The 283,159-nt window shown below is 38.6% G+C and overlaps 4 protein-coding genes across 8 annotated transcripts; 1 reads left to right on the top strand and 3 right to left on the bottom strand.

Moving 5' to 3' along the window:
- Nucleotides 1-30,802: 30,802 nt before the first annotated feature.
- On the bottom strand, nucleotides 30,803-82,693 carry rad18 (RAD18 E3 ubiquitin protein ligase). 4 transcript variants are annotated; one of them, XM_060867969.1, is made up of 14 exons: nucleotides 82,549-82,693; nucleotides 80,906-80,984; nucleotides 80,622-80,683; nucleotides 80,346-80,416; nucleotides 71,163-71,500; nucleotides 68,474-68,573; nucleotides 68,021-68,065; nucleotides 66,609-66,790; nucleotides 64,644-64,714; nucleotides 64,472-64,532; nucleotides 58,279-58,401; nucleotides 57,742-57,889; nucleotides 42,958-43,004; nucleotides 30,803-31,021 (listed from the first exon to the last, which is right to left on the bottom strand). In XM_060867969.1, exons 1-13 carry the CDS (start codon nucleotides 82,597-82,599, stop codon nucleotides 42,980-42,982), a joined length of 1,356 nt encoding a protein of 451 aa, XP_060723952.1. In that variant the 5' UTR covers nucleotides 82,600-82,693; the 3' UTR covers nucleotides 30,803-31,021; nucleotides 42,958-42,979. The 4 variants fall into 4 exon arrangements, with proteins under 4 accessions (XP_060723952.1, XP_060723954.1, XP_060723951.1 ...); XM_060867971.1 differs by lacking the exon at nucleotides 42,958-43,004 and having other exon boundaries at nucleotides 30,805-31,021; XM_060867968.1 differs by lacking the exons at nucleotides 30,803-31,021; nucleotides 42,958-43,004 and adding an exon at nucleotides 50,012-52,243.
- Nucleotides 82,694-123,514: 40,821 nt separating this feature from the next.
- On the bottom strand, nucleotides 123,515-232,595 carry srgap3 (SLIT-ROBO Rho GTPase activating protein 3). 2 transcript variants are annotated; one of them, XM_060867967.1, is made up of 22 exons: nucleotides 231,709-232,595; nucleotides 194,268-194,463; nucleotides 177,089-177,251; nucleotides 169,203-169,265; nucleotides 159,359-159,544; nucleotides 158,280-158,408; nucleotides 155,217-155,438; nucleotides 154,262-154,363; nucleotides 152,401-152,598; nucleotides 149,974-150,058; nucleotides 147,569-147,596; nucleotides 145,176-145,206; nucleotides 141,092-141,152; nucleotides 139,945-140,022; nucleotides 137,675-137,809; nucleotides 137,372-137,477; nucleotides 135,412-135,639; nucleotides 132,430-132,503; nucleotides 129,326-129,506; nucleotides 127,404-127,553; nucleotides 126,849-127,164; nucleotides 123,515-124,652 (listed from the first exon to the last, which is right to left on the bottom strand). In XM_060867967.1, exons 1-22 carry the CDS (start codon nucleotides 231,773-231,775, stop codon nucleotides 124,212-124,214), a joined length of 3,240 nt encoding a protein of 1,079 aa, XP_060723950.1. In that variant the 5' UTR covers nucleotides 231,776-232,595; the 3' UTR covers nucleotides 123,515-124,211. The 2 variants fall into 2 exon arrangements, with proteins under 2 accessions (XP_060723950.1, XP_060723949.1); XM_060867966.1 differs by lacking the exon at nucleotides 145,176-145,206 and adding an exon at nucleotides 145,629-145,731 and having other exon boundaries at nucleotides 123,516-124,652.
- Nucleotides 232,596-239,881: 7,286 nt separating this feature from the next.
- Nucleotides 239,882-255,726, top strand: hemk1 (HemK methyltransferase family member 1). Its single transcript, XM_060867963.1, has 11 exons — nucleotides 239,882-240,077; nucleotides 242,128-242,310; nucleotides 245,243-245,334; nucleotides 247,850-247,943; nucleotides 248,158-248,280; nucleotides 249,984-250,048; nucleotides 251,000-251,049; nucleotides 252,647-252,752; nucleotides 252,894-252,989; nucleotides 253,750-253,860; nucleotides 255,313-255,726. Exons 1-11 carry the CDS (start codon nucleotides 239,988-239,990, stop codon nucleotides 255,344-255,346), a joined length of 1,044 nt encoding a protein of 347 aa, XP_060723946.1. The 5' UTR covers nucleotides 239,882-239,987; the 3' UTR covers nucleotides 255,347-255,726.
- Nucleotides 255,727-258,006: 2,280 nt separating this feature from the next.
- Nucleotides 258,007-261,883, bottom strand: cish (cytokine inducible SH2-containing protein). The gene is made up of 3 exons (XM_060867965.1): nucleotides 261,345-261,883; nucleotides 260,702-260,865; nucleotides 258,007-260,166 (listed from the first exon to the last, which is right to left on the bottom strand). The coding sequence occupies exons 1-3, from the start codon at nucleotides 261,362-261,364 to the stop codon at nucleotides 259,676-259,678; spliced, it is 675 nt and encodes a 224-aa protein (XP_060723948.1). The 5' UTR covers nucleotides 261,365-261,883; the 3' UTR covers nucleotides 258,007-259,675.
- Between the last annotated feature and the right edge of the window lie 21,276 nt (nucleotides 261,884-283,159).

Raw genomic sequence — 283,159 nt, 5'->3', positions numbered from 1 at the left:
GTAATGTTAATTGTTTAACTATGTCATGCAGTACATCTGTCTGAAAGCATCAGCACTCGTTCTACTTCTGCATTCATTTATTCTGAATCTTTTCTCCAATTTGCCTCTACTGTCAGTGTCGCTTAGGAAAAAATCCCTACTGCACCAAGCTGGACACAAATTTATAATGTTGTTAGCATTGGTTAACATATGAGTGTTGCAAAATCAATTAGAATATGGAGTGAGTTGAGGTTTTATATTTTATGCAATGTTCACAAGGTCAGAGATTTCCCATGAATTGAACATGCATTAACTAAGGTTCAATATTAGTAGATTATTCTGTTCAATCTGTTCAAGTTTAAATCAGTGTAGTATGTTTCTCTTTGTTCATTTTGGAGGAAATTTAATTTCAGCTCCCCCCCAAAAAATAAGGACAGTCTAAGATCCATGCAAATGAACAAATAATTTAATTTTATAATTTTATGCAGCTGTTAAAGATAGGTCCACTGTATGGCCCTCCAAATTACAACATAAGGTAAATTTTCGATCAAAATATGGCTTTTTGTTTAAATAAAAAAATCAACATAATATAACAATTTCATTGTAAGCAGCACTTGTAGCCTAGATTTTAAATTAGCAGAAATATATTGAGCATTCAGTGTAGTTATTGTTCTTTAATCGATCAAATCAATCCCATGATCCAATTTTCAATTAATACTGAACTATAGGCTACCTTATTATAACATCTCAACAAAGTGTGTCATTTGTAAAATGTGTTTAATTTATAAACCTGTTCATCTTATATAAACTTGTTCTCAAAAGCAAAATTCATTAGTAAGTGATGTAAACAAAGTTTTTGGAAAGTTGGTCACTGCAAATTCTGCAAATAAATAAATAAATAAATAAATAAATAAATAAATAAATTATTGCAAACCAAAATAAATCCAAACTAAATGCCTGTCAAAACACTTCACAACACTATAAACACTGTTGTGTAACTGACTGCAGATAAGCCATTGGATACTGAAAACATAAAAAAGAACTCAGGTCCACATTGTGCTTTTGGAGCTTGTTCAAACAGTTGGCTGTCCTGTGAATCATAATCAGGGACCATGCTGAGGGAAATACCACTGTTCTATAACAGCTGGGTTTAAAGTCAACCCACTGATCCCTAGCAACTAGAATGATAATTAAGAAAAGGTGTCCTTTCATTAGCTATTGATGTTCTGTATCTAGTTGAATATGCACTAGCAATTTGTAAGGTTATATGTGTAATTATGTAGCTTCAACAGTAATCAATAGACAGTACATATGTGTGAACTGACAGTTCCAGTGCTGTTGCTGTCTACATGGAAGTTTGCATGTAGTTTCCAAGCATCAGCATCTCTGGTTTTAAAAAAAAATTGTATTTCTATGTAAAAAAGTATGTATCATGAATTATGAAACTCCACTTTGTGCCATGACTGATACTGCTATGTTTTGTGACATGCTAGATTTTTAAGAAATATTAAAATAAATAATGTTTGTGTAATGGAACTATGGGTTATATTAGTGTAGAAACTATGATAAGGACCTTCACTTGTAATCATTTGTTTGAATTCTCTCTTTATTTAGACCAGAATAACAGCCAAATCCATAAAGTCAGATCAGATTTTTTAGGTGAATTTAGGTAAGCGTACAGTATGTTACTCATAAACTGTTGCAAAATATTATGAAATAATATTACAAAAAATTGTACTGAGAAATATTAACAAGCTTAAAAACTTGAATATACCCTTGCATTCAGTTATTCACTCATTTCCTGCTATCTGCAGGGGCACTTACCTCATTGTTGCAGTGGCAAGTAAGGTATCACTAGAACAACCTTTGTGCTTGATTTTATTTCTGAATTGTAGATCTTTTCTTTTGTGTAAATAGTCATTTTTGTAAACATTCACACCCATTGTAATAATGTGCTTTGAGAGGCTTGTCATGAGGCACATCAAGACCCAGCTACCACCTTCACTGGACCCCATGCAGGTCGCGAATCGTCCAATCCGCTTGTGCCATTGCCACAACCCTTCATATGGCCATCACCCAACAGGACAACAAAGATACATACGTACGAATGCTGTTCATAGACTTCAGTTCAGCATTCAACACAATCATCCCTCAGCACCTGACTGAGAAGCTGAGCCTGCTGGGCCTGAACACCTCCATCTGCAACTGGATCCTGGACTTCCTGATTTTGAGACCTGTCAGTTGGATCAGGAACAGCATCTCCAGCACCACTACATTGAGCACTGGAGCCCCTCAGGGCTGTGTGCTCAGGCCACTGCTGTTTACATCATCAAGTTCGCCAATGACACACCCGCGGTGAGTCTCATCAGCAAGAATGACAAGTCAGCATACAGAGATGAGGTGCAACAGCTAACTGCCTGGTGTAGAGCCAACAACCTGTATCTGAATGTTAATGAAAGTAAACTGATGGATGCTGACTGCAGGAGAGCACAGAGCGACCACTCTCCACTGAACATCGACGGATCCTCTGTAAAGATCATCAAAAGCAGCAAATTCCTTGGTGTTATTCTGGTGAAGAACTTCACCCAGTTACTCAACACCAGCTCCATCACCAAAAAAGCCCAGCAGCGTCTCTACTTCCTACAAAGGCTAAGGAAAGCCCATCTCCCTCCCCGCATCCTGACAATGTTTTACAGAGGGACCACTGAGGGCATCCTGTGCATCTGCATCAATGTCTGTTGGGAATTGCACCATCTCGGTTCGCAAGACCCTGCAGTGGATAGTGAAGACAGCTGAGAGGATCATTGGAGTCACTCATCCCTCTATCACGGAAATCTACACCACACGCTGCATCCGCAAAGCCAACAACATTGTGAATGACCCCAAACACCCCTCACACACACTTTTCTCCCTCCTGCTGTTTGTAAAAAGGTACCAAAGAATTTGGGCACACACACACGGGCGCGCGTGCACACGCACACACAGAAACACACACAGACAGACACTCAACTGTGTGGTCTTCACTGATCTGCACCAAATACACACTCATCATACAAGTGCGTCTATTAAAATGTTCGCATGCTCTTTTTACGCTTTGCACATCCTGTCTTGCACATTCAGTCAATTGTTGTTTTGCACAACTCATATAACTCTTAAAAATAAAGATTAAAATAAAAGCTTTTTGACTTGATTTAGTCCAGGTATTTTGTATTTTGTCCATGGGCAGCCAGGTGACCCTGTACATATCCATTTTTGCAGTATATCTCATAAATGGGGAATTCTTGCTAGTATCCTTTATTCATTCCATATTCTATCACCACAGCTTTCCTGCTATCATCCCAATAACACTGGGGTGTAAAAACATTTATAGCTGAGGTGCTGAGCTCATATACTATATCACCAATAGTAAGTAGACCCCTGGCTATTACACCAATATGTAGGCCTTCATTATCTGTTGCCACAAAGTTCAAACACAAAACCCTGACCTCAACCCCATTTAACAGGTTTGGGATGAACTGGAATGCTGACTGCACCCAGGCTTCCTCACACAATATCAGCGTCTGACTTCACTAATACTGTTGTAGCTTTCAGAGCATAAATACCCACAGCCATGCTCTAAAATTTATAGAAATGTCTTCCCCAAAAAAGTGGTGGATGTTATAGCAGCAAAAGAGATGCTCAGATATGGAATATCGGTGTGATGGTCTGGTGTCTACATGCTTTTGGCCGTATAGTATATGTGCATATAAATCACATACATGTAATATTTTAGCCAGGCTTTGGAACCTCAACACAGTACTGAAACAGCACTGATTACATTATTAAATGGCTTCGGATCAAAGTTATGTCTCCTTGCTTATCTTACCTGATATCAGTGTAGCCTTTGATATCACAGAACAAACTATTCTTCTAAACAAACAAAAAAACTAGGATGAAGCGAAGAGCTAATTTTTGGTTCAGGTCCTATCTTAGTCAGTGTTTTCAAAGCTCTGTTCTAGGCCGATTGCTTTGATCCTATGTAGCACTGGGAACCATTTTCAACATTGTATTTGCATGCACTGCTATGTGAATGACTCATTTTTTATAGACACCATTTTTAAAAATTGCAGACTTTAGACACTGAATGCTGTGTAACTTCCTCATACTTAATCCTGACAAGATAGAAGTATTACTATTAGGGCCACAGGCAGCTGAAAGTAGGCTTTCTGGTTGGGTAATACCTATTAATGGCCTTTCAGCTGCAAAGGTCTTGGTGTGTGATTATTGACTCCAATCTCTTGTTTAAAGCTTCAGTAGATAACATCACTAGAACTGTTGTTTATCATCTTAGAAACTGAAAAAATATTCGAATATCATTACATGGTGCAGAAAAAAAAAGTTTTTTATATCTAGTTTAGACTATTGTAATGCCTTGCAGTCTAGATGATTGTAGTGTATAATCAAGCTCCATAATAAAGTATAAATAAATGCAGAAGCCAGAGTCCTTATTAGAACCAGAAAGTACTGAATAATCCTCAAGGCTAATGGAACAGCATTTGTTCAAAATCCTGATCTACCCATGAACTGGATTAGGTGGATAATTTCACCTGGGTACTTTAAACTTCTTATTTTAAAGATCATAAAAATCAGAAGTAGAACAATTTCATTTGCCATGTACATTTATTTACATGTATTATGATTTTTTTGTTAGGGAGCAGAATTGCTTTTATTATGGTGGAATAAGTAATTAGTAGAATGGGAGGTGACATTGATGATTTTTCCTGCTTGGCTCCTTCTCCTGATGATATACAGGTCGGTGATTTTCTCGACGGACTTGATTGTGTATTTCAACCTCTGCTTTTCTCTGGAGTAGGCTACAACAAACCAGATGATAGTAGACGTAACGATTACACCAGAATAGCCTGGAGTTGATGAAACTCTGACAACTGTGGCAAGAAATTCATCTTTAGCTGAATTTTCTTATTGATAATTCATGCATACAGTACATCTCCCATTTGAAACCACCTGTGATCAAAGTGTCCAGAAATTTGTGACAATGCTCACTAATGAATTTTTAAGGATGAGTGAGGCATCAGAACATGCATGTTTCCTGAAATCTGTGCGCATCTGTGTGGTTGTAAGCACACTGAGTTCAAGGTTTGTGGCCGAGACTAGATGATGGTGCAACTGTGAAGTTGATAAAAGTTGATAAATTACTGTGATTGGTCTCATCACAAACAGTGAGTAGACAAACAGTAATGCCCTCACCCCAAGACTCACAATATTCACAATACAGTACTCTATGCTCATGAATCTTTCCTTGATATTATCACCTCTAGCTTTCTAATTATAGATTTTTAGCATTTCTTAAAGCTGAATGTGGCCATATCCAATACCTGATACCTGGATTAAACTGTATTTAAAATGAATATGTTACTTACAGAAAAGTTTCACGTTTCTTGTGAATATGTTCACACGATTGTTCAAGGAATAACAAAATATTGTAATATTTACTGTGAATCTTGTATTCCAATCACAGTAATTGATCATATTTAGAGCAGAGTTACTTCTGATTGGTTATTGTCCTGGGCTCAGATGTATGGCCTTTCAGACAGACTTTCTGGTGTGATTTCAACTTTTACGAGAAGATTATTAAGTCCATTGCAACCGTCTGATAACACTGTCCTCAGTGAATTCATTTTTGCATGCACACCATTTATTTAAAATAAAATAGACTACAAGTGTATAAAACTGCAATGTTGTAAGAAAAGTAACTTACTTTCTTATTTAGCAATCCTTGTTTAAAGGTTTGTTTATTTAATTTGGATTTTTCATTTAAATTTTGAGATAAACCCTGTTATTTTTTAAATAATTTAGCAAAACCTTTTTTAAATTTTTTTACAAAAAAGAGAAAATCAAAGGTCAGCAAATACGCTGTTCAATCACGTTTTGATGGATGGGGCACAGAAATTATGGCAGTGTGTGTGACCTTTTGCCTCATACCAGTAAGATAGAACAGCAAATTCCAGTCTACAAGGTCTCATTTGCTGGAAACAAATACAACCCCCAATCTAATGAAATATTGACTTATTTCTTCTTATTTCTTATAACCTGGTGGGAGTTTTTCTTCATGAGCAGCTCATATCACTCTTTATCAAATGATAACAGAACAGGATGTAATGCAACAAGGCTGTCTAAGCAGATATATATATATATATATAAATTACATAAATGATGCTGCTGCAAATACAGAGCATCTGGAAAAATGTGGCTAAATAGATGAATTGCAATTAAGCTAGCCAGCAAACATATGGATAGGTATTCTTATGTACCGCAAAATAAAACCAAAAAAAAATACTGCCCTGCACTGGTTATTATTGGCTTAGCAGTATGTTGTGGTTCTCCTCTAGCCTCGATGACCTCCTCATGCTGTTGGACTCTTGTGGGTAGTTGGGTTTGTGATGAAGGACTATCGTGCGCTAACTAAGCACCAGGTATCAATTCCAGGTGTAGACAATTCAGTGACGTGACTAATGCATGGGAAAGCAGGTCACTTATTTAAACCAAAGTATTGCTTTTTGCACACAATCAGCAGAAGCTATGGAGGTGTCTTTTTTTCATCCCTAAAGAAGAGAAAGTGTTATATTCATGTTTAATACACCGTGATTGTACATGGCTGGATCCAACTTCATTCATTTGATCCTGTTGCGACTTTACTGAATGGCCTTTACTGGGTGTGTGGACACGTGTGCTTTGTGTCATAGTTTAATTAAGATCTTATACTGTGTGTCTTATCTGGTTTGAATTGTGCATAATGGCGTTGGGGTCTTTCTGTTTTGCTCTTGAATTTCACAGGACCCCTAATAAGTTATCACATGGTGGCAGATCCAGACTTTTTCATGAATTTTTCATGTACTTTAGCCAATTAAAGCTACTATTTGAGAACTGGTTGGGAGATATTTATTTACACTAGCTTGTTATTTAATGCTTTGTCTACAAGTTATGTAAAAAGAATATCAAACTGCCAAACACAAAAATTCATAAAGATTTTTAATGATATAAAATAACTGCTCCCCATGCACTTCACATATAATCCAATAGGTTCTCAATAGGATATTCAGTCCCGAGGCACTGAATGAAATTGGACAGTTAGAGTCTCATGGTAAATCAATATTAGCATCACCATTCAGCCTATCGTCCACTTTGGTTACAATAAAAAAGTTAAATAGAAATCTAACAATTTTGGCTGTGATGCAACCACAGATCATTAACCTCTACCTTGCTATGCTAAAAAGTATCAGAGTATCATACAGGCTCTCTCAGATTCTTCATATGGAATAATCTATTACATCTATTGAAACAATAGATGCTTTCTTGCTTTCTTTCTTGAGCTGTAACTAAACATTCCAACTTCTCTCAATGTTCTTTGTGTGAGAGATGATGGTGAAATCTACAGTACATACTCAAGTCTCGTCTCTGTGGAACAGTTTGAAATCTGTGAGACTTTCTTCTTCTCAACAAAATGCAGTCCATAGTGTTTTTTCTTCTCTCCCATCAATTGTTTTGTCCTTCACTGACCCCCAATGTCTTTGTTCAGGATTCCACTCACATTCTTCTGACTGCAACTGACTCTAACAGCAATGTCCCACTATAAATATCCTTCCTCTTCTAACACAACAATATTCCTACAATTTACAAGGCTTATTGTTGGCTTTTTACTCATTTTGTCACTTCTTCTTCACAAATAAGTGGTAACACTACTTGTTTAACAATGTTGTTTATTAAAACCACTATACTTATTAATTGATTTGATATGGAGTTATCAACTTTATCCAATACATAAAGTGTTTTCACTGTCATTGTTTTCACCTTTTAAGTGAAATAATGGGAAAGATCCCTTCAAAAACATTATAAACAGTTGCTAAATGTCAGAGCATCATAAATATGTGCCTGAGCAAATCCATTTTGACTGCAGGTGTATAAAGAGACGGTACACTACAGGTTGTAATTTCTCAGATAAAAATATTGTAATCCATAGTTGAAGAGTTTTTAGAGTGGAGCAAATGCATTACAATGCATTCAAGGAACATAAATATACTTTATGAGTACTGTATCATTTTATATACAAATTATATCCAGCCATTCATCCGTCCATATTCTGTACTGTTTATCTTATATTGCTTCGCAGGGAACCTGGAGTCTATCCTAGGGGAGTCAGGGCTCAAGGCAGGGATAAATAGGACAGATTGCCACCCTATCAAAGCAGTGGTGACTTTAGTGGTTAATTAGAATATTGGTGTTCAAGCCCCAGCATGGCCAAGCCCTTATGTCTGGACCTTCAATGCTCCAGAGGTGTTGTATCATGGCTGACTCTGTGCTCCTATGTTGGGATATGTGAGGAAAGAATTTCACTGTGCTATAATGTATATGCAACAAAATAAAGACTTCCATTCTGTTCTATCTCAGGGCAAAATCTAAAACAAACTCATATACACAATTATACAATCAAGCCAATCTGCACTTCTTTGTACGTCTTTGGATTGTACAGTGCATCCAGAAAATATTCACAGCGCTTCACTTTTTCCACATTTTGTTATATTACAGCCTTATTCCAGAATGGATTAAAGTCATTATTTCCTCAAAATTCTACAAACAATACCCATAATTACAACGTGAAAGAAGTTTGTTTAAAATCTTTGCAAATTTGTTAAAAGTAAAATGAAAAAATCACATGTACATAAGTATTCACAGCCTTTGGTCAATACTGTGTTGAAGCACATTTGGTAGCAATTACAGCCTCAAGTCTTTTTGAGTATGATGCTATAAGCTTGGCACATCTATTTCCGTTTCTCCCATTCTTCTCAATGGGGCAGTTTCTCCCATTCTTATTTGCAGGTCATCTCCATCGGGTTGGATGGGGAGCGTCGGTGCACAGCCATTTTAAGATCTCTCCAGAGATGTTCAATCGGGTTCAAGTCTGGGCTCTGCCTGGGCCACTCAAGGACATTCACATAGTTGTTCCGTAACCACTCCTTTGTCATCTTGGCTGTGTGCTTAGGGTCATTGTACTGATGGAAAATGAACCTTCACCCCAGTTTGAGGTCCAGAGCGCTCTGGGGCAGGTTTTTATCTGCATTCATTTTTCCTTCAATCCTGACTAGTGTCCCAGTTCCTGCCGCTAAAGAACATCCCCACAGCATGATGCTTCCAACACCATGCTTCACTGTAGGGATGGTATTGGCCAGGTGATGAGAGATGACTGGTGTTTTGCAATGATATCAAACAAACTTCTTTCATGTTGTCATAATGGGGTATTGTTTTTAGAATTTTGAGGAAAATATTGAATTTAATCTGTTCTGGAATAAGGCTGTAACATAACAAAATGTGGAAAAAGTGAAGCACTGTGAATACTTTCCAGATGCACTGTAGGAGGCAACCGGAGTACCTGGTGGAAACCCACAAAATACAGTGAGAACATCCAAACTGTGTGCATACAGGGTGGAACTGGAAACTGAATGAAACGTATAGAGTTATATATACTTAGTCATAACACACTAAGTCATGGAGTGAACTGAATAATTGAGTCTATACATATTATGAAATCATATCAGGGAGATTAAAACTCCTTCACTTTCTCTAAATGGTTCTTTACTGAAGATATTGCATGTGAAATCTCAACCAAATAAGGAATTTTTTTCAAAGAGCTGCCCATGTGTTCATTGTCACTGTATATAATTCTCTAAAGCAGTTATACAGTTATTTCTACCATATTTAGTCATTGCTTCAGTAAAATATTCTACGGAGAATCTATGCATAACTAATCAGATATAAATTGATTTCCTACAAATGAAATCTGTTCCAAATGATGTTTATTTGTAATATTTGTGATATTTAATGACTTTAGAAAATTGGAGAGAAGAAACATTTTTCAGTACCTGAGTGTAAACAAATCATTTTTTGAATTCACTGGGAATGCCTGATGCTATCAGCTCTTGCAAACATTCTCTGGTTGCGTGAGTAGCAACATTTTGTAGGTGGCCAGTCAGGAGTTGGAAGCTCTTGCGTGTGTGTGTGTGTGTGTGTGTGTGTGTGTCTGTGTGTGTGTCTGTGTCTGTATCACAAATGACTGAATGAAACCATATTTAGGCAACTCTGTGTGATGGGTTTGTGGCATCATGTCTAGGAAGCAGGAGCCTCTTCTCAATCCTCTTCACATTAGATGCATGCTCAATACCATGTGTCAGCTCCATGCCTCTGCATATCTAAAGTCAGCTTCTAAAGATGTGTTTACACCATGTTTACCATGCTTTTGTTTACCATTGTAGAGCACAAAAAGAGAGAACATATCGCTGCAGAATGTGTGACAAAATGCAGAAACAATCTCTGCTTTCTAAATGATATATAGTATGTATATGGATAACAATCAGAAATAAATCTCATAGGAATGGTCAGGGAAGCCTGCTGAGCACAGTGCTGTCTATATATTTGGACAATAACTCGTGTTTTCTTAGTAATTCAGTGCATTGTAATTGAAATGTAATGAGTAAACACAAATACACACACACACAAATAAAGTTACTAGATTGTAAAGAGTATAAAATCTCTCCTCACTAAAAGTCATTCACCTGATTTATGTTCCAGTACAGTATGTGATGCGACAGGCGAAAAAAGAATGAAAAGTAGAACTTGAATCTTATGCATACATCCTCTGTCTGAGATCATAGCCATCACCTTTAAATCACTAGTGGTCCAACTTTAAGCCTTTTAAAGATGATGAATGGAGGAGGATAAGAGTTGCCTGCCTTAATCATGGCAGAATAGTGCAAAGGGGGAAAGATATACAGTTTACTAGCAAAACCCAAAAGAAAGAAAGAAAAAGCTTTTGCTAGTTTTATATTATGCTATAATGAAGAGAGGCTCTAAAGCTATTTAACAAAATGAATAATGTATAACGAAAAATATATTCGTATATGAGCATACTAAAGAAGTGCAATAGGATAACATTAAGAAACATTATAGCAACTAGGCCATTTTACAGTATTATTTAAAGTATTATTATTTATCAAAACACTCAGCACAATGAGGGGAACTGTGTCACGTGTATTCTGCTGGTGTTGAATGATGTCACATACAGCCTGCCACAAAATAAGCAGAATCAAAATATTTTCACAACATTGACATGTGACATATCAAAACACTCAGGCTAATGAGGGGAATTGCATCACAGGCATTTGGATGATGTCACATGCTCATATCCACTTGCCTCCAAAAGCATTGGCACCCTATCCTCCAAAAGTATCACAGACCCTTATGTCCACTCACCTCCAAAAAGCACTGGCTTTTGCGAAAATTTGCTTTATCAAGCCAACATCAAAGTTTGAAAGGACAAACTACAAATGTAGTTTATCTAGAAAACAGTGCTATTGTGCTTTCTTGAACCTTTTAGAAACATGAAACATCAGTCACCTTTAGTCTTTATTTAGAAAGATAAGTTAATATTACAGAGCTATGTTTCAGCAGATGAGTAAAAAGGATAAAAACTCCAGATGTGTTTGTGTCTAAGATGAAAAGAGAGTGAAAATGAGTGACACACTGGTTTTGTATATTGGTCACATGACTTTGGAACTTTGGGCCTTCAGTGTTACATAACATAAGTGTACTCATAGATTTATAAGATAATAGATTAATAGACTGATTCGCTGGCAATGGATTCAGAAGATACTTAGTTCGTCTAGGGAGGTGGGGTAAATACTGATTAATGACAAGAGAGTGCATGTAAAGTAAGTAAGTTGTTTATAAACTTTTTTCCACCCCTTGTTTAGTATGGGTCTTTTCTTTAAAAGAAAATTACAAAAAACAACATTAAACATTAAACAAAACAACAAATCACCTGATGTAAGTGTAGACAATATGTTTAAGATCAGTGACCTCTAATCACTACCTTTAACAACAACATTCAACAAAACAGAGACAAATAGACAATTAGACTCGATTTCTAACTTTGATATCAGATATTTTTTTCAGTGTAATTCAGTGTTAGAACAGCAACAGTATATCGTCCAGTTAAACACAGTATCAACTAGGGCAGTTCTCAATACTGATCAGTTCTCAGTTCCAGAGGTATTTACTGTTGTCCACTAAGTTGTAGAACAGTTGAAAGTTTAAAGTGCTTTTAACTTTGAGTGAGCAATAAACAAACACAAGGTACTCCCTTTGAATGGATTAGATGAATTTCCTCTTCTTTCCTTCTAGAATTCGACTGGGTTGACTCGCCATCAATGATACCCTTAATTCCACTAAAAAACCTGACCTGTTCAAAAGGCCAGAAATCCATGACAGCATTTAGTAAACGGTCATATTTGTCACGTTACCACAATCCAGTAGATAATATACTGTAAATATAAGCATATATACAATCAAGCCCGAAATTATTCATACCCCTGGCAAATTCTGACTTAAATTTACTTTTATTCAACCAGCAAGTTTTTTCTTGATTAGAAATGACACAGGCGTCTCCCAGAAGATAATAAGATGATGTATAAGACGCATCATTGTGGAAAAAATTATTACTCATCTTTAATTATATTTGAACAAAAAGTGGCATGTCCAAAATTATTCATACCCCTTCTCAATAGTCAATAGAAAAGCCTTTATTGGCTATTACAGCAATCAAACACTTTCTATAATTGCTGACCAGCTTTTTGCATGTCTTCAGTGGTATTTTTGCCCATTCATCTTTAGCGATGAACTAAAACTCTTTCAGGTAGGAGGGTCTCCTTGCCATCACCCTGATCTTTACAGATTCCTGACCTCCACAGATTCCCAATCAGATTTAAGTCAGGACTCTGTCTGGACCACTGAAAAACGTTAATGTTTTTGTCTGCTAACCATCTCTTCACCACTTTTGCTGTGTGCTTTGGGTCGTTGTCGTGTTGAAATGTCCACTGGTGCCCAAGGCCAAGTTTCTCTGCAGACTGCCTGATGTTGTTCTTGAGAATTTTGATGTATTGCTCCTTTTTCATGGTGACCATTTATTGTGATTACAGTAGGTTCCCTGGTCCACCAGCTGAAAAACACCCCTTAAAACATTAGTTTTCCACCACCATGTTTTGACAGTGGGGATGGTGTTATTAGGGTTGAAGGCTTCTCCTTTTTATGCCAAATGAAAGCTACATCATTGTGGCCAAACAATTCAATTTTTGTTTCATCTGACCATAAGACAAAAGACCAGAAGTCTTCTTCTTTGTCCAGATGAGCATTTGCAAAGGCCAAACGGGCATTTGTGTGCCTTATCTGGAGAAGTGGTGTCCTCCTTGGTCTGCGTCCGTTGAACCCAGCGGTGTGCAGTGTCCGTTGGACTGTCTGCCTTGAGATGTTGCCACCAGCAGAACCCAGATCCATCAGGATGGCCTTAGTGGTGATCTTTGGATTCTTTTTTACCTCTCTCACTATCCTCATGGCCAGCACAGGTGTCACTTTTGGCTTCCGACCACATGCTCTGAGATTTTTCACAGTGCAGAACGTCTTGAATTTTTTTAATAATACTTTGCACTGTAGCCACCGCAGGTCCTAAGTGAGCTGGTAGCAGGTCAAAACCGCAGGTCCTAAGTGAGCTCCTTTGTCTTAGCCATGACTGTACCACAAATCAACAGCAAAGAGCTTCTGATTTTCACCTGTTAAGTTAATTAAAACAGCTGTTCCCAGTGAATCAGGGTCATTAGGATGCTTTAGAACAGCTTGGACTGTTTGGAATGGTATAGACTTTTGGATTTTCCCATAGATTGTGACAGTTTGCAAAGGGTATGAATAATTTTGGACATGCCACTTTTTGTTCGAATGTAAATAAAAGATGAGTAATATTTTTTTCCACAATGATGCCTCTTGTACATCGTCTTATTATCTTCTGGGAAACTCATGTGTCATTTCTAATCAAGAAAAAACTTGCTGGTTGAATAAAAGTAACTTTAAGTCCAAATTTGCCAGGGGTATAATTTCGGGCTTGACTGTATGTTCAACAATAAAGTATTGTTTACATACATTCACTTTTCAGGCATATTATATCAACAAATTTGACCAACATATACTTTTGGTAAGTATTATTTTACAGTCTAGTAAGTAAATAGAAAATAATCGTTCCAGCATTAACAATATTGCATTTTACTTTTGTAGACACGTGCGTTACAGCTACACGTGTGTGAGCTAGACCACTGCACGTGCGTTACAGCTACACGTGTGTGAGCTAGACCACTGCACGTGCGTTACAGCTACACGTGTGTGAGCTAGACCACTGCAGGTGCGTTACAGCTACATGTGTGTGAGCTAGACCACTGCAGGTGCGTTACAGCTACATGTGTGTGAGCTAGACCACTGCAGGTGCGTTACAGCTACATGTGTGTGAGCTAGACCACTGCAGGTGCGTTACAGCTACACGTGTGTGAGCTAGACCACTGCAGGTGCGTTACAGCTACATGTGTGTGAGCTAGACCACTGCAGGTGCGTTACAGCTACACGTGTGTGAGCTAGACCACTGCAGGTGCGTTACAGCTACACGTGTGTGAGCTAGACCACTGCAGGTGCGTTACAGCTACATGTGTGTGAGCTAGACCACTGCAGGTGCGTTACAGCTACACGCGTGTGAGCTAGACCACTGCACGTGCGTTACAGCTACACGTGTGTGAGCTAGACCACTGCAGGTGCGTTACAGCTACATGTGTGTGAGCTAGACCACTGCACGTGCGTTACAGCTACATGTGTGTGAGCTAGACCACTGCACGTGCGTTACAGCTACATGTGTGTGAGCTAGACCACTGCACGTGCGTTACAGCTACACGTGTGTGAGCTAGAGTCTAGCTGCTAGACCACTGCAAGTGCGTTACAGCTACACATGTGTGAGCTAGACCACTGCATGTGCAAACAGCTTAACATCGATTAATATCCCTCAAAGATATCAAATACAACATTTGTAAAACCAAAATAATATAATAAACATCTTGCTTTTACAACAGCTGATGTTGTTTCATCATTTAACATTTATATTTAAATTAAATGAACTCATCGAAACAAAATAAAAGCAGAATCCACTCAATCTCTTTTTGTTATGTTTAACTTGAATTTAAGATTATTTTTTTACTTATTTTACTGAATTACATCCTCTACTATTTTAGTTTCCCTCCGGTCTTCTCTGCTCTCTGCTTTGCGCAATCTGACCCCAACAGCGTGTGAAGCAGGTGGGCGGAACCTATTACCCATGTTCTGATTGGTCAGAGCAACCACTCATCATTTTTATAAGATACAAATTTTCAACAGTTTATGAACTTTACTAATTACTAGTTTTAAGGTATTTACATTATAATTTAAACTCCAAAGCATTTATATAAATATATACATCGTTAAATTTCTGCATGTAAGACCCTTGTGTAGTCTGGGTTACACTTGTGTTGGAAGGCCATAGAATTCCATAGAACAATATTTCAGAACTCTTGGTTTATCAGAATGCAGAATGCTGTCAGTTGCCATGCCGACCGTAAACATTAAACAGCAATAAAACACAGAGAAAGATCGCAGCAAAGACACAGAGGAAAAATGATGAAAAATATATTGCAGTAAAGACACAGACGTGGATCACAGCATTTCTGCTGGAGAAATATTTTTGACCAAAAGAGAGAGACACAATAAAGCTCATGGATATCTTTGTGGATGCCACTGAGATGCTGGCCAGTCAGATTCTGAGTGAGTGAATGTACAAAAAAAACACAGAACAACTTGAGAAAGACAAAAATGTGGTAACTGTTGATATTTATTCATGTTAAAACAGAAGTTAAAGAAGCTCATCAATAACTTCAGTGTTGAATAAAACACTAAAGCTCTTCATAGTGCTCCATATATATTACACATTTACTGCTTTTTAACATGTTAAGGTTGAAATAGACATATTAAATAGAGTTATATTAAATTTCATATTTCAAATTTGAAGTTAAAATATTATATCACAATATATCAAATCTTTTTTCATATCAAATTTTATATTTAAAGTTGACGTATACACCCGATGTGGAAAGAGTCAAGAGAAGTCCCAGGTCTACAAAGCAGGTATGAATATTATTGTCATGCCAAGAAGGAAATCTTCTGATATTAAATTAATTAAAATTTAATTGAAACACTTTATCTATCTCAGTGAATACAATCCAGACCTCATGTGACATTTATGTGAATTATGTGACTCTTTTCAGAGGTATTCGAGGCCATTGCTGAAGTTGAGGAAGAAGCTGAGGCGTACATTGGGGCTATAGCTGAAGTCAAAGCAGAAGCAGAGGCAGAAGTTAATTCAGAAGCTGAAGCAGAGGTTGAGGCAGAAGCTGAGGCTGAAGTTGAGGCTGTAACCAAAATGGAAACAGAAAAAGAGGCTGAAGTTAAGGCAGAATCTGAGTCTGAGGCAGAATTTGAGGCAGCAGCTGAGGTGAAATTTGAGGTGGAAGCCGAGGGAGAAATTCAGAATGAAGCTGTAACTGAAGCAGAAGCTGAAGTTAAAGCCAATGCTTACAAGGAAGTTGAAGCAGAAGCTGAACCTGAGGCTGAAGATCAACCTGAAGAATGTAAGGCAAAGAAAAAGACCAGGAGAGGAAACCGAGGTCAAAAGAGAAAAAAAAGTACCAGGTCCACAAAGCAGGTATGAATAGTATTGAAATGCCATGAGTTCAGTAATGTAGCTGGAAATCTGCTGTTAAAAAAATCATAGTTAATATCCTTTATGTTATTCCATCAAAGTATCCCACACATTCAACTAATCAATCTCAGGGTCTAACTGGTTTGTGTTGAATTCTGGGAAACAAGCTTGCATAGTGATTTCTCTCATTCTGTCCCACAGCCTTAGAGGGAGCAGAGAGAGGAGAGTGCTGAGAAGATCAGCTCAAGCAACAGCAGCACATGATTCATCAGCACAAACACACACACACACAAAGCTAATACACACAAACAGACATACAAAATAAAATCATTAAACTGTACTTTTTTCTTGCTTTACATGATGCAGTGATTATTTCTGCACTCGTCTAACAGGAAAGTAGCCAGTTTTTTGAGTTGGTCAATACATATAACATTTTAAAACTGCCACAAGGTTTGACTAACACTCCTGTGTAAGATATAGAAGTGGTGTGGAAAAGTAGTGAGAAAGTAGCATGAGTTCCTCAAATTTATCATGAGGAAAAGCTTCTCTCTGGATCTGTACACTCTTAACCCAGAATTAGTTGACTTTACTAGAAAATTGAGTAGAAACAAGTTACACTAATCAAGTTTAGCTTTGACATGGGGTGAAACTAAACGTTTAGTTGTATTAACGTAGAACCTTTAGTAAGGTGTATATGTATACACATACAGATATGTTGTTAAATATATATCAGAATTAGAATCTGATTCAACAATATTTACTGTGCACATATACTTTGTCATTCCATTGCTCTGCTTGCTCTACTTAACTACTCGTTAGATTTTAAACTACATTTCCTTGTACATGTGCTCGACTGCAATGACATTAAACTTGGCTATTCTATTCTATTCTAATTTAATCTAATCTAAGGTAAATTTGTTCTTCAGCCTGTCAAAAACATTTGGCAGCACCTGAATAGTGAGCAATAAACAAATAAACAAATGTATATAAGAATACACAATCACTAAGCACATTCTTCATGGCATGGATTCTACAAGATGTTGGAAACATCTTGGATTCTGTTCCATGTTTAGATGATTGCAACACACAATTTCTTCAGATTTTTTTAGGTGCTCTTTCTTGCTGTGTATTTCCCGTTCTACTACATCCCAAATGTTGACTGAGAAGGTCACTGACGAACACGGAATTCATTGTCATATTCACAAAGCCAGTTTAAGATGCTTTTGCTCTGTGACATGGTGCATTATCATGCTGGATTATCATGGACCATTAGAAGATGGGAAAATTGCAACCATGAATAGAGGCACATGTTCAGCAAAAATATTCAAGGCAACCTAAAATCTATGGATTCATATTAGAACTATTAAATTAAATTAAATTCTGGCCCTACATGTGTGCTTAAGCAAAATTTGAGATTTATCGTATTAGGCCATTTTTTCCAGTCTTCATCTGTCCATCTTTTTTGTCTGTGCCCACTGTTGCCTTAGCTTTCTGTTCTTTGTTGACAGAAGTGGAACTAAATGCTTATGCAGTTGTAGCCCATCTGCCTCAAGTCTTTACGTGTGGTGTAGTCTGGGATTAATTCTTTGCATACCACAATTGCACAGAATTGTTTTCAGGATCTGTAGCCTTTTTCTCAGCTTGATCCAGTCTATGCATTCTCCTTTGACCTCTCTTTTCTGTCCACAGAACTGTTGCTTATTGGATATTTTTTCTTTATTGCATTTATTGTGAGTAAACTCTTGAGACTTCCATGGAGATCAGCAGTTACAGAAATACTCAAACCAGCCCATCTGGCACCAACATGATTATTCCTATTCTGATGGTTGATGTGAATATTACCTGAAGCTGCTGGCCCATATCTGCACTGCTGCCACATAATTGGCAGATTAAATAACTATATGAATGAGTAGGTATACATGTGTTCCTAATAAAGTGCTCAGTTAAGCATATACACAAGGGCAAGCAGATGCCTTGGATGACTCGGTTTTGGCCTATTTAAAAGTGAAATAAAACAGGTAGAACCTGATGCCAATGGTGTTAATGGAGATGCCTCTACCACCAACAGTGTCAGACCTTTGAGCTTGATGTGACTTAGACTCTGTTTGAGCCCAATTCCAAATTTAAATTTTGAAATTTTGGAGGGATTTAAATACTGACATAAATCAAAAACAAAACTGAAAACAGGTGAGCTTAATCATGACACAGTGGGGAACAGGCAATGACAAGACCGGTGTGAAGACGGGGCATGAGTCAAAACAAAAGCATATGGCTACATAAACAAATAAAGAACAAAGACAAACAAAAGAGTAAGTGGTATAGCATGGTGTAGCATTGGCTGTTTAGCGTGCTGTGCTACACGGCTCATAGCACCAGGGAGAGATTTGTGACAGAATCACACAAGACTAGCCACCCTTAATGACTTCTCTAGCTGAAAATCTTCCCAAATGACTAAAGAAACGATTTCCACAATGATAAAGCAGTTCAACAACAACAAAACATGCAGCTCCAAACTATCACTGCTTTTTATGAAATCTGAAGTATGGGTTCAGTATATTTCTGTTACCTGCCAGCAGTCAGTCGACCCAATCATGTAAATAATCATTAGTACTCCAACAATACTGACTGTGAGCTGCTGTGATAAGTGAATTTCTCCACTGTGGTATCAATAAAGTTTATCTGATCTTATCTTAATTAGTATCATTTTATCTATTAGTTTTGTATTGTTCAATCTAATAGAGTACTGTTGTGATTAATAAAACATTAAACAAGGAAACAGTATGAGAAGAACAATGAAGAATAAAATCAGCATTGCAGGAGATCAACATAACATAACAAGTAAAGCTTTGTCACTAGGCCCTCTGTGCTCTTCTAAACTATAGCAAGGCCAGGATATGAATGCAAATGATGCTTGTAAATGTGTTGTAAATGTCAAACTGATGATTATATCTCAGCAATGCATTCAAAGAGCATCATCTCAAAGCTGAAGAATGTTGGTTGCATCACACTGTGGTTATGTCTCATATGAACTCCACACACTAGTCACATTTGTTTGGTTTGAAACATTAGGCAAAATCAACCGAAAACCTGTGTTCTTCAGGCAATGTCCTATTTAAATAGTTATACTAATACGAATAGCTACAAGATATCTAAGAGATTGGAGAACAGTTCTCTGTTTCCTGGAATCCACTGGAATCCCCACCAACAAACATGACGACTGTAGACTACAAACCGCAGCACCTCAGTCCAGCTGTATACTCATCCTTACCTGAGTACTAATCATGCACATACTGTAAACATAACATGTTTCCAATCTCCCTCACATCCTTTCTAAACTGACTTTAAACACAGCCTAATAGTGAAGTAACACTCAGTGTACAGGGACCAGATTATACCAAGCCATTTGATTGTTTGACTGATATCCTGGTTTTTGATCTTGTCTTTGCTTTCTTGGATTCTACCATTGTATTGGTGCTTGCTGATTTTTGGGGTTTTGCCTGTTCTTGTTTATGATTTTGCTTGTATTTTGATTTTTTTTTTTCGCTTTGGTCTTTTTTGCTTTGGACATTTTGGATTTGTTTTACAGTTTTATCATAAATTCAAAATTTCATTTGCATCCATCTCTGATGCATGATAGATTATTTCACCATCCCTGTGGCTGCTGTAGGAAAATCTAAATGGAGCAATGCTTATGAAAAGCCAGTAGGAGACAGATTATTAAAAATCTGGATGATTCTGGATCTAGAATCTGGTTAGTATCTAAAGGAGGTCATGTATAGAAGAAAGGCAAAAAAAAAAAAAAAAATTCCAGATGAACGAGATAGGATGGGAAAAGTGGTGGGGGTGGAGAGGAGAGGTGAATGGAAAAGGGGAGTGAGAAGAAAGGATGGGAACATTGACTTGCTGACAGGAAATGAAAAGTAAACCGGTGCCAGGCTGAGGGGGTTGATGGGGTAGGATTTCTTCCAAACAGTGATTTTAAAGTACAGTCTATCTTATAACGGCTTTACTGAAATCAAAATGCTGCCTGTGTATTGCACTGGCTGGAGCCCTCAGTACCTTCAATTGCCTGACTGGAATTAATGAGTCAATGCATTTCTTGAAACAAATAATTGCACTGTGAAACTAATCAGTATTATGATTTTATTATAATTTTGTGTGGAGTTTTAATACAGGATTGTCATTTTCACCACCCTGACTGCACAGTAAGCTTTAGCTCGGGAAAGGGTGTGTGTAGTTAGTGTGTGTATGTGTGTTTCTTTCTAATTCTATTGAACAACGTTTCATGTATATGAATAACGTTATATAATTTCTGTAATGAAATAGTTTCAAAAAACATGGATGACATGCAGCCGATTTTACAAATGTGTTGCAGCCAAACTGCAGTTATTCTACATGTAGTTTTAAAAAAGCATATTTTAAAATAGGATAAATATCAATCTGTTATCAATCCTGGACACAAAACCCAGAGTAGCGCTTTTGAGAATGTCTAAATCGCAATTAAATGATGGAGGTATAAAGAATACACTAGGTATTATTAGATAGATAAATGACCTGTCTTCGGTATTGGGTATTTCCTTTAGGAAAGGATCAGATCTCTTTATTTCTGGTGTCATGACATAGTATTGTGGAAACTGGTAGGTCAAAAACAGACTGATAGGCTGCATAGAAATATCCTAATTACTTCTGTCCTACTGCTCAGCAAGTGCTCATCACATATCTGCAACAGCAGGAGTTCTCTAACCTAAATTTCATATTAAAACCAAAGAGGGAGATCAAAGTGGAAAGCCCCAAAGATATGATCTAAGCACAGCAACAGGAAGGAGAACAACAACAGCATCATCAGATGGAATACTGCAAGCAAATGACTTGCTCAGTGCACTGCACTCAGACAGAATAAGGGAAGGGGAAAGGTTACAGTATATGGTTTCATTATTCTTTCTTGTTGCTTTTCTCAAAACATTTATATATTTCTGGAAAGCAAAGCTCTGACCAATCAGTTTGAATTAAACTAGAGCTCTTTACAGTAGTCATTAGTAGTGTACTGTATATTACTATATTATTATATATCACTTTACTAGGAAATCAAATCAGATAATCATGTCTCAGCAGAACAATGCATTAAATCCTACAGAAAGCTTCACAGCTAATATCAGATTGGGGTAAATGTGTGATCTCTCTCTGTGACTTTATCCATGGCATGGATGATGGTACCAGAAGGGCTGGTGTGAGTATTTTATTTTTAAGTATGGTGACCTATACTCAGAATTCGTTCTCTGCATTTAACCCATCCAAAGTGCACACACACACAGCAGTGAACACACACATCGTGAACACACACCCGGGGCTGTGGGCAGCCATTTATGCTGCGGCGCCCAGGGAGCAGTTGGGGGGTTCGGTGCCTTGCTCATGGGCACCTCAGTCGTGGTATTGCCGGCCCAAGACTCGAACCCACAACCTTAGGGTTAGGAGTCAAACTCTCTAACCATTAGGTCACGACTTCCCAGTCGAGTATTTCTTAATCTGCTGATCGCACACAAACCATGATGTGTACATGCTACAAGAGCAGAAAATTCGGTTCATTACCTTACTTGTGTAAATCCAGTTGGAAAACAGTTATGATTATGCTTTTCTAATATGTTTCACAGAGTTTTATTATGATTCATGCTTTTATGAGTGTACTAGCTAAACAAGCTAAACCGTTTTTGCTCCTATTGTCATTATCAGCCGCTTATCATTTTTGTCAACACGAAGCAGGCTTTCAACCACAGACGTTAAAGTAAATAAGCAAAAGAAAGTCAGTGTTATCAATGCTGTGTTTACTGTCCTGCGCATAATTGTCCTCAGTATAGGCAATATAAATCTCTGTTTGCATTTTACAGAAGTATGATTGTTGACAGCTACAGAAAGCATTGAGAAACCCAGGATATTACAGTTATGCTAAAACTCTAAAAACAAACAAGTTACAGATATGCTAAATGCAGTATATACAGGAAAAAATGAAAATATATAATATAAAAAATAACATTTATTTTTGATCTTTACTCAAGGACACCTGGATGAAACTGCATGCTGAGGAAACAAATCTAGCAGAGTCAGAGCAATTTTGCATTATTTGTCCTCATTCGTCGTAGACACTCTGGCAACCCAAGTCATTTTTATCTATTCTATCTATAACACACAATTTGTGTGGACATCCTAAAAAAGACATTTTCCTGGCACCTGTACATGGATTCCGGTTCACTGGGCAAAAGTCCAGTACAGTATATAAATTACAATTTATTGATGTTCCAAGGTTTAGTAGATGTGTTCACACATGCAAGTTAGAACACAGCGCTGTTTTCTGCAATTCAAGGCAGTGGTTTACTGCCATGTACAATTATCCCCCAAATTGTCCTCAACAACAATCAAATAATTTAGATAAAATTCACAAAGGTTCAGTGAGCATTAGTGAGCTTAATTTTTTTATCAGATAATTGATGTTTTATTATATCCATCTATGAGTCACAGTTAATTAGAGCAAAAGGTGTGCATTTGATAGATGAAGTTTGCAAACCTCTGTTCCCACACAAAATCCTATTTTTGAGTGCAAAATCGTTTGCTTCTATCCAGAACCTATTTCTGCCAGCCTAAACCTTTTAAAAACCTGCATCCACGTTTTACTCCTGCCAAGCTGAGGCCTATAAGCTCCTGTTCCCATCCTGAGGACTAAAAGACTATTATGTCGAATATGTCTCCTTTGCCTACTGTGAGTCAATCTAGTATATCTGAATCAGCACTGGCTTTTAACATGGGCTAATAAGGCTAAGCTCTCCATCTCAAAAAATATACAGAATGCTATGAAGGAGCAGGGCTAATTTCTTTCTAGTCCAGACTGTAGCTTCATACATCCTTCATCAGTCATGTGAAGTGATTATATAGAGTGAATCCATCTGTGTGCATTTATTTTATTTAAGCCTGCTTCGCTGACACACTCATACTGTAACACGTTATTCGGCAGTTATTCAGAAGGTGCATGGGTAAAATAAACATGGACAGTATGAATTATTTTCTTAATCAGAGGTTTTTTAAAATGCCCCTGGATCACAACTAGAGGTTCACAGATCCACAAATGTCAAAACACAGTATAGACTATGATTATTATTTATACGATTAGAGAATCCAAAATTCTGTCGCACTCCTATCTTTCAATGTGTGTATGTATAGCATGTTACTTATGATACAGTATGTAGACTTTTTAGCTCTCAATTAAATTAAATATTACAACCAGCCATTACTGATTAATAGATTTATTGTGTATCGTAAATGAGTATTCCAAATACACTGAGATAAAAATAAATTATAATCCAGTTCCAGATAAATGAGAATCGGCTCCACCTGCATAGAAGGTTTCTTCCGTTTTACTTCCATCTTAGGGAGCTTTTTTCCTTGCTGCTGTTATCTTTGGCTTGCTCACTCAGGGCTAGGATATAAATATAAGCAACGGATTACAGACTCTGGCATCTAAGCAGCTCATGGTAAAATTAAGTAACCCTCCAGAAAGTGTTAGCTTGGAAACATGTCTGAATCCTGAGATCCTGATTAATCAGGTGGCCTTTATTGAGTACACATGGGCGATCAATACAGCATCATAGTCTATCATCAGTCTATCTGTTGTTTACACACTAGAGCAGAGACTTTATAGGGACACTGTGTCTTGAGAAAGAATGACCTTGTAATTATTTTTGAACAAAGAATACACACACTATATATAACACAATAATAATAATAATAATAATAATAATAATAATAATAATAATAATAATAATAAGGGTTTTTTTTTTGCCATTTTTGGCTGCTCTTAATTGTGTGTGTGTGTGTGTGTGTGTGTGTGTACCATCCAAGGTTTTTTCCTGCCCCATGCTCAGTCCAACCTCCAAGCTCTGTGACAAAAAGACACACAGAAGTCAGCCCCCTCTGATAGCTGACCTTTTCCAGAGCAGACATAAGAACCGATACAGCAGAATCAGCCTGCACTGAAGATACACATTACTATTAGCAACAACAAGGCATCCACTATAATTATCAATATCTTTAATGAATGACCTTCGGGATGCAGTTATTAATTCCTAAACGAAGCAGCAGGGAGAATGAGACATAGTGAAAGTAGCTAGGCCACAAGGGGCTTAGCATCCAGCAATTTTACTAGGAGTAATTTCAACATGAAATCCAACACTCTGAACTGTAATGTCATGGGGCATGTGCAGTATCCAACTGAGGGACTGTTGTGTGTTTAAAGCTGGAAACACACACACAAACACACACACACACATGCGCGCACGCACGCACGCAAACACACACACACAAACACACACGCACACACACACACACATGCAAGCACACACGCACAAATGCACGCACACACACACACAAACACACACACACAAACACACACCAGGGATTCAAAGAATTATGATCATTTATTGAGGTTAAGCGTGGTTCATTTTATTTTTTAATTTATTTAAATTAAATTAGACATCTACTTATTTAATAACTAGGTGACAATCAAGAAGCCACTTCAGCTGTGACATAATATGACAATACATATTCCTAGTGACTGTTCCTGACTTTTAAAAGCGAGCAAAGCTAAGTACAAAGCTAATGTGAACTGGGAGCTTAGGCAAACTGTCAGCTTTAGCATAGCAGCTGAATGTTAATATCTAGCATAGATAGTTAGTTTCAAATAACACTCATGAACTAGGACTCTTAATTGCTCATTCAGGATTCGGAGATGCATTCACTAATGAGAGTGACTGAAACTGATGTAATATGCTAGTTCTAGTGGAACTGTTAAACAATAAGTATGATTTATTTTGTTTAATCATTGTTCATGCACTCACAAGGAATTGCACACGGGACATTTATACTCACATGCATCACCAAAGTGCATACTTGGAGGATGACAAACTGTGACAAACTGTTTAAGGCACCATTTGGATCAGGGCCCGAGTCAGCACTCATTTCCTGCTAGCCCTTATCACCCTTAGTAACCATAGTGACAATCACAGAGAAATACTAAAATATGCTTATTTGCTGTCTGTAATCTACTAAAAATAGAACAAACACTTCATAGCCTTCGGGATTCCTCATGGACAAGTTACCTGCAATTGCAATTTGATCTCAATGGGAGAAAGCTGGTTGGCAAATGCACATGCAGCATTATATAATTTTTTTTTTAGTATTTTATTACAAAACACATGAACAAGTTAAAATAAAATAGCAGTAGAATATACTGTATGTATCATTAATCCAATAATGATTAATAAACATAAATTATTACTTTCATATTACTTTCTAATAATTATCTAAGCTAAAAAAGCAACATGTTTTCATTCTAGTTATCTTGTTTTTCAAACAGTAAAATACACACGTTTTCAAGAGAAGTAATTAATTAAATACTTTCAAGAACAGGTTTAAATTACAGTAACAACTATAGAAATTACAATATATTTATCAGAAATCTATAATCTACACATTTTCCACTTTCTACAGTACACTATACTGTACACTACACAACAGTACAATTCAATACAGTATACTATACTACATTACAGTACACCACACTTCAGTACACAATACTACAAGGCACAACAGTACAATTTATTTTAGTACAGCACACTAAACTACATTACACTATACTACAGTACACTACAGCACACTAAGCTACATTACACCATACTACAGCACACTATAAAGTACACTAAAATACATTACACTATACTACAGTACACTATACTGTACACTAAACTACATTACACTATACTACAGTACACTATACAGCACATTAAGCTCCATTACACCATACTACAGCACATTATAAAGTACACTAAGCTACATAACACTATACTACAGTACACTATACAGTACACTAAACTACATTACACTATACAGTACACTAAACTACATTACACTATACTACAGTACACTATACTGTACACTAAACTACATTACACTATACTACAGTACACTATACAGTACATTAAGCTACATTACACTATACTACAGTACACTATATAGTACACTAAACTACAGTACACTATACAGTACACTAAACTACTTAACCCTAGACTAATTATTCCAAGACTTTTTAAGCAGGCACTGGGAAGAGGCTTGGAGATTTGGGCCTTGTTTTAAAAGCACATGGGATGTAATGCTGCCTTGTTTGGTTGTGTCTGAATTTGCCCCAGATGAGATGCAGATGAATTAAGTAATGCTGACTGTGTATGTTGACAGCTGCTGGTATAGATGTGAATAAATGCTCAAACATTGACTGATGGTTATATCCGCTATCTGTTAAAGAAGATTTAAGTCAATTGCTGTTTCTCCTGTGTTGTTTTTGTTTGGTTCCCTGGCTGGCCGGTCTCAGAGGTGTGTGCTGCATGGTGGCAGCACTTGTACTTTGTGGATTGTTTGTGTACGAGTCCCTGTTGGCTGGGGTTTTGTTTTTGTATTTCTTTTTTTTATAACACCTTCCCAGCCTTATGTCGCCAGCTTGATTTTTAGTGCTTGCTTTCTGTATGTGTGCAGGCCTTTCTGTGTATGGGATCTATGTTTGCCATGTTTTCTTGATGTGGTTATGAGTGAGGGTTTATGTTTTGAGTTGTGTTAGTTTTATTTGAATTGTGGTGATTTTTTGCTTTCCAGTGTGAATTATCAGGGAGATGTCTCCTTACGCTTTAAGGGCCTGCCACATGCTAGGAAACTAGCTAATATAGTTAGAGTGTGAGTTGGCTGTTAACATCTTGGAGAGCTGGGACCACTTTTTGATGCGTTATTTACATAAATCATTTTATGTCTGTGCTTTGTGTATATCCTTTGATGTCCTATTTTTGTAATAAATCTTTGTACCTTGAGTGACTTGAAGTGTTTCTCTTTCAACTAATTTTGAAGGAGAGGCCCAGTGGTACACAATACAACACTACACTATATGGCACAAGATCCTTTTTTTTTTTTCAATACGCTCATATGAAAGCCAAAAGAATACACAAACATTTACACAGCACATTTACACTAAGACAAGTTAGACCAGGTTTTAAATTGTCTGGAGTCTTTTTAGCAAACTATTCCACTGTCCCTCAGTGACAATAAACTACCGTGGACATCTAAGAGATCAGGCATGCCTTCAGAAGGAGTGGACAGTATTTTTCTCTGAGCATATTATGCTGCCCTACTGCAATTTAGTTGTTTGGGTTCATGTGTCTCAGAGCAATGATTCATGTAACAGGGCAGAAATGACTGGAAAGATATAATATACAAACATTAACGTAACAGAAACGTTATAAATAAATAAATGCAGTAAATGCAAAACACAACATGGTATGTTTTGTCTTTTTCTTTTCCGTTTTATCATACATGAAATTAAAACCTTGCACATCATTTTTTGGTGCATCCTGCAGGATCCTACTCTCAATGCCAACCAGATGCTCTGGGATGTTTAGAGGTGAGCTTTCATATTAAATTGCGAAAAGGGCACAAACATTACTGTTCCTATTCGATTTTATATTATACAATCTAAATAATATATATGGTTACATTCCTACTATATAGAGTAGCTATTATGCCATTTTTCAATGTAATTTTAGAATACATCAATGTCACAGTGGACAGGATTGCTACCTCACAGCTCCAGGGTGTCTGCTTCAATCCTGAGCTCATGGCTTTCCACTAAGCTAAACTGTCCCTAACTGTCCAGGAATGTGTATGAATGGCATCCAAATCTTTAGTCAGCTGGTTGAGTACAAGGTGATAATATACTGCATGTAACAAGTAATTAGACGTGTAGGAAGCGTATAACCCGAATAATATAAACAGGCAAATTGAAAGTATCAGCAGTTTTCTTTGTTATATTAATTATTTCCCCCCTTTTTTACCCAGTAATGTGTGAAAATATTCTCCAAATAAATGCTAACTTCATTACGGTTCAATTTCTACCAATTAAAATACATATAATTGACTTTCAGGAATTCAAGCAAATCCATAATCCATCCCATGCCACTATACAGTGAAATGTGTGTTTGTGTAAGCTCTGTCTCAGTGCTGAGCGACAGCCCTGCTCTGACTGTGTGAAAGAGATAGAGACAAACGTACTGCACAAATAAAGGATGAGACTGAGGTATGTTGTGTTCCTATAAGCTAAATGTGTGTATGCATGCAACCAAATTACTTCTGTTTCTAACCTAATCTCCTGTCTAAGTAGCTGCCAAACCCTGAGCTCAGCTGTGCCATGTGCGTACCTGCTGTGAATGATAAGTACAGGATACTTCTTACTACTAGACAAAAAGGTGAGCAAAACAGATTCAATCTAGGTGTGGAATAAAAAAGGTTAAATGCTGACAGTAGTAAAGAAGGAGAAAAAAGTGGCTATGATGAAAGAAGAGTAAGACAGTAAAAGGAAAATTAGGAAAGGAAATGGAGAGGATGTGAAAGTGATGGGACTTAAAGTCGAGCCATCCACATTTCCAAATTGAACAAGCATCCAAACTGCTTTCCACCTTCTAAACTCAAGCTTGGCTGTTTTATACCATATATGCTCAGATCAACTTACAGATAACTTCAGCAGCTTTCTGCCTCTCCAAGCTGCACATTTGTCCTGTATCATAGTGTAGATCAGGGATAGTGAAGTGCAAAATCTCTGAATAATTCTCTAGAACAAGGTCTGAAAATAAGTAGTATTGACAAATGTGACTGACTAGAGACAGCTTTTAATGGGTAACCAATAAAAATAATTAGCTCCTGCCTGTAATTAAAGCAATTTGTTGTGTTGTGTTTCATGATTTGTTTCACTTTACCATTTTTTATTAGTACCACAGACTCTGAACAAATGAGAAATGCTGTCATAGCTGGTCTTTCCGGAGTCACTGTTGAGAAAACGTACATTGTCTTTAGCCATCACATGATTACAAGCATACATAGTATATCCGTCTCTCCCGACACATGCCACTCCTGAGCTCCCAGTGTTCTGACGTCCTAGTTTGAGCCTCTTCTTCCAGACCTACTTCATCAGTCATGACACCCTACTCCTGGTTGGAGTCTCGTCGCCTGCTGGTGCACTCTGCTGGCAATAGATCTGCATCGTTGTGTGTTACAGTGGTCCTTTTCTATTGTCGGGTGGTGTAGAGGATACCAAATATGCTTCAGTCAGTAAATTATTACCTATAAAGTGACCCAGTTTTATATGGATTTTAATTAACCACCAACTCAAGAGCTTGAAAACATTTGCAGCCAAAAGAAAGTTACCAAAAATGTTAATGTTCTTCTAAAGTTCTTTAAATGGTAGAAGTTAAAGTAAGTAGCTAACTAGCTTTCTCTTGCTTGTTTCCATTTATATTTCAAGGGCAGACATATGGCTTTAATAAGACGTCAAAATTAGAGGCTCAGGTCAAGAAGTACCTCAGGGCCTACTGTACAGTGAACACTGTACCATGATCCCAAAGCAAACATGTCAAGTTCTACCTTAAACCCTGTATCCTTGCTCATTGTTTTTAGATGTTTACCTAAATGCATGCACCAAGCCATGGATTGCCTTTAACCTTTTGCAGATGTGAAATACAAGCAAAAATGCTATTCTCTTACACACAGGCTTATTACTGTAGAACAGATAGCAAAAGAAACCAAAAACATTCACAATGAATCCTCATAGCTATCTTTTTATCAAACTTTTGTATCTTTAGTTAGCTCATGACAACTTCTTTTTGTTCTTTACAAAGAAATATGCAGTTAATCTGGTTTATCCTGGAGGGTTGATAGAAGTACTGTTAATTCTTTTTGCACATAAATGTAAAGTGGGAACATAAGTGAGCCAAGTGGGAATAGACAATGGTCTTATAATTAAGCAAACAGTAAGAAGAGGCCCAGGGAAAGATATAATTGGATATATGCCAAACAGTACAAGCATCCAGTCTGGGTGAATTATGCCTCTATCAGATGTTTAAACTTAGTGTTGTAGTGTGTAAAGGCTGAATTCAGTAAGCTGGCTATGATGTACAAATTATTTATCTAAATGGATTGGTGCATTTAGGAAAGCTAATATGATCATGATCAATAATAATTGATCATTTAAATAAACAATACATTAGCATCAACAGCCATAATAAGTAAGCCATCATAAGTAATTATTTAATAATCATGAGTACTAATTCACTGGGACAGAGCAGACATTTAAAAAAAAAATAATAAATAGATTTTATTGTTCAAAATCTATGCATAATTCCCCTCAAAGAAAACAGACAATTGTGTGTAAAGGTATAAAAGAACTATACAATGTTATTTTTAAATTAAGTCCAGGTGTCACGCTGGGTCTGTCGCAATAAAGGAGTCATCTCTCAGGAGCCTGCGGCACTTCTTCGACCACTCTATGGAACTCTGTGGAAAGAAAATCAGAGTGTTGACCTGTCTGGCCCAGCAGTAATACCCAGCTCTACTGAGCAGGAGGAGACATAATCAAAGAGAAATGAGTGTTAAAAAAAAGAAAGAAACTTTAAGACTTGAAAAGCCAGAAGTAAACTGCATATTGAAATAAGTTAGTGGTTCCCATGAGTCCTTTCATTACACTGCTATGATCAATCTGGATGGTTTTCTCAGTGAAAGCCCATCAATCAGCTCTACACAGTGCAAGTGACAGTACTAGACCAGAGGACCAGATTTTACTTTATCTCTATTTAAAGTCGATTCAAAAGCAGCACAATGGGGCAGATGGTACTGTTGCTGCCTCACAGCTCCAAGGCCCCCGTTCCGTCCTGACCTCAGTTAACTGTCTGTGAATAATCTTCCCCATGTTTCCTCAGACCTGACTATAAAGGGTCCCAATGGGTATGAATGTGTGGGCAAGGTGTCATGTGAAGGGCCGGTGCATCTCTAAACTCTAGGGTGTGTTTCTGGGATGAGAACTGACATTGTTCTCATCCCAGAACATTGACCCTATGCTAGAGAGGTCCATCAAAAAAATTAATTAACTTTATATGCATAAATGTACTGTAGTTACATCTCCTCAGTACAGAAGCCCTAAGAGGACATGCAGTAATATATTTTTTCTTCCTTTGTTTTCTCACGATCATGACTTAATTTCCTTGTGATCTCAACATGACAAAAAAATTTAGATCTTTCTTATGATGTAATTGTATCGTGAGAAAATCTCACGTATTCTGAATGTTTTTGGTGATGGTGTATGCGCTCTCTCTCGCTCTCTCTCTCTATATATAAGACTGATTAAACAAGATTACACAACTCTCTAGTAATTAAAGAACAAAAAAAAAGCAAGCAAAAGCTGCATCAGTACAGACGATAATGCACTGAACCATACAAGATATTCAAGTTTGATTTCAGCATAATAAGAGGATTACTGTGTGTGTTAAGTAATGTGTTCTGACATGGTATTATATACAGGGTCTTACATTCCTCTAGCAGTTCATCTGCAGTCTGTTCATCGTTTTTCACCCTTCAGCTTTTTCTCGGCTCAAAAGCTTCTCCGAGTGCTCGCTGAAACACTGAGCCAAATCACACGGCGGTCTTAAGAAAACTTTTCGAAATTAATTAACACTACGACTAAGCAGCTTCAAGGTCAATAATTCACCTTCATCATTTCCTGCAATCATTTCAAGCAAGACAAGTCTAAGAGGTGTGATTAGAAAGGAAGTGGGATTGGAAGCGAGCAGGAGGCAGTGAAGTGAAGAAAACCTGCAAGAAGGTAATTTCAGGAGAGTTCAGTACACAGAAGCTGTAGGAGAGCGCAGACTGTGAGGAGCTACACTGCACCCATGTATGATTTGAAGCAGAATTAACCACTGCGATCCAACATCAGCTTTACTAATGGATTCTGGGGAGTCTAGCAATGCATGCAACTCCACTTGATAACTCTTTGCTTTAGATGAGATGGAAGGACTTGCCAGGGCTGCCACAGCCTCAGCACTCAAGTGTTTGAAGTGAGGCTCCTGTCTCTAATAATCTGGGTGGATCAAGGCCAGCTGTGAGTTATGTCTACTTCTGGTCCTTTTTCTGAGGTTTGATTGTGTCTGGCATATGTTAAAGCCTAATTTCCTCACCTTATGCATTTCAGCTCAGATGTTTAACACACTGTGTAACCTTGAGCAATGACTTTCCTTCACGTCTGTTTTTAAAATACACTTCACATTCAATCAGCAGACAGAGAGACACACAAGGACAAAAAACTCTAGAGATTCACCTTCAAATGCACTCAACAACAATCGTTGGAGTACGGAGCGTCTGTGATAAATAATAAATAAATAAAAATGTTTTCAGTATCAATTTTCATGGTTGTCTGTGAGAACTCATTTGGAAGATGTTTTATCATCCACAGTGCTTGCTCGTATTTGGATGTGATATATACTGTATATATATATATATCGTCACTGTCGGGCGGAAACCTCGTATGTCCAAATTTTGTCAATTTCATATTTTTTCACATATCGATGCTATTGGTCAGTCCCCACGTGGGTCTGTTATTTTTACAAGTTATTAACCAATCTAAAGTCTTGAAAATAGTTTGAGCGCAAATCTCATAACTCCTTTGGACACTTCAACTGTCCACCTCTTCCTCACTCCGCAGGAGAGCTTCGCGCCATATTTCTCCTCAAGAAGAGTCGCAACGAATCAACACGTCTTCTGAGGTAAATGTCTTCAAAACACTGGGCTCAAAGAAAAAAAAATCTTGACCCCCGCTAGTTCTGTTGCTCGTCTGAGGACAGGAATTTAGCGCAAGACAATCCACTGCAACGCGGACTAAACCCTGTGCACTGCAGATAAGGTACGGCTTTTTTTAATTTCCTGAAAAATAACGGTTTTGGAGATACGAGGATTCCGCATGACAGCGACGATATATAATAAAAAAAAAATAAATAAAAAAAAACTATTGACACTGCCACCAATATTACCATGCTGGAGTAACTGATTACAGGTGAAGGAGATGAACTATGTAACATTTACTGTAACTTCTATAATGCTTAGAATTCTTTAAACTTTTGCTTTACGTAGCAAATCAATAGCTGTATTTTCCCATGCATTAAAAAGGAAAACAAGAAAGCAAAACAATCCTTTTTTCTCACAAATTAGTGGGAACCCAAGTTTCCTGAATTTAGCTCTAACTTGTCATTTAAGCAGCTGAACAGATATTTTACAGTATGACGGTAAAATTTTTGACAGTAAAACACCAAATCTTAGATGCTCAAAATCTGATTATAAAGCAAACAAATAAAACCGTGAATGCACTTGCGACCATTCACAGAAATGACTGGGAATAATCTGCATAAAAGCAGTTCAGCACGTCTGACTGACAAACATCATACAGTATATAGTTACACAACAACTACATAAGAATCTTATTTTCTTATCTAAAAAACTTTTCTGTATCTTTCAAATGACATTGGCTTACACCACTGAAAAAACAGGTCAAGAAATGATGCATGTTAGCCAACGTTGGCTCACTTTACAACTAAAAAGATGCCTCAGACACAGCCGAGCTCAGTACACTCATTCTCTATCAACTGTTTATTCAAATTTATACAATTTTTTGTTTATGGTTGATATCATGAACCTGTTGAAGATTTGGTTTCGAATATTAAAAAGTGAATTTATTTAATTTTATACAGACAAAAACATCGTCTCTGTGTTTTGCGTTCCAAAGGAATCAAACTGTCTGTACAATCGTTATTCAATCAAATTTTGTTCATGTTTTCTTAGCAGCAAACAATCACAATCATCATCTTTAATCAAATATTTATATACAATGTATTAATATAATCTAATGAAAGAGAGAGAGAAGTGTAGTTCCAGGAGGAGATATATTTTAAAGAACATTTATTTTAGAACAAGATTACACCAAGCATTTAAAAATGTATGTAATGAAACCATCAATTTTATATATATATTTTTAAATAAATGTGTCTGTTAAAACATGAATGAGTAACCTGGGATGCTCTGGGGAAGAGTTTAAAAAATTATAGGGAGAATATAATATAAAACCTGACATTTTTAGATCCTACCACCAAGATTCTGAACTGCCGAGCACAAACAAATGAAGCAGCAGAACACTGCTGTAATAAAAAAAACACATGGAAAAGGGGATGCTGGTCATATAGAAAGACAGCAGCGATCGTCTTGCTAGCTGCACATGGACAACAAGCTGCATGGTAAAGGTCACTAAAACCCACAGTGTGAAGGTGACATCTCTGTACGACACACTCAGACTTATTACAGCAGCTTTACAGCAGGAAAGCGAAAGGGCCTCACGCATGGTTTCATCACTCTAGGAATGGCTGAAGCTTCTCTCAAAGCTGCTCCTCAGGGGGAAGCATGCAGCCCGACTATTGATCAAAGTCACCAAGCAGGACATGGAGGACAACGTGACCGTTTGGAATATCATAATAATACTTCACCCTGTCTGGAGAATTATCTGTGAAGAATTTTTAACAAATTAGCCAAGTCAAATATTTTTCCAATCCGTTCATAACTAGTGGAACTAATCAATTTGGGACATCTGAAATGAGGCGTCTGTGGGCAGTGAGAGATGGCGTGCCAAGGACTTTTCTCCATGGCTGTGCTGGAAGAATTAAGGAGACTGAAAATCTAGAGACAAGCAGAAATGGAGCAAGTCCTTGGATTGTGTATTCCAGGCCATTTATCAGATAGAAACAAACAGAATGGAGCATACTGAATTCTTGTAAACCACCACAATGAAAGAAGAGTCTAATGAGAAATGTGTATTTAGAAAATGAAACAAAATTATTGTTTGCATTCTGTTACCAGTGAAGGCTTTTAAAAGGACACACTAAATATATAATTTAAGGAGAAAATTTGCAGTGATTAATTAATATGCTAGTTCAATAACAGCAGCTAGCTAACGTTAGCTTCAGTTTAACACGTGCTGGTTTATGTGATTGCCAGCTTCCTTCATATCCACCTTGTGTGTAATGTGGTATCTATCTATAGCAGCGATGGATCAGTGCCAGCTGAGAGAGTTTGGACATCGGGATCAGATTGGAAAAAGAAGATCTTCAGCTTAACGATGCCCAATACTGATGTGATCTGTTGTTACCAAAAAACTTTGGCAGGCTGAGTGGAGAAAAGGGAGACGACAACAATCACTAGTGTATGTTGATGGAAATGAAGGCTAATAATTATTGTTTATTATTATTTATATTAATATATTATGTATTATTACTATTATTACTATCATTATAATTATTATGATGTTACGAAAACACTGCTTGGCATAAGCCATGCTTAATACTTTCTAGCAGCTTCTCTCTTTTTTGTTGTTCACCAAAGGAAACACAGTCATGCATTCATGGGTTTTTTTGGCACACAAGACAGAGAGCTTCTTCTGCCATGTGAATTTTAATCAGTACTGGGTTTTAGCGGTGTCCCTTATCAACACAGCAAGGGGTCAAACACTGTAAACTTTACAGCTGAACCCTGAATGTTTCCACAACTTTCACATCAATTTCCAAACCAAATAGGTAGGTCCATGGATTTTACAAACACACACAAAGTACGGCCATAATGAAATCTGAATTTCTGCTTGTGGAAAATAATTAGGAGTTAATGTGATTGTGATTATGGCTGAGGTCAAATACAAGAATGATGAAGCTCCACACACACACACACACGTTTTCATCCTCCATCACCTTTCCCAGCTCTTACCAGACTGACAGCGCTTCAATTAACAGCTGTGTCAGAGGGTTTATGACACAAGCTGAAAGTTGCAGATAAGGTTTCTCAGTGAAGAAAAACTCACACAGGTGAAATCTTACCCAGAATGTGGCACTAGGCATTCGCGTCATACTCCCAGAGCGAAAGGAAAACAAATAATATAGCAGGGGTTCAGTGACAGCAATGGTTAAATTACCCTTTAGACTAATCTGAGATGGAGCAGGGAACGATTCACAAACACAACGGTGAAGTCACTGTGAAGACAAATCCATTATCAAAACACAACACAATGCTAAAACCATTTTAATTCTGTCAATAATGTCAATAAATCTAGCGTTTAACACAAATCTATAACTGAACTCCTGAGATCTTTAGACACGTCTTTCTTCTCGCACTCCCAACTACACATCATGAATGAGCTCAAGCTCTAGTTTCTGTTTTTAAATTATGAATCTTCCTCTCATCACTCATCACTCTATTATAAGCAAAGGGACCATTTGTGCTCCTATAGTTTGACCCGAGGTCACATGATGACACATTCTAGAGAAAACTGAGTCAATCATGCAGTAACGAATCAAAACGAACATTAATTAACAATGTCATTTGTGGTCAGGCTGAAGAATAAAATATATATAAATAATGGGCATGTATAACAGTGATGACTAAAACCACCAGTTAATGTTTAGAGGTCCTAAATGTTAATAGCTTTAACCTCCTTTTCTTTTGAATAATTTACTAGGGCCAAATTCAGAGTACAGATTGACATTTTAGAAATGACATGGAGCAACTCAGAACTTTTAGGCTGCAAGATTTTATTTGACTATAGGCCACTTGCTATAAATCACGAAGGCTGATAAAGCATATAGGATTTACTAAGTATAATATGCTGTATATCAAAACGCAATACAGAACAAAAAAGGTGAACAAACTAAGGACAGATACAAGTTATGCAATATGCTAAATATATAGTAAATGTAGCAGAGATAGTGAACAACTGTTTATACTTGACTAAGGGCAATAGTGGCTCAGCAGGTAGAGCTCTGGGTTCAAGCCACAGCACCACCAAGCTGCCACTATTGTACCTCTCTCTGCTCCAGGGGTTGGGTATCAGAGCACACCCTGTGCTCTAACGCTAACTGGGATATATATAATAAGAAGAATTTCACTGCCCTGTAATGTATATGTGACAAAAAGAGCAAGACTGCAAGAAGTTTAACTGAATATGCTGGTGATTATATTGTCATTATAAACTGTCCACTTAACACAGGTTTTATGAATATTTTAGAATTTCACATTTTGGAGCTTAGAGTTGTGCTTTGTTTGCAGTGTCTTGTTTAAACTCCTACCAGTGGAGACACATGTAATTTACTTTCTGTCGCACAACGTGTCTTAGCACAAATCTGTGGAAACTCTGATGTATCTCCAAAAAAAAAATAACAGAAATTGCTTAATTTTGCGTTAATCTTAAAAATTGTAAAACACTGGAGAGACTGATTAACTATTACATATTAATACATTTAGGTGAAAACGATCATTTGTTCATGTACTAGTTTTCTAAGTAAACAAGCTAGCTAACATGAGAGCAAGCTGAACGATGCCTGATAGTCATTATCACGAGTGTAATATTTCATGAAATTGTATCTCCGATCTTCACTGTTTCACTTGGCGTCACAATTGGAAATTCATCAGCAGCCTTTAGCATATTTATTAAAAAAAATACAAACAACGGTTATTATTCTTTTTGCTTTCTTTCATATAATTTCCGCCAAAAACCACTCCTGCATGTTAAAATTCTTACGAATTTCATGGCAGATTGGCCGGATAAGTCTTACAACATTACCAGTAATACTAAATAAATGATGGACACATGAGCTAGATCTGCTGCAAAGTCCAAAAAGAACTGAGATGCTGCTCAAGATTTAGATTTGAGGTCCCTCTTTGCTCTAGTTGTAACAGTCTTAAAAACCGCTTGCCTAATTTAATAACTTTAGAGAAGGCAAATTTAATAAGCTAAACGAACTGTGATTGATATGTAGAGGGGAGCAGGATTTCCACCAGAACAGGACATTACCAGGAAGAACAGTACTTGTGAAGGGCAGAATAGAGTAGAATAGAGTAGGATCTCTTAAGAGGACTATTACAACCTGCTTGTAAATAAGTGATAAAGTTAGAATTTGACCTGTTGTGTATATTTTGATAGATGAGCTCTTAAGATTCAAGGAAATCTGAGGCAGAGCAAAGAAAATGAATGAAATGTTTGTATCCTTTAAAACTGAACACCTGCAATCACTCCAAGTGCATTATTATTAGGTCTTCTGTCTATCGTAGCTTCTTCATCTGTAAACTAAAGGCTCAAAGATTTTCATCCTTACTCACATTCTAGACCATTCTTAATAATTTTCCTGCCTGCTGTAGTCTGTTCCTCTTTATCTCTCCCTAAAATCGAGCTACTCATGCTGATTGTGTATCTAGGCTATATATAAAATGATAGAGATCTCATCATTCTGTATTGTCTTTGAATCTCTATGAAGAAAACGTCCCCAACATCCTACCCGTTATATCAAGGAGTCCTTGACCTCGGCTCATGAAACCATTTTAACAAACTATTGTTGCTTTATTTTTTGAATACACTGTAGCACTGTACTGTGAATTTACAGGTCATTTCTAAGAGCTTTTTAAAGGTGAAGAGGGAGAAGAAATGCATTGAAATATGATCGTGAGTTAATAAGATGCTACAGATTAGATTGTGTAGGGATCGTTTTGCTGACCAATCATATTTGTATGGTGGCCGAGGAGTGCAAAACAAATTAACAAATCCGAAAACTCTAACAAATCAGACAACCCGGAAACGGTAGGTATCGTTTTTGAATGGAAACTTACCGATCATTGGACAAGACACCTGTCACTCAAGATATACAGGTATGGAATCTTATTTGTAATGTGTTCTCCGTTTAAATATAAGAAAATAACAGAATTAATCCACAGTAATCCATTCCATCCATCCATTCCAACTTTTCCCTGCGGCAGACTGTTGAACTTCATGTATACCTTGAGTGACAGGTGTCTTGTCCAATCACAAACTATACCAACCTCTTCCGGGTTGTCTGAATTGTCGTTGTGTTTTCGGATTTGTTAATGTGTTTCGTGCACCGATTCAGACACCCCGGAAGCGGTAGGTATAGTTTGTGAATGGAAACTTACCGATCATTGGACAAGACACCGGTCATTCAAGATATACAGGTGAATGAAAGGTGTCTCGTCCGATGATCAGTAAGTTTCCATTCACAAACTATAACAACCTCTTCCGGGTTGTCTGACTTGTCATTGTGTTTTCGGATTTGTTAATTTGTTTTCTGATTTGTTAATGTGTTTTCGCATTTGTTCATTTATTTTTGGATTTGTTAATGTGTTCTCGGATTTGTTCATTTGTTTTCAGATTTGTTCATTTGTTTTGCACTTCTCGGCCACCGTATATTTGAGATAACATCTATGACACAGTGCAGAAATGATAAATAATATATTTATCATTCTCTATATTTTGCTGCTATGGCATTTATAGATACGCTAACATATCCGACACAGAGCTGAAATGCCATAGGGGCTGAAATGATATTGAAATTTGGTGCTATGACATTTCTGCGCTGTGTCTGAGATGTTTACATTTACATTACATTTGTAACATACAGATGTTAGTGCATCTCTAATATACAGTGGGGAGAACAAGTGTTTGATACACTGCCGATTTTGCAGGTTTGCCCACTTAAAAAGCATGTAGAAGTCTGTAATTTATATCATAGGTACTCTTCAACTGTGAGTGACGAAATCTAAAACAAAAATGCAGAAAATCACATTGTATGATTTTTAAATAATTAATTTGCATTTTATTGCATGACATAAGTATTTGATCACCTACCAACCAGTAAGAATTCCGGCTCTTACAGACCATCTTTAAGAAGCCCTCCTGTTTCCACTCATTACCTGTATTAACTGCACCTCTTGAACTCATTACCTGTATAAAAGACACCTGTCCACACAGTCAATCAAACCATCAAAGCCATGAATGTAATCCCTACAGAATATAGTCTCAAATCTCTTAACATAGAGTTGAAGTGAAGGTTTATAATAGAAGAGTTTTAAAATGATTTATTTTTTTTAACTGGACAACCAATTACAGTCTGCAAAAGAATGTGCCATACCTCGTAACGGGTTTAGCCCTGCCTCCTCTCTAATATAAAAGTTGTTGTATTTTCCTTACTCAGAGTTGCTCTGAGATCAGTCCTGTATCACTCTTAAGCTAAGATTCCTAGTTAGCTAAATTAGGAGCTCTCAGAGAATTTTTTAATGGCCATTTCAAGTTGTAGACGTTTCTAGGTCTTGCAAATTCATGTGAGCTTCTCTCGCTGACCTAGAACGCAGATTAACTTTCACAAATGAGCTATTCTTATTCTGTGAAAAGGTCACTGATATCACAATGAGTCAGCTTGTCACTAGCAAAAAATTCAAATTTAAATTCAACTTATTTGTATAGCACTTTTAACAATTCCCATTGTCTCAAAGCAGCTTTACAGAAGTATGTTAACAGAAGAAATAAAAAAAGAAATAAATATATATTAACAATAAGAAGAGAAAATAAGGATAAAAATAAATAAATGAATATATACAATTAAAGTTTAAAATAAACTGTTAGCGCATTTGATAATGTACCTTAAGTATACTAATGTTTAATATACTTTTACTTTACCGTGATATGACCAATTATCAGCACACATGATAGTAGGTAGCTACATGCTAAGGCTACCTTTTTTCTGTGTTAATGATAAAATAACGTTATGTACTTTCTCGATTACGACCTCCATTTATACAAATTACATGGAGCTGCACGGACATGTTGGATTCGCCGCGTGTGGATGCCAATGTAGGTTCACAAAGCCATGAGCATTAACAGTAAAGCAACATCCGCCATTGCTGACGTTGTGTTTGTGTTTGCCGCTGCTGCACTAACGTTGCTGGGAAACGTGACACGTATACAGTGACATCAGACTCGGCTCTGTGACGGCTCTCTAGCTGGTGGAAAGGCAAAACGGTTCTTAGAAGGTTCGCCAGTGGAGCCAACTTTGAACCAGCACCAGCACTAGCTCTGAACCAGCACCCAGTTCTTTTCGGTGGAAAAGGGGTATAATGGGTAGAAGCTTTCACAGAATTCACCCATGTTTTCTGCACTTTTATAGCTACAAAACCTGCAGGGACATAATTCAAAGATTTGATTTTCCACTTCTAAAGCAAACGCAGCGAAATCCAGCCTAAAGCATCATATAACTCTTCTGCTATCAGACATGCAGTTACACTAAGTCCCAGACAGGAAAGTCAGACACGAATAGTATATTAAACATTCACACATGGACAAAACTGCTGATACCTTTCCATTAAAGAAAGAAAAACCCACAATAGTCTATGCACACCATGACACCAAACAGCACAGTGAATACTTATTACCCTTTAAATAGGAAGACTGACTGTTTACAAGTTTAAAGACACCTGTGATGCTAATTACAGGACACACTTTCTAGGCGTACCATCATTTTTGTCCAGTCCAGTTTCATTTTTTTTATTGCTTCTGTAGAATCACAATTCAAAAGCAATGTCTGATTTTCATTAGTCAATTTTTTTATTTATTATTACTCTTGTCAGTTTCAAGTTATTTCAGTAACCGTTGTGACCATTTTTCTTTAATGGAAGGGTACCAACAATTTAGTCCATGTGTGCATGATGTGAGATCATTATAGCTAAAAAAAAAAAAGCATTCAAAGAAAAGTTGTTAGTTGTTAAAGAAGAATTACTACAGCTACACAAAATCTTATACGCAATTGTTTCCTTTAGACTTTATTAAAGCTAATAATTATTTATCACTAATTATTTAATTGAAATCATGTGAGTTATGACTTGTTGAGACTCTGCATGAGTCAGTAGTTTAAAGTTACTGTTTTTGAGTTTATTGTCGAGTGCTTTTAGTACTTTGTACACTTCACCCAGACTCATTAATAACATTATAAGTAGCTTTGTTTTTGTATGTGGTCCAAAAAGTAGCTAAAGTAAGCAAGTGAATTAATAGTAAATTGTATACATTGTGTTTAGTCATAAAGTGAAACAATGGAAGATATTACACATTCTGTATTCCACATTATTAACGAATTCTAGTAAAATAAATGAATAATAATGTTTAAACACTGTAACGCACTGTAACACAGTCCAAAGGTATTATAGTGGAAAGTCTTGCACACACAGTACAAGGACAGTGAGAGTCTGAGATCAGTACCAGAGGTGGGAGTAAGTCACATGTGCAAGTCACAAGTAAGTCTCAGGTCATGAATGTCAAGTCAAAGTCAAGTCGAGTCTTTTTAAATATTTGTCAAGCAAGTCTCAAGTCTCAAATTTGCGACTTAAGTCTGACTCGAGTCAAGTCATATGACTCGAGTCCCCCATCTCTGATCAGTACCATGCATCTGTCAGAATCCATTTAAAAAGTTTCAGCATTAACTTGCTTGGATTTGTGCATAATTAGTTTATCATAATTTATCCCACTGTTTATTTTTAACAAGTGATAAATAAAATAAAAGTAGATTAGAAGAATAACTTACAGAGGTAGCTTCCTTATGGTCTTCAATTGAAAACATCACATATGGAACTACAAGACAAAACCAGAGAAATGTTTACTTGGCATTAATACAAAGTGGCGATTAAACAGTGAGACAGGGCATTGTGGCATAGCAGAACATCCGAGCAGCGATCACCAGCCCTGTTCCTTGAAATACACCCAGAAAACAGTTTCAAACTCTAATCCAGCTAAGCTGATCCAACTAATCAGGACCAGGGCTGAGGATCATTGCTACTGCTCGAGAAGGTACAAAAGGACAAGACCTCCATCACAGGCTTAAGCAGACCTCAAGTGACAACATGTAAGAGAGTAAATACATGTCAAATTGGTTTGGAATGAAGCTGCGTGCTTATTAAAATGTCTCAAGCGTTTGCTGGTTCTTCAAATTCTAAAGTATAGTAACAAAGAGAAGGCAGGAAGAGCCATTATTTGAGACGGAGGAAGATTAAAGAGCTGCCACAGCAGACAAAATTAGTCAATGATCGACTGCAGATGTGACCGTTTTCCTTTAGCACTTTCATCCATCACTGTTCAAGTGCTCAAGAGAAGCGTCTGTTTTCCACATTTAACTCACACGTAACACCTTAAAAAAAATAAAAAAAATTAAGATGAGGAAAAATATACGCAGCTGTGTTGAGGTACTTACAAGTAATACAACACTTGCAATGCAAAGGTTGCATAAACACAAGATCTCAACAATATAACAACTTTCGAATGTGGCACGCAGGGAATGAGAAGGGCTTGCCTAAAATCCAGGTCTCCATGTGCGATGATGACAATATTGTGTTGTGCACTAATGAAAAGCATACAAATAGAACAAAACCACTTTCCGGCCAGAACAAAGGGAGGAAATTGCAAAGCTGGAGGTGGAGTGTGAGTGGAGAGGCAATGCTGCTGGTGTAATGAAGAGACACCGCAAACAAAATTGAGGCAGGTGAAGGAAAATCGAAAGTCTTTGGCTTCCTATAAAGTTTAAAAGCTTGTACGTAATTTCATGCAGTCACTCCAAATGTAGAACTTGCTTCTCGGTCTATAGTTACTTCATCCTCAGTAATGTACAGTAAAATATTTTTATTAGTCACATTCTACTGCATTCTTAGTCTTTCTTTGGCCACATTTTCTCATCTTCCTAATCTCCTTAAGAAGGAATAAAAATCCCATACACAGTGTGTTAGAATTTTTTCCCCCAATGATTCTTTACTTCCATCAAAAATGAAACCTGTCACTTTGCTTAGTTGACTATAAAACTATTTTTTAAAGAGAGCAAGTGCAAGGTGAACTGCTGGCGATGATAGGAAGGCATCAGAACACACACTGCATCACAGTTTACACAGCACGTACAATAAGAACCTGAGCATCACAACTGCACCATGGAACAATAGAAGAGGGTTCACTCATCATAAATCATGATTTCTTTTGCACATTATGTGGAACTTATCTGGGGAGAAGATGGCACCAAGATGCACTAAGGCAAGCCAGTAGAAGCAGTGTTCCAGAATAGAATAGAAGAAGCCTGATTGTGCCACATTTACACAAATCACACAAAAGCACAGTGAAGGACTTTCTTCACATATCCCAAATTTGTAAGCTGGGGTCAGAGCACAGGGTCAACCATGATGCAGCGCCCCTGGATCAGAGAGCGTTAAAGGCCTTGCTCAAGGGCCCAACAGCGACAGCTTGGCAGTGCTGGATCTTGAACACTCGATCAACAATCCAGAGCCTTAACCACTTGAGCCACCAATTCTGTTCTGCTGGAAAACCTGTGGTGGCTACCTTGACCTGTACCACTTACCTAAACATTGTTGCAGACCATGTTCACCGCTTCACGGCAGCAGAATTTCCTAAAGGGCGCTGCCACACTTTCATGCTTTCCAAATCATTTCTTAACAATTTCAGCTAAGAGTTTAAGTTGTTGACTTGGCCTCTAAATTCCCCAGATCTCAATCTAATCAAGCAACTGTGGGATATGCTAGACAAAATAGTTCAATCCTTGAAGTCTCCAACTTAAGGGACTGCTGCTAATGTAGCACAACAGAGAGGTCTTCAGAGGCCTTGTGGTGTCCATGTCTTACAGGATTAGAGCTGTTTTGGTTCACAAGGATGACGTACACAATATTAGGCAGGTAGTATTAATAATATATACAAGTGAAAATATATATGAATGACTGCCTCACCAAGTCATAGTGGATAAAATGACTGTAACAGATCAGATAAATCGGTGACAAACTGCATCTATGATCAATTTACTTTTAGCAGTTTCACTCTTCATACACACCCACATTTAGGAAACATTTCACAACTCACTAGATTTATGTGTAATACTTTTTAAAAAGGAGCACAACACCAGCATGGGGAATTATCAAAAGAAAGTTGAGCTAAAATGGACCAAAGTTTTAAAAAATGTAATTAACTGTACACATATGTGTCATGACCTGAGCACCGCAATCATATCACATTTAAGTTGTCATCAGCATAACAATAAAAACTCTGTGCATGACAGCAAATTACATGACAAAAAGGTTACACATGAAGGAGAAACCCAAGAATAGATCCTGGGGAAATGCATTTGCTGATGAATACCTTGGAATTGTTTGTCTGTCTGTCAGATAAACACCAACATTTGCTTGTCTGAGAGAAGAAACTGAATCAAGAATAGGGCAGGTCTAGGGGTGCAAGTCTGCAAGGTCAACGTTGTCAAAACAGGACTCCATTTATAATACTCAGCTAGTTTCAGCACACAGATTACACAGCTCTAAGCAATTCACTCCTGCAATTACCTTCTCATGTTAGACGGACAGAGTGAAGAACCTACGATCAAATCAAGACATCCACAGTGCAGGTCTGGACCATGTGATTTCTGTGTGTGCACGGGGTGTGTGTGTGTGTGTGTGTGTGTGTACAATGTGTAGTGAAAGAGGAAAAATGAAATAAGTTTCACCCATCAACTAAAATAGTTGTACTTTACTTATAAAGACAACAAAGTAGTTTAAAACTATTAAAATGCAGCAATTATGTTAAACGCTGCTGTTTTTCATCTTCCTACAATGAGATGACTGTGTGATTCATTCTGAATGGCATAGAGAATTGCTCTGTCCATGGAATGCCCATGGGCTTTAGTCATGCCGCTTCCAACCGTACCAAAGATCACTCTCAAACATAATTCACTACAACTCACAGCTCTCATAGCTTATTGCACATTTTAAGGAAATCAGGATCCAGATAAACTTCCACCATCTTCTAATACACAGTTAAACCCGATGCCAAATGTCTTTCCATGTTCCAATGTATTCTCACTACATAGGGTTTGCATGATACTTTCATAAGCCTTCATCAAACTTGCTCTGCAGTGAGTACGTGTCTTACTGATCACATTCTACCATCCATAATGTTAATGAAGCTGACCTGGTTCTCATGTTTAACTATGCTAATTTCTTTAAAGTTTTGTTCTAAAATCAAAGCACAATAAAAAAAACAACAACGTACAAACGTTTCATTATTCAGAAGACAACGGTATAAAAAAGCAAACTGAATTATGCATGAGGAGATGAAGAGCTTTTTACTTTTAATTTAGCAAAGGCCAGAAAGTGACGTTCCACTGGAAGTAGCAACATCTGGAGGAGTTAAGAGAAACTTGAGTATCTGAATTCTCAAAGTTGCAGCACTGTTCAATAAGGATTGTTTAAGAAAGGACCCTGTTGGGATCAGTTCCAAAATGTAATATGCTGGGTAAAAGAATACATCCATATACATCTAAAAAAAAAACATTCAGTAAATCATTCCAGAGACATGGTGCTAATGGATGGATGGACAATCTGAAAATATCAAAAAAAAAATAAAATATATATATATATATATATATATATATATATATATATATATAAAAAACACGAATATGGGCAGTTTGAGAGGGTTTAAGATGGAGTCCAATGATGCCAATGCAAAGATCAGAATGAACACTAACAAGACATAATTTATATCTGTTATTGAAAAATGAAAAGAACTTCTGCTTTGTCAGTATTGAGTGTAAGCAAACTGGAACTCATCTAGATCATAATACTGAGGATAAAGTAAAGTAAGGGAGAGTTAGAACAGATCCAAACATCATCAGCATAATGTTGGTGAATTACGTAACCGAGGAGCAGCTAAATGTAAATGATGAAGACATCCACAGGGAGAAAACATCCCCAGTGACCCGAATGATCTGAACAGTTGGAGATTTGCTGTCAAAGAGAAATAAAGTGTTGTCTGTAAGATACATTTGTACATTTACTGTATTTTGGCAGATGCAACTTTTCCAGAGGGAATTACATTTATCTAATTCACACTGGAGGGCTGCATTGGGATTGGGCTCCCAATTGGGCTCCCAAAATTTTCACAAGCTCTCAAGAAAAAATCTGCGGGAGTGGGCGGGAGTGGACACAAACATTGCGGGTGCGGGCGGGAGTGGAACACGCAGCTTGCAGGCGTGGGCGGTCCTGGTCAGAAATTGAGCGGGGAGCGGGTTTATAAAAACAGTCCCGCTCAGGGCTCTAATTCACACATTGGATAAGATCCTTTCTCAGGGCCCAGCAGTGTACGATTCAAACTCACAACCTTCTGATCAGTAGTCCTACGTCTTAAGCACTGAGCTACAGTGTGGTACCGGTAATGGCATAAGCTGAAGGAAAATGATCAAATGTAGGGTTAAGATCAAAGAGAAGAAAAGCCTGAGCATCAGATGCCTCAAGGAGGAATGTGTTAATGACTCATTAATAAATGGAGTTAGATCGGTCTCTGTGCCGAGGAGGGGATGAAACCCATACTAGAAATGTTGGGTTTACAAAAAAGATTATTTTTTTGCATGCACGTGGGAGGCATTGCACTCTTTCCAACAGTTTAGCGAAAACAGGTGGTTTTGAGATAAGCGACAGTTCTTCAGATCAGAGGGATCTAAATCAGATTTCTTAAGAATCGGTGTGTGACTGCAGCCATTTTCAAATGTAGTGATGCATTGACATTAGACGAGCATTCTTTAAACAGAACAAAGGATTAGAGGCAGGGTCAAACCTTAAAGCAGCTTTAAGTCTTCATGGGATGAATTCCACAAGATGTTCTGGTCCACATTGACATGCTCGCATCACACAATTCCTGCAGATTTTTCAGGTGCACTTTCATGCTGTGAATCTCCTGTTCTACCACATCCCAAAAGGTGTTCTACTGGTCTCAGGTCTGGTGACTGGGAAGGTGACCTGAAGTACACAGTAATCAGGTTGCTGACACAAGGCAGGTTGGGGCCATATTATATTTATATTTAGGTTCATCAGACCAGGCTACAAGTTTTAGTGAGCCTGAGCCCACATTTGTCTTATATGAGTTACTGTAGCATTTTCTATGAGCATGAACAATTATCTGATGATCTCTCATCAATAAGGTATTTCTAACAGCAGACCAACTGCTCATGGGAGTTTTTTTTCCTTTATTGCACCATGCAACTCTAGTGACTGTTGTGCCTGAAAATCCCTGGAGATCAGTAGTTCTAGAAATACTCAAAGCAGCCCATCTGGCACCAACAATCATAGAGATCACATTTTTTCACCTCATTCTAATGGTTGCTGGCATTATTACCTGTATCTGCATGAGTGTATTCACTGCAGTGCTACCACACGATTGGCTGATTAGATAATTGCATGAAATAGTAGGTGTACTCAGTCCACAGTGAATAGAAATAATCGTTGCTTTTTAATTTGTCTGACAATTCCTGCAACAAATTTGGTTAATTTGTCTTGTGAAACTGGGAGACTAGTCAGGATGCAGCAATGTGTGGTTCAACACAGTATTAAGCAAAGACTGTGAATACTTATGTACGTGTCATTTTTTTTTTTTTTTTACTTTTAATACATTTTCAAAGATTTCAATCAAACTTCTGTCTTTGAGGGGTGATGTTTGTAGAATCCATTTTGGAATAAGGCTGTAACATAACAAAATGTGAAAAAAAGTGAAGCTCTGTGAATATATTCCGACAAAAGCAGGAACTCCACCTAGATATCAGATAAAGCTGTGAGCAGATGCAGGTGTAAATAGTCATCATTAGTTTACCATGTTTCTATAAGGAGCAGCATATCCATTAAATTGTGGGAGATTATGTCAATGTGGCCTTTTCAATTATGGATAATTCAGCAGAGTGACACAGACACTGTGCAAGATCTTCTCACAGTTGGATGAGCTCCCAGCTCATCTACAGTTGTTCTATGGAGCTCAAATTAAAAACGTCCCAATTATTCGAGCAGACAGAAGGGACTGCAGTGTGTCCCTTCTCTTTTCCAATTCCAATCTCCTTACAAGAACCTGAAATTGGAGTCATGAATGGAGGGACTGAGGGTTCAAACTGCAAATTTGCAACAAGGTACACTTGAACATCATGGCATGAACTTTGCACACGCATTTTAACACAGGTCAAATGTTTATCTAAAGGCAGAGGAGTGCCCAAAGACTTGAGTTGCAAGACACCTCACCTTTAATACTGCTATAACACAGTGCGCCATCGCACCTGTAATTTCTAGCCAGTGCTACACCAGACGCACACATAAAAGAAAACTGACGGGAGAAAGACAAAACACTGTCAAACTTAGCTTCAAAGAGTAGACGCTCAACCATCATCCATGCTAAAAGGATGTGCTTCACGTCAGGGAGCAGCCTGGCAGTAACTTGTGAAGTGGCCTCAGAAAATAATGACAGTCAGAAGAACACAATATATACAGGTTAAAGTGTATCACGAGTCTCTCAGTTAAATGTAGGTCAGACACAGACAGGAAAGATTTGTGCTTAAGTACAATGGATGGAAAGTGACAGTAGTGTCTTATTAGGCTTCCGGATAATGGGATCGTGCTCCTCTCAATGAGCAATCCAAGTTCAACAGAATCCACAATGGGATTTCTTGGGAATACTGAATAAGTGCAGAAAGAGACTCAAACTTCCGATGCTTCCCGAAACAAAAAAAGGTAACTAATAAGATCTTCATAAACAAATTCATTCAAATTAGCATTATGATACAGTCACTGTTTCATTTCATTTTATTACTTTTATTGCTTCTTCAACATCTGAAAAAACATATAAAACCTTACAGCCCTTAAGATAGACAAATTGGTGCAAAGCAAAGGATAAACTAGACCTCATGTTGATTATTAATTAATAGACAGTGCATTCATCGACGGTGGCCGTGCGAACCGTGATGGTATACAATCATACGTCACAAAAATGGAAGCATAATTTCAACACGTATGCTCACTGCCGCTACAACAAATACAAAGCAGCATAATCTGAGCAAATATGAATTAATTATGTCCTACAACTTAAACTAGACTAAACACTATATTTAAAGTATCCTGTATAAGTGGAAAAACTGTACACTTAAGCATTAATAAAAAGTTAAGCCGGTTATAAAAAAAGAAGAATACTTTTCAGCAAATCACTGTAATTGGACAAATCCAGCAGCATTAATCCTGCTTAAATCCAAAGTGATTAATTTCAGTGGCTAACAAGTGTGATTAAGTGCAGGGTACAGATAAATAGATAAACATCATGCTTATTGTACCTCCAAAGCTTGTTTTGTGGTCATAAACAAATCATAGGATGTAAATCATTTAAATGCAATTAGACCACAAAAACACAGCATTAAATAAACCCTCAGTTGGTTTGGTATTATTTTGTGAATGCACTTTAACATGATTAAAGTACCTAGTTAGATGGTGTAGGAAGGACTTTTGTAACAAAATAAAGACTGTGGGAGTTGAGATGCCAGTAATGTTCTGATGGAAAGGTGGATAGGTGCAACGTTGGGGAATGAGAATAAAATGCAGAGCAGGAAAACTGTCAAATCCAGAACTGACCAATGCCTTATGAATGTGTGGGTATGTCTGCTAAAGGTTTCAATTCTAACACATGACATTAAAAAAAAAAAAGAAGTGCTAAAACAGACTCGTATAGAAACATATTATTAAAAGAATACCGTATTTTCCGGACTATAAGGCGCACCTAAGAGCCTTAAATTTTCTCAAAAATCGGCCGTGCGCCTAATAATCCGGTGCGCCTTATGTGTGCACTGAGTTCCAAAAATCTGTAAAAATGTTGTGCGACTTTGGTTTCCCGCTGACCATTTCCCGCTGACACAGGGACGTAATACATACACTACGTACGCTGGCAGCGATAAACCAATCAGAGAACATTACGTAATACGTACAGTATGTACGCTTACCTCCGCCACGCCTCCGGTAGGTATACTACCGGTATGTTGCAAAACAACATTTGTTTCTTCCTAACCATTATGCGCACCACACTCCAGTCCAGTAGGTGGCGGTAAATGCACCTTAAGTTGGTTTGCCATCCACCAATAAAAACCAGAAGAAGAAAAATAAGACAACATTTGTTTGACTAAGGAACCCCGAAATGGCACCAGTGGCACCAGTGACGAGAGATGCTTACGAGGCACAATTCAAACTACAGGCTATCAGTTACACGGTTGTAAATGGGAATAGAGCAGCTGCAAAAGATTTCAACATCAACGAATCTATGGTTCGGAAGTGGAGGAAGTAAGAGAATGAACCGTGCCAAATTAAGAAGACACAGTAGATGAGGACTTTGATGGATTTGTGGGAGAAGATTAATTAAAAATAATGTGTGTGTATTGTTATATAGTAGAATAAAGTTGAACTAAACTCACTGTTTTTCTTCTGTTACCTTTTTTGTAGACCGTATGTTTTAGCATGAGCCTTATAATACGTGCGCCTTATGTATGGGTTAAGTACAGAAATAGACCCCGTAATTGAGACTGCGCCTTATAATTCGGTGCGCTTTATAGTGCGGAAATACGGTACATAAGCGTCAGTGAGCTCACGTCTAAAGAAGATGCTAATGGTGGCAATGGGCAACAACTCTATGCTATGACTATTACTATTCACAGTAGGAACATAAGTGTATGTGTGTATAGATATATAGAGTGTGTGTGTGTGTGTATGGACGGATAGATGGATGGGGGGAGGGGGGACTGGAATATATACCTTTTCATTCGATTGTTACTGAATAAACTACAGCATAATCTCCTGCCTCAGGCTCCAAGCAACAGTCTTTGAAAGCACAGATTTCCCAAGACTTTGCTCCTCATATTGCACTTCTGGTGACATACAGCATGTTTTCAATTCATCCACAGCCCTGGCAAAAACACTTCAGATCAGCACCAAGATGAAGAGATCATATTTTCTTTTTTTTCGGTAGCATTCTCACTGGCTCTGTGCGTTCTGTAAAAAAAAAAAAAGAAAAAAAAAAGAAATGCCTTTAAAAAACATTTTCAGTAATATTAAAAGAAAGGTGCCAAGTGTGTGGCACACAAAAGGTTTTTTATTCATTCTACGTTTTATCATTCTACTTCTGGCAAACAGTGCAGCAGTAAAACTACACAAATCCAAAACCCAAATTAAGTATCCAAACATCTCACAGAACTCAAATGTGAATGGTGTTGAATAATGCCAAACTGATCAGAACTACAATTCCACTTATCTACTGAAATGAAAATCCAACCTTAACTAGATTCTTTAGATGTGCAGCTGAAACACACATTTAATTGGAGATATTGGGGAACTTAAAGATGAGCATGAAGCCTGCTTTTAATGTGATTAGTGGGGGAAAAAACAACTAATAAATACTGGATATTTGCAAAGAGCAGAATTAAACATTATGACATTATTCTAGCTGGCATGAGGGCGAAGGTTACGCAAGCTCTACTCAATGTCTCGAGGTAGACAAAGCAATTTAGTAATTACCTGACTACTGATTACTTGGACCCTGCAGACCCAACTAACTGTGTGGTGGCCTTCATAAACCCTTTACCATCACAACTAGATTTAATTCTGAACACTTCCCTTAAGTTATCTTTCTCTTCTGCATATTTTAGAGAGAATCAGAGCTGAGAGTAATTATCACAACAGTGTAAATTAAGAAAACTGCAGATTCTATTTTAATTCCACTGAAACATGCCCGGTCCACCTCTACATTTATCATTACAGACCCCTCTCACCCCGGCCACAACCTGTTTGCACTTCTCCCTTCACTCTCATCTCTGCTGACTAGAACATCTAAACTGCCCCCCCCCCATATTTGGCTTAAACAGCGAATACAGTGATTATTACGTGTGTTCTGTAATTCATTCTCCATCTATAATTACTGCATCTTCTCAAGTACTATGTAAATCCTTACTATTTAAAGGTTTACTGTTTTTATGCCAGATATGTACAGTATGTAGGTATATATACTGTATATGTGTGTGTGTGTGTGTGTGTGTGTTCTGACAGTTACAACCTGTTCTCCTGGAAAAACAAGAGTACTACCTGGGATACACCAACACCTCAGGAATACTTATGAACAACGCAATTGATCAATATTTTCTGTGTACTTCCACGGAACATCATTCCAGAGACTAATTATAAGGCAGTGGTGGCCTGGTCTACCTCTACATGTACTACCTACTCTCATGGAAAAACAACAGTACTGCCTACCCTGATAGAACGATGGCAAATGAGCCCTCGCTTTGATTTTCAGCATCATTCTCTGTCTCAGAGAGTCACCCGTGTCATTTACACACAAGTCTCATCTTTCTCTTCAAATAACTAATATCTAGCTCACACACATCTAGCTGACTAGATTTCTTTTAATGAAAGGTTTTATTCTGTCACGTGTAGCCGGTATCAGGTTACAAACTTAATGAACTAATTAACTTTACCTTGTATCATTATAACAGGTAAATCCAGAGTCAGAAAAGTACACTTGGCTGGCAAGGTTACAGATAGCTTTAGATAGAGAGGCTCAGATAAACTGGCTCCTTATCAGACTGCTGATAACAAGGTCATCAGTTGAAATTCCAGCACTGTCACTGTGGCTCCTTGAGCAAGGCCCTTAACACTCAGTTGTTCAGCTGTTTAAAACGGATACAATGCAAACTGCTCTGGCTAAGAGCATCCGCAGAAATGCTGTATGTAAATGTATTTAGACTTGGTCAAATATATTTTGTCCCTGCATATTATTGTCAAAACTTTTTTTTTCTTTGGTGAAAAAAATGCATGAAGGTTACACATCATCCTAAAACAGGGACAATCCATCTCAGCTTCACATCTTTGATTGATTATGTAAAAAATTCCCCAAAGCAAATATGCAGATAAACAGATCAATAATTTCCACAGCAAGAGGAACTGCGCCTCAGGTTTACTTTCATCAACAGTGCTGAAGGACACACATCCCTGCCTGTGCTGAGTACAGCATCGGAAGCAACCGTTACAGCAATCAACTATTCATCATAACAATGTCAGTGCTGCCATATGACCTACAAATATAGCACAATCTGTAATATCACCTATATGTCAAGGACTCTAATAAACTAAAAGTAAAAACGGGAATCCCTGGGAAGAGGAGTCACATATTGAGAATTAATATCAGCTGGGAGATAATTGAGACATTTACAAAAAAATGGTATGAGCAATGAAACCGGGACTATTATAAGCCATTTACTTTGTCAGTTAAGAAAAATGAAAGGGCAAACGTGCTAATCCATTTAATACAAGGTATTTAACAGCACTATCAACATAGCTTATTAGACACTCTCTAATAGAATATAATGTCTAGTTTGTGTGGCCATTTGGTAAGCATTACTGAACATTTAAAGCTTTCCATAAAACAAATGACTTGATTATTTTGGGATACCCCAACACCTAAGGAACACTGGACTTAGCAAATGATTACTATTTTCTGTGTACTTAAAGCCAGCCAAGAGACTAATTATAGGGCAATGGTGGCTCAGGAAATTAAGGCTCTGGGTTTTTGATCAGGAGACTGGGGTTCAAGCCCCAGCACTGCAAAGCTGCCAAAGTTGGGCTCTTGAATAAGGCGCTTAACGCTCTCTGCCCCAGGGGTACAGTATCATGGCTGACTTTGTGCTGACCGTGCTGTGATTTTATATATATATAAAGACTCCTGTTCTATTCTATTTACCTATTATGGTATGGCTGTAGTTTTATAAACACTGGAGTCCAGCAGTCTGTAATCATTATTGAAAAAAAGTATTTAATGCAATTTGTTTTATTATATTATCAGCAATTACAGAAGTGAAAAACAGACTCTCAAAAATCTTAACAGGAATCTCTTAATATCTTCATATTAGTCACATCCACCTTTGCATTAATGACAGCATGCACATGAGCAGACATGTACTCCACAAGCTTGTGTAGATCCTGATAATCCGTGTCAGATCAAATCAGTCAGTGTGTCGCTTGAACACATGTTTTAATAGAGGGGAAAGGCCTTGGGCTCGCAGGGTGGCACAACATTACACATTCGTACACATTCGCTGTATCGTCTGAGGAGTGCAGATTAAAACCCAACGATGCCACAAATCCTGATACCGATATGTTGATTTCAGGACACGGCAGACGTTTTCAATGAGAAATGAATTGTTACTCAGCAGGCTGTACGCTAGTCTAAAAGAGTGTGTGAGAAAGTGACTTACAGTTGAGGAAACATGTGACACACCTCTCTCCGCCGGCTTGAGATTAGAAATAAATAAATAAAATAAATCTTATCAGCAAGACAACTGACAGAGCACAGAATTCTAGGGAACATAATTAATCAGATTGCTCTCATACCTGAACGAGTTCTCCACCATGCAACTCAAAAGCTGTTAAAATTCACTGCAGGCAGAAAAAACAGGAGCTAAAGCACTGCAGGCTTTAAAAAAAAAAAAGACCAGAAAACTGAAAAAGACCATGCCATGAATACGGAGTACACAGCACAATAGCAGCTCAGTCTACATTTTGCAAAAATGTTTCTAAACTGTTACATTATCTCTGACTGAGACAACTTGTCAATTAGCTGAGGAAGCTTGTAGATACTTGTACCTGTCGTGAAAGTGCATACCAACAGTGGTGATCCAATCAGTTATATGCAAGCTACAGATTACACACACACACTCCTGATTAAAAGGCATTAAGGGATATTTTAAGACTTCTGTGCAGCTCTGCATACTGATTCTTAAAAGAAATGATAGCTTATAAAAATGGGGTACTGACTATGTTCCTTAATCATGATGTTATAAAGGGACACAGGGTCATGATACATGCCAACAAATTTTGCCTCCAACCTGACTCTTTGGTTAAATAAATAAATCCAACAATAAACACACACAGGCAAAATAAATAAATAGCCCAAAGTCCTATGGTCAGATTTACAGTCAGAAGAAACTAGTGACTGAACCTCTGTTAAATATCCTGTAAATATACAGACAGAAGCTGGTCCTTGTCAGCTTGAATTCCAGTACCAGCAACTTATGCCAACTTAAACCCCAGCGATTTAGCCAGGTCATCTCCGGATGTGTCTCACACCACATCACTCCAAATAACCGTAATCAAGCCTCTGTATTCTGTGCTGCTTTATTCCCTGTTCAGACAAAATCTTACAACCTCCTTCAGACTGTGGCGTGCTAGTCAGGTGGTATGGGATCCATAGGACTACAGAGGCAGCCAAAAATCTAAATTACATGGAAGGCTCATAGCAGCTTAACCAAACACTGAATCACTAAGTGTAAATACATATATACCAGTGCAGGAAAAAAAAAACCTTCCACCATCCTAAACCATGTAGGGAAATGTCTTCTGGTCTGATGAGAGGGTTTGGCCATAAATCCTGAATTCTAACACATGTTTGGAATAAAAACACCACAAATCATCCAAAGCACAGCATACCTACTGTGAATCATGGTGGTGGCAACAAACACTGGGGCAATGCTTCTCTTCAGATGTAGTAGGTGCTTTAGTCAAGAGAGAAGGGATGATGACTTGCTTCAAGTCTCCCATCAGAAAGCTGATGAGGAATATCATCCAATATAATCACTCAAAGCACACCTATACAGTAGGTGAGATTTTCCCAGATCCTAATCTAACTTAGAACTAAAATGACCTATAGAGATGCTATTAAAAAACCCCAGAAGAGAGCTATGCCCATGAGATATTCTGGCAAAGAGCATCAACCTTCTGCAAGGAAAAGAAGGAGAAAGTGTTCAATGTGCCCACGATAGTGTTCACATCACAATACACCATGATTATCATATGTTCATTTCAAATACTGATAGGTAAGTATTTCATGGTGGATTTTTCCTTTAAGGGCTTCAGAATAGAAAACAGAGGCAGATGTACAAAAACAAACCATCAATCATCTGGACCTGGGTTTAAACAACGCAGATATTGCTCCTGGCTGAAGACCAAGACGACAAAAGCAAACAAAATTAAATTAAATAAATAAGCAAAGGACACAAAGCAGTCTCTGTTAAAGGCTTGGATAGAGATTACCTGTGTGCTGATCAGCCCCATGAGCTCCTGCTATAAGGAACAATTATATGAATTAAAGATGTAAAGATGCTTTAAGCCTAAATAATAAATTACATAAGTCAGATCGTCTTGATTTAATTTTCAAAACTAATAAATGGTTCCTCCAACTTTATAGCCCGTAGTCTAGATTTCTCTAGGGAGCAAATACAGTCTCATTTTATTTAAATCAAATACTTTATATATCCGCTGCACCTCAGAGACAGAGACAAATGTGGCAAAGAACCAAATCATTTTTTAAATGAATTTTAAAAGAGGAATTCAGCATTTAGCACATTTTCTTGCAGTATTGTGGAACATAAATCTCGCTGTACGACTGCACTTTAGTGTGCCGGGCTACACTCTGTGCCATAAAGACGGAAATGTGAAATTACCTGCTGACAGACACTTCACTCAGAGTGGGGCTCTGTGACCTTGACCCAACGTCTATAACAGGAGTCGTCTCATTGCTGGTAATTGCTGGTAAATCCAGTGTTGAAGAAACTGGGGACAGGGGTGTGTTTTGGACTACTGTGTCATCAGCTGGAATACCAAGGTCAAGCAGTTAAAATATAGAATAATAATAATAATAATAATAGTTTTTGACTGGAACTTCTTAACTACAGAATAAAAACAGATTTTTTTTTAGAACTACTCTGTTTCTGAAGCAGACATGTTCTCTAGATTTGGTTAACTTCACATACATACATGCGTGTGTACGTTTTATAGTAAAAACAATTTCATAAAGAATCGAAAGCCAATTCCCTCTAACCATTTAAACAAGTTTATTTGACAAGGAACAACCTAGTAGGCCAATGGAACAGAATGGTATTAGCCATAATCCACTTTTACTTCTTATGCACTCCTTCACTACAGTTCACTTGTTTTGGAGATAGAAGGCTTGTCTTTGACAGAACAAATGCAGTCCTTACCACTGCAACACGATGCCTCCACTGATTTTTCTTCTTCCTGCTTCATTTTTGTTCTCCTGGAATTTTCCAAACGACCTCTGACCTGAGCAATCAATCGGGAAAACTCCCCGTTGTGCTGTTTCCCTGAGAAAGACAGTGATAGAGATTAGCGAGGTAAATATGGTTGTCTGTTTGATAAATATCAACAGGAATAAAGAATGAAGAGGTTTTACATAATGTCAGAACAGAACTACTGGATACTGCTCTAAAGGTTCTAAACATAAGTTAACAATAATCGAGCACATAAAAAAACGCACAAATCAGTGGGAAAATAAAGTCCATGTGTGTTATGGTCCAAAGATCATACAGATAAAGCAACTTGATGAGTTGAAGGTTGAAAATGGGAACAGATCTTGACTGGCAATCACGATGAAAGTGATCTTGTACGTGTGAGTGTCATGTGACAGAGTAATACTCTGCATATGGAATTACTGGCAAAGTGTTAGAAAAAGCAAAAGTTAAAACTGATACCAGAGTAAAATGATCTAAACTATGATGATATTCACAAGAACTGAAGCTAAGTTCGATTACTTAAAAAGTATCCATGTATGTCCGGACAATTAGTCGAAAATGCCTTCCATGGAATATGGCTGTAAAAGTTATCAAAATGAAAATGCAAATAAAATCAAAAATGAAATTCCGAGGCTCATTTACATTTTCAGATGTGGCGCAATTCTTGCAATACTGTACATGACATAATACAGGTTACACTAGAAAGCAGTACCTCTGATCTGATTGGTTAAATAAGGCAACAAATGTCAGAAGAAGAATGAAATGCACCACTGCAGTGTTTTTCTCCACATCGGTTGTCCTTAAACAATAATTAAAATATTATTATATTGTTATCACAAGTTTCCCATATTGTCTTCGGTTATTCTCGGTGTTACTGCTTATCAGTGCTCCAGCTTCACCACACACACTCTGAAGCATCTCTCCTTAAAAATACCCTTGAATCCCCAAATGTTCCAGCTGAGGAAACCTTGCAATTACAGATCATCTCAGCTTCTGTCTTTCTCCTCATCAAGCCAAAATGGGGAAATGCCATGAAAGGAGCTGTCATACACAGAAGGATCTTCTGCCTGGCTGAAGCTGGAAAGTTTTTAGAATTGTGCACAAATGTCACATTGCCTACACTGAGGAAAGGCCACATCTCAGCACCTGATGTACATGGCGTCCCACTTTTCCTGTGCAAAGCTTAGGCATTGCCTTATTACAAGTTTTTATTAATCATACAGGAATTGTTAGACTGTAATATACTGAGATTGTTTGCTTTTAATATTGAAAAAGCTGAGATGTTGAATTCTTGAATCTGACTGGTCAGGAGGTGTGCGTTCATTTTCTCTAACAGCATGGATAACAGCTGTAGCTGAAATGAACTGTTCACACCATAGATATTATGTGCTGGTTTATAAAATGTCATCACATTTTTAGTAACAACTCACTCAAAGGCACGTGTATAGAGCACACATGAAAAAAAAAACTTTGTCTTGTTAATTAAAACAATGTTGTAAAACGTCACAGAAGTCACGTCAGGCGGTTTGTACATTTTCCACCACAGGAGAGTTTTAAAGCTAAAAGAGTTTGTGTTAGTCTTTTTCCTAGACATTCCATACGATTAACAGTAAGTGGTTAAAAAGCAAAGACTTACATTTATTAATAAGTTAGAAATTGCACTTGTGAGCAAATTGCAGTGGTGTAAAAGCAATAAAACCTTTAGGATGTGTTGTTCCAGGAAAACTATCCAGTTTGGAGATTCTTGCACGTCAACTCACACCACATTATAGTGCTTTCTTTCCTATAACTACGTGTGTGCTTGTGTTTTGTTCCTTACTTTGAATATATCAGAGCCATATTATGGTGCAGAGGATCTCTGTTCTATTCCTGGAGCTGAAAGAATGCTAACATTTGCAGGGCTTGGGATTTCCAGGTCTGCTATTAATAAAGGAACATTGCCTCTCGTCTCAGCTCTCATTTCAATCATGATCCACTCTTCTAGTAGCTGATAGAGATTAATTACAATGCTTAACCAATTCAACATATGACCTATAAGCTTAAGCATGTGGGAAACAGTGATGTCAACACAAACCCGTTTTTATAAGCAGCGTATTTAAGTGTGAAAATCCTCACAGCATCTTCCTACGTGATTCTCTACGATTCTCTGGAAACTCCACGTCAGCTCAAAATCTATTGGAAATGACTCAGTTTTCTGCAGTTTCTCTTTGCGTGTGTGACCTTCAGTTCAGCACATCTGCTCATTATGGCTGACGCCACTGATTCCAGTCTATTCTAAGACCCCAGATGCCACACGCACTTTAGGGTAATCTAAAGCAGAATGCAAATATTTGTATATACATTTGTTTTAATATGACACTGTCGACAGAGATGCGAATAAACACGTTAATAACGTAATAAATGAAGAATCTTAGTGGATTCTTCAATAAATCAATGAAAGAATGAAAACACTCCCAAAACACAAAAGGTTTAAGGATCACCTATAGTGCAGTGTTTTGAACATATTTACGGAAACTGGTGAATAATAAAAAAGAAAAACCCTTACACATGACCTGCACTCTTATGTGGGATGGGTTGCACTTTTAATACTGGAGTGTTTTTTTGGGTGTGGGGGTGGGAGGGGGGGTCTCAGCCACAGCCACAGTTAGTGGTTTTTATGGAATCACAATAATGTACAAACAAAAACAAGTATGAATTTAGGCATGTGTGTACACAAACCTTTAACCAGCAGTGAACATTCCCTGCTGACAGCTGCCGAGTTTAATCTCCTGAGTAATGAGCACAGACAGCACTTGTTACACAAGACACACATGCGAGAAAACCAAAGGGGGTTCAAGTTTTTGCCGACTTCTTCCATCTGTAGGCATGTCAAAAGGTTCAGCGGCTCTGATGCTGGGTCAGAGAAAGTATGCTTTAGTAAAAACCCAACGTGCATTTCAGACAAAGAATTTACTGGTGATTAAGGCCATATCCAGCCTAAGGCCAAATACTGAACACTGGGCGTTCAATCAGCACAAAACTAAAGCATTATACCTGCTCATGACCCATGAATACCTATTCACCCAAACACTTTAATGAACATGTTGTTCAGATTTCCATCTACACCACAAAGCAAACAGACAGATAAAATGCATAACAGAAATGTTTCGATAGAAACCCTTCCTTTTGACCAACAAAATGAACTATGACTCACCAAAAGCTTTAGCAATGTCAGTGTTTGTGTTCACTCTCTTTTTATTCACTCTCAAACTCATGCTCCCATTCGTCTTCTCTTTCACCAGGCCACTGAGTGACTCATCATGCCTTTCACTGATTATTCAAGAAGTTATCTTGGCAGGTCTGCTATTTATAGAGACCCCCTGATGCTATGCATCAATATTTCAACATCCGTCCTAACGTATTACTCTTCCTGCAAGCGCTATTACATACGGCAAATACCAACCGGCTTCGACTTTACTGCAATAAATAAAGAAATAATTACACAAATCACCCATTAAAATGAGTGCGGAAGTGATTTCAGTTCATTTATTTACTTCATTAGGGCAAGGAGAGTAGCCTTTAGCCTAAAAACACAAGCTGTGCTTTATATTTACTGCACTGTGAAGGGTGGAGTTTGATATGAAGCTCATTTCAAGGTTCTGTACACACCCACACGGTATATAGTACAACGAGAAGGCCTGGGATTAATTCAGCCAGCCACACACATACTGTAGGCATTTAAAAGACGTATAGGATATTATTTATTACTGCACTCTGTTGAAACTCTTGAGCGTGATGCGTGTGCAATATATGACATACTAATATTGCATCCATTAGGAATGTGCAAGCCGTTCATCATCGGAAAACACTGCATTAGGAGAATTTTTCAAGGTGGTGAGCAAGATAGCAGCAAAAAAAAAAATAAAAATCTCATACATTTCTTGCATAAGGTTCAGAGTGGAAATCTGTCCTGATGATAAATAACTAAACAGCATAATAGAAAACACTTCCAAGGGCACTTACACATATGTAGTGTTTAGACTGTTTGAAATGGACCCTGGACCATCGTGCTCAGCTGTGGGAAAACCAGACGTGGGGCAAAAAAAAGAATCTCGAAACATCCCAACTACAGGAACATGGTGTGTATTTGGGTCACAAAAGACTGATCTGATGTGAGATGATAAATTGATTGTGACAACAGAGATGCAGAAGTTCTGTGTTCTGGAAAAGAAAATAAATTGTGGATTTGCCTCTAAACGTTTGTAAGATTATTTAGTCATTTACGGAACCTTAGCTCCGTGTTCTCTTTGTCTAGGTGGTATTTAGGGCCCACTTTGAAAGCAGATAACTGTTATGATGCCATATTTGATCAAAGATTAACAATTGAGGGTTAAGGGCCTTGCTCAGGGGCCCAGCAGTGGCGGTTTAGTGGACTTGGGATTCAAACTAACAACATTCAGATCATTCATTCATTCATCTTCTACCTCGGGTCACGGGGAGCCTGTGCCTACCTCAGGCGTCATCAGGCATCAAGGCAGGATACACCCTGGATGGAGTGCCAACCCATCGCAGGGCACACACACACACACACACACATTCACTCACACAATCACACACTACGGACAATTTTCCAGAGATGCCAATCAACCTACCATGCATGTCTTAGGACCGGGGGAGGAAACCGGAGTACCCAGAGGAAACCCCCGAGGCACGGGGAGAACATGCAAACTCCACACACACAAGGCAGAGGCGGGAATCGAACCCCCAACCCTGGAGGTGTGAGGCGAACGTGCTAAGCCACCATTCCCCCACACTCAGATAAGCAATTCAATATTCAAATTTATTTCTATAGTGCTTTTAACCATTGACATTGTCTCTAAGCAGCTTTACAGAACATAAACATAAAACAAAAAGTTTAATATAAAGAATATAAAAATTCAAGATTAATATTAGATATATTTAAATGTGTTTGTATGAGTAAGTCTGAGGTGACTGTGGCAAGGAAAAACTCCCTTGAATGGTAAAGGAATTTTTTTCAAGAGGAACCAGACTCAAAGGGGAACCTTATCCTCATATCCTCATGACACTGGAGGGTGTGATTATAAAAATACGCTAATTCCATAAACAGTCCGACAAATGTATTGATGAGGAGGTTGATGTCCATAAAAACCACATGTAGTTGGCATCTCCTCTTATTATGTCCGAATACTTCTTGAAGCACAGTCCAACTGGAGCTGGTAAATCTCTAGATGTCTCTATGAATATGACTATTAGTTAACAGTGATCCCATAGTCACGTCCCCACTCCTGTTTAATTTGCTCAGAATCCATCAGAGAAGAATAAAATACATTGCCACGTAGTGCTGATGTACTGTAACTTAAGAGCTAACGTAATACAATCGAAAGTTCAAACGTTTCTGCTCTGAGCTGTGATGTGTTTTCTTCAAATCGCACAGCAGAGTTATAATTCGACTCTGTTTATTGTTTTATTTCTCAGTATGCTGATGACTGTGTGCTGCAGTGTCAGCCAGTGTGTATCATTGCCTTGCTCTGTGGCTTCGTTTGCTGGTTTTCATCAGTGCTTCCACATACCTGCGTGTTCCTGATTCTGAAACGTCACCAGTCCACGCTAATTAATCCACCTTGTAAAAAGTCTAACTGACAGGCAGACTGCGCTGCTGATGTGTGTAATGCAGCAGGTAAAACAAACTAATGAATAGCCAGGGACAAAATATAACAAAAGTGCAGAGGTAGAAGGGAATACAATCTGTTGCTTTATGCTCACTATAAGTAAGGAACTTAAGTGAATAAGTCTATTGCTGAAAACGTATCACTAACTTTTCCCAGCTCTAGAACTATAAAAGGAGATAAAAACAAGGCCAACGCATCTGTATAAGAATCCTATTCCTATTACACCTTTATATCAAAGACTTTAGAAAAAGCTTCATCCAAGAGTCCGTGCATGTTTAAGTTAGGAATATGTCAGATGTGATTTCTGGAAAGATTCACAATACGCAATTAAAGCTTACTGCTTGCCTCGTATTGTGGAGCTTTTTTGACTATTAATGATAATTTAACAGCCAGGTCTGAAAGAAAGCTTGACTAGATGTTTCAAGGTTTATCTGATAAGGAAGGGAGGTGTTGGTAAGGGTACGGTGACTTACGGTAGTCAGAGTGCAACTGTTCGATTTCATCAGCTGTGTGTTTTTTAGTGATGATTATGGCCTACAACGGGGGGAAATGTAAGCATTAGCTTGTGTAGAACACAGGAATAATAAAAGATTGGCACACACTGACACACTTTATTTGTGAGAAGAAGCAAGACAATAAACATACAGGTTTACTTTTACTCTCCAGGAGATTCCTCATCTTCTCATTGTTTTCAACCTCTCTAGCAATGTCCTCACCTGTCGGAAAGAAAAGGAATATCACATGAAGATGACGACTGATGCTGACATGTTACTGAGCACAGTGAGATTACGGTCATGTGAAAGTATTTGGCGTCGCCTGAGTAGAAAAGACTGCAGATGTACTGATAGGCAGGTAAAGTTACTAAAATACTAAAACTCTGTGACAGGTTTCACAGATATGCTCAGCAAAGATATCCAACAAAAAAAGGGAAACCTCTCAGGAAGTTTGGCTAGGCAGCATGACAAAGTTTTACTATTGTGATAAATCACACAACACTTTCCACAGATTGTGTCTGCCGTATGACCTTTAAGTAAACATTTATTTCTTTATTTTTTACAAATTATGGAAGCAGATTTAATACAATTATCTTCTGCAATCTGAATCGTTAAATTGTAAAAAGTTAAAAAGAAATTCTTTTCAAAAATGTAACTTGTAAAAAAAAAAATTACTTCTTGATATTTACTCACACTAAACAAACGCATCAGGTTTGCTTTTAAATGCAACACTGCTGTTTTGCTGCTAGTTGGTTCGGAAACCTATAGAAATGTGTGGAAAATCAATACTTGTGATATTTCTGTCGTATCACCCACCATTACAGGACATGAGTATATGTACCATTAAATGGAATTAAATAACCGGATTTTATGGATGGATTTTAAACCATTTTATATCCGTCTTCACAAAAAAAAAAAAAAATGCAATGAAGATAGTCTGTTTCTTCAAGCCCAAAATTAACATCCCAAAATGCCCAAGAAACTTAACCAAAACCTTGCATTTCATTACCTTGAGGATTTTTGGCTTAGTCAGAGAAATCAGTTTTTCACCTACAGCACAATCCGCAGCCTGACCCAGAGCTCACGATACTGAATGCACACAACAACACTTCAAATCTCCCAGATGCTGATCATTTGTTTGCTATGGTAGAGATGTTTGCACTACACGATGAAGTGTACACGCACTAGACGATTTTTCACCTGGAGAGATCCCTGTTGAAACACACCTGGTCACTTTCATTATATTCTTTACTGATACTTTACCATAAAAAAATAAATAAATAAAAAAACACCTTACACTATTAGAGCCACGCTGTTTGATAGCAAGCACAGAAAAAAAGACGAGTGAAATTGTGTAGTGTTCAATAGACATAACAGAAGAGCTATAACGTCTTTAAGCGTCCTTGAGCTTGGGAAAGGCGCTATATAAATTAAACATATTATTAGTATTATTATTATTATGTCTTCATCAAAATGTATCCTCATAAATGTATTTTATTATTATTTAGGATAAATATATCATTTATCCTAAATAAATATATGAATAGTTCAGGGTCCAAGAATACTACAAAGCTATAAGAAATCAAATTTAATCCACCTAACCCTTGACCCTTAATCATTCTGTCAGCTTCTAGCACAATCAACCAGAGTAAAAAAACATCTATTCCACATAAAGAGAGATGTAAAATCACATAAAGTCCAAACATATTTGGCACAAGGGCACAACACAGCTGACTGTTTTTACTAGATTCACTGCAATCCACAAAGTGACTAACTGCACAACTCTTAAGATTTTAACACAACCCGTGTACAAGCAAAAACACAATGCTTGTGTACAAGCCTTTTCTGACAGCATGCTCACTCAAGTACACAAATTTAAATCAGTGCAAAGAACTGCTTGTAAACTTCCTGAGGAACCTGAAGAGATCTGAATATGTGAAAATAGCCAAACTTGAATAAATACAGAAAAAATAATTAAAAAGAAAATTATTTTGGCAAATAAAGGGACAAAAAAAACAACGCAGGTGGTCACATTTTTTTGGCAAAGTATTTTTACTCTCATTTACTAGGCTTATAAAAGTGAAGCGGTGTCTCTGATAGAATGCCAAAGACGTACTTGATCTGGGGTTGAGTGCATCACACTGTGCGTTGTAGATATGTATGAACTCCTGGTGCCGTCGGATGAGCTGCTCTCTGGAGCCTTGCGTGGACAGATGGCACTCTCTCAGCCTTCTCTTTAACTCCACCATTGTCATTAGAGCGTACACCAGCTTGGCCATCGGCCTGCGCTTCTGAGAACTGACAACGTACATAAAGTTCCAAAAGATTGTCAATTTCAAAAGACAGCAAGTGCAGGGACAAATTTTAACAAAACTCTTAAGAATAACGATACAATAACAGTTTCTACATGTTAACATAACATTTCACATCACACTAAACCAACATGGAAGGCTAAAGTGAGCTTTCTGAATAAGACTCGACTTGACTGTAAACGCCTTTAAATCACTCATCAAATGGCAGAAGGCCCAAAAAACACCAGACATTAACATTGAAAAACCATGCATCATGTTTCCATTCATCTGCTATCAATCTCTCGAGCTGTGTGCATGTAGAGTGGTGGGATGCGCTTAAGGCCATCAGAATGCTGAAGCACAACCACATTCATCAGTACTTCCATAAAATTCTGCCACAAAGCCCATCAGGCCAACCTCAGCTGCCAGGGTGGAAGATCATTGGGCTGCATAGAAACACGTTAACATAAACAGAATCTTGGAGTCGTAACAGTCATCTTTTATGATTCGGAGGGCAAAATTTCTGTGTAAGGCAAAGAAATAAATAAACGTTTTTAAGTTGGAAATTAGCCACAATGCTGATGGTAGAAGAAATTCAGGGAAAATATAAAGATGTGCCATCTAAAAACGTTGCCGTGTTCACTGAAGACAGAAGCACATTTAGTTAAAAAATAGATTTGATTCATAAATCAATCCGTTTTCATCATCAACGGTCTTGAACAAAAAGACGACGCTCTAGAAATTTTCCTTCCTTTTTATAATCACCCTCTTTATGATCTGAGCACGGTTGCATGACATCTCTCTCATCAAGGCAGAGTTACAAACACCGTCACACGAGAACGCTAGTGTTGAGTCTCCATGAAGAAGAGGTCCACTGTTTATGTTGTTCATTACAGCACTGAATAATCAGTGGATGGCAAAGCAGCTGTGTGCTTATCACATCTTCAGACATACAAATGAGCAGCAGTACTTTTTTACATCACCTGGCCAGATGTTAGAGAGACTGTGGAAAAAGCACCTTCTAATTCAGGGCAGTCTGATCTTATCTGCAAAGGGCCAGTGTACGTGCAGGTTTGCATCCTAATCAAGCAGGAGCCACACAAATGTTGGCTTTCAGTAGACTGGGATGGATCTTCTGCTTGGTTGGAATGAAACCTGACACACACTGGGCCTTTGAAGATAAGCCTGGACAACCCTTTTCTGACTGTGTTACTTCAAGACAACTGTGGACACTCACTTGGGCTCTACACATGCAGAACAGGATATGCCTAGCTGGTCAGACCTGAGGGGAAGATAATAATATATTTTGTAAGTCACAAGTAAACTAGTCTTACACAACACTACAAAAAAGCATTACGGAGGCCTATTTTAGGATGCTGCCACTGGACAGTTTGCGTCTTCTGCTACGAGCGTATTTATATATAGATTTTACAAACCAGGAATGAAATACGGCTCCTGTATTTTACAAATCTGCTTCACGGGTGAGGCAGAAAGGAACTGACACATAAATCCATCAACACAGGAACTCTGCACTTTTACAGACCACTCTGACTTCCACCGTACAGGAAGACTAAAAGGCACCAAACTCCTTTAGTGCAATAAAGTAAGTAAATGTTACTGTTGCTACAGCAGTTACGTGCAGATTTCTATACGTTCAGTTTACAGTAACAAAATAACTTCATTTCCAAACCTTCTGAGGCTATCCTTCTTCTCCCCTCTGGTCAGACATGTATCCAGATGTTTATTAATGTGCTGCTGAGACACTTCCACGCTGCACACCGGACATTCCACTGTAACACAAAATCAAAGCAGGAACACAGTTTTGGTAACATATTTGTATCACAACAGCTTACAACTTGTGCGAGTCTGTGTTTTGGTAGCAACCAGAAATAATTAGAAAATGGAATAGAAGACTCAGTAATCTGTACTACCAAAACTCAAAGACCAACTCATGAGCATAAACGTTTAACAGCTGAGCGGACGCAAAGATGCAGGACAAATGATGAGAGGAGTGGAAAATGAGAATTAATGAAGCGAAATGAGTCAGCGTGCACAATTCACACACAAGGAACAGGTGGAACATATACCTCAGAAAGCAGACACCAGATAGAGTGTAAAATTTGTGCCTGGGCCCAATAAGCTGCTTAATGACCTGTGTTTTAGTTTAATATTTGTCGATTCTGATTTCCATCATTTTGTTGAGGTACATGTGGGTTGTTAAATTTACATACAATTGTCTGAAGATGATGGGGTCTACCCAGAGCAATCATTTCATTTCAATAAAAGACTCTGAGCGGCTGTAATGGAGGTGAAGTGGCCGCTGCTCGCTTGGCATCCTCTGGCTATGAAAAGCACCTTCCAGAATGTAAATGAAGAAGTAAACTTCTTTCAAAAGGTGGCATCAGGTAAAGACATCATTCAAATTCAAAACTCAGCACTATGCTAGCATTTAAGGCCATGGAGAAATGTTCTCTTTGAAGAACTTAGCATCGCAGCACAGGGTAATTAGATGGAGAAGCGTACATTTGCATAATGAGCTGCTAGAGCTGCATGAAAAAACAAAAAGAAAGTGATTGCAGAGGTTTCTGAAGGACAACAACAGTATAGATTCTTTCATAAAAGATACACAAAACACCTAGCAATATTTCAGGGTTGTGCCTAAACCTTTAAAAGAGTGCTAAGCAGTTTAGAAATCACAGAAGGGTTTGAAGTATAAATAAATTTGAAGTATAAATAAACTAGTATATTTTCAACAGTCTGTGCCACATTATTTACGTCGTCTCTGCAAAGGAGACGTGTTACTCAATTACAGATTTGTAGCAACGTATGGTGCTGACAATACTACAAAAAAAGAAATCAAATGCATAGAAACATCTATAGACAAGTCAACAATGTGGCAGCAGATGTGGTGTTCTGAAATCATTAAGGAGACGTTTCTCTTAGCAGAGCAGTCTGTGTGGCTCAGCTCCATCATTCTATTTGCTTATCAAATGAGTACACACATGCTCTGTCCTGTCAGCTTGTGTCAGAAAATGAGACCCAACCTACATCAGCAAATGGAAACGTGGTAGCTTAGTGTTTAAGGTGTTAGACTACTGATCAGAAGGTCTCAGGTCCACCAACTGCCACTGCTGAGTCCCTGAGCAAAGCCTTAACCCTCAATTGTTCAGTTGTATAAAATGAGATTAAAGGTGGGGTCTCCCTTGTTTGAGAAATGCTTCAGAAAACTGCGTTGGGCCGCAAACAAAACAAAAACAAAACTAACGTGTAGCCAATGAGCAGTAGGGGGCGGGTCTTGTCAATATGCGGCGGAGAGAGAGTGTTCAGTGTGCATGTGTGACATTAGCAGAAAGCAGTTTTAACATTGACATGGCAGATAAAAACAAAGTAAGAAAACGAAGAAAGGCTTACGATAAGGCAAGAAGTAGGACCCATGTTAATATAGGATCAGCTTTCCGGCGTCTTCCGCGTGAAACATATTTGTATTACCATAGTATTACTCATCGAGTTAATTTATTCATAAAAATATCCCCTCGGTCAGCTGCCCCAACAGGTTCAGCCATAATACTTCTCTGGGTTATACTTGGGTTATACTTGTCTGGTGTAGGTGTGGGCGGGGCTATCAAAACAGGGTGGGACCCATTTGGGTTAGGGGCGTGTTTGTTGTTTGAAAGCCAATGTTGACATTTGAAATCACCAAAAACACCTCCACCTTTAAATGCAAGCTGCTCAGGATAAGGACGTCTGCCAAATGCTGGAAATGTAAATGTACTCTTCTGTATGATACAGAAATAACAGGGATTTTGATGCCACACTGACGAGGACTTGCTTTGGTTACACTAATGGTGGCAGCTCCAGATGAAGCACCAAGCCGGCTGTGTAGTCACTGCGCATGCACATGATAACTGCTTGGTGAAAGATGCCAAGGCCTGGAAATATGTTGGCTATTCTGAACTAGCATAAGGAACTGTCTCTTATATCTGAGAGTGGAATAGAATCTGTCAGCTTAGTATATACACTACATGACCAAAGTGTGTGTGGGAATTACATCCTCAACTGAGGACGATGACAAGTCCAACCGCTAAATGTAAAACGCACTGGCACTAAAACAATACAAATGATTAAAACGATACAGTGAAAGAGAATATTGCAGTTACATTTCTCATGAAATTCTCTTTGTAATATATCACATTAAACACATGTTGTTGAAGTGCTGGTGTTCTCACAGCGTCAACCAGACCATATTTTAAAAGTGGCTTAGTATCATTTTCCTCATCACACTGCATTTCATTCTAGTTTCATTCTGACGCTAAGAAACACTACGTTTTATTTAAGTGGAATAGGTCGTGCAAACCATTATGCGTGTTCACGTGCATTACCTTTGGGCACAGGTTTAATATCCTGCGATGTGGAGGCGAAAGTGAGCACACTCCACTTCTTTTCTTTCACTGCTGTTGTCACGGTCACTGCACTCTTTGGCAGGAAAGCTTCCTGCACACACACCTCCATGGGCTCTGTTTTCACTGGGAGCAAACACTTCGAGCCTGACTGTGTTCCTGTGGAAGAGCTGACTGGGGCTCGTTTCTGGAAAAAGTGAGTGAGAGTAGCGCCCTCTTTCTTTAGGGCTTTCTGCCTAGCTGCTTTTCCACCGACGGCCATCGTGGGGGACTTGGGGGAGATCGGCGGTGATTCGAAATTTGTCTGACACAGCTGTTGCCTGGAAACACAACAGAGAGGTACACAGCATGTTAGTGATTCGGGGAAAATCAAACACAATCACGACGACACCTCACGTGGAGAAAACAATGAAAGGAAACCCTGCACACAAAGTACCTCTATGTATTTATAAACTTGCTGTGTTGTAGAGTGGGTATATGATTGTAAAGAACTGACACTAATGAGAGCACAAAAGCACTAAGCGACGGTACTCTTTACATGCAGAAAGCAAAAGCAAACTATTTGTAAAATCATTTTAGTCACTGACTGGTGCAGAGGTCTGCTTTCCCCGAATCACAGCACTTTTATAATCACTCATAGAACGATATGCACTGACGTTATTTTGTCCATATCCATAGTTTATTATATAGACACAAAAGCCCCATTCTGACGGCCTCCTGTCACTTTACATCACTAAGATGTAAAATGTGTGATTGAGCAAAGATCCTGACACCACCATATTAGGATATGAGACTTTTTTTTGTCTTTTTTTTCCAGCTTCACCAGACTGCGGAAAGGATAAAAACCAAAAGCAATCATAAGAATTTGAGATTTTGCTCCATCTGCGCAGCACGGATTATAACTGACACATGATGACTGTCGTTAAAATGAACATTATAACAGTGTGGCTCACCACCAGAAGCCGTGTGAGCAGCTTCCCACCAGAATATTCACCACCAGCTTCATTCACTGAGCAAATGTTGCGTAGTTACTTAGTTGCATATTATTTTCCTTTTACAAACTAGCTCAGCTTTAGAAAACCATGACCTTGACTTTTACCTTCTCATGCATAGAAGCTTAAAAAAATGTAAATAAATAAATATTTAGTCATCTCTGTCCTTAATTAGTGAACAAAAGGGCCTAGAATTAAAGCCTGACAATCTTATGTTATGCAGGAACAATAATAACGAATAAAAAAGGTGAGAACTAATACTAATATCACAGGTTGTATTGTGTGTCTAATAAATCTCTTAATACTGACATGCGCACACGCATACATTTGATTCTACTGTTTCCAAACATTCCCAGTGTCATTTCTTGATGTCCTAGGTTACATGTATAAAGTGTACTTTAGTTTGGTGACACATCATCAGCAGTGTTTGTCGTGCTTGCATGCATAATTTACTTTGGCTGCTCAGTAATTAATATGTAAGGGTTTTTTTTAAAGAAATAAACCATATTACAATCCAATTTTAATTAAAGCTTTACAATTTTTAATCCCAGGCATGTTTTTTTTTTTGACTCCATAACATAATTAATATGAACAGATTTATCCAGTAGGTTCAGAATTGATCCTATTCTAGAGCTTCTGGGGGAAAAATAAATAAAAATTAGCAATAGTCTCTGGAGTATAGAAACCTTTAGCTAGCATGGGAAACTTAAGTTCTACAATGAACTGCTGATGCAGCTCTAACCTTCTGCCTCTTTTATACGCTGCGGATGCAAATAATAACCTTAGTACAATGCTAATATTCGTTTAATTATTAGCATCAAATATTCAAGCAAAAACGACACTATACTCTAGAGATTTATCTATCTTGTTTCTGCCAAGATAGGCATAAATCATGAAGAATTGTAATGCCAGGCAAGCCACATGCTTTAAAACAACAGAGCAGAAAGAGTTAGTGAACACGTGTGGGATTGACTACTGGACATCTTTAAATGCATGTTTTAGCAAAGTTCGAAGGCACGAATGCCGTGGAAGGGTTTAGACTGGCTAAGCGAGACCTTGCACCTTATATCAAAAGACATTAACGCAATGGAGTTTTTTTCCCCTCCTCAAAACAATCAACTGAAACAGAACAAGCCTAGACAAGCATGACAAAAGAAGAAACCAACTTTTTGGCGACGTCGATGAGTCTCTGATTTGTGGCAGTTACTGTAAGAAATATCTGTGTACTGTGTACTATTTAACAACATCTAGATGTAAATAACAAAGCTGAATACTAAACGTTTGCCTCATATTCATCTTAAACCTAAATGTCTTTGGTCAACAGCACAGATAAATGAATTGGTCTTGCTGTTCCACTGGTTTCTGAGGGACTAGTCACAGTGAGTACATGTTAACTCTACAGGTTACCTGCAAACAATCAGGAAACATTTGTCATTAATAAACTAACTAAACCGTTAAGCCAAAAACAGAGCTTTTCACTTTGTTCACACTGCTGTGTGGGAGCTCATTGATCAGCCACAAGCTGTGGGAGAAAGAGGAGAGAGCAGACGGGTCAAGAGCAGTGGCACATCAGAGAAAAAGTCAATACTTAGGCCAGTCACCTAATTGCAGCTCCTGTGTCCCTTCGGGCCTGATTCAGCTCACTAATGGGCAGAAATGTAAATAGGCAACACCTACAGGCATGAATGAATGTGCATCCACTGCATGACTGGGTACTATTTGGATTTGGGTTTTTTTTTTAAGTATATTTAATAAAAGACTACATCTTATTTGTTTATATATTAAAATAAATGCAATAACCGGCAGCTTTGCCAACAAATGGACTTGCACCTAACATTTCTTCCCCTAGGGCCACAATGAGAATAAATAATGCAAAGATCTCTAAACTTCCTATGAACCTCTGGAGAATCAGTGCAGAATAACAACAAGATAAACAATGAACAGAAACTGCACTCCATAAGCAACCCACTCTGTCCCACCAACATCAACAACAACAATGATGCCTGTATACAATTACATTTTACTTATATATATATATATATATATATATATATATATATATATAGAGAGAGAGAGAGAGAGAGAGAGAGAGAAATATATTAATTTTATATTTCTTACATAAAAAATATAAAATATAGATATATTTTAAATTGTGTGAAAAGCTGGAAAAGTTCTGGATGAGTCTATATGTGAAAGTAAAGAAAGATAAAACCTTATCCTAAGTGTCAAGCTCTGTGAACCAAGTGAATATAAATCTGACTGTATTTCTCAATCCAGCCTGAGCCACTTGACATTATCAGAGGAATTTGGGGAAATATTTTTTAAAAATCCTAAGAGGAATGTCAGTCTGTCAGTTTGAAATGTTAACCTGGCCACAAAGTAGGTTCGGGTGATATTTATTTTCCATTCTGCTTGCAATTTACGCCTTTACGAAAAGAAATCCAGATTTACATTTGAATCGTCCTGAAGCTAATAAAACTTAAGGACACAAAAATGACCTAATCGTGTTTTTTTGTTGTTGTTTTTTTACACTGATGAGAGCGCCATAGGTTTAAGAAAGGGAAAAAAAAAAAGAATTTTTTCACAACGTCAGTTCACTTAAAAAATAAATGAGTAAAAAGAAAATACTGAATCTACTCCACCTTAATCAGACTTATTAAATCCAGTTGATACATACCTTACTAAGCTAAACATATAATATAATAAGCTCTAAAGCAAATAAAAATAAGTGGGCGCTATTTAACAATATTTTATTGTCCAAAGCAATCTGTATGAGATTATGACTGTAGCTTTTGACAAGGTGCTAGACGTCGAGGACTGCAAGGCGCCGAGGACTGCAAGGCGCCGAGGACTGCAAGGCGCCGAGGACTGCAAGGCGCCGAGGACTGCAAGGCGCCGAGGACTGCAAGGCGCCGAGGACTGCAAGGCGCAGAGGACTGCAAGGCGCCGAGGACTGCAAGGCGCCGAGGACTGCAAGGCGCCGAGGACTGCAAGGCGCCGAGGACTGCAAGGCGCAGAGGACTGCAAGGCGCCGAGGACTGCAAGGCGCCGAGGACTGCAAGGCGCCGAGGACTGCCTTTTCACAGATTTACTAGTGACTGCTTATGCTTATGCTTTTGCCATAAGCAATAACATTATTTGGCGCTTCTCCTCAATCGATAATGTTGTCAATGGCTGCCTGAATACTTTAACTTTAGCAAGCTAATAATAAAGGCAAAACTGATGACAAAAGAAAAAGAGAAAATGTGCATGTGTAGTAATGTAATATAATACAGTTCTTATCATATACTGCTCTTTTAAATAACATTTTGGTAGACACTCTTATCCAGAGCAACTTACATTTTATCTCCTTTTTTTTTTTTTAAACAACTTAGCAATTGCTCAGGGGCCCAGTAGTGGTAGCTTGGTGGACCTGGGATTTAAGCTCCAACACCTTGAACACTAGGCTACCATATCCCTTGTACACTCAACAAGTAATCTAAAACTAAAAAAATAAAAGTTTAGAAAGAACAGCTTGAAAGTTGTTGAGGCGAAAAAGCCCTTAGAGCTGAATCCTAATGCTGTGCCAGGAGCTGAGGAGACCTGATCATGCAAGAGAGCCTTTAAGACTCATAGAGCTGGTAGAGATTTTGTAAAGAAAAAGCTGTTCAAGAAAGTGGTTAGACTGATAACTAGTTATAATGAGCATCTGTGCCAATTTATTACAGTTACTGCTAAAACCATAAGCTGAATGACTGAAAAGGATTATCTTATTTACCTTGGCTAAATAACATTTGGTAAATAATTGTTTAAAAGATCACCAAATAATCGCCTGTTAAACTGAAATGTGTCATGATGGCACAGATTAAGTATGACAAAAGATGATAATTCCGTGTAATCCACACCAAGCTGGCGTGAGATAGCTGTAATCATTTCCACTTGTAAAGTGGCTGATAGCGCTATAGCTCCGGGTTGCAACAACCAACACGTGTTATAGATTATACAGCAGCATTACCATTTTGTACTGCTTAAATAGATCTCATAGAAACTTTCAAACAACAGTAACTTATACCTGTGAGAGCTACAGTGAGAAGTAGAAGAAGGCTGTGGAAATCGACCGTTTTATCCGACTTCGGAATTATTGAATCCTTCTGCGCCTATTTAATAACGAAGTTTGGATTATGATGTTTGATTCAAAATCATCAACATAAACACTTAATATTCTCATGTCACGACAGAGTAATATATTGTACGATTGTCTACAACGTTGCGGTTGTTTGCTTCTTATTGAATTTGATTTCGATTTATTTCTACTAGAGCACCATTTGATAACGATAGGGTAATAAAGTCCGTCAAAGCTGGCTGGCATAAAATGAACAAAACACTTTGAGGAGTGTTCCAGTGAGCAGCAGTTCTGCAGGATGGAAACACCTTGTTGATTAGTGACATCAGAGGAGAATGATCAGACAGGCTGGAAAAGACAGGAAGCCTACTTCAAATAACCGCTTTTTGCAAGCGTGGTGAGCAGAAAAACATCGCATCAACATGCTAAACTGGAATATTAGACTATTGCGGACACAGGCTGTCTAAAATATCCCGGGAAATTCATTCTGCTGTCCGAAACATTAATTGAAGTTCTCGACCTGATTCTGTTCACTGCGGTGCTGCAATATGACTGGCTGACTAGAAAACTTTGTGAAAGCACAGGTGAATAGAGACGCCATATAAAGTGGTTGGTAAGTGAATATACAAGTTCAACCTTCATAACATTCCACAGTATCAGCTAAATCAAGTCTCTGAATACACACACACCTACACACACGCGCACACAGATCAAAAGAGGATTATACATATTGCTTGTAAGGGATTATAAATATTGCTTGATGAACTTTGCCTTTCTCTTCAAAAGGCGACAACAGGAAATTAAGCAACTGAGAGCAACACCGATATCTAAGGTACTTCTCTCCCCAGCCTGATGGCCATCTCTTATACCGGCATGCAGTAAATTATCCCTTCACACACCAGATAGCATTGGGAAGACTTATGTTTGCTAGTGTTCCAGACTCGAAGCACAATGTTTGCAGAAGTCAGTGTTTCATTAGAAACTTGATTTATATGAAGAACAGATATTGATTCCTCATCAGTCACTGTTGCCTCATGTTCTCCATCACCTCAACAGATTTCTCTACATCAGTGTAACAGAGGTGATGTCTGAGATCAACATATTTTTGCAGGTCTTGAAAAATAAGGTGTGTAAAGTGATACAAAAACACGTTTGTTTGTAGCACTCATGACACTTGTTTCTGATGGAAGCTTTGGCCCTGATCCGATCAGAAGTGGCCAGGCGAAGCGGATGACTTTGTGTCTCTAGACTGTATCTCCACTGATTCCCAGCATTCCCAGCAGACAGGAGGTTTAAATGCAAATTATATGCATGGAGATGTATCCAGTGGCCGGGGTATCCAGACCCCTGTACATTATTTTAAAGCCTAACATCAAGACTTTCATTACATAACTTGTTATAATATCCTAATATGCAATAGCCTACAGTATTTTGTAATAAAATAGTGTTTTAAAAGTATAACACAAATAGACTATAGTATAAACCTCCTGGTGCTGTGAGCTCCAGAGCTATATTCAATTCAATTTAAATGTATTTGGATGGCGCTTTTTACAATTGACATCGTCTCAAAGCAGCTTTACAGAACATAAACATAGAACAAAAGGTTATTATAAAGAATAATATAAAGATTAATATAATACAAAAATTCAAGATTAATATTAGATATATTTAAATGTGTTATTTATCAGCAATGAGCAAGTCTGAGGTGACTGAGGCGACTGTGGCGAGGAAAAACTCCCTTAGATGGTAAAGGAAGAAACCTTGAGAGGAACCTCATCCTCATACGGGTGACTGGAGGGTGTGATTATAAATACACAGTCTGACAAATGTTTTATCGTTGAGGTTATTGTTGTCCTCTATATGTTAAATTTCTTTTTTAACTTGTCTGTATTTAAGGTTTTTTCTTAGTTTTATATATTTGTGTGAGTGTGTGTGTATAAATGGTTAAACATTTTATTTATTGTGTGCACGTGTTGTATCTTGTTACTGACTAAGCTGTTGTAACAAGAATTTGGCATAGCATGTCTGTCTGTCGGTCGGTCTGTCCGTGTCTGTTCATTCGTAAAGCACATACTTATGGCTTCGGTGTACATGCTTAAATACCATATATAGATTCGAGATATATAAAATACACAAGGCACCTAAGCAACAATTGGCTAGTTATGCATCAATGGCTTCCACAGGCAGGATGTGCATGTAGTGATAGACCACATTTCAAAGAATCCCCAAAACTCCACACTCAGACATATTCATATTAACTCATCCACATCTCTAAACTACAGCCCCCTGCTCTGGGCTTACGTACACGGTTTGCTCTAAAGACGACCCAACCACAGCCTGAGAACATTCTGTTCATGTCTAAAGTGAGCCACACGCCCTAGTATTAAATCTGACATAATGCCTGGACCTGACCACAAGCTCACAGACCAGTACAAAAAAAAAAGCTTGTGCTGGATTCAGAGATTCTGCATAGATTTACCTGGAAAAGAAAGTTAAATCCATTATGCTTCACATAAAAATAATAAAAGAAAGCTTAAGTTAGAAAACTGGGGTGAGGACACCCATGTGGATACGAGGTGAATGCACACTGACAGCAACCAAAGCTCAGGATCAAACTGTGGATCATGGAGCCATGGGGCAGCAATGCACCCACACCACCAAAAATGGTTTTATTGCTCTAGATGACGTGAAACACCAGACTCACGAGCCAAATCAGGCCCTCAAACTTGTTTTTAAAAAGGCTGGCTTCACCGCAGACTGACACTCGAGTTAAAATCAGTGGCTGTGTGATGCAAGTCACACTCGTGTCTAAAAGCTATTCAGAAGCATGTTGTGTGTGTGTGCAATGCTATAATATGGTCATATTGTACCATTAAACAGTTTTACAAATAAATAGCATGTAATAAGGGGAAATGACACTGTTATAACTCCTACTCTGCTTTTCTTTTGCACTAAACTCTAGCAGGCTTTCACCTCTATCTGTCTGTGCTTCCACTCACACACGTAACTACTCAAACTTTTCATCCGTTCAGATTCCTCTACAAAATGAACACAGTGGATGTTTATCAGGAAGCATGTGTTTGAATAAAGATTAAAAGAGTTGACTGAAGCTTAGCAGAAGTGAGCTTCAAGTCATGAGACTGTGGAGAATTTCATTTATAGCTCAATATTCGATTTTTACTTCTGGCCTTTGAATTTAGGCTTCAAAAAATTGTGAAGAAGATGAACCAAACTTTTATTGGTCACAGAGCGTTTTTGCTTAAAAGCCAAAAGCCAGATTGGAAAAAAAAAAGCCCACTTGTATTTTGTCGAGTGAAGTAGAAGATGCTCATTTCTGGTATATCCTATAAAAAAGGTCATCCGTGCAGCACTCATTTCTAATCTCAACTCCTTCAGATAATAGTGAGATTAGACATACTGTATAAGCATTTGACAAGCCTCTAATCCCTCTCTCTGTGTCGATCAGTAACAGTCAATGGGAAAAGGATTTCAGGCTTGTGTTATCATGTGGGTCTGTAAACAGACGACACTTTGAGACACGTGAAATGGATTCATTATAAAAAAAAAGAACCTCACCTACATTTACCTAAGAAAAAGATATAAGCGTAATTAATTGCCAAATAACTATGTCTGATACAAGCACACAAATTCCTTTTTTTTAAACATTTCCCAATAACCACTGCCAAATCTCTCTCTCTTTAATTCTGTACTCCAGATATAACGCCAAGTTAAAAAAAGCAAACAAGTCTTTTGAAATAATGAAGTTAAACATGTAGCTTTATTGCGACTAAAACTGTCTACTCTGTAATCATGTAGATCTCTAGAAAGACATGGAGCCTTTAGTATCATTGATTTTTAGTGGTGGTTTTAATGGAGATCACCGGTGAGTAATCTCCAGATAAGCATGTTCAACATGGAGAACACATTTTTGCTGATACCAATAGATACTGAAATCATGACCCTTACAAGAACCAGGTTTGTCTTCTCTGTGGCTGAATGGCAGCTTGTAAACTGTAACGAGAAGGAATAGATCTGTCTTTCCTACACATCACATCAAAGCATAAATGTTACCTCGCAACTTGGAAGCTCTGAACAAGGTCATCCAGCAGTCTGTTGTTCCTCAGCTCTTGTTCTGTCAGTGGCTGAAATATAAAGTTGACATCCAGTTAATAATATTGTGACAATCGTGTCGAAATATTGTAAATAGTCAGGGTACGGATTTGGCTCCAGCAATCTAGAGAAACAGATAAAAGACTTATATCCAAATAATATGAAACAGAACAATAGAATAACCTATAAAATGATTCACAGCCATGGTATGAGTGCTTAGAGATGTGTAATACCCACCGTGTTGCAAACAGGACACAGCAGCTTGTAGGAAAGAAATTTCCGTATACACAAGGAGCAAACTGTAAGAAAAACAAACAATAAAGTCAAAAAAGAATCTATTTTATACCTTCGTCACATCAACATTTTGACATGTTTCAGTCATTAACTACATTAATTAATTCATAATTTTTCTTCCACTCCATGTTATTTGTTTAATGATCAGAAAATGAATGAAAGATAAAACCCAAAAACAGCATACATACACATCGCCTATGTGACCAACAGCTGAGGTACATACTTACAGTTATGAGAACACTGCGTCATCATGGATATATTCAAGTAGTCAAAGCAAATAGGGCATCGCAGCAAAGTGTCAATATCCTGTTGCAAAAAAAAAGAAAGATAAATCAAGCGATGTCAAGTAGTAAACAACAATGACTATCTATTCTGAAAGGTTTCTGAAAGGTAAAGAACAAATAAAAGCAATAACAGACGGCGCAGTATGGTGTAGACCATGTTCAGTATCCCATACATACAATCTTTTCAACTTACACAGAAAAACAATAAATCACACTTCTACATTAGCGTTAATGTGATTTATTTAAGTTTTTCGTAACAGACTGTGATTTTCAGATCGACATACATTCTCTAGATGACATTAAATCATAGGTGTGGAAGAATCAGAAGTGGTTATCAAACTGGGCACGTTTGATGTTTTCCAAATCAGAGTGTGATTGTTTAACTTTTAAAACAAACATGGATTCTGCTTTTCTTTCTTTTTTTTTTTACTTCAGTTGCTAGTAATCAGCTACTCTGCCCATGATTCACAAAACGTATCCTGTCTTTTCGAGAACAAGAATAGTGAGATTAGACATATAAGCATTTGACAAGCCTCTAATCCCTCTCTCTGTGTCGATCAGTAACAGTCAATGGGAAAAGGATTTCAGGCTTGTGTTATCATGTGGGTCTGTAAACAGACGACACTTTTCGACATGTGAAATGGATTCATTCTAGAAACAAAACAAACCAAAAAAACCCTCACCTACATAGAGCTAAGAAAAAGATACGGGCCTTAACTAAAGACAATTAAACATGTCTGATAAAAGCACAAATTAATTCTTTTTATATTACATTAATAAACATTTTCCAAAAACCTCAGCCAAATCTCTATAATCATGACTCACTTGATTCTTTCAAACCCTGGTGCATTTGGGTTCATCCTACATCATCAAAAACACATTATTTTGATGCCATCTGTGGTCTTGTGAGTTTTGTGTAACTGCTTCTGTATTTTTTCTTCTCCTCATCTGTGAATAAGTCATCTCATCCCATCCCATCCCATATCATCCCATCTCATCTCATTTCCATCTCCATCTCATCCCATCCCATCTCATCCCATCTCATCTCGGCTCATCCCATCCCATCCCATCCTCACAACGTTCCCCTGGTACTCACTGTACACGTCTGTAATGTGGAAACAGTAATACCTGGTTTATTTATTGGCACCAAACACACCACAGGAGTATTATAGTCCATATCAAAGTATTTTAGTCACGAAGCCCTGTCCTATGTACTACAGACTGTTCAAACATAGGCCTTTTAAACACAATCGTATATATTTAAATGCATATAGGTTGTTAGGTGGAGTTTTATAAAACTGCACTTATCACTAGTGCTCATGCTAAACAGGGCACCTGATGTGCACAGAATCTTATTGTCCTCCGTTACACACTTACTGTTCAGCTGTTCTCTTTAACAGACGTGAACATAACCGCATGGCAGTGTTCATAACAACAAGGGACACAGAGGTGTTGTTGATTTGAGCTGTTATTTACATTACATTAGACGCTAACACTGACCTCACACAGCAGCTAGCAGCTTAGCTTTCCTAGCTACCTTAAAGACTGAAGGGTTCAGCGAGAGAAATATCACGCTTTAAACTTACTTTCAGGCATGACAAGTTCGGTGGTAAATCCGCTTCGACTGAATGAGACATTTTACCCCAACAACAGGCTAACTGAGTTTACTAAAATACCCGCTAAGCTCAGCTAGCTGTTGCTGTTAGAGTAAAGAAAATTCCGCGCGCACTTTTCCACGTCATAGACTGACGTAATTTCCGCTAACTGATCCTAAGTTATTCATAACGTTTAGCGGGTTTGTGGATGTGTTGATGAGTTTAAATCACTTCTCCCATCCAGTAATCTTATTTTTAAACGTAGGTCAATAAAAACGACAAATACAATAGACTGTTGTGTCTTAGAGGAGACTATTGAAACAAAGAGAGCTTTGTATCCTGTCCTTTTAGAGTTATAAACACTAACAACAGCATTCAATTCAATTCACGTTTATTTGTATAGAGCTTTTTTTACAATTGACATTGTCTCAAAGCAGCTTTACAGAACATAAACACAGAACAAAAGGTTAATATAAAGATTAATAGAATACAAAATTCAAGATTAATATTAGATATATTTAAATGTGTTTGTATTTATCCTCAATGAGCAAGTCTGAGGTGACTGTGGGGAGGAAAAACTCCCTTGACTGTAAAGGATGAAGCCTTGAAAGGAACCAGACTCAAAGGGGAACCTCATCCTCATATGGGGGACAGTGGGGGGTGTGATTATAAATATACAGTCTGACAAATGTTGTATTGATGCAAAAGATCACATGGAGTTCACATCTCCTCTATAGTATCACAGAGTCTAACTGGAGCTGGTAGATCTCTAGATGCCTCAGGATTCTCAGGGTCGGCCCCCCGTCTCAGTGGAGGTCCAAAATCTTAATCGCGCGGAAGACAATCTGAGCTGGTACAATTTCTGGATGCCTCGGGACGGGTAGAAAAAGAGAAGCAGTGGAGAGGGATTAATGTAGCTGTTGTTCATAATATTTGCAAGTCTGATGTAATAGTGCACAATATTATGGGATGTATTATGTGTACGCCTGACTAAAGAGATGAGTTTTTAATCTACATTTAAACTGGAAAAAAGTGTGTCTGAGCCCCGAACACTATCAGGAAGACTATTCCAGTCAGTATGTGCAGAGAAAAAATAGATTTGGAGGAAATTTGAGTTTTTCACCTTTAAAGAAACATTTACAGCATTTAGCAGACACCTTTACCCAGAGTGATTTACATATTTATTTTATACACCTGAGGGTTAAGGGCGTTGTTCAGGGGCCCAGCAGTGGCAGCAGACCTGGGATTTGAACTCACAACCTTCCGACCAGTCCAACACCTTAACCACTAGTCTACTACTGTACGTCCCATTTGATGACACATCTTGTGCTTATCTTTTGTTCATACACTTAGAACACTTACACTCATACACTCCTAGACTATGTGTCCCACCCCCAGAGACATGTCATGTACAGTAGTTCGTTCATAGCAAGTAAATCTGGTTCCTGTGTGTGTTTGGCCATGTCTTCTAGCACATTTCTTATTCCAACCATACATGTTCACTATTCCAACCATCTCTTATTTGAGGAAAAATGGTTGGAATTTGTTCATTTTGAAGAGGGTAGAATTTTTTTCAAATTTCTTTCTTTTGTGAAAGGTTTCATGAATCAAAGCATGTTTACCAACCTAAGACCGCTCCGAAATGTCTCGATACAGCAGACTGTTCAGACCACGTTTTCATTTATATCTATCAGAAAGGCTAAGTAATATTGCGTTATTTGCTATTCAGATGCATCCTCATGTGGATCTCAGCTCAAACATGTACAGCATATCTTGAGGAACTCATCATCTCAGAGTGCATGAAGGTCACAGTGATCATTTGTGCACAGTAAAGAAACGTCCCCTACTCTGTGTGTTAGTTGGTTAAGGAAGTGTCAATTTTGTTTAGATTTAGCAGAAATGTGGCATATGTTAAATGCAGTTTGCTGTGAAGTTAATCAGCCAAGCACTTCAACACAACAGCACTCTGTAATTACTTAAAAATGACTGGTAAAAAAACAGACATGCATTACAGAGAGTAAACTGCACAAGAAGTCTCACATTCAAGTACACAGCAAAACTGACATGTTTTTATTAAAAAAATTTTATTCACTCTTCTTTCTCTTAACTCTTCCTCTCGTCCTGTCTCATATGCAGGAAGAATGGAGAAACACAGTGTCTTTTTACATTCTGTCCTGAACTCTAGTCTGTTGTTTGAATAAATCAATTAGATATGTTTTTACCATAATAAATCGATTAGATACGTTTTTATTATTTAGTACACAGTAACTATGGCTGCCCATGTGGTAATTGGACACAGGTAATGGGATCAAGATGGTCTAATACTGTAACATAACCTTGGTTTTGCCATGATTACTATAATTACTATTACATGATTACTGTTACTATTGCCATGGTTGCTCTGTTGTTTTTTTTTGGCAGAAACAAACCATGGTTATACCATAGAGATCATGGTAAAAGTGGTGCCTGAAAGATATTTTGTATATGACATTTAAGGTAACCACTAAATGACAAGCTAATGCTGAAAGAAAGAAAGAAAGAAAGAAAGAAAGAAAGAAAGAAAGAAAGAAACCTTTTCACCAGCTCTGTCTATGCTACCCGGCATTTAAAGGAAGAAAGGATGTATCTCAGTCATCTGAACAACATTTCGAAAAGCATTTCTGTAGACATTGTACTGTATATGTTTGTGCATGTGACAAATAAAATTCAAACACACATATACACACACATACATACATGCATACATGCATACATACATACATGCATACATACATACATGCATACATACATACATACAGTACATACATACAGTACATGCATGCATGCATACATACATACATACATCTACATTAGGGCACTGAAAGGAAATCTACAGGAAATTGAAAATATATATTAATATAAAAAATAGAAAAATATATTAAAGTGAAAAACAATATAAATTTTAGAGACACAAATGAAAAAAAAAGTACAATAACCTGCTTGCATAAGTTTGCACCCCCAAAACTAATACTTACTTGGAACACCTTCAGATTTTTCACATTTAATCTTTGTCAGTCAGTTATACTGTATATGGCATATCTTGACTTGTGTAATGGGGCACAGTGGCTTAGTGGTTAGCACCTTCGCCTCACACCTTCAATGTTGGGGGTTCGATTCCCCCCTCCGCCTTGTGTGTGTGGAGTTTGCATGTTCTCCCCGTGCCTCGGGGGTTTCCTCCGGGTACTCCGGTTTCCTCCCCCGGTCCAAAGACATGCATGGTAGGTTGATTGGCATCTCTGGAAAATTGTCCGTAGTGTGTGAGTGCTTGAGTGAATGAGAGTGTGTGTGTGCCCTGTGATGGGTTGGCACTCCGTCCAGGGTGTATCCTGCCTTGATGCCCGATGACGCCTGAGATAGGCACAGGCTCCCCGTGACCCGAGGTACAGTAGGTCGGATAAGCGGTAGAAAATGAATGAATGAATGAATGAATGAATGACTTGTGCAATGAGTCTGCTGTCTTGCCCTGTTTTTAATTGTTTGCTCCGCCCACTCATTTGTTAACATGGACACTCATTGAACTCATTCATTCCCTCTCGTTTGTTGTCATAGTTACTAATTGTCTCTGCTTTGTCATTGGTTCCTGTCTGATATATATTCTCTGTTTGTTCACTTCCCTGTTGCTAGTCGCGGTATGTGTTTCTGTTTCCTGTTAGCCGGTGTTCTGCCTAGTCTTGCCTGCCTGTCTGTTTTCCTGTTTCTTGTTTTGATTATTAAATGTTTGACTGCATTTGGATCCTCACTCGCCTTTGCCTCATCGAGACAACTTGACTTCCTTGCAAAAGCAACGTAAAATATCTTTCAAGTCAAATTGGCTGGGAATATTCTGTGCACAGCCCTCTACATGTCACCTAACTGGTTTTTTTTTGTTGTTTTTTTCCTGATTCAGATCTGGACTCTGGCTGGGAGATTCCAAAACCTTGATCTTGTTTTGGCGAAGCTTGTTGATTTGGAGGTGTGCTTTGGGTTGTTGTCATGCTGAAAGGTGACATACCTCTTCATCTAAGGTGTTTTAGCAGAGGCCTTAAGGTTTTGTGGCAAAATTGACTGGCAATTGTAGATATCCGTTATTCCCTCGACCCTGATTAAAGCCCCAGTTCCAGCTGAAGAAAAGGAGCCCCAAAGCATGACTGCCTCCTCCATGCTTCATTGGGATGGTATTCTTTGGGCAATGTGCAATTTTTGGGCAATCTTTTGGTTTCATCAGACCATAACACATTATTGTAAATGGTTTTGGGAGATTTATTTCTTTTATTTTTTTTAGCTTTAGCCAGGCTTGGATGTTTTTTGGTTAAAAAAAGGTTTCTGTCTCGCCTCCCTTCCCTGTAGCCCAGACATATGAAAAATGTAGGAGATTGCAGTACTTGCCAGAAATGACTGCAATTCATTTGAAAGTTGCTGTAGGCCCCTTAGCAGTCTCCCTGACCAGTTTTCACCTGTTCTTTTCATCAATTTTGAGGGGGATGTTTTGTTCTTAGTAATGTCAGTGTTGTGCCATATTTTCTCCACTTGTTAATAATTGACTTTACAGTGTTCCATGATATAATTCAGTGTCTTGGAAATTTTTTTGTGCAGTGTCTTTTTGTAATCCTCTTCTAATGGATATTTTTCAATGATATCCCATACCTGCTTTTTAAGCTCTTTGCAGCCCATGGCTTTCATATAGGAATAGCTATAGGTTATTTTGGGGTTAATCGGTCACTTTAACTGATGACAGGTAGATACTAATTAGTAACTTTGAATGTGATTGGTTGATTCTGAACACTCCCCATTAAACAGGGTGTGCACACCCTGTTATCGTGCATTTTTATTTTTTTTCCTAAAATACTACTTATTGATTTTTATTTTTAATATATAGGTTGCAATTTCACAATAAATGTGGGAAAAGTTGACACCATTCACCCCTTGTTCATCATAGGACACTACTGAGACACATTCACGTATTCCTTCCTTCTAGTCAGGCCGCTATACATACATACATACATACATACATGCATACATACACAAAAATAAAAGGTAAAGATTAAAAAAGGTGACAAGACCCAGTATCGCTTGCTTTGTTTTACTCTTTATCTGGGCAGGCCAAAATAATAAACAAAACTCAATCTAACTGTACAAAATACAACCCAACCAACCTATCGCAAAAGAAAAGAAAGAAAAATACACATCATTTTGTCACATCCTAACCAAAAACAGGAGAAAACAGAATAAACATAAATGTCACAGACTTCCTGCTAACCACAGAACAGGGTGCTATTTACAAAAGTGTTTGTTAGTGTGTAATAACAAACAAACAAGGCCTTCAACAAGCAGAGGGTCATAGAAAGAAGAAAACCACACACAAGTCACAGTTCACAATAGATCAAACACAGAAAAGGCAGCGTCTCTGGGACAGTAGACTGATAAGGTTTAAATACGCCAGAAAGACCCAACCAGCCAAAAGCACAGGGGAAAAGTGGAGCATGGATTAATACAGTGATCGAAAAATACTGGCTGTGCGCGGGAGTGTGCCGTAGTAGAAGGTGGGCATGGGGAAAAAGGAAACAGACACAAAAGACCTTCATCCCATCACTGACAGACATAAAACAACCGGGCGTAACACACAAGTATGTAACAATAGCAACTTCACCTACATGCATGTTTTTGGACAGTGAAAAATCAGGAAATCAACACAAACCAGAACATGTGAAACTCCACACAGCTACATCACTTTGCCACCCTAATGATATTATATAGTTTTATGTTAAGTTCAATTAAGGTTCAAGTTAAATTAATAAAAACAGATCACATTTTGCCATTAAAAGGACCCAGGCTGTACTGTAAAGGGTAAAAAATGAAAGAAACTGTATATTGGTTTTGTAATTACTGAGTATTCATTTCATTTCTGATGTTATATTCTGATAGGTATATCTCAAAGATTGGGCAAAAGCAACATCAGCTAAATGATTGACACAGATTGTATATGAAATGGTGATTGTTGAGACAAAAGTGACTGAAAACCTTTTAAAAATAAATAAACTAAACACAAATAACAAAGTAATTTTAACTTTCCAACCTCTACTTAGCATATATAGTGTCTGTAACATAAATATATAAGTTACAAGGTGAACCTAAATGTATGCATAAATATAATGAAAAAACATAAGTCACGTCAATTAGTATTAAAATTGCATCAAAACTAAGTAATTATAACATAATATTTTAAGTTTGACTGTGAGCCACGTGATATGCAAATATGGAAAAAAAACTGGAGCCATTTTGTGACGCACATGTGAAGACGTTGGAAAGAGGTAAGCTTAACTTTCTATAAACTAAGCAAAATATTCGATTTTGAGGTTTTGACATTAATAAACACTTGTTTGTAGTGTTAGATGAAGATATTTTCTGAAACGCAAAGAGACGAAGACGCTGAAAAGAGGTAAGATTTGTCGTTTTAACGTACATTCGTTTATTTGTGTTAATGCGTTTGTGGTCAAGAAAGAAACTTTTTTAAATTGAATTTCTGAATTGCTACGAATTTAGCTTCAACAATTAGAAACGTGTTACTTGAATACTTATGAAAGTCCAGTTTGTACAAGTAAGTTATTGTATGAAAGGAGTGAATGTTCTAGTGGTTAATTTGTTTATTTCAGAGGTATATGACCATGCAGCGAGTTGGCACATTTGCATTAAGATAAGGGCGAATTCGGACGAATCTGTTCCCGCCCTGCTCCGTGTAACGCTTTGCAGTTCTTTGTTCAATTCCCACCATCAAAATGAACCAAATGAAAAGTTGGCTTGAAACTTAATTTTTTTCATTTTTTAGAATAATTCACAAACAGATAATTGCCAATCAGGTTAATTTTCGATTCTGCAAGTTTGGTTTGTTGCGTCTGAATCTTGATTTTTGAACAAAATGAAATTAAAAATGACGACATTCTGAATTTCCATTTATATAATTAGCGCTCACGGGTGGATCATACCACCAGTACTATTTTCTCATAATAACGAAAAGGTTTCTCGTAATAATGACTGTTTCTCGTAACATATTTTCTTATAATAATGAGAAACTTCTACGCATGCGTAAATGCGGAGCAGAAGGGCGTGACACGCTAGCGACATCCGCTGGTCTCAGCATAGCACATTATGCAAAAACGTAATCTATTAATATCTTTAAATAACAGTATTGATAAATTACCAGTATATGAGTATTTTGCCAAAAGAAGGTGATAGTCATTTTAGGTCATTTTAGTATATACAATCTTTTACTGAAAAGGTCTATGCTAGTAAGACGCTGCAATGTCTTGCCTATTCATACTAAATATAAAACAGTTTTTTTCTGCTTCTAGCTCAGAGCAAGAAAGTGTTGCAAAGGGGGCAGCATCAAGGAAGTGTCCTGTTTCGAAAAATAAAGTAAAATGCTTTATTTTGTGTGATTTGCATGTGTAATTTATTTTAGTGAAGTGACATGGTGACCCATACTAGGAATTTGTGCTCTGCGTTTAACCCATTCAAGCAGCAGTGCAGTATGCAGACCAATAGCTGATGATGTAAAATAAGTTAAAATTTTACATTGGTTCAACTCAATTAATTATCTTTTTTTTTTTTTTTTTAACATAAATGAGCTTAAATTTTAAGTTAACCTAACTTGCAATTACTTAGCAGATTCTACCATGTTACATATTTTTAAGTAAACAATGTTGAGTGTACCCAAAAATTTAAGTACATATAACAACAGTTTTCTTGTTAATTTTAAGTAATTTTTTTCCAAGTTGGGTTTACTTAAAAAGTGTGATGCAAAAATGGTGCATACATATTTTAAGTAAATCCAACACATCATTTTTTAGAGTGTGATAAGCAGTCGTGTTCCTAGAGTAGAGTGCAGTTTGCCAAACTTCAAATTAAAACAATAATACGCTTCTGTTGCTTCAGCCAGAGAGACACAAGGACAGCTTGTACATCTTAAATGGAGCAAGAAATATTTTTGCCAACAGCAGAAAGGAGCAACTGTAAACAAAAAATGCCCGTTATTGATCATAGAGGATGAATTATCAATAAAAACAACACTATCAGTGATCATCTCCTGACTACTCTGCTATTTTTATTTCTATTTGCTCATAATATTAAATGTGTTACAAATATAGGTGAAAATAATGTATATCCACTTTAGCAATGTATTTGCCACCTCTAGCTATGCATTACAGTTGAGAATGGCATAATACTTACTACTTTACATTTTGTGGATCTCATATCATGAATACTGAAATATTTGAGGTATGAAAACAACTTTAGACAAATTTTCATTGATAAACAAAGGCAACAAAAATTTAAGTCTTTGAATGTTTCTGAAATGTTTCGGTTTGCTATTGTTCTCAATGTGTGCTAATCATGTTGTGGTTCTATAGCTAATTTGTATACATCATCATATTAGCTAACTCACACAATGCAGAGCCAAGGCACAGTATAGCAGACAGTATAAAACCTTCTCTCAACCTGGCAGTGGGACAACTGGTGCATGATGATCCCACACAGTGAAGATTCTACTTGTTCAGTGGGTAAAGACGTAAATTGTTTCTGCGGATTGTTGGTTAGGGGAGATGAGGACATGCTGCTCTGCCATTGGGCAGATTTTTTCTGGTTGGTGTAACAGTCTGCCTCCTGATCCAGCCAGACAACATCATCGCCCTTTAAGCAGTCCAGTGGTGTGCTCCACAACTGAATGAGCACGAGAATGTGCATCAGTGTAGCATCTTTCATGTGCAATATGTGGGTTAGAAGATAAAAATGAAAATTACTTGTACATTTATAGAATGAAATTGCCTTTGATTGACAGAATCAGCATTGTATTCGTACTAGATGTCCGTATAGCAACATGTGTGCAGTCAGTAGCTCTGATTGTGTTTGGGATTGATGTTGGCCTGTTCAACTTACTACTGTCTAATTAATAATAGCAAACAATATAGCTCGCATAATGGTGCTTAAGGATGACTCTGGATGGATATCCCCAACCTACCAAGACATGTAAATGCACAGGTACTGTTTTTGTGGTATACAGTGGTATAATTCATCACATGGTTATAGCTAAATGGTTACTGTTTTAATTGGGGAGTTGATCACACAAATTGTAGGCTGCAAATAGTTATGTGGCACAATAAATACAGTATCAGTACACAGAAACTGGCTAATAGACCAGCCTACCCAGAAAAACAGCTCATGAAAAATATTGTTTAGGCTTCTTCGCATGATCATGTAGGCTGTATGCAGTTATCATGGAGCTACATGATATGAGTATCATTTGTAGTGAGTTGCACAGAACTGAAATTCCTGCAAACACTTATTCCTGCTGTCTCTAATCTGTGATATATTGCGTCAAAGACATACTATATATACTCCCAATTTCCTATTAAATATTTCTTTAGAAATCCCACTTTCTGCATGGGAGGTTGGAAAGTGCACATTCCAGACCCATTATTGAGTGTATAGACAGTTTATAAATGTGTGCCCTAGAGATAATAGGGTTATACAGAGTCTACCAATGAAAGACCGGGGCTACCAGTGGGATGCTTTGAAGCAGAAAACTTTGCTCATTAGGAAGTCACTACATGAAAGCAGCGGATCCTAATGACACTGTCACAGTGGTACAAACATCAATTCTGCCATGGAACACTGGAGGCATTAGGATACTGCTGTCCCTGGATGACAGGCTTATGTGTGACCCCACCAAGGGGAAGACCATCCAGAACATACTGACCCTCCTCACTCACATTACAGCACTTGGCCTCACTGTGATCTTAAAAAAAAAATAAAAATACACACACACCATGATTTTGTGGTTCTTACAATCCTTTGGCTAAGAATGCTAGCCACCCCATCACCCCAATGTGTTGCAGATATTATAGTGCAATCAAAATCTGGCAGGTCACGATTTGTGGTACCAGCTCCTGTTAAGGATGCTAGACTTAATTGTAACCGCAGTTTCAACAGTAAGCCCTCTGGGCCTTGTGGGATTGAGGAAATTTCAGAAGTCGGTTATTACTGCCAAATTTCAATAAATTTCCACATAGCGTTTTGGGTCTGCCTAGGCTTTTTATGCTGTATTCTCACATCAGCTGCCCAGATTCTTACAAAAAAGTGTTCTATCTAGTGCCCTTTGGGGTTCTAAGGTTTGCCCTAATCGTGGAGACTTAGATTTGCAATTGAAAACCCTTTAAGCCCTACAACAGTGAATTGTCCTTACAGAAAATGCTTTCAATCAAAATAGCTTGAAACCATAAAGCTAAGGAATCATTAACTCCATCTATATTCCCCCTCCCTCCCAAACATACACACATGCACAAACCAGCCAAGTAAGGCAATGTTTTCTAGCAGATTGTTTGCCAGGTTTTATAACAAGAATGGAGTCGATCATATATCATTTGGTGTGTGCGTATAAGTTATTGAATAGAATGTCATTTGTTCATTTCTACATCTCTGAATAAAGCACGATGCATTTTAATATTCACAAGGCAACATCCAATATCCTTCGGCCTTATTCAATAAGAGTGTACTCCATCTCTGCCTTAGAACATCAATGCTTTGTGGCTCTATCTCCTTCATGCAGCTTACCCCAGGATGCACAAGCATAAATAACTGCCTGTAATGCTGACAAAAATGTAATCAAGTTGGTGTTGTGTACTTAATACACATTCATACACCTAGAGCTGCATTGTTATTTCTGTTTGATTCTAAAAAATTTGTTTTCTGTTTTCTTCTCTATCGGGTCACAAAAACATCAAAAATGTCAAAACTTTTAATCTATCTTTAAGTCAACATTTGTGGAACTGGGAAATGGGAATATGATGCTTGTGGGACACTGAAATGCTTTCTGCATGCAGGGTTACCTGGTCTCACAACAACACATACAACTAACATAAACTAAGAAAACTAACTTTGATTCTTATAATGCATGTCTACAAACCATTTTATAAAAAACAAATATTTAAAAAAAATATCTGCACAATACCCACAACCTTGTTCCAATATTTGCCCAATTTGGAGTTATTAAACACACCACTGGCAACCCTGTCTTCGTGTAACTATACACATCTATACTTAGCATATAATATATGACATAATATTTTTATATTTATATAACAGATAAAAAACAAGCTATGTAGTGTTGTCAATCAGAAAGTCATCTGTCCTGAGTAGATCTATAAATGTGGAGCCTTTTGCTCTCTTAACAGCTGTTCCTTTTATGTGTAGTGGTGGTCTACTTGGGTTCTCCCAAAGTCAGCAATCATCTCTTTGGTCTCATCAACTTTGAGGGATTATTGTCTCTGCATTATTTTGCAAGATGTTTTATCTCCACTCTGTATGCTGGATCATTATTGGGGGCCACAACTGTTGAATCAGTAGCAAATTTGATGCAATTACTACTGTATTCTGCAGTCTTGAGTCAGCAGGGTAACCAGCAGTGGACTGAGCCTGATATATTGAGGTCTCCCAGAAAAAAGTCTGGAAGTTTTTTGTTTCTGGTAGTCATCCAGGCAGGCCACAAATAACTATGAAGTACATGGATATTGATGATGATGATGATGATGATGATGATGGTGATGATAATGATGGCTGCCTTGAAGCACACAGGGCCTACACTTAGGCTCAGGGAAATGTTAAAAATGTCTGAAAGGACAGACGAATAACTGTAAATATTAAACCAGTCATCTTTCTAAAGCAGTCTGCATTATTTGGCCTCACTACATAAGAAAGCCAGTAAGTCTGGAATGATACCTTGTTGAAGTCCAACAGAAGGTCACACCATCTCCTAATATTGTGATACAAGATTTCAGGTGATCCTGATACTCCATGGGGCTAAATGTTAGGACAGTCTGACAATCTGTTAGTCCAATCTGCTAAAACTGAGGGATGAAGTTGTTACACAGAGAAGCACTTTTATTCCTGACAGTCTGGCAATCCTGGTATATAATTTGTCTGCATGCAGCATGCCACAGCCTTCTTTTTTAATTCTACCATTTGAAATTGTAAGGAATACACAGGAAACTGAGAGTGGCTTATTTTCAGTGACATCAGCATTGAACGATGGTGAACTAATTAGGCTTTATGATGTGGACCTGAACGTTCTGTTATGCCAGTCATAGGCCTTAATACAAATTGACAGCTTTCTACAAAAACAGCTGTCTAGCTCCAGAAAGTGTTTTTTTAACATTGGTACAGTATACGTTTACAGACAGGATTTAAATTAAAAGCAAAAAAGTCACCTTTTCTAAAGTAATATTACTGATCAGCTGTAATTAACAAGCTAAAAGAACATCCAAATATGCAAACACATTGCTGAATAAACAGTGGAAAATATTACAGGTTTCTCTTGGCTTTGGTTGTGTTTGTAAAACATGATTCCTGGTGGTTTCACAGGTAACAAATGACAAATCCTTTATATTTGTGATTTTGCTGTCCAAATGTCTGGTGAGCTCTGATGGGGAATTTCTAGTGATAGGATGTAATTTAAGTGTCATTCTTAGTGAAAATCTGTAATATTCACATTGGAAATGTGGAAGATTTCTGTTAGGAAACAGGAGAGTATTTTAAAAACATTCATGGTTATCCAGAGAGAACTAGGATTTATTCACTGGGTTACTTCCATGTTTTTCAAGCTACCTTTGTACATCAAATCTTTCGTGCATGTGATAAGCACAAACATAGACTTCTCTGTATTTAATTACACAGTTGAAATATCAGTTTAATTACACAGTTGAAGTAAAGTGACAATCACAAAATTAATTCCATAATTTGAAGAATTAACTGCACGGCATGTGCAGGCTATGATAAATAAATCGCTTTACATTCTGCATTGTCGGACATTTATAAATAATCACACTCGAATGAGTAAAATTCTGAAAACGCTGCTTATTTAATTTACACTAGTTTACATCTTAGCTGAACTAAAGAAAGTAATAATAAGAACTATGTGAACTATATAAAATATGTATAGTAATTATTTCTTTTTGTAAAAACTCCTTAAAAGCAATAGCTGTTCAGACTGATTAAACAATTCCTAAGATCAAATTTATTTTAATTTGTTCAGTTTTTTTTTTAATTCACTGATGTTTAATTACCAAAATAAATTGAATTCATTCATTTATCTGTATTATCTGCTTTATCCTAATTAGGCCTGTTTCACATGCACACACACTTTAATCAAAGCATTTTAAAATAAAACAGTTCATAAAATTATGAAACAGTTAGCAATAACACACACATTGACCAATCCAACAGATATTAGGAATATCTGTTGGATAAAAAGCAGGATCAAAATAGGCCCTGGTCAATCAGGGCGCTAACTGGTACCAAACAGGCAAAACAGGGTGAAGTGAAAACACACTTAGTCCAAAACTAGGAAACAAGAGCAGAAAGGAAGGTGAACGCCAAGGACACAAGAAGACTGAACATATAATAAACTGAAACAAAAGTGCCTTCAGACACTGATAACAAAACATACTAATTAAACACAGGTGAATACAATCAAAAGGATGGTGATTGGGAACAAGGGAGTGCAGGTGGTTGCTGGGCCTGTAAGTCCAAAGCGGCCATGTTTGTTGGTGAAACAGGAGATGAGCAAGTATGTGACACTCTCTCACTCACTCATTTTCTACCGCTTATCCGAACTACCTCGGGTCACGGGGAGCCTGTGCCTATCTCAGGCGTCATCGGGCATCAGGGCAGGATACACACTGGACGGAGTACCAACCCATCGCAGGGCACACACACACTCTCATTCACTCACGCAATCACACACTACGGACAATTTTCCAGAGATGCCAATCAACCTACCATGCCGGGGGAGGAAACCGGAGTACCCGGAGGAAACCCCTGAGGCACGGGGAAAACATACAAACTCCACACACACAAGGCGGAGGCGGGAATCAAACGTGGCGAACGTGCTAACCACTAAGCCACCGTGCCCCCCAGTATGTGACAAATTGCAGTAAATTTATTTAAAAATCTACATTTAAAAAAAAAGAGCAAGAATGACTAAGAGCATATCTTAACTGCTAATGTATAAAATTGGCTTGGAGGAATGTGCATACAAATTAGCTATGTTTCTAAAAAATCTTATGATACTAAATGTTTTTGCTTTGAGATTTAAAATGTTCAAATCATTTAAATTCCAATCACAATCCAGAACGAAACAGTTCTAATCCAAAACAAATGTCACATTACCTGAACTAAAATTGGTACTGTTTAATGTGTATTTATGAGTGTTTCAGAAACTGCTGATCTCCTCTGGATTTTCGTGCTTAACAGTCTCATATATAATAGTTTACTCAGACTAGTGCAAAAACAAAACACCTCCAGTGAACATCATTCCAATAACAGAAATGCCTTGTTGAGAGAGTTTAGACTAGTTCAAGTTCACAGGAAGTGCATGGAGACTGAAATAATCCATATTTACAATGCTGATGAGCAGAAAAACGCAGCTCAGCTTGTACAACAATCAAATCCTCGGGATTGGGCAAAAGAAGCTTCTAGATTGTATGCTGTCGACTACATATTACAGGGTAACTCTACAAATACACTAGGTAGTAGCCTACAACATAAGTCACATGTGATAGCCTTTCTACTTACTTTAGTTTAAGGCTATTTAGTTATTAATATCATCCTGCTTCACCAAAATCGGTGGTCATTAGTTGCTACTGCACATTAGCACTTAGCTAGATTATTAGTCAACTATCACTACTGGCAACACTAAAACTGCAGTGTTTCAAGAAAGTATTCTTTTGTGGTTCAGTAAAAAGGCTTTTTATTGCTGTTTAAATTAGGTTGTATATCTGAATGTAATGGTTTATTCAGCATATTGAACATAGGTGATTCCTCAACTGTGTCTGATTCGGCAATCAGCTTTGGCAATAAAGGTTTGTTGCATATTTTGTCTGCTTTAATAGTCAAGAATTCTACAGTTCACACTTAAAGTTGGAAGGAGAAAAGAATTGTAAATGGAGGATCAGTACAGGCCTTGCCAGCTTGTGTTACAGCCTAAGAGAGCTTTGGTCCCAGAAGCAGAACATACAGGACACAAATGCTGAAGATAACATGGGTTTATTTGAAGGATAAGTGAATGTAGAGATGTATGAGGAGGAAGTATGGCTTGGAGCATCTGTCAAGGTGAGAATTCCCCCTCGAGTGTGAGTCAGGTGCTCTGTCTGTGAGCTAAAGGGAAGGTGAAGAAGTGCTGGAGAAGTGTGTAGAAGAGTACAGGCAGGCAGACAGACAGAAAGACAGACAGACAGGCAGGGTGAGATTAAAAAGTAAAACTGCATGGAACTGCTGCATTCTTTACTGTGGGATGTGGTAGCCTAGTGGTTAAGGTGTTGGGCTACCAATCGGAAGGTTGGGAGTTCGATTCCTACGTCGACCAAGCTGCCACTGCTGGGCCCCTGAGCAAGGCCCTTAACCCTCAATTGCTCAGTTGTATAAAAAATGAGATAAAAATGTAAGTCGCTCTGGATAAGGGCGTCTGCTAAATGCCGTAAATGTAAATGAGATAAGAACCTGGGGCACAGGAGAAACAGGATTAGACTGAGAACAAGACACAAGAGAGCAAAGGCAGAGCATTAAACTCAAAGATGGCATTAGTGTTGTTACTGCACTGACATACAGAAAGATCTGGCATTGAGTGACTGAGTAACCAGGGTAGAGGTATGTGGAGCGCCACACCCAGGGACACACATAAACACACAAGCAGGAAGTGAAAAGACAAACACAGAAGGAGGAGAAAGTGGGTAAATTGCAAAACACCAGGGAACAGGAAACCCACAGGAGCCTAGGCTCAGACCATGACAGTTTGTGTATTCCTGCGACTGGACAGCCAATGTTATAGCATTTGATATAGCATGCAAACATCAGTGGTGGTGTACATTTGCTCTTTTTTGAAGTAAGGGGAGTTGGACTGGTATGTTAATGAGGCAACAATCAATCTAGGAGCCATTTAGCACTCTTTCTCTCCATAAGAGATGAATCAATGTGCTTGCTTCATTAAAACTAGAGGTGACTAAAAGCAAACAAAGACATTTAATCATGTCCTTGGCCATCAGCCTGTCTATAAATCTGTTATGTTACAGCCAATTTTGTCAAGATGTACTTTATGAGGTGTTAAAGTAATGACACACCCTTATGTGGGCTTCTTAAAAAGACATGAAAAAGAGCTATTTATTTGCCTATTTATTTTCACCTTTTAATTCTCTATATTTATTTATTATCTCCTTTTATTTGTTTGGGATGTGTTAACTTAGTCGTTATGGTGTTGGACCACTGATTGGAAGGTCATGAGTTTAACTCCTAGGTCCACCAAGCTTCCACAGTAAGGCTCTTAACCTTCAGTTGTATAAAATGTAAGTAGCTCTGGAAAAGATCTGAATAATTGAAATATTAAATATATTTGAAATTTATTTCCTTTTTTGTCCTTCTGATAATGATTGGGCTCTCAATCAAATATGTCATGATAATTATTAGACTTCATAGATCAACTGCCTTAACTTATTACTTTTGGTGTTTTACAGTACTCTTAATGACACCTCCTCTATCTCAGATCTGACAGACTTTGAACCACTATCATTAAACACCATCATTAAAATATATGAGTGGCTCTGGATGCCTTGTAGACTCTGTGGTTTTTGTCTTTTTAGTACATTGAATAATGTAAGCTTGCAGTTTGATCATCACAGGCATGTTGTTTGAAGACAAATATATGTTCTTACAGTAAATAGTGGGGAGATGTGTGCTGGTACAGTATCATGCGCTAATGAATCTATGGTTCTGGGTATAGTAGGTAGACATGTTTGTGTGGCAAAATCCACTGGGTGTTTATGTTATGCAAATATAGCTAAATGGTGTTAGGATAATGTGAGGAATCCATATGGAATCATTTTCAATGAGCATGCAGTAATGGTGCCAGTTTGATTGCTACAACCTTAGTCACTGGAAATGCTGATAAGACTCATGCACCCCAGGTTACATCACTGAGATTTGTCCAAGCACATCATGAGATTTTGTATTCTGAGTTGTTCCCAGCCTACCTCCAGCTTCGTCAATCCTTACCCATACCCAGGAAGTGTTATAGGTACAAATAGAAACCCTTAAAAATGTGCTTGACTTTCCCTAGTGCGATTGAAAATAAAGTAAAATCTTAGAACATCAACATTGCATTTAACATTAAAATTAAAATTGACATTGCATTTAGAAAGGACATCAAATACGGCAAAAATATTTGTCACTGATTTCTTTGCATCTCTTCCTCACATACTCAGAAGGAGAAAAGCAAATGAAAAGAAATTAATGCTAATGAGTGCAATAGAAAGAAATGACACGAGGATGCAAACATTAGATCTCACTGGAAAAAATATGCGACCAGACAACCTTGAGCAAGAAGGTTATATTTTCTATTTAGTTTGAAATTGAAATTTGGGAATATTTTTTTCCTCCTGTAGATGAAAGCAGGTGGTCAGATATCAAGCTCAACTGACAAGGAACATGGAACTGATATGATCACATGTGGCTTGTTGCTCGCTTGGTCCGAGGTGATGTGTTTATTGTTCATTCGATCTTCTTCAGTACCTGCTTTCTTCTGGTTATGGCACACTCTAAAAAAATAATAATAATAATTTTATGGAAAATATCACAGATGTTGTCACTTGTATGGAATTATGGCAGTGTTGGCAAATTAATGCTGCTATGGACAGAGGCATAACCTTAAACTAACAGGATGTGTAACATTGCAACAAAATAAAGGGTAGAATGGCACTGTCATGTGTGCAAAGTTAGCATTTTGGCATAAATGTGATTCTAAAGGAAAGTTCAAAGATTTGTTAAAATGCAAGAGGTTCATCCTATGGGCCACATGAATGTCACTGTAATTTCACCATGATGTCAGCCATTAGCTTTTCATAGGCCTACATTGATGTGTTTTGTAGTAGTGGCTGAAGGAGCTGTTTTGTTGATTGTTCCATCTCCATTACTGTCAGTACTCATTTTGGGTCTTGTCCAGGGAATGGCACTTGAAACATTTTTATATTTGGGCACTTAGTAATATTTAAAGGCCTACTTCTAAATACTGGGCTTACACTGCGAATGGTGTGTGAGATGGAGTTGTAAACAGACTGAGAGACAGATGGACTGATTGTTAAACCTATATACTGTAGGAATGGAATAACCAACTGTTGTCCCTCTCAGTAGTCCTTAAAAACTTAAGTGTGGAAAATATGTGTATTTACTGTAATATTATCTACTATTTATTATTTATTATTAATATTTTAAGCAAACACTGTGGTGAAAACACCATTTGAACAATAAATTAAACATAACAGTCCACAAATAAAACTAATCACACATTTATTTTCTTTATTTTTAAAACAGTTATGTTTTTCTGTAACTGTTGTGGTTAACCCACTGAAACGATTCCTATAGGCTGTCATCCAGGAAACTGGCCAATAACAATAATCTGCTTAGTCCACCGGTAATGTGTCAGTTAATATTTTATTTTTAATTGTGGGATGTTAACAGAGAACAAAAAACTGGAATATGAAAATAGAGGAAGGGGCTCTGTTCTGTCACCTAAGTAAAGTTAGCGATATTAGATAACGTTTCCCCTGTTATTAACTTAACTCAACATTATGTTTTGTGTTCATGTCCTTAATTTATCTAGCAAAGACTACACATATTTTATGTTAGACAAATAAATATGTAAACAAATAAAGATGAGTAAGTGCTTAAAGTATGATTTTGTCGCTAGAAGTCGCTAATCTCTGTACTATGAAGTTTGCTAATAGGCATCCAGCTACTAGCTGCCTAGTAACATGGTTGGCGAAACTAGCATTTCACTTTTGACATCTCAGTTTTCTTGCTGCTAAAACTTTGTGGAAGGAAACCAATTGTATATAAAATTCACTAGTGTATATCTGCATCATATCATATCATACCAAGTAGTTTAGCTTAGCTTAGCTTAGCTTATGGCCTTAGCCTTAGCAAAATAATATTAACCAAGAAAAACACTCACTTTATATTGCGATTGAGCAAACAGTAAAAAAAAAAGTGAATGTTATGATGATGATGATGATGATTATAATAATAGTCCATCACTAGTTAGTATCAACTTTAGTATATAAGGCATGATATTGGTCTATTTTAGCCACTTTGAAAACCCTACTTTTTAAAACATTTTAGGGAATATTAGTTTTATTTATTTATTTATTTATTTATTTATTTATTTATTTATTCTTTTACACACACACACACACACACACACACACACACACACACACACACACACCGATCCAGCAGATTACTGTTAATTTGGAGGAGGACTGTACTTTGTTTAAAAAATGTCATATTAGTAAAGTAGAGTGTGCAATAAAAAGAATGCCAAGATATTGTATATATGTGCAGTGAGAATAAAATGTACAAATCCAATGATACATACATACAGTGAAAATATGTGTATTGGGGAAAATATTTTATATATATGGCAGTGATGGGTGAAATGGTTAAGGCTCTGGGTTGTTGATCAAGATTACAGTTCACTGGTGTGCCCATGAGCAAGGTCTTATGTCTCTGCACCAGGGACATTGTATCAGGACTGCAGTATATGCTGTATATGTGACAAATAAGTAAATACTTCTTATATATAGTACTTTTAGCACATACGTATGCAAAGGGCTTAGTTAGGAACACTAAGTAATACTGGGTAGGGCATTCTTTGCTTTTTGTAGAAAAATTATTTGAATGCACGCAAAGAGATAAAACTAGAAATACCTTTTTTTGTTGTTTTAATGTGAAGTGTCTGTAACAGTCTGTAACAGTTTGTGGGTGATGAATGTGCTGTGTATGAGTGTGCTGTTGATGAGTCATGTCATTACATAATAAACCACTGTATTTGGACCTTGGCAGTTGAAAGGTAATGGAACCAAAAAGCTTTCTGATGGCTTTTCTGTAATTAACTGGCAGAGTATAGCAAAGATGAATGAAACAAACACAACTGGAGAATAGTTCATTACCAAGGCAATTCTGCCAGACCAGTGCGCAGTTTGTAGGATGAATACTCAATACAATTAGGAAGAGCAAAGGCTGTGGGATGTGGTAGCTCAGTGGGTAAGGTGTTGGTCTACTGATTAGAAGGTCATGAGTTTGAATCCCAGGCCCACCAAGGTGCCACTGCTGGGACCCTGGCCAAGGCCCTTAACCCTCAATTGTTCTCTTGTATAAATTGAAATAAAAATGTAAGTCACACTGAATAAGGGTGTCTGCTAAAAGGCAGAAAAGATTATGCAAAGGAGTGTTCTCAATGAGGAGTGTAGGATAAAGGGATAATTTGTCTCCAATGTCCAGCTATCATTTCACAGTAGAATTCAGCAAAGAAATCTTTATCCTGTTAACCTTCATGTACTCTTGACTTCGTGAGAAAAATCTGACAAAACTGCGTTCTTTTAATAAATCACTCAGTGGTTAATTACAAACATGAAAGGAATATTCATTATCACCTTCAGCAACTGTTATCTTGGTGAGGGTCATGATGGATCCAGAGTATTTTCTAGATACACTTGGCATTAGACAGGAATGTACCCTGGCTGGGATGCCAGTCCATAGCAGAGCACCATGAACACACTTATTCTCACACTCAATCATGCCCAGCGAGAAAAATAAAAGCAAATCCAAAGGAAGCCCATGCACAGGGAAGCCATGTCAACCTCTTCAGAGTAATCAGAGGTCAGAATTAAACCAGCGACCCTAGATATGTGAGGTAGTAGGCAACACTTCCTGCCAAGCCACTGTCCCACCATTAAAGGGACTACTAGGTTCATATTACTGGGTTCATATTACTTATCCCTTCTCTCTATGAGTGGTGGTATGAGTTCATTGCCTTTCTCCTGCCAGACTTAATGGGAAGATTAAGGTACTCCTCCTTTAAGCCAGACTCCAAGGCCAAGGATGAGAGAATCATGAACGTACTACTGCTCACCAAGACTGCCTGACCACTATGAATATGTTGTCATGCTATTTAGTCTGTTAACTGTCATAAATGTGTCGGTTTGCTCCAAACATAGTGGCAATGAATACATTTGTGCTGCTGTACCTTATTTTATTTATTTCTTGCACATTTCAGTAAAACATCAAGGTTATTATCTAATACATTATTTATATGGAAAACCTTTAGTTTAAACTTTTAGTTTTTGATTGTCAACACCACATTCTCTTCCAATGTAGAAACAGCTAAAGTCACGGATACAAAGCTGTGGACTTTATCACCTGATTTCCTATAATTGGTCGTGTGGACAAGTAGCTCAATTTTTTTTTTGCCCCCTCCGAATTGGATAATTAAAGGACACAGAACTTTCTTCAATTGCGTGAATGAATGAGAGTGTGTGTGCCCTGCGATGGGTTGGCACTCCATCCAGGGTGTATCCTGCCTTGATGCCCGATGACGCCTGATATACAGTAGGCACAGGCTCCCCGTGACCCGAGGTACTGTAGTTCGGATAAGCGGTAGAAAATGAGTGAGTGAGTGAGAACTTTTTTCAGCAGATTGACATTTCCCATCTCATCACAATGAAAGTTTTACTATTTCATTATTATTTAAATACTACTGCTGCTACTACTACTACTACTACTACTACTAATAATAATAATAATAATAATATAATAATAATAATAATAATAATAATATAATAATAATAATAATCTTTATTCAGAATTTTCCAGCATGAATCAGGACAGTAAAGAAAGAATTGCCTTGCACTGTATTTCCACAGAACACCCAAGGACACAGAAATTTGGATATCACACAATCAACTATGACCAGGATGTCCCTCTTTGAAGATTCGTCAAGGTTCCTACACTGTTTCTTTCTTTGTATTATTAGTAACCTCAGGTCCATCAGTGGAGGCCAGTCTCAGTTTAAATCTATTTTAATGATGGATTGAGAATTCTATTTATTTTGAGTATTTTGCATTGCAATACATAAATGATAAATAGTAAACAGTAATACTGTATCTGTGAAAGATACTGACATGACAACTCACAGAAGCAGATGCAAATGGAGGTGAGTGATCTTTAACAAAAGAAAGGCAAACCATCCAAGATATTACACACAATTATGGTAAAAAAAACAAACAAACAGGCAATCAATAAACAGCACAACACAGGTAAAATTGGACGAAACCTATGGTCAAAAAATGAACTGTAGGTAATTTAATCAGTATACAATATAAGGACAAATGTTTTAGTGAAGGAAAGATTAAGTTTTCACCAAATTCAGAAATAGTGCAGGCAACATAACACAAATTAAGTAGAAGCTCACTGCCATAAGGAGGATCTGCTGTTCTCCAGTAATTAGTAATCCAACTAATTACTGTATTTATATAAATAAATTATATTTGTGTTCATTTTCTCCAGCGTTCATCCAAAATATCTTTTAAGGCTGACTTTCCTGTGAGGATATGTAACATGACAGCAGGTTGTAAATCCATGTGCAGATGATTTAATAAAAAAAAGAAATTGCAAACATTCTAAAAAAAAAAAAGTCTTACATCAGAACATGACAGATAAATCCAGAAAATATAATGATTTGACTTGGATCTACAGAGATATGCCCAAGAGTCCTTAAATAGAGCTGATAGGATGAAGATAAGGAATACTACTTTCAGGACAACGGTGTACACACATCCAGAAAGGATTTCTCCAAATCCATCTTGGAAGAGAGAAAAAGGTGTGGAACATCACCAGTTATCTACCTACAATGTCATAATGATTTTTAAAAAGATTATTCTTTAATTTTCTAATTCAAATGAAACAATTCTAGACATTTAGATATGGGTTATAATCATAAATAGGCAGAACAACCCAGAAATAGAGGTAGAAATAACCTTTGTTTGGATCATATTGAACCAATTTGTGGTAGTTAAAGAATTCAGCACATTGGGTTCTTCACGTCACAGCATGTGTTTAAATTATCCCAGTGTGATTTCATTTATAGCAATCGCTTGGAGAAGTAACTTAAATTGGGTGGCATTTAGCCCAGAATTTTTACACTGATCTATTGACCACTAATCAGTCAATAATTTTTTTTTTTTGGTATGTCTTTTCCACAGAGATTTGTGAGATATGTGTGATGGAGAAAAGGGTGAGACAAGCTGTTAGACCTCCCACTGGTTTCCTTCCTCTCATGCAAACTGCCACTAGGTGAAAAACAGTAGACATAGTGTTTGATGAGTTATGGTTTTTGGCTGATTTGACACAATAAATGCTTTAAGGGTTGATGAGAATTTGTAGTAATTGTTTTTCTCCCTCAAGCCAGTGTCTGTATTTCTCCAGTGCAGCTTTAATAGCTTCTAAGAATGTTTGGCTTCTCAGTGTAATAGTAAGAGTTCAGCTTTTTCAAATGGAACACACGAGGTAAAAGTTGGCCTAAGCTACATGATATTGAGACAGGATTGCTCCAGTCCTGTAACAAAAGCATCCACCAATGCTACAAATGATGAGTTTTTGTTTATCATGGAGCACTGATGAACTTCTCATTGAGTGCTAGAAATCCATTTTCCACTCCCTCTGTTCCACTTCTGGCAAGAAAGGTTCGGCATTTTGTCATAGTTTTGACCTTTTCCTGCATGTAAGCAAGGATGATTTGCTCTGAGGTAACCACTCAATGCACACTACAAGCAATGACCTTTATTTTGTCCTCTTTGTTACTCTGTCACCAGTGAAGGTTTAATGCACCCGACCTCCATGGCTCTCTCCTCTTCTTTTTGGGTGACTGCCTATTATGTCTTATATTGGGAAGGTCTAGTTTTTTGGGGAGTTTTTGCTTTAAGGAGATAATCATTGTCAGTCTTAGTGACCAGTTGAATACTGTATATTGGGAAAGGGTGAGTTGGCTTCACTTTCATAGCAATTTTGCTTGAATAAAGAAATAACACTATTTTGAGCTTCAAATCACAGTTTTCTGTGGATTTGTGGACCTTGGCGTAGTGGGAGTTTTTCTGTGATATACTGAATGTGTTATCAAACGAGTTCACATTTAAATGTATTATAAAAAATGTTACATTTATTTTTGTAGTATTCACATTAGTATTCATTGAATAGTGTTTGATTTTCAAGTCGTACTTTACATAAAATAGGTGTTTAATTTAGCACATTTATTGGATTACGTATCCTAATTATTTGAAACACATGCGTGATGACGTCATCGCGCGCGCCACTAGGTGACGCCCCCCGATGCGCTTCATTCTAAATTAATACACCGTCACGGAAGCCATCACTGCAGCGTTCTCTGTCATTATTTAATTAATCCTTTCGGTACTTCTACACAGGTACAGTAGTTGCAAATTAAGACACTTATTTAAAAACAAACACTATTTAATGCCATACTATCGAGTTAAGTGTGTTAAAAAGTGTTTCAAAACTTGTTTGTATTACACTTTTGATAATGTGTCATGAGCTAGCAGGCCTGAGCACGTGTAGTATGGGCACCTCGTGGTCAACGTGAGAGACGCTATCAGTTACGAATATTTAAAATATTAATGTTAGTGAAAGTATAATTATATTGTTATATTGTTCCAGATGATTTGATTCTTTTATCTCAGTTTAAGAGGAAGTATTAACATTGTGCATACTTGATGATTATATGTATGTTTCAGAGTATTCCATTCTTGCAAAGAGCATGTGGAGCTAAGGAAGTGTTAAGTCAGTTCTGTTTGTATTTCTGGTTACTACAGTGAAGAAGCAGCGATACACACATGTATTGATATTGTCAGATAATGAGTTTTTTTTATGTATACATTCATGTTGATTCAAAATTAATACACTGTCACGGAAGCCATCACTGCAGCGTTCGTTCTCTGTCATTATTTAATTAATCCTTTCGGTACTTCTACACAGGTACTACATTTCCACGTGTCTTGATGTGGCTTTGACATTACTTTGTGATTTTAAATGCAATCTGGAGGATTGCCTGAGGAATGCATAATGCATTTCATGAATCTCTGAAAGAGCTATTAAACTTTTCTGGTAGGGCGACTCAAGTGCAGGGTAGAGAAAGCTGAACGAAACCTCCTTCTGGCGTGTAAAAAGAGCAAGCCAGTATTCACTCATCAGTCAGCTACAGTATAGACCAGCAATGTACAGCAACATCCAGCTGTTTGTACAGCTCTGTAGCATTTTTGTGGGATTAACATACTGCTAGCTCGTACATTTCAAACCTAAACAGCGTGCCGATTCATCTCACAGCAGGGTGCAGTATAGCTTTATAGGCTGTTTATATAATATTATTTACCTCCAAATCTTAATGTGACAGTGTGCTTTTCACCAGGAGCAGGTTCTAATTGTAGTTTTATAAATACTTTGTGTGTTAAAAATGATTCTGGCTCCCTTAAACATATGCACTAAAAAGTATTTCTGAAACATTAACAGTGAGTAATATTTACAGAATCATGGGCTTTATGGCAGGAAGAACATATGACAAGATGACACAAACATGTGTCTATGAGTAATTTTATATTTCTAAAAATATTGTGATGTCTGTTTTTACGAATGGACATGAACACCGTTCTTTTCTCTCTTCTTCTGTGAGGAAACTCGTAAATGTCACCGCCAATCACTCCTGTTGTGTATCACCTTGTTAGGCAGACTGATTAAATAGCTGTAACCTAGGAACATATATCATCAGCACTTACTTTTTCTTTTACCGGTGCAATAACTGCAAGACCCTGTGAAATAGTCAACAGCACAAAGCGTATGTTACGGTCTCATTTGTTCTGACTTAATTTTGTAGTGAGGGTCTATTCGTTTACCTGACAGAAGACCACTGCGTGTAAGGATTATGGGGACAATTCACTGCCAGTTCACCAGAGGGGGTGCAGGCAGGGGATTGTTACTCCTTGTTTAATGTCATGTAATTGTGTTTACCTGTTTGTAATTATCCTATAATGTGTCCTTGTATTTATATCTGCCCTTTTTGAGTCTGTCTTTGTCTGTCATTGTCTGCTGTTGTGTTCGGTCTGCCAGGTTGTGCTTTGGATTTGATTATGTGTTTATTTCTGTTATTAAACAAGGACCTGGTTTTATTCCTGCGCATGGGTCTAAGTCAGCGGTGTGCAATAATATTGAAATAGATGGGTTATGCTTACAAAAGAGTGTAGCTGGCTTTGAGCGATTTATTTCAGCATCAAAGGGTGACCTTGTTGGCAATAGTTAGAGAACCCCTGTCTTTAGAAAGTAAAACATAGTTTTAATACGACTCAGGCTGCTTTTTTTCATACTTTCACAAACAAAGCATTCCCTCGCTTGAATTCACAATTATAAAGCACATTATAAAATAGTCAGGATAGAAACAAGATTTACTTTTTTTTTTAATTAACTTACCAGATTTTACAATGCTGCTTACAACTAAAGGCATCCAGTATGACTCTCTATTGATAACTTATTGTGTGACATGTTGTAATAAAGAGACAGTCACTATAATGTTCTCCCTGTGCATCTGCAGACTTTCTTGCCACATTTCTGTTCAAATCACTGCCACACAGCTCCTTCTCAGTTGCATCAGCCCACATCTCTGAGCACACATGAACTGTCACCTAACCTAAAAAAAAAAAAAAAATGGAGATAAAACGCCAGACAATGAAACTGTCACGTCTGAGAGATGAAGCCTGGAGATAGCAAAACTGATTGATTGTATACTGTAACTGTGCGTGTGAGTGTGTTCACATGTACTTTATTTGTGACAAAAATACTTAATATTTCACATTGACCTTTCCTGTTGCAGTATGTTTTTGGTGCTTAATAATAATAATAATAATAATAATAATAAAATATGAGTGTGACATAACTTTTTGATTTGCTTAATGTTTCTCAGTTCAGATCATTGTCTATGGTTTGCAAAATATCTTAATTAATTGTTATCTGTAGTGTTAATATTCATTATAACTTTGTTCTTTTTACAGAGCTTTCAAACTGACCAGCATCCCTGCTTTACACACACACACACCACACACACACACCCCCCCCACACACACACACAGATAGATAGATGGAAAGGTTCAAAAAGTCATGAGTTTGAATCCCGGGCCCAAGTGTGCACTGCTGGGCTCTTAACCGTCAATTGTTCAGCTGTATAAAAATAAGATAAAATGTAAGTTGCTCTGGTTAAAATGCTGTAAATGAGTGTTGAATAGTCCAGATGTTGCAAATTTCCTTTTTTTTTTGCTTTAGAATGTTAAAAATGTAAATGTTTCTCTTTGTTTTCAATTTTAAATCAAATGTATAAAAACTCCCAGATTTTCAGGGTGGTCTCAGACTTTTGGATCCCACTGTATATGAACAACACACAGAGGCCTTCACACTCCTGATTGTTCGTATTAGCAGACTTTATGTGCAAAAGCCGCCTTACACAATGCTGAATATATTTTTGTCAGTACATTCAAGTTTTCCCCCTAACTTTCCATTAATTCACTGCAAAGCTGATACTGAGATTTTTTTACTGAGACCCTTTTCTCATTTACTTAATAATAGAATCATTCATTAAGTTGTGATGAACAGGGTCATTATTTGAAATGGGATAATAAATGCTTTCACTGCATTTGGAACTAACTCTGATGAATGCTATCACTCAGTTTATTATCCTTTTCGGTCTAACAGGACCAGCTGCCTTGTAAAGACCTCATCAGTAATACATGGACTTCTGTCTAAAAGCAATACTAAACTCAGCAGGTAGCAGAACTTTTTAAGAGCAGGTAAAAGCAGCAAAGGCAATCTGGAACAAAGGAAGCATGGGAAGGAGTGATTTTCTGTATAGCTTTCAAAAGCTCTAGTTTGAGACTAAGTACACGAGACTAAGTGTGCTTGTAATTCTAAATTCATGTAGATTACATTCTTGGAGAAATGATTTACTTACATTACAGGCTTATTACATCATACAGGTCTGAGCATGAAATCAGTGCAAAGAGTATTTCTATGCATGAAAGATTGTGTGAACAGTTTTTACTGCCCTAAATATGTCATAGAGAAAGGAAAAACCTAACAGCCCTGTGGTATTCAAGCCGCATTGGAACTACTTCTAAATTTTCCTTTACATGTGTCAAATCTAAAAGTGATTAGCAGTGCTGTGATGAAAGCTAGCGCTCCCCGTCACCTAGTGTGCATGCATGAGACACCACGAATGGATGAGTGACACCTCCTGACTGTTTGTAGAATTAAATAGATGACCTTTGTGAGTCATCCAATTATCTGCTACTTTGAATACTAACTGGGTGCAACTGTCTTAACCAGCTATTTATTTAAATCATTAGCCCGCAATCCTTTATGATGCCTTTCATTTAATCTGAATAAGCTCTGGGCATATGATCAAACTCCTGATGATGATAGCGTACTCATGGCCAAGAGGATGTCATTGAAATGAGTCACCATGCAATCTTGTGAATGACTTGTGCATCTCAAGTCAGGAGTGTTTACTCTCTGTGTTCTAACACTGTGTGGAAGGAAGTTATGTTCACATCTGTAGACACTGCTTTGGCCAACAACTGGCCCAGCATTTCCACAGACTCACAAGAGAGCACAGATGGTCCAGTGTTTACCTCCCCATGTGATCTGCTAATTGCCAGACTGCAATCACTAACATATCATAAAACGTCTGATCCTTCAACCTTTATAATTCAATATCAAATTACATTCTAATATTAATATCTGTCATTTATTGTTTCTTAACTTATTTTATCAGCCATCTTTGCTGTCTGCTATAACCCAAAAGACTGCTAGACATTACCTTTTCTGTTTTTTTACTTTCTTGTGCCTGTTGTTTACTGCTGTGTGTGGTCTTGGAGCACGTCCCATTCCCTGATGCCTTCCGTGATGGCAGAGATAGCCACCGTGCTGCCTTTTGAGCCACAGAGTTGCATGCAATCACCTGGCCCTCCTTCCAAGAGCGAATTTACAGACAAAAACACGTTCCTCATGTTCAAACCTCACTTATAACCACAGACCATGGTCCTTTCACAAGTAAACAAGCTCAACCACTGTTCTATGCTGTGTGATTTCCAAGAGCAATTTATACAGAGCCAAAACGCTTGGATTGATATATTATCATGGCCATAAGGATTATGTCTGTATAAACTAATTGGATGAGGTATTTAAATAATACATCGTGCTGGTTCATCAAAAGCAGATGAAATAAGACTGCAGAGCATGGTGGAGAAAACTGGCAGATATCTATCAATTTGTACATTCCTTACACAGCGGCAAGAGCTTACGTGCTCATATTCAAAGAAAGAATATCAATCCGCACCACTTTCCTTCCTTCTCAACACCTTTATGTTAATTTCTCTGCAAACATAAATATTTCTCCCCACAGTTTTGTTAATTCATACACCTTTTCCTGGCGTCGCAGCATGAGTGTATTCTTCCCTTTCACTTTGTGCTATAATTAGCCACCTGTATTGATCTGTTGAATGCATCCTGAATTCAGGGCAGCAAGTCATCTGCAGAACACCTCTAATTCAGACCAATTAGAGCGGCATCAGCAACCTCAAAACATCAGCTCTGCAAGGAAAAGGTATAGTTGCCATAGCAGCATGATCACGACATCATAATCTCAAAATGAGCGCAGCATGTATCAAGTATAGCGATATGCACAATATCGTTTTGTTTTTAACTTAATTTGGATTTTTAGCATTTGACCAGACTCTGTGTCAATACACAGTGTCAATTCAGTAGACCTACCTTGGGCTACAAGTCATCTGGGATCTGTTTCTATCAGCTTTGCACATCTGTATTCTGATTTCTTTGGCAGTTATCTTTGGCAAAATTGCTTAAGCTAAAGTTGATTTAATGATGTCCTTTGGTAAATTGAATTTTTCAAACCTTGCCACTGATTCTCAGTTGGATTGAGGTCTGAGCTTAGACTAAGCCATTCTATTTATTCCATTCAGGTTCTGGGTTTTGAACCACTCTAATCTAGCACTGTTGTCCTGTCTGAAGGTTAATCACCGCCTCAGTCTGAAGGCTCCATCTTGCCTATAACCCTGACCGGTTACCTATTACTGCTGATGGAAAAAAAAAATACATGGCAACTTTATTCAATCAAATGGCTTTATTGTCACTACACCATAACCACAAGTGTACATTCAACAATAAATCTTGGGTGCGTTCTCTGCAGCTGTTCAGTACAAAGTTCAAGTATATAGATCACTTTAAACACAATAACATCTGTAAAGGATGTGAAGTATTCACATAAATCAGTACACACAGTATAGACTATAACCTAGAAACTTTTTTGTTAAGCTGAAACAAGGAACTTGATAAACTGAGGCTAAATTTTAACATGAACTTTTTTTTTATTCTGCGGTGGTATACACACACCCACACACACACATGGCTTACTTATCACATATATTTAACATGTAGATGATAACACCAGTTGTATTTAACTATGTGATTGCAAAAAAAAAATTCTAAAATTCCAGGACAGTAATAATAATTACCAAAAAAAAAAATCAACATGTCAATTACACTCACTCATATTGTATGTGCATCTATTGAATGCATCTTGGAAAGTATCTTCTGGAATGTTTAATCCATCCTGTGCAGTCTTCAGGAGAAATGTCCTGAAGACAACACACATTTATGGCATCCAGTAAAGAAATCTGGCCATGTGGATTGAGGTCAGGAGAGAGGGAGCAAAAAGATGAGTCAGAGCAAAAAGATTGGTGGAATGCCACATATAACAATGAGGGTACGTCTCGTCTCGTTGAGTCGCGTCTCGTCTCCTCTCCTCTCCTCAATGAGTCTCTCTGTATTGTAGGGGCCAGTGAAAGTTTTGTGAAACATCGGACCATTACTGGACAGTGCTGCACACATTGTGATGTTTGCACCTCACATTTCTTCACCTGTGCCATACCTTTGCCATTTTAAATCCAGCTTCATCCAAAAAGATGAGGATTCGCCCTGCTATATAAATGTATTAGACACACACACATTAAGCAGTCAGTAAATTTTGAATGATTTCTCTGTGTTCCTCAGCAGGTGACAGAACCATGCTGTCAGCTATACGGTCTGTACAGAAGCATCTTCACTTTAAAAGGCATCTTAATAGAATGTTCACTATAGTCCTTTGTCAGCAGCACACAGTGTATTAAACACTTTCTCCTAACAGTTTGAGTCACACGAGGATTTTACAAAAGAAATTCCCATTTACAGACTGAACAAGGCACCACAACTGAGTGTGAGTGTGCGTGTGCGTCTGTGTGTGCGTGTGTTTGTGTGTGTGTGGTTAGGAGGGTGTTAAAAACAGCATGATTCCCATGATTCTTCCCACTTGAAAGATTCTTCATAGGTTCTTCATCTTTGTTGAGACTTTATACTTTTTATAGATGTGCACTAGGCTATTAATGATCTCAAACATTATCTTATAGATATTCTTCCTCAGAGCTCCATTAAAATATCATTCATTCTGAAATAGATTTCATTTAAAAGCTAGATATTTGGTTACTGCTATAGATCTTTCTCCACTGAGTCTAGTTCTGACTTTAACCAGCGTACACAAAGCCCCCTTCACCAATACAAACAAATCATATTCTAATGCAACCTGTGTGCAAATCCACTCTGCTGCTTGGCAAGGAACAAGTGTGAATATTTAAATAAAGGTGAATGTATCTAATATTCATATCTCTAGTCATATTTGTAGTAAGATATTTCATTGTCTTATTCCATCGATATAATCGATAATAATCCCTCTTCAGACATAAACTATTGTAATTATACTGAATTAAAAAAAAGTGCACATTTAACACCAATTTGTTTATTGCTGTTGAGGAGCTTCTAGCGTCTAACTTTCTCCAGTACCTGTTTAGTCCATTCTTTGTTAATGCTCTCAGGATGGACGAGGTACAAGTGCTGATTGTTGCTCTTTTGCAGGGTGACAATTTGGCTCCCAAAAAATCTAATCAGTCTAATTTAATTTCTAATCCTTCTAGGTGAAGGTTTACGGCAGACTCATTATGCAGCCACATGTTGGCCAATTTATATTCGATCGCCTACTTTTTCTCTCGGGATTCATCCTCTTTAACAGTCTGCATGCAAAGGGATTGAAAAAAAATAAAACAGCTTGCCATCCATGTAATCATTTGTTTTTGAATGCTGTTAATATGATAATATATAATATAATATAACATAATATAATAATAATAATATAATATCAGTGAGATGAACAATTTATTCATAAAACCTGTTCTTGACATGGCAGTTAACGTGTAACGCATGAGCACTTGATAAATTCCCAGCACAGTGTTACAGAATCTCTGCAAGCAACTCACACTGCCACAGGTTGGGGTAAAGACCCATATGTTATTCTTGAGTATTTCTCTTCTTCTGTCTCAAGTGCTATCCTTTTTATTTCCTTTTTAAATTCTGTGCTGTCTTTGGTCTTTGTTCTTTTTGTCCCTCACTGCTGTTATATGCTACACTGCGCCAAGAGCTGAGAAGTCATTGGCTTAAAAGAGAATCTTCTCTATGCACTTCAGTCTAGGAGATTTTCATTTGACCAGTTGCAATTCAGAGAAAATCTTGGTGCACTATTTAGCCAGGGGTTTGCTTGCTTTCTCCCCTAAATGACTACAAATTGATTTGATTGGTGTTTACACAAGAAGCTGCATACATATGTGACTCTCCCACAGTATGTAGCCCAACATTTTAATGCCACTAACCATTAAATCATACCTTTTCAGTTTGACATAATACCATTGCTTTTAAAACAAAACTCTGACCTGCTGTCATACATCCACTTCTAATGTCATGTCTTTAAACCTTTCAATAATTCATAACTCAAACTCAAAAGGTCTATGACTTAGATCTGTCTAAAAGGTAGGATTTGTGCACAGATTTTCTCTATAGCATAACTACAAATAGGTAACTATGACTTTTATACAGAAACTATATTCCAAAATTTAAACACAGATTCCTTTAATGAGACGTCTTCTTTCATTTGGAGAGATTGAAGAAACAGAAGGTTAATTTTGTTCTCTTCCCACTTACAGGAAGCTGTCTAAATGTTAGTAATTCTTAGCTATTTCCATCTTCATATCTATTCATCTTCATTTCATATTCACCAGAATTCCAAAGCCAATTTAGACTAGCTACCACAGGTAATCCTTATGTGTTGGTGGATATGTGGTATATATCTTTTTCCCTATCTCTTTCATCTGTCTACTGAGATCTTACTCATTTTCACAGGCATCAGCCTTCAGTCACAGTCCTGCAGGAGCCCTGATCGTCTCTAGACTTCAAAAGTAGATCCTGCATTTTTTGATGTTTGTCATTGGAGTTGCCCTAGTGTTTAAGCACTGGACAGCAGTCCTCATTGCATGAGCTTCCCTTCCCACATCTTACAGTACCCCAGAGCCCCAGAGCTAAACATTGCAACATGCAAATCCCATTTATTCCTCTATACTGTATGTGCCTCAGACTTAATAATGATATAAAATAATAATATAATTAAATATAATAAGTTAGTAATAATAATAGTAGTAGTAGTAGTAATAGTAATAATAATAATAATAATAATAATAATAATAATAATAATCATCATCGTATAGTTTATAAAACTGTGGCTCACATCAGGACGTCTATCCTACTGATAATTCATGAAGACATTGCAATGACTAGAAATTCGCGATGATCTCAGTTCACCTGTGATCTTTGAATTGGAAAATGAAACCAACAAAAAGATCGATAGTAAAATAAATTGTTTTCAGCAAAAATTGGGACTCTCAGAAGGACAGAGCAATATTTTCCCCTTTAATTTTTTTTTTGTTATTATTATTAAAACGTCCCTTGTGTGTGAGGAATGAGATTTTGTTTCCCTGTGCTCAGTGGACAGCTGTATCAGGATCAATCAGGACACATGAATAAAATATTAGAGTGTATCTTATCTTAGGGGTGAGAGACAGTCAAAAGGCTTTTTCTAAAGCTCCAGCCTTCCAGAAAATGTAATGAAAGTAGCAAATTTATACTGACTGCAAAAGTTCACATCAGAACAATGAATCAGAAAACCCTTGTCTACTGCATTACGCATCTCTATTGAATCTATCTAACACACTACTGCCACCATGTGCAGCACTTCTGCAGTATCTCATTCTGATAAATAACCCCAGTGACTGGATATAAGGGTAAAAGTTTTTAATGGGGTGTTCAAAGTAAAGCAAACGAAGTAAAGTTACAAAGGGACAATTTGTAACCCCGCCCATTCCCATGTTCTCAGCTCTATGCTAGGAAAGTTCATCACATACATTGACAAGCCCTAGATTTATCACCAGCTCTTTAAATCTATGTCAAGAAAGTCCTGAATTAAAATCATGAAAGCAGAAACCTGAGATGTGAGTATGGTCCTATGGTGACTTGTCATCAATATTTGGGAAGGAAATATTTGATTTTTGCAGGAAGGGTAGCCGATTGCTGGAAGACAAACGGGAGTCTGGAGCTTGAATGACTGCAGAGAATAAGTTCATACAGTACATACGAGACCAGACAATGAGTGAGTGACTGAGAGTGGCTTACAGTATATAGTGTGTGTTGATTGGAGAATGAGGAACAGGTGGTGCTGAATAGTACTCAGGTGAATGTGAATGTTGGTGAGTGAGGGAAGGACCTGGTGACTCCGTGACAATATTCATGGATTATGGTACAAATAAATGCTGATACTGAATGGTTAATTCTTAAAAACCATCAATGACCATCAGATATTCCTGATTTATTCATGGATTTAACTCAGTCACCCTGCAGAAAGGGGGTATACACAATCTCACCTGGAATTCACAAACTTCAATTCATAAATTTGATGACTTAACTGGACATAATTGATGTAGAATTTATGTAATTGGCCAAATATGAATTTAAAGCGATGTCGCTGTATCTTCAGAAGTAATTCCACGTCTGTTTATGGTGTTGCCGATAACATGAGAACATCCAAGAAAAGTGGGTGGAGTTTATTTGGAGGTGAGGATGAGGATTCCCTGTTGTTGAAAGTGCATTGCTCCCATCTTTGTTGCAGGAGTATAATGTGTAGTGTAGATTTGGGAGTTTTAAGGGAGCACATCATGCATATAACATGACTGCAATTTAGAGCATCTAAAAACATGACGCTAAAAAAAAAGTTGACACTAGACATCAGGGAAGCTAGATGTTTTTTCTCTTTGTTTTAGTTCATGATTAACTAGATTCCTAGAGTATTGTGCTGATACACCCAAGTGTATTTCCCCTGCATCTCCCAGGAAGAGCTCAGAAACTATACTAAATCATACTTGCTTAGACACGGGATTTTGTCAGGCCATGACCTGGGATATAAATTGGATGATGGTTGTGTGCTAGTCTCTTTTCTCAAACTGACATGCCGCCATATTTCTGAGACAAACTAATCACTTGGGCACTTTCCTCCTCTGAAACAGGACACAGATGGATATACAACACCTACTAGAGTCTCAGACATATTCAAATGTTCATTTAGTCCTGCTCAATGTGACCAAGCCAACATCCACAGATCGGTGCTGGCCGATCAGCCTCTTCCCTTGTTTCTTCACCATCAATGTTTTCTCATCAGTCCAACCCCATGTAAGAAGATTACTACAGTCTTAGTCATAAACAATTGAATTGTCATCAGATATTTTAGTACATATCAAATTGTTTATGTAAAGCATGAGTGTCCAATCTTAGCCAGAGAAAGCCAGTGTCTGGTGCAGGTTTTCCAACCAAGCAGAAGCCACACCTGAGTCTACTGAAATTCAAGATCAACTGATCAGTCAGGTGGAATCAGGTGTGGCTCCTGCTCAATTGGTATGAAAATCTGCACCCACACCGGCCCTTTGAAGATAAATTTGGATACCGTTAGTGTGACAGTTAGTGCTCACAGTGAGTTTAATGAAGGTTATACAGCAGTCAAATTGTATTAGACTTCCTAAGGATCTTCTGTGCCAATAACTATAAGAGAATTGGTTCTGTTTCCTGTCCTGGTTTAAAAAAAACCCAAATTTCCTCCATCACTCTGCTACGCATGTTAACTTATCTTCACCCTCTATCAAATCTTAAAGGTCAGCTAGCTCATCTGACAGGCTGACAGGTGAAGGATTTGACCATATGACTTTTTCCACATCTCTGAAGCCCATCCAGTGCCTGTACTTTTCCGTACTATAATATCTTTCTCCATGTGGCTGTCTTGCTGACAGTCTGGTCACGTCCTACATTCTGTTTTTCCTTATATGTTGCACTAATTCACAAACATCATAGCTATAAATGTAAGTGCAGTCTCTCTTACTGTTAAAACTCAGGAAGTTATAATATTAACTGTATAATAATATAACAATATAATAATGAACCTTCTTTCAGTGTAAATACTTGATTCTATCATGCACATCTGTATGGAAACATCAGTATGGTTTTCCATTCCAGATTATTTTTTTAATCAGTCACCTGTCAGTGATCTTATAGAGCAACCCTTTAGACTTCTTAAGACTTATATAATAGTATTGTATATAAACTGCTGCTTCTGCCGCAAAATGAACATAATCATCTATAGGCTTCTTCCATCAGTTTAATTATTAGTACACAATAATCACAACAGGAAAATGCTAAAGGATCAAAACATAAAATGTCAAAAAATGTCATCTGTTTTTATTTTGGATTTGAGAATTCATCACATCCAAACAGTGGCATGGTGTACAGTTAACCTACATCATAGGGAGGAATCAACCATCCAAACACTCATGAACAAACAGCATCATTAGACAAAAGGGTTAATAGGAGGGGCGAAAAACAGTATGTCAATATTCACAACCCACTAGTACAGACAGACGCACGTTTGGTTTAATGAACGCTGTGTCTATAGAAAGGAGGAATTCTGTTACCTTTAGCATACATACAATCAAGCATACATATAATACACACCCATTAGAGCATACGTTCTCAAACCGACAGAAAAAATCTTCCAGAATTTATGGTCCATGTACAGTCCGTAACGGACAGGAGGACACCAAGTGCCTCAATAAACGTGCAAGTACCATAGAAGATTTGACTAGGCCTTAAATACTGCGATGCATTAGCTAAAACGATAGGTAGAAGGATTATACAAGGGGCAGAAGGTCAAAGCTTTTGTGCAGCACAGTCTCAGGTCATACAGAGAGGAGACACAAATGATAAGAATTACTTGACACACATAAGAAACAGATGGTAATGATTAAAACCTCAGGATGGTGTGATATGGACTGCAGCCTTCATACATCTGCTATTAATCTCTAGTAACAAGTTGAACAGCTCCTACTCATGAGCACTTTCCTCAGGAGAATCCAGTGCAGGCCAACAAGCCGTTTACTGCTGGATGAGGATTAGAGCAGATGTCCCTGATGGTTCAAATTATAATATGATAAACTCCAAGAAAAAAACTTGATCAAAATTAAGGTATTTGATCAAAGTCAACAACAATTGATGGGCACCAAAATTATTAATGGTTAAAATTAAAAAGCAAGTTAGTCACATAACATACACTGTAGATCATACAGTCATTTACTGTACATTGTGACAATTTGGAAATGTGCTCTTTGTGCTCATATTAGACACTGGAGTTGTAGTTAATGGGCAGTGAATCAGATAAGATCAAGAACAACCAAATTAGCATTAATGATTTAAGATCACTACTAACATCATGTCAGGGGGAGGCAGTGTGTCTATATACATCGTGGATGTCTTCACTGGAGATGGGACATTGTGCGATTCACTGTAATGATTCACTGTAATGACTCACTGTAATGACTCACTGTTCAGTGCTAATTTCAATGTAACATTTTATTCTACACAGACAAATTGCATTATTATAAGTGACAGCTCTCTGATTAAACACAATAATCCAGCATTTTCCAGAAGAGGAAGATGAAGAGCACAAGAGGAAACTCTTTCTGGCCTCCAGGAGGCAGTGCAGGACCTGCTGTAGGACTGAAGATATAGTATCCCGGCTTTCCAAGCAGAGACGCCAGAGTCTTCACTCATCACTACATCCGACATGAAGTCTTAAATAAAGATACTAAATTATATCCTTCCTCACTGAAGTTGGACCCTCAATACTGCACCATTTATACCATTATTATTATTATTATTATTATTATTATCCAGAGGAGCAGTGGTTGTGGATGGGATGCCAATCCTTCACACCTAGAGGCAATTAATCTAGCCAGTCATCCTACATGCATGATTTTAGGAGGTAGAGGAAAACCAGAGAATCCAGAGGAAATCCTTTGTGGACACAGGGCTAACATGCAAAACTCCACACAGACAGTAACTGGCACTTATGGACAAAGAACTCTGGTGTAGTAAGACGGCAACAATACTCCCTGCACCACCACACCTCCCTTTCATTTATACATTTATGCTTAAAACTATTTAAGATACATATTTGAAGCTAATTGAGGCTTAAAGACAAATTATATTTTTGTGTATATTTAAGAATTCATCTTTGAACGTACACTACATTCAAAGGTACACCTTCCCAGGTATTAAGGACAAAGTATAAAAGATACTCATTTGAAGGTACCATCCAAGTGTCAAGGAAAGACACAGTTTAGATCAGTTTACATAGGGGATGAATGTTTCTTATCCTCTGTCTGTGGTGCTTTCTTACCGGGGCAGGCCTTAATGCACTAAACCTTAAAACAGTCTCACTGCAATTGGCAAAGTTATATGAGAATGCCTTTCGCATGTTCTCTAGCTTGACATCATATTTTCTATGTCTAAATCAGTGTGTCACAGTAATGCGATGATAGTAAGTACTAATGAACAACAGTCCATGTACAGTATGTCTTTAAAGGACTGTGTAATAGATCTGAGGAAGGCACAACTGCATCGTCATGCACATGTCACCAGATTATGAGCCACGAAAGACAATGCGGAAGGTGAGGCTGAGCTAGCTGAGCAGTAATTAACGACCGTCCGCTAATTATCGGTTGCTAACACGACCGGGTATAAAACGCTGACAGTAAGATAAGGACCGTGTCATTGTAATGCAACATAAAAAGAATGTCACATTGATCAGGGCTAAGACTCAGACACAGATGCCTGTGCGTGTTTGAACCAAAAGCCTTCCTAACTAACGAGACAGATAAAGATGTCTGTGCTGTTGATACGTTAAGACAAGGGCTCCACTCGCTGAACATCATCACATCGCAAACCAAGCAAAGTGTGCAGTAACAGTACTTTTTTCCCAGCAGAATTTTTCTTGCAACTATACAAGCATTTACAATTAGAGCAGAACAGGCAAGAGCCGGCAAATTAGAGGGCAAAAAAAATGTGGCCATGTTTGATTATCTGCAGTGAGGATGAGATTAGAGACTGACTGAAGCGGATAATTGGTTCAGTCGGGCAATCATCGTGCCTGAGTAAGAACTCCTCCTCCAAATGCAGTGAGCAGGAGGAGGGTGAGAACTGGAAACCAGCTAAAAAATGAACTGGAATTGATGTGACAGAATGGGGGCAAGTGAGATGTTCCCTGCAGGATCTGCTGTGCATTGGTGGGAATTATCAAGGTGGGATTAACATGACTCTACATATCTCTACAGTATATAACCATGTTGGTTAGAAATAGTGTACTCAAGCCCTTTAACATCTCGGGAAAACAACGACTCACGTTAATAACGATATAACTAAGAACGCATTAACGTTATTGAGGATTAATTGTTCATGTATGTGTATAGTATGTGTACAGTTGTACAATATGTGTGTCAAGAAGTGTTTTGTAGGTTTGAGCTTAATATGATATCGACTAGATGCTTTTCAATTGTTTAGGTTTTTTTTTTCTAGATATATTTCAATAAGCTACAGCATCCTCTCCTACAAACAGTAAGAAAATATGGTTACACGTTGTCCTTGCAAGGTATAGCTATATTTATCTATTATCTAAAAGGATTAAAAAAAACACAGATTATGAGATCTTCAGCATGTCCCTTGTCCTGCTATGTAACAACAGAGAGTTTACTGATCAGACGAGTTTACTTGTAGAACCCTTTTAAGAAGCTAAGCACCTTTAAATATACTGCTGAGGACCAATTTTCTAAGTGCACCCAAAAAACCCGAAGGCTCCTTATGAAAAGCTGGAATTGTTTCAGTAGGAATAATCGTCTTGGTCCGGTTCTGTGTGCTGAATATTTATGAGTTTCAGAAATGCTTTTTTGATGAAGACATGTTTAAGTGGAATATATTTAGAAACAACGGCTCAGACAGTGAACAAAAGTACTCGTATTTATGAATGCAGTCTTTGTTTGCTGTTGTGACTGGATGTTGTGAAATGCCATCTATTCTTGCCTGTTCTGTCCCCAAATATACATGTTTGACATTTAAAAAAGAACATCCTACTTAAAAACTATATACAAAGTAAACTATATCTTTACCACAGGTTTCTTACAATTAGTTGGTGATGGATATTGGTTTCAGTTTCTGCATCTCATATATGTTTACAACTTGGCTAAGTTGTTACTTTACTGAACATCCCTTATACTACAAAATAAAAGGCATTAACAATTCAAGTACATTATATCTCTATTTACAACAACCCATGTGGGCAGACTTGGGAGTCACAGAATGCTTTGAGTGACAGTCAGGTTCTAGGGGGAGGGGCTACATGGGACCTCCTTTTCTGATAGAGAGACAGAGAAAGAGAGAGAGAGAGAGAGAGAGAGAGAGATAGATATAGAGAGAGAGATATATATAGAGCGAGCGAGAGCTCTACCTTCTCAATAACAACACCTCTGGCCGAGCAGTGCAGACAGAACAAACATCAATTTTGTTTAGTATTGCTCTACTGTGTGTAACTGGCCTAAGAGGGTGAAATATCATTAACATTACTGATTAAGATGTTGATATATATATATATATATATATATATATATATATATATATATATATATATAAATATATGTGTATATTTAAATACACATATATAGATAGTCATATATGTGTGTATGTGTGTATTCAAACAGACACACATCTACTGTATACTAATTTATACCGTAGGGTCCAAAACTTACTCCACTCTCCAAAAAAAAATCCACTTAATATGTATTATTTAACAATTTGGAGGTTCGTCATACAAATCTGAAATATTCAGTGTGCATGTCATTTGTTTCATTTTTTTAGGCATTGTGATGCCGTATTTTTCAATTAAAAGTTAACACATACAATTAACACAATATTTTTTTATCCAGCTGAACTTCATAATGGTCCTGTTGGAGAAATATAAGCAGGCAAATGTTAAAAAAATATTCACTTATGCTCGAACTAACACAAATAAAAATCAGTGTTTAGCAGTGGATTCTTTTAGACCCTACTGTATGTGGTACACAGCTGCTATTACTTTCCAATATATTTTTACACATCTAAGTGCTAGAAAAGTAAACTTTGTGACTTCATATGCCTTGTTGCCTTAGTAACCACAGCTCACTTCTGTAGTATTCTGAGGCTCATTCTGGAAATAAAAAAAAAACGAAAATAAAAAAACAACGTGAAACATTTCCCCTTCAATTTGGTCTTCATAAGGCTGGCTGAATTACACATCAGAGAGCCAACCCTGACCCTGACTATTGGTGGAGCTACATGCTGCCACCGTGTTTGTCGGCTGTGTTAGAGGAGGGGCTGCTGGGAAAGCTCTTGTCAGTGGGGGTGATGGCAGGGCTGCCCACTCCGGATGAGCCTGAGCTGCTGGAGCGCTGCTGCTGAGAGGGAACGGGGCGTGTGGGCCTTATAGCCGGAGGTCGCAGCTGGGCACCTGGCAGCCTGGCACACAGCGCTGGCTTGAACGTGCTCATCATCATGGTCTCAGCAGCACTAGAGGAGGAGCTGCTACCGCGTCTCAGAGCCGCCTCGGGGTCACGGATGGCGATGGTGTGCGAGGGGCTGGCTGGCTCTGAGCTTATAGGGTTTTTCAGTGGCTCCAATGTGTCCAGCACCACATCCGGGGCCTGTTTGGCTGTGTTCTGGCGTTCCAGCTCACGCAGCTCATGCAGAGCCGTGCTCATCGTCTTTTCTATGTCCTGCATAACACATAAAAAAGACATTAGTTCTCATAAAAACAGCATGTGCTATCCATGTGTATGTGTAGATCCATCAACTTATTTGTATGATTAACTTTTTGCTGCTATGTATAGCGTCTGTGGTGAAGTTGCTCTCTCATTCTACTGCGACATGAGCAGGACTATATTTAGAAGAGATGACATCAGATCCACCAACATACCAATCAGAATAAGCCATCTGCTATATCGCCTATTAACCCAACCACAGAAATTGAATGGACTTCTACCTGCTGTGTGCAGAGTTTTGGTCCTGAGTGTGAGCAAAACTGTATCTAGTTAGAATTTTTTTTCAAGTTCTTGTATATACTTTAGTAATATAGTTTAAACGTGAAATACACTATATGGCCAAATGTTTGGTGGACACTTCCATTCCACTGGGAAGAGTTTCCACTAGTTTTTGGTGTGTAGCTGTGTGGTTTTGTGTTCATTCAGCCAAAGGAGCAATAGTGAGTACTGATGTTGGGTGAGGAGGTTTGGGGTACAGTCAGTGTTTCAGTTCATCCAAAGGTGTTCAGTGGGGTTGAGGTCAGGACTTCCACTCGTATTGCACTTCGGACCTAGTATTGCGCGCAGGGGATTTGTGAAGGGAAACTATAAACTGTAATGCTACAGTATACAAAAACAGTCTAAACAATTACGCCCATTCAGATTTGTATCATCATCAGCTGTGACAGTTAGGTATCCATATTTTTGGCCAAATTGTGTACATGCGTCTTAGTAAAGTAGTTGTACTATAATTAAAATCATACCTCTTGTCAAAAAAGGCATGCTGTTTTTTAATCTAATTTCCATACTCGTACCATATTCAAGACTTGGTAGTGTTTTCTTCCCCTATAATAAAGTAAGCAGAAGTTATCGCCAAGCTTCACTGGATGACGCTAAACAGTTAAGAAGGTGCTAACTGCCCTGTGATACTTTTAGGCAATTAAACAGGGGGACAAGTAACCCTAGTTTTTCAATACTAAACTTCCTATAATTCTATACGTATATCACAATTGTTACCATTGCTGACGTTATCAATAAAGATGCATCATTTTGTAAAGGCAGAAAAAAGATTATTACTCCTTTTACTCATAATTAAAGTGTAGTTAGGAATTTATATTAGTGGAATATATAATTGTTAAATGTTAGTTTTGCTTATGGACAGTTTAGTATCCCATGGATTATTTAAACATTTCAGACAGGGTTATCAGTGGCTTTAAGCTTCTTTCTAGCAAGACGTTCATCACTTTCTGGAATACGGTCTGTAGTTGCAGAACAGATTTATAGCAGGGGTTTGAGCTTTGGCTTGGCTGAGTGCTAGGCTTAGCCATAATTTTATCTCAGGGTTCCATATGTCACTGCTGTACTTTATCTATGACATGTATACAGCACCTCAGCTTGGCCTCATATGCTATAAAACTCACTGCTCAGCTTCGCTCGTTCAAACCAATGAGCCTGGCTTATGACTTCACAAGCTGTATGAATGCTGGAATGATAAGAGGTGTTAAACCACACAAGTGCATGGTCACAGTCAAGATAACTGAGATAAGGCATACACAGGCACTCACTCAGACACTGACAAGGCAAACATTAAGGTATTTATAAACTATTAAAGGCAACTATTAAAGGAACATAACCCTTACTGGTAGAATTCCTTCATAATTATGGACAGAACTGATCATCTTTTAACTCATCTGACTATCAGAATTATCAGTAATCTAAGCATCGCTGAAAAAAATTAACTACACAAAAATGGCATCGCGTTTGGATTTAAAATAACACTTTTTTTTCTCATAAACTCTGCCCTTGTGTAGCCCATTTGTTTCACATTAGCTAAAGTGCAAACACTCACTGAGTTACTGAAAGATCATTAGCTGTGTCCTGCGCCTCGGTGCTCAGTATTAAACTGATGCTGAACCAGTGAGTCCGTAGCAGACTATTTCTGGTCACATGTGCATGTACAGAGGCCTCATAGACGCTCTTATGATAAATTATGCATACAGTACATAAGCTAAATAAAGGCCAAAGCAAAGCGCTTTAATCAACAGCGGGCCAAACAGGCATGACCTAGCATTTACCAACAGGTTAAATATTTTATAGGAATAATCTGTCTGCTTTTTCACATTTAAGCCTTTAGCTGTGGAAAATATATCAAAATCTCTGAAAGTTTCTGACCTCAGCTAAGGCCTCAGCCTCCAGGCTCTTATGGTCTCCCAAGCTGCTGTGGCGTGTGCCAGTGCTCGGTCTCAGTGGATGGCCCTCTCCATACACCTTTCTCTCAGGGTAGTTTATAGTGCCAGCACTGCCGAACGTGCCCAGGCGTCTCTTATCAGGACTTTCCACACGGTTCCTGCTGCTCAGCATGGCTTTGTGAGGGCTGCTGGGACATGCGGCTGCACGAGGCGGTGTGTCAGAACCACGTGGGGGACTGTGGCTCTCGGTAGCACTGCGGCGCCGTGGGATAGCCGCACCATCCGAACGCAAACGTACCCTTAAATCAACAACAACACATGCACAGTTAATTACACCCTGACAAATTTGTCATCCATCAGCATGTAAACAACAGCTTCATATTAACTGCAGCAACGGTTATATAACACACTACATGTTTGTATTTCTGTAAAATAATAATATAATCTACTATAATAATATCCCTTTTCACTATCAACAGTGTCAGCAATATGAGCAAACAGCAGGAAGTCAGCAAGTCTGTGTGCTATTGTGTCTCACCTGCCCATCACTGCACTGAAGTTATACTCCGGTGCTGTCTCACACGGTGAATGGAGGTCATTTTTGGATGAGGACTTGTCATCTAGTAGAGGCCCGCTGCTTGCCTCACTGTCTGCCTTCTGGCTTAGATTATCAGAAAAGGCGTCGTCCCTGAGACAGAAGGGCACAGGCAGAGCACGAGGTTTAGGATGACTCAGAGCACATACTGAGAGGAAGTCTGTTCAGAGTTTTGTTGTGATTCAATGAAACCACATCCTTTTTTTTACATATCCATTGTAAATGCGAACAAGTTCAGAAATTCATGCTCTTTCTATGTTCATTGCCTTCTGTGGGGAAAAAGTGCCTATGAAGAAAGGCTCTGTCTGGACTGACACCGTACAAGAACATCAAAAACACCTCAATTTTTTTTATTACTTTACCAAATCATCAGCACTTTATATTAGCATTTCAGTGCTAAAATGAATTCATTCTACTGTCTCTCAACCAAAAGCTTCCATCTATTTAGGGCCTATTATTTTTTTTTCTTTATCTGGTTTAAAATTCAGGCTTGATTGGTTCCATTCAACCATACAAAGCAAGTAACAAGACCATGAGAATGCAGTGATCGGCACACATCGGGGTTTCACATGGCTGGCCTTCAACTGCTGCTCAGTAACAGCGGAAATGGAAAAGGTTGCGAAAATTTTATTCGAGCAATTGCCGACATTACTGGCTGCCCTTCTGAGACAGAGAACTTTTAACCCACAGTACAAAAGGCAGTTGATTAGACACACGCTTTTCTATTAGTGCTGCAAAAAAATGATGTAATTATGACATGAATTTCTGACCAGTTCTGTAATGTATTTATCATCTTATATCTAATATATAAGTGTTTATTTAAAAAAGGGCAAAACTGTCTATTCAACTTGAATGACTTCTTATTTACATTCAATTCAATTCACTTTTAATTGTGAAGCAACTTTATAGAAACCTGGATGCAGCTCTAACAGATCTGCCAACCTTACTAACAAGAAAATCCTGGCAGGCAGAGAGCAATCCGAGCCTTTTAACACCAAAAGCCCTAGAGGGAAACTGGGACAGCTAAATGCAATACATGGGTGAAATAATCAGCAGTTCCTCCATATTTCCTACTAAACAGACCACATGTTTCCTACTGGCTCACAAGGCTTGTGAATTCAGACAATTGTTCATTTAAATGATGCTGGTGCAAAGAGAAAGTAAGCACCAGAAGCCAATGGGACATCTTTCATGTCCCACATCCTGTCCATTTCAGTGAGCGGCCTTTTCTACTGGGTGAATTTCTACTGAAGTGCTTTAACTGAAGAAAAAAGTATGTTTTTTTTCTATGGCTGTAGCAAGGGGTTAAAACATTTCCAAATAAACCGTTCATCGTGGCATCTCTACTTATTGATACCTAATGAGCAAACGAGAGTTGCAACGCTACATTGGGACGAAAGCTTATGAGGAACCAGATGCAAAATTTCCTAATTTCCTGATGTTTAAGGTCACTCATATATTTCAGCCTTGCTCATTAGGCCATGGATTCAGGGATTAGGGGTTATTTTGCACGCGTCTCACTCCACACACCGTCTTCGCCTTTTCGAAATAATATTGTTTATTAAAAAATTTTACATTTTTGTTTTAAAAATGTTCAAAACATAATAAACCATTTTAAGCAAATCATAACATAAACACACAATTTATTATTACAAATAAATGGTACAACACCATAAGAAGTCCAGATTTATGAAAGTTTTCCTGAAAATCACTTGATGAATTAAGCTTAAAATGCAGTTTTTAGTTTTATCTCCATGCTTCACAATGTCTCTTCAGCACTATTCTAAACTCTATAAATCTGTCCTGAGTGCTTTGGCTTTATGTACAGAGATTATTGAGGTGGTTTGTGATGTGTGTGTACTCACAGGTCCTGTACTACGATGTACTGATGAGGGATGAGACCGTCCACACCGTTATGTCTGCCTTCCCACCAGTCCTCTGACGCTCTGTGGTAGAGCAGCAGTGATGCGCCCTTCTTAAAGGAGAGCTCTCGAGGTGTGCGTCCTACGTAGTCGAATTTAGCGATTGCTTCTATCTGCTCTACCTCTGGAAAAGGGGGTATTATAACACACACACAATCTCAGAAAGATCCCAATGAAAGATTACAATGGAAAAAAAACCCTTATATATGAAGTCCATCCACCTGGGGATGCAATTTCATTTCCTGCTTAAAATAACCCTCAGATCTTTCAATCTCAGTTGCTCAAAATGCAAAGTGGAGAACAGGCTTCATCCAAACCCTAGCAAATTGCCTCCTCGCTCTGTCTGCATGTCATTATTCTAAATAGACAGCAGGCTGCCCTTCTATACCTCTTCAGCTCTGTGTCTCTGTCAGACATGGATGGAGAGCTGGGTCAGGTGCGGTTAAATACATGCACAAAATAAATAGTTTCCCAATGGGGAATATCCCCTTCAACCAGCAAAGCCAATCAGTTTCATTAAGGACTTCAGTCAGGGGTGAAATTACCTACAGACAGAGCATGGAGGGATAGAAATGTGGTGATCTCTGCTGCTTTATGCCCTGTGCATTTGAGCAAAAGGTAACACTCTGACAGTAATCTCTGTCTGTCAAGTGTGCTGGAAATCTGGGCTGTGATGTGATGTGTGGACCACAGCAGAGTGGCATGGTTTAAAATTCATATTATACATTATACTGCAGACTGAGTTCAAGGTCTCTCTAGTCACACACACATATACCACATACAGAGAGAGAGAGAGAGAGAGAGAGAGAGAGAGAGAGAATATCCCTGCTGGCAAGCTAAAGCCACTGCATGAACTGTATGAGATGTGAATTAGGAGGCTGGGCTGTGGAGAGAGCTTTTCTCCCTGTGCTGACTCTGCTCTGAGGTAGTGGATTAAATCAACAAAGAGATACACGTTCAAAATTGTACCATGAGCTGTTTAGGTCATGCACCACACTCATGTGTTTTAAACAAATGAACAGACTAAAAGGGAATACAGATCAAAGCGGTAGACTAGGGATACATCCATACTGATACTGGTGTCTGATACACTTTTCATTTATACTATACCAGGTGATATTACATGGATACAAACAGGGCCGGCCCTGGCCAATTTGCTGCCCTAGGCAAGATTTCACCTGGTGCCCCTGGAATCACAGACAATTGTGTTCCGATCATTTTGTTCATAAACTTACACAGAAACAAACTGCACAGCTTTGTCCTGTTTTTCTTTATTTTGAAAATATTTTGGAAACACACACAAACTATATAAAAAAAAAACTATATTACGGAGACCTTGCTTTCCTTGCCTTTCTTACAGCAATAAAATATATATAATAAATATATAATTAAAATACTTCTCAGGTAATAAAATATATATACTTATATATTAATAAAAAAAAAAATATATATATATATATATACATATACATATATATATATATATATATATACATATACATATATATATATTAATAAAAATAATAATTTGGGCGCACGGGAGCCCCTAGTGGTGGGCGGCGCCCTTAGCATTTGCCTATTCTGCCTATGCGCAGGGCCGGCCCTGGATACAAACCAAACAAACACACACAAAGATAAATGTCACTGCTTGATTGACACTACTGTAAGTAGTGACATCACTGCTTGACTGACACTAAGTAGTGACATCACTGCTTGATTGACACTAAGTAGTGACATCACTGCTTGATTGACACTAAGTAGTGACATCACTGCTTGATTGACACTAGGTAGTGACATCACTGCTTGATTAATACTAATTATCACTGAGGATAATTTAATAATCAGTCATTTTTGATTCTAAGACTGATTGAGAAATCATCCAATTCTGTATTATTATTGGTATCAATGAGCACTAAAAACAATACACTCATGCTCATGATATGCCTGAAAAATTGCAATTCATGAAGCGCTACCAGGAACTGTTTTCTAACCAGAGAGAGAGAGAGAGAGAGAGAGAGAGAGAGAGAGAGAGAGAGAGAGAGAGAGAGAGAGAGAGAGAGAGAGAGAGAGACACAGAGAGAGAGAGAGAGAGAGAGAGAGAGAGAGAGAGAGAGAGGGAACAGGAGCAGAGAGATAATAAGCAGAGCAATAAGAAGCAGATTAGGAGAGGGGAAAGAGAACCTGCAGTGAAAAAAGGCTGGATAAGGAATGTCCTTCTCTCCTCACTGTTCAGTGATTAAAATGCTGGAAAAAGCATTGCGCAAGAATCTTGCCAACAGATTAGCATTTGTGAAGAAGGAGTGTGTGAAGCAGACACAGAGATAGAGGGAGGTTAAGAGCATGAGAGAGATCAAGCCTGGTTCATCTAAGGCTCTTTCCAAAACAGCCATCAAGAGCAATTTAAGGTCTGGCTTGATATCATCTCACTTCCTGCCAGCCAATGAGACGTCTCGCTCGCTCTCTGCTGATGGAAGGGCGATCTTAACGGCTCACAGGCGAGTCAGTCAAAGCAGCACAGGCACAATAACAGCAACACAAAAACAATAGCAAAACAAAAGATAGACTGCATCCACAGTATACACCCATTTCATGCATAAATGATCTATATGCATATCCAGATTCTTCTGTTTTTCTTTTGACTTCCATGATGTGTGAATTTTGATTCTGACCAAGTTATATTCAAAAGCCCATGAGTATAATATAATATTAATACAATTCAAATCTTTTTTTTTAAATGTTCATATAATACATAATGCTAGTAAAGCCTGAGAACAACAAATAGTCTAGAGTCCAACTAAAGCTTTAATTATTTTATTTTACAGTAATGTTCTCAAGTGATCTGGATCCTAAGTGAAAAGGATATGGAGGTGTAGGTGTGAGACAGTGTTGTGTGGCATTGATGTTTTTTGAGCTTGTGTGTGTTAAAATAATTGTACACGTTCACAGTACAAGCCAAATGAATACTCAGGACAGGTTTTAGCTATCCGACCAGATGGAAAGATGAACAAACAAATGGAAGCTAAATAAATAATAAGTGTCTGGTGTACCGTCTTCACTGGTGTGTGGCTCGGTTCCGTTGTCCGTCTCATCAATGGTGCCTGGTTCACTGTGCGGGCTATCGCTACACACACACACACACACACACACACACACACACACACACACACACAGCTGTCAATATAAAGAAATTTGCACTATTAAATTATAGTTGATTTCTATTTTCAAAATATTTTCAACACTGACAGGCAAAAATCTGTATATCTTTAGGTTACACTTTCAGTAGTGCAAAATATTAAACAATATTTCAAACATTCCTGCACCACTACTATGAAAAGCAATGCAAATACACAAAAAAATTCTAAAAAATTCTGTAAATCTCCCAACATGCACCGCAGACTCCACATCAAAAAAAAAACGTACTTCCACGTGTTCCCAATCACACATCCTCACTCACTGACCCTTTATCTCTTTATGTCACATTCAGTCACTAGCTGGACGTGAAGTATTCAGGTGAAGCCTTTGATATCTGAGTTTGTTTGCCCAGCTTTTTGCCTTGTGATTCCTGTGTTTTGCCTTATCCTCTGAATACTGCTTTTGACCTTTAATATTACCTCACATTTTAGATCAGTTTGTCTTTCCCTCATTAAAACTGCTCCATCTGTATCCTCTCAGACTTGCATCACCTGACACCTACAGACTTCAGACAAATCAGATTTGGTTACTTGTCATTTGCAATGCAGACGTCAGTCTGAAGATCAGATTTATGAAATGAATTCAATTTGCCTTGCTGTCTGACGTACAGCACTGCTCACTGAGCACTTGCTCACTGGCACTATAAAAAGAGCTTGAGTTTCACCTTCACTACCATTAGGGTTTCATGTGTATTTTCCTAACACAAGCTAATAAATTCACCATTTCATTTGGAACATAAAATTCAGTAATGTACTACTGTAGGGTGTGTACCAGCAGCAGTAAAACCCAGATAGTATTGTTGAAAAAAACTGCTGAATTTGCTTTACTGGGCATGTGTGATTCCTGTTCCTCACATATCCCAACATTGGAGGTTGGTGTCAGAGCACAGAGTCAGACAAGATACAGCACCCATGGAGCAGTGAGGTTCAAGGGCCTTGCTCAATGGCAACTTGGTAGTGCTGGGACTTGAACCCCAATCCTCCAGTCAACAACCCGGATCCAAGCCACCGCTGCCCTCATGGTCAGCATAATGTTGTAAAGCGTGTTAAAGATCAACCTCATACTTGTGTACTGTATGTGGACTAATCTGTGGCACACAAAAACTGTTGAATACATTTTCTGTTTACATGACAGTTTTTAAGCCTTACATTTGTAAAATTCTCCAGTTACCTGTCACTTATTAGTCTAGATAGCTTGTTAAATGTGTTAATACACATTAAGTGGTATGCACAAATAAATGCACAAATATAGATTCACTGAATGAATCCATATAGTCTTCTAACAATAATTCTGATGTACTGTACATGTATTATCATTCTCAGTGGTACAAGGCAGGGACACCCATCTCACCCATCTTGGGGTACAAGGCAGGGACACCCATCTTGTGGCACCAGACAGGGACACCCATCTCACCCATCTTGTGGCACAAGGCAGGGACTCCCATCTCACCCATCTTGTGGCACAAGGCAGGGACACCCATCTCACCCATCTTGGGGTACAAGGCAGGGACACCCATCTCACCCATCTTGGGGTACAAAGCATGGACACCCATCTCACCCATCTTGGGGTACAAGGCAGGGACACTTGTCTCACCCATCTTGGGGTACAAGGCAGGGACACCCATCTCACCAATCTTGTGGCACAAGGCAGGAACACCTATCTCACCCATCTTGGGGTACAAGGCAGGAACACCCATCTCACCCATCTTGGGGCACAAGGCAGGGACAGCCATCTCACCCATCTTGGGGTACAAGGCAGGGACCCCCATCTCACCCATCTTGTGGCACAAGGCAGGGACACCCATCTCACCCATCTTGGGGTACAAAGCATGGACACCCATCTCACCCATCTTGGGGTACAAGGCAGGGACACTTGTCTCACCCATCTTGGGGTACAAGGCAGGGACACCCATCTCACCAATCTTGTGGCACAAGGCAGGAACACCCATCTCACCCATCTTGGGGTACAAGGCAGGGACACCCATCTCACCCATCTTGGGGCACAAGGCAGGGACAGCCATCTCACCCATCTTGGGGTACAAGGCAGGGACACCCATCTCACCCATCTTGTGGCACAAGGCAGGGACACCCATCTCACCCATCTTGGGGTACAAGGCAGGGACACCCATCTCACCCATCTTGGGGTACAAAGCATGGACACCCATCTCACCCATCTTGTGGCACAAGGCAGGGACACTTGTCTCACCCATCTTGGGGTACAAGGCAGGGACATCCATCTTGGGGTACAAAGCATGGAAACCCATCTCACCCATCTTGTGGCACAAGGCAGGGACACTTGTCTCACCCATCTTGGGGTACAAGGCAGGGACACCCATCTCACCCATCTTGTGGCACAAGGCAGGGACTCCCATCTCACCCATCTTGGGGTACAAGGCAGGGAAACCCATCTCACCCATCTTGGGGTACAAAGCATGGACAGGCCAATCCATCTTAGGGAACAACTGCACACTCACACACTACAGACAAGTTTAGAGATGCCAATCAGCCTACAATGAATGTCTATGGACTGGGGGAGGAAACTAGAGTGTCCAGAGGAAACCTTTAAAACACACGGAGAGCATGCAAACTACACACACACACACACACACTCACACACACTCACACACACTCACACACACAAAAGGACTCAAATGCCCATTCCGAGAGGTGCAAAGCTAACTAAGCATCCATGCCCTGGCAAATTAAAACTTTTAACAACAAATATAACCTAATATAAACTAGTATGAAACATAATCTGGTTGTCCAGCATTTATCATTACACATTAAACTTAGACATCCTCAGCAACCATGCTAAATCACTTATAGTCCAGTTCTTACCAGTACTCCTCTCCTCCAGTCATGCACTTCTCATATACAGGGCCCTCAAGTTCCCTGTGGCTTGGGAAGATGACCTCACTGTGCATGATGATGGTCTTGATGACTTCGTTTACGTGGGCCTGACAGGCCACAGGGTCCTGGCCGTCCGGGATGGGCATCAGAGTGGGTCCGAAGCAGATGGCCAAGTTGTAGGGATCCATCATATTCTCATCACTGTACTGCGACAGACTGGTGGTGGGGTGAGAGAACAGATACACGCAGATAAATAAGTCTATAAATAGGTTTCCGATCATACAGGGGATCTGGAAAGCTCTAGTAGTAACAAGGTATAACCTTGGAATAAGGTTTGAAGCGTCAGCTAAACTGAATGTTGGGAAATTTTACTGGCAGGTAATGCATGGGAAATGATGACTAAAAATTGTATCATCTTATCTATAATTGTGTGTATTTATTTAAGTATATTTGAGTCTATTGAAAAGTGACACTTGAGCTATCTTGGCATAATTCAACTAGAATCTTTTTATTTAAAGGAATGCAAAGAAATGAAGGGAAGGTATTTAAAGGGATATGCCTACGTTTTATAATAACAAATCTCTATCTACTGCACCTGCATATGTCCAACTTCCATAGAGAAAAATGTCAACCTGCTTTTTTAAAGGCTGGTTGTCAATAAGTGTTTATAATAAAACAATTGTTTGTACAAAAGCTTCCCTGAAATCATTGGTGAAAGTAAACTATCAAGATAATTCTACCGTGTTCGGATGCCGCCCTGGTTTCTCCGCTTCGGCTGTGCTTTTTACTTTCAGTCTCTCCTTTTACACACACGACATCAACACTGATCAACTACTACTTCTTATGTCTTAATGTTTCTATTCATCTTATTTGTAACTTCTAAAATTTAGTCTATTTACATGCGCGTTCAAAGGAGGCGTGACCGAGTTTTTATTTAAATTTTATGGTGTGTTACTGTGTCCGTGGCAAGCTGGAGCTCTAGATAAGAAGTGACTAGTGTTTCAAGTGGAAGATTTCCTAAACAACGCTGCTCAAAGTAAACATGGATTTGTTTCAGTTTCTGTCACATAGACACCGCGACACTAGAGATTTCATAAGTACCTACAAAAGAAAACTGTCTATCTGGATGCTTGTGAACTGAACCATTTATCCTTTTGACCTGCACAGATGTTTATGATTTACAAAGCTGTCCTCCTAACATCGTCTGTCATGTTCTTATTACGTCGGCTGTGCTAGTACATTTCCTGTGACGGACAAGCTAATAGCACACACTTAGCCTCAATATCCAGGTGATAATTTTGACTGGATTTATTGCACCACTCTGAAGAAATTGCAAGCTCACTCACTCTGCAGGTACGAAAAACGTATCGACGTATCGTTCCATTTTCTGCCATTCGAGGTGTCTACCACCAATTGGATTCATTTAACTCAATTCCACAGTGACATTATTCTGCATCCAGACACCTTTGAAACTAAACACTATTAAAAATGTTGAGCTGAAAATGCTGCGGGCTCAGACACAGTGAAAAAAGAACAGAAATGAAGAAGCTGTCCAGATAAAACTTCAGGATGCGAAACTGAATTTTCCGTTCTGCAGGGGAAAGGGTGCAGCAGAAGCATTAATAATAGTATAATAAAACAAGACAGCTGTAGTACAGCAGAGAGCAATGGCTTTTCGCTGGCATAAATAAATTCTAAAGTACTGTAGACAGTCAGACGCAGCAATGAATAGGACATAAACAGTAGATGCTGTTCAATAACTCATAAGAATATAATGAATGCCTGTGTGTCTGACTGCAGTTATTCATACACCTGCTGACTGACTATGCAGCCCAGTCGTGGAAATACACCACAACCACAGAGACGTGTGGAACTCATCACAGGCTCACTGTCCTACTGAAATGATACAGTACAGTCATTTCCAAAAAAGTGAAACCCGCAGACTTACTGATTGAGGAACGCAAACAGGTATCTCATGACGATGATAATGGTGCGTGGAAGAGTGACTATGAGCTGCTGAAGGTGATGGACTCTTTCAGCAGATGACTCGAGCTCTGCAACAAACACACAGGTTAATCTTTTCCAGACATCACATCTGCCTTACTGGATCACTTCATCGACTGCTGCCTGGTTACTCTAAGCCATAAGGATTTGTTGGCGCAGTCCATTCCTTTTCATCCTACAGGTAAATTAGCAATAATTTGAACACTGCACGAAGGCGAGCAGATGTGCGGCACACAGGAGAACTCACTAATGGTGGAGATGAAGTCCAGGAAGCGTTCCTTCGGGAAGAGTGGGTTCTCCAATCCTCTGAAGTACAACTTCAGAACCCCTGCCACTGAGTTTATATCATGATCATTCTGATCATCAATAAGTGGGTCTTCACCTAAAAGAGGAAAACACTCATACAGTAATTCATGGTGCTATACAGGGGCGGTTCTAGGATTTCATCTTTAGGGGGTTTTAGCCCTCAGTGAGAATATAAAACAAGAAGAGTTTTATATTATATATTATATGTATAACATAGAAAACCAACATAGCATAACATATAACATAAACTATAACATAGTATAACATATGTATGACTACATAGTAAGACAAAAGTTATGGTATTATTTAAAATGGCAAAAGTGGACCCCAAAATTTTATGCATGATGTAATGATTCCAGTCTTGAATCAAATCAGTTTATGTATGTGTGCATTCTCTACGAACAGTGTGTCCAATGAATGCAGTCATTAATAAAAAATATATTCACAAGACAAAGACCAAATCAATAAATGTTATTTTTATTTAGTATTGAATGGATTGTTTGCATTAATATTTTGTTTGTGCTACAACTCTGCTAATAAGAATAGTGACATTTCACTGCTTTTGATTGCCGTCTTTGCGGCTTTCCGCCCATTAACGTTATAGATAAATGCCTCCAACTCTGACTACGCGTGCACGCTGCGTGTGCCTGTGCTTCTCCGTTCTAATAAAGCAGACAGCTGATGACGCACTTTTGAAAGACTACAACGCACGCGCGTAAAAGTAAAGTAAAAAAATTCACTCTTGGATGAAACTGATAAATAATTTTCTTTCCCATCGACGACACGTCCTGCATTTTGACGTAATTTTATTTTTTTATTTTTGAAAGAAAAAATTATACTTATAGTTTTAGGGTGGCTGAGATCACAGACAGGGGGCTTGAGCCACCCTAAAAAAGGTCTAGAACCGCCCCTGATGCTATACTAATATAGAATTTCCTGTTGTTTACCCATTTATGTTGCCATAATACAACGATCAGCCAAATTATTAAAACCACCTTGTGTCAGTCCCCCTTGTGTTGCCAAGACAGCTCTTATCTGTAAAGACCTGGAGTTCACAAGCCCTCTGAAGGTGTGCTGTGCTGTTATAAGCAAGACGTTAGCTGCAGATCCTTTAAGTCCTTTAGGTTGCAACATGGTGCCTCAATGGATTACACTTATTTTGTTCAGCACCTCCAACAGATGTTTGATCAGATTGAGAATTGGGGAATTTGTGGGCCACATCAACACCTTAAGCTCTTCACCATGTTCCTGTGGTAGGGCACTTTATCCTGCTGAAAGAGATCACTTGTTCTACAACAGTCTTTAAGTAAGCGGTATATGTCAAAGTAACATCTACATGAATGCCAGGAGCCAAAGATTCCCAGGAGAACATTTGCCACAGGATCGCGCTGCCTTCGCCATCTTCCCTTCTTTGCGAAGTGCATCCTGGTGTCAATACTTCCCCAGATAAGCGCCATACATGTTTTTTCTCGCTTCCAACACTTCAGTTTCTGGATGTGACTGCTCACTGCTGCCTAATATCTCCCAACCCTCGACAATGTTATTCTCTTCATCTGTCAGTAGTTTTAATGTTATGGCTGATCAGAATGTAACCATAAATGCTATGGGTTTAAAATAATGTATGTGGTTTAGGAGAAAAACAGAGCCATGATTGAAAATCTATTTAGTTAGATAATAACAGGAATTTTTAAAGAAAACTAGGAGGATTTAGAAATGTCTCGGTTGGAGAGGTGTTATGATAAAGACAATACATTTTCAATGCAAAAGTTTTTCTTACACAGGTTATAGATTTGTCCCAATTACAGCATTAACACATTTCTCTTAAGCCACTCAGAAGCTACTGTGTGCAATTTTGCCATACTGTAAGATTTTGCTTGACAATTCACTGGCTGTCATAAATGACCAATAAGTGCTATTTACACCAGATCCTGATGTTTAATGATTATTTTTTTAAGACTCTCCTAATTTGTGATAAAGAGACTACAATTTTTAGAGTGTCTGTGTGCTTTGTTTAAGCTTTATTATACTTAATTTTATGACAAACACCTTACTTGATTATGAAAGTATTCATTTGGTTAACTATCCGTGAGCCTTTTACCAAACAATACAATACAGCATATTGATACACTCGACATCTTCCATAAGAAAACATAATCTGTTCTGACGTCAACTAGTGAATTAAAGAGAGAAAAACAATTCTCGCACACCCACCTCTCTCAAATGAATTTTTAATATCGTTGACTTCCACCTGAGATCCAGGAACTCGAAATATGCCTTGCTGCTGCAGACCTGAAATAGAACGCGAAAGATATGACACCAGAAAGACTCACTGCATGCCACTTTCCATCGGAAACTGCATAACACAAAGCAGGGAAATGCAATATGGATGTAAAGTGTCTGTCTGCTCCATGAAGCAGATTCTCTCTTGTTTTTGAGGGACATGTGGTTTCTCTCTTGTTTTTGAGGGACATGTGGTTTCTATGATCGATTTAATGAGATTTCATTAGATATGGAATGCCACTATCCCAGTGTAGACATGTTTCAGGTAGATCAACAGCACAGCGAGGACGAACGATGTAATCTGATAAAGGAAATGAAACGATGATGATTATCTGACTCATAAGCCTACGTCACATGAAAGAGGAGTTTGGAATGAAACAGGGGGACTGTGGTGTTCTGCAAATGTTGCTATGTGTCCTGAAAAGAGAAAGCAGTGCAGACATACAGATACTGTATAGAGCTGAGTTGAGGTTGCAGCTGGGAGTTCGGAGACACGCGATAAATCCGACAACTGCCCAGCTTTACTGCTGCCCAGTGCTCAGCCTATAATATGGTATCTAATTTACTTAACACTGCCTGACTTTTTATTTTTATTACCAAAGAACATCGATTAATAACAAATAAAAATTCAGCTTTAGCAATGAATCTTGGAGGCACTACTGAACATTTCAAACCCTTTCTAAGAAATCTTATACTTCAGAAAGAAAATCAATAACTACACAAGACCAAAAACATGCCTTCCTGTATCTTTATCAATCAATATCACTGAATCTACTTTCAATGCAGATAGCAATACAGGAAAATTCATATTCCACTGTCTTTACCTCACCTGCTCTCCAACACATGGCACACTGGGAGAAAAATCGTCCTACAAAGCTCTCAACAAACACAAAACTTATGAGCGTTCAAATCAGCATCTGCGCAAAATCCGTATATCCTCCACCCTGTCGTTCAGTGTGCATAACCTTCTGCATGAATGATAAGAAGGAGTTGTGTTTGTAATAATAAATCGGCCCTCACTTACAGCCATTAAGAGCTTCTAAGCTGTGCAAAACAAACCCAAATCCAGACTGCTTACCATAGAGATTGATGTATCGAATGCAGCTTTCCACTACAAGAGGAATGGGCTGACCTGAATCCTGAGAACAGAGAGAAAACAAAACAAAACAAAAAAAAAAAACAAGACACACATTATTACATTACAATATAAACAGCGTTTAATGGTGATTTTACAAGAGTTTTCACTAATAGAAAAAAGGTAGTTGCTTTATAGTTATAGAACAGAAATACAGTGAAAACTCGCGTGAAAACTGTTGATTCTTGTGATGTAATAATGAAGCTAAGAAAAATCATGTCAGGTCAAACTATATCTATATTTAATGTGATAACCAACAAAATGTATGTGTTTAAAAGAAACAACATTTCTTTTAAACAAAAAGAATTTGGATACTTTCTTTCTTGGATTCTTGATTCTTCTTTGAAACAATACTACAGCTCTCCAGCCGTCTACAAGACTTGTGCAAGAAATTATTTTCCTCATCCTCAGCTGTCTAACAGAGGACTGTAGCTCTTGTGCTAAAAATAAATTGGCCCATGTGGGATGTGGTGCTGTGGATGAAGAGCTGTTTGTGTTTGTGCCAAATATATATATATATATATTAGAATTATGCCCAAAACATTCTTTTTTGCTCTCATCAGGCCATAACAAATCGTGCCACATGGTTAGAACTCACTATTGTTTGTTTGGGCAAAATTTAGGTGGGCTTGTTGATGGCCTTCATGGTTTTTCACGGTACATCTATTGTTTTGAAAATTCTTTTGTTCGCTTCTTCTGAAATAAATTCCTACAGAATCAGCTGATCTTTATTTGAGGTGAATAGAATCATGTTTGTGCTGACAGGTGGATCATAATTACTTTTGAACATGAATTTGAATGACACTGGTCTATTCTGAGCACAGTCCAATGTTCCTTTTTTTTAATGCTTCTATTGGACTTTCACGTGAAGCTTGTTGGACATGATATCACATTTAAGATGGAAAAAGATCTGACACAATTTGCCTTGGTTTTATTTATTACACCACAAAAATCTGTCATTGTAACAGGGGTCTCTATACTGTTTCTATCCATTGTATATATCCATTGCATGTGTATATACAGTATGTATGAATGTATGTATGTATGTATGTATGTATGTATACAGTGTGTGCATGTATACAGTATGTATGTATGTATGTATGTATGTATGTATGTATGTATGTATGTATGTATGTATGTATGTATACAGTGTGTGCATGTATACAGTATGTATGTATGTATGTATGTATGTATGTATGTATGTATAAAGTGTGTGTATGTATACAGTATGTATGTATGTATGTATGTATGTATGTATGTATGTATGTATAAAGTGTGTGCATGTATACAGTATGTATGTATGTATGTATGTATGTATGTATGTATGTATGTATGTACATGTATGTATGTATAAAGTGTGTGTATGTATAGAGTATGTATGTATGTATGTATGTATGTATGTATGTATGTATGTACATGTATGTATGTATAAAGTGTGTGTATGTATACAGTATGTATGTACAGTGGTGTGAAAAAGTGTTTTCTCCTTCCTGATTTTTTTTTTTTTTTTGCATGTTTGTCACACTATAATTTTTCCTCAAGCAAATTTAAATATTAGTCAAAGATAACACAAGTAAACACAAAATGAAGGTTTTTATTATTAAGGGAAAACAAAATCTAAACCTACATGGCCCTGTGTGAAAAAGTGCTTGCCCCCTAAACCTAATAACTGGTTGAGCCACCCTTAGCAGCAAGAACTGCAATCAAGCGTTTGCGATAACTTGCAATGAGTCTTGCTGGTGTGTTTTAGATAATTATCCTGCTGCAGAACCCAAGTTTGCGTCAGCGTGAGGTCACGAAAAGATGGCCGCACATTGTCCTTTAGAATTTTTGATAGACAGCAGAATTCAAGGTTCCATTTATCACAGCAAGTCTTCCAGGTCCTGAATCAGCAAAACCGCTCCAGACCATCACACTACCACCACCATATTTTACAGTTGGTATGATGTTCTTTTTCTGAAATGCAGTGTTACTGCATGTAATGGGACACACACCTTCCAAAAAGTTCAACTTTTGTCTCGTTAGTCCACAGAGTATTTTCCCAAAAGCGTTGGGGATCATCAAGAGGTTTTCTGTCAAATCTGAGATGAGCGTTTATGTTCTTTTTGCTCAGCAGCGGTTTTCGTCTTGGAACTCTGCCATGCAGGCCATTGTTGCCCAGTCTCTTTATTATGGTGGAGTCATGAACACTGACCTTAACTGAGGCAAGTAAGGCCTGCAGTTCTTTGGATGTTGTTGTGGGGTCTTTTGTGACATCTTGGATGAGTCGTCTCTGCGCAATTGGGGTAATTTTGGCCGGTCGGCCACTCCTTGGAAGGTTCACCACTGTTCCATGTTTTCACCATTTGTGGATAATGGCTCTCACTGTGATTCGGAGTCCCAAAGCTTTAGAAATGGCTTTATAACCTTTTCTTTTTTACTTTCTTTCTCATTTGTTCCTGAATTTCTTTGGATCTCAGCATGATGTGTAACTTTTGAGGATCTTTTGGTTTACTTCACTTTGTCAGTCAGGTCTTATTTAAGTGATTTCTTGATTGCAAACAGGTGTAGCAGTAATAAGGCCTGGGTGTGGCCAGAGAAATTGAACTCAGGTGTAATAAACCACAGTTAAATTATGTTTTAACAGTTGGTCGAATGTCTGAATGATCTGATACATTAAAGTGTGACAAACGTGCATTAAAAAAAAAAATCAGGAAGGGTGCCAACACTTTTTCACACAACTGTATGTATGTATGTATGCATGTATGTATGTATGTATGTATGTATGTATGTATGTATGTTGAAAGATGCTTTGTGTTCTGTTCGTTTGTAGGCATTTTATTTAAATCTGTTTGAATATGATAGTACAGAATATGAAGCAATAATATGACTGAAGTTAAATTTGGGGGTTTAAAGCATGCAGAGTAATTATAGAAAAGAACAGCACATTAGGCACATCTGTTCTCTATGATTCTTTCCAATTCACTTTCTGTTCATTCTACTTTTATGTCCGTAACAAAAATGTCAAAAAAAAAACATGAATTGTTTTTTGATTATTCTTGAAATGAAACCATAACTAAAAGAGAAAAGGGTTCGATTTTCTGAAAACTAGGGCTGACACTGATAGCTGTGGGTATGCCTTTGTAACTGTATTGTAACTGAAATGATTATAGAGAACAATATCAGAGATTATGCCACATGATTGTGACGAATGAAAAGACTTTTCATCAGGAACTATTAGGAGATTCTCTCCTGAATATCATTTAGGTTTTGCTGAATGTGAAGTTTGGCTTTTTTGACACATATTTGAAATTAGAGGTGGAATGAAAGCTAAAAGTAACCCTCTTAGTAATAAATGTACTAAGGTACATAATGTAATTAACTCTTATGGATTTGTGAAGAGACTAAACATCCTCATGATTGTTGTGGGAAAGATTCTTGTGTAAAAAAGGAATCCCTTGTGCCATTCTCAGCAAGCATTTGTTGTTTGATGCTAATTAGGAATCCTAATGTGGATGTTTGGTGTCTTCCCACCACCAGTACAGAGGTAGCAGGGTCTGAGAGTGCGTCCTAATGCATGCTTTCTTTAGTATATTTACAGCATATGGCAGACACCCTTATCCTGAGTGGTAAGGGCCTTGCTAAGGGGCCCAGCGATGGCAGCATGGTGCACTTGGGATTCGAACTCACAACCTTCCGATTGGTAGTCCAACACCTTAAACACTAAGCTACCACATCCCCCCATTTATAGTTTAAGAGACTTTTATTTCCATATTGGAAACATAGTCACTGGCCAAGAGTCGCAGGCATATTGATTTACAGCCTTATAGACGACAGCGACACGACTCGCTTTTGCTGGATTTTGAAACAATAATCAAATAACTATTCATGATTCGTTTTTACGTTTCTGTTGCTGACACAAAATAGAATGAACAAGAAGTACACAGACCACTGAACTCACTTCTGATTAGACGAGTGAGATTCACCAGTAACATAAGAAACCAAAAATGACACTTTTGTTGTTTTTTTTTGCTCTGCGCTAATGTACCTGGTGGCGAATACGGGTATTCCTTCTTCCCCTAGGACAGAAAGCAGTGGCGAGAGGAGCAGAGGGGTGAGAAAAGCAAGACAATCACAGATTAGGAAGGAACGACAGGATCGCCATGGAGACGACACTGTCGTCCTGAGTCTCAGAGCGGTTGCTGGAACGCTCAGGATGCAGCACGGGGTGGCACAAATATCATATAAACACAGCTAATTCTGTTTTTATGTTAAAAAAACAAACAAAAAAAAAAAAAGCGGGTCATTTCTGTGTATCTATTGGTTTTCGTGTGTGTTCCGCCACCCTTACAATCTGCATCAGGAGAAGAAGGAGGCGTGAGTTACAGGAAGGCACAGAGGGAGGGAGCTAGCGAGCGCTAAGAAACAGAGGATAAACAGCCTGCGTGCCACAGTCAGCCCTCCATTCCAGCAGAGAGAGCTGTCTAGAACAACATGGTACCTTAATGAAGGTCTCCATATTTCCGTTAAACAGCTTATGATTATAGACGGAGCGTGGCCGAGGTTTCCGTAGTTTCTGTGGTTTCGGGGGTAGGGTAGGGGGTCTGGGAAAAATGAATACGGCAAAGAGAAACAAAAAAATGCACACACATACACACACAACACCAAAAGTAATGAGGTTACAACCGTGCAGTGCATAAAGTGTAAACCTCAAATCTTTTAATAGCGGACATGTTTAAATTAATAGCAGCTTCACGAAAAATAATCATGATCTTATTAATGACCCCTAATTAGCTTCATATCGTGGCATTTACAGCAGCCTCCTTCAGAAACACACACTGTGATATGAAGACTTAATTGCTTTCTCGTGTTGTGACAGCACACACAACCTGATGGAATATCACACTGAGCTGCACTAAGCACTAATCACCAGAAAAAACTACACATGCCGGTGTTTCCGTTTACTTTTGGAGCAAAAAATAGTTTTTTTATTCTTCAGTTTTTTTAAGAGTTTTTTTTATCCTTCAACGTTGGCCATCGTCTGTCATTCCTTCTACTTTTTTCACACTGAGGAAAACTTATATTAACGACACCACTTATTGGTCATAAATAACCTAATAACACATTGTTAATGACTAATATCAAATACTTAACTTTATTACTTATGCTTTGTTGAATTAATCTTATGTTAGAGAATTTCCCCACAGGCATCTCAGATTTCTTATTGTAGTTAATAAGCCCGAAAAAAACAAAAAAAAAACAGCTTGTCATCACAAAGAAACTGCACAGTGCTACTAAATCGTCTCTCCTGAAGAACTTCATGTACTGACAAAATCAAAAGTTCCAGCTTCACTTCTGACTTGTGACTAACATCTCCTAACTAAATTTCACCTTATTATGGATTACACACATTTTAGTTTGTATTAAGTTGTATTAATTTGCACGCTGTCACTGCCATTCATCCCCATTTAAAAGATTTCTAGCTGTAAACATTCAAACAGAAGTTCATATAAACATAAGACATTCCTTAATGTAAACTTCTCACAAATGGTTAATGGGCCAAAGTCGATCAGTAAACGTGTGGTGCCGGAGCTGTGGTATGTGCCATAGCACTTTACTCAGCAGTTGGAGCAGGTTTTCATGAGCAGTTGCACAGATGGTGGTTGACATCTGCTTTGCCAGCGGACTGGTACGGCTTTTCTAACCCTACTCACAGAGAGAGTACTTAACCTGCCAATGACAGCTTGGGGACAAGTCCTCTTCGACCGCTGTGCATTAATTCATTAAGGGTTTATTGCAAGGAAAAAAACATTTTCCTTTCTTTCTATTTATTTCATTCTCACTGACTTGTTCAGGATTGTTTATTCAGCTGAATAATGATGCAAATTCACTAAGAATTATTTTAGAAACATGCAAAATTTTCCCGAACTGTGCATTTTGAAGCCTGTGCACAAAAAACAGGAAGTGGATATTTTTTCCCTAGCAAATTGAAATATACAATGAGAACAAGATACTTTTAAATATACCATACTCTCATTATATCTCCCATTATATCTTAAGAATACTTAAAATACCAATCATATTTATAATTGTCAAAATATGAATTGATGGAGACTCTAGATGGAGACTCTAGCGTCTGATAAAAATATCTGATATAGTTTAATGATCTGTTATTATCTAGCAGTGAATAATGCACTGTGATTAGTTTGGGCATTTAACAGCTGTGTTGTCATTATTTCACAGCTCAGTACAAGCTACACACCACAAGTAGCTCAAATGTGAATTCAACCAGGAGGAGAGTATCAGCAAAATTGCAGTAATCATTTAAGTACGTACTTCTTGATTATTTAGTGTTTAACCCTTTCAGTTCTGCACAATCACATGAAGCATCAATTCAATCAGGACAAATGATCGAAAAGATTATTTCTCGAAAAGTTTTACCTTGTCGTTCCACACTCAGCCCTTTCTCCTGCAAAAGAGAGAAAGAAAAAAGAGATAAAAGCTCTTATAAGATCTGGTGCTGTGAGCTGTAGAGTTTTGATGGATTGGGTGTGGGGCTTTAGTGAAAGTGAGCCAGTCTATTGAGAGAAGGATGAATGGATGAACCCTGATATTCAGACAAAGGAGTGCTGTGGTCGCTGTAGAAACCTTGTGGGGATCCCTGTGGGGTGCTAGACGGCTCGGCGGGGTGAGAAACGGGAACGTCTGCGCGTGTGTATATGAATGTGGTCAACAATGCGGTTTGTGCGTGTGACAGCTCATTAAATGATTTGTGTGAAACATGATAGAAAGAAACACGTGAAAGACTTTGGGGAACCTGATAGACAGACATGTAGCGCGTCTAGCACATACGCTCCCAGCTGCTATCACAGGACAATATTTATGTAAATGGGGTAAAGAGGGTGTTTCCTCTAACTGAATAGTGGTACACAAAGGACTAGCTATAAATGAATCAATGTTTTGAGCAATCACTTCAAATAAATATCATCTATTTAGTTTAGTGAATCACCATCATAGCCTTGTATAAATTCAACTGAAATGGATCAAAAAGGTATCATTGTCTCTTTTATTTTCTGCCAAATATAGAAAAAAGAAGCCGAGCTTTTGTCCTCGGAGTACTTAAACACACTCGTGTGAAGACAGAGAACATTTCCTGTCAGTTATTTTCCAAAGAAATAGTTTGGCTGTAGCACCACAATAACACTCCCTTTATAAATCGCCACTTAATGTTCTCTTTCTGTAATTCCATATCAATGAAAGCTCCAAATGAAATACCGAGATCATTTTACTCCAAATAACTTGACGTCTGAGAATCTGCATATATGTCGTGAATGTCACTGAAGGGCTTTGATCGGAGAAATCGTTTTTTTTTTTGAGCAGCCAGCTAAGATGGAAAAAAAATGATTCAGCAGTTGCTTGAGAAGGAGTCCAATTCAAAACATCAATGCTTTTTTCAGATCACTGAAGCATGTCCAAATTAGCTTTTAGAAGGTTGGCCACGTCTGTAGACATGGTGGTGACACCAGCTGGTGAGTATCTCATCAACCGTGAGGACATCACTACAGCTGAGCACACTTAGTAAGCCAGATCATCTAATGCACCTAGGATCAATTAGGTGAATAATTAAAAACAGGGGTTGTACCTGCAGCCACCATATGTCTCTCTCTCTCACACACACACATGCACGCGCACACACACACACACACACACACAGGTTTAGCTTGTGGCCATAACAGGACCCAGACGTCTAGCCCTCCCTGTCTGGTGTGATTTGGTGTAATTGAGTGCCGGGGCTGCTGGGTAGGAGGGGGGCATAGTTGTCTGTGAACATCCATACGCATAGCAGGTCTCAGCTGGGTTCTCGCACACCGTGCCGCCATTAGATTAAGACACAGCACACCAGCAGCTGCCCAAACGCTCATGCTGATTGATTGGGTGCAAACTGGCCATAATAGAGCTGCCAAAATATCAGGATGAGGCTTTCCCTCTACAGAGAATAAAAAAGAGCACCTACTTTATTATGCTACGGTGGCCTGCAAGTGCAAAATACATGAACAAACCAGAATGTGAATAAAAACTTTAAAAGCAAATTAGAAAATTATAAACAGAGTGTTCAGAGACCTGGACAGCTGGAGGATGTTACAGTAGGAGGTAAAGGGCTTTTAATACAATGTTATTTTTAAAATATGCTGTCACAGCATTCATTGGAATACAAATTTGGGGCAAATTCTTGAAGGCATTTCTATAATACACAATATATATTACCAAATATCTAGTGTTGCATTTAAAAAGAAAGAAAGATATGATTTATGTTTTATATAAAATAGTCTATAACCCAGGCATTAATGGAATAATTCAGAAGAAAGTATTACTCCTCACTATAATAACATGAGTAACATTGCAGTAAATCCTTTGGCATGTCCAGCTCAATAAGGACCTTTCCTTAGTGGTTTGAGTTCATGCTGATATGTTTCTGATATTGCTGTTATGTTTTAGCTCTCTATTTTTTGGGTTGTTGACGTGATTCACACTTACACCGTATTACTCACCATATTAAGCCTTTCCTCAATGCCTCAATAATACAGCAAGCAAATTAGAATTTCGAACCTGGAGAAATGCCACATTACCATCTGCTTTTAATCACCTGTATCTACAACAAACTCCTTTTAATGACCAGACGTTAAAGGAAGTCATTAAACGACACTCTTCATTAAAACTCTCATAAGGCTCTCACTGAACACCGTGGCCTTAATTTGACGTTATCCTGCAGCGACCAAAGTCACAATGAGAGACCTTCACACAAGGTCTGACACTTGGCATTTAGCGCTGGTTATGCAAGCACTCACCTTCCCCCAGCGTCTGCTTCAGGAGGTCATGCTTGGCCTGCAGTTTAATGATGAGGTTGCTTCCGTTCAGGTACTCTTTAAATTTCTGCACACACAGAGATGAAGATGTTAGGGAGCCGGTGATACTAACACAAGCTGACAGTGACACAAAAGGATAGAACTGCTCGCTACGACAGAGGATCAAACGTTGTTGTGTTCTGTTTTGCACGGCAATAATTCGATCTGTTTTCTAAGAGGTTTAATTTCCGCTTTTGTTGCTAAGTCGCAGAGACTCGTCCTGGGAGTTTTATGATTTCATTTCCGATATGAGAACGCTGGGCTGTAGACTTTCATTATCTGTGTATGGGTTCAGTGTTCTGTGATTAGATTGCAAAAGTGATATCTTACATAGTAAATGAAAAAAGACTTAAAAGTTATACTATATACTTGTGGTCCGAAGCCTTGCTGGGGAGTCCATGATTTATTTATTAGCCAGTTTTGGAACAATAATCTCAGAGTACTGAGTTTTTATCATTTAGGATCGTATTCTAGTTTGCTGTAGTACAGTATTGTGTAGTTTACTTCATACAGTTGGACTGGTCGTTTGAATTGAATGAGTTTAATCCAAACCTCACTAACTCAAACATAAATCGGAAACATTTTAATTAATGAAAAGCATTTATGTTCAGTGCTAAAAGCTTTATGGTTAAGCCATGGAACATTTCATTCCAGATTATGTACCACAAAATAAATAGCTAAAGTACATAGAAATAATTAACAGAATATTTCCATCTATTCTCACTTATCCTGCTGGGTCATGAGAAACCTGGAGCCTATACTATTCCAGGAGACCTGGGGCACAAGGCAGGGTACAGCCTGGACAGTATGCCAGTTTATCACAGGGCATCTCACACACTCACACACCCAATCACACACTACATACAATGTAGAGATGCCAATCAGCCTACAACACATGTCTTTAGACTTGGGGAAAAAAACCCTGAGGCACACGGAGAACATGCAAACTCCATGTGAAAAACATTTGAATTTGGTTTATAAAATAAATCTATATGAAAGCATCTAATGAAAGAAATTAATGTTTAAACAAATAATGTTTGCTGAAAAATGTTTATGAACTCTGCTATATACTAAGCTCCATCTGCAAAATATTAGTCACAAAAATAAATTAGATTAATGTCTCTAATATCTGATGCCAGGCTCTGAGATTGCCTTTGTCCAACACTGTCCAACACTGTCCAACACTGTCCAGCACTGTCCAGCACTGTCCACTGTCCAGCACTGTCCAGCACTGTCCAACACTGTCCAGCACTGTCCAACACTGTCCAGCACTGTCCAGCACTGTCCAACACTGTCCACTGTCCAGCACTGTCCAACACTGTCCAGCACTGTCCAACACTGTACCTCCCCAACACTGTTTAAATGTTTGTGCTGAAAGATCAGAGGCATGAGGAAGTCCTTCAGAATGACAGTATAAAAATAAAATACGGCAGGGACTAACTCAATTACGGACAGAATTACACTTACAAATAATTTTGTTGGTCTGGTAAGTCTAACACATTGAACATTTTAAATGAATTTATTATTGTTAGTCGTTTATTGCACGGTTGCTGTGAAAACTGAAAAATTCTTATAAAATATCAGTAAGGCTTCATGTCAAAGATCTCTTAAATAACATTATGTAGCACAGATAAACTGTGTACAACGTTCAACATGAATACACTACGAAATGATTCACCAAATGATAAACACTTGTATTAACACTTTTTCAGAGCTTCATGATGGAAGAATTTTCCAGGTGCTTTTCAAACAGACATCACTTCCAAACACCAACATACCCAATAGTAAACTCTACCCTAACAATGACTGACAGGATTCCGTGATTGGGAATTCATATTTGGCTCCATACGTGATGCAGAGGAAGTGAAATAGCGAACGGGGTGATTTCTATAGCTATTTCAGAATGACAGGGTCGTAACTCATCAGACATGGGAAATGCACTTGAGCTTGCAGTTCAGTTCGATTTATGACACAATGTGCTATTTGCATTTCCCATTTGAATTATGACACAATTTATGCATCCACATACAGAAGAGACAACTGCAAATACAATTTTGAGAATTGTCTAGAAAATACTTCTGTACATCAATAAGTAAAACATAACAACCAGCATGAACCAACATGTTGTAATTTACTTGTTTCAATTAACTGTCATTTAATTGCTATTGTGTATGTAGTCGATTTAGTGATGGATTGAATAAACATTTTTTCAATGCAAGTGATTTCATTAACATTTAAACAAATACTTAGTTTTAATATTCTTTACAATTAAGAATGCTGAGGTTGTCTGTTATTAATGTCACATTATTACTAGTAATTAAACCTATACTCTTAACGCAAACCTAGAGGTAGATCAGCTGTCTGACTCACTGTGAAGTAGAAGAGCTCGGTCTCCTGCTGGTTGGAGCGCCGCTTGGCGATGTTCAGCTTGCTCATGTAGCCTTCAGATGCCACTGATTTAACAGACTCTGTGGATCTGCTGTGCTGGAAGGCATCAGACACGTCAAAGTCCTCCACGGTCAGCATGTCCTGAAGTGTCTGCATTGTCGCATCCAGGGTCTTGCGCACCTGACCATCAACAACAAGTTCAAGTTTCTATCAGTGAACAGTAGATAACTTCAATAGAATAGACTTGATGTTATAACAAGAAAGAACGTCCTGGTTGCGCAATTGCACAGATGAAAGGTCTCAACGTTTCATCCTCATATCATCTCTCAGGTAGTTTTTCCCATGACCATAAGCCAAGCTCTCGATGACTCCTGAAACAACCCTGGGCTGAAATATCACTCATGTGAATGACTGAAAATGAGTGCTGTCTGACTACAACACAGATGATATGTATAACTGCCCCAGGACTCTATTGTGAAGCTCTGAGATTAATGTAGCATATTCCCTTCCTGACACAAATCGTCCATTATGGCCTGGTTATGAGACATACAGCGATAAGGGCTGGATGGAGCCATCAATATGAGCAGGTTGGGCTATTATGGGGTCGATTAGAATCTGCGTACGCTTAGTAGGAAATCATGACACGTAGGCTTCTTCTACACTGCCGCAAAGAAGCACCTTCATGAATTCCACTCTTACACTCCGGAAAGAAAAAAAAAAAACATTATTAGCAGGAAGGAAAAGCTAAAAATACCACCACGTTCCCACATATAACAAAGTGAATCTTGGAAATTACATCAGTGTGGCTGTCAATGTGATGCATCTTCTTGAGTGCTTCAGAAACAACAGAGCCTGTGAAACATTTCTGAGCAAATCCACAGGGTTTTTAAGGAGCTGACTTGGTCAAAGTTACCATCTGGCAATGCTATAGTGAAGAACAAGTGTGCAACTTAATTGAAAGTCTCAGCTTGAATATTCCTGCCATCATCCTGTCAGGATCTAGCTTGAACTTTTTGCTGGTGCCATGTGTTTTTTTTTTGTTTACGTTTATTTCACGTGTCTGCCCCACCCTTGTGTAATTCCTTCCTGTCTCAATTGTCTCCCTTTTTATTCCGGCCGTGTTGCCTTGGGCAGTGAGGAATCCTCATCTTTGTGTTGTCTTCGTGTGATCTGTTTCGCTTTTCTTTTTCCCAGTGTTTGCTGTTTTATTTTGTGTGTTTTTATGAATGAAATCATCTGAATTTTATCCGTATAGACACCCCTGTTCTCTGACATCCTGAGGTTCTTCATAATACTGTGAGGAGTCTGAAATCTTTTAAGATAAGTTAGATAAGTTAACATAGAAAATGATTAAGCTGACTTTGTTAACTTATTCATATAACACAAACAGATGGGACTTAAAATAGACGGATGCTATCAAGACACTTCTAAGTTTAAGTGTTATAAACGTCCTAAAAGTGCCTCAGTTTGCTTTTCCAATTTATTTATCCTTGATTTCCAAGCGACCTGGCTTCATACTAATTCATTTCCTTCAAGACGGAGATTGAGGTGGCAATTATTTAATAGGTCTATCCTGTGCATCCATCCTGGTGCTGATTCAGATGGTCAGCTGATGTCTGGCTCAATTTACCTGAGTCATGTTTTCTCTAATGGAACTGATCCATACTGTGTATGACACCAGTTAGACTACAGATAATAACTGTTCAAATCAAAATCTCTAGGTAATTAATAAATACTGAAGAGGAGCCCGAATGTGGGCTTTAGCTGTACATGGTGCAGTCTAATGTCATGGCGTAAAGTGTATAGATTATGTCTAAATATTTGATTCAGAGATGGGGCTCACCTCCTCGTTCTCGATCTTGAGTGTCGCCAGTCGAGACTGCAGCTGATGGTAGCGCATCAGGAGCTCTGTCTGGACTGGCTGCTGAGCGCTCACCTGGCATACCTGACACACACACACACACACACACACACACACACACACACACACACACACACACACACGGTCATAAAATGGTGGCCTTCTGACATTCAGCTTTAGGTTTTACTACTGCATGCACAGTGAACTCTCACTAGTTGGTGCTGGAGTGGCAGGTTCATAGATACACCTTTTATACCTTGTAATATCTATGATTTTCATGTACTCTTTAATTTAAGCTGAGCAATTAAGAGTTAAGGGCCTTGCTCAGGGGCCCAGCAGTAGCAGCATTGTGAGCCTGGGATTTGAACTCACGACCTTCTGATCAGTAGTCCAACACCTTAAACACTAGGCTACCACATTCTTAATCTGATTAAATAATGTTAAATAAGGCTTTGCTAGGCTTTGTACTGTACGAGCTGTATTAACAGATTCAGATCAATTGTTGTGCTGTTGTTTGTTGCTTGCTGTCACTGAAATTGAAGCGGCTTTGTCTCTTGCTGGTGTAAACTTGGGTAGGAAAACCTAAACTTAAATTTTCCGTCAAAACTTGTTATCAATATATTTGTAAAGTAGGATTTCTACAATGACCAAATTGACTTTAGAAGCCAGTTTGAAAAGCATGGCTGCATAATTGGGTGCATTCTATAAATAATAGATGTTTCTGGAAGTTTATAGTACATGCATGTATATAGAAGATTCATGGTCACGTTTGTTAGTAATGTCCATAGAATTGTCATTTTTAAATACGCTTTCTGCCTTTTCACTTTTTGAGACATGTTGTACCAAATTTTAGGTCTCAGATCTACACACAGTCAGAATATGAAGGGTTTCATGAAGCCTTCAGGTTAGATGCTGCGGTTATGTCGAACTTTCTCACCTCATCTCCCATGTGAGGCAGATACTCAAAGCGCATGGGAGGACAGAACACCTGGTTGTACATGTCCATGATCTTGTGCTTGTCACTGCGAGAGTCCAGGTTGTCTACGGCGCTCTCGATCAGGTCCAGACCTTCATGGCGTGAAGTCTCCAGGTTGTACTCGGCAGAGAGATAGGTCCTAAACATGCGTGCCAGGCTAGCATGATATCCGAGGTCACAGCACTGGAAAACAAAGGAGGATGTTTTAAAAAGATCTATCAAAGCATTAGAGTGTACACCAGCTCGTTTCTGTTTGCTATGTCAACAAGCTACAAATATGTCCATTTCAGTTCGGTTCATTAGTGGAATCATCATCAATTCTGCGCTACAGTTGATTTTTTTATTTATTTATTTATTTACTCTTAAGTACAGACACTTAACTCTGAATAACAGTAGAGTCTACAGACAAGAATTGGCTTGAAGACCAAAACGAGGCCTTTAACACACATTTAGAAGTACAAGCACAGTGGGATAGCCAGTTTAATTAGTTTCAGTCTTAAAAAATAGCATAAACTAACCTAATTTAGAAGAAGGTTTGAAATATGCTGCAGGGAAACAAACATGTCTGTGAATTATTACATGAGTGTTTAATGAAGAGGAAACAGCTAGCTCTCCTGAGCCATAAATCCATCCATTAGACTCAATTAGGTGTTTGACTAAACTGGCACATGGGCTCATTTGAATAACCTGATTAAGACACTTTAGAGCTTTAGTTGTGTTTATGTGTTTAAACCAGAATACAGTGCATCTATCAGTGTCACTGAGGATCAGGAATGAATGTGACCTCATATTTTGGACTGGTATTGGATCAATAATGACACATTGCCCAATCTGATCCACTAATGTGAAGACTTTTACATTTTTATGCTACACAACTATACATGACCGCAGACACGGGTTATTTCAGAGCACTGTCTAGCTGATATATAGTCCAGCACTTTAACCACTGAGTTACCACTTCCCACTAGTTATGTGCATTCATTCATTATTGATAATCAGCTGATAAATCTGAGAATCAGATAATCATTAGCATCAAATTACATACTGAAAATAATAAATAGTGGCATTAATATTTACAACAGAACTGTCATGAATGTAAATAAAGTAAACTGACGTCAGGGTCATGTTAAACATATGTAACTGTATCTCAACAAAATGTATCTCCATGCTATGATATACCTCTACCTTTCTTTCCTTCCTTCCTTCCTTCCTTTCCTTCCTTCCTTCCTTCCTTCCTTCCTTCCTTCCTTTCTTTCTTTCTTTCTTTCCTTCTCTTCCTTCCTTCCTTCCCTCCCTTTCTTTCTTTCTTTCTTTCTTTCTTTCTTTCTTTCTTTCTTTCTTTCTTTCTTTCTTTCTTTCTTTCCCTACAGCTCAGTGGCAAAAAGGAGCCACATTTGCTCCTCTTCTCATTGCCTGCTGTTAGATTATGTATGATGGACAGACATGCCACCAATGTTGTATGTCCATTATGATGGCGTAAAGACAACAGACGCAGAAACCAATCACAGTTCTCCACAATAATGGCTAACGTTGTTTCTGTCATATTTAACATAGTGTTTAAAAGAACAGGATGAACAAAGTACCACACGAGCCGTATGCCCCAATACACCCAGCCGGGGCAATCATGAAACTGTCTCAATTCCCCGATTTGCCTTGACAGACCCAGTAAACAGCTGTGCACATGTCTGTGCGTGCGTGCGCGCATGTGTGTGTGTGTGAACTGCCTTACTCTTTGTTTATACACGATAGAGTGACTCTATTATAAAGACTGCTGTGATTGAAGGCAGGGGCGGCCGAGTAGCAGTCATGAAATAACTTCCACTATGAGCTGTGCACAGAGTGCAACATTAAAACCCTGCCACATTCTTCACACAAGCTTTAAGGACACCATTGCTAGTTTGGTAGTAAGGTTGTGATGACTTTACATGGTCTAAAAACCAATGACATGGCATAAGAACCGCACAAGTTTCTGTAGGCGATTCTGATTACTCACAAAATCTATATCTTTGGGCTTTTTATAAAAAGAAAACCTAAAAAAAAAATCTGTAAATGTGCCACGGAAATTGTTCCTTTTAAACATTTAATGTTAAAATATTAATGCAAACAAAATCCTTATTTCTTTCCTGTTATGCATTAATGAGGAGAGATGAAAAAGTGTACATATTAATAATCCTCTGTAAAATAAATAGCCCTTAGGCAGCGCAGTGTTGCACTAAGAAGCGTTTCTCTACTGTCTCACAGCTCCAGGGTCTCTGGTCTAATCCAAAGCCCTGATTACTGCATGTGTGGGATTTCTCTGTAGGTTTGTCATGGGTTTCTTACTGGGTGCCCTGCTTGTCCCAGCTCACAAAACCCTGCTGTTAGATAGAAGGTTTAACTGTCAGTAACTAGAAATTGTTATGTACATACTGTAGGTGTTTGTGTGTGTGTGTGTGTATGTGTGTGTGAGAGCTACTGGTGGTTGCATCCTATACCAGGTGTATTTCTGTCTCACACCTAGTATTCAGGATCCACCACCACTCATGAACAGAAGAATGACTTATAAACTCTCTCACACACACACACACACACACACACACACACACACACACACAAGCACACACAAGCACATTCAGCAAGTGGTCAGTAATGCAAACACAAACCCCTATTTAATTCTGACCGGATAGCATTACTGAGTATAACTAACTCGTGTGGGCAGATTATAAGCCTAAAAATCAACTCAACTGCTTTTAAGTTAAGTAAACATCTGCTAAGTAAGAATAAATAATACTGGAATTCTAACATGATGCAGCAGCAGTGGGTGCCAGAATTACAACACCAGAAAGGGGATAATTATGCAAAGCAGAGAAAATAATGTCTGTAAGAAACATTCGGAGGAAATAACACAGAACGGCTTTAGCGAGACCCGGTACCCACAATGCAACGGGAAACAGATGGAGTCCCCTGCAGTGTTAACTGTGTCAAACAAACACTTACACATCCAAGCCAGCGTACACAAACACATGTCTTATGTGCCATACTCACATCAATCATGTCGGAGACGTCGTGAATGTAGTATTTTGCCACTACGGCGTTGGTGGCTGCCAAATTCAATAAATAGTCGTTGCGAGCTTTTGTGCATTTCAGCTTGTTTTCTGAATACTTGGCTTGTCTCTGAAGAAGGAAGAAGAAGACAGAGGAGAAAAATGTGTTACTTTAAGGAAAGTACTATGCAAGTATATGAGTTATATTATACATTTTATATATATATATATATATATATATATATATATATATATATATATATATATATATATATATATATATATATATATGAAAGATATATATATATATATATATATATATATATATATATATATATATGAAAGATATATATATATATATATATGAAAGATATATATATATATATATATATATATATGAAAGATATATATGTATATATATATACATATATTATATCTTTCATATATATATATATATATATATATATATATATATATATATATATATATATATATATATTATATCTTTCATTCTTTCTTTCTTTCTTTTTTCTTTCTTTCCTTCCTTCCTTCTGCAATCTGCATGATGAGTCAGAATTTTGCTCTGCATCACTGTGCAATGTTCCCATTTCTGTTCAATTGAGGCTTAGATATTAGGGGCATTAAAAAGCAAACATAAAATACAACCTAACAAAAAAAACTGGATTTTAGCAGAATCAGAAACTGAGCACTCAGAATCCTAGTGATTGTACAAGAATTAGCTCTCTGAGCTGCTGTGGTGAACGATTAGACCACTGAGCTGATGTGCTGCATGTTAGCATGCGTGAGATTCCACACGTCCTACAGTATCTAAACTAGCTTCTCTACATCTTATTCACCTTTTATCAAGTCAGTGCTTTCAGGAGTCTGATGGATTCCCAGCAGTAAACAGTAAACAGTGTGGTGGATGACGAGCAGCTCCTTCATTAGCTTTTGTTAAATAGCTCCTTTGATATGTCACCTACTTAAGCAGCCATGAAGGCTGAACAGACCCATCTTATCTCAAGCCAATTAGACTGTCTTGAGGAGACACTGATGGTGGCTCAAATGCCCTGTTCTCACCTTCTCCTTCATCTTCTCAATCTTCCTGACAGAGCTGCGGCGCTGGGCGCGATCCTCGTGCCGCAGGAGATTGACGTTCAGGTCGCCGGATTTGCTGTACTGTTTCTCTTCCTGCTTTTCGGCGTCCTTTAGCTTGCTCTCAGCACTGATGCTCTCCGTGTGGTACATGTGGTATGTCTTCATCACCTACAGGGGGCAGTAAGGATGCAGCAGGGAAACAAAAAAGTCAGCTACGGTCCAACTTGAACCTCATATGACAATGGATGTGTGGAAAACAGTAAAACATTTATACCCTAAGACTGGGATGACAACCAAAAATGTCCCAATATTCTTAGTCTCAGAATCACGTGTGAGTGAAGAGAAGAGTTTGGTGTCACAGATACAGCTGTTACCTCCAGGACAAAGAAAGCAATTCTGAATGTGGATGATACTGAATAAAGCAAGGAAGCAAACACCCACTCTCTCTGTACACATCCAATAGCTAGAATTTGGGTTTCCCAGCTGTAATAATAATGCAAGACTTGTTTGTAATTATATCACTGCTGTTCTGTTGTACAGTTTAACCAGAGATTCTTACTGTGGTCTCAATGGCTGAAAATCACTCAGCCCCTTGTCTGTAGCTCTAGAGTTAGATGTTGCCTTGAAATAAAGTATAACTTCTGAGCAACTTCATCAAGCAAAGTGAAGTACTGCTCCTTTATTGTACTTATCACAGTGTCAGACTAACATTAATAATGTTCTTCTAGATTACAGTTGGACAAACACCAGCTAATGTCCAGCTCAGTAAGAATTTAGCGTTAGCACGAGTGGATGAATGATAATTCAATCAGGACCACTTTGTCAAATGAGAATTTATTAGATGATATGCATACAGTTAGTGTTGGTCGGTATGGTTCTGTTCTGGGCAAAAAAATCCATGCGCCCGTCCATGTGCATGCATGGACAGAGTGAGGAGAGCAACAACTAGAAAATAGAATAGATCCCCCCCCCATATCTAGTATTAGATATGCTCGCTTACGCGTTTTTGGAAAAATAATAAATAAATAAATAGATAAATAAATAATTAAAGAGAAATGGAGAGAGAGAGAAAAATATGTGGGGATTTATAACGTAAACTGGTACAAGGAACAACGGGTGGAGTCGGGGTTGGAGGTTGGAGGAGAGAGTTTAAATCGCGTCACAGCGATGCGCTAGAAAGTGGCTCAATGTGTAAGGACTCTGCCCGGACTCTGGCCACGTGCGCTTGTTTACGTTTCTCGTCACGTTTCTGCCCCGCCTTCGTCTGCTCCTCCCTGTCATCACACCTGATCCCTATTGTGTCATTGTCCTTTTTTGTATTTAACTGTGCCGCGTTGCCTCGTGTAGCGCGGCATCTACTGTGGTCTTAGTCCTGTTTAGTCCCGTCTCGAGTCTGTGTTCCTGTTTTGTGTTTTGTCATTAAACCCCTTTTATTTATGCTATCCTGCGTTTGGGTCCGCTCTGTTCCGTGTTCATGACACAATGAATGGGAATTTAAATGGTCAGGTAATATGGATGTCGTAACCGGATTGGTGCGTCGTGGACAGCTGATTAACAGCTGATGCACGCTTGACAATGTGGCCTGCCAGAACTAACGCGATGCTTGATTTCTACGAGTAAGCTCACTAAACAAGTGAAATCTCCAAGGTGCTGCCCAGTCCCTCGACTGTACTTCCAATACCATTATTAACTAGGCTCTAAATGGTAGCTAGAATAATGTAATAAAATTTATCATGCCAGTTATTGACATTAATTTATTAAGTGCAGTCATTATACTTTTCTACAAAGGTAGAAACATCCTGTTTACATCCTTGACTAAGGAATCAATTATAGATTGATACATTTGATTTTGCTCAGTTTTGTCAGTGTGTCCTGCATATTTATAAAAAACATCCGAATAGTAAATGTGTAGTACGTCTGGTTGGTCTGGTTCACAATAGTGAACTAGTGATAGTGAACAGTGTCTTAGTGATTAGTTTGTGTCAAGTCAAGAAGCTTTTACTGTTATTTTAGCGATATATAGCTGACACAGTACATAGTGAAATAAATCAAAGTTTCTCCAGGACCATGGTGCTACATAAAACAACACAGAGCTAAGGACGTAGTAAGTAAGTTAGTCCTAGCGATATAAAGTATATTGTGTGTACCCTAGTGAAAACAGTGTGAGACAAAAGACAGTGCAAACAGACAATACAAAACACTAAAAAAAAAAAAAACAATATAGTGCTGACCAATGTGCATTATTTATATTACACAGTACAATGTGCAGAAATATAGGATAGTGAACAAAGAGGGTTCTTGTAAACATACTGTACAGTATATACACTTGTGTAATAGCAGCAGTTGGTATTGAAGAGTGAGTGTGAAAGATAGTATGTGCAAAGACAGAAAAACAGTGAGCAACAGCATGGAAATGTAAACATAATGTTTAATATGCGTGGTGCTGTAGATGTGGGTGTATACTGAATGAGTGTTCGAGTGTGTGTGTGGAGAGTATATGCTCCTCCTGTGCTTCGGGGGTTTCCTCCAGGTACTCCACCTTCCTCCCCAGTCCAAACATGTGCTTTGGAGGCTAAATGGAATCTCTAAAACTCTTTCTTAAAAGAGCAGAATGACTGCAGCTAATGAATGCACATAACTAGTGGGAAGTGGTTACTCAGTGGTTAAAGTGCAGGACTACTGATCAGAAGGTTTGTGAGTTCAAACGTCAGGGCCACCAAGCTACCGCTCCTGGGCCCCTAAACAAAGCCCTTAACCCTCAATTGCTCAGCTGTATAAATGAGTTATATGTAACTGGATAAGGGCATCTGCCAAATGCTGTAAATAATTATGGTGTGTTAGTTACCATTTTGAACTTACTTAATTAGGTTTCTGGACATACAATCATTGGCCTGCACATGAACAAGTGTGTCTGTGTGTGAGATGTGTGATTGTGCCCTGTAATGGGTTGGCACACTGTCCAGGGTGTACCTTGCCTTGTGAGTCCCTGGGATATACCCCAGTATAGGATAAGCAGTGCAGAGGATAAATAAATAGATGTATGTATGGATGGATGGTTGAATGGATGGATGGATGGATCTATGGAACTGATCTGTGGTGCACCACCTTGGTGCAATTTTGTTTTCACTCACGCACTCATTTTCTACCGCTTATCCGAACTACCTCCGGCCACAGGAAGCCTGTGCCCATCTCAGGCGTCATCGGGCATCAAGGCAGGATACACCCTGGACGGAGTGCCAACCCATCGCAGGGCACACACACACACTCTCATTCACTCACGTAATCACACACTATGGACAATTTTCCAGAGATGCCAATCAACCTACCATGCATGTCTTTGGACCAGGGGAGGAAACCGGAGTACCCGGAGGAAACCCCCGAGGCACGGGGAGAACATGCAAACTCCACACACACAAGGCGGAGGAGGGAATCGAACCCCCAACCCTGGAGGTGTGAGGCGTACATGCTAACCACTAAGCCACCGTGCCCCGCATTTTGTTTTCATTAAAATATAATTTTCTATTTTTATTTAAAAGTCAACACAGTGTGGAGTTTTGTTCCTTATTTGGCACAATAATAAAAAAGAATGGACACATCATCATCATGGCTCGGTCACCCTGTCTAATGAATAGTTCTTGCTTAAAAATTATATTTACTCTATGAGTCCATGGACAAATCTTAGTCCAAGCAGAAAACTGTGTATCTATATCTATGAATAACTGAAGGAATCCATCATTAATCATTAATTATGTAGAATTCTGTCATGTTATAGGCAACACAGCTTGATGTAAGTCTAGAATATTTGAGCATGTTCATACTCTGCACTTCTATTGTGTCTGGGCAACTATTTTTATGTTTATTACCGAAGTGAGGTGAAGGCTTGTTAGTGTTGAAATAAAAATATTGTGCGGTGCAGAGTTGCAACACCTCCTGACACTGATACTAAGAACTAAATGAATTACCACCTACGAGACTTTGGTCTGAACAAACAGAAACTACTAAAGAAATTTTGTTTTGTTGCCAAACATTAAAGTCCCAGCCGACAAAAACTAATATCACATACTAACACTAATGCAGCTGTGTGTGTGTGCGTGTGTGTGTGTGTGTGTGTTTGTGTGTGTGTGTGCATGTGTGTTTTAAAGAAGCCTGCCAAATCACAGTCATTAAGCGAGTCCACTGCAGCTGGCCACCAACTTCTGCTGGAAAAAGCTGTTTCCTGCAGCTCATTAGGAAGAGGATGAGCAGAGATGTAGCCTCTGGACAACATGCACCACAGTCAAGTAAAACCAGACAACGTGAGCAGTGTGTTAAAGTGCATGTGAACATCCTTCATAAGACCTTTCTCATTAGGGAAAAATGAGAAAGCAAGAAAATCTATTTTTAATGTGGCATTCCTAATTAAAACTTATGGATGATCCTTGCAAGAGCTTTCAGCATCCAAATGTAGATCTGGTGCATCTATATTGCTCCTTATCCTGTGATTTAATGGTTGGTACTGCACAGTTTTATGAATGCCAGCACCTGGCTCTTTTATGATGCACAGCTTCCTGGAACATACATCTGCTGTCCTCTGCAAAAATGACTTTTACGGCGCTAACAAAACCTAAACACTCTTCATTTCATTCATCAGCAGGAAGTCCAAAATCATAAATAAACCTAACAAAAAGAAAAAAAATACGACTGTGCCCCCTAGTTGGAAGGATTAACAGATATCTTATATATATATTGTATATATATAGTACTAAAGCATGGAAGAGTGTGAAAAATAGGCCAATTCACAACAGCCAAGGATGTTGACTTGTTACGCTACCAAGTGTGTTTATGAGCTACCTGGATCTAAAGGTCTGTCGGTCCCAAGCAGCAGAATCTCATTTTCTGGCATGCTGAGGTGCTTCTGTATGAACACACATTTGAGCTGTTTGACTTTTACAACAAACAGACAACCAACGTCAACAGTAAAATGTGGCATGACAACAGGATCAAAGCTGCTAAAATATTTCATATTTAATGCTAGATGTTATATTGGTTGGTTTGATGATAGAATTGAATTTGTTTGCTTATGAATACAATGGTATGAGACACTGGGCAGATCTATAAAGAACGTTTGAATATAATTTCGTATTAGTGGTGGCAAGAACTATTGTGTAGTTTCATGTGTTTACCTTTTGACCTCACAAGTTTCCTCTGAGTTCTCTTGTTTCCTCCCACCTCCCTTAAACATGCCAGTAAAGCTAGCCCTGAATTTCTATAGATTTGAACATGTGTGTGTCTTCGCTCATACTCAGCGTACCTATCCACACTACTGACAATGTTGTACTGGGTGCCAATAAATAGTCCAAATTATTACCAGAAGTTTTCTTAGGGGGAATATTTTGTTAGACAAAAGCTTGTTTCTTCTATTCTTGGAGTAGGAAATTTGAGTTTGTGTTTGAAATAATGCTTATTTTATACAAAAATGTTCACACATTCTCTTTTAGGGTGCCAATATTTCTGAAGTTGATGTGTTGCTATGTATATGTATATGTAGGTGTGCATAAAGTAAATGCTAGATATTTTACACAATAAGATTTGACATAGAAACTATTTGCATGAAATGTGTTTTCATTGTTTCATTCATTCATTCATTCATTCTCAAAAACCACGTTATCCTGCTCTATGTGGCAATGGATCTGGAGCCTGTGCCCCGACTGGGATGCCAATACATCACAGAATAGGCACCACACATAACTGTGCACACCTAAAGGCAATTTAGCATTGTCAATCCAACTTCTGTCATTTTTTTTCAAGGGGTAGTTCTGAGGTGGGGGAATCAGAGAACCTGAAGAAACCCCAATTAGAACTCATGCAGAAACTTTATCCAGAATGTAACCTGAGCTCAGTTTGGTACCGAGGACCCTGGATGTCTTCATTTGTAGTACATGCTGTATCCTGGACAGGGTTGAAGCCTGTTCCATAAACACTGGATGGTCATCAGGAACCAGCATGGATTGAATACCAGTCCACTGCTGGACATTAACAGCACCAGCCCCTTAGAATGGATCTTTTAAGCATGTTGCCTTAGGTGATAAAAAAAATCGGACCGTTTCTGTTACCTTTTACAGTTCCAATCACTGGTGACTGAGTCTACCACAGCCCAAAGCTTTAACGTTCCAGAAACGTCTTTCAGAAACGTCTCAAGGGATGTGACACTGACTTGGCAACATCATTAGCACAGAAATGCTAATACTTCTAACTCTTAATTAGCCATTCTGTAATTTCAGGGTTAACATTTGGGAAATCTGCAAAAGGCTGTTAAAGATAAATGTACAAAACAGAACCGGAGAAGCAAATGAACTAACCAGCTCAAGGTGCTGCATGCATTGCTGCACATGAAGAAGCTTTGTTTTTTCTTGTAAGAGGAGATACTGTACTGTCTCTTTTGCAGGAACAGATTCAGGGTCTCTCTGCACTTCAGGACTTGTTACTTAATCTCTCCACATAATTCCATCATTCCAGCAAAGGCGTCGGGTCAGTAAATTAGTCTGTATGTGAAGGTGATATATTTTAATAAACATTCAATTATGAGAATTCTTCCATTTTGTTGGTTTTAATTATAGAGCCATGAACCAAAATATGCAAAAGGAAATGGCCTAACAGATATATTTACATTTACAGTATTGGGCAGATGCCCTTATACAGTATATTAGTTCACAGCAAGGATGTGTCTAGTTTCTAGTTTAAATACCTACATACCCTAAAACAGGAATATATGTTCACTCTGATTTAAGAAAGAAAATATTATGTATGGGGGCACGGTGGCTTAGTGGTTAGCACGTTCGCCTCACACCTCAAGGGTTGGGGGTTCGATTCCCGCCTCCGCCTTGTGTGTGTGGAGTTTGCATGTTCTCCCCGTGCCTCGGGGGTTTCCTCCGGGTACTCCGGTTTCCTCTCCCGGTCCAAAGACATGCATGGTAGGTTGATTGGCATCTCTGGAAAATTGTCCGTAGTGTGTGATTGCGTGAGTGAATGAGAGTGTGTGTGTGCCCTGCGATGGGTTGGCACTCCGTCCAGGGTGTATCCTGCCTTGATGCCCAATGACGCCTGAGATAGGCACAGGCTGCCCGTGACCCAAGGTAGTTCGGATAAGCGGTAGAAAATGAATGAATGAATATTATGTATAGTTTACATACAAATATTAAATTTCACTTCTTACAGTAAACCTATTTTAAACAAATTTCTACTGACTAGATTGAATGGTGTAGAGGAAATGTGATGAGTTCACACAGTAAACCAATTACAATGCGAAATCACACCAGAATTTTGATGTTAAATCCAATATTAAATTTATCCAATGTAGATCCGCATGGTAGAAGAGTACAGAGGGTAAAGTGTTTGTTGCAAAACACCAGCATTGTGGGTTTGATTCAGTTGCATGACAACTCAATTCAATCACAGGGAATGATGTATGCATTTGAATTAAGTCAATACAATGTTTTTGTCTAACTGCAGGTTAATCTAAAGCTGGAGATCACAACTTCACCATCCTGAAGGAAAGCCTAGGATTAAAATCTCCTGTATCTTGGGTACCACTTGAGGTAAACTCACTGTTATTTAATTTTGGTTACAAACTCTACTGTATCTTGTTCCACACATCCTCCCAGGCTATGACCTTATAAAACACACCAAGAATCAAGCTCTAGACCTGTGTGTTTGTGTGTGTGTGTGTTTCATGATGAACAGCAATTGTTGAATTCAGAATGTATGTAAGATGTTAAACTTGATTACAAATTTAATGCCTTCTGTGTTCTGTCTAAATTCAGCAGATTAATGTGTGGGTTTTCATCTGATTCTTTGGTTTCATCCTTCGTCATAAAAACATTGCTGTAGCCTGATTGGCTCTTCACAATTTGTGTGTTTGTGTGTGTGTGTGTGTGGTAGCACGGGCAAGAAACAAACTTTTTTTCAGAAAGTGTATACATTTCCAATAGATAAATCACTTGGCTTGCTGCACTGAATACAGGCAGCTGGATAAACAAATAACTCCAGCATCTGGAGCACATATTTTATATGAAATTATATGATACACTACATGACCAGATGTGTATACTGTAGACACCTGACAATTACATCCATCTGTGCATTTTGGACATCCGGTTCCATCCTGTTCCTCTTTGCTGGTATAATAACCTCCACTCTTCTGAGAAGACTTTCCACTAGATTTTGGAGTGTAGTGGGGATTTGTGTTCATTCAGCTACAAGAGCATTAATGAGCTCAGGTGTTGAGGTCTGAGGTGCAGTCAATGCTCCGGTTCATCCCAATGGTTTTCTTTTGGGGTTGAGGTCAGGTCACTCTAACTTTGCAATCTATGTCTTTATGGACCTTGCTTTGTGCACAGCAGCATTGTCATGCTGGAGCATGTTTTTTTTTACTTCCCAAGATGGTCAATTGTAGACCTACAACATACAATAACATTCTATACAATTGTGTGCTTCCAAATTTTGAGGTACTCACACATGGTTGTCATGATCAACAACCATCAAGAAATATGGTATAAAAATATTTCCCAATGTTTCACTAAGAGATTAACTGTAAATATCCAAGCCATTATACGCTTTCACTGTCCCTTGGGTGCAAACACTCACCTCAATAAAAAGCTTTGTTGGGGAAAATGACATTTGCTCATGTGTTCACTCATTAAATTTGGTACATATCTAGTTTGTTTACCTTTTGTCTATAAGAGAACTAATAAGATTTGGTAGACACTAAATATGCTGCAAACATTTACAAGCTGTTTTTCACCAGGCAATATAAAAAAAAAACACCTGGTTAAAGTTTTCAAGTTTCCAGTCAGGCAGCTGCTCGGGGAATTGGGGAAAGTGGACAGAGATTATTGTCTGATACAGAATCGCTGGTGAGTAATCTAACCAATGAAGTGAAAAGAAAAGCTGAGATAGCAAGGAACTCATCCAGGTAGAGATAAGGAGAAAAACAGAGAGAGAGTGAGAGAGAGATAGAGAAAGACAGAGAGAGAGAGTTTATTTCATGGTGACTGAAGGGGGAAGTTGTGTGATAAGGTAGGGATGGAAGCATTAAAGCTACGCTCATGCATGCAGTGATTTTATCAGTGCAAGTCATCAGTCATTGTACTATGAAGTCGCCAGTAATCATTCCTACTCCCGGTTGCCATAGTAACAATGTTTATTAGCGGGTGGAGCAACCAGCAGTCCACCCGACAATAAATCAGTTTTCTTGTTGATAAAATATAACATTCTGGATGGAGATTTGGTGTTTGTGTAGAAGATACTGCAGTGTACATAAGCATCATATCATAAGAGGTGAAGGAGAATGCTCTTTGTCACGGCTCACGTGCTCTCTACTGTCTTCACTCTCATTGGTAGTCGCTCCGTATTTCCATAACCTTATACTGTTCTCAAATTTGTCACGTTACTGGACAGGCCTGGACACTTCTAGTCATATAGTTGCTCGTGTCACTTTATGGTTGTGAGTCGATGTGTGTGTGAATGTGACCTAAGAGTGAAACTACGGAGGGACGACACTAATGTAAGAGAATTACAAAAGCCCACATCATGATATTTTCTCAGCAAATATTACCGCATTACCATCAAATATACAGATATCATCATCTTTATGCCACTGACTGCCATGATTGTTTCAGGCCGGTCAGTCGAAAGCAAGCTCTCCTTCTTCACAGAACACTGGACAAGAATACAAACAGACAGACAGCAAAGCAAAAGGCCATGTTGCCATGGCGAAGAATGTGCTATGTGTGAGCTCTATTGGAAAGAAAAGTGCAGGATAGAGGTGTGGGAGAGACCGATTACTCACCGTGTAGAGCTCATTTGTCACTTTCACCAACTCCTCATGCATCTGAATGCCAATTTCTTTGCTCTGGAAACAAAAAATAATAAATCAGGCCAAGAAATGTTACATATATATATGTACATATATATATATGATACTGATCCATTATCCACTAGTCTGCTGTATGTTCTGGACAAGAGCTTAACGGTAAAAGTTCAAGATCAATAATGTGTATACATACATACACATACATTTCCACTGAATCTCTTCAGGATCAAAAAAGCATCTATCTATCCATCTATCTATCAGTCTGTCTGTCTGTCTATCTATCTATCTATCTAGTAATCTGTCTATTTAGCTGGCTGTTTGTATGTCTATCTATCTATCTATCTATCTATCTATCTATCTATCTATCTATCTATCTATCTATCTATCCATCTGCTTTTCTGTCTGTCCATCTGTCTGCCTGTCCATCCATCCATCCACCTATCTAACCACCCATCCACCTATCTATCTATCTATCTATCTATCTATCTATCTATCTATCTATCTATCTATCTATCTATCTATCTATCTATCTATCTATCTATCTATCTGCCTTTCTGTCTGTCGTCTGTCTGACTGTCTGTCCATCCATCCATCCATCTCACCTACCTAACCACCCATCCACCTATCTATCTATCTATCTATCTATCTATCTATCTATCTATTTATCTATCTATCTATCTATCTATCTATCTATCTATCTATCTATCTATCTATCTATCTAAATGCACTGTCTTGTTATCCAGTAGCAAACATGCCCAATTTCTTTCCATTCATTCATTTACTTTTCATTATTTACTTATAAATTTATTTGATTGTATGTTTCACACCAGTCCTGTATAATTAAATCTCTGTTCATTATTCTTGTTATCATTAGTGTCATTATTAAGAGTAAGACATGGGTGTATACATGACAGGACATGATTTACACATATGCTAACAGCATGTCCCAAAAGCTGGAGCACGTCTAGTTCCATCATTCAGTTGTTTCTTTTCCTGTAATCATCCTTATGTTTAGCAGGAGAACAAATCAGGTCCTTTAATTAATCTCTGCCAAAGACTCACTCATACATCATGAGTCACCCAAACATGTCAGAGCACGGGAGGTGGGAGTAAACTTCTCAAGGAAGCCATTAAAACAAAGGACCTGATATTCCATCATTCTCTTTTTAATAATGTTGCTCTGTCACGTCCGGTTCGTGTCTAATTAGTTTCGACTCTATCAAAGGACCACAAATGCAGGAGCGTAGGATATTTATTGAATTTAGCCGACGTCCAGATGTTTGCGCCTAAGAAAATCATCTTGTGGTTGATTGGGTGAAAGTGACATGTGCAGGCCAGGCTTGTAAAAATCTGAATTCAGTGTAATTGCATAATTATTTAAATATTGAATTTCCTAACGCAAAATATTACATATGCAAATGTTTTATAAAACTTGTTCAACTCATCCACCATAGTAACCCTGAGCAGGAAGCATCCAAGGAAAACAACAGCAACAACAACAACAGCAACAACGACAACATTTACTCTATTGTTTAATATCAGCTAATCAGCTAATCACATAGCTTTCCGTCCAAATGCTTCTGAATTACAATGCATATAGAAGTGTCAGTAAATTCAACAATATTTCATAAAAAATTCAATAGTATTTTAAGAAAATTTACTTTTATTCCTTTGTGCCTCACTTCGCTTCAAGCATAACTTACATTCTGAGGTTTACATATCTTTTAATAAAAGGTAGTGTGTTTGTTATTAAATCTAGCTTGACTAAAGAAAACATCTTCATAGAGTCAAACGGGGCTCAGGACACTTGCTGTGTCACTATATCAAGCTTCATAATCTGTGCAGTCATCCTGTTCTGCCACTGATCTATACTCGTATATCATATATGATCTTTTTCTGTCATTTCTAGACATTTTACAAATCTCTCCTAGTTCTGCATCCATCATATATCCTCAAACCTCCATGTGTAATAAATCTGTAAGTAGCTTCAGCCCTCGGTCCCAGGATCTCTTCTTACAGTCTGTTCCATTGGTGTGCACTGAACTGGGAAAAAGGGTGTTTAAATTTGCTGCCCTCGCTGCCTGGAATAACATGGAGCTGAAACTTTAGGAGCTGATGTCACTGAATACTTTTAAAGTGATTTGAAATGACAGACATTTAGCATCTAGCTGAAGATGCTGTGGCTGATTCAGTTTTGTACCTAAATTGATAACCGTTTCTCATTCTACATTTTATTATGTTGTAATTTACTTTAACTTAAACGATGCATGTGTGTGTGTGTGTGTGTGTGTGTGTGTATGGCTGCTATCTATTAAACTCTCTATTAAACTATGAACTGTGCTGCTGTCAATTTCGACCAGAACACTAAAGGATAAAGTTTAAATGAAATATTTTTCCTTTTCCTGCCTGTACAGTGAATTCTGTTAATTCTGTAACTCTAATCTGATTCTTTTTTTTATGACACAGACAGCTGAAAAACACATTTCCCTGTATGCTGTACAGTGTATGGTTGTGTCCATGACAAATACAACGAGAATTTTTATTATTTGTCCTCTGTGAAGAATTTCACCATGTACCTTTAAGCTATTTTTTTTGCTTTGCCTTGAGATCCCTTAGTATTCGTTTTCTTAGCATGAACTCCACTGATTTATTTCTGCTTCATGTTGATAAATCACAGCGAGTTCTATTAATCCCCAACAATCAATAGTGCTGCTGTATCAGTGCAGCAAACAACAGAATATGAACACAACATATTACACCCAGTTTGTGTAACACAATAACACAACTGTCTGCAAAATGTCTTACTATATATACTGACCCGTATACAAGTGACCTCTAGATGTGACCAGGACTAGTAACAGATGGGATGTATTAGTTTCACCACAGCGTGCTTTGTAATTTAATGAAACAGCCACAAAAACACAACTGTGTGTCGAGTGTTAAAAAGTGGTCAGGATGCACAATATAACATGATTAGGTGCTTTTGAGCTGAGTCTACTGCAGCCTTCAATATATTGTACAACCTTTAGGAATCAATACTCACACACGCACACACACACACACACACACACACACACACACACACACACACACACACACACACACACAAGCAGCATGAGTTATGTGTTATGGGCAGAACTTAATACCCTGACACATATATCACATCCTGTCAGAACACACACACACAAACACACACACACACACATTCCAACACTTCATACCAACAATAAGCCTCATTTATCAAACAAAAAAATGCACTCAAGATACGTGGTGTTGAAAGTTTGGGGGAAAAAAATATCCTACGACAACTCATAGGTCTGTGTGAATTTTATGATAGAATAAGATTTATTGTGTACAGTTAATTAGCCTGTTTATTTCAGTTGCATGCAGATAAACGTGAGGATAAATGATGAAAATAAATGAAGATAAATATCTGGCTGTTCAATTAAGACAAAAGAAATGCTAGCGTATAAGTGGAGGGAGAGTAAATAACACCTATTTTATCTCTGGAAGTCATCAGTCTCTGTACTATGAAGTCCCCATTAGGTGTTTATGCTACTGGTTGCCATAGTAATAACATTTTTAGTGAGTTGCTCAACTAGCATTGTACTTAACAACAAATCAGTTTTCTCGCTAAAATGAAACATTCTGGAGGGAGATGTTGGTGTTTGTATAGAAAATTCAGCAATGTATAACTGCAAAGTGTCCTATTTCATATATCATATTTGCATACAGTTCAACTCGTGTTGCTAGTATCCAACGGATGTTGTTATCATGTCGCCGGAAGTCGCTAGCTCTCACTGAACATGAGCGATCTGGGTCACTTTGTCACTGCGTGTCGCTTTATGTGTGAATGTACAGTAGCATTAGTCTGTTCCTCTGGTAACTGACACACTGCATTGGCTGAGCTGTATTACTGGAAAATGGAATTACTGGATTTTAATTTAATTAATTTAATTAATGGTATTACTGGAAAACACTCTTCTTTTAGTGCAGTGCTCTTTCAGTTTAGTCATCGTTTTCACATTTTTACCTTCAGATCTTTACCTTTTATGGAGTTTTGTGGGAGAAATAATAATCCCCTGTTTGACCTTGAGCTTTTGCATTGAAGTTATACAAGTATGAAGAACATTGTCTGACTGACAAATTCATTTAGACTGACCAATATGGGCAGGGTTTCTAGTGTACAGTGTCTATCTACACTATATTGGCAAAAGTTTTGGGACGACTGCCTTTACATGCACGTGAAATTTAAAGAATTCTTACTCTGTAGGGTTTTATCTGGAGTTCGCCCACCCTTTGTATCTATCACAGCCTCAACTCTTCTGGGAAGGATTTCCACAAGGTTATGAGTGTGTTTATTAGACTTTTTTGACCATTCCTCTAGAGACACATTTGTGAGGTCAGGTACTGATGTTGGAAGAGAAAGCCTGGCTCGCAGTCTCCGCTCTAATTCATCCCAAAGGTGTTCTATAACTTTGTTATAATAACACTAACAGTTGAACGTGGAATAGTTACAGTAGTAGTGAGGAAATTTCATAAATGGATGTATTGCATAGGTGGCAACCTACCACGCTTGAATTCATTGAGCTTCTGTTTGTGGAAGCAGTCTGCATGGCTTAGTGATTGATTTTATACACATTTAACCATGGAAGTGATTGGAACACCTGAATTCAATGATTTGGAAGGGTGTCCCAAAACCTTTGGCAATATAATCAATGTAGTACTACATTTTTGTCTTCTAATCTCATGTACAGTTGTATCCAGATGCCAGAAACCTAAAACTGAATTTTATCCTTTTCCACACTGCTGTGTGTTTTGATATATTATTCTGGCTGCTTTGTCAAACACAGAACAGTCAGTCGCAGTTGTTCTGATGCAACCCAGTGAAAGAGAGTGAGTCCAGTCACTCTCCATCAGAGAAAACCCTGCTCTGACTACCAAGTGACTGCCCGTGCTCGCTGACCTCATTCTTCTCGCAAATGCTGCTAACCATCTGTTTGCATCTTAAACCCTAAGTGCCAATGAATACCTAATTATTATGCAAAACAATTATTATTATTACTGGTGCATCATTCCCCTGATTTTATAATATTGGCACACAGTGTTTTTTCATGCTAAAGGTCTGATAAGTTTATGGAGTGCTAATCGTCAAAAGAGATGAGTAGTTACACTTGAAATACTCGACATGGTGCAATTCTACAGAGATCAGTGTTTAGCCCCAAGCGAGCAGGACATCCAGCTGAGACGCCGGTATGAGTTCTCAGCATGGGGGTGTATTCCACCTAAAAAAAAAGGATACCAAAAATATTCCTTCAACACACACCACAAATCACACACAACAGTAGCGACAGTAAACCCGTGCCAGGGAACGATCGCAGGTTTCTTATAATCAAAAAAATCCTAGGGCTAAAAGACATTATCATGGATTAATTAGCATGGTTTTAATCCACATAAATCTCCAACAGCTCTAAGCATCCACTAAAGCAACACTAAAGCTAAAACCGTGTAGAGGAAATGCTTATTACAGCAGGCTCACACTGAGTTGCACCGGTTTAATGCTTTCATTCATATTTTAAGTCTGTTTAAGGTCAGACATCTGACCCACACAACCTACCACTAATCCCTTGGGTTCTTTCGTGGCTTGTCATTGGCTTATTCATGTTCTTTCACTTCCGGTCTAGCGCATGAATGTTAACTAAGACGGAGTGCACACACCTAGAGGAAGCCCAGCCAGGTGTAAACACGCTGCTGCTGTTTGCTTTAGACCTCAGGAATCTGGGCTATGTGCTGACGCCGTTTCACATATAGAACCCTGAGGTGTCGAGTACACACCACGTGGAACTGTGCTTCATCATTCACGCGTGAAAAAATTGTTCAGACGTGACTTCTTATGCCTCGTTATATGTCCAAACCCTAGGGCTTCATTTAAAGTAACTGCAGTAAGAACAATGGGAAATGCTGAACTAATATTATGATAGGAAAAGGAAGGAATTCTCCATAGTACTGAGCTGTGCAACATGGTACAGTGTTAACACACGCCTGTTAATGAAACAAAGATTTCAATTGCCTGCGGTAAAGACTCTCCTGTTCTAACACAGTCTGAAAAGCTGAATCAAGCAAATACACCATTTTTTTTACTGCAATTTTTTTTTTGTCTGGCTGCCAAAACTCCTCTCATCATTTAAAGTTAATTATTTTGACTTTTCAAACATCATTAAAAAGTACATTCTTTTTGAACGGCCCATTCTTTATCATGTAATAACCCTTTTAAATAAATTACTACCTATATTAGGATTGTTTTATTAGCCAAATTATTATTAGGACTTCATATGAACCAACATTACACCACAGTGCATTGTGGGATTGTTCTGCCTTAGTGCTTATATAATAATTTTTCATTAGAATTGAGAAACGCATATTTATCACTCGCTATCTTTTTTTTGTCTAATTGCTTGTTATTTTCAAGCAACTGTGACTTTTTTAATCTTACAATCGCAAAATTTCTCATATTGTCTAAAAAAAATCCTGCAATGGCAGTAAACATTACAATATCATGACGTTTTATATTCCAATTAATTGATAATGTGAAACAACTGAGACAAACTGTTTCTGTTTCCAATATTCACACCACCACAAAACAGCTATATGCAGAAGTGGGCTGTGGGCAGAGGTGTGAGTGCCTCCAGGGATAAGGCTCTGGGATACTGTTCAGTAGATCAGGAGTTCAAGCCCCAGCACCCATAAAGCTACCACTGTTGGGTGCTTGAGCAAGGCTCTTAACCCTCTCTGCTCCAGGAGTCCTGTATCCTGTCTAATCCTGTGCTCTGACAAGCTGGAATATGCAAAGAAAAGTATTTCACTGTGCTGTAATGTCTATATGTCAAATAAAGACATAACTTACTGTATATTACCTAACAGTTTGTAAAGAAGTAATACAACCTAACTGAAGTATTCTTCTCAGCTGGAACTGGCTAGATACAAAACCACAACTGTGACATATTAACCCAGGCAGGAAGAACCTGTGTTGTATTTCCTCATATGTGCCAAAAAAACATAAAAAAAAAATGTTTCCATAATATTTACTTAAACTTACTTAAACTAAAACAGTTTTTTTCCATACAAATAAAGTAAATGGTGATATCAAACCCAAAGACATCTCATACTGAAAGACAACAGTGTCCTGACTCTAGATCAGACGGATAGACAGACAGACAGTCAGTCAGACAGACAGACAGACAGATAGCTAGATACTTTATTGATCCTGGAATAAATGGCTGCAAAAACACTTCTTCGTCATACTTCTACTGTTATCATAATGTAGCTTTGAGTTTTGTTTGTACATTTTTTTTTAAAAATGTCACTTGAAGCTTATTTATAAATGTTATTTATAAATGTCCATAAACAGAGCTTACAGATTTAATTACACACCATCAGACTGTGACAGTACAGTCACTGCAATGTAGGAAGGCTAGGCATGTTCCATATCGGTAAGATTTCAGCTTCCTTAGACCCTCATTCAATCCCTATGTTTACAGAACGATGCGTATTCCCACAGCGAGCAGCAGAGCTGATATTATTATAGAAAGTAATAAAGTTTTGGAGCTATTTATCCAGATTCCTACCCCCATATACTTCACATTACATATACTGTAAGAAAACTGTAGAGAAATCTCCTTTTTTTTGTCTGTTTTTACCGAAAGACTAGATTGTCATTAGCATGTAACTCTTTACTTGGATAGCAAGCTGTTTTGCGTGAATGTCTCCTAAGCTTTTTCAATATGACGAATATTCCACAGGCACGACAGCATGACGTGACATTTCCAAGATTACTGTAAACAGGAGACGGAGCGAACACAGACCTTTTTAAAGAGGCGAATGACGTCCTCGCTGATCTGAGCCAGGCGGACGATGACGTTGTTCGTGTAGATGTCGTTGAGAGTGGCGTGGTCACGGCTTTCTCTCCGAGTCTGATTCAAAACCAGGTACCAGCAGTTCACTGAAGACAGGAGGTGCTGGTCTTTCCTGCACATGAGAAACAAAGACAGAAGCAGGGGAAGTTTATATGGATGTGCTCCGACAGCTAGGTCTATTATTCAGACTGTTTGAAGTATTGATCTTTAAACAGTTATATTAGAGAAACAATAACGATTTACCCTCAACTCCTTTTATTGACTTTAATAAGCTCCACATCTAGTTCACTGTGGGTATTTTTATATAAACACTGTTTATGTACAACATAATGGCAAAAAAATAAATTGAAACTGTGACTAAATACACAATGGGAATATTAACGGGACATTCTGTGATTTGCTACTTGATTGTAGTTTTATGTTTTTACTGTGTGAAAAGAATCAGTCACATCTTTATGTGATTATCTTGGCTAATTAAAGTCTAAACCTGACAAAACAACCTCGAACTTACTAAGCAATACACACACTCTCTCTGTGCAGCTCAGGAATCTGTTTATTGTCTGGATCTGTCAGAGAACAGAAAACGCAGTCGCTTTTAATTAACATTGTTTGGAAAAATCACGGTTTCAATGCCTAGTCCCATTTTCTTTAAAAGGGCTATTACAGGCTGCCATTCTTCCCTTACAGCATAAATAAAGACTAAAAGGGACGTTTCTCAGCATCCTTGAATACTGACGCTACACAACACACCTGAACACATGCATTTAAATGCAAACATGATGTATGGTAGCTCATCGATTACTTAATACCTTAACACTGACAATCATAATGACCCTGAACCAGAGGAAGAGTGAAAGCATCCTGAAATGATCCTAATCTTCTTTCATGGCCTTAAGCTTTCACTAACCACTAGTACCACCAGCACCACTTCCCCCTTCCCTGTCCTCCATCTCAGCCCTATCTCCTTTCCCAATCAATCAACAAGCCTGAGGATGAAGAAAGAAACGCTCGGACGAGAGGAGAATCATGAAAAGGACAGAGACAGCTGGGTGAGATTTCAGATAAGGGGAGCAGTAGAAGCAATTACTTTGGGGAATAAGACGAAGGAGAAATCTGTAGCATCACCCCTTTTGGAAAGTAGCAGATGCTAAGCATCATGCCTTTAATCTCTTACACTTGGGCTACACCACAAGATTTAGACAATATTATCACAAATGTTGAAAACATCAGAGACCCAGATATTGTGACCGATTTTAAAGATTTCCTGTCCTTTAGTCAACAAAGCGCCATATTAATGTAACATGAGGTTAAATGATGCAAGATTCAATTGTAAAAAAAAGTCCACAGTTGGGGTCAAAATACAACCAGACTGCATAAAATGAGGTTAATCTATAATCAAAACACGAAAACAGATTCACAAAGAACAAAGATCACTGGAACTAGAAGCGAGGCTCAGAACTTAACAAGATAAATAAGATGAAAAGACTCAACACAAAGGAACAGACACAACCGCAAAGAATAAAACAAATAAATCGGACACAGAACAGGTGAACACAGAGTCAACGTAAGATAAACAAAAACAAAAAACTTCACATAAGAGTTGCTCTTTGTAATGGTGAGAAATGTACCAACAACTGAGAGGGCAGATTCCTGACAACTAAAACATTATTCTCAAACAACACACATTTTCAACTTAAGGTCAGGACTAAAATAAATGTGATGGACAACAGTTCAGTTCAGTTTTCACGTGTCTTGATGCACAGAGATAAATGTTCCATCCGTCCCTCCAGTCACTACACTGCTTATCTTAACGAGTTGTGGGAAACCAAGAGTCTATTCTAGGAGACTCGGGGCACAAGGCAGGATGCCGTTCAATCACCCAGCTCAGCTGCACACAGTCAATCAAACACTACAGACAATTTAGATTTATGCCAATCAGCCTACAGTGCATGTCTTTGGACTGGGAAAACCAGAGGAATCCTGGGACAAACAACATGGGGAGAACATGCAATCTCCACATTTACACACACAGGAATCAAACCCACAACCCTGGAGATGTGCTGCAAATGTGCTAAGCCAGCGTGCCCCCTGTCATAAATACTCTCACTCACTCATTTTCTACCACTTATCCGAACTACCTCGGGTCACGGGGAGCCTGTGCCTCAGGCGTCATATCTCAGGCGTCATCGGGCATCAAGGCAGGATACACCCTGGACGGAGTGCCAACCCATCGCAGGGCACACACACACACTCATTCACTCACACAATCACACACTACGGACAATTTTCCAGAGATGCCAATCAACCTACCATGCATGTCTTTGGACCAGGGGAGGAAACCGGAGTACCCGGAGGAAACCCGGGGAGAACATGCAAACTCCACACACACAAGGCGGAGGCGGGAATCGAATGTCATAAATACTAATTATGTTAAATATTAAGCGAGTCTTTATATCATCGTGTCCAAGACTTGACTGTAAGCAGACTTCAGGGATTAATACAGGATTTCACACAACAATGGATATCCTGGGAAGATAATCAATTTTGACCAAGCTTTGAGTAAATGTTTATTTTTAAAGGAAACAGAGCTTCCTTGGCAATCACGGTATGATAACTTAAAACGGTGGGTGAGGTGAAAATGCTGGTGTGTTTGCTATTTTGGTTGAGGGCAAATTTTTCTTTACTGCATGTATTCAACATTGTCTTGATTGACACGAAAACCCTGAATTTCACCCTGACACACTGTGGTTTCATTTAACCATCTGAAAGTGGCACTGGAATTAATATTAAATGCACATTAGAATCTTGAAAGTCACAATCGCACAAAACTTACAGCAATTGTTAGTTACGTCTGATGTCTATATATCTGTGTGCAATAGCTGTATTAAATCCTCATCTCTGAATACGAGCCTTTGCACATGACTACACACAAACGCTTGTTAACAATGTGACACTGTCTGTATTCCTCATTGATTTTTCCTCTTCAATGCCTTTCGATATCACTATTAGCCTGACGACTGTATACTTAACCCCTTCTGTGTTCAGGATAAAAATGATCTGTGACACAACCACTAAAGTTAAAAGGAACATAAAAATCAATTTTGGTCACGTAGCAAGGTTTGAAACACGGAGACTTGGTCGCAAACAATCAAAAATACAAGACAGTAAACAGACAGATGTCAAAAACTTCAAATAAGCTATAGCTCTGGCTTAATGAGGATAACAAATGGGAAACAAGAAACAAGGCTCTGTATGGTGCAATCGCGAGGATACGTCACTGATGCGCAAAATCCGGAACACAAGCATTTAAACACCTTAACAAATCAAAGGACCAAACAAAACACGTGAGAACACGCAAGATACAAAATCAGGGAACAACAACAACTAAACAGGGGCGGAGTCAGGACTTGAATCAAAACAAAGCTATGTGTTTTACCAAGCAAACAAAAGAAGTGCGAGGCAGAGAATCGTTTTTAAAAATTACCAAAAATATACAACGCTGTATTGTTGTGCTATGTATTTGAACCCATGATGTAGTTTGTTTTGTTACAACTTACATCTGGAATGAGGAGGACGTGGTGTGACTAGAGCCTCTGTTTGCACATTTTACACTGAGGCCAAGTGAATTGCTTTGTATCTCACATAATATTCACGCTACGTGAAGACAGGTAAAAAAAGAAAATCCTGTGCAGAAGATCGTGGGACTGAGAGAGTTTTCTCAGAGAGAAAAAAAAACAGGTAATAAGAAGAGATTTTCTCAACTTGGAAAAGGAATTGTTGTCAGATGGCAGTTAATCAAACTGTTGGTTGTTCCACATGACCAGATGTCGAGTTTTATAGTCCAGTATTCCAAACCCATAACAGACTCCAAAACAAGCAGGACATGACAGGAAGCTTCTTGCACTGCACCACGCTCCCTCAGATCCACCAGCAGTGCTCAACAGCTCCCAACATCTCTCAGGGTACAAGGCAAGGATGCTTCAAGATTGTTCTATGTCCTCAAACTCAGGAAGTGAAAATAAACTGCCGTGGTTATCTGAATAGCTGAATCACTAACTGTCTACGCATGAAGACTAATAATTATATCCTGATGTGCGGTTTGTCTTCGTGCACTAACTCCTCTCTAAACGGTTTTAGCTTGATGTCATTAAATCTTAGTCACTGACATTTCAACCAACCATAAGGATGTTTCTTCGGGACACTACAATGCTCTTCTGTAAAATGGACAAATAAAAATTGAAACACAAATACACCTGGGTTGACGATGTTATTAAATGTAAACTTCATTTAATTAAAATTTTGAATTGTTTATAAAATATACAGGTTTCAAAACTACTAAAATATCTGTAAAAATGTAATATATCAAGCTGATTATATGCAGAACTATAACACTGAATGTAGACTGTAAAGTCAAAGGTATGTGGACACCTGAGCAAAACCAATTCCAAAACCATGGGTCATCTTTTTAATGCTATAACAGTCTCTGCTCTTCTGTCCACCGAATTTTGGAGTGTGGCTGTGGTGATTTGTGCTCATTAACCCACGCGAGCATTAGAGAGACCAGGCTGAGAAGTCCTGATGCAGAAGAACTGAATGAGATTGAGAAGAATTCAGGTTCTTCAACACCAACCTTGGAACACTGTGTCTTTATAGACTGTGCTTTGTACACAGAGGCATTGTCATTGTGGAAGAGATTTTGTCAGGAACGACCGAATAGGACCTGAATGCAGAACACTGACTAGAGATGGAATTAAGCATCTTTATTAAATCAAATTAAATTAAAGAGGTAGAGACAGAAAACATGGTAAGGGAACAGTTCAATAACTAAAATCCCAGGCAACAGCACAATATGGGGGAAGGCATAAGTCACAAAACGTCCAATAATCCAAGCACAGGCAGGAACAGAAACATGGAGCAGGCAGAAAGAACAACAGGAGAACAGGCAGGGTCAAACCAGGCAGACAAGTATAGTGTACAAGCGTAGCACAGGCAGAATCAGCAACGGAAGAAGATGCGGTGCCAAACCAGGCAGAAAGGAGCAAAGTGAATGAGGGATGACTTAACAGGAGCACAAGGCAGGCTGAAGAGGTCATTTGGTGAATACAAAGAACTTGTGGCGTGCTTATATAGCGATGCGACGTACAAAATTTCGGCTGCCTGGAAGTGCTTCTCCAAGATGGCTGCTGGAAGTCACAACGCAAAACCAGAAGTAAAGGTTGGAACGTGGGGATGCACTTATTTCCAGGGATTTCAGGACAGCGTAACAGATATTGCGTCATCGGGTAGGCGTGGCCTATTTGATAATATACCCTAACCATAACCGTAGTTTTTGGTTGTTTATTTGTTTTCGAAAACAGCTTAACTGTAAGATAATAAAGCATAATAGATATAAAATATAAAATCTACCTGTATGACTGTTTTGTCCTTCATTATCCATCGTAGGTATGCTCTTTTTTTTGAAAGAAGGCGTTTTCCAAGACCTCCAGAAACCACGGCCACTTTACGTCGTGGTAACGAAACCCCTGAAATTTAGTGAATGCCGTGGAACCTGCTGACAGATTTGGGTCTCTAACCTGTTCCTTACCTATTTTCCGTAAAAAGAAATCTTAAATTTACATTATACAAAGACATTCTAGACATTTGTGTGTCTCTAAGATCCATTAAGGAATGTTAGGGTCAGGTGTTCACATACTTTTGACCATATAAACAGTACTATATTCTAAGCTGTACATAAACACGGAAGAAGTGTTTCTGTACACTGCAATGATAAAAATGCATCTGAACAAAACAGATATAAACATTTAGGTTACAAAGCGATGCTATAATTGTACAATCCATGATATTAGGCAAGCATACTGTTGAGAAAATTGTGTTTCAGCCATCACATCCACCGCAGTCACGATGTCACAGCCAAACACCAAAACTTCACGGCTTAAGCACCAGAGATTTGTTTCAGAAGTTATAACCAAGAAGGGATTATTTTCTTCACTGTGTACATATAGTTCAGTTCAGAACTAGGTCACTCTCAGTTCTGAGCCTCAGGCTACAACTCGACAACTCAACTGAGCAACCGGGTCTTCTGATGTGCGGTGACATTATGTCTCACTTTCTGCTTCTCACGTTAACTCCTTCCAAGTCTTAAGAACATGATATTCCAGTTGAGAGAAAAATAGTAGAAATAGCATCTTAAACAGATTACAGTTGGATGTAGAATATGTTCCTTACAGTAAACTCTACTTGTAAGAATCAAAGCAGAAAAAACAATTGGTGAATCCCAGTATATTCTACACACTTTTGAATTATTTGGCCGCATATGTGTTTCTTCCCAAAACTGGTGCCACAAATTTTAGAGCACACAACTGTATAGGATAACCTTCATTGGGTTCAATTTCCTTTACTGGACCTTATAGGAGCAAGCGATCTCCTCAAACATGCTGCTGTTGGTGTCAAAGAACCTAAATGCCCTTAACAGAGCTTTCAACAGTGGGGCATGTGGTAGCCTAGTGGTAAAAGTGTTGGGCTACCAATCGAAAGGTTGTAAATTCGATCCCAGGTCCACCAAGCTGCCACTGTTGGGCCCCTGAGCAAGGCCCCTAACCCTCAATTGCTCAGCTGTATAAGCTGTACGTTTGACGATATAGTGTACATAATATGTGCTGTAGACTGAGTATAATTATGTTGTGTAGTGTTCATTAAATGTTAGATTTGCTGTTTAATTTTGTATGTCAGTGTATTTAGTGTATCATATTCCCAATGATAATAAGTTGTTGCTCATTTCCCAAACACCCTCAAGCACAATCAGATACCGTACATTTAGATTAGAAAAAAGTCACATAAATTACCTGAACAAAAAAAATGGCACAGCAAACTGTATCTCTGACCACACATACCTTCTGCATGTACTTCCGTTCAAAACCCATGAAAAGCCTTTCATTCAAAAATATGTGGAAACTCAAAGGCAACTGATCAACATTTATTTAAATGTTTAAAATCGTCATGAATCAGCTTAAGAGATGTGAAAAAACAGTTGGAAAAGTGAATAGTATGTGACTAAGACCATAATGTGCCGCTGAACAGTGAATGCTTCTTACGAGCTGCTAATGTAGAGCAATGGCCTCACTGCCTCCCAGCACATACCACTGAAGCTCTAGAAGAGCAAATGCCCTTATCTCATTTATACAGCTGAAAAATTGAGGGTTTTGCTCAGGGGCCCAACAGGGCTAGCTTGATGGCCTTGGGATTCAAACTCACAACCTTTTGATCATTAGTCCAACACCTTAACCAATGAGCTACTACTTCCCCCTGAATAGACACTTGTAAATGGTAAGGTACTAACCACTGCATACACAAGACCTGGTGTTTTGGAGATGCTCTGACCCAGTCGTCTAGATATCAAAATTTTGCCCGTGTCAGAATCTCTCAGATCCCCACACCTGCCCAAACCACATAGACTGACTGGGAAGATGCAAGAGTAATGCTTGTTATTTAGGATACTGAGTACTTAATAAAGGAGCTTTAAAGAGATAGCTTTGATTCGTCTATGTATCAATCACTTTTTACATCCCTCTCACTGGGGTCTGGAAATTCAGCTGAATAGGACAACAAAACGTCCTAGTTCCAGTTCCCTGAACTTCTTTCACTGAACTCATTTATACAAGATCTAATTTTATTAAGAGAAACAAAGGACTGCAATTATCTGTTTTTAGCCCAGGTCTGTCCTGGTTTAGATAGTTATTGAGGGCAACAGGTTAGCTATTAAACTCTGAGCTCTGATGCAGCTGCTTATTTTAACATGTCAGGTGATTTTACTAACTTGGTGATGTCACACATACAAATGCACAGATGTTAGACAGATGTTCTTTTACACATATGAGCACACGTGCATCTACACACACACACAGAGAGGCCAGCAGCATTCGATCACCAAAGCACCTCACTGCTTCCATTACAGAGGCAGACCAACAGCCTGTGGGAATATGATGACCACCAGAGCACATGATTTAACAGCCTTCTTGTGTGTGTCTTTGTGTGTGTGCAAGTATGTGTGTATGTGTGTGCATGCATGAGTGTGTCTGTATGTGTGTGTCTTTGTGTGTGTGTCTTTGTGTGTGTGCAAGTATGTGTGCATTTGTGTGAGTGTGTGTGTGGTGTGTGCTGTGTGTGTGTTTGGTGTGTGTGTGGTGTGTGAGTGTGTGTGTGTGTGGTGTGGGTGTGTGTGTGTGTGTGTGTGTGAGTGTGTGTGAGTGTGTGTGAGTGTGTGTAATCTGAGTCAGGTGTATTTAGTGAAGAGCTGAAAGCAGGCATATGAAGCTGCTTAGAGAAATACCTTACTGCTGAAACTCCGGTCTGTCTGCACACACACACACACACACACACACACACACACACACACACTCATACACAGAGCACTTCTTAAAAGTGAGAAGTATGAAATAACTCACAATGGGGAGAGCTGTGTAGGAAAATGATCAGTGGTGTGATGCAGCCTCTTACCATCTCAATGTTCATTATTTTTTATTCATTCATTCATTCATTTTCTACCGCTTATCCGAACTACCTCGGGTCACGGGGAGCCTGTGCCTATCTCAGGCGTCATCGGGCATCAAGGCAGGATACACCCTGGACGGAGTGCCAACCCATCGCAGGGCACACACACACACACTCATTCACTCACGCAATCACGCACTAGGGACAATTTTCCAGACATGCCAATCAACCTACCATGCATGTCTTTGTACCGGGGGAGGAAACCGGAGTACCCGGAGGAAACCCCCAAGGCACGGGGAGAACATGCAAACTCCACACACACAAGGTGGAGGCGGGAATCGAACCCCGACCCTGTAGGTGTGAGGCGAACGTGCTAACCACTAAGCCACCGTGCCTCCCCATTATTTTTTAATCCTTATTTATTTATTTATGATGAATAAATAAATAATCATGACATATCATCATTACATCATGACATACGTTTTATCCATTTATCGTCACATTTATTGCTGTGCTATAACAAAAAAAAAAACAAGTAAGTTCCTGCTATTACTGATTGTCATTACAACTATAATGTGTCCTTCCCACAAGAGTCTCTCCTTCTTCTCTCTGAAACCACAAATCCCTCCATCCTGAAGAAGATGGAAAATATAAAGTTATAGCTTTATCACTGAATGTTACAAAGCCCTGATATTGGAAGTTCTTTCCAAAAATCTCCTCACAGAAACCTGCACCTCAAGAATAACACACTTTTTTTTTTCATCTGTCACACAAGTTACTGTAGAAACAATAACATATTAAACAAGCGCCCTGATACAAGCCACAATTCCGGTGAGAGCTGTGCAGGAAATTGTCATTCAGATTCAAGAATTCGACAGTGATTTATTATTTTTTTGTTAATCATCATTTAAATGGTTAAAAAATAAACCAGTGTGTTACAGTACGTGTTACTGTGAGCACAAGTGTTATAAAAGTGCAGCTGATTCCTTTGATAAAGCCAAAATCCTATGGTTAATTATTTCTATACAGATTATCTCATCATGTCATATCCTCCAACTGAGCAGTAATTTGGTGCCTTCGTTTAAAACAAATAGAAGACATGTTCATGTGAACATTATTATGCAAAAGCACATCCGTCTCAGAGGAGACGTGAGCAGATGTACAGACGTCTAATCCGATTCTACATGGATGCTTGACGACAAGCTTTTTATTCTTCTGACTCCATTCAGATGCACCAGCAGTCAGACTGCACTCAAATCAAAACCTCTTTCCTTAAAGCACACTAAATGACAATCCCATCATATAATCATGTCCTTTCCCAACAATTCGGTGGGCTTAACGGTGGTTTAGCATAAGGCAGCTAATCCAGTCTCATGTAGCTTGCTCGAGTTTATCCTCTTAAAGTGAAGAGAAACAAAGGGTGAATCAGTCACAGGGCACATGCACTGTGATGTTACTGCAAGTCCAGCCATTTAACAGAGCCTAAAATGCTCTGCCTGTTATTTGGTTATGTTACATAGGTTCCCTTTCTCCACACACACACGCACACACACAGAAATTGAGGCCAAAAATGTATGATTGCACTCAGCTGTAGACACAGAGTCTAGTCCAGACAAGTTTAAAGAGGAGAGGATGGAGTGGAGGATGGACACTGACCAAATAGCATTATTTTCTGTCTTTTGCTCGCAGCACAATCAGTCTACTGCAGAAAACACTACATCTCTCTCTCTCTCTCTCTCTCTCTCTCTCTCTCTCTCACACACACACACACACACGCAATTCTGGCATACACTCTCTAGGCCTGCCAGTTTGTGAAGGTTGGAGACCAGACGTATTTAACCAGTGGAGAGACAAAAGAAGAGGATTCTAGTGGTGTGCTATAGCTCAAACAATGTTGCGGTGGTTAGGTTCATTCTGCAGATTAAACACTGGTGTAGGAATTTCCATTCAGACTGCAGATTAAACACTAGTGTAGGGATTAACATTCAGACTGCAGATTAAACACTGGTGTAGGAATTTCCATTCAGGCTGCAGATTAAACAATAGTGTAGGGATTTACATTCAGACTGCAGATTAAACACTGCTGCAGGGATTAACATCCAGACTGCAGATTAAACACTGCTGCAGGGATTAACATTCAGACTGCAGATTAAACACTGCTGCAGGGATTAACATCCAGACTGCAGATTAAACACTGCTGCAGGGATTAACATTCAGACTGCAGATTAAACACTGCTGCTGGGATTTATCTCCAGACTGCAGGTTAAACACTGCTGCTGCTGTAGTGGTGTACTGTCAGATTCCAGATTATATTATGGAGGGGTTGTATTTAATACTTTGTGTTTTATGCTGGCTTTAAGATGTGGGGTTATTGTGTTATGTAATATGTTAAAATAAGCAGGGATAGATAGATAGATAGATAGATAGATAGATAGATAGATAGATAGATAGATAGATAGATAGATAGATAGATAGATAGATAGATAGATAGATAGATAGATAGATAGATAGATAGATAGATAGATAGATAGATAGATAGAATTTTTGTAACACTAACAGAAGACATGAAAAACAGCACTGCTGTACTGCAGGAAGCTCATAAACTCTACTGTGTGCAGGAGTACAGTGGAGCTGAGAGCTTTATTGTCATTCTGGCGGTTTACGTCTATACAATAGGATGAAATAACATTCTCTACAGCCGTGGTGCAGTATATTATAATGAACTGACAACAGCACGCACAAGATAAACCCCAGACAATATGGAGTGCAAATTAGGAAAATGTACACTGCAAACAGACAACAAGATGCAATTCAACACTATAATAGGATATTTTCTATATTTTTAAGCCAGTACTGCAAAGCTTGTGTTGCTTGCATTAACACGACTGTTTTAAAGTCGGTGTTTAGAGTGTTGTTAATTAGATGATGAGTTGATAAATGTGTGAGAGTCCTACAATGTGCAGTGTAAATAATCCAGGTGAAGAATAGTGAGAATCCAGATTACTGAAGCACAGCATTAGGACTGTCCTTCACAATGTACGTGTTTTAATTTACATGATGGATTTCTTGTGATATACAGTACACACTTCCACAGACAGAGGAAACATTAGCAGTGCCTGTGCTTTAGTGCTGCATAAAGCACAGAGGGTGAAAACTGAAAACCTCTCTCTCTCTGTCACCTTCTTTAATCCAGTCTTTAATCTCATCATGATAAATATCCTGAGATGATCATTATGGTTTGTTTTGTAATATGTATAAAATATTAAGCAGCCTGATCATCCCTTCACTGATGAGCTACATAAAACACTGTTTTTTGTGTGTGTGCGTGTGTGTGTTTGCGTGTGTGTGTGTGTTTGTGTTTGCGTGTGTGTGTGTTTGTGTGTGTATTCTACTTTCACCCCACTCCATTCCCAGTCACTCTGTGTGTGTGTGTTCTACTTTCACCTCACTCCAATTCCAGTCACTCTGTGTGTGTGTGTGTGTGTGTGTGTGTGTGTGTGGCAACAACTGATATAATTTTTTCGGCTTTAGAGACTGATAAACTGATATTTTCCAAGTTTAACTGCCAGAGTCTTCTACTCCCGCCTGCTATTTTTGTGTTTTCAGTATATGACAGAAGGAAAATGTTAACGGGAATTAAGGCTATGAGAACATTTATGTTATTGATGTGCAAAACAGTTTGAATGATTGCGAGCTTTAAAGTTTTAGATATTTGTCAGTAATATATTATGGAGTCAGTGTTTTAGAATAAACTCATTTCTTTAACCTGTATATTTGTTTAAAAAAATGTAACTATTAATAATGAACTAATAATAACTAATTAGTAAATAACTAATAAGTTTTGTACTTGCATCTTTTGCCATATAGCTGGTAGATTAGTTAGTGGAAATGTTCTAAAGCATTATTTCTCAAAGAAAAAAACTTTTCAACCCTATATTTCTAGTAGCACAATTGTTTACAATGTTTACAATTAAGAATTGAGACACATTTCTCTGTGAAAAGAATGAAAAACCTATTAGTAGTGTAGCAGAATGTTGTCTATCTGCCCTAAAAAGACAGTTTGTGTATGAGACAAACCAGGACAAAATTAATAACATGGTAAAAACTGTCATCATATGGATGACATTCTGAAAACCTTTTAGTCTGGCTAAGCCATAAGCAGTGCCAGGAGAGTCGAATAGACTGTTAAAATATAATTAATACTGTTACTGATAGGAATAAAATAGACACAAAGACGCAGCATGACACAAACCAGGAAACTGCACTGGAAAATTCTGAGATAATAAAAAAGAAAACAGAACTGCGGCAAAAATAAATAAATAAATAAAATAAAAAAATCAACAGCAAAATCTCTGAAGGTTCAGGCTGAGGGCTGTAGAGACCGGCCAAGTTTCCCCTCGCTGTTGAGTGCAGGGCTACAGGCAGGCTTAGGAAGCACACAACTCTCCTACAGCTGGCCTTAATTACACACAACAAGCCTGCTGCTAGTGCAATAGGTTTCAGCAGGCACACACACACACACACACACACACACACACACACACACACACACACACACACATACACACAGCCACTCGGAAATCATACATATGTGCACACGTGTGCTCAAAGCTGTTGGATTTCCTCACAGACTCTCTTATCTACACAATCTCTTCTCCCCTGCACACAACCAGCGTCTGGGCTGCGTACTGCTCCTTACAGAATCACTTCACTGACTCATCTAATAACTTTCTGCCTTCCTGCCTGAACAATAGCACAACTATTAAAAGCAGTGCTGCCAGGGAAAGTACAAAAGTATCTAATGCTTACTTAAAAAGTCATTAGATGACATCATAGATTCATTTGCATATTTGTTCAATTATCATAAGCATGTGCGTAAACAAAACCTACTACATAAAGAAGGAAGAATGGAATGGAATAGAATAAAGCATAACAAAATAAAAGAGTAGTTTTATCACAACAAAACAAAGGAGGATTGAATAGAACAGAGAAAAAAATAGAATTGTCTTATCAGAACATACAATAACATAACAAAACAGAATAGAGACGATTGCAGTCATTTCGAATTTATATAATAAAAACAGGAGTTTTCTAAGAATAGAATAGAATGGAATAGAATAGAATGTTCTAAAGATGTTCTGTTGTTCAGGGTGCCACAAACTAACTGACTGTATTTACTCTAAATTGATAAATTATTTATTTAATTGAACAGAATTGAATGTCTCTCCTTATGGTGTAAAAAAAAATAAAGAGAACAACAAAGAATAAACTATATTGATCAGTGATTGGCTGATGAGAAACAATGTAGATCAGTGATTGGCTGATGAGAAACAATGTAGATCAGTGATTGGTTGATTAGAAACCATCTTGATCAGTGATTGGTTGATGAGAAAAAATTAACAGTGATTGGTTGATGAGAAACCATCTTGATCAGTGATTGGTTGATGAGAAAAAATGAACAGTGATTGGTGGTTGATGAGAAACAATGTGGATCAAACAAAATGGTGGTGAGTCAATCAAACCTGCACTCTATCAATTCATGTAACCAGTAGCTTAAAAGCAACATTGAGTTCAGGACAATAACGAACATTTGCTCAGAAGGTTTTTTGTTATTAGGGTTTTTCTTTTTTAACAATGAAGTTTAACTTCATTGTTAAACTTTTGTTCAATTGTTCACTTTAAGTCACTAATTCAGGAACACTGATCAAAAGCTGAATCTCTGCATGCGACTTTCCTATTCACAGACAAGAGCTTGGAATGTATTAGTACGATCCTTCATACAAAGGCATGTGAGCTGCTTCAGACCAAAAATCTGACACTGTCTGAAAGCCACTGAGCTGAGGATTGCCTCCTGATTAAATATGCAGAAGCAGCAGCTCACATGCAAAGTGAAGAAGTGCTCCAGTTGTTCTGTTTTTAGCCAACAGCTTTGATGAAGCACTTCTCTGACAGCAAAGAAAACAGAAAAGAGAGCCTGTTCAATTAACAGTCTCCGTTTTGTTGCTAAAATGAAGTGGAGATAAAATCCTTAGGCTTGGGAATATGTTACTGATTCTTAGAAGCTTGTGTAGTAGTGTGCAGGTTGGAAAGGTGCCTGTATCCTGCGGTGAAAAATCTGACGGCTCTGAGATTCTCCAGCAGCTATTTCTGCTCCGATAACAACGGCGCAGACAATGGATGGAGCACAGAGAGGGAACAGAAAAGAAAAAAAAAATGTCTGAAATGAAGAGCAAAGGAAACCCCGAAATATACACACGCTGAATAAATACACTGACACACAAATGCAACACAATGCACAATATAACTCCAAATCTGAGCACATTTGAACAAGCTTGCTCACAGAGTATCACTACAACTCGTCACTTTCCTGCAGACGTTTAATAAACAACATTTATGTTTACAATATCTGCAACAAAATGAGTAAAAGCCGCTGACTAGATGTTAGTTCTGAATCTTAATAATTGTCCATCGCCAGGCCATCACAGGGCAACTTGCGCAAACACATTCACGCCTATAGCAGTGGAAGGAATCCTAAGAACCTAAGATTGATGTGAAAAATCACTTCTGCTGTTGTATACCGTCAGCCTCAGGGTTCTGTATGTACAGTAGTGCATTCTGAGATGCTTTTCTGCTCACCACGGTTGTAAAAAAGAAAAGTGCTGGTTTAAAATAATGTCCCGTCAGTTCCAACTAGACTGGACATTCTACTCTGACCTCTCTCATCAACAATATATGAACATATGAAAATGGACAGCGAGGTTTCCTTCTCTCTATTTTAGTGAGTACCTCAAAGTATATAAGAGTATAAAAAACGAGCTGTTCTTCATGTCCCATCAGTGGGTTTGTGGACAACTGACCATAACACTCGTATGCTTGATGAACATCCCATTCCAGATTTAGTCCCTGTTTTATCACAATAGCCTCGTCTTTTCAGGGCTTCCCACTAGATGTCTAAGGATTTCTGCTCATTCAGCCACAGAAGTGTTAGTGAGGTCACGCACTGATGTTGGATGAGGAGGTCTTAGGTTTAGTCCACATTCCAATTCAAGAAATAGGTGTTTAGTGGAGCTGAGGTCAGGAAATCTGTGCAGACCACTTCCAGGCCTTCCACTCCAACCTTGCGAAACCATATCTTCAAGGACCTGACTTTTTGTACAGGGGCACTGGTCATGCTGGAACAAAGGCATCCGATACAATTGGGAGTTTTCTACTTAGTTTGGGAAAGACCCAAATAAGACCACGCCTGGGTTTGAGTTTGCAAGAGTGGAAGAACTGGAAGTGGTCTGCACAGAGCTCTGACCTCAACCTCACTGAACACCTCTCGGTTGCATTGGAATGTGTACTAAACCCAAGACCTCCTCATCCAACATCAATTAGGTCCCCACAAACCTCTAGCTGCCTCGAGCTGCTGTCGTGTCTCAGTCTACTAAAAAACCTAATCTGTATAACACTGGATACAGACAATTTCAATGTATTCAAAGCATATTTTTAAAGCCATTTTTCAATGAATCAAAAATAATTCCTGTATCTTCAGAGGAATAAAGCAGCTCTCTTACTTTTTACATGATATTTTTTGTTTCAATAAACATTATGAAATGTTCCATTCTTCCTTTGTGTTAGACTTGGTGCATATTGACTAGAATTTCCGTGGCTATGGGTACAGAATATAAAGCATATAGAACTGATTTATTTACAGTGTTATTTTATTTACAGTGTACCTGCAGCTGTCCCAAGAGCAGCTATGCTTCATGCTTAAACTGTATACCGGTTTAAAGGACTCCTGTGTCTATGTATGAAACTGAAGCTGTGCTCCGATTGCTGTAGTGTCGTCTTTCTCTGTACAATATTTGGAACAACGCATCAGTAGTAGTGACAGTTACTGAACAAGTACAATAAAACATTCAAAATAAAATTTACCTTAAAAATATATTATTTTTAATATCACATGCATTAGGTCTGATTGCAGGGTATATTCACACTAGACAAACTGTGATAAACATCTATAAATATCATCATCACTGTTAAACTTTTTCCAGGTAAAAACAACGAGACAAAAGCACTGCTAATAACAGTCTCACTGAATGCTTTAAATAAAGAACTACTAATAAATTATTCAATGAAATGTCTACTGAATTTGCATAATGCAGTTTATGGGTTAAAGAGTTTTATTAAAATTAAACTAAACTGAAAGAACGATTTCATTATTATTATTATTATTATTATTATTATTATTATTATTATTATTATTATTATTTTACAATGATATAAAAACAAATACAAGAAAGCAAAGAACTGGAAATAAAGATTCAAAATCCATGATGAAACCCAATGTTCTCATTTCAGTTCATTACTAACACAAATACATGTAAGAACAAAACAAAGAAAAGAGAGATTAACAACAGCTACACACACACAAACACACAACACACACACATACACAACACATACACACAGATACACAAACACACACTCACACACACATACACACACACCCACACACAGATACACAAACACACACTCACACACAAACACACAACACATACACACATACACAACACATACACACACACACACAAACACACAACATACACACAGATACACAAACACACATACACACACACACACCGTCACACACACTTACTTGAACTGCTGGTGTTCTCTGGAGGAGCGAATCTTGGACGAGAACCTCTCGGCTAGTTTCTCCAGACTACGCGAATACTCCAGCTGAATCTCGGCTTTACGGCGGAAAAATTCCTGCAGGTCCTGCAGCAGCTGGATCCGAGATTCTGACTGCTGCTCCAGACACTTAAACTGCTCCACCAGCTGATTACGGATCTCTAACACACACAGACAAAATCAAGAGCACATCAAAAAACATGTTCATCTCTCAGACCGTTCAGAACACTGCAGAGAGCACTGTGCATCGTTTTCAAGCTAGGATATGAAAAAGAAAAATAATTTCCATGCTGATAAAATTGTTTCTATTACAGCAGGGGTTGGGCACATCGCTTGTTTGTGTCTGGGCTAAAGACTTAAACAACGTTGATGGGAGAACAGCACAGCTCACTATTACCAAGGTCACAAACATCAAAAGTACATCAGGAAACGATAAAGAACGTGACGACTCTCATCCAATCACCAAGCATTCCTAATCTCATTTGTTTCTCTTTGGCTGTATTTCATGAAGTAACTTCCTGCAAGTTACTAAAGTATGTTAGCTATGAATTTTAAGTCAGTCAGTTTCCAGGCAACCAAAACATGAGACTGGGCAACACACTGGAAGTTAATAGTGATTTCATTTATCCACCCTGGTGCTATGTATAAAATCTTAATCTTACATAAGGACAGTTTTGAATGTGAATTACAGGCAGCATCGTGTCTACACAGCTACGGTGGGATCAGCAGCTTGACCGTCTTCTTCAATGGCTTGAAATTCCCACTGATTCATTGGTTCATTGATACACAATCCTAATATATTTTGTAATAAACTGGAAACACTTTAATGAAACCCTGATCAGAAGCTCCAAATGTACAGCGTTCATGACGGTTCTTGCTAGGAACAATGTCATCTGGCAGCAGCTGCCCAGCTGGTGGTATTTTTCAATCCATTGAGTATTGGCTTGACTTGATAACATCACTAATGATTTCTATTAAATGCCTGAAGGTTCAACTTTTTCTTTCAGTTTCTTCCAAGTCCACAGTCTATAGGAAAGAATAAAACAGAGAAGAAGTGACAGTGTTTACATCTCTCAGATTCAGCAGCAGTTTCTTCAGCACTGGGTTTTAAACTCAAACCCAACCAACAAGTCATGGAAGTCAAGGCCTAATGGTTAGAGAGTTTGACTCCTAACCCTAAGGTTGTGGGTTCGGGTTTTGGGCCGGCAATACCACAACTGAGGTGCCCTTGAGCAAGGCACCGAACCCCCCCAACTGCTCCCCGGGCGCCGCAGCATAAATGGCTGCCCACACTGGGCGTGTGTTCACGATGTGTGTGTTCACTGCTGTGTGTGTGCACTTTGGATGGGTTAAATGCAGAGAACGAATTCTGAGTATGGGTCACCATACTTAGCTGTATGTCACGTCACTTTCACTTCAATCTCAGTAGCGTAATACAGCTGGAATTGTTGCAGATTTATGAAATAAAACAGCTCGACACTTTGTACATTTCTGAGCTTTACTTATCAGTGGTTTTCTGCATGTCTGTAGCTCGGAGGTAGAGAAGTCAGTGGAGTGCTTGCTGTTGCATGCCGCTTTCGAATTATAGATTGAAACAATATTTCTCTTACAGTTGAATATTTTATAGGAGCTAAGTTTTAGATAAATATATGAACGAGGCATCCGTACTAGCGAGAGATTTCCCCTAATCGTACTGTATACTGCTGCTGTTATACTAGATAGTATACTATAGTAGATATAAAGCTTACCGTTATAAAGCTTTTGTACAGGCAAAACAAATTAAAAGTTAATTATTGGTGTGACTTTTTTAATTTATACTTTGAAGCTATTTTGTTGCTACAGTTTGTCACAACAAAATGAGCAGAGTTCCTAATTCATTATGTATACAGTAATTGTCCTCTAGGCTGATTAAGCACTGCCCTAGATGCCACACAAATAAATATTAGCCTGTAATGTGTTATTAATGAATTAATTAATTAATTTCTTTCCTGTGTTATAAATTTATCAAGCCACCTACATACAGAAACCCTAATCACAGTAGACAGAGACTTGCCATGATGCCCGCAAACAAACAGTACAATACAGTTACGCCTCGATGACCAACATTCAATAAAGCTATAATGTGCAGCTCTGTTTTATTATTCAAGAATAACAAGGCCACAGGGAAAGCTAACATTGGGACATTCTATTACAGTGAGTCGTGTCCCTGTAGCTGCTGTCAAAGAATGCATTCTTTCGTGACTCGTTTTAAAGTGGCTTTGTAATCCAGCTTCAAGAAGCACAACAGCTTTTCATTCATCTACTTCTAAAGCCAAGGCGAAATGAGTTAGATGCACCAAGCAAGATAAATGAGGCTGTCCTTTAAAGCATATTGTGAAAAAAATTTCTTTATTCATTCATCTTTAGAAACTGCTTTGTCCTAAACTGCTTTGTCCTATACAGGGTCATGGTGGAGCTGGAGCCTATCCACTGGGCATGAGGCAAGAATATACCTCGGATGTCATCGTAAGACACTATTTATACACATTTAGAGTAGCTATAGTCACTGCTGAAAGTGGAAGGATACGTTAAGAGGAACAGGAGGAAGCCCACATCAGGGACACAGAGAATATACACATCTCCACACATACTGTATACACTACCTGCTACACCACCACACTGACCCGGGAAGGTTCAAACCAAAAAGTCAGCTACATCAAGGTACTTATTCTGTTGTGCTGTAAAGCACATCACTGTACATCCTCTTCCTCGACTGGCTGCATGTGTGATTGACATTCAACTCTTCCCCAAGGAACTCACATGAAGCATATGAGATTAGAAAGTGCGCTCGTACACTTCCTTTACTGAGACTCTCTGCTCAGGATGAAGGTCATGAAGATCTTCCTGCCTTCAGAATCCTTCAAACGGGTCAACCTTTACTGTCATTTTCTCATAGGAGCACGAGAAACACATTTCGCTCAATAAAATGCGTTTCAGCTTGGCTGACATTTTAGCATTGGTGTGTACAAGTTACGTATTTCCAAAACTGAGCAAAAATATTCGATCTCAATCCGTTCACAGAACATTATCCAAGAGGATGTTGTTCAAACTTTAGACATTCTTTAGCATTTTTTTGTTTATCTTTATCCTGTACTGTAAATGATTAATTAATAAATTCACATAAAGCATGAAACAAAGGACAACTGTAGAAAGATTGTCTGTCTATTGTTATAACTTGAAGAAAGATGAAGAAAAGAACACATTAAAGCAAAAGTCCAGGCAAATACAAAGAGCTCACAAACTTCATACTGTACAACTGGATTTTTAGAACCAGCAAACACTGCACTAAAGAGTGCTATCTGTGATGACGGGGAACTAGAAATTTTTTTCAAAGGTAAACACAACCTTAAAAGCTGAGAGAGAAGAGTATTTTTTATTTCTTTGTTTCTTTGTGCTGGCTAGCCATTGCTTATGTAGCACTCTTCAATCTTAGGTTAACCACTGAAACCTAGCCCATTCCTTTAGATGCGCAGTGCTAAAGCCTTTGGAACGTACACACATTTGGCCCCTTTTCAGATACCACACATAAAGAAAAACCCAAACCCTTTCCAGCTCTGTAGATGTCATTCTTTTACACATTCCAAGACTTCTTGTACGTTTCATCTAGTTTTTTTTTTTTTACTCTTTAGCTCACCATTTCTTTCACTGTTCTCTGTAATGACAAAACAACAGAGCTAAGAGGAACGCCCCTGAACCGTCTGACATAGTTTCGCATGAATGGCAGGCAGGACTTTGAAAATGCTCTTATAAAGAGACGACTTCAAAACCGCCAGCAGCACGAGAACTCGCGGGCGGGTTGCAGAAAATTAGGTCACGTTGTAAGTGAGCCCTGAATGTCTTGCAGAGAGCATGTGCATGAGCAATCAGAGAGTTATTCAGAACAGAGGATCCTATGCACACTACAGTCACTCCATTTCGTGCCTGGAACTCATAGCGGTTCTAGTTTTTTTTAGAAAAAGAAAAAAAAAAAAGCTAGAGTACTGCGAGTTTCAGAATCCACAAATACACAAATGCTTTAGATACAGAACTACAAAAAAGTCGTATTATATTACACTCTAACAGCATTGTTAAGTGCTACAGGCTATGAACAGAAAAGAAATAACTGACATCAAAAACATAACAGAAGCCTTTATATTGTCACATATACAGTACAGCACAGTGAAATTCTTTCTTTGCATATCCCGAAATTTGGAAGTTTGGGTCACAGCGCATGGTCAGCCATGATACAGCACTTCTAGAGCAAAGAGGGTTAAGGGCCTTGCTCAAGGGCCCAATAGTGGCAGCTTGACGATGCTGGAGTTGAATCCTGATCCTCCAATCAATCAACAACCCAGAGCCTTAACTGCTTGAGCCACTACTATATGATAAACTCATAATATAATAAACTCTTTTATATTACAAAACAGACTTTGTCTAATTCTAATGAAATGATTCCCTGTTCTCTTGGCATATATATGCTTATGAATAAGACATGACTCCTGTATATAGTGCAACGGAAGAAGGTGGAGCCAAAAGGCCAAAAATACATAAAAGCTTGTTTAATTAGACATAGGCCATAAGCTTAACCTTTAATTTAGGGGATTTCCACCTCATACTGTGGTCTGATTAAGCAAAGCTGTAATTATACCATGTGTACCTCCTGCAGAAATTCTGATCGACGCCCTTGTGTTAGCAGACGCAGTTCAGAGATATCGGGGTGCAGACAGCATCATTCAGATCCACAGCGTGTCCAGCATATCACTCTGGTGTTCTCTTTGGCAGGTAGAGAGTCTGACTCCTAACCCTAAGGTTGTGGGTTCGGGTCTCGGGCCGGCCACGACTGAGGTGCCCTTGAGCAAGGCACCGAACCCCCCCAACTGCTCCCCGGGCGCCGCAGCATAAAAATGGCTGCCCACTGCTCCGGGTGTGTGTTCACTGTGTGTGTGTGCACTTTGGATGGGTTAAACGCAGAGAACAAATTCTGAGTATGGGTCACCATACTTAGCCGTATGTCACGTCACTTTCGTCACTTTCACTTAAAGTCTAAACAAGATTATTCATCACAGCCGTTAACAGAACGGGGACCAGCAGCAGCACAGAAGAAGAGGGGTTTGGGTTCTTAAGGAGCTAGAACAACTGGTATTTTATGCAGATTTCTTGACATCTGTCCGTCACACCTCTATGTTGTTTTTCTCCAAACTAATGCTACAAAGTTGGAAGCACACAAGTGTATAGAATGTCATAAATGTTCTATAGTATGCTGTAGAAACTTTCCCTTTTGAGGCCCGAATCCATTCTTCATGGCAAAGCGAGCTCCATAACGATATGAGTTGCTAAGGCTGAAGTGGATGAGTGATGACTGACTCAACTCCACTGAACATCTTTGGAATGAACTGGAATAATGACCGAATTCTTCACCCAACATCTGTACCGACTTCAGTAATGCTCTTGTGGCTGAATGAACAAAAATGCTCCAGAATCTGGTGGAAATCCTTTTCAGAAGAGTGGAGGTTATTAAAACAGCTAAGTTGAGTTGTTCAATAAGCACACATGGAAGCAATGGTCAGGTGTTCTGGTTGTGACCTCACGTGGGATCACTTGACCTGACCTGCTGCATAACACAATAAAAACGTCCAAATTTACCATCCATTATATTAAAGAAGTGACATGAATATCATTTTTAATATCTATAAATATTCCATAAAAAGGGGTTGACTGTCACAAAAAAAAAATCATGATCTCCATTTAAGGTCCAAAAGGTTCAGGAAGTCCTAATGTAGAAATGTGGTTTATCTCCTATGAATCAAAACGCAATGTTGCACGTGTTAATCCATTCTTTGTGTTCTGTGATTATTTTGACATTGTCATATATCTGAATTTTTCCTTCCATTTTTATCCCTGTCCCGAAAAAAAGTCAATTCTCTCAAAAGCTCTCGTTTTGCATCCTTAAGCTGATACGAGGTGAGTCCCATCCCAGTGTAACCTCAGATGCCTTTCTTCACCTGTCGGTTCTACAGCAACTCTCTAGAGGTCTTTTACCTTTTCTGGAAGGAGATGATGTGTCTAGACAGCGGTCAATGATCCCCTGAGAACAATGATCTAATCATACTGCTTGAGCAGATAAAGTGGAGGAAGGGATTTTAGAGTTGAGATCAGCTATTAATGCTTTCTGCTTTGCTGCATGTCCTGAAGTGTGTTTAACCACATTTCGGGGTTTAGTAGCACCATATTCTGCTCAATTTCTTATGATTATCATTAATGGGGGGCACGGTGGCTTAGTGGTTAGCACGTTCGTCTCACACCTCCAGGGTTGGGCGTTCGATTCCCGCCTCCGCCTTGTGTGTGTGGAGTTTGCATGTTCTCCCCGTGCCTCTGGGGTTTCATCCGGGTACTCCGGTTTCCTCCCCCGGTCCAAAGACATGCATGGTAGGTTGATTGGAAAATCTCTGGAAAATTGTCCGTAGTGTGTGATTGCGTGAGTGAATGAGAGTGTGTGTGTGTGTGCCCTGCGATGGGTTGACACTCTGTCCAGGGTGTATCCTGCCTTGATGCCCGATGACGCCTGAGATAGGCACAGGCTCCCCGTGACCCGAGGTAGTTCGGATAAGCGGTAGAAAATGAATGAAAATGATATTATTAACAGGAATGACATCTTTAAATGGAACAAATGCAGCCGTAGTATGTAGTAATTTACACTGTCATATAATGTCTCATATATATATATATATATATATATATATATATATATATATATATATATATATATATATATATATATATATATATATATATACTGTGTATGTATACACACACATATGGGGTCTAGTGGCAGGATCCTGTGCTCTCGCTGCAATGGCCCAGGCTCAATTCCTATGCAGGGACCCAAACCCTTGCGCTGTTGGGATTACTCTTAGCGCTGAGTACCTGAAAACCTGCTCCAAATCAAGCATGCAGATCGATTATACTGTATATCCCGAGTGGATAATGCCAGCATTTTGCCAGCTTCTGTGACCAACATATGAGATAATAACTAAACATCAGAGATGCAATGGAAGCATGTTTTAATACAATTAATATTGTACATATTTGATAAAGTTAATATTGCAGTCCTAAAGCCTTAAGTAAAGAAATAAACATATTAATTGATGCATCATTGCTTTCATTTGGCCGTCTCTGATGTTCACATGTTGCATGAGTCAGAGTTCACAGCTTAATATACATAAGTGAATTAGACTAGGAAAATTCGCCAAATCCAACCTGACAACCGACACCCATCTGTTGCTTCAGGTCTGTATCTGCTCTCAGATTTGGTTTAAAGACTTCATACAACAACAGCAATAGAAACATCAGGGTATGTCAATTATTATGCATTTTATTGTATGATTCATTATAAAACTGTGTGTCTGTCTAAATTTTACAGTACAGACAGAGAGACACTAAAGCTGTCTTTTATCACTACTACTTTGCATCTAAGATGTTGATAGCTGGTCATATGTGATCTGAGGCTTACTTTGTAGCAATGGCCTCAAAGTGTTCTACACGATAATGAACCTTTACACATGACAAAAAAGAGCATGTTTAATGAATGCAGAATAAAAGCAGAAGGGAATGTAAAATGATCAAACTGCAGACTAATCACACTGGTAGGATGATAGGCTCCCAGATGGCAGCGCTGGACAAGGTCACTCTTTTTTTTTTTTTTTCTGCACACATTTGGAACAAGGAATGAAATGAGATGGTAATTTCTCAATTATTTCCTCTATCAATCAATAAACAGGAGTAGTGCTCCTGCTCCTATGATTAATCAATTCCCAGGGCCATTGCACGCTCATTAGAGTTTATCTAAATTCAGATAGGATCGACGGAGATAAGGAAGTGCTCTACGCTGACCTCGAGACAACAGAGCATATTCTACACAGCTTCCTCGTCTCCTGCTGCGAATACGTCTATGACATGACGTCTTATCGGCGTCCGGACATGAGATGAAGTGTGACTGCATGGAAAAAAACCAAATGTAAAAGAGGTGAGGTCACGTGACCTTACGAGTAAAAATGATCGGCATGGTGTGGAGAGAATGAACAGAGAGCAGGAAATAAAGAGGCGGAAAGATACGGAGCAATAAGAAAGACAGAGATAAAGTGTACATCCAAGACTAGTGTGCTGGAAGAATTCATGGTGGCCATCGTGTGTGTACATCTCACCTGAGACTGAGATCTTATCTTGTATCAGGGTTTCGCTTCGTTCAGCATAATGGTTCACAGATGAAGGAAAGACATACAATACAATACGTTGTACTCCTTTCATTTATTTCATCTCTCGGGTTCGACTCATTGATTTAGATGAGTGTTTATATCTGCCATTTTCACTATAAGTAAAAAGATTTTGTGTATAACTAACAACCGGGCACATAAGCACGTAGAGAAATGCCTCTTCTTTCTTACAAGTAGTCTTAGGCAAAGAGAGGCATTGTTTAACACTTCATTATCTTCTGTTTGCATCTCACTGATACCTAAAACTACTGCAAAGATGCAGCACCCATCAACAACCCAACAACAAAATCCAACACTAAATAAAATGAAAGAACAGAGACATGCATTCAGGAAATTACAGCCACCAAAGCCTTCTGCTGTCTTCTGTTTTCAATACAAATATCACACTCAAACACATCACAGCAATGACAGCTGACGGCTGGCACGCACGTACATTCTGTTCTGGCTGAAAGGAAATAACTCACAAAATCAAAAGAAAAAAAAAAGAATCTTATGGACAAACGTCTACCTAAGGTTGCTTTCATATATATACACACACACAGCATTGAGTCAATTTCAAATGGAAATCTGATGCATTTTCCATCATGGTGAAGGTTTTTTGGCATGACGAAAGCAGCTGATTTGATTTGAATTGTGTCTCAGTGAAATGCTCTGGTTCCATGGACCATAGTGCAGTTTGACTGACTGTCAAAAACCGATCTGACCCTGACCTGACCCAAATGCCAGTGGAAAAATGGGAATCAAACATGACATGTATTTGGGGTTGCATGCACACTGAACTCACATACGAGGCTAAAACATATGTCAAGTCAAGTCAAGAAGTTTTTATTGTCATTTTAACCATACATAGCTTTCTCCAGGACCGTGGTGCTACAGAACTTAAAACAACACAGAGCTAAGGACTTAAGTCCTAGCCACATAAAGTGTGACGTGTGCAACCTAGTGCAACAGTGCGAGATAAAATACAGTGCAGGCAGACAATACAAAACACTACAAGACAAATACACAAAATAGCACTGACCAGTGTGCATTATGTATATTATAAAGTATATTGTGCTACTAGAGCAATGTAAACATATTCAAATGTACTTAGTAGCAGCAGTTTGATGAGGTGTTTAGAAATGTGGTGTGCAAAAACACTGATTGAGTGAGTGATTAGTGTAGTTCACACAGTGTGTGTATGTGTGTGTGTGTATGTGAGTGTGTGAGTGTGTGTGCATGTGAGTGTGTGTGTGCATGTGTGTGAGTGTGTGTGTGCATGTGTGCGTGTATGTGTGTGTGTGTGTGCGTGTGTGAGTGTGTGTGTGTGTGTGTGTATGTAGGTGTGTGTGTGCACGTGTGTGAGTGTGTGTCTGCATGTGTGTGTGTGTGTGTGTATGTATGTGTGCGTGTGTGCTTAACGACTTAACGACTGCTAAAAACTCAACCAAAACTCATTTTAATCTACACCCAATCTGAGTTTGTGAAATAATAATTGGCCTGATGATTTCTCCTGTCACACCATGACTCCAATTCTGCATCTTTACTGTGTTTATAAAGACCAGTTAGTGTCAGATGATCAAACACCAGATGACATCTACAGAATCTGACAGCAAACAGTCAGCTTGGTGGATCGAAGCCTAAAACGGTGAAGACTTTATAAAAATGTAATCAATATTTTCACTTGCTGAGATATATTTTCATTTACATTTAGCATTCTGAGTAGCGCTGCATCACATGTGGGACAAAGCGTCGTCCCTGAGCTCGAGTTACTCTCCATGTGGAGTCTCACATGCTTTCCCAATATCTGTGTGGGCTTCCTCTGGAGCCTCTGGTTCTCCTCCCACCTCCCAAGTCGGCATGGAGTCCCATCTCACTCCTAGTGTTCCTGGGAAAGTCTCCAGATCAGAACTGAAGATGTATGAATATCCAGTGTATAACCTGTGCTCAGTACACTGTACATAATGGAAGCAGTCAGAAACTAATAAAAAAACAGCAGGCTGCTTTCATTCACTGAAGCAGTTTTTTTAAACTACAGCAATGATGTATTCTGTAAAATGCGTGCTTTTTTTTAATCGACCGAAACTTCTGACTAAATATGGTGAGTGTAAATAATCTTACAGCATTTAAGAGATGCCCTTATACAGAGCAACATACATCTATTAGGGGCCTTGTTCAGGGGCCCAGATGTGCCAGCTTAGCAGACCTGGCGTTTGAACTCACAATCTTCTAAGCAGTTGTCCAACACCTTACACTGTGTTGTGTAGCGCAATGAAGTCATAAAACTGAACACGAAGACATGACACTGCATGCGTGTTTGGATTGTCTGGGATTGGGTTAAAAAGCATTCTTAGAAAAAAGGGTTGATGTTCTTTCTAATGGACAAAACTTTTTTCTTATTCAGTTAACTCTTATAGTTGGGCTCATGGTGGACCCAGAGCTTATCCTGGGAACAGTGAGGCAGGAATACATCCATCACAGCAGCACACACACACACACACACACACACACACACACACACACACACACACACACACACACACACACACACACACACACACACACACACAATAATAAAATAACATAAAGATAATAAATAAAATAACAAGCTCATGGTCTAGGTGAATGTGTCCTGCAACTGAGTGACAAGATTATTCATCATTACTCATCTTCTTTGGTATTTATTTTATCAAAGAAAATCTTTCTGTCTTAACCTCACCACACTTACATTCATCTCTCTCTCTCTCTCTCTTTCTCTCTCTCTGTCTCTGTCTCTCTCTCTCTCCCCTTCCCCCTCTCTCCCCCCCTCTCTCTGTCTCTTTCCCCCCCACCCCACCCCACCCCACCCTCTCTCAGGCAAGTACCTGCATCACTGCAGCAGCTTTGCAGTGTTTGGACAGAAGGCTACCCGGTGCACACTGCAGACAATTAATCTTAAACCCAATGTGCTCAACCCCCACAGGCTCCATTACCGCTTGCTCATTAAGTTCAAAAATTCGAGGCCTGGGGTATCTATTAGTCAACGTTCTAAACCACGGGCAAGAGGAAGTGAGAATAGAGTAGGTGCAATGTTTCAGATCTATACACATTTAAAATGAGGCAAAAAGACTAATGACTCTACCCCAGAATAATAGCAGAAATGTTAAACGATCAAGAAATCTTACAGCTACAGATTCGTGTTTACATGCTTGGTAAGTCGGTGTTTCTCTTTTCAAATAACAGTGTTGCAGAAAATGTCATAAGATCCTTTAAGTGGCATCAGTATCTCACTGTCCCCAGTGCTGACTGGCAGTCATGTGATATCACTATTCCATAACCTAATTTCTCAGTGACGCTGCAGCGAAACAGAAACTTCCATTATGGAGAAAATACACTCAGGGTGCTCCGTGTTTGCTCCATTATGGCCATTAGTTACTGAAGAACTGCCACAGCACTCAGGTTCATATAACAAATGTAACTGTCAGAGCAGCCCAGATACAGTGTGTCACCGAAACATAGGTGAGAATGGTCAGAAGATGCATAGTGATAAAAAAATGACAGGATTCACGTGTCTAACACTTGAGATATATATCAGCTCATTAGAACTGACGCATTATCTAATGACGCAAACCAAGTTCTAACTTTGCCATCAAGATACTAACAGGAAAAGGAGAAAAAAACAACCGCATCATTCCAATGCTTCGTCTTCTAAAACAAGAGATGGTAAGCTTTAGATAATTGCTAATATTTGACAATAGATTTGCTTGGGATCTATCAGGATGATTATGAAGTGACAATGTGGTGTCGGTACCTTTAATATTATGGGTAATAAAGTTGTTGTATTTTATAATATGTGTTTCCTTTTCACCTAATTTGTGTCCAATATAATGTTGGCTGATGTTCGCCATAACGCACATGCAAGAAGTGGAATTAGAGGAAGCGTTTATTTATCACATACAGTATAATGTACATTACAGCCATAAGATCTTTTCTTTTCATATGCCAGATTGTTAGGTAGTTTGGGTCAGAGCTCAGGATCAGACATGATACGAATCCACAGAGCAGAAAGGTCAACTTTATCTCAACTTCATCTATGCAAGCATTCTTGACATTTTGTATGGTTAATTAAACTAAAAAATGGCTAAGCACTAATTCTAACGATTGTAGCTATTGCAATCCCCATCTAAAAACTGTCTAACCAAGTTAAAAGTTGATGGGACCATTTGTATTATAGGTAATAAGAGAGACTTTTCTTGTGAATTCTTATTTTCCATACAAAACTCAGCAGGGCTCATTATGTTTCTGTCTAAAAAGGACTGTTTGTTTCTTTCATTAATTAATTTTTCAATGATTGCAGAAAATGTAATGTTTGAAAATGTAAAATATTGTTGCATTGACTTATTAGTACAGAGGTCATAGAATAAAACGATGCTTCCGTGCACTGATGCTTTAGGACAAATTTCAGCACTAAGGCCTGATTTAAGCATAAATTCTACATTAGAATTCTATATTATATGATCTATTCATGGGGGCACGGTGGCTTAGTGGTTAGCACGTTCGCCTCACACCTCCAGGGTTGGGGGTTCGATTCCCTCCTCCGCCTTGTGTGTGTGGAGTTTGCATGTTCTCCCCGTGCCTCGGGGGTTTCCTCCGGGTACTCCGGTTTCCTCCCCCGGTACAAAGACATGCATGGTAGGTTGATTGGCATCTCTGGAAAATTGTCCGTAGTGTGTGATTGCGTGAGTGAATGAGAGAGTGTGTGTGCCCTGCGATGGGTTGGCACTCCGTCCAGGGTGTATCCTGCCTTGATGCCCGATGACGCCTGAGATAGTTCGAGGTAGTTCGGATAAGTGGTAGAAAATGAATGATCTATTCACTGCATTAGTAAATGATATAAAAGGACTTTTAACTCTTTTTACCAGTACACTGGCGTTTCGTTCTGCCGGAGGATATAAACAAATGATTTATTTTATGTCCTGTCTGATGTAGTTTGATATAAACTTAGGCAGGTCCTTTTTAACTCTGTTACACAGAATTTAGTCCTTCTCCATGGCCTCACCAAACTCCTCCCAGACCCGAGTTTTTGCCTCCGCAACCACCCGGGCTGAAGCTCGCTTGGCCCTCCGGTACCTATCAGCTGCCTCCGGAGTCCCCCGAGCCAACCAGGAGCTTCTCAACTACCTCAGTGACCTCAGCTTGGGGGATCGACGAGTCCACAACTGAGCCCTCGGCCTCTGCTTCCTCAATGGAAGACATGTCGGTGGGGTTGAGGAGAACCTCGAAGCAAACCGGGACGGTTTGCAGCCGAGTGTGAAGCGGCGGGGATGAGAATCAGCACCTCCAAGTCCGAGGCCATGGTTCTCAACCGGAAAAGGGTGGCTTGCCCCCTTCAGGTTGGTGGGGAGCTCCTGCCTCAGGTGGAGGAGTTTAAGTATCTTGGGGTCTTGTTCACGAGTGAGGGAAGGATGGGGCGGGAGATCGACAGGCGGATCGGTGCATCTTCTGCAGTGATGCGGTCGATGTACCGGTCTGTTGTGGTGAAGAAGGAGCTGAGCCGCAAGGCGAAGCTCTCTATTTACCAGTCGATCTACGTTCCTACCCTCACCTATGGTCATGAGCTTTGGGTCATGACCGAAAGGACAAGATCCCGGATACAGGCGGCCGAAATGAGTTTCCTCCGCAAGGTGGCTGGGCGCTCCCTTAGAGACAAGGTGAGGAGCTCGGTCACCCGGGAGGAGCTCAGAGTAGAGCCGCTGCTCCTCCACATCGAGAGGAGTCAGCTAAGGTGGCTCGGGCATCTGTTTCGGATGCCTCCTGGACGTCTCCCTGGGGAGGTGTTCCGGGCATGTCCAACCGGGAGGAGGCCCCGGGGAAGACCTAGGACACGCTGGAGGGACTATGTCTCTCGGCTGGCCTGGGAACGCCTCGGTATTCCCCCGGAAGAGCTGGAGGAAGTGTCTGGGGAGAAGGAAGTCTGGGCGTCCCTGCTTAGACTGCTGCCCCCGCGACCCGGCCCCGGATAAGCGGTTGAAAATGGATGGATGGATGGACACAGAATTTAGTGGTTGAAAAGAATGGCTTCCAATTTTAGATGATTATGAACAAGCACTTGGGTTTTGAGTAACTAACTCTTCTAGTAAGCTAGGTAAAGACAGAAATAGTTATGAAAAATTCTTAAAGCCCTGAGTATCGTCTCTCATATGAGCCATTAACCACCGCTGTTAAATGTAGCATCGACCCCTTAAGCTCCAGAGACTTACTGAGACAAGCTGGAGGTTTGGAGATGAACGCATTAGGACGCAAACAGCAAGTCGTCACTCACCAGCTGGCTCCTTCTGAGTCACTATCTAGTTTTGTCATTTCTCTCAGAGCCAACCTAAAGCTTGTTGGAAGTAAATGGAACAATTACACTGAAATAAAAGCACTGGAGAGTTACTGAGATAATTAGAAGAATGGCCGATACGAACTGGCAGCAGAGACAGATAAAAGGGATGCTCGGTTATCTTTACTGCAATGAGAGCTGAACTGAAACTTGAAAGCTCAAAGTATTCAAATGAAATAAAGAGGCATGACAAGCACTCGCTTCTGTAAGATGAGAGAGAAGCTGAGGCAGCACATTTTATTGATTTATCTAAGTGCAGTTGACTGTGGTCAGGCTTTACCAACTCTGTAGCATCTCTCTCTCTCTCTCTCTCTCTCTCTCTCTCTCTCTCCTTCTCTCTCCCCCATCTCTATCTATCCATGCCTCACACACTTCCACCCCAGTAGTGTTTAATGTGTGTAAGAATAGAAAAGCTGACTGCAGTAATCTAGTCTGCTCTAGTGTTTAACTGAGCTTAATAGCACACACACACACACACACACACACATACACACACACACGATTTTTCAAAAGTCAAGAGTAAGACCAGTGTGAGCAGCAAGTGAACTTTGCTTAAAATAATAGCACATACCCTTAGTCTAACTCACCACCCAATACACACGACCACAAGCACACACGCAGCAGCGCATTATTTCCATCCTTTTGTCTGCTGCATTGATTTTTCTCCTCCTCTGCGACCGGACCATCATGAGCATATCTGTTTGTGTGTTACATGACCCCCATCAGGGAACAAGAGCCACGCCCGTTTGGAAGCAAACCATCAGTCACCGTTGTCTCCACACCGACTGCGCTGTCTCTACGGAAACACAGGCTGTGTTCTCTGAGGAAAACTGCGAGTAAAGAAGTGAGAGAGTGATGTGCAGAGAGCGAGGCGTTCTCATCCACAAGCACAGCAGAGATGTGGTATGGTCTCTAAATCTATGTGTATCAAACAATGTAGTGGCAAAGTGAATAAATACTGTATGTACATATAAAAAATATATAAGAACAAATAAACAGGTCGAGTAGTCAGTTACATTAAAGATCCTCAATTTAAGGAGTGTCATCTCCTGTTGCTCTCCCAACCTACCTGGTAATGAACATTTCTTCAGCAGTGAGCGGTGAGTCGATACGCACACATAGAGACTTCAAACCTGCATCCCAAACAGCATAATGCGCACTATGTAATAAACCTAAATAGTAAAGCCACACCTTAGTGTTTGCAACACTGTGGATATAATTTTCATCTGCCATTATCTCCATTACCATCAGAATTAAAAATACATTATGGGAATATAAATGTTAAACACAGGTATTACTGTGCCTGTGCATGCATGCAGCAAACCTGAGACAAGTAAACACAAATCATAACCAACATCAGCTTATTTAATTCATAGACTCTGGGGCATGGTCCCTAACGAATATACTTAACGTATGTTACTACACTACATGGCCAATATTATATGAACACCCGATCATCACATCACACATATTTGGTTCGACCTTGAAATGTTGCCACAAAGTTGGAAGCACACAACTGTATAAAATGTCTTTGTATGCTGTAGCGGGACTTTTCCCTTCACTGGAATTAAGGAGCACAGACCTGCTCCAGCATGACAATGCAATTCTACACAGTGGGGATGTGGTAGCCTAGTGATTAAGGTGTTGGACTATGATCTGGAAGGTTGTAGGTTTAAATCCCAGGTCCACCAAGCTGCCACTGCTGGACCCCTGATCAGTGTCCTTATCCCTCAACTGAATACAAAGATAAAATGTTAGGTGCTCTGAATGAGGGTGTCTATCAAATGCCTGAAATATAAATACATGTACAAATACTCTGTAAGGACGGTTTAGTGACCTCACTGGTGCATTTTTGACATTGATGTTAGTTAAAAAAAAATCATGTTTAAAGCCTAAATTCTAGTAAAAAGCCTACCCAGAAGAGTGGAAGTTATTATAACCGTAAGTTTACAAATATACACAAAAATGTACTGCAAATATATGCACAAAGGAATCTCCCAGAGGTTCTCAAGGCAGGGGAAAACCTAGACAGTGTGCTAAACCAACCCAACACCAAAATCGCACAAATATTTACACACTACGGACAATTTTAGAAATTCTAATCACCTTACAGTTTGCATGTTTTTGGACCGGCGGAAGAAACCGAAGTACCCCTGAGGAGGGATGTGGTAGCATAGTGGTTAAGGTGTTGGGCTACCATTCGGAAGCTTGTGAGTTTGATTCCTACATCCACCAAGCTGCCACTGCTGGGCCCCTGAGCAAGGCCCTTAACCCTCAATTGCTCAGTTCTATAAAAATGAGACAAAAATGTAAGTCGCTCTGGATAAGGGCGTCTGCTAAATAATTTACATGTAAATGAGGAACCCCAGAAAAAACAGGGAGAACATGCAAACTCCATGAACACAAGGTTGGTGGTTGGAATCAATCAACCCTCTAACCCCAAGGTGTGAGGAAACAAAGGGAGCATCCCCCAAGAGGAACATCTTCCCATTCAACTGGTTAGTATAGTTTTCACTGATAACTCCAACTGACTATATCCGACTGCTATATTCCAACTCATGTATTCACAACTTATATATTCCAGTATTAAACGTGCAGTGTGAAATTCAAATTTCAGTATTCACTGACTCACTAATTCTAATACACTGGAATAATAAACCAGTGATAATACTGCTGAGCTGTACACTGTGTAGTGGATGAGTGGAGTTGTCGAGGTCTTTGTAGTGTTCAAGGTGTTAAACATGTCCTCTTCATCATCCATATTCCTGCACCAGTGTACAACTGCAAAGCACAGCACAGCCATTAAGTGTGAACGGGCATGAAGCTACAATAGTTTCCAGCAGGTCTGAGTGAACAGGTCTGTCTTGTCCTCCCAGTTCCTGATATCATTAATCTGCTCTCCAAGAAGAATGATGGTATGATTCCGCCGACTCCACATGTACATCATGAATGGAAAACAGAGGTGGTGATGTGTTATTGCATCTGAAGTCCACCCCCAGCTATTTTATCTCACTGCAACAGAGCCGGATTTGATTCTCATTACTCTGTCAGAGTCGGGTACGTTTCCTCCTTCCTTTACCTGTCATTACGGAATTGTCAAAGTATTTCTGAAGGCAGCATAACCATCAGTCTGATGTGGACAGAAAACAAGACAAGTGACAGAACAATTCTCTGCAGCATACTACGGTGTCTGTGGCGCAGCTGGAAAGGCCGACTAACTGCAGTGTCATGGTGTGATAAACCATTATCTGAGCTTCTCTTCCAACAAAGTAGCCTGGACTCGATTACAGACACGAGAGGAATTCACAGAATATCATCCTATTGCATGTGAAAGTAGTCCATGCTCATTTTAACCAGACTGTAGGTAGTACAGTAGGTAGTCTATGAATGTCTTAAGGCAGTATAGGCCCAGGTTTATCCAAATATCTATCTATATATATCTATCTATATCACAGACTTTCCCAAAACCTGTAAGCAAACTCCCAAGAGTATTATATTGTTTTCACACTTAAACGCTTTAAAGGGTTTTCTGTCTGTTTATTTTATTTTCTGATTAGAGATCTAATCCCATTGTACTGGGATTCTGAATCTTGTGGTCAGAAACTTATACACAAAGTATCAACACACGCTGCATCTCAGAGTGTCAGTGCCACATGTATGTAGGTTTAGGCACCAGAGCATCACACAAGGTTTTCTTAAATGTTAGACAACTGTAGTGTTAGCAACATGTTAAACGGATGACGTTGTTAAAAACAGGGCACTTTTAAAAAGCTTTTTAACTCTCTTCTCACCTGTGAGGTCATGGTGAACAGAGTGGTTTTGGATTTGCTTCTGTCCATGTCCATGTCCATGTCCATTCAAAACTGCCATCATTCACTTGTATACTGTAACTTATGAGAATCTGAAAGTTGAGATAGTCTTCAAAGATTGTAAAATTATTGAAGCTACAAAACAGCATATTTCCAAAGCTTAGCACTATCTCACTACAACACACATTACCAGTGACTGGGGAAAAAATATCCTAATAGTTTCATCAATAATTCATGAGGATTAGTCTTCTCTCACTGCCCCAAGTGCAGGAAGGAGGAGGAGAGAATGTAGCACAGTGTGAGCTAACCGCCAAGCCAAAGCTAAGCCTCTAACACACTGCTTTGCTTAGTTTCTTTAATTTATACAAGTCATTTATTAAATCATTCAACAAAAATGTCTCTAGAAAATTTTCTTAATCTTTAAACTGATACTTTCACCTTGACTAAAAAAGACTAAGTGTCTATTTTAGTGTTTTCGTCAGCAAATAAACTACATTATCCGGCTGACAGAAATATGTAGCGTAGCAGAACAAGCTGTATGAATGAAGATGTTGATTTCTTTACTTTAATGCAAATATGTTGAGCAAACTCGAGAAAAATGGGACGGGACGGCTGAAAATACGCATAGGATACAAGAAATCTAAAAAATATTGCACATATGCTGTGAATAATCTATACAAAATGATATATGCAGTTTTACTAGCAGTGCTAATGAGTTTCATAAGGCTAATAATAAACAGATTAAAAACATGTTGGTATAGAACAATTATGGTAAAGTTTCTTTACAGAGACTTTCAATCATGGTCAATCATTTTTCCACCATCTGAAAGTCTTCCGAACAGAAAAGTTTGTGTTTTTTCATGTCTCACTTTTTCTTATTAAATTCAAGAGAGAAACAGGAATTAGCTTGAATCGTGGACATTCTGCAACATTAAACTATAAATTAAACTCTGACTATAAATAGTTACTTATAAACTATAAAAGTTCTGTTATACACTATAAAAGTTATATAGTTATAAACTATAAAAAAGCAGCAGCTGAGCAAACTGTTACGGCTGTTCTAACATATGTGATAACAGGAATTAGCTTGGATCATGGACATTTTACAACATTGAACTATCAACTAGATTTGTAAAGTTCGTCGTGACAAACTTTGATGTTGGCTTTGACGAGGCAAGTATTCGCAAAGGCCGGTGCTTTTTGGAGGCAAGTGGACATACGTAAGGGTCAGTGTTACTTTTGGAGGCAAGTGGACAGAAAGATAGGGTGCCAAAACATTTGGAGGCAAGTGGAGACGAGCATGTGACGTCATCAGAATACACGTGAGGAAGTTCCCCTCATTGTTCTGAGTGTTTTGATATGTCACATGTTCATGCTGTAAAAAGTTTTTTGATTTTGCATATTTTGGGGGTGGGGCTGTGGCACAACCGAAAGGCCAGTCGGTACACCAATTTAAACCTTTGTTCAGAGTATCACCCTAAAGGAGCTGGCAGAGTTTGGTGTAGATAGTTTGAAAGCTTGCCGAGTTATAAACCTCCAAATTTTATAATGGGAGTCTAAGGGAAAAAAGGCCACTTTGAGATCCGGTACCGGAAGTACCGGTACTCGGATCGCTTAGAAATGTAATAGCAACAAACTTAGGGGTCTGTTGACCAGGGTAAATAAACCAGGGTCTACAACATATCCGAATTTGGTGCATGTGGCTCGAAAGCCCTACAAAGCCAACATAATTAATCTTTTTACTTAACATTTTAACGATTAACAGTTAAAAGATTACAGCATGTGGCTCGTGAATATGTTTTAAAACTGTAATCACTGGCAAAAAACTGCGGTTTAAGAGGAAATAAAGACAAATATCACTGCATTGTGTAAAAAAGGATTTTTATGACTGGATTGGATGGCGGCATCTAATCAGATAATTCATTCAAAACGTTTTAATCTAGTCTCCTTTGGAAGACGTGCTGCGTGATGTCTCAGGATGTAACAAAATGTCACATTTTGTTTTCGAATCCCAAGAAATATATAGATTTTTATTTCTTATCTAATCCTATGAAGGACATCATGGCGAAAAAATGTTCTGCTCCTGGTTTCATTCTGTCATCTTTTCTGTCAAACTGTTTTGATTTTCATCATGGTGCAAACTAAATGTCTTCTTGTCGTGCCATCAGAATTTAAATATCTCTTCCCGGTAAGTGTATTTATCAGCAGCTTCTTTAACAAAATGAATAGCGTGGTCGGAGCAGTGGGAATAAACTCCAGCAGAGCAGATATATCTGTGATGTTTTTCAGTGATGGAGGTCATACTGAAAGGCTTACATTAGTACAGGCTTACATTAGTCTAGGCGAGTTGCTTCCTCATCCAGATGACTGTGTGATTCACACCAGTAATATCATGAGACTGACTGACACTGTGGGACAGAGGTGTGAACTGCTGTGAAAACACGGAGGGAAACATGTTACTGTAGGACACTATTGTGAGTATGTGGTAGAGAGGTGAATGCTGCAGACGATCCCCTGTGTTCAGACACTGATGTTACTGTACATCATATATACAGTAGATTTCTCTCTTTGCTCCTCTTTCAGACCATTTTTCCACACTGACAAGTATTTATACATTACCACACATACTACAGGAATGCAGACCAGCTAAACACTTACGGCTTAGATTATATATCGCAACAGCTTTTCAATTCTGGCCTCGATTTTGATTTTTCAAAATCAGAAAGTCAATGATTTCGTTGAATTTGCGATTTCAGGGGTTAAAAAAAAATGTCATGATCTTCTCTAAAACTGATAGCAATTTTACTGGATTTCAAACAGATAATGTCACAGCAGCAGCTACACTACTGAGTCCAGCCCATAACTTTAATAGTTTGTACATTTTGCACAATAAGATGGTTTGGATGAATATATTCTTACAAACTGAGATTGGGAGTATTCAGTTATAATGCAGTAGTTCCATTTATGTAACATTTCCTGTATTAATAAAGAAATATATTGCCTCACTGTCACTTACTGTCAATTAATAAATTAATTAATTAACATTTTCAGCGACAATAACATTTATATATTTTGTATATATCTCTATAAAGCTGCTTCATGAAAATATCCACTGTTAAAATTGCTATACAAATAAAATGTAATACAAATAATAATAATAATAATAATAATAATAATAATAATAATAATAATAATAATAATACAATATTCACTGTGGTTATGAAGGAAATAAAACCATCTAATCTAACTGTAAGACTTTATAAAGAATCTACAATTCCACATTCTTATGTGGCACAAAAGATTAACTAGACTTTATTAAAAAGACTACAAGAAAACACAAGAAAACGAAGACAAGCTCGTAGCCTACATCGTGTCTGAGAGCCGCAGCCGTCTTGCATTCAAACCACAAAGCGACCAGCCCACTTCAGTCTCGCACTCTTTTCTTCTCCATCTGCAAATGCTGCTCTCCCAGCTGAGCAAGCATGATTGTCTCAAATCACTCAGCCTACATGACAAAAAAAGTGGCATGACATCCTTTTATTCCTTTATTTAGATCTCTCTTCCTGTGAATAGTATGGTGGTAATTTGGTGCTGCAGTAACGTTGAGACGACACGCCTTCCTCATCTACACGCTCCAACATTCATTGTTTCAGTCACTGTGTTTCAAATTAGTGCCCGTAAGAGTCTCTGCTGACGCTGACATTCTGTAGGCTTGAGTGGAAGTCTAAAGTCTGATCAGCAAGGCTGAAAAGTAACCACTGCTTTAGATTAGCAATAGAAGAATGCTTTCTTTTGTTTCCCTACCAATCCTTTTTCAGTGAAAGGCTTCAAAGTGTTTACGTTACATTACAGTTCAGATTTCAATGACATTCAATTCTCAACAATTCATCAACCAAACAGACGAGAAATGGCAGAAACTATTGTTTCGTCTATGACCTTTAGTTCTCTCTGAAATCTAAGCACTTCATGGGAGTGGATTAAACCTGCAGTGATACTCATCCGAGAGTTCACAAGAGTTGTTGTGAACGTTATAAAAGACGGAACAATGCCGTGTGGTCGTTGGTTCTCTCTGTTGAAACACTAGTCTACACTATTCTGAGTCCTAAAGCTTAAATCATTCTTCCTGTTGTGTCACTTGGCTTGCTATGACATTCCCGTTGAACTGATTTCAAATTAGCAGCTGGAAAGGTCTTGGGAGAACCCGTACAGCACTCTGCATTTGGCTTACGTACCTCTGAAAATCGTTGTGTTTTCCCAGATGCACGCATTACGATAATTCAAAACAGAACCGCATTGGAAGGACATTAAACATAGTCTGCACATGTCTGGATTAAAGCCATTGTTTATATGCAGGCTTTAAAGCGCCGGCTAAATCCGTAAACATCATTATTTGGTATCAAAACCGCTACAGTCGAGGATTATTAACAAGCACGGATAAACAGCTCAGAAGCCCGTGGGACGAGACAGCATGGACCCACACCTCCCACACCACCCACACTACCACCAGCTTCTCAGGGTTACATAGATATTTAGACAAAAACAACACATTTCCACCAGCACACAGCACACAGCACAGCGCACCAGGGTTCTCTGTAATGCAGTGTATTTGTTTCAGGATGCAGGAAGATGTTTATTAAGATGAAGCTTTGAAGACAGCTACAAAAAGAATTTGATCTAAATTCAGGAAATGAGAAGTTGGAAAAGTGATAACCTTAACACAGTCAGACTAGATGGCTAACTCGTGCACACTGAACTGGAAAAATCATAAATTACTATTCACTTCCTGTGACATAAACAGTAAAATACACTCAGACTCCAATACAGGATGTGCGTTTTACCAGCAACCCAAATGATCACCAGCTAATCTAAAGTTTAGATCTTACATTGTACTCGTATCTGGCCGCAATCTTTCGAGTGTTTAATGCTGCAGTCTGATTGGTTCTCTGTACGTTTTGGCATGCACACTTTCATGCACTTTTGAACACCAAAGGCAATGTACAGTCAATAGACTGTAAAATCACATCTTTAAAAAAGTCAGCAGAGTTTTGTTTAAAGTAAATCCTGGTGAGGAAACAATATAATCTCAAATATCACAACAAACAAGAGGGCTAGTGTTCATCAAGCCCAACTTTCCAATATGCTAAATCTGGAAATGCTGGATGTCTGGCTTAAGAGACTAGACATAAAAAAACACCCATATGTGTTGTGCCATCGTATCACCCCATGATATACCAAAGTATTTCCAGTAAAGTCTGTCCACTTTTCAAACATCTTGGCAATGCTATTTTCAGTCGTAAAATACCAGACTCTTATGTATGTGAATGATTTTAGACCCGTATACCAGAAGCAGCTCAACAAGACGATATCAAACCGAATTTTTGGCATCAGGTGTCGTCATTACATTATTTACTGTCCAGTGTCACCCAAATGAGGATGGGTTCCTTTCTGAGCCTTGTTCCTCTCAAGATTTCTTCCTCATATCTTCCCATGGAGTTTTTTCCTTACCAGCACTGCCTCAGGCTTGCTCATTAGGGATTAATGTTAGTTTAAAACTGAATTAATATTTATTCCTATCTCATTTGTATTCTATGTTTGTATATTACTATAAAGTTGCTTAACACACACACGAGTGTGTCTTCTCTGGTAGTAGTTAAAAAGAAGAATCTGTGCTTGCAGTTTCACTAATTCAATAGTTTCCTGCAAAAATACACAGAAATCTCTGCAAGATTCATTGCAATTTTGAAGGAAAAAAAAAAAAGCTGCAGCAAAGTCAATCATTTTTGGCCACAATAATCCTAAACAATCACCTAGAGAGACTGAACACTGATTTGAACTTGCTGCGAAAATCAGACTAAAATGTTGTGAGTGATATGTGGTCTTTATTTTTGTCAGGTTTCAGTGTTTCTTTACAACCGCTCTTTATATATATATATATACACACACACACACACACACACACACACACAACACAGTGAAATTCTTTTCTTCTCATATCCAGGTTTGTTAGGCAGTTGGGGTCAGACCACATGGTCAGTTATGCTACGCCGCCCTTGGAGCAAAGAGGGTTAAGGTCTTTGCTCAAGGTCCCACCAGTGGTCACTTTGCAGTGCTGTTGCATGAACACCCGATGTTCTTAACTTAAACTGCCAAGAAGTACATACTGTCTCTAACATTAACACTTCTGTCTCTAACATTAACACTTCTCATTGGTTAAAATCCAATTGGTTAAAGGGAGCAGGGGGAAGTGATAGCTCAGTGTTTCTGATGTTGAATTACTGGTCAGAAGGTTCTGAGTTCAAATCCTGTGATTATCAACCTGCCACTGCTGTACTCTTTGAGCAAGGCCTTTTATCCTTAAACATGTTTAAAATAAAGTTACTTTATATCCCTAACAATTTTCCCGAATGAACAAGCCGGTGTCAAGGACAAACTCCCTGAGATATCACGAGGAAGAAACCTTGAGAGGAAGCGAGCTCAGAAGGGAACCCATCCTCATTTGGGTGATAATGTGACAGTAAATAATGTAAATATAAATAATGTCCTTTCTACAACAGTTTGTATTTGAGTGGAATTAAGCAACCGAGAGTTCCTGAGGAACTAATAGGTCAGTACAATTTCCAAGTTCACCGCAGACCCAACATTTATTCCTTGCTGACAAAGTCCTCAAATGTCCGCTGATGAAGACCCGACCATAAGGCTGACCGATGCAACAGTAGCTCAAAGACGGTGTGACATGATAAAGGATCCAAACATAAGACAGTAAGTGCATTCATGGAGTTCAGGTTTCTTCCTTATTACATCTCCAGGATTCTTGTATTTTTCATTATTGTTGCTGCTAAATAACTACCTTATAGCCCAAAAAAACCTTAGTCAGACGTCTGTGATACTGCAGTGCAATTAAATCATGACTAGAATGGAGCAGAGCTTTTTCCTGTTGACATGTAAAAATCTATTTAACTTGTAAACCCTTGCAGTACACCGCATGAGAAAAGGACGAGTTTCAATTTTTTACAAAGGCAATAACATTTCAATATGCTGAAAACATATCGCCAGTCCCTGTGCAACTCTTCTGTCATCACATTTTCCATCACATTTTCCATCACAATTTGGTTTGGCTCCAAAATTCGCTTTCTGACGGTCTTCAGGAAAGGAAGAAAAGCAAACGAGACAAACCAGACCTCCCGTTGCCCTGAAGCAAATAGCACAATTTTAATGAGGTCCTTCCAGGTCCATATTTTTTACCCTTTTAATTTTAGAAACTAAAGGCCAGTTTAAGATCATCTGTACATTTCCACTATCACACAAACATGCTATAGTTGCTTTATATGTACACAATGGACTAACATTCGTTTTAAAAACCAACCAAGCACATAAACCTAAAACACAGAGCATGCATACTCCTAGGAGCTTGAGGGGTACTGAGGCGACAGTGCGATGCAGTCGTGGCTCTTGTTGTTAAAGGGATGGCCGGTACTGAGGCACAGTGCCAAGAGCACAGATGACCTGCTCTTCCCTGCTGCAGAGAACCGGGGAGAACAATGGGGTATAAATAACAGACAAATCTAATAGAACTCAGTAGCTCAAAGAGGCGACGTCGCCACGTGATCTACACCATAGGGCCACAGACATGAGTAGTTTATTTCGGATTAAGACACTGCAATGTGCCTTTATCCCTGGTGTAGGCTTAGAAGAAAAAGATCCTACACTCTAATATACGGTAATCCTGCCAGTAAATACGATTACATAGGTTACTTCAAAATGTCTAGTAAAGCCATATTTGATTAAATGCGTTACATGCAATAAAAATCACTTTGCTGCATGCATGCAGAACGAGTGCAAGTCCCCTACCATTAGCAAAGAAAATTGCTACTAGTTAAAAAAAAAAAAAAAAAAAAAACGACAGAAGAGCCGCCTGGGAGCCTCCCTGCCTGTTCTAACACTGACTGCGGGAGGCCGGCAGTGCTCCTGGCCAAATCCTGACCCATTACATAATACAGTCTTTTCACTGCCTCTGAATATGACAAGGCTGAAATGGAGAATGCAGACAAGCAGGAAGCAGCTCTCTCCAAGCTTGCTCTTCCCTCACTGTGCAGCATAAGAGCAAAGGCTAAAGACAGTCCAATTCTAAAAGCCTGGCTCCTTTTCCACGCAGAGCCTCTCTATTTAAATGCAAATAAGGTTGTGTAGCAGTTGAACAGCTTGGACAGAGGTGAGGCACGTCCCCCCTCTACACCATTCCTCGAGGGGCCCACGTTCTGGCACTCATCTCCTGAGTCCATGATCCATCAACTCATCAGGATCCCACCCTTTCCCAGGATCCCCCCCCTTGTGCTATCTCTATAATGTTTAGCAGAAGTAACAAAAAGTTAGGATTTTCTGCATGGACATTTCATCTCACTATGTTTACACATAATTTACATTTATTACACGGCAGACGATTTAATCCAAACTGACATGAATGAAGTCAAATCCAATCAAAGGATGTAGCTTAAAATAGCAGACAGTCACCCAGTTGTATAAAGAACAGAAATATACATAGAAATTCATATATTTCAGATTATTTACAGCTGACAATTTCATTTCATTTATGAAATGCACTTGAGGGTTAAGGGCCTTGCTCAGGGGCCCAGCACTAGGCTACCACATCCCTTATTTACACCTTTACACAGACAAACTGAAATCTGATATCGGTGTGTGTTAATATTCAAAACAGTATCAGTTCTGAATCATTATTTCAGAGCACTAGCTTCTGATATTGTTCTGTATTTTCAGTTGTTTGGTGAATAAACATCAAGAATAATGATTTTTCATGATGTTCTTAAACATACATTTTTGGAGCATGTGAGTCACTTATTAGGAAGTGTTTTAATTTGTCAAAAGTGGCTAGACCACCCAAAGTGCTTTGAGCAATCAGATTTACATTTCAGAACAGGAGCTTAAGGTGATTTTCTTGGCAGCCTGTTCAGATTATTAAAATTACTTATGTGTTGTTCACGCTTACAATTTTGCCAGATTTTGCAGGAACAGACGTGTCTGAGATGAGAAATTCAACAGAATCCAGCACTTTTCAAGACAATGGCAGAAAGTGTGAGGTGTAGGCAGGGGTGTAAAATTACATATACTGTTGAGATTTGAAGCAACTGAACTGTACAAGCAATGAAAAATAATTACATTATTGGTTATTTTGTGGGGGGCACGGTGGTTTAGTGGTTAGCACGTTCGCCTCACACCTCCAGGGTTGGGGGTTCGATTCCCGCCTCTGCCTTGTGTGTGTGGAGTTTGCATGTTCTCCCCGTGCCTCGGGGGTTTCCTCCGGGTACTCCGGTTTCCTCCCCCGGTCCAAAGACATGCATGGTAGGTTGATTGGCATCTCTGGAAAATTGTCCGTAGTGTGTGATTGCGTGAGTGAATGAGAGTGTGTGTGTGTGTGCCCTGTGATGGGTTGGCACTCCGTCCAGGGTGTATCCTGCCTTAATGTCCGATGATGCCTGAGATAGGCACAGGCTCCCCGTGACCCGAGGTAGTTCGGATAAGCGGTAGAAGATGAATGAGTGAGTTATTTTGTGCACTGGACATGAACGCTTTAGAGCAGAGCCGTCCAATCTTTACCCAGAAAACACCGGCGTGGATGCAGGGCTTCAGTCCAACCAAGCAGATGCCACACCTAGTCTACAAAAAGTTAAGATTAACTAATTTAACAGGTGAAACCAGATGCTGCTTGAGTAGTAGTAGTCTTGAGAAAACATTGGTTTAATCATATGAATGAATATTTAATTAAAGAAAAGTCCTAAACGGCAGATTTTAATGTAAAATCCAGTTTAAAGGGTAAATCTGACAATGAATTGTTATCATTTAAAGAGTGAATCTGACAATGAATATATTGTTAAATAATTCTTTTTTTTGTAAGAAGTATGGATCATATTTACATGATGGTATTTTTTATACTATAGAAGACATCCACTAGGCACTGGTTATTTTTCAATCCTCAGCAATACACCTATCTAATTGCTACGCTATCTTCAGTGAGTGTGATTGTGAATAATTTGAGAAAGCATCAACCTGACTATCTGTCAAGGAGTCATGACTGAAGCACATGGTTTACAAAAATGTCCCTGCAAATCCATCAGCACCACATAATGAAAGCTGTTCAGCAAATTGGATAAAATTCTGTCAATCTCCTGTACACCTTAAGCCTAAAATAGAGGAAATGCCTTTCTTCTTGTCAAAAAATTTTTTTACTGAAGAAACCCATTTTTAAGGCATATCATGGCAGTAAAATATCTTGTTTGATGCTGTGAATCCTGGGGGCTATTTTAGTCAGCTTTGATTCTGGTGGAAAAAAAAAATAAAAGGCTTAGATGAATTATTAGATAGACAGTCAGTTCCAAATTTTGATGTGATTGATGCAGAAAAAATGGTTAAGTGTAAGAATCTTAACAACTCTGATAAGGGCCAAACAGTGATGGAGTAATGACTAGGTCTGAGCATCTCCAAAACAGCAGGTCTTGTTGGGTGTTCCCAGCATGCAGTGGGGTTAGTACCTACCAAAAGCGTTCTGAGGGAAGACAACGAAAACAAAATCATGGGTGATCCAGACTCAGTGATGCATGCTAGCAGTCTGGTCTGATCCCTCAGAAGAGCTAGTGTAGCACAAATGTCTGAAAAGCTGGCTATGACAAAAAGATGTCAGAACATCACAGCTTGTTGAGTATGTGGTTATGTAGCAGCAGAGCGGTCAGAGTACCCATGCCGACTCATGTCCACCACCTACAATATCTGCAATAGTATACCTACAATCAGAACTGGACCATGGAGCAATGGAAGAAGGTGGCCTGGTCTGATAAATCAAGTTTTCTTATGCATGTGGATGGAAGAGATGGCACCAGGATCTACTATATGCTAGGTGACAAGGTACGAAATAAAATATCCCCCCCCCGAAGAAAAATTGAGAACTTAAAATGAAGAACATAAAGGGAAAAGACATTTGCTTCAAGTGAAAAAAGCACTTTTATTAATCCTATTTTTACCAAAATTTCTTGGAAATAATTTTTTTTTAAATATAAAAAAATTAATTGTTTTTTTTTTTTCTTGGAAATTGAGTGCCTTGCAACCTTAATAAATTGATGAACACAAATATTGCTATTTCTTTTGTTTTTTGGCCGCCACAAGCCTTTCAAGTGCCCGTTTTCCTTATTTAGCAATGCGTCTCTTTATTGCTTTTTGTTCGTCCTCTGCGGCTTGAAGTGAGGGACGAAATAGGTGATTGCCTTATCTTGCTTCTGAATGCTGATTGGTCAAAAGACGCGAGGATGATTGAGACGTGAGGCGTCATCTGCTTACTAGCGCTTCACACTCCAGTCCAGTCGGTGGTGGTGAATGCACCAAAAGTTGGTTTGCCATCCGCCATAAAAAGTCATTAGAAGTAGAGACGCGAGGCATCAGCTTGATAGATGGTATACTACGCTGCGTCCAAAACCGCCACCTAAGCACTACTTCACCTAATTATTGGATTATTGGAAGTAAGCGGTTTCGGACACAGCTGAAAGAAGCCCCCCCCACTAAAAACTCTTCGGATCTACACGATTCACACAAATGACATATTTTGATTAAAAACGGCGAATTCCGCCGAAAAGCGACTAGTTTGCAGGTATGTATATGGTAAGAAGGCAAGCTGGCAGAGGCAGTGTGATACTCTGGGAAATGTTCTGCTGGAAATCTTTGGGTCCTGGCATTTGTGTGGATGTTATTTTGTTATATACTACCTACCAGCAGTATTCCCTAATGGCACTGGCCTCTTACAGAGGACAATTCTCCCTGCCGTAATGCAAAAATTGCTTGAATTTGCCTACATATTCCCGGACCTCAATCCGATCAAGCATCTGTTGGATGTGCTGGACAATCCATGAAGGCTCCACCTCACACCTTACAGGATTTAAAGGATCTGCTGCCAACACCTTAATACCAGATACCACAGCACACTTTCAGAGGTCTTGTAGAGTCCATTCCTTGTAATTAAACAGGAACTGGGCACCATTTGCGTGCACTGACGCTAACTGTATAATTTATGTTCATATGCCCAACAACGCATGCAAGTTGATTGACAAGCAGAGGATAAATGGAACTATCAGAGCTATTACATCCAAAATCATCATCTTTTTAGAGCAGGACATGTTAACTTTGGTGATTAGGCAATGATTTAACTTGACTTTAAATAGTCTACATTTCCAAAATTTAACAGACACCCTTATCCAGAGTGACTTAAATTTTCATTTCAATTTATATTGCCCCTGAGCCAGGGTTAAGGGCCTTGCTCAGGGGCACAGCATTGGCAGCTTGGTGGACCTGGGATTCAAACCCATAACCTTCCATTCAGTAGTCGAACACCTTAACCACGGAGATACCACATCCCACAGTCTAACTTTGCTTCTCACTGATTTTTTTAAGTGTGGTGTGCCTTAACACACTGGATTCTTTATTTTGTTTAATGAGATCTATCGGACACCAAAAGAGAAATTCACTTACTTCTTATTGACTTTCACAAACCAAAAGTTTTCATATGGTATGCAGCTATGCTTAACGTGTTTCACAGTTTAACAACACACCTCAAACCCCTGACACAATATACACATTAACCAAAGTGTGATCTGAATGTAAAAAGGTTATAGTGGCACAAGGATATACAATATTATAGATACAATATTAGTTAGGTGGTTTAACTCTTAAGGCTGATCTGTGTATATCACATTAGCTATATTGGCCAGCCGTACTCCCAAGTTTGCAAATAATTTAAAAAAGTATTAGCTCCATTGTTGGTGAATCCTAACAATTCCATAGCCTTCCAATGCCAAGAGCTTAGCAACGCATAACTGGCACAAGGATGACTTGTCTACCTGTTGTTTGAAAGACTAGTGGTAAGAATCTTCTGGGCTCACATTCCCTGTGGCAGGTAGTGTTCTCCTCCAAGTGTGTTCAGCTACTCTGTGACACAGCAGTTAGAAAATCTGCTGTGTCTCCTGGGGAAGAACAAGCTAGCAACAATAACTGAAATGACAATCCACAAATGTTTTGTTCAAAAAGGCATATACCTGACTTAAAAATTTACATTCAACACTTGAGTTGAATTGTAATTCTTAAAACATTCATTCATTCATTTTCTACCGCGTATCCGAGCTACCTCGGGTCACGGGGAGCCTGTGTCTATCTCAGGCGTCATCGGGCATCAAGGCAGGATACACCCTGGACGGAGTGCCAACCCATCACAGGGCACACACACACACATTCACTCACGCAATCACACACTAGCGACAATTTTCCAGAGATGCCAATCAACCTACCATGCATGTCTTTGGACCGGGGGAGGAAACCGGAGTACCCGGAGGAAACCCCCGAGGCACGGGGAGAACATGCAAACTCCACACACACAAGGTGGAGGCGGGAATCGAACCCCGACCATGGAGGTGTGAGGCGAACGTGCTAACCACTAAGCCACCGTGCCCCCCTATTCTTAAAACATGATGGAAGTTATTTATGTAAACCAATAATGACATTTAAATCATTTAATCTTTCTTAATTTAAAGTTAAAACCTTTTTAAAAAAGTCAATGTTGTGCAAGCCACAAAAAATATAAACACATTTAAATTACGTGCAATTTTCTCTCAGCGGTTCAGCAAAGATAATACTTCTATACACTGATTAAACTTAATTCAGCCGTCTCAATGCAGAATCTCAATACAATAAGGTGTGTGGTTTTCTTTAGTAACTAGTACATCTGGACATACAGGTATTGTAGCTGTATCTCCTACCGGCTGTAGACAAAGCAATGACACAGCATTTTCCAATATTTAAATTGGTTTTGCAGCTAAACTTCCCCAAATATATAGTTCCAAAATCAATGGTACCGTGACGACACCAATACTTAACAAGACACCTCTGTGTTGATTAAATAGCATTTTTTTGTGATAAATATATTCAACAGTTCCAGTCCTAATCGTTTTTTTGCATTACAGAGTTGAATGTCCCTGTGAATAGCAGTGCTGGGAATGCTTCATCATTTAGACGGGCGTGAGGCGTAGAGCTCTACTGCTGACTCTTGCACATGCAAACCCAGCAAATTCGCAATCACTCTGTATGATAAGTCGTTTAAAGATAAGTCGTTCGTTTGCAGCCACAGTTTGCAACCAGACAAACCTTCATGCATACTTGCCAAGGACAGTCCCTGATTTTCATCACCATCATCCCTCAAAAAGAAATGTTCTGTATTTCTCACATTCTAGCAAAAAAATGTATACAGAGAGCCTCTGAATCTATCCAGATTTAGAAAAGCTCTCCAATTATGGTTGACGAGCATGCTGTGAACAAAACAGCTGAGGCTGAATCTACATTGGATTACCATTAGCACACTGCTCCCTTATCTTCCCCCTGTCTCATGTGGAACATTTCTTAATTAAACAGGAACTGGGCACCATTTGCGTGCACTGATGCTAACTGTATAATTTAATGTTCATATGTCCAACAACGCATGCAAGTTAATTGACAAGCAGAGGATAAATGGAACTATCAGAGCTATTACATCCAAAATCGTCATCATCAACACAGAGACTGAGATGAAATGTTAACTGTGGTGATTAGGCAATGATTTAACATGACTTTATATGTCACATAGTAATGGAGTCTAACATTGCTACTCACTGCTTTATTGTGATAGTGTGCCTTAACACACTGGATTTGTTCCTCACAGTGATTTGTTTAGTGGGATCTATCGGACACAAAAAGACAAATTCACTTACTTATTCTACCAACTGCCAACCAATCTGGCCTTTACTAGGTAGATTAACTAGCTTGCACCAATGACAGCTGATCTGAGGTATCTGATACACTGAAGAAGATGAAGCAAAATAAAGTGCAGCTGTCATATAACTATGACCATAACCTTGTAGTTAAACCTTTCATCCAGTATCTGTACCGTTTATCCTACTCAGTGCCATGTGGAACCCAGAGTCTATCCCAAGGGATTCAGGGCACAAGGCAGGTGACGCCATGGACAGGGTGCTAAGCCATCACAAGGAACAATCACACACTCAGCACAATTTAGAGATGGCAATCAGCCGACATGTCTTTGAACCAGCGAGGAAACCAGGCCACCCGATGGAAACCTTGGTATTGGACTCAAACCCCTACAACCCCGTAGGTGTGCGGCAAACCTGCAAACCCCTGTAGTAAAGCATATAAACAGTCTAAATTATTATCTAAATAATCATAAATATGCACTTAAGCTCAATACCAGTTTTAACATTCTGCTAGCTACAATTTTGTTTTTAGGCAACCAAAACAGAGTTGGTGCTGCACACTGGATGTTTTACTTGGCCAGTAATAATACATTTACAGTAACACGGTGTAGCCTGTGTACACAGCAGGTTTAGAAAAAGTGATGCAATCTATGCATTTCATCCCCTCCACCCCCACTGTCTGTACTCTTCTTCAACTTTCACTTCATTCCAACGCTGACATTAATCACAAATGTTTCTAAAAACTCCAGAGTTACAAACCTCGTTTGGCTGGTACTGCTGCTTCGAGAAATTTAAACCAGCTCTGAAGTCTCTCCAAACACTGAATACTGCAATGGCTCCCCAGGAGTATTGCACTGGATTTGTAAAGCATGTGTGTTGAAATTCTGTGTTAATAATAAGCTGTTCATATTACGCATGGGATAAGCATTAGATATTAGAAAGATATTCAGGTAAATAAACATGTCTGTTGGATCCAAAACACTTTTTTAAAGAAGATGAACTGAATACTGATACAGGGCACATTTCTGGAGCTTCACTTAGGGCTTTAAATAATCATTTAGTACTGTTTTGAACTATTTAGTACACCAAATTAAAGCGAGAGTAGTCTAATCATTCATAATACGACAACTGTCTAACCTAATATTGCATTTTTGGTGTATCTGCAATCAAACTGGAAAGCTGTGCCACTAAACTTTAGAGAACGCATTGCGTCATCATGTCATTTTCAAGTGAATTTCCTTAATATTTCATTTGAAATTTTCATTTCAAAAACGTGAATTAAATAAAGACGTGTTTGTTCTCCAAGCATCCATCACACTTGCTTAAAGAAGATGATGAGAGCCTGGCAGAAGGAAGATTTTGGCAACAACAAGCAGAGGAATGCTGGGAAATTCACACGGCTATTTACAAAATAAAGGATCTGCTGGACAAATCCGTCTTCCTCATTTTGTATAAAATATCCCTAAAGATGAGGTATCATTTTCACAAATACAGACTGCTTTAATCTCTGGTTCTGCCTCTGTGGCTAACTCTAAACAATCATGCTATGCTGATTTAGAAGTCAGTGGCCCATGACAGACCGGCTCTGTTGAACAGAAGACGTCAAAGACGCTGCTTCATTTAACCACATAAAGGATATTGGCATCAGGGGGATCAACTGAGACAAAAAGACTTCTTTTCTGACCTGCAGTTGACTGCAGCCTATGCTGCCTATCACATAATTAAGTAATCCTGTCTATGTTTATGCTTTGGCATTACGATACAGAACACTCAGAACACTTTTCTCATGGTCACCGGTGAGACTTCCTTAAAATTCACCAATATTCACTGTATCTTTCTGCTAACACTGTTTATTATATATTTTATGTACCAACAGAAATATGTGTAATGTCAAATTCAGCAATGCAATTCAGAATGTGGATTAGGTCTGTCTGTGTTTCATATCTTGACATACATGCTGTCTACACAAGTCCCAAAGGGAATACAAGCCATTTATCAAATGCTACTCAAGCTAAAATCCAATTGGAGAGCTCTATAATCCTTAGAACATGGCTAGAGCCAGTGTGTGAAATGCAGTGTGTCCTTAAGCGCAGTCAGCTCTGTGTTTAGTTCATTCACAAAACTGAATAGCTGAATTGAGAATTGCTGCAACCAACAGGCACATTTTCAGTACTGTATTACAAGACTGTTTAAAATGTTCATTAAAACACGAACTAAAACACAATATCACGTGTAGACCCATAACAAGCAAATGAAGATATGGGTTTCCATACCATCCATCACACTCGCTTAAAGAAAGTGATGAGACGAGAGGAATGAGATCTGCTGCAACCATTAGACACGTTTTCAGTATTGCATTAAAGAATGGTTTTAAATGATTATTTAATACCAAGTATTTAATGACAAAATTAAAGGTGACCAATATAAATATGACAGTATGACAACTGTACAGCCGAATATTGCACTTTGATTCAAGACCATTTTAACTGACCTGTTAAGCAGACTGCGTTTAGCGTTTATCATACCAGAGTGTTGAATTCTCAAGTCTGACTGGTCAGAAGGTGCTGATTAATTTTCCATAACAGCATGGTTCGTACTGGCCATAATTCAAAGCCTACTGTAGCAATAGATGTGTATTTGCTGGAATTTAAGAATGAAAAATGTGTACCCATTGGTCATTTTCTGCATCAAGATCTTTATTTAACATTTAAGGAAGGAGTCTTGCAGTCAGAGCTTTGTCACAGTCAGTGAGTTTTCCGCCACAGGAAAGTCTTCATGACAGAAAGCTTTGTGCTTTCCGGTTTCCTGGTAACATGACACGGCAAAGATGAGGTGAGGGAATGACAACTTGTGATGCAGATGTTCCACAACATTAAATTAGAAACAGTAAAAATAAAGCATGATGTCAGTAACTAATAAATTAATAATAGTTATTATTGAAAAGGAAAATGACCCGCAGCTTGGTACTAAACTAGTACCAAGTCCATCGTTTCATTTTCTAATATTTTCTAATATTTAACAACTTAGAGGATTTTTTGAAAAATCTAATGTACATATAATATAATGTAATAGTCATGTAATATAATGTACAATACACATTCATTATACCGTAGAGCCACAGGCTAGTACAACTGGTGGAAGCTAAAGCGCTGAGGAAAATTCAGGACTAGTATAAACTCAGTAATACTGTGGGTAACAGGAGTGAGGCTGCAACTTTCATGGCTCAAAAGGATTTGCAGATAACCAGGTATAAAATGAAGATAGTTGTATTATAAGATCGTTTTTTTTTTTTTTAGCTATTTAGCCAAAGGGCTGATTGTTTTCTAAATAAGAGCAGTGCTTCAGCTTTGGAAATAAATCCGACCGCTCTGTACGGCAGCACGATCCTGTGTGTACTGTAATTCACAACAGGGAATATTTACAGTAGGAGGTATTTATATTTTTTACATGTGATGGGTTGTTTTTTCTGACAGAAAAAGAAAACCACAACAAAGGTGTTATGGTCATCACTGTCACAACCTAGAGCCAATTGTGTTAGTATACAGTCATTACACACTGTGTCTCAGGAAAATAAAAGCTTTTAGGTTTATTTCCTACCATTGTACTGTGGTGTAGATTTCAGTGCTGAATGTTACTCTATAAACAAAAGGAGAAAGTGACCCTGTGTACAGTCGCAGTTACACCCATTTGTGTGTAAGGAGAGTGAAATACTCCTTTCTACCCAGCAACAAAGCCTTCACTCCGGCTGCTTCTGAAGCGATTCAACGGCACCAAACCCATCAAAATGGACAATTAACCATATGTTTATCTTCGTGTTCATGGCTGTAAACCTTCAGCCCTTGTAGCAGTTCTGCTTCCCTCGATATTCCTCTAAAATCCACTGCACAAAATCACAGATTTGTGTGCGATTCGAATGCGGTGTAACTTAGAAATAAAATAAGGAGAAAAAAGTGCAGTGTGTGGGAGGATTTGCAAGCAGAGATGAGGCGTTACCCGGTTCAGGTTCAATGCAGAGAGCACCACATCAAGGCTAAAGGAGATTAGCCTAGTCACCACTGATGTAGAGAAGCATACATGATCATGATCAGGGGGTTTGTGCAGCCAGGATTTAGTCCAATACAATAAAACACATCTCAGACCGAATGTGGCTTCTGCATGAAACTTCAAGGCGACTGACACGTACCTTTAACTTGCGTTTCATATTCCCCAATGATCTCCTTGTCCTTCTTGTATTTTGCTTGGGATGACATTTTTCCTGAGGTTTTTCACGTAGGATCCAGTGAGATGTGGAGATGTTGCACCAGACGCTTTCTGCCCCTGGTCACAGCTTGCAGTGTTTCCACTTATACTTTTGATTTTAAGACTTTACTGTCTTCTGTTACACTGAGCCTTTCTCTCTCTCTCTGTGAGTCTCTCTCTCTGTCTTGTCTCTCTGTGTCTCTCTCTCTCTGTGTCTCTTGTCTCTCTGTGTCTCTTGTCTCTCTCTCTCTGTGTGTCTCTCTCTCTGTGTGTCTCTCTCTCTGTGTCTCTCGTCTCTCTGCGTCTCTTGTCTCTCTCTCTGTCTCTTGTCTCTCTGTGTCTCTCTCTCTGTGTCTCTCTCTCTCTCTCTCTCTCTCTCTGTGTGTCTCTTGTCTCTCTGTGTCTCTTGTCTCTCTCTCTCTCTCTCTCTCTATTTTGACCAAAACCACAGTGCAGATTTAAGCTCACCCTTCTGCACACCTGCGCTTTCTCATTCCTTTAGCTATAGCCAAAGAGCTAAAACCAAGCGCTGAGAGGATGAAGCTCTTGCTGCTGCTGCACGCGCACACACACACGCGCACACACACACACACACACACACACAGGCATGCACGCACGCGCGCGCGCACACATGCACACAGGGGCTCCTCCTCGCTCAGGATGCCATCCAAAATAGCAAAACAAAACGCAAATTCCACTACTTAGGAAAAGTAAAGGTTACTACACAGACGGCAGTGCTTTTCATGTCCACCCATGCTGCAGAAAGGATCACGGTATCCGAAGAGTAGAGGGCACGAGCGCACAATCCAGCTCCGCGCACTCCAACCTCACAAGAATGGGCTCGCGAATCGAAACCACGCCCATTATACAGAGCCCACCCTACCTTCTCTCAGCCAGCCAATCAGCTATGAGCTGGCACCTCTGAACCGTTCTGTTTTGGCAAGAAAATAAATAAATGCTTTTCAGCAGTATGTTTGTTTTGGCCTGTTTCTTTACATTGTGGCATTAACACAGACGTTTCCGTACAGGAGACTCAATGAACTGACTGGGGATGTGGTAGCCTAGTAGTTAAGGTGTTGGCTTACTGGTCAGAAGGTCAGGGGTTCAAATCCCAGGTCAGGGGTTTGAATCACAGGTCCACCACCACCAAGGTGTCACTGCTGGGCCCCTGAGTAAGGCCCTTAACCCTCTATTGCTCAGGTGTATGAAATAAAGGGTGTCTGCTAAATGATGGAAATGTGCTGGCACCTTCAATGGTATGGAGTGAACAAATGTCAACATTTTCTTCTTGTTGTTAGTAGTAGTAGGAGGAAGATGACGATGAGGGGCTATTTGTCTTACATTTGATCAGTTCCTTCTTGCTTATTCTTACAAAAATGAGTTAAAGAAAATCTAATAATATTCAAATTCAAATTTTAACATATTTATTATTTTATATTATATATTATATATTATAAATTATTTTATATTTTATTATTATTATTATATATATATATATATATATATATATATATATATATATATATATATATATATATATATATATATATATATATATATATATATGTATATATATATAGTATAATAGTTAATACAATACTTTATTCCAAAGACTTAAAAATAGTAAGACTCCAAAAATAGTGTTCACAAAGATTATTGCCACATTTTATTAGAATAGGAAAAGATGACTGCATAAATTAAACATTACACATATTGTCCTCTAAAAATGACTGGGGAAATTATATACCTTTCTAAAAGTTTTTATTTAAATTGAATTCTTTTTTTCCTTTGTGTGGGACTGTTCAAGGTATAATGTTTAATATTTTAATATTTTTAAGGTTTTAAATTCCTACTCATTTTCATTATTCATTTTATTACACAAAAAAAGTTTTTGGATGAAAAATACAGTATTACAAAAATTAATAATACTGTATTTAATACCATATAGAAGTATTATAATTGATTTTGTCTAGTTTCCTTGTTGATCGGCTTTTTTTTCCACACACCTTCTGGCTGCTTTGAGAGAATTTGTGGTCAACTTGTTCCATTACACAAGCAAGCCTACAGATGGACATTAAACATCAGTTGCAGTAAACAGAGCTCTGAAACACTGTTTCCACATTGACAGCTATTGTCAGAAAAGACTTAAAGTTCTCCAAGAGGAACAGATCTGTCACCACAACAGTAGCGATAACAGGAGCAGAAAAATGGTGAAAAGCTCTTAGTGAAATGGACCATGAGACAACTGCCCTACAACTGCCCCATAAGACAAATGGAAGAGTCAGGAAACTTATTGGATTATAAGATAATGTTTGCAATGAGATGAGTGACTTCACACATACTTTTATCTATGTATCAGCTTAGCTACTGACTCCACCCAAATGAAGCATTGTTAATGAAAGAGATTCCACCCAAACTACAAATAATGACTAATCATATGAGTCGTATTGAAAACGATTAAAGAACATCCCTTTTTAACAAACCAACATGTATAAATACGTTTTCACAATGTAATTTTAGCACATTTTATCCTGGTCTACCTGCACATTTTCTTTTCAGGCATAACTTGTTTAATGGCTTTGTTTTTGAAGTGTTTGTTAAGTTCTTCCTGATATTTAAAACCAGAGAGCATAAAAATGCTCATGCTAGTGATCAAACAAAAAGAATTATAGCTCGACTTTCACTCCATTTTCTTAACAGCTTGTCAAATGCATGATTGTAAGAAGCCTGGAGTCCATCACAATCACACACATACCCACTTACACACTATGAACAATTTAGAGATGGCCATCAGCTTACCATGCATGTCTCTGGACTGAAAAAACCCTGGAAGCCGAGGCAGAAAGTGAAAACTTCATGCATGCAGAGTGGTGGCAGGAGTTGAACCTCCATCCCCAAAGGTGTAGGGCAAACATGCTAACCACATAACCACACAGCTCCAACTTTGTTACATTTTATCCCTATTAAAATGAGGGATAAAAATTATTGTCCACATATTATCTTCTGTGCAATATATTATACCATTCAGCACCATAGAAAAGCCATCGAATTTCTGTAAAAATTTGAGATTTAGCTAGATCATTATTATTGCATAATCAGGGATCACTCCCCCGTGCTGTCCACTGGAGTTACCCTTTACTCACTTCCTGAATAATGCGGACATCTTTGTACTGCAGTGTCAAAAAAAAAAAAAAAAAAGGTTTCTCCTACAAGAGCTGACCTGCCGATTACTTGAATGAAAATGACAGACCAGATGAATGCATAGCTCAGGAATTATGCATCAGGGAGCAGCCCTTTCATCTTCTGCTTGAAGACGTGCCCTGAAGGCTTCCTACTATAAATCCAGTGCAATGATTTATACTTTTTGAAGTAGGATTTATTGCAAAAATTATTATTCAGTTAGTCTGAGGTCTGCTGATTATGCTTGTGAGTCATGACCCAGACCTTCAATCAGCATGAGTTTATATGGATTGTGCTGCAACTTTTATAATTGTACAATTATAAACCTAGCACAAGCATGCACTGTATCTTCTCTTTTTTCCAATGGCAAATGGTTTGCCAGTTCCTCTTTCCTTCACTCTTCTACTCATTGCTAGGCATCTCAGAGGAAAAAAGTCTGGGAAACTATGACTTCAGTGTTTTCAAGGGACAAAGGCCCATTGTGAATGTCCTTTCAGTCAATTCTTTTAGTCTGAAAAGAGGGAGCAGGAGAGAGAGAGAGAGAGAGAGAGAGAGAGAGAGAGAGAGAGAGAGACCACTGAGTTTGACCATCACAGGACTAAAGCACTGGGGGACACCATGTGAGCCAGAGATATGAGACCATCTGGAGTCCTGCCAGAATGATAGAGTAAAGCTGTAAATAAATGTGATTTAGATATAATGAGAAGTTGGACGATGATCATGTTGCAGAATGAGAGACGTCAGAATAATTCAGTGAAGTTTGCACTGGCACAATTTTTGGTAAAGAAAAGTTTACTCTTTAGAGCGTTTTAAGCACTTTAACTTCCTTCAAAAGAAAAGTGTCACATTATGATTTCTGATTCAAGTCACAGCAAATACATCAAACTAGACGTGAAAAGACTCTTCAATATATTCTGTATTGCATACTCACTTTTCATTTATTGTCAGAATGTTACTTATTTATCACCTTATCAACCAGAATTAGTGAATAAACTGTAATCTTTATATATCTATATATAAAATGTTTGGTTTTCCCATGTGCATTGTATTATATTGAATAAAAATATGCATCACACACACCACAAGGCAGTGGTTTGCCTGACAGTCAATATCATTATATTGTGATGTTTTATATGTAATGTGTGTAATGTGAGAATTGATATCTGATTAATATCTGATTTTTGCCTGATCTGATCTGTGTGATTTAAGTATTTAAATCTGGACTAGTTTAAAAACTAAAAACTAAACTAATAAGCTGAATATAATACAACTGAAAGCATGAACATCTGGTGAACTCATTACTGCACCTCTCCTGACCACATGGAGCTGATAAAGCTGAGCTCTGTGGCTTTTATTTTGTCACCTGTGTCTTTTTGCAATGCTTATTTTTTTAAGCGGTGCTCGATCTTAGAGCCCTCACAGCTCATTGAGGGTGATTCTTTTAATCATTGTTTCTGGTCATTTCTCATTAAGACCACTAAAAACAAATCTGTTCTGTTATAGGGCTACTTATAACCAGATAATTATAACCAAATGAAAATCTGAAATCTATCCTAACAGGGAAGCGTGATGAAAATGTGTTTAGGAAGGCCATAATTTAAAAGCAATAAAAAAAAGTTAGGTAATATTGTAAAACACAAGAGCTTGATTGATTTTATGTGATCTTATTTCTTCTCTTGAACTCCAGCTGTAATGACAAATTTTCAATACTTCATCCCGTTGCTTTTTAAATGAAACATAAAGTAATCCATTGTCTTCACTAGGCAAGGTGAGGTGAAGCAAAAGTTATCTTCAAGTTGAGTTTAATCACATTTTTAAGGCAGCATGTGATTTTTTTTCCATTGCTATTCTTAACCACCTTAAAATGCCATTCATTGTAGTATCTGCTAAATTAAAAGATTAGTTTCTAATAAACTTGCTGGACTGAACAATGAGAACCAAAAAGACAGGATACCTGAATAACACAAAGAAAAATACAAGAAGAAAGCAAATGGGCTTTTGTGACAATTCTGTACGGTTATACTGCTAAAATGGTAAAAATAACTAAATAAATAACTAAATAAATAAATGAATAAATAAAATAATGCATGATGTTAATATTTTGCCACACATCCACAGCTGAAGAACATTTTACGGTGGGTTTATTATCTCTGTGGTTTTATCTGGAAATGAAGCAGAACTTTCTGCTTGTAGAAAATAGATAGATTCTTCACTTTTTATTTATTGCACACTTTCATAATTACACTGACTATGTTGTAGAAATGACAGCGATTATTTACAGGGTTTGCATGGTTGTGACAGTCAAACCCGGAAAACTTGACCGAACAAATTTCTGAAAACAGACAGACCTGATGAACAGGATGCTACACCTGAGATACATCCTTAAAAAAGAAAAAGGTCATCAATAGTTCTTCCTAATACTGTTAGCTCATTTGTAGAGAGTTGTCTATAGAAGCCATCGAGGAACGGAGAACCTTTATATTTTACACTGACCCTTTTCTCTGGGAGTTTCTATGAATCCCAGAGAAAGGTCAAGTTTACAAAACCCAGAGGGAGAGCAAAAAAGGAATTGTGTATTTGGGTGCAGTGGCTGTACTGATCCACTCTGATCCACTCTCAGTACAATAAATGACATTGAACTCAGATCATCACTAACATTTCACAAAGGAAAAGATTTCCAGTAGAAGAACTATTCTGAAAATGATATCAAGTTCAGTTCAGTTTTAGTCCTCTGCTCTTCAGCTGTTCTTGTATTTATTTGGACTTCACATGCAGATAAGATCTCAGAATGCTTGTGTGTTATTGGAGATCGTCTTTGAGGACACACAGTCCTGTCTTCTGCAAAGAATCTAAAAAAGTTGGCCTTGTTTAGGGCCACATAGCAGTTTTATAGAAACACTGAGAGGAACCAGACTCAGGAACTGAACAAAGAGAAACCAGACACTAAAAATAATTTTAAAAAACAAATAAAAAAAAATCTGTTCTATATGATAAATATTAATTATGTGTTCATATTCACATGCATCATTTGTACCACATTTAGTTCCTTCCTCTATTTTTGTTAATTGTATCTACTTTGGGTCTTACTTTTATTTCTCCCTTTACATTTTAAGGCATTTAGCAGACACCGTTATCCAGAGTGCCTTAAATTTTTTTATTTCAATTTATACAACTGAGCAATTGAGGGTTAAGGACCTTGCTCAGGGGCCCAGCAGTGGCAGATTGGTGGACCTGGGATTTGACCTCATGACCTTCTGATGTGTAGTCCAACACCTTAACCAACTAGGCTACCAAATCTCTTTATTACAGTACATATTTTTGTCATATTAGTCTTCGAGCATCTTAATTTAGCTCCATTACTCTGTACTTCATCAAGTGTTCTGTATTCAGTACTAGCAGAGCATCATGCAGTCACGTCGAGTAGCTTCAAAATGAATCTGTTATTTCTTCAGAGTAGTAGCAGCGCAGCTTGGGGACTGTGTGTACTAATCGAGTCCTGCTCAGCATATCAGGGAAATCTATATGACAGCATCAGCAGGTTTCTTAACTGTAATTAAAAATACAATGTGAATTAAATCCAGGCACGCCTCTAAAAGAGATGCATATCAAATAAACTTCACGCTTGATTCTCAAATCGTGAAATGCTTTTTCAACATCACTATTCACTTCAGCCTTTTATTTTGTCTTCCTTCCTTTTCCCATTTCCTTCCTTTACTTTATTGCTCATTTCCTTTGCTCTTTCTTTTCCCCCGTATGTGTGTGTGTGTGTGTGTGTGTGTGTGTGTGTGTGTGTGTGTGTGTGTGTGTGTGTGTGTGTGTGTGTTTTTAGTCTGGCTGTCTGCTCCAGTATGTGATGGTTTAGAGTAAACACCAGAGCTATAGCAGGACTCTGACAGACTCACACAGAACTTTCCAGTTCACAGCAACAATCAGTACCATCTGGCCTCAGAAGCTCTTTCTCTTTTCTCTCACATACACAAAGCTCTTTCTCTCACATGTACCAGCAGTACAGTCGTGACAGTCATAGTTTTCAATACCACATAGTACTATATTACAGAGTAGTAGGCAATACTACATGTACATTTTCACAAATTCCATTTGCAGGGAAACGGCTTGATTTCAAGATCGTGTTTATACAGCAGTTTTTTTTACTGCTGTCTGTGTGCCTGCAGCTGAACTGTCAGTGTTCGTCTGGGCTTGACACAAATTTCCCAGGTTAGTCTGAATGAAATGTCATGTCTTGTATATTTTTAACAGCTTTTTGTGATGATTTTGCTTCACTCAGTGTCCATCAGCCTATAATTTAAATGAAAGGTTAGGCTTGGCTGATGGGGTCATGCATTGTTTTATTAAATATCATTTATTGATTCAGATTAGGCCAGACTGCACACATACAGACAAATGTTTGCCTTTCTGTCCTTTTTGAGGATGGATCTTTGAGGATGGATGTTGGCCTGAGATGGCATCCCATGCAGGGTGAATTCTCTTGCCTTATTATGAGTTTGCATGTGGAGAACCAACCATATAGAGAACCTTTCTCTCTCTCTCTCTCTCTCTCTCTCTCTCTCTCTCTCTCTCTCTCTCTCTCTCTCTCTCTCTCAATCTATATTTCTTGTATTTACACATGAACATACATACTGGACCTGAAGGCAGAGCAGAAAAGAGGAACACTGAAAGGTTTTGGCGCCATCTGGCGTTTAATTTCATTATAGCTAGAAGGATAATTGTTGTGAGGCTTTCACATCCATGCAACCAAACACATTTCTGAACTGCTTGTCTTACACAGCCTCACAGGAGTCTATTCCAGGTGCATTGGGTCACAATTCAAGTTAAATCGGATGCTCACTTCCTTTCCATATTATTATTATTACGATTATCGCGATTATTATGGATGATATTATGTATTAGACTTTTATTTTGAAATCGGGTTGCGTAAAGCTTCCGTGTTTAGGCTTAAGCCTGTGAACAGCGTGGTCTCTAATACTGACATTTTTATTCCTGGCTTTTTTTCCTTATATGAAGATGTTGATCTACAAAAGATGAATGATGTTAAGTTTGATGTCAGTAAAGTTCCTCTGGAGTCAGAGAGGTTTCACTGAGTGGAAAAGAAGAGGAATAATAATAATACAGCAGGTGAGATGGAGGACAGAGAATTAAATACACAATTCAAATGAGATTTCAAACCAAAAGTTGTGAATAAAATCATATTATTAATTATATTAATTATATTAATTATTAATCACATGACTAGTTATTATTAATAATATTTTAGTTCTTATTATTGTTTATTTTGTTAGAAGTAGTAATAAAAATGTAATAACAGTTCATGTACAGTGTAGTTATTAGTTAATAAACAACAACATAAAGTACATTACAACTCTTATAAAGGTAGCAAGTGCACAATGGTGGCAACAATGCAGTAAAATCTTAAACTTCTTATAAAATGAACATTAAAATAACAAGACGAGGAACTGTACTCTGGAGTTAAAGCAAAAAAACAAGATTGTATTTGTTCTAGATTAAAACCCAGGCTCATTTGTTACAGTTTTTTCTCATTTGTTTAAGTTTAGAAAATAATTTCATTGCGTATTATTATTTCATCACAGCGTGTATTCTGTCACACGTACTCTATGTGGTCAAAGGTGTGTGGACACCTGACCATCACACTCACCGGTATTCGTTATGTTACAACCTTATTACAAAATGGATTCAATTCATTATTTTCCTCAAAATTTTACAAACAGTTCCCCATAATGACAACGTGATAGAAGTTGGAAATATATATATTTTTTTTTATTTATTAAAAATAAAAAAAAACAATAAATCACATGTACATAAGTATTCACAGCCTACTGTGTACAAGCACCTTTGGCAGCAATTACTTTTTGAGTATGCTGCTACAAACTTGGCACACCTATTTTTTTGGCCCTTGCAGGTCATCTTAAGCTCCATCGGGTTGAATGGGGAGCGTTGGTGCACAACCAATTTTAAGATCTCTCCAGAGATGTTCAACCGGGTTCAAGTCTGGGCTCTGCCTGGGCCACTCAAGGACATTCACATAGTTGTCCCGTAGCCACTTTTCCTTAAACTGTTCCACAAAATTCTTAGCACACATTAATTTAAAATCTTTTTTTGTGCTGTATCATTATAAATTCCCTTCACTGGAATTATGAGGCCCAAATATGTTCCAGCATGACAATGCCTCAATGCCAAAGTCAGCTCCATGAAGACCTGGGTTGCCCATTGGAAGAAGTGGGTTACTGGAGTGGAAGAACTCTAGTGTCCTGCACAGAGCCCTGATCTTATCCTGCACCCCAGACCTCCTCACTGAACATCAGTACCTGACTTCACTAATGCTCTTTGGCGGAATGATCTTAAATCTGCACAGCTACACTCCAAAATCTAGTTTGAAGGTTATTATATGTTCAACAAGCACCTATAGGTGTGATTAATCAGGTACCCACAAACAGTTAATCCAAATAAGGCTGGTTAGGTTTTTGTTACAGTTTGATCTTGTAAATGAAATTATATCTAGTGAAGTAAGATTTATTTATTGTATAACAAGAAAACTGTACATTGATATGCTTTTGATGTGAGTAAAGTAGCCTGGTCACGTAACAGATTACAGATTACATACAGAAAAACAAACTCTCTCCCGAACTGTTAGTCTTTTATATCTAGTAATTAAATATGTTATTTATCAGGGTTTAATATTCATCCCCAGTATCTGTGAACAAACAAACCATAACACATTTTAATATGTAGTGTTTTTTCCTCTGGAAAAACGGAAGCCAAAATTCAGGTTGGAATAAATAAGTACACTCTACTCATTAAGAGAGTAAATAGCAGCCAGGTGTTATTATTAAAATGCACTATAAAAAAAAGATTTATTCTTAGGTAATTGTGTAACTAGTTTGTCGTCTTGTTTTTTATTACTTATTATTCATGTAAGGTAAGATCAAAAAGAACAGAGACCAATTAAGATTACACAAGAGAAGTAAATACAAATACTTGAGAATAAAACAAATAATTGAAATAATTGAACTCATTTACTTCACTTTGTTCACATTATGTTTAATTAACTTAGGAAGGCCAATACTGTGATGATTAAAATGCAGATAATCATGTAGTGATGACTTTGTTACAGAAGAATGAAAGATAAATTGAATGTATCTCTGTTTAGGCTCTGCTGCGGGTGTCGTGTGGAAGTGGAGGTGTAGGTGGCGCACCCGCTTCTCCTGCAGACTGCGAGGTTACAGCAGAGCAGGCGGTGAACGTGTGGACGCAGTACTTCCAACAGCATGGAATCTCTGAGGCGCTTCTCTCCTCAAGCTACATCATAGCTCATGTCCTGGGAAAGAAAACTGTGAGTCATGTTTTCTGTCTTTCTTTGTGCCACTGTTTTCAGTGGTTAGTCTGTAAGCAAACGGACATGGGATAATGACACACTTGTTATTAATTTGCTCTGTAATGAAACTCTGACAGTAAATTGAAGAATAATAAAGGAATTAAGGTTACAAAACTGAAGCAAAAAGCTAGACAGATGTAGAGCTCTTTTCTGTTTCTTGTTTGTCGGTTCTGCTGTAAATGATAGACTCTTCATTCACTTAAAATAAAACCTCTAGTCTGTTATTTACACTGTGTCTAAAGTGTTGATCTGTACTGATCATCCTCCTACAGTATAATAGATGCTGTTATATAAAACACTACAGATGTGCTTTAAGAATGAGTTTGCAGTGTGGGTGAGTAGAGCTGTGTCCTATGCACTCTATATTATATACTTTTTTTAGGGTAGAAACATCTCAAATTGAACACAACCTGTTTACAGTAAACAGACATGACTGTCATTACACAGTTATCCGTCACAGTTATATGCAACTACCTCTGTCCTATAAGTGACCATATAATATCGATATTGTGATAATGTCAGGATCCAGCCCGTACTTTTGGCCACGTGCTTTTGTTTATGTTCTGTGTTCACGTGTCTGCCCCGCCCTTGTCTCTTCCTCCCCGCCTTTGCACACCTGTTCCACATGTGTCTAATTGTTATTAGTATTTAGTCGAGCCGCGTTGACTTTAGCAGCGCAGAATCCTTGTTGTCGTCTCTAGTCTCGTTGTAAGGACTCTGCCCGGACTCTGGCCACGTGGAGAGACAGACAGAGACAGGGAGACAAAGCTGGGGATCGCTGGTTCTGTCGACCCGGTCGGTCCGGCTGGTTCTGTCGACCCGGTCGGTCCGGCTGGTTCTGTCGACCCGGTCGGTCCGGCTGGTTCTGTCGTCCCGGTCGGTCCGGCTGGATCCGGTGTCTCAACAGGTTCGGGCACTTCAACAGGTTCGGGCGCTTCGGCAGGCTCAGGCGTTTCGGCAGGCTCGGGCGCCTCAACAGGTTCATGTTCTTCAGCAGGTTCATGTGCTTCAGCAGGTTCGGGCGCTTCAGCAGGTTCGGGCGCTTCAGCAGGTTCGGGCGCTTCAGCAGGTTCGGGCGCCTCGACAGGTTCATGTGCTTCAGCAGGTTCATGTGCTTCAGCAGGTCCGGATGCTTCAGGTGCCTTCGGTGCTCCAGCCAGTGCCGTAGGGATGCCGGCCGCCCGAACCGGCACCATCGGGGTGTCCGCCAGCTTGGCGATCAGCCGGTTCCCCCGGACCTCGCCCGAGCTTTCCGGTCTGGCACCCATGTGGTTGGTCGTTCTGACACGAGGTTGGACAAAGGCGAGTGAGGATCCAAGTGCAGATTTTAGACTTTTACTAAACCAAGACACACAAACAGGCAGGCAAAACAGAGCAGAATACAGAGCACACAGGAGACAGGAACATTAACACCAACATACAATATCTAACAAGCACAATGAAATAACGACCAACAAAAGGGAAGTGAACACACAGAGTATAAATAACAGACAAGAACCAATCACAGAGCAGAACTAATTAGAGACAAAGACAAGACACCTGAAGGAGAGAAGGAGTACAATTAATGTCCATGGAAACCAAAGAGTGGGCGGAGCAAACAATTAACCACAGGAAAAGACAGCAGACAGAAACAGGACAGAAACACAGACAGACTCATTACACTCGTCATGTCATGTTTTGTCGACTGTTGTCGTCTTTGTCATGTTGTTTGTCGAGTTTTTGTTCCTGTTTTGTGTTTTTTAGTTAATAAATCCGTTTATTTTAGCTATCCTGCATTTGAGTCTGTTTTTATCCCCGCATCGCTGACAGATAAATTATGTTGCAATACACTTTTTGTGGATTTGTGTTTATTATTATTTTGCTTTTTATTTAAAAGGATGCCATGTGTGTCTCTAATATATGTTGTATTTGAATACAGATTTTATGTTTATGATTTTTATGCTTTTTATTTTTATGAATTTTACTATTGATTAATGACTTTAACCGATACAGGTTTTTATTTTATTTTGTCATTTATAAACATAATATTCAACTGAAACTAAACTAAAATATTATTAGTTATTATATAACTCATAAAATGAAACTTTACTGGTCAACTGGTCGTTTGTTAACAAACCTGTATATTGTGATATATATCATAAGTCATAGAACTGGCTTGTTCCCATCCACTTCATAGAGCATCTTGACTGCCGATTGCTAAAATTCTCTAACTGACCACGCAGTTTTTCAGTGGGTTTAGTACAACATCCTGGCATTAATAGTAAACTTCATCTGTGTCCATTTACTATCCAGTTTCAGTCTGAGCAGCTCAACTGTCTTTAATTCTTGCTAGTTCTTTAGTTCTCAGAGATGAATGGGTTTAAAAAGTAAGAATCTGGGACAGAATACCAACAGTGGTGCAACGTGTCATTACTTAGTTATATGGCAAAAACATGAGCGATGCTTCCCAAAACAGAAAAACTGCGATCTGTATGAAATAAAGTACTTGCTGCTTATGTGGGAGCTCCATATCAAATGACCCAGGTTATGGGGTGTACCAAAATGAAAAACAGGACATGATATGACCTTGTGTTTTTTTGTGAATGACGCAATTCAGGACTGTATCTGGAAAGCCCTCTATTTATAAACTCCATTAGCTTCCTTTATGAGTCACTTTATTTGCCTCAATTCTTGGCATTTCTTTGTGTGTGTGCGCGTGTTTGAGAGAGAGAGAGAGAAAGAGAGAGAGACAGAGAGTGTCTCATTCTCTTCAGCAAACATACTCAGTGACCTTCTCTGTGACAATTACTGCATGTTTGTGCAGGAACTTCTAGGAATCAAATTACGTTTTCAGCCACAACCACCTCCATGTTTTTCAGATTACAAAAACATTTCTGTCTATCTGTTAAAGCTGCAAAGTGTGGAGAGGAGAAGGCTCCAAGAAAGACTGACTGACAAAGAGAGAGAGAAAGTGTGGGCGCTTTGTTCCAAGCGTCTGACGAGGTACAACCGCTCAAATGTTCTTGTTTTTTTTTAAACATTTTCAAGCCACCCAATGAGTGTGTTCACATGCCCATTAATAGTCTGATCATGATGTGATTTTGACAGCTTTCTGATTATCCAAATGGTCCCGGTAGATGACAGGCTGTGATCTTTTAATCAGATTACAGCTGTTATCTGATAGCCACACTTGGCACAATAATTAGGTCATTCAGGGCATGGATATTGCCCATGTGTGTAAAATCAGCAAATAGATACAGGTAACACTCAATTTGTCTGCAGTAAACATCACAGACTTAACAGCTTAATGGTGTTATTTGTCATATCCTCCTTCTGGATTTATTAATGGTGTACATTATCTGTTATCTGTAATGTAATACGAATGCTGACTTACTATTGACACAAAGCTTTCCCGTAATCGGATTATATACAGCTGTGTACAGTGTGGGGAAAAAAATATTTGATCCCCTGCTGATTTTGTACGTTTGCCCCCTGACAAAAAAAAAAAAGATCAGTCTATATGTTTAATGGTAATTTTATTTTAACAGTGAGAAACAGAATAACAACAAAATAATCCAGAAAAAAAACGCATTTCAAAAAAGTTATACATTGATTTGAATTTTAATGAGTGAAATAATTATTTGACCCCTTCGCAAAACATGACTTAATACTTAGTGGAAAAACACCTGTTGGCAATCACAGAGGTCAGATGTTTCTTGTAGTAGGCCACCAGGTTTGCAAACATCTCAGGAGGGATTTTGTCCCCTTCCGCTTTGCAGATCCTCTCCAAGCCATTAAGTTTTCAAGGCTGATGTTTGGCAAGTCAAACCTTCAGTTCCCTCCAAAGCTAGGACACTCCAGGACCTTAATATGCTTCTTCTTGAGTCACTCCTTTGTTGCCTAGGCCGTGTGTTTTGGGTTCATGTCATGCTGGGATGCCCATCCACAACCCATTTTTAATGCTCTGGCTCAGGGAAGGAGGTTCTCACCTAAGATTTGACCGTCCATGGCCCCGTCCATCGTCCCTTTGATGCAGTGAAATTGTCCTGTCCCCTTAGCAGAAAAACACTCCCAAAGCATAATGTTTCCACCTCCATGTTTGACAATGGGGATGGTGTTCTTGGGATCATAGGCCGTATTCCTCCTTCTACAAACACAGAGAGTTGAGTTGATGCCAAAGAGCGTGATTTTGGTCTCAGTTTTCCTCTGAGTATTTCAAATGTTCACTGAACATCAGACGTCTTGAGCAGGGGAACCTTGTGGGGGCTGTAGGATTTTAGTCCTTCTCGGCGTAGTGTGTTATCAATTGTTTTCATGATCCAAGCTGTCTTGAGATCATTGACAAGATACTCCGATGTAGTTCTGGGCTGATTCATCACCGTTCTCATGATCATTGAAACTCCAAGAGGTGAGATCTTGTGTGGAGCCCCAGACCGAGAGAGATTGACACTTATTTTATGTTTCTTCTAAATGTTGTCACCTTCTCACCAAGCTGCTTGGCGATGGTGTTTTAGCCCATTCCAGCCTTGTGTAGGTCTACAATCTTGTCCCTGTCCCTTGAACAGCTCTTTGGTCTTGGCCATGCTGGAGAGTTTGGAATCTGATTGATTGATTGCTTCTGTGGACAGGTGTCTTTTATACTAGTAAGGAGCTGAGATTAGATTTAATAGAGTGCTAGTAATCTAAACTCTTTACCTATATAAAAGACACCCGGGAGCCAGAAATCTTGCTGATTGTATCAAATCATTTTTCCTGGTATCAGAATATTTTATTTTGGGATACATATCTGAAGCCTTTGCTTTTAAGAACAATGAGAAATGATGGGTTATGGGTAAAATCTAAACACTGCCTGCAAACCTGAAATAATATAGATTTTATGTAAATATGGCAAAAACAATATACTGTGGGAGTTTTATTTTTTTGTGTTAATTTCACTGAGCTAGGTTTGTCTTCTGTAGACTAGTGTTGAATGTTGCTGTGTGCTTCTAGCAAAGAATTGTTCATGCTGAGCTGTATGTTTAATATGTTGTGTTTTTTTAAATGATTATAAATAAAGGCTCCTTGTGATATTTTCATAAAACAGAATTTGCAGACTACTTCGCTTTGCTTGCCTTTATTAATGATTATAATTTCATTTTTTAAAACAAGTCTAGTCCTGTCATTTCCTGGCTTATATCACAGTGTCACATGGTATTGGAGCAGTTTTCACAAATATGAAAAAATTAGCATTTTAATGAGTGGACCAGTATTCATTCATCTCCTTTTTTGTGGTTGTCTGTTAGCAAGCTGCCCGTACATTAAAGGTTATGGAAGTTTAGATGGATGGAGGGACAGACAGACAGACAGACAGACAGACAGACTTTTAGATAGATATTAATCTGATGAGGGAAATTCTTGTGCTAAACGTGTAGTGCAGATGTTAGAAGCAATTATTTAACGGATCACTTTTGTAATGCCTAAAGGATATAAAGTGTGTGTGTGTGTGTGTGTGTGTGTGTGTGTTTGTTGTGTGTTTCAGGATGCCGGTGCAGTATGTGATTGAGGAGTGGGACTTCAGAGATCTGACGCTGAAGATGAGACCTCCAGTGTTTATTCCCCGCCCGGAGACAGAGGTTTATACATATACACATATACACTCGTCTGGCACACGCAAACGTTTCATAGTAGGACACAGTGTCCTTTACAGTGTTTGCAAACTTAGGAGTTTCACTTCTAATGATGTGGAAACATAGGAAACTGTGAGTTATGGGATAAACATACTCTGTATTTGGGCATACAGGTATGAGTGATCTTTGTGTGTGTATGTGTGTGTATGTGTGTGTGCAGGAACTGGTTAGTTTGGTGTTAAAGGATCTGCGGTCACAGTGGGGAATGAGAACTTTGCGATGCTTGGAGGTGGGATGTGGATCAGGTGCCATCTCTCTGAGCCTCCTGCATAGTGTACCCCAGGTTAGCCTCTGCTCACTTTATTTATATCACTTCAGTTGTTACGCTGTTACAGAGGTGCCAACATTTGAGGCTTAGTCAAAGCATTTACGATGTTAGTCACCCCGGTGATATGGGAGAGACATGAAAACTGCTCTTTCTGTAAGAATAAAACGAGCTTGTCTGGAAAAACAGTTTGCTGAAGGGAAAAGGAAATAAATAGCTAGAATTTGGCTTTGCATGGACTTTATCTAGGAACTGTGAATTAACAAGCCTTGGTCTTGTGGGCCAGTAGAAAATCAGAAGGTGAGACTGGTCATTATGGTAGGTAATAAAAAGTGGAGCAGCTTGTTTTTTTTTTTTGTTTTTTTTTTTACCCAAAGGGGACATAAACAAATTGGTTAGACACTCCTGCATTTTTTCAAATCACACAAGCATGCAGTCTTTTAGTCTACATCCAGCCAAATATCCATTTTCTGTACCACTTATACAAGATTAAGGGGAAACCGGAGACTATCTCAGGGGACTCGGAGCATAAAATGGGAGACTGTAAACAGAGTGCCAACCTATCACAGTGCACAATTACACACAAACTTACACACTACTGAGAAATTAGTGTTTCTAGTCAGATTACGTGTCTTTGGACAAGGGAGGAAACCAGAGTATCTGAGGGAAACCCCCAGAGCACGGAGAGGTCATGCAGCCTCCACGTTCACATGCTCAGTTACTCAACTTGATAAAAGAAGAACAATTCTGTTTGGATCTGAGGAGGGAAAACAGAGATGGCTAATTGCAACAAACAGCTTGTTCAGTAGGAAAAGTGCAGCTTAGGATGTGCCGTACAACAACTAGTACAGGCTCGTTTGGTTATAGAGGCTATAGGTACATCAACATCTGAACCACCTTCACAAAAGTATCTTTAGATTCTTTCTGGACAATATCCAGTTACTCAACTCAGACCAGTCCATTGCATCTCTTCCTGAAAGATTTCTTTCAACTTTTTTGCTTTGTGTTTTACACACTGGTGCAATGTGTTCTGTTTTTTTTTGTCTTATGTCCTGTCTTTGTGTACTTTGTGTATCTTTAGTGTTCTGCTGCACTGTTTGTTGGTTTGTTGCATTGTCTGTTGCTGCTGCTGCTGCTGCACTGTATGTTTGACTTGCTGTGTCACATTGCACACTGGCACCAAACCAAAACCACTTCCTGTGAGTGTTTCTCAGAGAATATATTCATATAAGTTCGTATTTGGACAGATGAGTTGTTTGGTTTGTTTTATACTTTCCTTTTATATGTGAGTGATAAATGTTTTTGTATATATAGCATAATTAATCAACAGAATGGATTCACGACAGTGATAGACTCTTTATTATTATTATGAACAAAATAATGACCCAGAGCAAACTGGGCCTGCACTTATGTTTATTTTAAACAGTTATAGAGTATGCTTTAACATTTGTCTGGTTACTTATACATGTATGCAATTAAATATAATTTCAAATTGTTTAATATTTTATGCTGTTAACATGTAGCCATATTTTTTGCTCTTTTATGTTAGGCTAAAAATCTTGTTGTTTTCTTGTTAGCAGTGTTGGCACCTCTTCTGGTGTAAAGGCAGGCAAAGAGAACTAATTTACTACAACATACCTAATTTAGCAGTATTTATATTGAGTCTTAATATTGCAGTGTGTTGGATAATAAGCTGTGGTTTTTAATGTGTTGTTTCTAAGCTCAAGGCAGTTGCATTGGACCAAAGCCAGGAAGCAGTGTGTCTCACTGAGGAAAATGCAGGCAGGTGAGTGCAGCGTCTTTAAGAGCTCCTGATGTTGGGATCGTAATATACACAGAAATTTACAGTGACAGAGAGAGGCTTTGTTCTATCTATCTATCTATCTATCTATCTATCTATCTATCTATCTATCTATCTATCTATCTATCTATCTATCTATGTATATATATATATGTGTGTGTGTGTGTGTGTGTGTGTGTGTGTGTGTGTGTGTGTGTAAAACTTTGACGGTAACAAGAGTAGACATTATTAATTACAGTATTATTTGATTTCATTTTTATTCATTAATCCTTGACCAAGCACCGGAGGCTGCTGGTCTCTATAATGGAAAACATTACAAGCAGAAATTGTCAGTTCTTGGGCACAGTTGCCTTTAGCCAAATCTTTAGTTCAAATAAAAAAAAACACAAAAAGCCCTTTGATGTTGATTACACCTGCTTGTATTTAAAACATTCCTCCTCGAAGGGTGCCGATGTTATGGATGATTCAGTGAAGCGGTTACTGCTACCGTTAGTGTTGTTGGTTCAACAAAAATTCAAGGCGTTTGTTAACAACAGATAAGCTGATATGGATGCCAGAATGAAACATTGTATTGTAAGGCTTGTCTCCTTGCAAGAGAACTAAGGTTTATCCTTGCAAGCGCATTTTACTAGCCAACCCTAATGGTAAGTTGGAAGAGAAACTGAGCAGTGACATTCAGTAAATATCAAAATTCAGCCTAGCACTATGATGGTGTCATAAGAGTAACATAACCATCAGCATAAATACCACAATAACAACATGCAGATGTGATGTCATGCTTTCATGGTTCATGGGCTACCACAGTGTGCCACAGTAAAACCAAAGTAAAAACGAGTAAAAGACAATAATAAACAGTATGTTATTTTCTGTACAGGAAAATGTGCTTCATTGATGTAAGCATTGGTTATTTTTTTTATTTATTTTTTTTTGCAATAGACTGGGGCTGCTGGACAGACTGAAAGTTTATCATTTAGATATTATGAAGGGTAAGTATGTGCTGTTTAAAAATCAGTTGCATTGTGTTGTTAAAAACTGCATGATTTGGTAGAATAGTTATGTTTCTCTTCCCCTTACATAGACAACCCATACAACACACACACACACACACACTATGTTTCCATTTGTAAATCAGCTCGACATTTTCTGCATGTAGAATGAATTTTGTACAATAATTATGGTATGCAGTGACTGCAGGTAGACATCAGCAGTGAGGTAGCATGACAAACATTGTGATCATATTATTTATTCATTCCCAACGCATTTTCAGTTTAATTCATTAAATGAAAAAGACAACGCTTTTAATTTAGCGCAGAGATTCTCTACTACATGTTTTATTTGATACCAGGCTGCAACAGCACAGAGATCAAGAGGACATTAGGCCCCTGAAATTTAACGAACCAGTAACTGTGGTAAAACTGTACAGATAATTATCCTTATATACTGCCAACACATATATAATACACCAACAGATACATTCTCGTATCCCCAAACGCATGCTCATTGCAGAGCACATGCACACAAAATCCAGCCCTATTACTCTGAAATTCAAAATGTGTCTTAACCTTCAGGAGAATATAATTATTTAGAGTAGAATTCTTATCGAGTAAAATATATTTATTGTATATAATGAATAAAGGAATGAATAAAAATAAATTGCCGTTTCAATACTTTCAGAGGATGCCTGATGGATTTGCTAATAAGGATTATTGTATGCTTTTTAAAAATAACAAAAGGGTGACAATTTGGTGACCGAACATATGAATATTTTAATCACCCACAATGTATTGAGTGCAGTAGTTAAAAGCTGTGTGTTGGCAGATGTTAGATCTTTTAGTTAACATGGGTATCTAAATTGCATGTGTTTCAGGTCTCCGATCAAAATTTGTCAGTTTAAAGCTGTTTGTGATGAATTTTGAAATTTAGATAACAATGAACTTTGAAGTTTTTGATACTCAACAAGTTACAAGAAAGACTTGAAAGCTGAAAAGGAGTCAACATTTGCATTAAAAAAATAGATTTTGTATTTTACTCTGAGGCAAGAAACACAAAAATTAACTAAATAAATAAGAAAAATAAAATAAAAACAATAGAAAGACATTTCTTTTTGGTATACAAAATCGAGGAATGTAGTATGCACAAACCCTACACTTCTGTGGTAACTCTTTTTTTTTTATATTTGTATTCAATATCATTGAATTTGAAAGGTTTTATATCTGATCGTATTTTGTGGAAGAACATGCTGTCCTATGGTCTTACACACTGTTGTGCTTGTATTTAGAGCTTCTTGTGTATTTCTGTCTGGCTGCTGTTCAGGTGAATTCACTGTACTTTACTGGATTGACAGTTATTACAGTTACAGTATTGCCAAAGCACTGAAATGGCAAAAAAAATCTGCAGCTGCTTCTGTTGTTGCATATTGTTCCAGCAGGCTCTGTTCTGTCACCGTTAATGCCCTCATTGCCAGGAAGCTCAGGCTGATTGTGTTGTCAGGGCTTCCAAGGTCAGTCGGCATGTCAGTGAGGTGCTTTAATGTTAAGAGCTTTGCATCTGTGATCTGAGCAAATGTATGTCACTTATTCTCAGACGCTGATTTGACACTGAGAAGCTGCGGTCCTGTCGATGTAATTGTTAGCAACCCTCCGTACCTGTTTTCTCAGGATATGGAATCTCTGCAGGAAGAAATACTCAGGTATTTAAATCACCCACATAGATACTCAATGTTCTGTCCACTTTATTAGAAACACCTTTTTTATTTTTTAAAAAATAAATAAATAAAATACATATGTGAGGCTGCAATTTTGACATTGACTATTTATCTTCATCGCTGTAGGTTTGAAGACCACACAGCGCTGGATGGAGGTTTGGATGGGATGTCAATAATCAGACAGATTCTAACTCTAGCACCAAGACTCTTAACAGATGAAGGGTAAGGGGAGGGGTGTGTGTGTGTGTGTGTGTGTGTGTGTGTGTGTTTTGTGTGTGTGTGTGTGTGTGTGTGTGTGTGTAAATTTGTTTAAGGATCCACCGGTGTGTATCTGTTGCTCAGTGAATATGATCTCATGTTCGAGGTCTAGTGGAGAGAGTATATTCCAGCAGAGTATAAATAGAATGGTCTAATCTCACTAAGGAGCTTTACTAGCACTTCTTATGTGCTTCAGGGAATCCGCTCCTGCTCACAGTCTTCCACATTTTCATGGAAGCGGATACTGGTGTTCCTAGGATTATAGGGCTCCTTTCCAGTAATTGTCTCCATAATTCACACACTGGTGAACTGTGTCACTTGCCCTTGAAAATACGTTAAATAATCTGACTTGTCACCTTCTTGTTTCAGGAAATTGATTACACAACAAAGCTGAAGATAATAGTTTGCATGTGTGAGTGTGAGTGGACGTGTCAGAACTGGATGATTCTCTCGTTTCAAGAATCCTTCTAAACATCTTGAGCATTTCATGAAAATTACCACTGGCTCTTTCGAAGGCCACTAAATCCGAAATCTGCATTCCTTTCCTAGAAATGTGGCTTTTTCTGTGAAATCCAAATTCCATTAAATCTCATGTGTATTTGTGACCAGAAATGCTTTAGAGTCTTATCTGTTACTGTGATAAGATCTGTTTCCTATGATTTCACATCTTCAGCTCTGCTTCCTGCAGTTGTTCATTTGCTCTCTGTGTGCGTGTGTATTCCAGTCGTGTGTATCTTGAGGTGGATCCACGCCATCCTCCACTCATAAAGTGTCTGCTAGAGGAAAGCATGCTGGGATTGCAGTATTTGGGATCACACAGTGATTTCACTAACAGGTCAGAATATCTGTAGAAAGCAGGTTTATTTTATTTTAAGTTATTGTACATGAATAAAGCCTTTGGGGATTTTTCTTCAGTGATCTGAGTGCTGTATTAGTCACAAGGCTTTCTGAACCCCTAAAGGTACAGATGATGTTCAATTTTTGCAGCAGCATGATTCCACTGAACAATTCTGATGAACTTCTATCCACCTTTACCACATGTGTCATCTATTACAGTGCTTTTAATGAACACTAATGATCTACTTAACAGTACTAACCAGGATCAGCTAATTAAACAGCCGAAATCACATGCTGCTTGAATAGATTGAAAACCTGCCCCCACACCTGCCCTTTACAGATAAGATTGGACACCATTCGGATAGACAGATGGATTGGTGGTCCCAAATAATATACATTTTTAATGACATTCCTACAGCAGCCAAAGCCTATACAGCACATATAGTAATCAGTAGTGAATAGCTAGTAAATACTACAATAAATAAATCATAGTAATAAATAAGTACAATTTGGCAGGTGAAAATAAAGTAAAACTAAATAATTGGTATAGGATTGTTAAAGGTCATTGTTATTATTATAATATTTAAAGGAATGTTCAATCAGTTCCTCTCCAACCTGTTTTTTTTTTTTTTTGCTTTTGTTTGTGGAAAACTACTTGTATTAATCAGGATTGCACCAAATGCTTCTTTTAATCTATTACAAGTTCCATGATAGTGGAATTGACATGGGCTTTAACCTGAGTGTGTGTTATGATGGTGTTACGATGACACATTTTAGCCCAAATCAGCAGATAATCTGTGGTCATTTTGAAACATTTTGCAATCCTCATTGACTGTATATCATTGATTTTTTGTTGTTGTTAATTTTTATGATTGCAATATTGCTAAATCCTCAAGGGACTGATTAAGCTAATTAATTTTGGTATACAGTATAATTGTTGTTATGGTGAGGTGTTCCAGGAGGTTGATTTAGTTGAGCCTCCAGTGTCATTGCCATAGGTAAAGTGTTCAGGGAAGAACATTTCTGAGGCATGTTCTGGTTTCTCAGTTATGTGACAAACTGACAAACATTTAAAGAAAGAAAGAAAAAGGGAGGCTGATGAGGAAACTATTAATAGCTGTGCACCAGTGTTAACAGGAACTAACAGGGCAGTGCATGAACGTAACTCTAACTTTCAGTATGGCATGTCTTTAATTAATAAACAAAAATAAATAACAGGCGTTTAATAAAACATTCGTAACATGCTGTTTTAGACAAAATAATCATAATAATAATGTTCACGTCTGACCAAACCACACCACGCCACCTCGTCATTGATTATTTTCCTATAACTGCTTGCCCTGTCATGTTTTATTTCTTACATAATAATCGGTAGAATAAGCAAATTACAGTTAATACTTGTTTTAAAGAGTCCCATAATTTTTTTCCTGTTTTTCTGTTGCTTTTACAGGTTGCGGTACTGCATTCTACAGAAGAGCAGATGAACTAAAAGAGGAACCTGTGGCATTTGAGAGTGACAGCACATAGCTTGAGCGAAAGCTGATATGGAAGTGATGGCCAAACGACACACGTGAACAACCGTATTGTGTGCCGTTTTGCCAAAGATTATCGCTTACAATTCACCTCTTATCGATGCCTACTGGCCATCTGTGGCGTTTACGGCGTGATTTTTAATCCTGAAATGGATTTAGCTGGAAAGGAAGACCTGAAAAAATGCCTTCTCATCAGTTTCTCATTCACACAGTGTTCTTGTAAATGTTAAAATAGCCCCTAAAATAACACACTGTCAACTGTTCAGCATTTAGTTTTGAAGGTGTTTCCATGCGCATAGGATTATTCGTTTAATAAAACAGTCTCAAATTTGGAGGTGTGTTCATTTCATGACTTTACTCCAGATACTGGAGCTGCTGGTCTGAATTCCAGTCCAGTATTAGTATCAGGTGACAGGAGACTAGAGTTTCACCATTTCTTCTGACCACTGCAGCTATGCACTTGAGCAAAAAATATGATGTAGTCCACTGACATTATAAAAAACTGACTGAGCTCCAGCTGTATTTTTACAGAGCTGTATTTATTTATTTTATTTATTTATTTATTTTATTTATCACTAATACTATAAAGGATTTTTTTTTCCTTAAATTATTTTGTCAGCTGTGTATTTAAAATACATTTACTCCCATTTTTTGCCACTCAAATTTCCAGTGTTGCAATGTAATTTATTTCAATAGTAGAACATTTGAACTCGGTTTAAATTTTTAAATACATGTTTATATATCTATTTTTATTCCCTTTTTTGTTTTGCTGCACTTTCTGCTTAATATCCTGATTGAATACAGCAGTCATAAAGCAGAAGTCTGTCTTGTATATGTAGTAGTAGTAGTAATAATAATAATAATAATAATAATAATAATAAAACAGTTCATTTTCAAATTCATGGAAGATTTAGTCATTGATGGTCAAACTGAACTCGTCTGCCATGTGTTTTGATCTGTGTTCACGTTTGTTCATGAGAAGTTCTGCGAAATCCCCGCTTCTGAGAGTCAGGCACACTGATCACAGTGTGTGAGGTATTATTCTGGACTGCTCTTTTAGTGTGAGGAATCTGAGGACTCTGTGAAGCTCTGTGCAGTGTGGAGTTTTGATTGTTAGTAATCTTGTAGTGTGACATGTCATTAAGGCATATAAACATAACTCAAAGCCATACCAGTGCTTTTTTTCTGTAATACTGAATACCTGGCAACCTAGATAAACAACTCTGCTTGTTGCCGTTGTTGTTTTCTCCTTTTCTCGTCCTTCTAAACCATCTTGTGCACTGCTTCTTACACTTGCATGTCTGGCTGAAGGTTCTTGCATGTGGTTATAGTTTATTGTGGTGAGACTGTGTTCTATGAGCTTGTGTATGTGTGTGGAAGGGTGCAGTAGGCTGAAGGTAATTATTGTAGCAGTTTCTGAGAACTCCCCCCTCCCAATGCTGCGCTAGCCTTTCCCTAGAAGCACTGTGCATTCTGAGAAACAGCTGGCAGTCTGCCGCATGCTCTCTCGCTCCTGAACAAACACATACATACACACACAGGCAAAAAGACATATTTCCCTACAATATTCTTTCAAGTGTACACTGTGTTTTGTTTAACTGTCAGACAAACAGACATGCAGGTTAATTGTCTGTAGAAGCTTTGAACAAAGCTGTATAAAACCCAGTGTAGCTGATATTTCTCTTGTAAACACATTCATGTTAACATCAGATACAGTTCATATAACCTTGCATCAGCGTCAGTTAAAATTCTAATAAAAGCAAAATCGAAGAAAGTTGTTCGAGAGTAAACTGGTGAATACTTTTTTCCATAAGGTCATGAAATGTGTAAGATACAAATTTTTTTTTGGTAATAATATTGTTTTTTTCAACCAGGGACCTTTGTAACCTCTCTCTTTTACAGCTTTGTAACCTCTCTCTTTTACACACACACTCAGTCCCTCTCTTTGCCTCTGCCATATCTAAGCAATTAACTTCTGTCCCACTATTTCATGAATTTGATTGCCAGATTAGTTTTGTTTTTGTTTTTTTAAATAATCTTTTAAAGAAACAGACTGTTTGGAAATAGACAAGTGAATAAGGGGATTGCAGTGTGATTTTAAAAATGCTTATGAGTAAATTGTGATTAATTCCATACATACCATTGTATTTGAATGGTTTCACCTTTGTCATGCTGGTTCTGTTGATGTTGATGAAAGTAATCCGATTGCGTGTGGAAAACCAATTTGATCATCCCTGCAGGTGGTTACTGAGAATCTAATACCCAGAAGACAAGTGATTTGACTGAAATTCTGTTATTTATTAATGCAGTTCAGCTCATCCTCTTTCCCAGATTTGCCTTGTTTTCCTAGAGCTCTATGCTGGGTCTAGGAAAAAAAAACAAAGACTAGTTTGTCACTGTAAAGCTCCTCACGCTTCAGTCCTCAAACATAGATACTGTATTGCCAACTCAACTAGAGATTAACTGGATATAAAATAATATACACGTAATACCTCTTATTGTTGTTTATGTGTCCTGATTAAACATAACATGTTACGCTAAGTATAAGAAATCATTTCTAGAGTCAGATCAATATATAAAATATATTTAATAAGATCACACAAGAGCTTGAATGGTTCAGTATTTTTCTTTTATTACAAAAAAAGGATCTTTGTCCATAAATATATACAAACACCCACATTGTGGTTATAGAAAAAATAAATTATTCTGGACTGATTATATAGCAGTATGTACCAGAACAGATTTTGTGTAGAAAAAGTAAAAAGGATGAAAGAAAAAGAGACAAGACAGGGCTATGACTTAACATTGGTGTGCATTTGGCTGCCATGTTTCAAGCTGTGAAGATCAACTGGCAGCCCCTCACCCTTGAGACTCTTTAGAAGTTACGAATTTAAGAACAGGACAACAATGAAATTTGCACAAATTTTCTCTAACCACAGTTGTTTGTCTGCCAGATTATGTTCTGATATTTGCTAAGTAACAGAGGCTTCTACAGTAGTTGCTAGTTTAGCACTGTGCAAGCAACTCCAAAATAATCACACGCTTGTCATATAATTGTTAAGTAATATCATTAACAATTCCTTAATTACGGTAGTTTCTTTAATAATTTGACTTTCTAAAAAATTGAAAACTAAAATGAAAAACGATTAATATTCTTTTTCAAACTTTGTGTGACAACTGTACACTGAACATATTGCTAACGTAAACAATAACTAGCTGTGTTACGTTAACTAGCTACAGTAGCTGTGTTGTGTTTTAGGATGCAATAACCAAATAAATCATTCTTCTAAACATTTTCACAGACTTCCTCAGGTTTTGAATGTTTACTGTAGCAAACTGGCTTGGAATTACAGCCACAAGCCATAAAAACTGTGAAAAACTGATAAGGAAAATAAAGGATTATTATAAAAACGCACCTAAATCTGCTTTTTCTATAAAATCTACCTGTGATCAGTGAACCTGAGGTAAAAACCTTGTTTATTTTGGCTAACTCCTGCTTTGTGAATCACTCTGTAGCTAGCTAAAGTAGCTAGTCTGAGTCTGAGGGTAGTGCAGAGTGGTATTCTCTAATGAACTAGTTATTCTGTCTTCAGAATGTCTGCTTATACCGTCTTTAACGTCACAAAGTCATTTTTGATGGTTTTTTTGTCAAACAGTGCCTGAAATCACGATAATTCCATTTCTGATAACACTATAGTTTTAGGCAAGTGTGTGATGACTTAAGCATGGAGTTTTAACTATGCTAAACAGCTCTATATGCATCTTTTGCTTAGATACATTAGTGTTGTAGCTCACGCCATGGGGAAAATTGTGTAGCTTTCATTTTGTAATCGATCACTGTAAAGAGATGTGACTAGGGATAGGGTATGGTGTAAGGAGAATCAAACCCACAGTAGTCTCAATGTCTTTTTTAAAGTTCATCTAAAAGTATATGGTGTAATGAAAGCTATTACAGTATAACCTACAGACAACATCAGAATTAGCTGCAAACATCTTTTTCGGTTTTTGTCATTTGAAATTTTAGATTCCAGTGAATTTCCGATTTACTCAGTATTTGGGAACAGGAAATCTAATTTTATCCCACAGGGAAAAAAAAGTTGTACAATGAATAAATTAATCAGAACAAGCAAAAGAGAAAAAAAGTGTTCTTTCACTTTAAATATAGCCACCATTAGTTAGTGAGTCAAAGCCCCATTTCTCTGGAAATGAGCTTTCACCTGAATCATTTTCATAATGACATCAGTGTTCTTTTATGTTCAAGTTGGTGTTTCCATGGTGATGTCAGAGCTGGAAAGGGTATTCCTGTAAGTACTGCAGTAATGGCTTTGGTAAAGGCAGCTTCTCTGGGCAGGTTGTATACCGATTAATAGCCAAGCGAGCAAGATGCTGTAGGGATGGAAAAGCCTGAGGCTGGCGGAGTGGACGTTTCAGCTTAAGCAGCACAGCACACTCCTTAGGTACCAGGGGAGTTACATTATCACACTCTTTGTCCTGAACAGTGTCACGTCCCCTTGCTGAGGTAGCATAGTGCTGAACCAGACTCAGCACGTCAGGAAAAGAAAGCAGGCGTGCTCGGGCTGGTGAACTCGAATCTAGCTGGAAGCGCCCGTGACTGTACTCAATGCGTACATTAGTGGGGCCGCGTACTGTTTTAACCGATAACGTCAGCATGTAGAGTGGGTGACTGCTGTCCCGAATGAGGAATGTGCCTTCTGGGGCCGCCTCAAGGAGTGAATGTGCCTCGCTGGCTGTGATGGTGCCCCAGTACCACCCTAAAAAAAGAAGAAAAAAATCCATCAAATTTGAGGATAATTATCTCAAAACTGGTAACTTGGTGGTTAAAGTGCCAACAACTGGAACAGTTATGAGTATAAATTCCTGATCTGCCAGAGAAACTTCTAGGCCCTTGATCAACAAGGAGCTTCTAGACTGTCAGTTGCTTAGGTTCATGATTGGATTGAGTTCACCTTTGCTTGTAAGTCATACTGTATAATCGCAGCAGACAAAAGAATAAATATAAGTAATGCAAGTGTAGATTTTTGCACGAAAGGTTTAAAACGCAATTTTTATGACTCAACAGGCCTACATCATATCCAAGATGTGTGCTACAGCATGCCCTCTGCAGCTGCCATTTTGTCCATTTCCTATAACGGTTCTAAGGCTGTATGGAAATATAGCTCTTATTCCAAACCCATGATCATACAGTCATTATACTATGCCTATAAATGTAATCTGTGTGCTTGGATATATTTATTGCAAGACTGGAATGTGTGTTAGTAAAGAATTTTGAAACCTTTTTAAATTTACCTGATGCATCGAGGTAACAGAAGTTGCTGGTGATGGTGCACAGGTCTTTACTGGGTTCCCAGAACTTCGGGGTGCTTTGAAGACAATGTGCTGATGAGGAAGAGAGGACCGAAACCCCGAGTGGAACCACCTGAGACTGTGAGTCTCCTAACAGGGCTCTGGGACTGGACAAAAAAACAAAACACATCATCAAAGGGCCAGAGATCTAAAGGTTTCTTTAGAATGACACCAAGGCGCATGAGTATTATTCACAACTGCATCTGCTGCTATTTTTATAAATGGAAAGAATCAAATCTGGCAGGGGATCATAGAGGCAGAGAAGCCCTTTGTTCTGGAGCTGTCTGTCTATTGATTTACTGCGGTGCTGAGCTGAATGGCAGGAATACAGCACATAATAATAACCAAGTCAACCTGATCCTTGAAATAAATGACTATATAAATTTTGGTAATACTTGGAAAGATATTGGAAAGGTACTAGTGATATTGGAAAGGCACTAGTGAAAACCTAAAGACTGCAATAAAGCCATTCTTTGAAGTCACTGATCCCACAATGCGAATAAATAGGAACAACTAAAGCTGTAAGAGCTGTCGATCAGAAGATCTGTTTCTGTTGAATGTCCTTGGTGGATCCAGCAGTACTCACCCTTGAACGCAGAGGATCATCGTATGAGTGAAGGCTTCAGTCAGATTCCTCAAACGCCTCTGAAAGTTTCCTGAGCTTGTGCTTGTTTAAAAACCTTCCCCAGAGCCTCTCTTACACTACAGCAGCTCTCTATGTGAATATCGCCGACGTTCAAAATCAATAACCCTGGAGCAAAGACGTGGCTGAAAGATGTGGCATCCGGTACGATTTTCGCTAATGAAGAGTTTCAGCCGGTTACCAGCCTAAAAGTGTAGCCGAAACAACTGTGGGCTTTGGTGTGCTGATTCCGCCTGAGTTCCAGGAAAGACTTTTCTCCGTATCGACGCGCGTCTCAGCGCCTATGACGCCATCAGTGACTTTCTCTCAGAGTCGCCCCCAATCATTCCGGGTATAACTCCCATTTTAGCCAGTTTCTGCAAACCCATGGATCAAAAGTGTTCATTTCATAATGTTTCAGTTGCAATGTGGGATGTGTTCAGTCATAAAATATTTTATTGCAAAATGTAAAGCGGTTCATCCTCCCCTCCTCCTTCTCCCTCCTCATAAACACTGCATAGCGACAAGCACTTCCTAGGAGATTCTCGTAAGAACTTTCCAGGAAAAACCGAGCGATCTACAGACTCCGACCAATCACTGCACTGGTCTTTTCTCTGAAGCGCCGCCTCCGCGCTGGTCCCTTCAGCCAATCAGCGTTACGCGATCTGCCTCCATGGCTTAGCCGCTGTTTGCTGTTTAACTAGTGACGGCAATTCCGACTCGTTTCAGTGTATCAGAGCGATCATAATTTCACACCATAAGTGTCGTAGACGTAAATAAAACAAAACATGCGGACTGAATACAACATTAAAAAAACTAAAATATATATATACCAGGAATTAAAAATACAATTTTATTTCCCATTATTACATTCTTGCTCTTTCTGCTATTTTTTCTCGTAAATTAATTTTCTTTTCATTCCCGCTTCAATTTTCATTGGTCTTTTCAATTGATCCTTGCAATTCCAAAAAAAACATCAATTCCAAAAATCTCCATTGGTCCACAGCTCTTCTCTAGTTAACCAATAAGCTGTTAGTAGCTTATGCAGTATGGTGTGTATAAAGTGGATAAAGTGGCACTGTGCAAGTCCAGAGTCAAAGTGTCAGTGCAAAAAACCTTGGTAGTGCAGAAAAACAGGGAAGGGGAGAGGTCCATTACTAGATCCAGATCTAGATTATGTAGTTTAAAAATACATGAGCATGGTTAAATGTAGTGAAAAAAGCTTACTTGAATGTCTTATGGTTCAAAAATATTACAAGAAATGGCCCCCTATATTGTTGTTGTGTCATCACTTATATTGCATGTCTCTCTCTCTGTAATCAAGGAATCAAGCAAATCAAGGAATAAATGTCTTTTCAAATCAAATAAAATTTTATTTGTCGCATACACATACATACTGAGTATGACATGCAGTGAAATGCTTTTTACGTCTGTCCGGTATTCAAGCATAAAAATGAATGGAATTAAGGATAAAAAATAAAACCAAAAGGAGGGAGATAAGTAAAAAGTATAAAGTATATGAAAACTATATCAAATATGAAAATATATGTGGAAAATATATGTATATACATAAATGCGTATGGTTTTAGCGATTGTCCTTTTAATACAATTTACAGCATTACTCTACAATGCTTACATCTAATATGCCAAAATCCTTCTGTAGCTTTTATGGTAACATGCAACTCCATAGAGATGGTGTTGATCTTTATCTAGCACACAAAGAACAAACAGAAAAAGAGTCTAGGAATAAATTACAATTTGAGTTCAGTTTTTCAGTGTTTAATTCACTCGGAAAAGAAGCCATCGTTATAATGTGCATATAAAGTTCTCTATTTCTCTCTGGCCTTAATATAAAACAGCCACTGCTTTATTAAAACTATTTATTTTCTTTCTTTAAAAAACCTAGGACAGAACTATAAAAGTAACAGCACTCGGCACAATGATGGTAAAATGATACACTTGTCCAGTTAATTAAAATACTCATTACTCATTACTAATAGGACGTTTGACATGATACTTCATGATACCTTAGAAATGCATATACGAAGCATTAAACGTGTCAATTAAAATTTCAAGATACATTTATAATCGTCCATTTACCCTACTTGCTCAAGACAGGTTCATGCTTTAGAGTCGCGCATCAATGACGTCACATGTTTAGATTTTATAGAATGGCTAGAGAAACAGTTGTTCCTTATGTGACAGCCATTCTGAAGACACGGATATATATATAGATATATTTTCTTCATGCTATTTCTCCAAACTCTTCTGTATATCAATTAAGGGCTGGTTGATAGAAAAATGGTTGCTGATAGTTTTGATTTTCTTTACATCATATCTTATTTGGAATACCCAAAGACTGCTGTGTTAATTCTTTTTTGCTTTATAATATTGTTATTTTAGTCATCCATAAATGTTGATTCTTTAAATTGATTCAAGTTGATTTTTTTCCGGATTCTGCATTCAAAAATATGCAATCAGGATTTCTACATACAAAAATAAATGAAGAATACTTTATTGCTGTGTCTGCAATAAACTTTTGAAATTTGAAGATGATTCCTATAAATTCACCCTCTTTATCCATCAATACACCACGTTATTACAATAAAAAGTAATGCAGTCGGAACTTCTGCCTCAATCACACACATCACACACAAGTCTTGACACTGTCAGCAGGATTTGAGCTAATAATGTGATCATGTATACAGAACAGAATCTACATGTCTTTTCTATGGCTTAATAAATAAAATAGTAATAAAATGACAAGCAAATATAATATGCGAATTGTTCACTGTAAGTATAGATTCATCCTTACATTCATCCATGCTACACCTACTATTTCTGTTTCAGGACATACCGCGATTTTACGCCCCCTAGCTTTAAAAGTGTAATAGCGCCTACTGAGAGCAGCACTCAGCTCCTTCACTTACTTTCACCATTTCTATTATACCATAACTTATAACCAATGTTAAACTAAAATGGGTATATTCTAAATTGAATCACTGGAAGCAGCCATCAGTCAGTGTCCTCCAACAGCCATCAGTCATTGTCCTCCAGTCAGTGTCCTCCAACAGCCATCAGTCAGTGACCTCCAACAGCCATCAGTCAGTGTCCTCCAACAGCCATCAGTCAGTGTCCTCCAACAGCCATCAGTCAGTGACCTCCAACAGCCATCAGTCAGTGTCCTCCAACAACCATCAGTCAGTGTCCTCCAACAATCATCAGTCAGTGTCCTTCAACAGCCATCAGTCAGTGTCTTCCAACAGCAATCAGTGAGTGTCTTTCAACAGCAATCAGTCAGTGTCCTCCAACAGCAATCAGTCAGTGTCCTCCAACAGCCATCAGTCATTGTCCTCTAACAGCCATCAGTCAGTGTCCTTCAACAGCCATCAGTCAGTGTCTTCCAACAGCAATCAGTCAGTGTGTCTTTCAACAGCAATCAGTCAGTGTCCTCCAACAGCAATCAGTCAGTGTCCTCCAACAGCCATCAGTCAGTGTCCTCTAACAGCCATCAGTCAGTGTCCTTCAACAACCATCAGTCAGTGGCACAAGTCATTAATGATGCAAATATTAACTACATACTCTAAATATCAGAGAAAAAATTGCTTTCGTTCTGGGAGAAACAAGATCGATTACCACAGCCGAAGCAGCTTGCTAGGAGAATCTTGTGCATTCCTGCAACAAGCGGTGCAACTGAACACACATTTAGTGCAGCAGGTCGTGTTTTAGAGACACGATGGAATTTGCTGTAGAACTGTCCAACACAGTTTGTCGTAGGGCTATAAATGTGTTCTGAGCCTATAAGCAACGAGTTATTGGAAAAAATAACTCGCCTTTTCGGAAAGTTCAGAATCAGAATGAGGTTTATTTCCAGGTACTGTAGGGTGTACATGTACAGAAATTTGTCTTGGTGTGTTGATGCATAGTAATAATAGATTAGAAGCATAAATACAGGAAAAAAAGTTGATCAAATTTGACAGAAACGGTGACATTCCAGCTAAAGTTTGAAAGTTAGTAAAGCCCGTGTTTATGCTATTAATAAAATGCATAAAATCTGGCCAAAGAAAAACATTTTGTTTCATTAATAAACAAATAAATACAATAAACAAACAAACTAACAAACAAACAAACAAACAAATAAATAATACATATTAATTAAAAGCAGCATCCAGTGACGTTTGAGCTGATCCACGCATCTCTAATATATATTTATATATGTTTTACCTACATATAAGGTGTATTACAATGCTTATTGTTCTATGTTGGTAATTGAAAGGCTCAAGTCCAAGGACAGAAAAAGCCACAGTTGCATTCTGTCATCTAACAAGCAGAATATTTTACTAGTAAAAGTACTTGAGACAATCTGTCATGTTTCCTGGATATCCTTGGAACATTTTTACTTCTTATTTATAAATGTTTATACACTTATAACTGTTTAGTTATAAAGACATTTTCACTAAAATACTGTAAGAATGTTATGTACGATATGTTCCACAAACACAAAAAAATATTATGATTGTAACATTACAATCTAAAGCAAAATGGGTCAATAAAATGATTTGGAATGTGCAATCACACCATACTGCCTTGATTATTATCCTATAAAAGTGAGCTTTCCTCCTTATATAACATTCTCTGATATCTGACTGCTGGAAGCTCAGCTCAGCTTGGAGTCAGTTCTTTTAGAGTAAGTCACTTTTTATAAATGTTAACTACCGAATCCAGTAATGAGGGCTGATCGAAAAAGCATAAAGGTGTAAAAGATACAGGAGTGACATGCTGCAGCTTCCCAAATGGCTACCTGCCATTTAATAAGTGGAAGGATATGACGGAGAAAAGCAGGATAAAACGGTCAAGGAAAAAGGAGAGGATGAAGAATGGATGAGAGATAATGCTGTTGGAAAGGGGCACTCTGATTTAACATAAAAACCCAGACGACTCAAAGTGTGTCTTTTTTTAGGGGCAGTTTGTAAAAAATGAAAACTACTGTCTCTCTTTGTGTGTTAGATTTCGATTTAATGCAAACTAGCTTTTGTCATTAATGTCATTTTTAAGAAATTAATATGAATTAATTAATGCATTAACAAGGTAAATATATATATATATATATATATATATATATATATATATATATATATATATATATATATATATATACACACACACATACATATATATATATATACACACATATATTTATATATATCTCACTACTGTGTTTATACATATATTACTTATATATGATTTACTATTTATGTATATGATATACAGCTCTGTGTTGCGATGTCATATGTCATAGCAACGTCTTTAGGATAATTGCTAGAATGTTTCTTTTCAGAACGTCGGAGAGTTCCATCTTGGCTTCCGAAGATCACAAGCTCTGGATTACACGTGCGATTTAAGTCTACGATCATTTCTGCACAACTTCTAACCGATGGCCCGTACGAGATATGACGTGACGGAGCTCCAGGAGGAAGAACCTCAGGCCGGAGGGAGCGCGCTGACTCACGGCAGCGGTAAGTTTTCGAGTTTTTTTTTCCGACTTCATTTAAGAACAAGCCCTATATTATTAAAACGTTGAAACGTGCAAACCGATTATTTATTTATTCAGCAAATAAAGTGAAAGCAAAAGGGGAAGTAAAAGAGCGGACGGAAATAAACCGCTAATGACTTAATCAGAATCAGAATCAGAATCCTAAAAACTTTATTGACTCGAGGAATTTGTTTTAGGGTCAAACGCTTCCGGTACACAGAGACAACCAGATGAGAATAACAAAAGAAAACACATATGTTAAAAATGAAAAAAATAAATTAAAAAAAAAAAAACATTGAAAAATAAATAAACTGTGCTATAGATGGGACAATAGAATAGAACAGAATGAAATGTACTGGAGATGGTAACAATTAAATGTAAGGTTATTGCACATTATTATTGCATATTGTTGGGAAGATTTAACTGTTCAGTAGGTAGATTGATTGCCTTGGGGAAGAAACTGTTCTTGTGCCTGGTTGTGCTGGTATTTGCGGCCAGATGGTAAAAGTTAAAAAAGTGGATGACTCAGATGTGAGGGATCTTGAAGCGTGGGTAGGGGACCAGCAATAATCCTTTCAGCAGTCTGAACCTTTCTCTGTAGTCTTCTGATGTCTGATTTTGTAGCTGAGCCATACGAGACAGTTATTGAAGTGCACAGAACAAACTCGATGATGGCTGAGTAGAACTGTTTCAGCAGCTCCTGTGGCAGGTTAAACTTCCTCAACTGACTATGGAAGTAAATCTTTTGTTGGGCGTTTGTGGTGTCAATGTGAGCGTCCCAATTCAGTTCCTGGGAGATGGTGGAGCCCAGGAACTTGAATGCATTCACTGCAGTCACAGTGCTGTCCATGATGGTGAGTGGAGGTAGTGCAAGGGGGTTTCCCCTGAAGTCTATAATCATCTCCACTGTTTTGAACGTATTGAGCTCCAAGATGTTGCGACTGCACCAGAGATCTATTGAGCTCCGTTGAGCTTTATTGGAGCGTATTGAGATCCAAGATGTTGTAACTGCTCTTTAACCTCCTGTCTGTAGGCAGACTTGTCTCCGTCTTTGATGAGGCAAATGACTGTAGTGTCGTCCACAAACTTCAGGAGCTTGATAGAGGGGTCATTAGAGGTGCAGTCATTGTTGTACAGGGAGAAGAGCTGTGGGGAGAGAACACAACCTTGAGGGGCACCAGTGTTGGTGGAGCAGCTGTTTGACATGCATTTCCCCAGTCTCAATAGCTGCTGCCTATCTGCCAGAAGGCTGGTGATCCACTGACAGATAGAGTTAGGAACAGATATGTGGGGTTAATTTGGTCTAGAGGAGTGTTGGAATGATGGTGTTTATGGCCAAACTAAGTCCTGGATTTATCCAGGTGTTGCAGGATGTAATGCAGTCGCAAGTTTACTGCATCATTCACAGACCTGTTTGCTCGATAAGCAAACTGCAGGGGGTCCAGTAAGATCAGGATAATTAGCCTAACCTAATTAACCTAATATGAGATGGCTCGATTTTAGCAAACATTAAAAGGCTTTAGATAGTTTATCAAAAGTTTACTAAAGTCAAATAGATACATTATAGAATTATAGAACATTAGTTAAGTGAACAACCTGCCAACATTAGTAGAGTGCAGTGTTTAAGTAGCAAGTTAGCAAAGTCATTTGTTTTTCAGTGTTCTGGGTTTTTGGAATTTTCGCCTCAGACACTATGGGAAACAGTACTTTTTAAGATCTGTGAGAAAATGAAACGCGTCATTCACCTAAATACAAATTCATATAATTATAGAAGAGGATGCGCATGATACAGTCAGCCTTAATTTTTTAAATAATTAAAATAAATTAAATCAATGAATAGGAAAGCCTTTTCTTTAGACACCTTTTGTGTATTTTTGTATTTTTATTTATATATTTTTATAGTTTTTTTATATTTTTATAGTATATTTTAGTTAATTTCTTTTACTGGAACACTGCAACAAATGACGCCTAGTATTAAATGTATTCATAATTTAAATTATAAATACTGTTACAATAGGCAAAGGTGTTAAAACGCAATAAATTCTGACATGCCTAATGCTCTTAGTGTTTATAATAGGAGTTAAAAATAGTGTTAGAATAGGTCTTTCTTTACACTGGATTGTTCATGGTTTGAAATATTGAACTATATGATAGAATGAAGTCTATAAATATCATGATTTGATGCTATCATTCTATTAAAATGATTTAAAGATTTAACAATTCAATTCAACAATTCAACAAAATATTTATTCAAAATTCTTTGTACAAAAGTCTCTTTGCACAATGTTATGCATATCTAACAATCAAGAAATGAAAACATAAAATTCTCTAATAGTTCATTTGTGAGGAAAAGTGGAAAATTAAAAACAAGAAAAATGACACAAGAAAAATAAAATAAATCTAACTAGTGTGGCCTAAAGTTGACAATTATTTGATTTAGTTTGGGTCAGCAATGTCATGTTGATTGCCAGCATCTAAAGTTAGGAATAGTGTGATGCATATAAATACTTTTAATAATATTTTGAAAATGTATGACCTATTTTTTGTCTCATACAAAGTATGACGTAGTGAAATGCTTTTTATGACTGTCCTTGATATAAAAATAGGCAACTAAAACGAATTCAATTTGATTTCAATTCAGTTTTATTTATAAAGCACATTTAAAATCCGCCTGAGCTGGCCAAAGTGCTGTACACTGAGATAAAAGAAAAGGAAAAAAGAAAGAACATAAATATAAAAGAACACGTACAAATTACCAAAAATTAAAAGAACAGGAAAAGAGGTATGTTTTTAACATTCATCAAACATTTAATTAAGCAAACGTAGAAGCAGTTCTGACTGGTGGTCGCAAGCTATCCATAGCTTAGGGCCGCTACTGCGAAAGCTCGGTCTCCCCTGCTTTGCAGACGGGATCGTGGTACCAGTAAAAGATGACCATTTTGGGATCTAAGTGATCTTGAAGGATTGTACATAACAATCAAATCAGATAAGTTTGGGAGCTAGATTATTGAGAACTTTGTAGACAAATAGCAGAATCTTGTATTTGATACGGTATCGGACTGGCAGCCAGTGCAAAGAACGTAAGATTGGTGTAATATGGTCTCCTTTGCGGCTACCTGTGAGTAGATGGCCTGCCGCATTTTGGACCATTTGAAGATGAGGGATGGAAGAGAGAGGTAACCCAGAGTACAAAGAATTACAGTAGTCAAGTCGAGTTGAGATAAAAGTGTGGATAACTGTTTCAAAAATTTTCCTGCTTAAGAAAGATTTGACTTTAGCTAGCCTGCGAATGTGAAAGAAGCTGGTACTAACTATGGTGTTGATTTGTTTGTCTAATTTAAGGCCATTATCTAGGTGAAATCCTAGATCTTTAACATCAGAAGTAAGATAAGGAGTAAGAGTACCAAGGTTAGTAGAAACTTCATCTGGATACTCTTTTGGCCCAAATTAAATGATACTGACTAAGTGAACTAAGACACATATTGGATACAAATATATATATATATATATATATATATATATATATATATATATATATATATATATATATATATATGTCAAAAACAGAGAGGGGAGAATAAATACTGTATAAAGGATTGTTAAAATGAGAAATTTCTGATATACAGAACAGATGCTGTTGTAAGGCGAAAGTATTATTGAAATGTGCAGATATGTCTATTTATTCTCATCTCCTTTGACACAGGAACATGGAGGGAGGAAACTCCGTCTGACCTGCTACCTCCCACTGAACTCCACTACAACACCGTGGAGAATGAAGACAATGATGAGGACTACAGCCCTGATCAGCTATATGCTCAGTCCACCAGTAAACATTTCCATGGCAAGAGGACTAGGGAACAGTTGTCTGAGAAAGAGGAAGTTGAAGAGGCCCCTCCTAGTAAAAGACAGCGTATGGAGCAAGAGGATGTGGTGGTTGAGCTGTTGAGCTCTTCTTCTTTGAGCTTATCCCCTATTTTGGACCCCATTCCCAGCATAGACATGCACCCCAGAAATGAGAATATGGCTGATGAGGAGGAAAATGATGAAGAGGCCCCTCCCAGGACAAGACAGCATGTGGAGCAAGAAGATGAGCTGTCTGAACTCACTAATCTAGATAGCAACTCATCCACTTCATTGACCTTATCCCCTACATTGGAGTTTATCCCAATTATAGATAGTTCCTCCAGCAGTCATTATTTCTGGTGGAGGTGGAGGGTGAGTGATAGGGAGCAGATAAGTGGTGAAGAAGACAATGATGGAGAGACTCCTCCTGAAAGATTGGAACATGTGGAGCAAGAGGATAATGAGAATGAGGTTTATTTCGTCAGTTTGGAGAGGAGCCCATCCCCTTCAATGAACTTATCCACCACTTCAGACTTTATGCTTTTTATAGTTGATTCCTCTGGCAATGAGTATGTCTGGTGGATAAGGCAGCATGAGGATATTGATGAAGAGATGCCAACGTATGACAGCATGCCTCATCAAAATGGTGTAGTTAGAGTGCCTCAAAACTTGTTTGTCTCCATCACAATTTACACCTTATGCCTGGACTCAGTTGGAGATCTTTTTATTTCCCTTCTTTCCATTCCCATCCTTATTCACGGATTTTTAAGCTAAGGTTAATATTTCACCAATTTTAACCACAAATGTTGGTAAGGATCACTATTATACCTTATCATGTGTTGTCCTGAGGTCATTGTTCCCATTCTTCTTCCCATTTTATGGATGCCAGACCTCAGATACACCTATCAGTGTAGCAGTTACAGTGGTCGAATATCACTGTCCTCTTGCACAGTACAGCAGTTGGCTCTCAGTCCCTTTCCTAGTGTGCCAAAATTAAGTTACCATGCATACAGCACCTGGAGCAAAACACTGATGCTGGCCTACAGAGCCAAAATGGACCAGCTCCCTCTTACCTCAAAGCCCTCATCACTCCTCACACTGCACCCCCGCACCCTCCGATCTACCAGCACTGCTCGACTGTTTCCACCATCTCTCAGGGTAAGAGGCTAAAAGACTCTTTTCTGTTCTGGCACCAAGGTGGTGGAATGAACTTCCCCTAGGTGTCCGGACAGCTAAGTCGCTGGCTGTTTTCAAATGGCGGTTGAAGACCTACTTATTCAGGAAACACTTCAACTAGCACTTCTTTCCCTATCTTCTGCATTTATAAAAAAATAAATAAATAAAAAAAAATAAAAAATTTGAAACTTTTTTATTGTAACGTTAAACAATGTATTAAACTCATGGTATCTTAAGTATGTAACCTAGTGAACCAGCATTAATGTATGTTTAATCACTTATGTACATCGCTCTGGATAAGGGCGTCTGGCAAATGCTGTAATGGAATTGTAAATGGAGCAGGGTAATCAGTCTATTCCCCATTTCTCAGCAGGGTGATCATTCTATGTACTCTGTATAGTTAGCCACCAAGTTTCCATTATACACAAAATTAACTCAGAGTGTCTTATGAACCTTGCTACAGGATATAAAGGAACAACACCAGCTCTATGTTATCTGCTTTGACACTGAATGTCTCTGGTTCTCAGTACTTTCAGAATTGCTAGAAAGAATCTGAATCAAATGTCATGAACTTAAAAAAGCATTTAATTGTGAACGTTCAGTGCCCGTATTACTTCTGTTTTCATTTGTCTGTATCTTTTGCACAGAAACTCATCCCTGGTCACTCGGATGGAGCAAAGGGATAGCACCCATGCAGTGGAGAGTGGTGACTACAATGTGCTTTCTCAAATCTCTGACTGGCTGGAAGGGCTCAGGTGAAACTCACTAATGACAAATTGATTCATTGTCAGCTGTACTTCTGGCAGCTCTAGCAGAGCTGAGCAATCCGCTAGATTAGGATTGAGTAGCCCACGACTGGCATCACTGTTTATTATATTTATATTCCTGCCTCTACCACTTATTCTGCACACATTGCACAGGATTTAGGGATGAGGTCACAGAGTCCACATCACAACAACATTGTAACAGCAGAACCTGCATCATCCTTCCCAAACTGGCACTTGAGTTTTACCACATCTGGATATTTAAGCCAAGCACATGTTACTGTTAGCGCGAAGATTATTAGCAGTCGGACACCTACCAGTACGCTGATGAGTAAAACCTTGGATTGGGCTTCTGCAGTGTGGGATTGTGACCTGCATGTGAGATGTTCGTTTTCATATTTTTCCAACCAATGTAAGGAGGTTTTTGAATATACAACGGGCGGTCGTGACATTTCAGTTAAACTGTTAGAGCTGCTGAATACGCGATAAAATTCCGCACCCTCGTGGCCCAAACATCACTTAGCGCAGTTTTTCGTGAGCAATTATTTCCCACGCTACAGGATGAACTGACCTGCTGGGATAGCAATGTGCCTCTGGAACAATATATAACCATGGCCATCCGCCTGGACAACCTCATGCGTCAGCAACGAAGCGTGAGGGCCCACCAATTCTATGGATGGAATAGAAACTCATACACAGTTAAAAGCACTGGATACCGGTTACATTCGTTCCTTAACATCCTCTGCAGAAGCAGAATTCTTGTTTGTGGAAAAAAGGATCGCGGTCTCGGACCTTGTATTGACTGCCAGGGCCTGAACTCCATCACCTTATGCTACCCATTTCCACTTCCTCTGGTTCGTGCAGCCCTTGAAGAAAAATACACAGTATGACGTAGTGAAATGCTTTTACCGACTGTCCTTGATATACAAAAAGGCAATTAAAACTAAGGTTAAGTAATACATGTAAGACAAACGTATTGATGTTGGCTTGACAAAGCAAGTGTTTGCAAAGGCCGGTCCTTTTTGGAGGTGAGTGGACATAAGGGTTGGTGATACTTTTGGAGGCAAGTGGACAGATATGGTGCCAATACTTTTTCGATATGTCACATGTGTATGTTTCGGAAATGTTGCAATTCCAATCGTATCGGGGGTTGACGTGCAAGTGACGTCACGTGACATTATCCAAATAACCGTGATGCAACTCCCCTCATTGTCCTGAGTGTTTGGATATGTCACATGTCAATGTTGTGGAAATTGTTTGATTCTGCTTATTTTGGGGCGGGGTTGAACGTGACAATTCCTGACGTCAGTAGAATACAAGTGACACAGTTTTCCTCATTGTGCTGAGAGTTTTGATATGTCACATGTACATGTTGTAGTAATTTTTTTGTTTCCACATACTTTGGGGGCATAACTGCACGTGACGTCAGTGGACGCCATCAGTTCCCCTCATTGTGCTCAGTGTTTTGAAATGTCGTCACATGTCCATGCTGTGTTTATTCTTTGATTTCTGGTGGCGGGCTGCATGTGACGTCATCAAAATACCTCTGAGGCAGTTCCCCTCATTGTGCTCAGCGTTTTGATAGTTTTGATAATTTTTGATTTTGCTTATTTTGGGGGCTGGGCTGCACATGACGTTACGTGGGGGCTGAGCGACATAAACAGAATACCCGTTGGGGTGCCAATACGTCTTTAGCTGAGTGGCTAGTGAGGGTTTGGACATTTCATGTGAATACTGCAGTCATTTTGGGATTCTACTTAATATTATACTACATACTACAATACATACAGTTCTTAATGCTGAATGAATCGATAGATAGATAGATAGATAGATAGATAGATAGATAGATAGATAGATAGATAGATAGATAGAGGCATGGTAAATGTATTGACTGGGTGCCAATACATTTGGAATCATTGGATTGATAGTGTGGAGTTGATAGTTACATGTATTGAGAGTCTCCTTTACATCTACAGTGACTAGGAGAAGAGGAGAGAAGCCCTGCCTGAGCTCTGCGCATGCTGCGTGTGTGAGAGCTTAGAGGAATTTTAGGAATTTCCCATTCAAGTCTATGGGAACCTTTGGGATATTCGATCGTCTGCTACGGGAAACCCAAAGGCCGCTGGTACCCCAAATTAGAGGAGCTGGCTGATTTCTGTGTAAGTCGCTCAAAAGCTTGCAGAGTTATAAACATAAAAAAAGTTTTGAATTGATTTTGGTGCATGTGGCTTGAACGCTCTAGGAGGAGTTTCTCTCGATAAATTAATTCAATGATAATAATAAGCTTCTAAAGCAAAACAGTATGTTTTTTTACAAGCCAACATAGTTAGATACAAATTTGTTATTAAAAAATAAATATATCAAAATAGAGAGGATTAAAAAAAATAAATATAGCAAAAACAGAGACAGGAAAATAAATACTGTATAAAGGATTGCTAAAATGAGAAATTTCTAATGTATAGAACAGATGCTGTTTTAAGGTGAAAGTTTTATTGAAATGTGCAGATATGTCTATGTATTCTCATCTCCTTTGACACAGGAACACCGAGGGAAGAAACTCCGTCTGACCTGCTACTGTACCTCCCACTGAGCTCCACTACAACACCATGGAGAATGAAGACAATGATGATGACTACAGCCCTGATCCACAGAGTGCCATAGAGATAAAAAAGCATTTAATTGTAAATGTTCAGTGCCCAACGCCAGCTGACAAACAGACTGTAGCTGCACCTGGAAAAGATATCTGAAAATGGTTTCTGGAAGATATTTTTACTATCTGAACTGCAATATTGAGGTTTTTTTTTAGGTTGGCCTTCCTGACTGGCTGGTGTGGCTCAGGTGAAACTCACAGATGGCAAGTTAATTTATTGTCAGCTGTAGTTCTGGCAGCTATGGCAGAGCTGAGCAATCCGCTATGTTAGGATTCAGTGGTCCAGGACTGGCATGTTTGTTAGTTATTTAATAGTTTATTGCACACATTGCACAGGATTCAGGGATGAAGTCATAGAGCCCACATCACAACAACATTGTAACAGCATGACCTGCAACCCTCACCCGAGTTTTAGCCACATCCGACTTTCATGGATATTTAAGCCAAGCACACATTACTTTGAACAAAGCATGAGGGCCCCCTGGCCCACCTACCGCTATGGACTGGAATAGAAACCCATCTACAGTGAAAAGGGGGAACCCATGCAGAGGAACCATCTTGCCCAAATTCTAAGGTGGGTTGATCCTTCCCTACACCCAATTTCACAGTTTTAGTGCAGTTACTGTATGTTATACTCATGAAATGTCCTGTTTTCCAGCCCGGAGATTCCGGAGATTCCGGAGATACATTTCACCTTCTCGACATAGACCTTGTCGATCAGCTGTGAATACCAACCAAGCCATGCCTCACACCAATCCATGTCATTGCTGTGAACAACCAACCTATATAAGAAGCCTACTTCACGCACCAAACCACACCAATCACTCTCAAAATCGAATTATTTCATCAAAACAGGGAACTCACCCGTTGGTCGTCACACTGTCTGGCACACTGTATGCAAAATCCCCTGACACACTTCTGTCTGACTACCTCAGTAGAAAGCCCTGAAACTCAGCTCATCAAAAATATTCATTTTTCCAACATTCAATATTCCAAAAAAGAAATCTTGGACAAAGGAAAAGCTTTGAGGCTACCAATGGAGACTGTGCCATTGAGCTCTTACCCAAAGCAGTGTCCCCAAAGTGCCACGTATATCCATTAACCATCCTCGAGAGCAGAGCCATGGAAAAGTATATAAACGCAGCGGTGGATGCCGGTTACATTCGGCCCTCGACGTCCTCTCAACAGCAAGATTCTTTTTTGTGGAAAAAACTATTATAAACTATTGTGGCTACTGTTTAAAATTGATTACAAATTGCTGCTACTTACATACAAGGCTCTTAACCCAGCCAAACAACGGACTGCCCCATCACACCTCTGGGAACCCCTTTAAGATAAGATAAGATAAGATAAGATAAGATAAGATAAGATAAGATAAGATAAGATAAGATAAGATAAGAAAGATAAGATAAGATAAGATAAGATCAAATATACCTTGATTCGTTCCACAATGGGGAAATTTCACTGTTACAGCAGCCAAGAGCCAATAAAATGCAAATATATAAAAAGAATAGAGACATAATATAATATACAGTATATACAAAACAAAATGTTTAAAAAGATGTATATTGCACATAGGTAATATTGCACGTTTTTCAAAATTTCTGTTACTGCACGTTTTTCTAAATTTCTGTTATTGCACATGTTTGAAATACTTTGTTACTTTGTTATTGTTTATTATTGCAGTTAAAAACAGTAATAACAGTGTGTATTATGGTGACTGGTTCACTGTGAGCAGCTTTGATTGTAAAGTCTAATAGCAGCAGGGAGAAAAGACTGTATCGCTCCTTCATACACTTACGATGTAACAGTCTGTCACTGAAGGAGCTGCTCAGAGCTTGAAACTGTTTCATACAGAGGGTGAGAGTCGTTCTCCAGCAATGATGAGTTTTGCTACCATCCTCCTTTCTCCCACCTCCTGTACAGTGTCCAGAGGAATCCCCATGACTGAGCTGGCCTTCCAGATCAGCTTGTCCAGTCTCTTCCTATCTGCAGTAGAGATGCTGCTACACCAGCATACCACACTATAGAATATGGCTGAGGCCACCACAGAGTCAAAAATGGTCATCAGTAGCTCTCCCTGCACTCCAAAAGACCTTAGTCTCCTTAGCAGAAAGAGTCTGCTCTGCCCTTTCTTGTATATTGCCACAGTGTTGTCTGTCCAGTCCAGTTTGCTGTTCAGATGAACACCCAGGTATTTGTAAGAGACCACTCATGAATCCTTTCCCTGAATGTTCACTGGTGGTAAAGAAGTTTGCTTGTGCCTACGGAAATCCACCACCAGTTCTTTGGTTTTCCTCGCATTTAACTGGAGGCAGCTCCGTTGGCACCAGTCCACAAAGTTCTGGATCAGTCCTCTGTACTCCCTGTCATCATCATTTGTGATCAGACCGACGATGGCAGAGTCATCAGAGAACTTCTGTAGGTGACAGGTTGCTGAGCTGAACATGAAGTCTGCCGTGTAGAGGGTGAAGAGAAACAGGGCCAGAACCGTTCCCTCCGGGGCTCCCGTGTTGCAGACAACCATGTGAGACTCACAGTCACGAGTCACATACTGTGGTCAGTCTGTGAGGTAGTCCAATATCCAAGCACACAGCTGATGGTCCACTCCCATGTACACCATCTTATCCCTTAGGAGCACAGGTTGGATGGTGTTAAAAGCACTGGAGAAGTCAAAAAACATGACTCACTGTGCTCCCAGCCTTTTCCAGGTGCGAAATAGCCAAATTTAGGAGGAAGATGACAGCGTCTTCCACTCCAATGCCAGATTGGTAGGCAAACTGAAATGGATCCATTTATGGGCTCACCAGAGATTGCAGATGAGTTAGCACCAGCCTCTCCAATGTCTTCATCAGATGCGAGGTCAGTGCTACTGGTCGATGGTCCCCAAGGTCTTTTGGGCGCGACGTATTTGGTACAGGCACCACACAGGATGTTTTCCATAGCTGTGGCACCCCCCGCTTCAGGCTCAGGTCAAACGTACAGCAATATGCCGCACTGCTGGTCTGCCCAGGTCTTAAGGAGCCTGGAGCTGATGCCGTCTGCACCCGCAGCCTTCCTCACTTTGATCTTCCTGAGCTCCATTCTCACCTGGGATTCTGTAAGGAGCAGTGTGTATTGGTTGGAGTGGGGGCTGGAGGGAATTGGCGGGGGTTAGGTGTGTTGTGTGTATGCTGTGAGCTGATAGCAGTGCAGAGAGAGGTGGGGCTGGAAAAGCTTGCTGTGGAAGCAGAGAAGGGAGGTTGCAGCAAAGGGGGCTGGATGGGGGCAGGGGAGTTTGGCTGATCAAATCTGTTAAAGAATAGATTTAGATCATTCACCCACTTCTGGTCACCCTCAGCCAGTGATGGTTTTGAGCCCCTTCCACACACCGCTGACGTTGTTCTACTGCAGCTGATCCTCCATCTTCCTCCTGTAGCATGCCTTTCCTTCCCTCATCTTCTTTCTCAGTTCTCCCTGGACAGTTTTCAGCTCTTCCTTGACGCAGTCAACATTGGACTGCATTACATTCCACAACACCTGGACTGCCCAGGGACATATGCCCGGATTCACTTTGTCAACTTCAATTCAGCTTTTAATACAATAATTCCGGAAATTCTCCACTCCAAACTCCTAAGGCTCACTATACCCCCTTCTACAGTATCTGTCAGTGGACAGGCAGGAAACAACAGGTGAGACTGGGAGGTGTTACCAATCAGTATTCGGACAATCAGCACTGGTGCACCTCAGGGATGTGTCCTCTCCCCACTGCTATTCTCTCTCTATACTCCCTCAAGTGACCCAACTGTTAAACACCTGAAACTTGCAGATGATACTACGCTTATCAGTCTCATCCAAGATGGCGATGAGTCTGCATATCAGCAGGAGGTGAAGTGGCTGGTGCTATGGTGCAGTCAAAACTATAGAGCTAAACACCCTCAAAACTGTGGAGATGATAGTGGACTTTAGGAAAGACCCTTCAACACTACTCCCCCTCACAATATCCAACAGCCCTGTGTCATCTGTGTCATCAAGTTTCTGGGCACTACCATTTCCTAAGACCTGAAATGGGAGTGCAACATAAACTCCATCATCAAAAAGGCCCAGCAGAGGATGTACTTTCTGCATCAATTAAGGAAGTATGGTCTGCCATAGGAGCTCACTGAATCTGTCTTATGCACGTCCATAACCATCTGGTTTGGAGCAGCTACAAAACAGGACAGGAACAGACTGCAATGCACAGTAAAAACAGCAGAATAATTAAAAATAATTGGTGCCCCCCTGCCCACTCCCTAGGACTTAAAAGAACCAGAAACCATGCAGGAAAAATCACTACTGACCCTTCACACCCTGGACACAACCTCTTTCAGTTCGTCCCTTCTGGCAGGTGCTACAGAGCTTTGCTTTCCAAAACTGCCAGACACAGGAACAGTTTCTTTCTCCAGGCAATCCCCCTGATTAACAACTCACCATAATTATATTCCCTGCTATATCTATAAGTACTGCATTATCAGAACTGTCAGTCATCACATTATAGGTTACACACACTACTGCTGCTGCATATTGCACAAAAGCACAATATTACACAATATTGTTATTTGCACTACCATTCACTTCTCACACTTTATGTACATAACTGATCAATCATATATTCTGTATTCATATTTAATACTCATACTCTCTACAAACCCGATTCCAAAAAAGTTGGGACACTGAACAAATTGTGAATAAAAACAGAATGCAATGATGTGGAAGTTTCAAATTTCAATATTTTATTCAGAATACAACATAGATGACATATCAAATGTTTAAACTGAGAAACTGTATCATTTTAAGGGAAAAATAAGTTGATTTTAAATTTCATGGCATCAACACATCTCAAAAAAGTTGGGACAAGGCCATGTTTACCACTGTGTGGCATCTCCTCTTCTTTTTTTTTTCTAATTACAATTTTATTGATTTTTTAACTCAAACAAAACAACAACAGAGCCAATCAGTCAGCGCACACAGTATACATTCAAACATATTAGTAACAATACAACAACAATGCATTTTTAATATGAGAGTGACTGGAAAGGCAAAGGGCAAATCAAGACAGGTCAGGGTTGGGGTCTCGCTTGTTCAGGTAAATCCCACAAAGGGGTCCATGCCCACCAAAACAATTCAGATTTATTCTGCAAGTCATGCAAGTCAAGTTTTTCCAAAGGGAGAAGATTAGCTACTTGTGCCAAACACATCTCCAGATTTGGTACCTGTGGAGATGACCATAGAATAAGTGTGCATTTCTTTGCCAAATAAGAAATGAAATTTAACAAAGCGTGTGAAGCAGTAGAGAAATCAAGTGATGTTTTGCAGTTAAGTAAATATATAGTTGGGGACATAGTGAATTCTCTGGCCAGCATCTTCTGAACCATATCATGTACCTCATGCCAAAAAGGTTGAATGTTCTTGCAGTCCCAGAATAAATGCACCAATGTTCCTATTTCAGATTTACATTTAAAACACAGCTTAGGCCACGTTTACACTGCAGGTAAAAGTGGCCCAAATCCGATTTTTTTGGGGTCAAGTGACCAGGTCAGACTTCTTCAGAATCAGACCCAAATCTGATCTTTTCCAATGTGGCCGCAGTGTGAACAGCCAAGGCGGATTTGATGCGACTTTTACGTCAATCTACATCGACATTCGTCACAATTATGCGCCAGCGAAACCTTTTTTTTTTTTTTTTGCACCGGCGAAACCTTTTTTTTTGCGCCGGCGAAACCTTTTTTTTTTTTGCGCCGGCGAAAACGTGACACAAACCTGACTGGTAACGTGTGTGTTAAGAGTGTTATATAAAGTGGTTACGTGAACCAGCTCATAATGCTTGCGTTGAATACATCACATTATAGCATTACATGATATGTTTGCTTGCACCTACGGTGGCCGGGAAGTGCAAAACAAATTAACAAAACCGAAAACACATTAACAAAACCCAAACCAAATTAACAAATCAGAAAACACATTAACAAATTCGAAAACACAACGACAAGTCAGACAACCCAGAAACGGTAGTGTATCGTTTTTGAATGGAAACTTACTGATCATTGGACAAGACACCTGTCACTCAAGATATACAGGTATGGAATCTTATGTGTAATGTGTAAAGTTCTCAGTTTAAATCAAGTTCTCCGTTCAAGAAAATAACAGAATTAATCCACAGTAATCCATTCCATCCATCCATTCCAACTTTTCCCTGTGGCAGACTGTTGAACTTCATGTATATACTTTGAGTGACAGGTGTCTTGTCCAATCACAAACTATACCAACCGCTTCCGGGTTGTCTGAAATGTCGTTGTGTTTTCTGATTTGTTAATTTGTTTTCTGATTTGTTAATGTGTTTCATGCACCGATTCAGACAACCCGGAAGCGGTAGGTATAGTTTGTGAATGGAAACTTACCGATCATTGGACAAGACGACTGTCATTAAAGATATAAAGGTGAATGAAAGGTGTCTCGTCCGATGATGGTAAGTTTCCATTAACAAATTATACCAACCGCTTCCAGGTTGTCTGACTTGTTAATGTGTTTTCGGTTTTGTTAATTTGGTTTGGGTTTTGTTAATTTGGTTTGGGTTTTGTTAATTTGGTTTGCACTTCCCGGCCACCGTATGCACCAGATGATACAATACTTCCTCCATAACCTCGCAACTTTTTAGCGCAACGGCCTGCTGCGTGTGACGTCATTGTTATTGTTCGTTTGCACATGTGGGTCAGTTCGAAACAGCAAACAGTTCACACTGGTATCTGATATAGGCCACATTTTAAAAGGTAATGTGAACAGGCAAACAAAAAAATCAAATCTGAGCAAAATATCCGAATTGAGCATTAAAAGACTTGCAGTGTGAACGTGGCTTTAGATACATTTGGGTAGATTTTATGGAGGCGCACTGGGGAAAGATATGTCCTGTTTATGAATTTGATGTTTTGCTCATGCACAGAGCTTGAGGTTGATTTATTAAAAACCTTCTAACATATAGAAAGCCATTCGGCATCAGTAAATGGTTGGCCCATATCCCTTTCCCAGACCTTTCTCAAAGGATTTAAGGGCGAGGAGGTTTCTGATAACTGAGAGTACAGATAAGAAATCTGACCCTTTAACGCCCTGGCAAAAGAAGACTATTCTCAATATCAGAGAGTTCCCAGCGAATTTTCCCCTGTCTTATTTCAGACTGAATAAAGTGACGTAATTGGAGAAATTTGAAAAAATCAGTTTTAGGAATCTGGTAATCCTGAGTGTTTCAAAAGATTTAAGTATCCTGCCTGAAAATAAGCTGCCTAGATTAGAAATACCTTTTTTCTGCCCAGGTCTGAAGGCCGACATTGGCTAACGAGACAGGGAAATCATGGTTCAAAGTGATTGGGGATTGCATAGTCAGACTTTTGGGGACACAGAAATACTTTCTGGCATCCTCCCAAGCCAAAAGGGTGTTAAATAACAAAAAGTCTTCAACTACTGGGGGGACCTCTCTAAAGTTATCAATAAATGGGAGAGATGTTAGCATTCTTGGAGCACAGGCAAAGGATTCCATACTGACCCACAAGTATCGTATCGTTCAGAAACCATCTAAGCATTTCTTTAATCTGAGCAGCCCAATAATAGAGCTGCACTGAGCCACCCCCACACTCCCTTGGCTTGAGAAGGGAAGCAAGTTTAATCCTAGGTTTTTTATTATTCCATATAAACTTACCGATAGCAGTGTTCAAATCCTTAAAAAAGTTCTGATTCAAATAACAGGGTATACATTGAAATAAATAAAGTAAACGGGGAAGCACATTCATTTTAATTGTGTTAATTC

This window comes from Tachysurus vachellii, chromosome 4 (genome assembly GCF_030014155.1).
Source record: "Tachysurus vachellii isolate PV-2020 chromosome 4, HZAU_Pvac_v1, whole genome shotgun sequence".
NCBI classification, from domain to species: Eukaryota; Metazoa; Chordata; class Actinopteri; order Siluriformes; family Bagridae; genus Tachysurus; species Tachysurus vachellii.
Note: the sequence above shows the minus strand (reverse complement) of the source record. Positions and strands in the feature narration are given on the sequence as shown.

Bases quoted from the DNA above. Each gene is read 5' to 3' on its own strand.
- srgap3 (XM_060867966.1), bottom strand. From the start codon at position 231,775: ATGTCATCCCAAGCAAAATACAAGAAGGACAAGGAGATCATTGGGGAA. The intron at 154,364-155,216 runs GTGAGAAAGTTC...TGTGTGTGTCAG, and splicing joins TGCCTCACATGGGAGATGAG to GTATGCCAGGTGAGCGCTCA. The intron at 141,153-145,628 runs GTACCATGTTGT...CTCTGTTCTCAG, and splicing joins ATATGGAGACCTTCATTAAG to GATTCAGGTCAGCCCATTCC.
- hemk1 (XM_060867963.1), top strand. From the start codon at position 239,988: ATGATGTTAAGTTTGATGTCAGTAAAGTTCCTCTGGAGTCAGAGAGGT. The intron at 251,050-252,646 runs GTAAGTATGTGC...ACTTATTCTCAG, and splicing joins TCATTTAGATATTATGAAGG to ACGCTGATTTGACACTGAGA. The intron at 252,753-252,893 runs GTATTTAAATCA...TCATCGCTGTAG, and splicing joins CTGCAGGAAGAAATACTCAG to GTTTGAAGACCACACAGCGC.
- rad18 (XM_060867968.1), bottom strand. From the start codon at position 82,599: ATGTCTCATTCAGTCGAAGCGGATTTACCACCGAACTTGTCATGCCTG. The intron at 64,533-64,643 runs GTATGTTTATTG...CCCCCGTTGTAG, and splicing joins TGGAGAGTAAAAGTAAACCT to GCCATAATCATCACTAAAAA. The intron at 57,890-58,278 runs GTAAGGACTGCA...TTGGTATTCCAG, and splicing joins GGAGGCATCGTGTTGCAGTG to CTGATGACACAGTAGTCCAA.
- cish (XM_060867965.1), bottom strand. From the start codon at position 261,364: ATGATCCTCTGCGTTCAAGG. The intron at 260,866-261,344 runs GTGAGTACTGCT...TTTTTTGTCCAG, and splicing joins ATGATCCTCTGCGTTCAAGG to TCCCAGAGCCCTGTTAGGAG. The intron at 260,167-260,701 runs GTAAATTTAAAA...TTCTTTTTTTAG, and splicing joins CTGTTACCTCGATGCATCAG to GGTGGTACTGGGGCACCATC.